Genomic DNA, 287450 nt, shown 5'->3' on the forward strand with positions numbered 1-287450 from the left:
TACCGATTCCACATCATCCAAGCTAATGTCTTTTCTTACTATTGCATTAATTTCCTCTTTAACCAGCAATGCCACCCCGCCTCCTTTTCTTTTCTGTCTATCCTTCCTAAACGTTGAATACCCCTGGATGTTGAGTTCCCAGCCTTGGTCACCCTGGAGCCATGTCTCCGTGATGCCAATTACATCATATCCGTTAACTGCTATCTGCGCAGTTAATTCATCCACCCAGGGACGAAAGGGATATAGTTAGACTTTAGTGAATGAGCAGTAAGGTGGCAGATGGAATATAATGTAGGGAAATGTGAGGTTATTCTCTTTGGTAGGAAGAGGTTAGACTTTCCATTTTGCTGTCTATCGCTGGGATATAGCCCATTTTTTGGATATTGATTTTCCACTCAGCGATAGGCTAGCGATGTGAAATAGGCGATGTGAAAGGTTGGCGATGTGACATTCGCCCATCGAACACCCAGTGATATGGAAGGCCAAAGCTTCGCTAGCAATGGCCTACTGCGCGTGCAATTTTTTTTTTTTACTTGACTGGTTTTCCCGCGTTTCGGTAGGTCAGGGATCATCCACACATGTGCAGAAGGCACAGGGAGGGGCAGAGAGCGAGAGAGAAAGAAGGCAGTGACAGAGTTTAAATAAGTGGTTTAATTGTGAAAGAGTTTAAATAAGTGCTTTAATTGTAAACACTTTGCAATATTTACATATTGTTTTGTAAACACTTTGCAATATTTAAAAACATTTTTAAGAATGTCAGATTTGCATTATGATGCTGAGGGGGAGAGAAAGAAGGCAAAGCCCTTTAGTGACGAGGCCAATCATAGGCGGTCCCTTGAACGAGGATGACTTGCTTTCACAAGAGTTCACAGATTTTTCAATGAAGGACCCGATGTTCCAGTCCTGAACTCCAATTGAGAGGGTGGAAGATGCCTGTGTGGATTTTTTTAAACGTGTGGTGACCATTGCACATCAGCCACCATTTGGGCTTCACAGAGCTAAGCCTTTATCCAGTGGCAAGGGTTGAACCAGGACGATTGGAGACCTGCTCTGCTGCACGGACCTAGTGCGCACACACATCGCAGTGTGGACAGGTCCCTGCTACCTCTGGGACCTCGGCTCTTCTGGGCCCCGTGCCCTCATTCGCCGCACCTTCGCTCACGAGGCCCGAGTGAACTGACTCGGGGTGCGCACGGCAAACCCCCACCCCGAGCTTATAGAAAAATTTGGGCGGAGATCGCGGCGGTGGTGTCCTCCGCATCCCATAAGGCGAGGGGGTCGGACCAGTGCCGTAAACGCTGGAACAGCTTGGTAGCTGCAGCAAGAGTAAGTAGCATTTTATATTGTACTGATGCAAATATTAATTATAATAATGAATCTCCTGTGTTGAATTTAATTTGTTTATTCATAAATGTTTTACATTAACTACATGTTAAGATCCGGACAGGGCTCTGAACGTGGGACTATGTATGGGACAGTGTGGAAGGAGCTTTACTCTGTATGTAACCCCATTCAGGAGCTTCACTCTGGCTGCTGCACTATAGAGAGATGTATATGTGTCAAGATGTAGCATGTAACGTTTTAAACTGCTGTGACTCCATGATACTACCTAGTCAATTAGATTATGCTATACTCTTTTCTCGTTTGCAAAAGAAGATATCACTCAATAAGGCTGAGCAGAGGCCGGGGGAGGGGGAGGGGGGGGGCTCTGCTCAGCTTCAACCGCTGACGGACCTGAGGAGCGTGCAACCGCGCTCGTGCGCCACGAAACCCGTTCGGCCACCACCCGTGGTCTGGCGGAGCCCAGCTATGCGTCTCGTGAGTAATGTAATGTCCTGTAGTTATAATGCAATATACGAATGATGTCATGTCATGCAGCCTTTGTGCATAAGAAGCAGGGGATGCAGCCGCTACAGCTTTCTGGGGTAGTGAAATGTATTGATGTGTAATGTCTCTCGTTAATGTGCACCATTGTGTTCTAATAAGCTCTGTAATAAGGTCATATGTGTTTTTAAGGTCATCCTGAGAGGCTGGTCGAGGTGCAACCAGCACCTGCTGAAGGGCAGAAGGAGGAGGAGGAGGACGAGGATGAGCTGGACAACATTATCACCACCACTGAGCTCGAGGAGGAAAAGGAGGAGGAGGAGCATCAGCAGCAGCTGCAGAGGGGGAGGGGGGATGAACCTGCGTTCATCTCACTGGAGATAGAAGAGGCACCGGGACCAAGCGGTGTGCATTCGGCAACGTCAAGGCGCATCATATTGCGCACGCCGACCCCACGGAGGCCGGGTCAGCAATCGCCTACCTCGGACCGTCAGTTGAAGGGCTTGATCTCCCTGTGCTCGGAGATGGTCGCTATAGGTCGCGAGCTTCTCCAGAGGTTCAATCAGGTCTCGTCTAACTTTTCCCAGGTGTCTGCTATGCAAGTGGGGTTAGCACGGCAGACCCTGGAGGGGATGCGAGAGCAGACCGCCGCAACCAATGCCCTTTGGCATGCGCTGCTGGCTGGATATGGTGCTGCACCCCAAGGTGTCGTGTTGGGTCTGAGTACAACCCCGAGCACTCAAGCGAGTACGGAAGGTACACTTCCTCTTGACTCGGAAGACTAACAGCCAGCTTTGTCTCCCACGCCAACACCTCTACCACGGCAGGAAGTCATGCCGTCGCCCGTTGCACCCAAGCATCGTCTCGGTCTGCGGGGACCAAAACGGGTGGGTGGTGTTAAAACACCGGGTGGTAAAGGACCTGGAGGGAAACGTGGTCGCAGGTAGGGAGAGGGGTTGTTTTTGTAATGTTAATGTTACATTTTTTATAGTTCATGTGCGTTCATAGTTGTTTGTGGTGTGTGTGTGTGGGGGGGGGGGGGGGGGGGGGTGGGGGGGAAATAGAGGGTGTTGATTAAAAAAAATTAAAATTCATTTTAAATAAAAACATTTACTGAATTTAACAATTGTTGTGCATTCTCTTAAAGATAAGTTAAGCATTTAAAAAATATATTTTAACAATTGTTCTGCATTTGTTGTGCATTCTCTTCTAATAACATAAGTTTACTTAAGTTAATCATTAATGCAAATGTTATACAATAAAGGCCAGGCAAGGCAAAAACGTAACTCAACGCAAATGTAACTTTTGTTTTACCGTAACTGTAAATGTAAACGTGACTATCCCCAATGTAAGTTCATGCAAAGCGTTCATAAATGAGCTGCTGACTCAACAGCTTAGCAGTCACGTAATTCCCACGGAGTACTGGTCTTCTGGGGGGGGGGGGGGGCGGGGGGCGGTGGGACCATGGCTAGATCGCCAAGCTGATTGGCCTTCCTGAGGTCCTCACCAGCCTCCTCTTCCGCCTCATTCTCCTCCTCTTGCTCCTCACCGGATGGCTCTTCTCTCTCCCCTCCTTCTGGAGATGGACCTGCAGTCCCATCTGGCATTATAGCTAGGTTATGCAGCATGCAACACACCACAATAAACTCAGCGACCTGGTCAGGATGGTACTGTAGGCTGCCACCCGAGTGGTCCAGGCATCTGAAGTGCTGCTTTAGGACTCCAATTGTCTTTTTGACGATGTTGCATGTCGCTATGTGGCTTTCGTTGTAATGTTTCTCTGCTTCAGTGATAGGATTACGCAGTGGGGTCATCAGCCAGCTGGCAAGGCCATATCCCTTATCCCCCAGCATCCAACCGTGACCTTCTGGCTGATTGACAAACAGGTCAGTGATAGCACTCTCATGTAGGATGTGCGCATCATGGATGCTGCCAGGAAATGTAGCATTTACTATCATGATTATTTGGTTGTGGTTGACAACAAGCTGCACATTCAGGGAGTAGAATCCCTTTCTGTTACGAAACACCTCCATGTTCTGTAAAGGGGCTTTCAGGGCAATGTGCATGCAGTCTATTGCTCCCTGCACCTTGGGGAAGTTTGCTATTCTTGATAAACCCAAAGCCCTCCCAGTCTATGCCTCCCTGGTCACAGTCCATCCTGCGAGCGTAAAGGTCTTCAGTCACCTGCCGAATGGAGCAGTGTGTGGCATGCTGAGAGATAAGGCAGATGTCGCCAGCTGAAGCCTGAAAGGATCCTGACGTGTAGAAGGATAGTGCCGCAGTAACCTTCACCTCAATGGGCAGTGCAGTTCTGATGGTGCTGGAAGGCTGCAGACCCCCCTTGCTGAGATGGCAAATCTCATCGATGACCTCCTTCCGGAAGCGCAGCCTCCTAAGACACGCGTTTTCAGACAAGTTGAGGTAAGATTGCGTTTCTTTGTACCTTCGTCGGCTGTACGCTTGCCTCCTCTGTCTCTGTCTACGCATTACTCTGCCACCTCTTCGATTGATCCTTTCAGAAACCAGCATGTGAGCAGTTACGAGTAATGGCATAGAATGCATAGGCCCCATCATTATCAATAAATATTTGCACTTGCTATAAATGCACTTTTCAGTAAAAAATGCCTAATCTACTATTAGTATAATTAAATATAAGTATAAATCTGAGTGGATCTATCTATAAAAGACTCTGAAATAACTCACAAATATCTTAGCTCAATTTTTTTAGCTGCCTCCTCCCTTCCTCCGAAATTCAAAATGGCTAGTGCCCAGTTTGGTCAGGAAAGCCCAGAAAAGCAACTATTATACAGCGATGTTCTCGGCGAGCGATCAGCCAGGGTATGTGACGACGATGTGCCCGAAGTTCAAATCGCCGATGTGCGGGCGATCAGCTCGGCGAAGTGAGCCGAAAACTGGGAGCTTAATTTTCTAGCGATGTTGAGGCCTGAGTTTCCATTTTTTGCTCAAAATGGGTGATAGATGTCCTTTTTGGGCGATATATGGGCGATGTGAGGTGGAAAGTCTAGCCCAATATTTTTTAAATGGTGAGAAACTTTTAAATGTTGGTGTTCAGAGAGATTTGGGTGTCCTTGTGCAAGAAACATAGAAAGTTAGCATGCAGGTACAACAAGCAATAAGGAAGGCAAATGGCATGTTGTCCTTTATTGCAAGGGGCTTGGAGCATAAGAGTAATGAAGTCTTGCAATTGTACAGGGTCTTGGTGAGACCACACCTGGAGTACTGTGCACAGTTTTGGTCTCCTTATCAAAGGAAGGATATACTTGCCTTGGAGACAGTGCAATGGAGGTTCACTAGATTGATTCCTGAGATGAGAGGGCTGTCTTATGATGAGAGATTGTGTAGAATGAGCCTATACTCTCTGGAGTTTAGAAGAATGAGAGATGATCTCATTGAAACATACAAGATTCTGAAGGGGATTGGCAGGGTAAATGCTGAGAGGTTATTTCCCCTGGCTGGAGTGTTTAGAACTAGGGGCACAGTCTCAGGATAAGGGGTAGACCGTTTAAGACCGAGATGAGGAGGAATTTCTTCACTCAGACGGTTGTGAATCTTTGGAATTCTCTGCCCCAGAGAGCTGTGGATGCTGAGTCATTGAATATATTGAGATAGACAGCGATATGGAGTTCGGACGTGAAAGTGGAGTTGAGGTCGATGATCAGCCATGATCTTATTGAATGGTGGAGCAGGCTCGAGGAGCTGTATGGCTTACTCCTGCTCCTATTTCTTAGCTTCTTATGATCACCCAGCCAGCATCCAGGTAATATGTGGCCACCAAAAGGCTGACCTCCGCTCTAGGATGCTGAGTGACAGGTTGGTATAGGTATTAGGAGTAAGCCATTCATTCCATGGAGCCTGATGTGACATTTTGATAGCCATGGAAGGTCTATCTTTTTAATCTCAGTTCCTTGTCTTTTCTCCATGGAGTAATTCTATCGTGCTCTTTCTTCAATAGGTGCCTATGAGCTTGAAGGCAAGACCTGCAGTCTGAGCACATAGAGTTGTGCATTATTTAAGCTATCGAAAAGGCAGTATTAATTTCACTATCAATTATGTTCTTTTTTAATTCAAAGGTATTTGAAGAAAAGCTACAGGATAAATGTTAAAAGCTTTACCCATGTAAAATTTATTTGACTGTTTTCTTTTTAAAAACTAAGAGGCTGTGTGTGTGTGAGCGAAAAAGAGAGAAAACCTATAAATTACACACAGTTTAAATTAGGGAACACAGCAATTAAAATTGTTGAAGAAGCAAGAAAACTGCTACTGAGAAACTAAGGACTTATGTAAACAACCAAACCTATATGGGCAGTCAGCAGAAACTATTGATAAAAATGTAAAAGAGAACCAGTTGAGTCATTCAAAATAAAAACAGAAAATGCTGGAAATCTCAGCATCTGTAACCATTCGTCAGAATTGGAAAAGTTCAAGATGTAACAGATTCTTAAGGAAGTGCAGGGCATGAATGGGGGAGGAGAGGAAAGAACAAAAGGGAAGGTCTGTGATAGGGTGGAAGGCAGGAGAGATTGAAGAGACAAAAGGGATGGTGGGCAAAAATGAGATTCTAATGGAACAAATTGAGAAACAAAACATAAGAACATAAGAAATAGGAGCAGGAGTAGGCCATCTGGCCCCTCGAGCCTGCTCCGCCATTTAAAATCACAGCTGATCTGATCTTGGACTCAGCTCCACTTCCCTGCCCGCTCCCCATAACCCTTTATTCCCTTATTGCTCAAAAATCGGTCTATCTCCGCCTTAAATGTATTCAATGATCCAGCCTCCACAGCACTCTGGGGCAGAGAATTCCACAGATTTACAACCCTCAGAGAAGAAATTCCTCCTCATCTCAGTTTTAAATTGGCGACCCCTTATTGAGACTATACCCCCAAGTTTTAGTTTCCCCTATGAGTGGAAATATCCTCTCGGCATCCACCTTATCGAGCCCCCTCATTATCTTAAATGTTTCAATAAGATCACCTCTTATTCTTTTGAACTCCAATGAATATAGGTCCAACCTAGAACCTTCTCTGAACAGCCTCCAATGCAAGTATATCCCTCCTTAAATACGGAGACCAAAATTGTACTCAGCACTCTAGGTGTGACCTCATCAATATCCTGTTGTAGCAGGACTTCTCTGCTTTTATAATCCATCCCCCTTGCAATAAAGGCCAACATTCCATTTCCCTTCCTGATTACTTGCTGTACCTGCATACTAACTTTTTGTGTTTCATGCACAAGGGCCCCCAGGTCCCTCTGCACTGCAGCACTTTGCAATTTTTATCCATTTAAATTATAATTTGCTTTTTTATTTTTTCTGCCTATATAGATAACATAACATTTTCCCACTTTATACTCCATCTGCCAAATTTTTGCCCACTCACTTATCCTGTCTATATCCCTTTGCATATTTCTTGTGTCCTCCTCAGAATTTGCTCTCCCACCCATCTTTGTATCATCAGCAAACTGGCTACATTACACTCGGTCCCTTCATTCAAGTCATTAATATAATTGTAAATAGTTGAGGCCCCAGCACTGATCCCTGCGTCACCCCATGCGTTATTATTTGCCAACCGGAAAATGACCCATTTATCCCGACTCTGTTTTCTGTTAGTTGGCCAATCCTCTATCCATGCTAATATATTACCTCCAACCCAGTGAACTTTTATCTTGTGCAGTAACCTTTTATGTGGCACCTTATCGAATGCCTTCTGGAAATCCAAATATACCACATCCACTGGTTCCCCCTTATCCACCCTGCTCGTTACATCCTCAAAGAACTCCAGCAAATTTGGCAAACATGATTTCCCTTTCATAAAACCATGCTGACTCTGCTTGATTGAATCATGCTTTTCCAAATGTTCTACTACTGCTTCCCTTAATAATGGGCTCCAGCATTTTCCGAACGACAGATGTTAGGCTAACTGGTCTAGTTTCCTGCTTTCTTAAATAGGCACGTTATATTTGCAAAAGATGAGTCTAGATGGGATTTGAGTGGCAGAAACATCACCGTGGGAGAGAGAAAAAAAAGGGGGGGGGGCGGTTGTAAAAAAAAAAGGGTAAAGAAATATGGGCAGAGGTTAAGGTCTGAAATTGTTGCACTCGATGTTGAGTCCAGACAGCTGTAAAGTGCCTAAACGAAAGATGAGGTGCTGCTTCTCGAGCTTGCGTTGAGCTTCATTGGAACAGTGTAGGAGGCCGAGGACGGAGAGGTCAAAGTAGGAGCGGAGCAGAGAATTAAAATAACAGGCAACCGGAAGCTCAGGGTCATGCATACGAACTAAACAAGGGTGTTCTGCAAAGCGGTCACCCAATCTGCGTTTCGTCTCCCCAATGTAGAGGAGACCACATCAGGCAGGTGTTACATCTCCTGCGCTTGCACGGAAAGGTGCCGTGGAAAGGGAAGGGGGTGATTGCGGAGTGGACTAGGGTGTCCAACATAGTTTTAAACAAAATTAAATTAAAAAAGACATGTTCTAGACTGCAGGATCTGTCTTCAAGCCAATAGCCATTTGAAGAAAAGGCACTATAGAAGTACTTCTTGGAGAAACGGCATGGAACCGAGATTAAAAAGATCAGTCTTCCATATGTTTCACAATAACATGATTACATTTATCCATCAAATTGTATTTTTTGTTTTTTGCATATTTTACTATCTTCATTAAAGTTTTACTTGACGGTCTCAGCTTCTTCAAAAAGCTTAGGCATTAAGATTTCCAGGGCAAATATTCTTCCCAAGTAAAAGTTCAGCATGATAAGGCGTCCTCCTACTTTAGCCGTCCTCTCGTGATGATTTCCCAGAGTCACGGTCATTTAAATATTTTAGGAATTCCATCTCCATGGGGAGTCTAACTCCACGAGATGAGGCAGGGGGTTGGGAGAGGGCAATCTCTGCAGCATGCCTTGCACACCAGCTGCAGCTGATACCAGCCACTTGCCTCTAGAGCAGCTGAAAAGAACCACAAATTTCATATAAAAATCACAAGGCTGAGGGAGTGCAATTGATTACCATACGATTAAGTGCACTCCCTTGGGAGACTTTAAAATTTAAACCACCACCCATCTGATTACAACGTTGCGCCCCAGTTAACCGCCACGATTTTATTAAATGGCAGAGCAGACTCGAGGGGCCAAATGGCCAATTCCTGCTCCTATTTCTTATGTTCTTATGTTTTGTTTCTTAACATGTTCCATTACCATCTCAGTGTTGGTATGGCACAAATAATAGGAAATGCGTCTTTCCAGTCCCCCAACCCAACGTGTGCTGTTTCACTCTGAACCAATCAACAAAGCGTAGCATCGAAAGTGTGACAACAAGCATTTTACGTGACAGGAAGTAAGTGTGCACAAGAAGAAATGTCCACAATGCATTATCAGGGCAACTAGTTTATGGCAATGTCAAATTCCTTTTATATAATGGTATTCTGTGATTTTTAACGGGTACTTGGGAGATTATATTTCACTGCTCTGTCCATTTATATAGTAAGGCACTCCACAGGAGCATTATAAGTCAGAATTTGACACTGAGCTGCATAAGGAGATACTAGGACAGGTGACCAAAAGCTTGGTCAAAGAGATTGGTTTTAAGGAGCGTGTTAAAAGGGAGAGAGGTGGAGAGGCGCAGTGGTTTACAGGGGGAATTTCAGGGTCTAGACAGCTGAAGACATGGCTGCCAATGGAGGAGCCATGTGTGGTATTTCTTTTTTAAAACTGTTTAATCTAAAAGACAATGAAGAAAAAAGAACCTATATACAAAATACTTCATTTTTTGTCACATTAATTACACCACAGCATATAGGGCCCAAGTTTCTGCCCTCTGGAAAAACGGCGCATCTCGATAAGGTGCGCTGACTTTCTGGAAGAAAAAGGGCGCCGAAAACTTACCTTGTGATTCACCGGTCTCCTCAGGATGTCTTCGCACTCGGCGTGGCGCAGCACAAAGGCTCAGGGGTGGAGCCAGGTCCCGGCGCTGAAAACAGTGCCGGGACCTCTGCACATGCGCGCTAGAGTGTGCGCGCGTGTGCAGTAGCTCCAGGCCCCCCGAGGCTGCGTGGGAGGGGCCCAAAGCACGCCGCACCTAGCCCTGGCCGAATGGGCTCACCGGGGCAGCGAAGATTGGACTCGGGCCTCCTTCCTCTTCAGCTCCCCCCACTGCTCTCCCCCCGCCCCCCCCGTTCAGGTCCCGCTCTGGCTCCCCCCCACCTCCCCTTCCCTCCCTCCTCGCTGTCAGAAACACAAAGACACTGACAGAGACACAGACATTGGGGGGGGGGGGGGGCATCCCAGCATGCTGTTGGAGGGCTCGCGGTGCTGCAGTCGGTGAGTAGAAACGTAATTTTTTATTTATTGATTTTTAAATTTTTTTTGGATTGATTTATTGGTTGATTTATTTCTCATTTATTATTGATTTTATTTGTAAAAGTGAAGTGCTTAATGTTTGTATACTTCCCTCCCCCCCCCCCCCCCCCCCCATCTCTCGTTCCCGACGCCTGATTTCTAAGTGTAGGCAAGGTTTTTTTGAGCGTACAAAAATCTACACTTGCTCCATTCTAAGTTGGTTTGGAGTAAGTTTTCGCTGCCTAAACTTGCAAAATAGGCGTAAGTGGCTGGACACACCCCATTTTGAAAAAATAATCTGTTCTAAAATGGAACTATTCTAACTCACTAGAACTGGAGCAAACTAAATGGTAAGAATTGCAATTTCTAAGATGCTCCATTCTAAACTAGTTGCCCCCAGAAAATAGGAGCAACTCAGGCCGAAACTTGAACCCATAGTTACAGAGCACCATTGCAATAGTGAAGTCTTTGGGCAGACCAGGTGAGTGTGCACTGAGCCTCAGTCTCATTGAGGTGGACTCACCTCCTTGTTGACATTTAGCACTCAGTCATTCTGTCTGTCACCGCCTCCATTCACTGTCAACCTGTAGAAGCTGCTGTCATTGTGTCTTCCCTGGTTTGCTTGCATGCAATCTGTTAGATCTCTTAATTTCCAATGAAATACGAACTCCGATGGTAGTTTTAACTTTTTAATCTTTCCAGAGAGCAACAAACTGCTGGCTGATTGCCAGTTTCTTTGTCTTACTGAGACACATGGTCAAAATGGCTGTACTTTATACCTAGATCAATTTACAGAAAAGAACTCGCCTACTTTGACCTTATTGGCTCAATTGAAAGTCTTTTAACGTTTTATTGGCTCACTATCCAAGGTCCGAAAATGTCAAGTTAATTGATAAGTTAATGCAACATGCTGAGCAGCACGTAGTAGCTTTGACTTGGGGGTCTGTGAATTTTCAAAGTCTGTCTAAATGAGCCTGTTTGAATACTCTATCAATCCCCCCTTTGATTCTTTCACAAACTGAATCATAAAACTTCAGGTATCACTGGTTAAACATTCTACAAAATAATTTCATACATGTTAATAGAGTTTCCTTCCAAAATTTGTTGATGTGTTTGTCCACATGTCCGGACTAGTAGCTTCCACACAAATTTACACCAACCCGAGTTCCATCGTGGCCACAATGTAAGTCTGGTTTTAATAGGTTAATTAACCTTATTCCAATTTAATCCAAATCAATATCTTAATTCAACCAGTAAACAACCTTTCCTTAAGCATAACATATTCCTGTGCCACGTACAGACGGTCTGCTGGGACCTGCAAGGTGTCTCACCTGCGGGACAGCAGCTACAGCCGCCTGGTCGCAACAACATTTAATCAACATAAACAAACAATATAAAAGTAAAACAATTACAACAAATAGAATTAAACCTTCCATCAATGAAGTTCCTATTGAACCTAACCATTCAGTGGCTCCACTCCACAAAGTGAATGATGGGGGTTGCTTAAGTTTTTCTACCTCCTTTTGGATATGCTCCGCTAAGTGGGTAATTTCTTCGGAGCTATCTGGGATATATGTGCAACACTCAGTTCCGAGTAGGGCGCAAGTACCTCCCTTTTCAGCCAGGATGTAATCAAGGGCCAGTCTATTCTGTAGGGCTACTGTGCGGATTACTACCATTTCTGCATTGATTTTAACTAGGGCCTCTGAGGTATCATTGGCTACTCGTTCCACAACGGATACCATGTTAATGGATTCCCTTGCCAGTTTGGCGGTCCCATACCCAGAGATCAGAATGGCAAAGAACCTCTCTGTTTCTGTGATAGCTCTCTTAGGACGGTGTAAATGTTCCGACAGTGACTTTATATGATACATATAAGGCACAATGTAGGCTAAATAGCAGGATCCCATCCAATTCTGGGGCAGCCAAGGGTAGGCCTTGTGGCCACACACCCAATAGGTGCCATTATATGCAATGAATGTTAGCTGTTTCTTTGTCAGCAACACTCCGGGGCCTGTCCAGGCTCTTCCATCTGTTTTATTCAGAATCCCCGTTACGTTAAAAATTCCCACATCGGCCCAGTTTGGACGGTTCCGTGGCTTGATTATATTATAATTCCGTGAGCAGTTACTATACCCCATATTTTGGCCTCCTTTGATGTTTCTAATCAGACAGACCGATTCCCCCGGTCTTCCTATTCCCGTTGTATTAGTGATAACAAAAAATGGGGGCTGTTTGGAATTATTGTACCACGGTTGGTATCCCCCTTCAAAGGTAGTCAGATTGTAACCTGCTGACTTCCATTTACGTGCCCAGTTTTCCGTATCCTGAAACGCATTGCCTGTTTTATTTTGATTAATTATCCACTCAGCCATTTCTGAGATAGTCAAGGGAACTGGCCTCAAGGGAATCCCTCCCTTTGAGTGAATAGGAATATGCGTACACATCCAACAACTAGAAATGTTACCTTGTTTGGCATAAATGTATGACATATATAAAAAGGTATTTACATGTAATTCCCTTGCTACCCTACTATTTCCCTTTGGTGCAGAAGGTCGGCTAGTAAGAAGTAGGCCTATGCCTAGAATACCTACAATCAATAATACAGTACATTTATACATTTTCGCAAAAATTGTCCTAATTAGATTTCAGCTTCAGTTACGGGTGCTCGTTTAACGTGTGAAGTGTGGATCCAGGCTTTCTTTCCTTGGACTTTAACAGCTGCCTGGGTGGTCAATAACTCTTGATAAGGTCCCTCCCACTTGGCACCCAAAGGTTCTTTATGCAACTTTTTCACATACACCCAGACTCCTGGGATGATGTCGTGTCCTCCTTCGAGTGGATTACACCAAGCTGCTGATACCTGTCGGGAAACAGAACTAATAGCATTGGTTAAGTTCTGACAGTATGATAACAAAGTGTCACTCATTAAGTGAACATCAGCTTTCCGTAAATCGATAGTTCCTGGCAGCGACATGGGTCTTCCTGTTATAATTTCAAATGGGCTTAGACCTGTAGTTCTGTTCGGGGTTGCCCTAATGCTACATAGCACTATTGGTAGTGCCTAGGGCCATGGTGTTTGTTCAATTCTTCTTTCTTCAAAGTTCTAATTGACCATGTCACCCGACCATCCTCAAAATGCAATGATGAATCTACTTGGATTAGAACATCCATTCCCAAAAGGGGTTGATCTACTGGGCCTATCCAGACCGGCGTGGTTAGTTCATGTGGACCCAGCCCTATAAGTACCGGTGTTGTCCTTTTAATTTCCATTTTATGGCCAACTCCATAGGCTGTACGTGCCCTACCATCCAACGGCAAAAAGTCTCCATATTGTAGGGGTAAGCATGTTAATTCCGCCCGTGTCTAAAAGACAGTCCCCACATCCTTATCGCCCACCCTCACAGTTATATACAGCCCATCTCCCCTTTGTTGTATTAGTGCAAGGAGGGGGGGCCAGGGTGGGCTCTAATCGTTTTTTGCTATCCCAAGTAACTCCTTCTGTTGTTGTATTGTCAGTCGCTTAAATGCTTCTATGAGGTCGTTATCTTGTGACAAGCCTGGCTTGTTGGTTGAATTGTATCCCTGGCTGCGTCCTCTTCCCCAGCCACGACCTTTCTGTTTTGCCCTGCACGTCTTGGCCCAGTGACCTTCTTTCCCACAATAATGACATTTTCCGGGTAATTTTTCTAATGACTTGTTTATCGGAATCCTGGGATTTCCAACCCATAGCCTGTACAGCTCGGACTTTAGCTCCCATATCCCGATCTAATTGGTTACATCGATCCACCAATGCTGCAAAGGTAGTTCCTCTACCTTCCCAGTCCGGTAACACTACCTTAAGCATTTTGGACAGTTCTGACTTTAGACCTGCCACGAAAGCTGCTTTCAGGGGTCCAAACGCTTGTTCATCCATTTCCTCATCCGTATTATTCATACCCGAATGTTTTAGCCACGTGCATCTAAACCGCTCGTCATACTCCAGGACCTCCTCTGTTCCTTTCTGTTGGCAGGCTGCAATTTTTCCCCAGTCTGTCTTAGCTGGACTGAAGGCTTGCAGCCAGTGTTTAATCGCTTCCCATCCTGCGTCTAATTCTTGCTCATTCTGCCCCAAAGCTTCATCTACCTTGTCGTGTAATTTTCTTTCCCTGTGTTTTTGGCACCATTATGGTCAAAATTTGCACTCCGTCCCAGGGATGAAGTTGATATATATTTCTTAAGCGGTCCAATTGGTCCCACGTTTTTACTCCCCCTTTCTTTGGATTGGGCAATTCCTTGGACCATTTATCAATTTTCTCTGGGTCTGCCGGATCATGAACTAAGTATTCTTTGTACACCCTTCTCTTTGTTTTTTTGGTTCCGCCCTCATCCGCAGTCTCTTCTGATTTGACTACAACTCGTCTTTTTTTAAATGGGGCAAAGCGCACCCCTAATTCTTCATCATCCTCCGACACTGTATTGTTGGAGGATTCAGAAACCGTATCTATTCCTCGGTTGTGTCTTCGGGTTTGCGCTTTTAATTTATCCAAACATGGGTACCCTGGGAATTGATCAATACATTTTCCTTTTCCTATTACGGTCTCTTGACCTAATGATTTTTTTCATTCTTTAATTTCACCTTTAAGATCTTTAACTTCCGCTTCCAGCTTTTCAAGTTCAAGCTTTTTCTGTCGCAGCTGTGCACAAACAGCTTGCAATTGATCCTTTGTACTGGTCAGTTCTCGATCATGTTGGGAACGCATTATAATTTCATTCCAGTTTCGAATCTGGCCCATAACCGCTAGGGACCATCTAGTTCGCTCTTTATTTTTCATACGGGTTGTTTTCCCCCAGACCCTTTTAATCTCGTCCAAGGATCATTGTCCTTTGGAGGTTCCGTACTTTTGTTCGATCTTAATACAGGTTTTAGATAAGTTGAATTATTGCTCTATGTATTCTTTCAACTGTTCGAGAATTAAATCTAGTGAAACTTGAGGTGGTGCCTGCCCACCTTTAACAGTTGTAGGCAATTCTTTGTTCTTGTCTCCTGCTGCCATTTCTTTACTAAGTTCTTTACTGGGGTCTCGAGTCGTAGGCCTGCTAGTCAATCAATAGGTCGGTGATTAATTAACTAACACACCGCCGAAGTTTAGACGTCTATGGGACCTCGAGCCGACTACCAACCGGAGGGTTTCCAAACCGGAGGGTTTCGGAATCGCGTAGAAGGAGAGGCGAATTTAGACTTTTGACCGAGGACTTTTTTTTATATAAAGAGTCCTTACCTCAAAATGTAGGTCTGATGTCCAAAATTCAGTTTCTTTCCTCAGCGACCCTGCTCGCAGCGCCAAAATTGTTAGATCTCTTAATTTCCAATGAAATACGAACTCCGATGGTAATTTTAACTTTTTAATCTTTCCAGAGAGCAACAAACTGCTGGCTGATTGCCAGTTTCTTTGTCTTACTGAGACACATGGTCAAAATGGCTGTACTTTATACCTGGATCAATTTACAGAAAAGAACTCGCCTTCTTTGACCTTATTGGCTCAATTGAAAGTCTTTTAACGTTTTATTGGCTCGCTACCCAAGGTCCGAAAATGTCAAGTTGATTGATGAGTTAATGCAACATGCTGAGCAGCACGTAGTAGCTTTGACTTGGGGGTCTGTGAATTTTCAAAGCCTGTCTAAATGAGCCTGTTTGAATACTCTTATCACAATCAAACCTGAAACTTTCACTCTCTTGACCACGATTATATTCCAGTCCTATGTTTCACACATGACAGCCCAACAAGTCACCAAGAATGATACCATAACAACAAGCACACGCTCCTCCAATTCTGGCCTCTTGCACATCCCCGATTTCCTTCGTTCCACCTGTGGCGGCCATGCCTTCAGGTGTCAAATTTTGTCTGAGTTCGCTCCTGTGAAGTGCCATGGGACATTTTACTATGGTAAAGACTCTCTAAATGCAAGTTGTTGTTTCAAAATAGCCACATTTGCACTAAAAAAAATCCGACCTGGACATTGGGCTGGCGGGGCACACATGGAGCTCTCAAAGATCAGGAGGGCTGTGGAGTGACCATCAAAACATCTAGGTCAAAAATAGGAGAATCAGAGATGTAGCAACAGTGCAAGCTGATGCTCCTAAAACAGGACCATCTCCTGAAAATCTAAGTTAAATAACTCAACATTTAAAGAAAACGGTGGAAAAAACGCACCGGTTAACGGGGCATAACATGTGCCATCCTGCATTTATTTACAGTTTCATTGCAAAAGATTTTTGGAAAATAAAAGCTGGAGCCTTTGCATTTAGGGATGTATCCCATCTGGGCCTCGCGCTTTTCAACTTTTAGTCTCATTGACAAGAACTTGAAAAAATCAATGCATTTCAGAGACAGACAATATTCTGACTGCTTAGTGAACCTACAGGATAGTGAGGGATTTACAAGTCATGTTTAGCCTCCATGTCCCACCATTGGACAACACTGAACTAAAAGTTGGTAATACTGGAAGATTGTTAAAAAATTATGTATATAATTTATGTTAAAATCTTCACACTTGAAAATTATAATTCAAGGAGGCCAGCACAAGGCGATTAAAAAGGAAAGCTTTCCTTGGAAACAGAACAGCTGGAGTTAATGTGTCAATTGCAGTTAACTCTCAGCTGATCACAGAATCCATTTTTAGAATCAAGTCTGCCACACTTTATACAGCAGAAATGTTGGCTGGGTTGGCCAGGGCAGAAAGCCTGCAGGGATAGATCAGGCTGACATGCACGTAGGGTTAGAAAAAAACACACATTTACAGAAAATACTTGTGACTATCACTATCGTTGGCCTTGAGTTTTGAAACAATGGGGCTGGAATGAGGTTGAAGGCTGTCCACTTTATGCAGTGGACATTGAAGAATAAAAGTTATTTAAAATGTTTTTATATAGCTTAAAAATTGCAGCTGATTGCCACAGTCGGTGCAGAAATGCCCAGCTACAAGGATCCAAGCTCTGGCAAAAGTCAGAAAGCCCAAGGCCCCTGAGAGGGGGAAAACCGGTGTTAAAAAAGGTATTTTAAGATGGAACAGGGGCTATTTTCTGTTACATTGAGATTTTTTTCCAGAATTGGAGTTCCTTTGTGTGTATTATGTTATAAACTTATTTGTGATGGGTAGGAAACTAACAACCTTGCCAAAACACTTTTTTTTTAGCAATTTGTATGAATGCTGCTTCAGGTTTCATTTTCTGAATTCTTAATTTTGCTGATTTCCAGAGGCACAGAAATGTTTTAAATGAGTCAACTATGATTTTGTATGACAATTGAAGCCATTAATTAAAAATTCTGAGCGATAGGTTTTTCTTCGGGATGAGGGTTTTTTTTGTGTTGTAATAGAAGGACTCATTAGTGCCGGGACCAAAAGGCAAGTTTACAAAATACTTTTGTGTCAGAGTCAGTCAAATATGGACTTGTTCAAGGCCTAGGTCACTGGAGACGTGAATGGTGGAGAAAAACATTGTGGTGAACTGCTGCATCAAGAAATTTCAGGAAGAACTCAAGTGAAACAAGGAAGATAAAAAATCTTCTGTTATCATGTGAATAACTCAGTCATTTGGGGGAGGGAGGAGGGACAAAGTACTTGAGGGTAGAAAGTGGTATGTGTTGCATCGGCTTTTCGGGTGTAAAACGGGCACAAATTGTGCGATGGTTCAGCCGGCCTCCAATCTGAGTAGGCGTTGGTCCCATTGCTAAATTAATGGGAGTCCTTCTTTTAGTCATCCCAGGCGGACACTTTAAAACAGACATTAGGCCCCTTTAATTTTGTAAATTGGAACCCAATGCTCGTTGAAGGACTCCATCCACAAATTAGTCGGCGATGAGCAGGGCAGGTCGGGCAGCCCAACACTGATCTCTTTGTGCTGTGAGCAGCAGCATGGTTTTCCTCACTTGAGACTCCAATGGCCAAGATCTGAACAGATAATCATTAGCTTTGGAACTGCCAACTGACTCCTGCTGCATTGTTCAGGAGGGAAGAACAAAATGAATTATATCTTAAATTAGTTTAGTAGTCAGCAAGTAGCTTTACAAATATTAGATATGTGAGACCAAGTATCTTGCAATATCAGTACGGTCTCATTTTACCTTGTGCCAATCTTGTGATTGTATTGCTTCAGTGAATTTGCTGTATTATAACACTGTCGCGTATAAATAGCTATCTCGATAATTTCACAACCCGTGACCCAAATGATTCTCAGACCTTCAGCTTGACACAGGCAGTGTGACAGAGTGTAATTTTAATCTAACCTGCCCAGTAGGTAACTGACACGATCAGAACAGCCACCCATTTTACACACTGCCCGATTTTACTGTCCATTGAAGTTGCTCCTGATGGCCACCTTTGTGTGCGGCTGCATCAAGCTGTGCACAGACCCCCGGTACGCAAACACCAAGTGTCACTACGTGCTGAGTTTCTACCTATCCTCATTGTTGCGAAGGATGGGCCTGTCCACGCTGCCGCGAAATGCCCCCACCAGTTGGACCATGCCTGTCCACCTGTCCTTCGTGGAAAAGTTTTTCACTAAAAACCCCTTTGACCACAAGGCCATAAAACAGTGGTCAGCATGTAGTGTCCTGGATGCCCTACGAAAGGAGAGGGTGGACGCTGTTGGGTGGTTCCGAGCGGATTGTCGAACTCGTTTGGCAGAACGTCTCATCGCCAGAGCTTTCACACAAGCACCGAGACGTAGCTTGGTTGGCGGTGAGGAGGGCCTTACCTGTCAGAGCATTCATGCACAGCCGACATCTCAGCAGCACGGCACGGTGCCCCCGAGACTGTCACCCATCTCCTTCAGAATTGCGCTTTCGCAAGGCAGGTTTGGAAAGAGATGCAGTGGTTGCTGTCGAGGTTCATCCCAAGCAGCTCCGTAACACAGGACTCTGTGCTCTACGGGCTGTTCCCAGGGACACACACCGAGACAGACATCACCTGCTGCTGGAGGGCCATCAACTCGGTCAAAGACGCTCTTTGGTCTTGCCGAAACTTACTGGTCTTCCAGAGCAAGATGTCCACGTCTGCGTGTTGCAGACTGGCGCAATCCAAGATCCAGGATTACCTGCTGAGGGACGCACTTAAAATTGGTGCATTCGCCGCAAAGGCACGGTGGGGAAGGGCCACAATTTGAAGCCCTTCTGCCACGGTAAACCCAGGGGCAGGAATCAGTACAAAACTCCCCTCGGGCTGTACTTGTAACTTCTTTTTTGTGTACATGGACCATCATGATCTGTAAACACCTATGAAGTGCCATGTACAATGCAAGGTCTGTTTCGTAATGCATATTGAAAAGAAAAATGTAAATGTACCGTCACCCATTCCATGTACTGTATAGTGAAACATGTAATGTAATCTGTTGAATGTACTACATTGTATCCCGTATTGTACCGAATTGTACTTGAACTGAAAAGCAAGGAAATGTATCAAACGGAACTGCCGTCAGCATCCAAATGTAGTGTATGGGATTGCTGACCGCAGCTGAATGTACTGTACAAATTTTTATATGAATAAAGTATATTTTGAAATTTAAAAAAATACTGTCCATTGAAGTTAGTGGAAAGTAAAACTGAAGTGTGTAAAACGGGCAGCCGATCTGATCGCATCAGTTTCCCACAGGGTCGGATAGGTTAAAACTACCCCATAGGTTTACTCTTTGCTGTGTGTTCTTCAACCTGAAAGGTCACATGTTAAAATGGGTATGGTGATACATTCTTTGATTAGTTTACTAGTTTACATAGAAAAGAACCTGGTATGCATTTCACTCCAACTCTATTTGGATAATTGCCTGTATGTTGCTACTGCATCTGATAAATCATCTACAAAAATTCTTGAATGGAAAGCATCGTCATGTCAACTCTAGCAACCATTTTAATCAAGAATGATCATTTACTTCACAAGTAATGGGTAATTGATATTGAGGTGATCCATTGTTAATCTTATATTAGCAACATTAGGGCAGCATTTTTTACATAAAGCCATTTTGTTTTCTGCAGATTAATATTCGAGTGGATTTTGTCATCATTTGCAACAAATATTCCTGAAACTATCCCCCCCTCAAAAAAATTAATTATAGGAGGCTTAGACCATCACCAAACTTGCTTAAGATCAGTATGTAGTTTGTAAACAATAAAGCAACATGCTAACTTTTACAGAGGAGCCCCATAATCCAAGATAGACTTGGTGATATATCACGTAAGTAGATTTGTAACAATTATATTTGGCAGGGGTTACTGAACTGAATAATGGCATAGCGTCCACTGGTCATCCACTCAGGATCAGAGACCGCCAGCTGTTCACCTTGTCCAGGCTTTAAGCCAACCTGAATATCAGCTTTTAGTGTTCGTAAGCTACAAAGTGGAGCGGGTTGAAATCCGCGTAGAGCAGTGTCAAAAGAAACAGTATAGCTCCATTTCCTGTCTCCTGTTAGTTTCCTGTAATTCAGGTCTCCCTTAAAAAAGATTAAGTTTGATTTCTGTAGTTCAGCATACAGATCACCTGCAACCAGAGACATGTCACAAAACTCGTGGGGGAGGGTCCAGTAAGGGTGATCGTGATAAATCCAAACACCTTTCTTCACATTATTTTCCCACACCACACCAGACCTGGACATCCGCATGTGATTGGCTGTCTGCATCTTCTTCAGTGTCCAATCAAAATCTCTCTTGGTTGTATCAGAAACAAACCAAGGTATGCTCTTGCCATGAAAATGAATCTCATCAGCTAGTCGAGAGGTAATGAGAAAATCTGCTAGTATCAAGTCAGTCACCAGCTCAAATCCAGAATTGTCAAGGACAATATCTACTCGGGTGCGTACAGTTTCTGTAGTTTTGTTTTTCTTGTTATTAACGAGGAGTTCCCAAACAAATTCAGAATCATCTATCAAGATGAAAGGCTTCAAAGATTCCAGGGAAGTTAAAGGATTGAACTTCTGAGCATTTTCCTGGCCAGCAGAAATGGAAAGGTCACATCTGTTTCCCCACAGTGCAACCTAGTTTTAAAAAAATCATAAGCTATCAAGATTATCTTTTCACATCACAGGAAATTAAAATGTTGACAGTGTCTAGAATGAATCCAGAAACCTTATTTTCCACATTAAGAAGTGTCTATTTCCTGCCCAAGACTATGAAAACAAATAGAAATGATAGTGCAAGACATTCCTTTTGAGGATGTCTTGATTTTATAAATGATGCAATTTAACAAAAGCAGTTGACATAAAATCTGCACCCAAGTGTTTTTTTTTTAAATCTGAATTTTGCAGTAAGGTTCAGAAAAAACTCAATTTTAAATAGTGCAGACTTATTGATGTGAATCCTCAGAAATATTAAAATATTGACATGTAAATCATAGACACTGCAAATGGTAATTCCACTGAGCCAAATCCTTTTGAAAAATCAATTGTCATTATAACTGGACTTTGGACACTTTAAAAGAGCATTATTTTAAAACTTTACCCCTCCCCTACAGTTAACATTCCTAAGTGACACACAAACCAAAGCATTCCATAGAAGGGTGTCCAAACTGTAGCCTGGTGGGTCACATATGGTCCTAAAACCCTGGCAATCTGACCCTTGAAACCCAAGTAAATCAAGTCCTTTTTGTGTTTAGATTTCTTATTTGCTGGTTTGTCCTGTTTGAATTTTCTGGGCCTGAGGGGGATTTGCAAAGTGCTGCGTTTAGCACTGTTGGATAAATCCCAACTCTGAACACCAAAAATCTGTTGATATCAGCAACTCGAGATACACATAAATTAATGGGAATATCGAGTTAAACATCGAGGCTCCATCGAATGCACCTATGCAGGCCAAGACAAACTGTCTGAGTATTTAATCAATTTTGATACTTACCTATACAGCTTTCAATTCCACTTGTAATACAGAGGTAGTGTGTTATTCATGCAGCTTCTTTTAAGAAATTAATAATTGATACATCATAGGGTAAAGTGTCTCTTGCTGATTTGTTACCTAGTTCCCCCAAATTACAAAAGTCAGATGCCAGTTGTGTGCATATATTGTTTATCCATTGTTAAACTTAAAAACAACATGGGAGCTGACATTGTATGTGGACATTTCCTGTTATCTGACAATATGAAGTTCAACTCCAAAGACAGCAGCAATACGAATGGGCTGCATGTTATATGAGTGACCGCAATACCTTATGAAATACAAAGTGGATTTTTTACATTTTAAATACAAACTAAAATGCATCAGAATTTTGGTGTGAAACATTTTAATTGCTGTAACCTGGTGTATCTGTCTGATTTCACATAGTTGATATGTTTTCACTTTTTTGATCTGCCTGTACCATCCCTGGCAGATACCTTTAGCACAGAGGGTGAGGAAGTCTGACTGATCCCTGCTAATCAAGTGACCAATAATACATTAATTGCAAGACCAGCAGCAGGCTGGGGCCATTGGAGGGAGCAGCGTACAGCGGCCCGGCCCAGAAATCGACTCGGTCCCGGTCTGCAAGACCATCACCATTGGAGGGAGCAGCGTACAGCGGCATACCATTGCAGGGAGCAACCCGTGTTGCTGCAGGAAGGAGACGGCTACGAAGCCAGGTTGCTGATTGCAGTACGGGTAGGCTCAGCAGGAGAGGCGAAGGAGCGACAAGAGTCCGTAGAGGGAAGTGACGGGGCCCAGGAGAGGCGTGAATCTGGGGCCCAGAAGAGGCGAGGGCCCAGGGGCAGCATGGGCCAGCCCACACTGAGATGTGTGCGCCCTCAGTCTGTGCAGCAGAGCTGGTCTCCAGTTAGTCTTGGTTAATCCTTGCCACTGGACCAAGACCTACTCTGTTGAGCCCGTGTGGTAGCTGGTGTGCAACGGCCAGCACACGTTAAAAAAATCCAAGCACAGACATCTTCCACCCTTCACGATGTAGTTCGGGATCTGGAATATTAGGTCCTTCATTGAGACACCTGTGAACTCATCCCTTTTTGGCGTGGAAGCAAGTCATCCTCGTTTCGAGGGACTGCCTATGATGATTAACACATTAATAATCATATGGTTATTGCGCACTTAGGAGATGTCTGCAAATGGGATGTACACAGATGGACACAATCTTTATGATGGATAATAAAAAGATAAGTCTACAATGTCTCCCTTCATCAGGAAATCAATATGAATGACCCCAAATGTACAAATATTAGAGATCCTGTTGGTTGCTGTAGTGCACCTGCTATAACATCGTAACTTCACAAACACTCAAGATTCCAATATCATGGCTTCCCCTGAATAGCTACTTCTGAAGACACAGCGGCGCTTTACTTTTTTTGTGACATCTCCCAATGCCCCAGTTATACTGCAGGCTTGGTGTCGGTGTAGTCTTGTTTATGTCAACTATGTATTAAAATGAAACTCAGAAGCTGATAAGAGGCTAGGATGTTTTACATTGAAGCCTCTAGTGGATACTGAATGAAAACAAAGAAATACTCAAATATTTTTCTTCTGTATTGCTTAAAAAACTTCATCTTATTTTTGCATGGCAGTGAGTAATGATATCAGGGGCAGTAGTCCTGAGTGAATCATGGATCAATTGTTGTATGGTAAAATCAGCACTTTTTCACAGCTACATACAATCTTAATGGTAACCACAAAAATATAAATGAACACAGCAAGTATTTTTTTTATTTTTAAGGCCTACCTGCAGTAGCAGGAGAAGCTCAGCTTTGAGTTGAGTATCCTTAAAAGCCTCTATTTTCTCCTTTAGTTCCTGAAGGTAGGTGCAGATAGTAATAATAGCCTGCTGTGACTCAAAGAAACTTTGGATCTTTGATTCACTAAATACATCAAAATCGCACATGGGAGGACTGCAACACAGAAGAGAGAAAATTCAATTAACTTACAGACTTTACAGTTCGAAGTCCATATATTTCTTGATATTTAACATCACTGATACTGGCTGATCTCCTGCAGTATTGTTTACTGACGGAAATAAAAACTTACATTTATTTACATAGAAAAACACCCCAAGGCGCTTCAGAAATATAATCAGACCAAAAATTAATATTGAGTTAAATAATGAGATATTAGAATGGGTGACTAAATGCTTGGTCAAGGAGATAGGTTTTAAAGAGGGTCTTAAAGGAGGGGTGATTGGTGAAAAGGCAGAAAGTTTAGGGAGGGCATTCCAGAACTTAGGGTCTATACAGTTGAAGATACGGTCGCCAATAGTGGGACGAATAGTGTGGGGGATGCACAAGAGGCCAGAGGTGGAGGAACGCAGAGTTCTCAGAAGGCTGTTGAGCTGGCGGAGATTACAGAGACAAGAAGGGGAGAGGCCGTGAATTGATTTTAACACAAGGATGAGAATTTTGAATTGGAGGACATTGTTATACTGGTGGATTTACTATGGCACTGCTCACAAAGAAAGGCATTTATATGGTACCTCATCACATCCCAAAGATCTTCACAGCCACGGTATTATAGGGGACACCGTATCAAAATTTGTAAATGCCACAAAACTGGAGCGCATAGTTAAGAGAATGGGATATGACTTCAAGAGGACATAGACAGGTTAGCAGATTGGGTAGATCAATGTCAGATGCAATGTAATGTATAGAAAGACAAGATGATACAATTAGGGAAGAATAAGAGCACATACACACTTAATTATAAAACTTTAAATGGGGTAGAGGAGTAGAGACACTTAGGGGTTCAGATACACAAACCTTTAAAAGTGGGAGAACAAGTTGATAAAACTATTTTTTAAAAAGTATTACAAAGACACCATATCAATGGAAGTTCATTCTTCTAATATTTATATTCTAGACACAATTTCTTTCAATGTAATTTTATGAACTAATCTGTTTTTTTTTAAGTTTATGGTTTCCTTTTAACAATTTGTTTCACTTACTTGAGCTGTAGTGATTCATAAATCCTACGGTACATGTAACACTCCATGTACAACCAGGATGATTTAAACCAGCTAGGGTTTTCCTCTGTATCCAGTCGAGCCTGTTGCCGCTCGAGGTATTTATTCCACTGATCAGCATCAGGTAAACCATCTGTAAGAGGTATTACTGGCTTGTCAGTTTGCAGCTCATTTCGTAACTTAGACATGAGGAAGATGGCTCTTTTTTCTGCCTCAACACCTTCCTAGAAAAATACATAGCATCATTTTAGGTTTTTTCAGACAAAGTCAGCACAAATTAACATGTTATTCTTTGTGAAATATATATTACAAAATAAAAAAATCTATATTTTGATGATACTTTTTAAAATTTTAAAGCAATGAATACATACTTTTTCCCATTTCTAGTGAAACCTGAGCACTCCTTACACAAATGAGTTGCGAACTTAAGATAATAGTACATGGGTTCTACTGCTATAGGTAACCTATTATAAATGAATCACAATGTTACAATAGAGAAATGGCATTTGGCCCATCAAGTCTGTGCTGTTTCTTTTCCTCAATGAGCCACCCAGTCTAATCTAACAATACCAGAAATGCAAGAATATACATAATTAGGAAAGGATGAACATGCTGGGTCTTTTTTCTCTTGACCTCATAGAAGTCTTTAAAATTATGAAAGGTTTTGATAGAGTGGATTCAAAGAAAATGTTTCCACTTGTAGGGAAGAGCATAACCAGAGCCCATCAATATAAGATAGCCACCAAAAAATCCAATAGGGAATTCAGAAGAAACTTCTTTACCAAAGAGTGGTGAGAATGTGGAACTTGCTACCACAGGGAATGGTTGAAGTGAATAGTAAGGATGCATTTCAGGGGAAGCTAGACAAGCATGAGGGAGTAGGGAATAGAGGGCAATGCTAATAGATTTAGAGGAGGAAAGACGGGAGGAGGCTCGAGTGAGCATAAAAACCGGCATGGACTGCTTGGGCCGAATGGCATGTTTCTGTGCCATATATCCTCTGTAATCTCACTGTCCTGTTTGCTCCCCATCCTCTTCAATATTTCTCTTTTTAAATCAATTAATTCATTTTGTTAAATTTAAGCACTCCATTAGTACTTGTGCATTATTCCTCTTGGGATACTTGCTGTGCTTTATTGGTTACAGAGATATCCTGATATTAGGGAAGGACAAGAAAGAGACCTATATACCCAAGTCTCATTATTCTATCGATTTTGAATGTCAGTTTAGAGCAGTGGTATCACTCTTAACAGGAGTCAGAAGATGATGGGTTCAAGCCCTATGCCAACAATTGAGAAAAAACCTAGGTTGACTCTTTAGTGCTGCACTGTTAGAGGTGCCATCTTGTAGATGATATGTTAAACCAAGGGCCTGTCGACTTGACAGGTGGATGTAAAAGATCCCATTGGCACTATTTGAAGAACAGCAGAGTATCTTGGCAAACATTCATAAAAACATAGGGCTCAATTTTCCCCAGTGATTTGCGTCGTTTTTTTGGAATAGGCTGCTTTTTCTGGCCCAACTTAAAAATCCAGTTTCCCCAATAAATTTGCACCAGCATAACTCATTTAGTAACGTTTTTTTTTTTTAGGTACTTTTTTTTCATCCACAGGGGGCGTAACCAGCCATCTACGCCAATTCTGGCCATTTAGTGAACTTTGGCCAGCTGATAGTTACTCCATTTCTGCTTAGGCCAGCGTATGTGGCCTCTCGAGAAAAATCTTTGCGGAGAGTTAAAGAAATCGATGCAGTAAGTAAATTGGAGGCCATTCGGCCTGGGCTAGGGTCGGGAAGCGGAGGAGGCCTGGGGAAAGCACTCACTCGAGGACTGGAGAGGGTCGACGGGGTAGGGAGCACACTGGCCGACACTCACTCGGGTCCACAGCGGACAGGGACCGGCACTCACTCGGGGACTGGAGAGGGTCGGCTGGGGAGGGAACGTACTGACCGGCAAGCCCTTCGACCTGGGCTAGGGACGGGAAGCGGAGCGGACCGGGGGAAAGCACTCACTCGGGGAGGGTCGGCAGGGGAGGGAGCAACTGTTTTATCCAGAAAGACCTGGGCATGGAGATGCCTCTGGAAGTGTCATAGCTGTTTTGGAAGTAAAAGAACATGGAGTATCAGGAGGACCATTACTCAAATAACTCCTAGTGACGGGAGAAGCACGACTCCAAACTCAACTTATCAATAAAGTGTTTGCAACTGTTTAACAATCTCCCATTGTCATCATTTAACCCCACCTTCACAAAAATTACAAGTCCTTTAATCCAGTACCCATCACATCACATCGAAATTCTTTGGCCCTACATGGTCATCCAAACCTACATAAGATGAATGAATAACAGAGCATGACATAAGTCCACAGTTTTCTGTATGACTATAATTTCCATGAATAACTAATTACAAGCAACTTAAAAGTGACCATAAGTCATCCCATTCTTTCCTTACTCTGGATATCTAGCTGCGCCCGCTTGAGATCCCGGTCCCGGTCTGGAGGCCTCTCGATTGCCAACTCGGAGCTGCACTGCGCATGCATGTCCATTGCAGCGACATCAAAAATTTACGTTTTTTTCCCCTGCGCATGTGCAGAAGGCCCGGCTGCGTTTTTCGGCGCAGACAGCAGGCTCCATCCCCCGAGGTGACTGGCCACGCTGCATGGCTCCAGATTACAGTATAAACATCAGGGAAAGTTTGAACATATTTTTCTGGTGTATTTATGGACCTAAATAACCAGCGCAACTCCGACAATATGCCAGAAAACGGGCTTGGGAAAAATTGAGCCCACAGCCACAGGGGAAAAACAGCCCATTCCACCATTCAATTAGAACATTGCTAATCTGTACCTCAACTCTATTTACCTGCCTTTGCTCCTTATCCCTCGATACCCTTACCTAACAAAAATCTCAGTTTCCAAAATTTCAATTGACCTAGCATACACAGCTATTAAAAAAAAAAATTCATGGGCAGTGAGCATTGCTGGCAAGGCAGCATCTATTGCCCATCCCCAATTGCCCTTGAGAAGGTAGTAGTGATGAGTCACCTTCTTGAACTGCTGCAGTCCGTGTGGTGAAGGTACTCCCAACAGTACTGTTACAGAGGGAGTTCCAGGGTTTTGACCCAGCAACGATGAAGGAAAGGCGATGTATTTCCAAGTCAGGATGGTTTGTAACTTGTGGAGGGGAACTTGAAGGCGATGGTGTTCCCATGCGCTTGCTGCCCTTGGTGGGAGTCGTGGTTTTGGGAGGTGCTGTCACGGTGGAGGTAGTGAATGTTTAAGGTTGCAGATAGGGTGCCGATCAAGCGGGCTGCTTTGACCTGGTTGATGTTGAGCTTCTTGAGTATTGTTGGAGCTGCACTCATCCAGGTAAGTGGAGAGTACTGTCAGTCAGCTGTAAGTGTTTGTTTTGAATAGGTGCTAATCACCAGGAGCAGGGAAACTGAGTCATCAATTGCAACTTGGGTGAGGCTGCTATAGTATAAAAGTAAACAGTTCTGCAGAGCACAGAGTAGTCTGCGCAGAACGCATTAAATGGAGCGCACTTAAACGGAGTGTTTTATTTGGGAATTTGGAAAGAGTGGGCATTTGGAGAAGAGGGAGAAGGTGTTGCTTCTTTTTGCTTACACTACTTGTTGTGCTTTGTGTTACAGATAGATATTTAATTTAATTGCCCATAACTTAATCCACATCAATTAAGTAGTCAAGAAACTAAACTGTAAACTACGTTACTTAAATATAAATTTAATTAAATAGAACAAGGTCATATAGGGATGGCAGTGCAGGTGGTGTGCCACAACTGCAACATGTGGAAGTTTGTGGAGAGCATCATCATCACAGGCAGTCCCTCGAACAAGGATTACTTGCTTCCACATGGGTTCACAGATGTTTCAATGAAGGACCCGATGTTCCAGTCCTGAACTCCAATTGAAGGGGTGAAAGATGCCTGTGCGTGGATTTTTTTAAATGTGTGGTGACCATTGCACATCAGCCACATTGTGATCCCGGACAACCATGTTTGCAGTAAATGCCTGCATCTTGAAGAACATCAGGTGAGAGTTGTTAAGCTAGAGTCTGAGGGACAGACATTGCGGGGCATCAGGGAGGGAGAGAGTTATCCGGACACTTTGATCCAGGAGGCAGTCACACCCCTTAGGTTAGAAACATAGACATAGAAAATAGGTGCAGGAGTAGGCCATTTGGCCCTTCTAGCCTGCACTGCCATTCAATGAGTTCATGGCTGAACATGCAACTTCAGTACCCCATTCCTGCTTTCTCGCCATACCCCTTGATCCCCCTAGTAGTAAGGACTTCATCTAACTCCTTTTTGAATATATTTAGTGAATTGGCCTCAACAACTTTCTGTGGTAGAGAATTCCACAGGTTCACCACTCTCTGGGTGAAGAAATTCCTCCTCATCTCGGTCCTAAATGGCTTACCCCTTATCCTTAGAATGTGTCCCCTGGTTCTGGACTTCCCTAACATTGGGAACATTCTTCCTGCATCTAACGTAACCCCATCAGAATTTTAAACGTTTCTATGAGGTCCCCTCTCATTCTTCTGAACTCCAGTGAATACAAGCCCAGTTGATCCAGTCTTTCTTGATAGGTCAGTCCCGCCATCCCGGGAATCAATCTGGTGAACCTTCGCTGCACTCCCTCAATAGCAAGAATGTCCTTCCTCAGGTTAGGAGACCAAAACTGTACACAATACTCCAGGTGTGGCCTCACCAAGGCCCTGTACAACTGTAGCAACACCTCCCTGCCCCTGTACTCAAATCCCCTCGCTATGAAGGCCAACATGCCATTTGCTTTCTTAACCGCCTGCTGTACCTGCATGCCAACCTTCAATGACTGATGTACCATGACACCCAGGTCTCTTTGCACCTCCCCTTTTCCTAATCTGTCACCATTCAGATAATAGTCTGTCTCTCTGTTTTTACCACCAAAGTGGATAACCTCACATTTATCCACATTATACTTCATCTGCCATGCATTTGCCCACTCACCTAACCTATCCAAGTCGCTCTGCAGCCTCATAGCATCCTCCTCGCAGCTCACACTGCCACCCAACTTAGTGTCACCCGCAAATTTCGAGATACTACATTTAATCCCCTCGTCTAAATCATTAATATACAGTGTAAACAGCTGGGGCCCCAGCACAGAACCTTGCGGTACCCCACTAGTCACCGCCTGCCATTCTGAAAAGTCCCCATTTACTCCTACTCTTTGCTTCCTGTCTGACAACCAGTTCTCAATCCATGTCAGCACACTACCCCCAATCCCATGTGCTTTAACTTTGCACATTAATCTCTTGTGTGGGACCTTGTCGAAAGCCTTCTGAAAGTCCAAATATACCACATCAACTGGTTCTCCCTTGTCCACTCTACTGGAAACATCCTCAAAAAATTACAGAAGATTTGTCAAGCATGATTTCCCTTTCACAAATCCATGCTGACTTGGACCTATCATATCACCTCTTTCCAAATGCACTGCTATGACATCCTTAATAATTGATTCCATCATTTTACCCACTACCGATGTCAGGCTGACCGGTCTATAATTCCCTGTTATCTCTCTCCCTCCTTTTTTTAAAAAGTGGGGTTACATTGGCTACCCTCCACTCCATAGGAACTGATCCAGAGTCAATGGAATGTTGGAAAATGACTGTCAATGCATCCACTATTTCCAAGGCCACCTCCTTAAGTACTCTGGGATGCAGTCCATCAGGCCCTGGGGATTTATCGGCCTTCAATCCCATTAATTTCCCCAACACAATTTCCCGACTAATAAGGATTTCCCTCAGTTCCTCCTCCTTACTAGACCCTCCGACCCCCTTTTATATCCGGAAGGTTATTTGTGTCCTCCTTAGCGAATACCGAACCAAAGTACTTGTTCAATTGGTCCGCCATTTCTTTGTTCCCCGTTATGACTTCCCCTGATTCTGACTGCAGGGGACCTAAGTTTGTCTTTACTAACCTTTTTATCTTTACATATCTATAGAAACTTTTGCAATCCGTCTTAATGTTCCCTGCAACCTTCTTCTCGTACTCCATTTTCCCTGCCCTAATCAAACCCTTTGTCCTCCTCTGCTGAGTTCCAAATTTCTCCCAGTCCCCGGGTTCGCTGCTATTTCTGGCCAATTTGTATGCCACTTCCTTGGCTTTAATACTATCCCTGATTTCCCTTGATAGCCACGGTTGAGCCACCTTCCCTTTTTTATTTTTACGCCAGACAGGAATGTACAATTGTTGTAGTTCATCCATGTGGTCTCTAAATGTCTGCCATTGCCCATCCACAGTTAACCCCTTAAGTATCATTCGCCAATCTATCCTAGCCAATTCACGCCTCATACCTTCAAAGTTAGCCTTCTTTAAGTTCTGGACCATGGTCTCTGAATTAACTGTTTCATTCTCCATCCTAATGCAGAATTCCACCATATTATGGTCACTCTTCCCCAAGGGGCCTCGCACAACGAGATTGCTAATTAATCCTCTCTCATTACACAACACCCAGTCTAAGATGGCCTCCCCCCTAGTTGGTTCCTCGACATATTGGTCTAAAAAACCATCCCTTATGCACTCCAGGAAATCCTCCTCCACCATATTGCTTCCAGCTTGGTTAACCCAATCTATGTGCATATTAAAGTCACCCATTATAACTGCTGCACCTTTATTGCATGCACTCCTAATTTCATGTTTGATGCCCTCCCCAACATCACTACTACTGTTTGGAGGTCTGTACACAACTCCCACTAACGTTTTTTGCCCTTTGGTGTTCTGCAGTTCTACCCATATAGATTCCACAGCATCCAAGCTAATGTCCTTCCGAACTATTGCCTTAATTTCCTCCTTAACCAGCAATGCTACCCCACCTCCTTTTCCTTTTATTCTATCTTTCCTGAATGTTGAATACCCCTGGATGTTGAGTTCCCAGCCCTGATCATCCTGGAGCCACGTCTCCGTAATCCCAATCACATCATATTTGTTAACATCTATTTGTACAGTTAATTCATCCACCTTATTGTGGATACTCCTTGCATTAAGACACAAAGCCTTCAGTCTTGTTTTTTTAAACACCCTTTGTCCTTTTAGAATTTTGCTGTACAATGGCCCTTTTTGTTCTTTGCCCTCCACTTTTCCTCATCTCCTTTCTGTCTTTTGCTTTTGCCTCCTTTTTGTTTCCCTCTGTCTCCCTGCATTGGTTCCCATCCCCCTGCCATATTAGTTTAACTCCTCCCCTGTAGGTAGTGGTACAGATCTGATTAGTGGTCAGGGACAGGAGGGTGCGACTGCAACTCAGGCAGGTGCAGTGCTGGAGGAGCCTCGTCATTTGTCCTTATCCAACAGGTGTGAGGTTCTTGCAGTCTGTGTGGATGAGGGAAAAGCCTGCAGGATGGATGAGCAAGCTGACCAGGGTCCAGGACACCATTCATGTGGGGGGGGTGTGAAAGGGAATGGAGTTTTGGTAGGGGACAGTATAGTCAGAGGGATAGATACTGTTCTCTGCAGCCGTGACCGGGAGTTCTGAAGGTTTTGGGAAAAAATAAGCAGAGTGGGTCGGGAAGGGACAGAGAGTGTAGGGCATCAGTGACTAAGGTGACATCAGGGAAAAGTAGAAAAAAGTCAATGCCAAAGGCACTGTATCTGAATATGCAAAGCATTCACTACAAAATAGATGAATTAATTGCACAGATAGAAATTAATAGGTTTGATCTAATAGCCATTATGTGGTTGCAAAGTGATCAAGGTTAGTAACTAAATATTCCAGGATACTTAACTTTTAGAAGAGATAGGCAAAATGGTAAAGGTGGGGTAGGCCTGAAAATAAAGGATGGGATAAAGACAGTAGCGAGAAAGGATATTCACTCTGAAAATCAAGTAGTAGAATCAGTTTGGGTGGAGCTAAGAAATAGCAAGGGGCAGAAAACATTGGTGGGAGTTGTTTATGGGCCCCGAAACAGTAGTTGGAGGTTAGGGTATAAATCAGGAAATTAGAGGCGCATGTAACAAGGGTAATACAGTAATCATGGGAGACTTTAATATACATATAGACTGGACAAACCAAATTTGCAGTAATAGTGAGGAGGACGAATTCATGGAATGTATACAAGATAGCTTCATAGATCAGTATGTTGAGGAACCAACTAGGGGACAGGTTATCTCAGATCTAGTATTGTGCAATGAGAAAGGGTTAATTAATAAGCTTGTAGTAAAGGGGACCTTAGGGAAGAGTTTCCTAATATGATAGAACTTTATATTAAGTTTGAAAGTAATTTAGTTAAATCTGAAACATTAGTCTTAAATCTAAACAAGACAAACTATCTAGGTATGAGTGGAGAGTTGGCTAAGGTAGATTGGGAAACTACATTAAAAGGTATGATGGTAGACAAACAATAGCTAGTATTTAAAGAATACATAACTTACAACAAATTTACATTCCTTTAAGGCCCAAAAACCCCACAGGAAAAGTGGTCCAACTGTGACTAAGAGAAGTTAAAGATGGTAGTAGATCAAAGAGGCTTATAATGTTGACAGAGAGAAGCTTGGGAGGATTTTAGAATTCAGCAAAGGAGGACCAAGAAATTGATAAAGAAAGGGAAAATGGAATATGAGAGTAAACTAGTGAGAGACATAAAAACAGACAGTAAAAGCTTCTATAGGTATGTAAAAAGGAAAAGATTAGCAAAAGTAAATGTGGGTCCCTTACAGGTTGAGACAGGAGAAATTATAATGGAGAATAAGGAAATGGCAGAGAAATTAATCAAATACTTTGGGTTTGATTTTCACCAATTTTGCGACCGGGTTTTCGCCGCGATTTGACCCTCCGCGACGAAAACCCAGTCGGTGGGATCCTCGGGTACCTCTTTGTGGCGGCGCTTTCAAGTGCCGCTGGGGAGAGGTGCGCCGACGTAAAATGTGGATTGTGTTACCGTCGTACTTTCGGCACTCTCTGCCATGCCCAGAATACCGACAGGATCAAACCTGTCGGTGCAGCCCTGCCAGCAGCGGTAAATATAAAGACCTGCAAAAAAAGTAAGTTAAAGTTTTTATTTTTAAATTATTTTTCAACGATTTAGTAGGCAAGGGTTTTGTGAATTTTTTTTTGCAATTTTTGGGGGTTTTCCCCCCTCCCAAGGCCTTTCTCGCAGCGCTACCGGCCTCGGACTAAAGTTGCTGAAACTCATGGTTTGTGCTGCGAACCCTCGTGCGACGCCAACTTCACCAATGCGTAAAGGCCGAAAGTTAGGCCTAAAAATGGTAGCGCAGTGAAAATGGTAATTTTGGTGTAAAACTACTGTTTGCCGAAAACTGAAAATCCAGCCCTTTGTGTCTGTTTTCACGGAAGACATAAAAAACCTCCTGGAAATAGTGAGAATGAGGAACTGAAAGAAATAAGTATTAGTAAAATAAATAATACTGGAGAAATTAATGGGACTGAGCCAATAAATTACCTGGACCTGATGGCCTACATCCTAGGATTTTGAAAGGGGTGGCTAGAGATAGTGGATGCATTGGTTGTCATCTTCAACAATTTCATAAATTCTAGAATGGTTTCCCGCGGATTAGAAGGTAGCTAATGTAACCCCGCTATTTAAAAAAGGAAGGAGTAAACGGGGAATTACAGACCAGTTAACTTGACATTAAGAGTACGGAAAATGCTAGAATTTATCACGTAATAACATGGGAATTTAAAAAAATAGGATTGGGCAGAGTCAACATTGATTTATGAAAGGGAAATCATGTTTGACAAATCTGTTAAGAGTTTTTTTGAGGTTGTAACTAACAAAATAGATAAAGGGGAACCAATGGATGTGGTATATTTGGATTTTCAGAAGGCATTCGATAAGTTGCTACACAAGAGGTTATTAAACAAAATTAAGGCTCATGGGATTGGTTAATGGACAGAAAACAGAGAATAGGAATAACAGGTCATTTTCAGATTAGCAGGCTGCAAATAGTGGGATACCACAAGGATCAGTGCTTGGGTCTCAGCTATTCACAATCTATATCAATGATTTGGATGAGGGGACCAAATGTAATATATCCAAGTTTGCTGATGATACAAACCTAGGTGGGAATGTAAGTTGTGAAGTGAATGCAAAGAGGCTTCAAGGGGATATAGACAGGCTAAGTCTCTGGAGCCGGGATGTGCTCGGGGCTCATTATCTTTGCTATATCCATTGCTCTCAGCTGTGGTGTGAATCAAATTGGCTGAAAACTGACTTCTTTGGTGGCGGAGACCTCAGGAGGAGGCCAAGGTGGATCTGGCTCAAGATGCTTGCAAACACTTCAGCCTCGTCTTTTGCACTCACCTGCTGGGCTCCACCATTTTTGAGGATGGGGATGTTAATGGAGCCTCCTGCTCTCGTTAGTTGTTTAATTTTCCACCACTATTCACGACTGGATGTGGCAGGACTGCAGAGCATTGATCTGATCCGTTGATCGTGGAATCGTTTAGCTCTGTGTATAGTTTGCTGCTTCTGTAATTTAGCATGCATGTAGTCCCGTGTTGTAGGATCACCAGGTTGGCACCTCATTTTTAGGTATGTCTGGTGCTGTTCCTGGCATCCTCTTCTACACTTCTCATTGAACCAGGGCTCGTCCCCTGGCTTGATGGGGTAATGGTATAATGAGGGATATGCTGGGCCATGAGGTTACAGATTGTGTGGAACACAATTCAGCTGCTGATGGCCCACACACATGGCAAATGACCAACTCTTAAAATTCACAAAATTTAGCAAGCTCATCTGAAATCATTGCAACCTGAAAACGTAAGAATTAGAAGGCGGCCATTTGGCCCTGTGAGTCTGCTCCGCTATTCAATAAAATCATGGCTGATCTGATCTTGGCCTCAACTCCACTTCCCTGCCCGCTCCCCATAATCCTTCACCCCTTTATCGTTCAAAAATTTGTCTATCTCCGCCTTAAATAGATTCAATGACCCAGACTCCACAGCTCTATGGGGCCGAGAATTCCACAGATTTACTACGCCCCGAGAGAAGAAATTCTTCCTCATCTTAGTTCTAAATGGGCGACCCCTTATTCTTAAACTACACTCCCTAGTTCTAGATTCGCCCACGAGTGGAAACATCCTCTCTGCATCTACCTTGTCGAGCCCCCTCCGTATCTTATATGTTTCAATAAGATCACCTCTCATTCTTCTAAACTCCAATTAATATAGGCACAACCTGCTCAACCTTTCTTCATAAGTCAAACCCCTTCATCTCAGGAGTCAACCTTGTGAACCTTCTCTGAACTGCCTCCTATGCAAGTATATTCCTCCTTAAATAAGGAGACCAAAACGGTACACAGTACTCTAGGTGTGGCCTCACCAATACCCTGTACAGTTGTAGCAGGACTTCTCTGCCTTTATACTCCATCCCCCTTGCAATAAAGGCCAACATTCCATTTGCCTTCCTGATTACTTGCTGTACCTGCATACTAACTTTTTGTGTTTCATGCACAAGGATTATCAAAGAATAGAAAGGTTATCATAGAATCATGCAGCACAGAAGGAAGCCATTCGGCTCATCTGATTTGCGCCAGCTCTTTGAAAGAGCTATCCAATTAGTCCCACACTCCTGCTCTTTCCCCCTAGCCCTGCAAATTTCTCCTTTAAGCATATATATCCAATTCCCTTTTGAAAGTTTACTATTGCATCTGCTTCAATCACCCTTTCAAGCAGTATGTTCCAGATCATAATAAATTGCTGCATAAAAAAAAATGTCATTTCCTTCCTGGGTTTCTTGCAAATTATCTTAAATCTGGTTACTGACCCGTCTGCCAATGAAAACAGTTTCTCCCTATCTACTCTCTTTTTTAAAAAAAACACAATTTTGAACACCCATTAACCTTCTCTGCCCTACTCCCTCCCTATTCTCCTCCCTCCCTCCCTCCCTCCGCCCTGCTCCCTTCCCTCTGCCTGAAGGAGCACAATCCCAGCTTTTCTAATCGCTCCACATAACTGAAATCTCTCATCCGTGTACCATTCTGGTCAATTTTGTCTGCTTTGTCTCCAAGGTTATCTTTGAACAAGTTAGTAAGGTTACATTTCAAACTTCGTGACTTCCAGTTTCAACTCACTTGTCCATGTTCCTCAAAAAATATATCCTTATGCCGATGTACTGTATCAATAGCCTTAGTCAGTATCCGTGGTAGTCTATCTGTAACAGTTAAGTATGCAAATGACCTGCAAAGAAAAGTACTGTATGTCAGCAGAGATACATAGATACAGAATGCAAGAAGCTAATACAGGTTTTTCATTTAGTACAATGTTAGGATCACAGAAGTATTTCCTGCAATTTTAACTTGACTTGGCTGATCTCTCAAACATTGAAATGTTATTTTACTGGCAAATCTTGGAATGGTTGGATGGCCTGAGATGGGAAAGTGCAGACATGGGATAAAATTAATACAATACTGTATTTCACATCATTCTGAACCATGCTGCTGTTCCAACAGGGAACACATTATGATGTACAAGCTAAGAATGGCAGGAGATTGCAAAAATGAAAGCATTCCATTAAATTGAACACATTTTGATTTGAAATTTTTGTGTACTGTATTCAGAACCACTGGGACCTGGGTTCAAGTCCAGCCCTGAATGAAGGGATGAAACTCTTCTCTGCTGCTGGTATGGGTTATTTGTAAAAATGAATTTGGGCAGTTTCACAAAACTGTCCCCAATTCGCCAATAACAGGCAACCTCACTCAGAGAGGCCACGGGATGAGTGGTGTGGAAAATGGTGCAGGAGGGGGCTGAGGCAGGGCTGAATTCTACATCTGGGAGTGCTGGATGGAGACAGAGAGCCAAAAAGGGAAGAGTTTCATTCCCCAACACTAACATCCCTCGTTTTGATAAGAACAATTAAAAAAAAATTGCTCTCCCAATTTATTCAAATTTCCTTTCTCGACCCACTTAGATCGTAACAAAGTGCACTGTTTGTTTGGGTTTGCACTTGCTGCTGTACCTTATGATACAAGTACCTTTCTCAGCTTACAGATTGTTTCAGATCACCAATACCAACAGCTGCCACGGTCTGACATTGTTCCGGATGAAGTCTGAGCACAGTGTTTGAGCATGTCTGAGCTGTATAGATCTGCTAATCAACATCAGTGAAGAGCGGCAGCCAGAAAATAGAGCCACATTGTGACCTCAACAGGTGTCAGCCTTGGTTCAGTGGTACTACACTTGTCTCCAAACCAGAGGGTTGTGGGTTCAAGTTCCACTCGAGACTTGAGCACAAAATCTCGGCTGACACTCTAGTGCAGTACTGAGGGAGTGCTACAGAGGAGCAGTCTTTCGGATGATATGTTAAACCGAGGCCCTGTCTGCCCTCTCAGGTGGACCCAAAAGATTCTATGGCGCTACTCGTAGAGCAGGGTAGACCTGGTCAATATGTATCCCTCCACCAACATCACGAAAACAGATTATCTGGTCATTATCGCATTGTTGTTTGTGGGACCTTGCTGTGTGCAAATTGGCTGCCGCTGATCCTACATTACAACAGCGACTACACTTCAAAAGGTACTTCATTGGCTGTAAAGCACTTTAGGATGTCTGGGGTTGCGAAACCCACTATATAAATGCAAGTCTTTCTTTCAACAACTATAGATGCACAATTGCTTAGTCATTGTTGCTAGTGTTCTGAAATTCATCTGAATTCCAAAGCACCAGTTTTTGCACATTGCAGAAATGCTTCAGACTATGGGCCTGAAAAGACACAATTACCACACAAATGGTCAACAAAACCCACTCACATTGGTTTCTCTCAGATGGCATCATTCTTGCCTTAGTTAGCTTATCCCACTGCAGGATTTGAGCATATAACCTAGGCTGATACTTCAGTGCAGTACTGAGGGAGTGTTGCATTGTTGGAGGTGCCATCTTTGATAGGAGATGCAAAACAAAGACTCCAATTCAGTTTGACATAAATGACCCACGGCACTATTTGAATAGCAGGAAGTTCTCCTGATGTCCTGGCAAACATTTTTCTCCCAATCAACACCACCAAAAACAGATTGGCTGTGTTTATTTACACCACAAGTGGGTTGGACCAGACTTCTGATTGGTTCCCTTAAAGGAGAAGACACACCCAACAGTTTGTCTGAAATGTGCAATTTGATCCTGCCTGTTGGAGAGTAATTCAAAGTCTCTGCAATGTGCAATTTGATCCAGTCATTGTCACAGGCAGGCTGTTAATGCGGAAGGTCACCAAGAAAAGCAAAATAAATCTCAGCCATGTACAGCCTTCCCTGTCGACCTCTTTTCTCCTCCCTCTGATCCCCATGTCTTCTCTCCACCACCCCCCCCACCGATCTCCATGCCTTCGTCCCCTCTCCAATCCTGTCCTCCTACCCCCTCCGAGCCTCATGTCCTCTCTTCTCCTCTGATCCCCATATCCTCTTCCACCCCCCCCCCCAACTGATCCCCATCTTCGCTCCACTCTCCTTTCCTCTCCTTCTCCCCCCCTGCCTCCGATTCCCTCTCCTCTCCCATCCTCCGATCCCCATGTCTTCACTCCCTTCTCCTCTTCCCCCCCCTCCCCCCCGCCCTCCACTCCACTCCGACCCCCTCTCCTCTCCCATCCTCATCCCTTCTTCTTTCCTCCACCCCCTTTCCTCTCCCCTCTCCGATCACCATGTCCTTCCCCCCCCCCCCCACCCCCCCAATCTCCTTTCCTCTCCTCCCTTTCCTCTATCTCTCCTCTAGTTGCCTCTTCATTTCACTGGTGTTGCAAGATCTTCCTCTATGCCCACATTAGAATGACTGCTCTTTAACCATCATTCATTACATGGGTTCATCACTTCGAGACATTTCTGAAGAGACAATAAGACGATAACTGCAACAATTGTAAAATCTCACTAAATATTTCACTTTAAAAGCAAGATCGGAACCAGTTAACAAGCCTAATCATTCCGTGCTGGAATTCCTCTCCCTTGCTGGCTACATTTTCCAGCAAGTGGTGCTAAATTGATACAGTATACACATAATCTCAAGGAAACTATTGTAACTTGGAAGCAATAATGCAATTTTCATTCCTATTTCTCATATCAATGTTGCATCTTTCAGACCTGATAACCCTTTCTGAAATCATGGGTCTCCAAAGTCTTCAAAATAGATCCTTGGAACAAGTTTGCCAATAAACAGTTGCATTTGTAACTTGGCCAGTCTGGAAAATGACTGGACGCAATTGCTGAAATCATTCAAGGACAGATGGTTGGATCTATACTGTGGGAACATAACCCCACAGCGTATAACAGTTGAAAGGTCATCCATTTGCTCAGTAACTGAATGCAGCAAGCCAGGTCAGCACTACCTCCCATATGATGAACACTTTCCAAGAATTCCACCTACAAATCCCTCTTCCTTCATTCTTTTTCTTTCCTCAGATTATTTTAAAGGTAGGTTTTGGCTTAATGTAATTGGCAGCAAAATCAACTCTATTGCAATTTTAATGACCTGCCAAAGAAAACTATAATTTATTTTTAGTAATTTAAGAACCAGTATCAGCATTCAGTACCCTACAGTAACTACTATTTAGAGGTTATCTTGTCTAAACGGATCACAGTAGTGCATTCCCGTCCACCTGACCTCTTATCCTAGGAATCATGTGGTACGCAACAGAATCACTTTTGAGTTTCCCATAGTACCTGGTCTAGAGATGAAATTGAAAGGAAACAATAGTGATAATATTAGGGGTGTAGTAACAATGGAATGTTGTATATTCAGCAATGCCAATCATCAACCTTAGACTTTTATAAATAAAAGCATGTTAGGTGAAACAATAGAGTATGACCAAACATAACTATGGTGAAGGCAGATTTCTACTGATTTAACCTTGGTATCATTGGGGAAGTTACAGATTTTCAATAGCTTAATTCAAGCTCTAGCATCCCTGAGTGAATACTGGCAGTCAACACTGCATCTGAATTACTGTATAAACAGGGACAAAGCTCAGAAGGCACTGGCTGGGATAATTTCAAAGCTAGGAGAAGCAGATGCAAAGCTTCACCACCAGGGTTCTGTGCAGAAAAATGTTTGTAGACTTTTAGAATCTCATGAGCTCTCTTGCAAATTCAAATTGCAGAAATAATAATCACATCCCAGCTGAGCAGCTTTATAAATAAATAATAAAAGCACATCACTCATTTAACTATTGTTAAAGCTCCAACTTATCCACTAGTCTGTTGTTCCAATATTCCAGTGCCCTGTAATTCGAAAAGTGTTTGAGAAATTGTTTTCAATAATTTCACAAACACACAATGCAATCTGCACTGAACCACCTTCCTGCATTATAAAAAATATAACCACCATCTCCTTCCCCAGCAACATTGCCCCTTAATGAAACTACATAGTCAGAGTACTATAGACTTTAAGTAGTAATGTCATTAGTCTAGCCACATCTGAACAACAATACTATATGTTTGGAGCTCTCACACTGCATTTAGTATTAGAAAAGGATATTGGGTTAGAAATTCCCCAACCTTGCGCCGGGTTTTTTTGCGATATTGGTGATCCGTGAAATTCGCTGAAGCTTTGCGGCGGAGGTTTTTAAGTACCGCTGGGGAGCGGACCTCTGGCGTGCAAGACTGGAAAAAGCGCATTCGCCTAAAATTTGGCTCACAGTGCACCCATAGAGAAGACGAAAAAAAAAACGCTTGGGAAAAACCTGCGTTGCAGCCCTTGGAACAGCGGTAGGTATGAAGACCTGCAAAAAAAAGTTAACGTTTTTATTTTTCCATTCTTTTGCAGCGATTCGATAGAAAAGGGTCTTGTGAATGTTTTATGATTTTTTTGGGGGGGGGAATTTTTTACGGGTGTTTTCCCCCTTCCCTCGGCCCAACTCGCAGCGGTATTGGCCTCGGAGAAAGGTTGCAGAAAATTGGCGGTTTGCGCCAAGAATCCTCGTGCAATGCTGATTTTTACCGCCGGGCACATTTCCCCCCAAATGTTAGGCCTCGGAAAAATAGCGCTATGACCAAAAATGGAATTTTTAGCCCTTTGTGTTTAGTAGATTGTATTTTCTAATTCAATATCCTTGCACCTGTCAACTCTGAAAATCATTTGACCCAAGGATATTACTTTGGAGCTGAAAGGAGTGTGAAATATCCAAGTCAAGATAGGGTGAGACTTGGAGATGATGGTGCTCTGACATGTTCCGTGATGGTAATGGCACTGAATGTCATGGGGAGGTGTTTTGGCTCTGTCTTGTTGGAGATGGCCATTGCCTGGCACTGGTGTGGCATGAATATTACTTACCACTTATCAGCACAAACCTGGATGTTGTCCAGGTGTTGCTGTATGCGGGGTTGGACTGCTTCATTATCTGAGGAATTGCAAATGGAGTTGAGGATTGTGCAAGCATCAGCAAACAGCTTCACTTCTGACCTTATGATGAAGGGAGGAGTCATTGTTGAAGTAACTGATAGTAGTTGACCCTTGGATGATGACTTAAGCAACTCCTGCAGCGATGTCCTGGTGCAGAGATATTAGCTTCCAATGACCACAACCATCTTTCTTTGTGCTAGGTATAACTCCAGCCACTGGAGAGCTTTCCCCCTGATCCCTATTAATTTCAGTTTTACTAGGGGTCCTTGGTACCACACGCAGTCAAATGCTGCCTTGATGTTAGGCAAGGTAACAGGGTGTGACCCAGACACAACCCATGTTTGGACAAAGACTAATGATGTCTGGAGCTGAGTGGTCCTCAGAACCCAAACTGAGCATCAGTAATCAGGTGCCATTTGATAGCACCATTGACGACTCCTTCCATCACATTGCTGACGAGGTAGTAATTAGCCTGATTGGATTTGTCCTGCTTCTTGCGGACATGTATTTATATAGCGCCTTCAACGTAGTGAAATATCCCAAGGTGCTTCACAGGAGTGTTATAAAACAAACAATTTGACACCGAGCCATATAAGGAGATGACCAAAAGCTTGGTCAAAGAGGCAGCTTTTAAGGAGCATCTTAAAGAAGGAAAGAGAGATACAGAGGGGAGAGGTTTAGGGAGAGAATTCCAGAGCTTAGGGCCTAGACAGCTGATGATACAGCCACCAATAGTTGAGCGATTAAAACCAGGGATACTCAAGAGGGCAGCTATCTCGAGAGGTTGTGGGGCTAGAGGTTATACAGATAAGGAGGGGCGATGCTATGGAGGAAATTGAAAACAAGGATGACAATTTTAAACTCGAGGCGTTGCTTAACTGGGAGCAAATGTAGGTCAGTGAGCACAGGGTTGATGGGTGAATGGGATTTGGTGCAAGTTTAAGTTGAGTTTTGGATGACCTCAAGTTTAAGTTGGGTAGAATGTGGGAGACCAGCCAGGAGTGCATTGGAATAGTCAATTCTCGCTTACGGACTGAACGAAGGTGTTCTGCAAAGCGGTCGCCCAATCTGCGTTTGGTCTCCCAAATGTAGAGGAGAACACATTGTGAGCAGCGAATACAGTATACTAAATTGAAAGAAGTATAAGTAAATCACTTTCATCTGGAAGGAGTGTTTGTGGCTCTGGACAGTGGGAAGGGAGGAGGTAAAAGGGCAGGTATTGCATCTCCTGCACTTGCACGGGAAGGTGCTGTTGTTGTGGGAAGGAGGTGGTGCTAGGGGTGACAGAGGGAGCGGTCCCTTCGGAACGCTGGGAGGGGTGGGGAAGGTGTGATTGGTGGTGGGACCATGCTGGAGGTGGCTGAAATGGCAGAGGATGATCTACTGAACATGGAGGCTGGTGGGGTGAAAGGTGAGGACAAAGGGAACCCTGTCATAGTTCTGAGAGGAAGGGGAAGGAGTGAGAGCAGAAGTGCCCGAAATAGAACGGACATGTTAACCACAGCGAAAGGAAATCCTCGGTTGAGGAAAAAGGAAGATATATCAGAGGCACTAGTGTGGAAGGTGGCATCATCAGGACAGATGCGACGGAGACGAAGAAACTGGGAGAATGGAATGGAGTCCTTACAGGATGCGAGGCGGGAGAAAGTGTAGTCCAGGTAGCTGTGGGAGTCAATGGGCTTATAGTGAGTGTTTGTCAATAGTCTATCCCCAGAAATGGAGACAGAGAAGTCGAGGAAGGGAAGGGAAGAAGTGGACCACGTGACGGTGAGGGAAGGGTGGAAATTGGATGCAAAGTGAATTCAATTTTCTAGTTCAGGGCGAGAGCAGGAAACGGCACCGATACAGTCATCAATGTACCGGAAAAAGAGGTGAGGGGATGCAAATCGATCTGGAACAAAGAATGTTCCACATATCCCATGAAAAGACAGGTATAGCTCGGACCCATGCGGGTTCCCATAGCAACGCCTTTCATTTGGAGGAAGTGCGTGGAGTCAAAGGAGAAGTTGTTCAATGTGAGAACAAGCTCAGCCAGGTGGAGGAGGGTGGTGATGGATGGGGACTGGTTGAGCCTCTGTTCAAGGAAGAAGCGGAGCGCCCTCAGGCCATCCTGGTAGGGGATGGAAGTGTAGAGGGATTGGACGTCCATGGTGAAAAGGAGACGATTAGGGCCGGGAAACTGGAAATTGTTAGTGACGGAGGGCGCGGATGTAGGTGGGTAGAGACCGGACAATGGGGAAAAAAAAGTTGAGATAGGAAGAAATAAGTTCTTTGGGGCAAGAACAGGCTGAAACGATGGATCTACTGCTTGTGGATCTTGGGAAGAAGGTAGAAGTGGGCTGTGTGGGGTTGGGCAACTATGAGGTTGGTGGTTGTGGAGGGAAGATCTCCAGAGAAGATGAGGTCAGTGATGGTCTGAGAAATTATGGCTTGATGTTCAGTAGTGGTGTTAGAGAGTTTGCGATCAGCCTCTGCAAGGTAGAGGTCGGTTCGCCAAACAACAGCGCCACCCTTGTCATCAGCTTTAATGACAAAGTGGGGTTGGATCCGAGAGAGCAGAGTGCTGCAAGTTCCGAGGGAGGGAGGTTGGAGTGAGGGGAGCAGATGAATTGAGACAGCCGATGTTCTGTCGGCAGTTCGCAATGAAGAGATCTAGAGAGGGTAAGAGACCAGAGGGAGGGGTCTGTTTTTATTCTTAACATATCCCATTCAGCAGTGGTAGGGCCACATGCCATGATGGAGGGTGTCCTCAATGTGGCACTGCCACCATGCTACATGGAATAGATTGGCATCCATCCACCATCTTCAACATTCACTCCCTCCACCACCGGCACATCATGGCTGCAGTGGTTACCATCTATAAGATGCACTGTAACAACTCGCCAGTTTCTTCCGCAGCACCTCCCAAACCCATGACCTGTACCACCTAGATGAACAAGGGCAGCAGGCGCATGGGAGCACCATCACCTGCAAATTCCCCTCTTTAGTTACACACCATTCTGACTTTGAAATGTATTGCCATTCCTTCATCGTCGTTGGGTCAAAATCCTGGAACTCCCTTCGTAACAGCACGGTGGGAGTACCTTCACCACAAGGACTGCAGCGGTTCAACAAGGCAGTTCACCACCACCTTCTCAAAGGCAATTAGGGATAGGCAATAAATGCTGGCCTTGCCAGCGACGCCCACATCCCGCAACGAATAAAAAACAAAATTGTCTTCAAAGCACTTTGGAGCGTGCTGAGGCCATGAAAGGCACTATATAAATGACAATCCTTTCCATTTCCTTTGTAGAGTGGATCAGTCTGTGCAAGTAAAGCAAACACAAACTCTACCGGGGAATATCTGTTATTTGGTTTGGAGGTTCTTGAACATGGTCAGACATCCAAAAACATACACACGCCCCTTGGTGCTGTGAAAGGAAAATTAACGATAAAATGCAGCTTTTTAAAAAGTTACCTCAGTGTGCCCTACACTGTAGCCAAAAATAGGGGGAGCAGACGGAGGGAGTAGGCCGGAAGATTATACTGTTTTCCCCTCCTCATTCCCCACACACCTTCTCGAGGTACAAAGATACCGAATTTGAATGGAAATCCTACCAGAGCAACTTTCTTTTGCAACGTGAAGGATCGCAAGTGCACCTAGTGCAAAGAAGCCAAATTCTCCTGTTGGTGGGTGGGGGGGTGGAGATTTTCTCCTTTGTAAACTTTTAACATTTGTGATATTTGCACTGACTTGGTGCGTTGTTTGTCTAAAATGAAGTTTACAGCCGGTGACGTTACTGGGCAGAACGACAGCAGCGCGGCTTATTTCTGATCCCCGTCAGCACCGGGTGCTCGCTGAGAACGTGACCTGGAGGGAGGGAGGGAGGGAATAGGAAAGTCAGTGGGGCGCGCCCGCGGAAACCGCACGCGCAGTCCCTTTCCTACAGACCCGGTGTATTTTGCCGAAAGATAGTCCGGTACCTCCGGCCGACCATCTTCCTCCTCCTCCTCCGCCATCTTCTCACACATCATACGGCAGGGAGCCAGGCACCGGAAGTGACGCTATCGGGGGGGGCGTGTCCTTGGCAACGGTTCGAACTTAACGGCCAGTGCGCGCGAGTATTGAGGGAGCCTTCTGGTTGGGCGGACAGACAGACAGACGGACTGTATGAGGATGGCGGCGGGGTTAGAGGCAAAGCCCAGCTATTAAGGTGCGAGAATTATGAAAGGTGTCGCTGAAAAACTCCGGATGAGTCAGCGGGCGAGGTTGTGCGCTTGCCCAGAATCCGCTGCTGAACCTTGCGAAGGAGCCCGCCGGGTCGTTGACCTCTGACCCACTGCGCATGCGCCACACGGCTCGCGCTGGCTCTCGCCCGGGCCAACTCACTGGGCTCGGTGGGCGCGCGCCTCCAGAGTCGGCCAGCCCACAACCCAGGCTGGCGCTTCACTGCCCTGCCGAGGGAGTGCCGCACTGTCGCATCTGCTGCCGTTCACACGCGATATTACTATCTGCTGTTGCCCATGGAACTATTTGAAGAACACGGGAGTGCTCCCGGTGTTCTGGCCAATATTCTCCCCTCATCAGACATCAGATGATCTGTTCCTTTACCGCATTGCTGTTTAGTGGGACCTTCCTGTGCGCAAGCGTGTCTACAATTCAAAAGTACTGCATATTGGCAGTGACGTGCTTTGGGATGTTCTGAAGTTGCTATATAAATGCAAGTTCCTTTTTTTCTTTCTATACCAAGAGCTGACAAAAGTGTAGTCTAGTAATGTTGTGAAAGCTGAGCATGTCACCATCATAGGCAGTCCCTCAAACGAGGATGACTTGCTTCCACACCAAAAGGGATGAGTTCGCATATGTTTCAATGAAGTACCTGATATTCCAGTCCTGAACTCCAGGGATGGAAGGTGCCTGTGCGTGGATTTTTTTTAACGGATGGTGACCGTTGCACATCAGCCACCATATGGGCTTGACGGAGCTAGGCCTTTATCCAATGGCAAGGGTTAACCAGGACAACTGGAGACCTGCTCTGCTCCATGGACCTAGTGTGCACATGTATCGCAGTGTGGGCTGGCCCGTGCTGCCCCCTGGCATCTTCTGGGCCCTGTACCCCCATTTGCCACACCATGGCATGTACTTGCAGTGGCACACAGATACATGTTGGAAATATTTCACAAACCTAAACTAGCTACCCACATGTGGGAACCCAGTGAGACCATATTTTGGTAGTATAAAGTCTTTAGTCTAAAACAACTGTTCATTTTCAACCAATCACAAAATTGGTCCTAAATCATATTGATACACTCTCCAATATTTTTTAACTACTTGCACAAGAACTAGGAGCAGGAGTAGACCATGCGGCTGTTTGAGCCTGCTCCACCATTCAATAAGATCATGGCGAATCTTTGACCTCAACTCCACTTTCCTGCCCTATCCCCATATCCCTTGATTCCCCTAGTGCCCAAAAATCTATCGACCTCAGTCTTGAATCATCCATAGCCCTCTGGGTAGAGAATTCCAAAGATTCACAGCCCTCTGAGTGAAGAAATCTTTCCTCATCTCAGTCCTAAATGGCTGAGCCTATCCTGAGACCATGACCCCTAGTCCTATACCCTATACCCAGGGGAAACAGCCTATCAGCATCTACTGTGTCAAGCCGCCTTAAGAATTTTATACGTTTCAATTAGATCACTTCTCATTCTTCTAACCTTCAGAGAGTATAGGCCAATTCTACTTAATCTCTCCTCATAGGATATCCCTCTCATCCCAGAATTCAATCTCGTGAACCTACGTTGTACCCGCTCTAAGTCAAGTATATCCTTCCTCAGGTAAGGAGACCAAAACTGTACACAGTACTGCAGCTGTGGTCTCACCAAAGCCCTATATAATTGTAGCAAGATTTCCTTACTCTTGTACTCCAACCCCCTTACAATAACCCACCAACATACTATTTTCCTTCCTAATTGTTTGCTGTACCTGCTTATTAATGTTCTGTGATTTGTGTACAAGGATATCCAAATCCCACTGAATACCAACATTTATTAGTCTCATTAAAAAAAAATTCTGCTTTTCCTTTCTTTCTACTGAAGTGCATAATTTCACACTTCCCCACAGTATACTCCATCAGCCACCTTCTTGCCCAATCACTTAACCAATCTATATCCCTTTGCAGCCTCTGCAACTCTTCAAACCTAGCTTTGTATCATTACCAAACTTGGATATATTACACTTGGTCCCTCCTCTAATTCATTGTGACACTCCACTAGTTACATACACTCTGCCATCCCGAAAATGACCCGTTTACTCCGACTCTCGGTTTTCTGTCCATTAACTAATCCTCAATTAATGGTAATATATTACCCAAATCACATGAGCCCTAATCTTGTGCAACAACCTCTTGTGTGGCACCTTATCGAATGCCTTCTGAAAATCCAAATATACTACATCCACTGGTTCTCCCTAATCTACCTGCTAATTACACCCTCAAAAACTCTAATTGATGTGTCAATAATGATTTCATTTTCGTAAAATCATGTTGACTCTGCCTAATCATATTGTGATGTTCCAAGTGTCCTGTTACCATGTCCTTAATAGATTCTAGCATTTTCCCTAAAACTGATGTCAGGCTAACTGGCCTATAGTTCCCTGTTTTCTCTCTTCCTCCTTTCTTGAATAGCGGGGTTACATTTAGCACCTTCAAAACCATGGTGACTGTTCTAGAATCTAGGAAATTCTCAAAGATCAAAACCAATACAGGTTGAACCCCTCCTTATCCGGCACCAACCCTCATCGGGCACCATTCGTGGCCGCCAGGTGGTGCATGCGCAGAACATGGTCAGTCAAAATCCTTCCTTCCCTGCCGACTCTCTTTCTAAATGATTATTTTTCAGATGTTTATCATTTTGTTGCAGATCCCCCCCCACGGCCTTTCTCGCTACCGCATTTCCAGCCCCCAGCCAGCCAGCCAGCCCCGAAACACTGCTGGACTCCCTCAACCGGTCTCAGAACATACATTAAAAAAGAATCCATACAAGGGACTCACCAATATAATCTTTCCCCTTGATGCCAGGTTTCTTGGCTGCCTCCTCCTTGTTGCCCTGCTGGAACTCCTGCAGTCACAGTCCTCGGGCTGGCCGCTCCTTCCCACAGCGCTCCCTCCAGGGGGTCGGGCTGGCGAGCCATGTTGACTCTGCGGGCCTGCTCAGGCTGCGCCAACTCTTCAGGGCCCACTTGGGCCGCCGACCTACCCTCCTGCCCCTCCCCCCTTGACCTCGGGTGACCTCCTCCTCCTCCCCCTCTGACCTCGGGCTGATGACCCTAGTTTCGGACTTAACCACATCACACTCAAACTTAGTATGCAATTTTATGATCACTCTTCCCAGAGGTTCCTTTACTTCAAATACTTCTCATGCATAATCAAAAAACTTTCTAAAACATGACAATATCTAAAATATTAGAATGTTTTTTTTTAAATTTCCTGGGAGCTTCTCATTTCCTTCAGCTAATAGGACAGGATGGTGTGGGCCTTTGACAAGTACATGACAATAGTATACCTCACTCTGATCAGTTGATATGAAGTGGATTTAGAGTGGAGCCCTCGATTTATTTTGCTGTAGCAATGGATGTGTTGTCTAACTGTCTGCTTTTCTTTTCTTCTGACAGTGATTATTTATTTATATGTCCATACTGATGCTCCTTTCAGTGGCCTTACCAAGAACTGAGGAAACTCACTACCAACAGCACCAATTCTGGGAATTGAGACGATGATTATTTGGTGGGTACAAACCATCATGTTCTGTAATGCTACATAAAACTTTGTATTTAGTTAGTTTTAAGGAAAGGAAGTTAGACTGAAAAAGAATTTCAATAGTAAAGGTAGAGCAACTACTACAGTACTTAGGGCCCAAGTTTCCACACGATAAAAAACGGGCGCCCTTCCGAGCTGGGCGCCCGTTTTTCGCGCCTAAAACGGCGCCTAAAAAAAACCTCGCGATTCTGGAGCGTTCTGCAGCTCCTTGTCTGCCTGGCGTGGCGCCCAGGGGGGGGCGGAGCCTACACGCGCGCCGATTTTGTAAGTGGGAAGGGGCGGGTACTATTTAAATGAGTTTTTTTCCTGCCGGCAACGCTGCGCGTGCACGTTGGAGTGTTCGCGCACGCGCAGTGTGAAAAATACATTGGTACTCGGCCATTTTTGTAGTTCTTTGTAGCTGTTTAATTTTTGAACATCTTTTTAATAAAAGCACATTGCCATCAGCACTTGCAGCCTTCTCACTGTCTCCTCCCCGCCCCCCCCCCCCCCGGCGGGAAGAACGGGTGCCTCCCCCCCCCCCCCCCCCCCCCCCCCCCCTCCCGTGGGAAAGAATGCGCGCCTCCCCCCCCCCCCCCCCCCCCCCCCCCCCCCCCCCGCGGGAAGAACGGGCGCCTCCTCTCCTCCCTCCGCCCCCCCCCCCCCCCCCGCGGGAAAAACGGGCGCCTCCTCTCTTTCTCCCCCCTCCCGGGAACAACGGGCGCCTCCCCCCACCCCCCCCCCCCCCCCACCTCGTTCTGGACGCCTAATTTGTAACCTGCGCCTGATTTTTTTTTAATGTATAGAACAGGTTTTTTCAGTTCTACAAAATCTTCACTTGCTCCATTCTAACTTAGTTTGGAGTACGTTTTCACTGTGGAAACTTTGAAGTCAGGCGTCAGTGGCCGGACACGCCCCCTTTTGAAGAAAAAATTCTGTTCCAAAGTAGAACTGTTCTACCTGACTAGAACTGCAGAAAAAAAAATGTGGAGAATTGCGATTTCTAAGATAGTCCGTTCTCCACCAGTTGCTCCTAAAAATCAGGCGCAAATCATGTGGAAACTTGGGCTCTTAGCTTCTGTTACATAAGTTAGATTAGTACCAGTTGACAGTGAAACTACTGTTGTTCCAGTTACTTTCTGTCTCCCTGTTTTCCCTGTCCTTTCCCCCTTTAATGTCTATCCTTTAATTTAATATGACTGCAGTTCTATAATCTTAACTTTATTGATTCAGTTGCATGCTGTCATTGCTCTGTTTAGAAAAGTATATATGTTAATGATACAGACGTACACTCACTAGCTCAATTACTGCCATGGTGCTACATTAAAAATTGACCTGGCTGACATTGCAGAAATATTTTACACAGTATGAGCAAGGAGGTTAGTTTTCAGTTTTCATGGGAAAATGGTGAGAAACCTGGAATCTAATGCAATAAAATTTGAATTTGACTTATTTTGTTGTCATAAACCAGTGGCACTGAGAATAAGGATTATATTTATAATGCCAGAATTTTACTTTGCATTACCTACAAAAAGGTAACTCTCCTAATCAAATATTTTTATTTGACATGGGTTATGTACACAATGACAATGATACAAAGGAAGGCAGACAGTTATAAGAACATAAGAACATAAGAATTAGGAACAGGAGTAGGCCATCTAGCCCCTCGAGCCTGCTCCGCCATTCAATAAGATCATGGCTGATCTGGTCGTGGACTCGGCTCCACTTACCCGCCCTCTCCCCGTAACCCTTAATTCCCCGATTGGTTAAAAATCTATCTATCTTTGACTTGAAAACATTCAATGAGCTAGCCTCAACTGCTTCCTTGGGCAGAGAATTCCACAGATTCACAACCCTCTGGGAGAAGAAATTCTTTCTCAACTCGGTTTTAAATTGGCTCCTCCGTATTTTGAGGCTGTGCCCCCTAGTTCTAGTCTCTCCTACCAATGGAAACAACCTCTCTGCCTCTATCTTGTCTATCCCTTTCATGATTTTAAATGTTTCTATAAGATCACCCCTCATCCTTCTGAACTCTAAGGAGTAAAGACCCAGTCTACTCAATCTATCATCATAAGGTAACCCCCTCATTTCTGGAATCAGCCGAGTGAATCGTCTCTGTACCCCTTCCAAAGCTAGTATATCCTTCCTTAAGTAAGGTGACCAAAACTGCACGCAGTACTCCAGGTGCGGCCTTACCAATACCTTATACAGTTGCAGCAAGACTTCCCTGCTTTTGTACTCCATCCCTCTCGCAATGAAGGCCAACATTCCATTTGCCTTCCTGATTACCTGCTGTACCTGCAAACTAACCTTTTGGGATTCATGCACAAGGACCCCCAGGTCCCTCTGCACCACAGCATGTTGTAATTTCTCTCCATTCAAATAATATTTCCTTTTACTGTTTTTTTTTTCCCAAGGTGGATGACCTCACACTTTCCAACATTGTATTCCATCTGCCAAACCTTAGCCCATTTGCTTAACCTATCCAAATCTCCTTGCAGCCTCTCTGAGTCCTCTACACAACCAGCTTTCCCATCTTAGTGTCATCTGCAAATTTTGTTGCACTACACTCTGTCCCCTCTTCTAGGTCATCTATGTATATTGTAAACAGTTGTGGTCCAAGCACTGATCCCTGTGGCACACCACTAACCACTGATTTCCAACCGGAAAAGGACCCATTTATCCCGACTCTCTGCCTTCTGTTCGCCAGCCAATTCTCTATCCATGCTAATACATTTCCTCTGACTCCGCGTACCTTTATCTTCTGCAGTAACCTTTTGTGTGGCACCTTATCGAATGCCTTTTGGAAATCTAAATACACCATATCCATCGGTACACCTCTATCCACCATGTTCGTTATATCCTCAAAGAATTCCAGTAAGTTAGTTGAACATGATTTCCCTTTCATGAATCCATGCTGCGTCTGCTTGATTGCACTATTCCTATCTAGATGTCCCGCTATTTCTTCCTTAATGATAGTTTCAAGCATTTTCCCCACTACAGATGTTAAACTAACCGGCCTATAGTTACCTGCCTTTTGCCTGCCCCCTTTTTTAAACAGAGGCGTTACATTAGCTGTTTTCCAATCCGCTGGTACCTCCCCAGAGTCCAGAGAATTTTGGTAGATTATAACGAATGCGTCTGCTATAACTTCCGCCATCTCTTTTAATACCCTGGGATGCATTTCATCAGGACCAGGGGACTTGTCTATCTTCAGTCCCATTAGTCTGTCCAGCACTACCCCCCTAGTGATAGTGATTGTCTGAAGGTCCTCCCTTCCCGCATTCCTGTGGCCTGCAAATTTTGGCATGGTTTTTGTGTCTTCCACTGTGAAGACGGAAGCAAAATAATTGTTTACGGTCTCAGCCATTTCCACATTTCCCATTATTAAATCCCCCTTTTCATCTTCTAAGGGACCAACATTTACTTTAGTCACTCTTTTCCGTTTTATATATCTGTAAAAGCTTTTACTATCTGTTTATGTTTTGCGCAAGTTTATCTTCGTAATCTATCTTCCCTTTCTTTATTGCTTTTTTAGTCATTCTTTGCTGTTGCTTAAAATTTTCCCAATCCTCTAGTTTCCCACTAACCTTGGCCACCTTATATGCATTGGTCTTTGATTTGATACTTTCCTTTATTTCCTTGGTTATCCACGGCTGGTTATCCCTTCTCTTGCCGCCCTTCTTTTTCACTGGAATATATTTTTGTTGCGCACTATGAAAGAGTCCTCCACTGTTCCTCAATTGTGCCACCGTTTAGTCCTTGTTTCCAGTCTACTTTAGCCAACTCTGCCCTCATCCCACTGTAGTCCCCTTTGTTTAAGCATAGTACGTTCGTTTCTGACACAACTTCCTCATCCTCAATCTGTATTACAAATTCAACCATATTGTGATCACTCATTCCGAGAGGATCTTTTACGAGGAGATCGTTTATTTTTCCTGTCTCATTACACAGGACCAGATCTAAGATGGCTTGTTCCCTTGTAGGTTCTGTTACATATTGTTCTAAGAAACAATCCCGTATGCATTCTATGAATTCCTCCTCCAGGCTACCCCGTTAATAGTGCTTTTGAAGTCTTATTTAAATTAATGCATCTAGTGATAATTTTGTACTCAGAAATTCAGAGGAATTTATTGATTTGCATCAGAAACAGAAATGTCTGTTCAGTTTGTGACTAGTCTCCTACTTTGAAGAGGATTTTACTTTTTAAACACAGATGAATGATTAGATCTTGTGTGAGAGAAGTGATAAGAAGCAATACCACCTCATTCTTTTGTGATGAAAAAAAAATAATTATTTTTCTCCCTTTAGATTTATCATCCATTCGCCATGGCTCTGAGATTGCTCAGTCTCTTAGAACAATCTCCATACTTAATAGAAAGAATTTTCTGTTTGAGATCCCCTCTTGGATACGTTCAGCTGCCCAGGATCAGGCTACATAGCTATTATCGGAGAAATGTGCTGTGCATCCCATTGAAAAGATGGAGATCATCAGACTATCAGTTGGGACCATGCTATCTAATACGGAAAGAGACAGTTTTTGTGCGAACGGTACATCACCAATCTCTACACGATAAACAGTTTGCAAACATAAGGAGACGGTTTTATTCCACTGCAACAGGCGGCAGTAAAGTTGTTCCAAAACAGAAAGTACTGTCAGCCAAAAGGCCACTTAAAGGGCCTCGGACCAAACAGCCATCAAGGACTAACCAACCGGCACTAGCAGATGCGCAGGTAAGCAAAATGTTTTAGGTTTTCTTGCTTACAGGCTGCTCTTTAGATTTTGTCTATCATATATGGCCAATTAAATTAGAACACTAATCCCAGTAACTTTGTGTTTGATGTCTAACCCAAGAGCAATAAGCCTGACTTCTGGTATCAGCTGAATCATCTTCTATCAGGCAGTTGCCTATTGGAAGCTGAGCAGGTAAGGGGCACATCCAATAAAAACTCGAACTCAACAAAAAATTAAAAGGAAATTTAACAAATTTAATTAAAATACTATTCCATGGGGTGATGATGCACTCAATTCCTCCAGTGCCTCTGGTATCAGCTGACTCTTCTTGGCAATTACCGATTTAGAGTTAAGCATGTGTAAAGGGGCACAACAAATAAAGACTGTAAATAAACAAAAAAAAAATTAAAGGAACCTTGACAAATCAAATTAAAACTTTGTTCCGGGGGAGATGATGCGCTCTGGTGCCCTGGTATCAGATTCGAACTCATCTGCACTGATTGGGTGAGTTTCACCAGTTCTTGGTTGAGCCACAAGATGGAGCATTGCTTTGTAATGCAAACATTTAAATTTGGAGAATGGATGAATAACTACAGGCCGGCACTACTTTAGAAGTAACAGTGGCTGTTAAGATGGTGAGTGCTCATGCAGTGTTTGTTGACTGTTGGAATAGAGAGGGCCATAGTCCAGACTGTTTTGCTCTTGTAATTGAAGGCGGAACTGTGGTGGCAAGTGACAGGATTGGGGGACATGAAGGGGGATAAAAAGACCAGTGAGAGATGGAGGCGGGGTAATTTCAAGCCCCCCCCCAGGTCCCCAAAAACGTGTGGGTTGGGAGCAGGTGGAGGTAAAAAAAAAAGAAGATTTTTATAGTGGGAGCGCAACCCAGCTTATGGGTTTAACAGAGGCGTGTTGGGATGCCAGTGAGAAAGCTACTCGGGGATTTCCTAATTGGATGTGGGCGGGTACCTATTGGCGTAATTAGCATCTTCAGGAGACTTTAAATTAGATATTTTAAAATTGTTTTTAATTTGGCTCCAAATGTTACTTCAGATGCTTGGGAAACTGACCAAGGAAACAGGCGAGTTTGGGCAGTGGCTCATGTGAGCATTTAATCCCATCTGAATAAAACCTCACTTATTGCAGCTGCTGTGTCAGTTCCTCTGGCAAATATTTGGCAGAGAGTGCTTGTGTGGATACAACATTTTTCAACATTTTGAGAAATTTAAACTGACAACACCAAGATGGGAGGCACCCTGGATGTGTTTGACATCAGAAGAGGAAGATCATCACCATCCACGGCAGTGACGATGTGCTGTGGTGGGATCAGCTCGTGCACAGGAGGGGAGTTGTCACAGGTCTGCACCAGATTCCCCGGGAGCTGTCTTGATGCCTTCACACTGAAGCAGTCCAACATCCCAGAACTTTTCATTCCAGGAAGCAGACTTAAGGGCTGGCTCGTAGGAGACGAGGGAAACTCACTTCATACTTGGCTCATGACACCATTGAGGAACCCAACCAATGAGCCGCATCAGCGCTACAACTCTTTTGTTGAAACAAAATAAAGATTAACTCAAGTGCCCCCTTATTAAAGGGGGGAGACACTCCAAACACTTTTCAGTGCCCTTTTTTTGTTTTTTTGGGGGGTTTTTGTGGGGTTTTTTTAGGGCACCGAGAGGCAAATTATACAAGTGTCCCCTGACTGGGGGGACACTAAAACCCGGCATTAAAACAAATTAAACTTTAAAACTTTTAAAATCAAATTAAAATTTGGTTGCCGGGGGTGATGATGCACTCCAGTTCCTCCGGCACCCATCTCTCGCGGAAGGCCGCGAGCGTACCGGTAGACACCGCGTGCTCCATCTCCAGGGACACCCTGGCTCGGATATAAGCGCAGAAGAGAGGCAGGCAGTCGGGCTGAACGACCGCCCGCTGCTTGGACCAGCTGATGGCACCCTTGGCCGTGCCCAGGAGCAGTCCTACGAGGAGACTCTTGGACCTACCTGCTCCCCTCTGCACAGGGTGCCCAAAGATCAGGAGCGTGGGACTGAAGTGTATCAGCGCTACAACTCTTTTGGGGAAAACATAACAAATTAAATCAAGTGCCCCCCCCCTCTGGGGGACACTCCAAACACTTTTCATGTGCCCTTTTTTTGTTTTTTGTTTGGTGATTTTTGTGGGGTTTTTTTGGCATTAAAATCATATAATTTACAAGTGCCCCCTATAAAAGGGGAGGGGGACACTAAAACCTGGCAATTAAAACAAATTAAACTTTAAAACATAAAATCAAATTAAAATTTGGTTGCCGGGGGTGATGATGCACTCCAGTCCCTCTGGCACCCACCTCTCGCGGAAGGCCGCGAGCGTACCGCTGGACACCGTGTGCTCCATCTCCAAGGACACCCTGGCTCGGATGTAACTGCGGAAGAGAGGCAGGCAGTCAGGCTGAACGACCCCCTCGACCGCCCGCTGCCTGGACCGGCTGATGGCACCCTTGGCCGTGCCCAGGAGCAGTCCTACGAGGAGGCCCTCGGACCTACCCGCTCCCCTCCGCACAGGGTGCCCTAAGATCAGGAGTGTGGGACTGAAGTGTATCAGCGCTACAAGCAGAGCCACATGACCACAGGTGTGTTATTGAACAAGTTGAAGATGCACTTCAGGTGCGAGATAGGTCTGAAGGTGCCCTTCAGTACCCGTTCGCAAGGGTGTCCAGATTGATAGTGATGTGCTGCGTCCTGCACAATATTACACAGCATCGAGGATTGCAGGTGGAGGAGGAAGACGGGGCTCAGCACTCGTCTTTGGATGAGGGGAACATGGAGGTGGAACAGCAGGAGGAGCCGCTTTCATTGCTGTAAGGGATGCCCTGCTTTGCGAAGGTTCACCCAGTTTGAAATATAACACATGAAATCCAATGGTCCACTCCCACCACCTGCACCAACCCCCTTCCCTTTGCAGTAAACAGTCTTTCAACAACTCATCCAGCCATTATATATCTGCCCAATAGGTCCCAGCATGTATTGACATTCAACATGAAATAATTGAAAGGGTGAGTTGGCCCTCGGGATGCAAAAATGATGTAGAAGTGAACATGGTCCAAATCGTTACATTTTATGTGCCATTCTTCTTTTTTTTTAAAAAGGAGACTTAACAACATAGCATTTTGTCAAACACCCATGTGCATACCCTTGGTGAATTAACATTTCTTCAACTTATGCTCCTTACCGCTTCTACGTTGTGCATCCCATGTGGTTTCAGTAGAGGTAGAGGCAGGCTGCTCAGATCCCTGCTCTGACTGCTAAGGTGCTTTTGGCCTACGCCCTCTGGGTTTTCGAGCCCCTGCGGACCCTGCAAAAGACTGCTACACCTGCACGTGAGGGGTAGACTCGGCCATCAAGAGACGAGAACATATCGGGTACTGGCTAGGGGTGGGCCACAATGGGAAGAAGTGGGAGTGCTTTGAGTGGAGTTCCTACTTCCATGTCCCCTTTTGTCAGCACCCCTTGCCTAGGTCAGTGCCACATCACTCCTAACAGTACTGGAGAGAGCTTGGTGCAGATCTGTGGCACATTGTAAGGCTATGGATAAGGTAGCTGTCATTCAGTTTAAGGTGGCAGACAAGTTGGCATCCAAAGTCTGCATGGCCGTGGTCAAGGCCTGCATGAACTCAGTTCAAAGTCTTGCTGGAAGCTCCATGGAGGCAGCCACTCTCTCCATGGCAGACATTCTCGCAATTCCCTGTGTCACCAATCCACTAGCAATAGAGTTATTTCCTCCATTCTCTCCACTATCGTGTGGAGTGTGTGTGGCTTGTCTGTCAGTACCTCACTAAGTTGCTGATGTACCTCTAGCATTCTCCTTCTCAACGATAGCCCATGGGGTTCAGCATCTTTGACTAGAGAGCTTGGAGAGGACTGCCCCAAACCCCCCCCGCCTCCCCACTCAACGCGGACACTCCACGCTGTCTCTGCCACCAGTGTCTGGTCGTGCTCATTTGTGAGGTATGAATTCCCAGGCAAAAACCCAACGTAACTCTCTAACTGGACCCACTAAAGTGTGAGTATTTGTGCTGGTGCATGGCTGTACATGCTGTGATGGTGCAGCCTCAGAAGGAATGAGGTCCTTTTGAGGAATTGTTCCCATGGATGACCTGTGAAACTTGCTGTATGCATGAAGACCCTGGAAGATAAAAGAAGAGATTACGATTTAATTGTGGCAAAAGTCACAATCCTGACAATCACCATACTCCGTCTTCTCATAGTTCAGTCATTGGTGAAATGAAGTCAGCATATGTGTGTCCGAGATATTTGTAATTCTGTCACCGGCTATCTTCAAGCTCCGTGTCTCCATCTCCGACTGAAAGGGATCAGATGTGCCACTTATCTCCAGGGCGTCCTCCTCTATATCTGTGAGCTGTACTATTTGTGGCGGGCCACCTCCAGTCCTGTCCCTTCCCCTTGTGTTTTACGCTGTCTTCCACAAAGGGTGAAATAACAGACCTATGAGTGAGTGAGGGTGAGATATTCACCCGATGGATTTGGTGACCGTGACCATGAGACACATGCATTACATTGCATCAGGATTGGGGTGAGTATCAATGGTGGATGGATAAATGGGGAGGTGATGAAGTGCATAGAAAGTGAAGGCTGGATGCTGCTGAAAGTTGAGTGGGTGTGAGGAATGATGTGATGGAGAACATTTCGCAAGTCAGAGTTAAGGGGGGGGGGGTTGTTGTGGGGGTGCTTAAAGGACAGGATGTAGTTGAATCAGCAAATGTACTCCCTTTTCCTGACCTGGTTAGGTCATTGTATCCATGGCCTGGGCACAACGTTCCAGCTGCTCACCACTCCCCTACCTCCAACCATGTCGCCTTGGTGAGAGCAGCGAGTTTCTTCCTCCCATTGCTGGGGAAAAGTAAGTCCTTCCTTTTCCTGACTGCACCCAGCGAGGCATCAATAAATCTGGGTGCTGCCCTTGATCATCCTTCGTTGTCTCCAGGCCAGATCCAAGACTGTCCCAACCTCTATCGTCGAGCTACAGTACACGGACGAAGCATGCGTCTGCGCGCATTCAGAGACTGAACTCCAAGTCGTAGTCAACATTTTCACTAAGGCATACGAAAGCATGGTCTTACACTAAACATCCGTAAGACAAAGGTTCTCCACCAACCTGACCCCGCCACACACCACTGCCACCCCAGTCATCTACGGCGCAGCCCTGGACAACGTGGAACACTTTCCATACCTCGGGAGCCTCTTATCAACAAGGGCAGACATCGATGACAAGATTCAACGCCACCTCCCTGCGCCAGCGCAGCCTTCGGCCGCCTGAGGAAAAGAGTGTTCGACGATCAGGCCCTCAAATCTGCCACCAAGCTCATGGTCTACAGGGCTCTAGTGATATCCGCTCTCCTGTATGGTTCCAAGACGTGGACCATATACAGTAGACACCTCAAAGCGCTGGAGAAATACCAGCAATGATGTCTCTAAGATCCTGCAAATCCCCTGGGAGAACAGACCACAACGTTAGCATCCTCGACCAGGCCAACATCCCCAGCATTGAAGCACTGACCACACTCGACCAGCTCTGCTGGGCAGGCCACATTGTTTGCATTCCTGACAAGATTCCCAAAGCAAGCACTCTACTTGGAACTCCTACACAGCAAGCGAGCCCAAGGTGTGCAGAGGAAACTATTCAAGGACACCCTCAAAGCCTCCTTGATAAAATGCTACATCCCCACCGACATCTGGGAGTCCCGAGCCAAAGACCGCCCTAATTGGAAGAAGTGCATCCGGGAGGGCGCTGAGCAACTCGAATCTCATTGCCGAGAGCATGTAGAAACCAAGCGCAGGCAGCGGAAGGAGCGTGTGGCAAACCAGTCCCACCACCCTTTCCGTCAACGACTGTCTGTCCCACCTGTGACAGAGACTGTAATTCCCGTTTTGGACTGTTTAGTCACCTAAGAACTCGCTTTTAGAGTGGAAGCATGTCTTCCTCGATTTTGAGGGACTGGCTATGATGATGATGTCCATCATCCATCCTGAACACTTCCAATTTTCATTTGTGCATTCTCTCTTTTTAAATACAACAACTTATAACAACTTATATTCATACTTCTGAAATCTCATCATACAGGTGCGTATCGCGTCCACTGTGCAGCTTGGAGGTGTGAAACCCAGAAGTATGGTACAATTGAGTTGAAATTACAGATTCCGACACACTTAGTTGACGACTTGGTTTCCCCCATGTAATTCCACCAGCTCCCCGCATGGAGGCCGTCTTCATATTAATATCGGAGCCATGGTTACCAACAACAAAAGGAAAAAATAGTGTGCTCTGAAATGTTCAATCACAGTTGCTATTTTTTTATTAATATTTTAAAATGTCACTTTCTTGTTTTTCTTTTCTTTACAAGAGATCAAATTGTGGGATAATTTTAAATAAATGCATTTATATTCCTCTTATTGAAAACCTGAAAAGGAAAATGTCTAAATTTTCTCAACTGAATGATTATACCCTGTACTATATTGGGTGGCTTGATCAATGATGGACAAACCTGTGCAGCTGATTCTATGAATTTGGGCACAGGTGCAGAAAATGGCCTGTGCACCCCCACTATTCTTCTTTGCTGTTCCCAATTTCCAGAAGGGTGAATTCATATTGGGCCCCTAATTAACACACTGGAAAAAAGGAGGGGATTAGTTTTCTTCCTCTCCCTTGTGTAATGTTTTCAACTCTCTTCAGTTGCTTGATCTCGCAAGCTCTGTCTCTCATCGCACCTAAATTCATGTAAAATCTCATCTTCTCTGCTCTTTTTGAGGTTTGTGTTCACTCAATGAGATATGTGGGCAGCTCCCTCAATTGCTACACCAGAATACTTTTCCACTTGTGATATTGATTCTGGGTAAACACTGTGGACCTCTAACCTCCAGCAGGAGTTTTAATAAATAATGGCTAGTGCTGTATGTGTAGAATGGTATTCTCCTCTGAATCATAATGAAATTGCCTATGCTCAATGAATAGGCCAATTTAACCAATGTATGCACAATATAATGGAATCCGTGGAAGAGTTTCAATTGAATTGACATCATTTGTACACTGCTCGAGCAGGGGTTCCCAAACAGTTTACAGGTACCCCACGGGATACGCGAGACATCTCTGGGGGGTATGTGGGAGAAATTGTCAAATAGTGGATTCTGTATATTTTATTTTATTTATTGCATTTTTTTTAGTAATAGGCTACTCCCGATAAAGCTTTAAAACTCTGTAGGAGTTTGTTATATAACATAGTTAATTTACTTCAAGGTGTACCACCGGGAACACACAATACTGTACACAGACGAGCTTGAAAAACAGCACCTCATCTTTCGTTTAGGCACTTTACAGCCTTCTGGACTCGCATCGAATTCAACAACTTCTGCCCATAATTATTTATTTCCCCTTTCCTCACTTTTTTTAAACAAGCCCTCCCCCTTTTTTTCCTCTTTCCCACGGCAGCTGGTGATGATTCTGCCATTCAAACCCCATCTAGACTCTTTTAGAAACATAGAAACATAGAAAATAGGTGCAGGAGTAGGCAATTCAGCCCTTCTAGCCTGCACCGCCATTCAATGAGTTCATGGCTGAACATGCAACTTCAGTACCCCCTCCCTGCTTTCTCGCCATACCCCTTGATCCCCCTAGTAGTAAGGACTTCATCTAACTCCCTTTTGAATATATTTAGTGAATTGGCCTCAACTACTTTCTGTGGTAGAGAATTCCACAGGTTCACCACTCTCTGGGTGAAGAAGTTTCTCCTCATCTCGGTCCGAAATGGCTTACCCCTTATCCTTAGACTGTGACCCCTGGTTCTGGACTTCCCCAACATTGGGAACATTCTTCCTGCATCTAACCTGTCTAAACCCGTCAGAATTTTAAACGTTTCTATGAGGTCCCCTCTCATTCTTCTGAACTCCAGTGAATACAAGCCCAGTTGATCCAGTCTTTCTTGATAGGTCAGTCCCACCATCCCGGGAATCAGTCTGGTGAATCTTTGCTGCACTCCCTCAATAGCAAGAATGTCCTTCCTCAAGATAGGAGACCAAAACTGTACACAATACTCCAGGTGTGGCCTCACCAAGGCCCTGTACAACTGTAGTAACACCTCCCTGCCCCTGTACTCAAATCCCCTCGCTATGAAGGCCAACATGCCATTTGCTTTCTTAACCGCCTGCTGTACCTGCATGCCAACCTTCAATGACTGATGTACCATGACACCCAGGTCTCGTTGCACCTCCCCTTTTCCTAATCTGTCACCATTCAGATAATAGTCTGTCTCTCTGTTTTTACCACCAAAGTGGATAACCTCACATTTAACACATTATACTTCATCTGCCATGCATTTGCCCACCTAACCTATCCAAGTCACTCTGCAGCCTCATAGCATCCTCCTCGCAGCTCACACTGCCACCCAACTTAGTGTCATCTGCAAATTTGGAGATACTACATTTAATCCCCTCGTCTAAATCATTGATGTACAATGTAAACAGCTGGGGCCCCAGCACAGAACCTTGCGGTACCCCACTAGTCACTGCCTGCCATTCTAAAAAGTACCCATTTACTCCTACTCTTTGCTTCCTGTCTGACAACCAGTTCTCAATCCACATCAGCACACTACCCCCAATCCCATGTGCTTTAACTTTGCACATTAATCTCTTGTGTGGGACTTTGTCGAAAGCCTTCTGAAAGTCCAAATATACCACACCAACTGGTTCTCTCTTGTCCACTCTACTGGAAACATCCTCAAAAAATTCCAGAAGATTTGTCAAGCATGATTTCCTTTCACAAATCCATGCTGACTTGGACCTATCATGTCACCATTTTCCAAATGCGCTGCTATGACATCCTTAATAATTGATTCCATCATTTTATCCACTACTGAGGTCAGGCTGACCGGTCTATAATTCCCTGTTTTCTCTCCCTCCTTTTTTAAACCTTTGTTTCATAACTTGTTCCATTACCATCTGACTTTTGCCCACCATCCTTTTTGTCTCTTAAATCTCTCCTGCCTTCCACCCCCTCACAGACCTTCCCTTTTGTCCTTTCCTCCCCTCCCCCTTTCAGTTCCCCTGCACTTCCTTAAGAATCTGTTACATCTCAAACTTTTCTAGTTCTGACGAAGGGTCACCGACCCAAAACGTTAACTCTGTTTCTCTCCACAGACGCTGCATGACCCGCTGAGATTTCTAGCGTTTTCTGTTTTTAGAGCCCTTGCCTCCGATCACCATACCCAACAGTGTGGTTTCAGTTGTCCAGCAACTGTCCAGTCTAAAACCTGTATGCTGGTAGGGTTATGCGAGCAGCTGGTAGATCTGGAAGTGGGTACGCAATAAGTAAAATTTGGGAACCTCTGTACTAGAGGATAAGTATGCATTTGACCAAATTTTCTGCCAATTCTGTGAGTTCAGTGCTGATGTCCTTTTCTGGGATTTTTGTGTTTTGTTAATTATGCCAGTAATTGTATTCACTGTGAGCTTCACCATTCCGCTACTTTGTAATGAATGGAGCATTACACCATGTAACACAATATATTATAATATAGTTGATCTCCCATGCATTTCAGACACAAATTCCTGCAACTATCTTTGTTTTTCTTTCTGTATTGCTAGCTGTCTCTCTTTCTCTCTCACTTGCGTTCACATTCTCATTCTTTCCCTCTGAGTTTTTTTTTAAAAGCACTTGAAAGTAGTTATAAAAAAATGTTCTAAGCTTGTTTTGAAACAATTTGGCGAATCAAAGCCACATGTAGCCTGAGGAAAGAGGCACTTCTATTTGGACTGTATATTGTAGCAGTGCATGTTGGGGGATTCTTCACACACTACACATGCTCAAACTAGCATGCTGAGAATTGTAGGCATAGATATAGTTGTTATTCCCTTCAGTTGACAGTGAAAGCTCTGGCAAGAGTATCCTCTGCAAGCTCAGGATTCTGAGGGACTGAAGGTAGGGACACGCAAGACAATTTTTTAGTTCAGTTTAATATTGTGAAGAAATCAGCTTGTATTTGTTGTATTAGAAACCTTATTTTTGAGTCGTTCATATTTGAATTTCTGAGAAAGAAAAACATTTTGAGCAATTCTGATGCTAGTTTTTAGTCAGAGACTTTTAAAAACACGGATGTTATGTCAAGTACCCTGTAGTATTATCAGGAGCACTGATTTATGAAATTAAAGTTTGTTGATTGATCTGTTGGATTTAAAGACTACTTAATGTCCAAAAAGTTAATGCCCTTCTCAATTCATAAAATCATACAGCACAGAAGGAGACCATTCGGCCCATCGTTTCTGTGCCGGATCTTTGAAAGAGCTATCCAATTAGTACCAGTCTGCTGCTCTTTCCCCATTGCCCTTCAGTTTTCTTCCTTTCAAGTATTTATCCAATTCCCTTTTGAAAGTTAATATTGAATCTGCTTCCTTTTAGCAGTGCATTCCAAGTCATAATAACTTGCTGAGTTTTAAAAAAATTCTCCTAATCTTACCTTTGACTCTTAAATCTGTGTCCTCTTGTTACTGACCCTTCTGCCAGTGGAACAGGTTCTCCTTATTTATTCTATTCAAACCCTCCATGATTTTTGAGCGCCTTTATTAAATCTCTTAACCTGCTCTACTCTAAGGAGAACAATCCCAACTTTTCTAGTATCTCTGCGTACCTGAAGTCCCTCATCCCATGTACAATTGCAGAAACATACAAAATTGTTCATTAACAGCTTGAGTTTTTGACCTTTTTAATTGAGATTTATATTCCCCAACACATCAAACAGCTCCTTTTTCCCCTAAGTTTTCTTTGTAAATAACTATTTCAGTGAGGATCAGCATTGTATAATTTTTGCTGAGGGAATTGGAGCTTTAAACAAGCATTGTTTTTTTGAGGTGAGTAGTTACGCAAATAATTTTCCCAAAGTGGCTGCTGTATCCAGCGTGTAACAGACGGCAAGCCCATCAATGCTCCTTCAATGACATTAAACACCATATATTCAATTAGCGCTTCAGAAAAACAAGTTGTTAAATAGTTGTTCCCTTTTTGATCTGGACTTTCTTCCCTCTACCAACCAAGAGAGTCCAGTATGAAATTCAAATTTATATAGTCTCTGTGCCCTTAATATGGCACTAAATTAGTAATGTCCATCACAAGGATTAGAGGATGGATGATGACAGAAGTAGAAAAATTGAGAGTGGCGCAGTTGAAGGTGTTGGGACTAATGCACATTGTTGAGTTAATGTGTGGGAGGTGGTTTGTGCCATCAAGTGCATGATGGTAACCTTGGGCGCAAAAGGTTGAAAATGATTTATTCCCATCAATGTGAATGCAAAAAAAAATTCTCTCTCATTTAAATATAGCTTTGAGCTAAAGAATTATTGGAAGTATCATAGGGACCATAGAATTTCATTAGTAAAGCTTGCGACACCTACTTGTGGAAGTCTGTCTTGGATAGTGTTATTAACTGCAACTCTCTCCCTTTGTATATGGAAGTTCAAAGGCAGGATTTAACTATTATTGGCTGAACCTGTTAAAGCATGTGACAGATCCTGGTAAAGTTCTGCTTTGCCTTTTGGCTCCCAGCTATAACTTCAGTCACAGTATTCTGGGCTTGTTACAGATGTTTTGCACCGTATTGCTTTGTAATTGTCATTTATTTGTTTTGTCTTAAAACACTCCTGTGAAGTGCCTTGGGATGTTTTACTACATTAAAGGCACTATATAAATACAAATTGTTGTTGTAATATAGATTTTTTTTAAATGCCTTAGCTCCACCATGCATAGTGACATTTTAATATCCCACACTAGTCACCATTGTCATTCCTCTGTTGAAGTTACAAATGTGCTTTTGACTTGGGGCCACTTGAAAATGGGTTGAGAAAACCAAAACTCTTACAGCTGATGACAAGGTATGGAACTTGCCCCAATTAGCTTAGGCTAAATTTAAATCCAAGTTCCAAAGGTAAAAGGCTATTGCTGCCTCCCCTCCTCTGCTGCATTTTCACCTATTAACTTACCTCTCTATCCCACCACCCCACCACCGTTTTAACCTACCCTTCTACCCCACCACCGTTTTAACCTACCCTTCTACCCCACCACTGTTTTTAGCCTACCCCTCTACCCCACCACCATTTTAACCTACCCTTCTACCCCACCACCGTTTTAACCTACCCTTCTACCCCACCACCGTTTTAACCTACCCTTCTACCCCACCACCGTTTTAACCTACCCTTCTACCCCACCACCGTTTTAACCTACCCTTCTACCCCACCACCGTTTTAACCTACCCCTCTACCCCACCACTGTTTTAACCTACCCTTCTACCCCACCACCGTTTTAACCTACCCTTCTACCCCACCACCGTTTTAACCTACCCTTCTACCCCACCACCGTTTTAACCTACCCTTCTACCCCACCACCGTTTTAACCTACCCTTCTACCCCACCACCGTTTTAACCTACCCTTCTACCCCACCACCGTTTTAACCTACCCTTCTACCCCATCACCGTTTTAACCTACCCTTCTACCCCACCACCGTTTTAACCTACCCTTCTACCCCACCACCGTTTTAACCTACCCTTCTACCCCACCACCGTTTTAACCTACCCTTCTACCCCACCACCGTTTTAACCTACCCTTCTACCCCACCACCGTTTTAACCTACCCCTCTACCCCACCACCGTTTTAACCTACCCCTCTACCCCACCACCGTTTTAACCTACCCTTCTACCCCACCACCGTTTTAACCTACCCTTCTACCCCACCACCGTTTTAACCTACCCTTCTACCCCACCACCGTTTTAACCTACCCTTCTACCCCACCACCGTTTTAACCTACCCTTCTACCCCACCACCGTTTTAACCTACCCTTCTACCCCACCACCGTTTTAACCTACCCCTCTACCCCACCACCGTTTTAACCTACCCCTCTACCCCACCACCGTTTTAACCTACCCTTCTACCCCACCACCGTTTTAACCTACCCCTCTACCCCACCACCGTTTTAGCCTACCTCTCTACCCCACCACCATTTTAACCTACCTCTCTACCCCGCCACCGTTTTAGTCTGTTCCTCTACCCCGCCACCATTTTAGTCTGTTCCTCTACCCTGCCACCATTTTAGCATATTGCCCTGTACTGCACACTTTTTCTTGAGCGAAGGGACAGACAAGCCCATTATTCCAGATCTCTGACAAGGCATCTGTTGAGTACCAGTTGCTTAAAGGTCCAGTGCACAGCAATGGCATGGATTGAATTGCTCTATCTATGATTTTTGTTTTCCTTCCTCTGGGGAAGTCTGTCCCCTAGTCACCCAGCTGAAATCAGAAACAACTAATCGAGTGGTTGAGGGGAGGAAACCCTTATGAAACTGTGGTACAACACATCCTTGCACAAATACACTGGACTGCCATCATTGCAGATTACCTAGGGAAAAAAGCTACTTTAACTTGCTGCTGTTTTGTTTTAAGTATAGAATTGGGTGAGTAAAGGAAAAACTCTACCTGATTTAGTCAACCGATTTAATGAACAAGGGAAATTGTAAGCTTTGCTGCACTACACCTTGTTAGTGACAGATGTAGATATCAGTTTGCACAGATTGTAATATTGAAAATATTAGCATTATTTGTTTATATGCCACTGATCCCACACATCCATAAACATCTGGGTAACAGTCACTGAACTAAACATCATTTTTATAAGCTTATAACAGGCTGCTTTGGCTTAAAAAAAGGGGGAGACCCCACACTAATGGAAAATAATTAAAATAGATATATGATGCATAAATGTTAACAGATGTAAATCTTGAAATACCATTTGAAGTCCTCAGGTTTGTTATTGTAATTGAAGCTAAACGATAAAAACTTTACAACTGAACAAATTAAACAACACAGAAGGTTACTCACTATAATAAACATATTTAAATGTTTAAAAGCATTTGTAAATACTTTACATTGCGTCTGTTGCTTATAAATACTTCCTTGGTAAAAGTAAACCCTTGGATTTCTCTCAGCTTTTATTTTTGTATATAATTTTTGTCTCACGCCTGCCGTGGGAATTGTGTACACACACTGACAACTGTTACTCAGCATTTCCTCCCATGCATGCACTGAGCTGCTTCCTTTCAGCTCGAAGAGTTTAGCCTTTAACTTTGTAAGTGTGCCAAACTTTATACAATTTCAGTTTGTTTTACTTTTTTCTTAAATTTATTCTCTGGAAGTGTGCGGCATGAGCAAGGTTGCATTTATTGCCTCTTCCTAGAAGGTGGTGCTGCGCCTTCTCCTTGTACTGTGCAATCCTTGTGGAGATGGTGCTCCCACAATGGTGTTAAATAGGAAAATCTAGCATACACAATCTAGTTTACACAACTAACGGTGAAGAAACACCGAGGTTGGAGGAGAGCCATTTGTTGCAGCCTATAAGAACATAAGAAATAGGAACAGGAGTAGGCCATACGGTCCCTCGAGCCTGCTCCACCATTCAATAAAATCATGGCTGATCTGATCATGGACTCAGCTCCACTTCCCCACCCGCCCCCCATAACCCAGCCTCTGCCCTGCTGTTGTAGCATGGTGTTGATATGGTTGGCCCAGTTAAGCTTCTGGTCATTGGTGACTGGGTGTTGATGGTGGGGACTTGGTGATAGTGGTGCTGTTGCAGATTGGTAAAGATGGTTGGGGCTTTTCTGGTTGCAAATAGTCATTGCTTGGTTCTTATGTGATGTGAAGTATTTGCCACTTGGACAAACTCCAGCCTTTGTCTGACATGTCCTGTTATAGGCCTGCAAGGGCTGCTGCATTATTGGAAGAGTTGTGAATGGAAGTGAACACTGCTATCATCAGCAAGCAACCGATTCCTGACCTTATAATGGAGGGAAGGTCATTGATGAAATAGCTGAAGATAGTTGAGCTGAGGATGCATCCCTACTTTATATGATTGGAGGAGTTTATCCGGTGTGCATCCTTGGGCGAGGTCTATGGTGGTTGGCCTCTGACAACCATGGCCATCCTCCTATATGTCAAGTGTTACTCTAGCTACTGGAGGATTTTCCATTTACCTTTGTTTTGTTAGGGCTCCTTGATGCCATACTTGGTCAAATGATGCCTTGGTGTCAAGGGTAGCTACTCTCTCCTCCTCTGGCATTCAGCTCTTGGGTACATATATGGATCAAAGCTATGATGAGATTGGGAGTCGAATGGTTCCCGTAGAATCTGAACTGAGCATCAGCGAGCAGGTGTCAGTTCTGTTGATTTACTTCTTCCATCACTCAGTTACTTTCCACTAGTCGAAAGGATTAGCTCAATATTTTAGCAGGAGAAATAATCGGAACATCATTCCTTTAATAAAGGGGTAACATGAGTAGCATTGATGCAGAGGCTGCGTGTTTTTTGATCTTGTAAATAAAAGATGCAACAGTGATTTCTCCCAATTTATTGAAGTCCACGTCAATCACATTAATTTCATCCCTTTATCAGAAATTATGACGAAGGGCCCACATCTGAAATGTTACCAGAGTCCGAATGCTGCCTGTATCCCCACTAGTCCACAATTGTAACTAAAATCTGGAAGAAGATACAAAGACAAGAACGGTATGAGGAAATAGTGGAGCAGAGCGATAGAGAGAAAAAAATAAGTGAAGGAGCAGGGTGAGAGAGAAACTGAAATGGACAAGGAGAGGGAGAAAAAAATGAAGGAGCCAGAGAGAAAGAAATAGAAGTGAAAGAGAGAAATGGGACTGACAAGAAATACCGACTGATCCTACCAGCCTGTGTCATACAGTTCTCTGATGAAATAATGAAGAGGATTGATGAAGTTAGTGCGGTTGATGTTGTGTATATAGACTTTCAAAAGGCATTTGATAAAGTGCCACATAATATACTTGTTAGCAAAATTGAAACCCAAGGGATTAAAGGGGCAGTGGCAACATGGATACAATATTGGCTATGGGACAGAAAGCAGAGTAGTAATCGGTTATTTTTCAGACTGGAGTGTAATATACAGTGTCCCCCAGGGGTCGGTATTGGGACCACAGCTTTTTTTGATATGTATTAATAACCTGGACTTGAAATACAGGGCATAATTTCAAGGTTTACAAATGACACAAAACTCGGAAATGTAGTAAATAATAAGGAGGATAGTAACAGACCTCAGAAGGAGATACCCAGACTGGTGAAATGGGCAAACTCACGGCAGATGAAATTTTTTAATGCAGATTAATGTGAAGTGATGCATTTTGGTGGGAAGAATCAGGAGAGGCAATATAAACTAAATGTTACAATTTTAGAGGGGGTGCCAGAAGAGAGACACCTGGGGGTGTACATACACAAATCTTTGAAGGTAGCTTGACAAGTTGAGAAGCCTGTTAAAAATTCATACGTGATCCATGGCTTTTATAAACCGAGGCATAGAATACTAAAGCAAGGACTTTATACTAAATATTTATAAATTACTGATTATTGTGTTCAATTCTGGGCACCACACTTAGGAAGCTTGTTTAAGACCTTAGCGATGGTGCAGAGGAGCTTTACTAGAATGGTGCCAGGGATGCGGGATTTCAGTTACGTCGAAAGATTAGAGAAGCTGGGATTGTTCTTCTTTGAGCGGCAATGGTTAACAGGAGATTTAATAGAGTACCCTGTATTTAAAAATCATGAAGGATTTTGATAGAGTAAATAAAGAAAAACTGAATCTAGTAGCAGAAGGGTCAGTAATCAGTGAACACAAATTTAAGTTAATTGGCAAAAGAACCACAAGCAAGCCGAGGAGGCATTTTTTTATGCAGCGAGTTGTTATGGTCTTGAATGCACTGCCTGAAAGGGTCGCAGAAGCTGATTCAATAATAACTTTCGAAAGAGAATGGGATAAATACTTGAAGGGGAAAAATGTATTTCCTCAAGAGGTTTGTACTGCAACTGAGGTTTGTTACTGCAGTCTCCTGTAGCTTGCTTTACTGCATTTGGAGGTCAGAGAGCGATTTCCCAGAGTTGTTTTTTCTAAATTAGCCTAGGGGTTATTTTTCTCTGTTTCTTTGCCTATCCCAGGAGATTGTGTGACTGCAAGGGGAGGTGGGAGGGAGGGCGTTTGCAATGGGTCCGGATGGAACAGTCATTTTTCATATGTTCACACTTATCTGTCTAAATATATTTTTGGGTGGATTTCAAAAATACCAGTGAGTGAATTACAAGTGCGTACAACTTGCCTTGCTTGTCGAAGGATAGACCTTACCCAAAGTTCCTCAAAAAAAATCACAATTTATTTGATGTCAGGAAATTTTTCTTTATTATTTTCAACCAAGTCCTGAGGCATTAGAAGCAAAATGTTCCATTGTGTGGATGCTTTAGGCCCGTTCTTTTGGGAATGGAGCTAAAGATTTTTGTAAATCTAGGCAGCTGTTTATCTTCATCCAGGAACAAAGCACTGTTTGAACTGTCTATTGAGAATTATCCTGCAAAATAGTTATTATAATGCATTTATCTGCATTAATAGTTAGATGGGCAATTCTCTAGGAGAATTAAAGCTCAGTTGATTGGGCATCTGGCTGCATCACAGGATAAATTTTAGACCGACCTTGGTTAGCATCTGTATGGTGGTCCTAATAATGTCACTCAACATTATTATTTGGGCCTTTCTTCTAAAAACAGTATGAATTTTGGGAGCTCAATCATAGATGCAGACCTTGCTCAAAGATTAAACATGCCTCCCAGTGTGCAGAACTGTGTTAATATCCTTTGGTATGTGGCGAATAACTGAATGAGGGAGAACAATGACATGCCTTGCCTTGCATTGTATTGCATGCATACATACTGAAGTAGGGTCGTTCTCATTCTTTGAATACAAATCATCCTTCACATACCAAGCTTCCATTACCCAGAGCCTTTTTTCTCTTTGACCTAGAATACACCAGAAAATGTTATGGTGAACTATATTCATATCACATTACCATTGCTTTCTTGGGTGCCAAGAATTGTAGAGTAACCCATTAATACAGTGCTTGTACAGGAAGGAGAAAGGGGAGGAATCGTGCTCATTTTTACTGCATTAAAAGTCTTAAAGAAGCTACACCTGTCACATTTCCCGTCTCTGACATGTCTGAAAATGACTCGACTAAACCTTTGGAATATCGAGGATAATCTGTATTTAAAAAAAAAAGAGTGGAAATTTACACCAAAACAAAGTTTCACCCTCTTGTAGTAACAATATTTTATTTTTTCATCATTTTGGTACCACAGTACAACTCGTTAATTTCTGAACCATTTCCTCTGCTACGTTGCTCACTCGAGCACTTCGAAACTGTCGCCACATTAGCGGGATATTGTGGTTGTAAAATTCTCACATCCTGAGGTTTTGCTGCTTAACAGTGCATTGTGATCAGAGTTTGGAAGCGTGCCATTCGGCATTTTTGGTAACCATGGTAAATTGGTCATAACTTCTGATTAGTGTGGGGTAATTGGAAAGCAAAGCAACACCTTTATTCCTATTGATGAGTATAGAATTCTAGTTGATATATTTTTTTAACAAATTTGTGCATGTGTATGCAATGATTAACTCTCTTGTCTTGATATCTAAGTCACAGCATGTTTTTGTCTGGCACGTTCTCTTTTTAAAAAAAAATCACTTATCCACATAAGCTTGTCATTGGTAGTGCTCAGTGACTGGACATATAATGTTGGAATCAATTATGTACTTAGATGGGGAGATTATTTTAATTAGAAAATTGTTTGATGTGACCCATATTATTTACAATAAATTGTGTTCAAGTCTTAATATACTTCAGAATAAACAAGTACAGTCAGACTCTGGTGTAATGACATTACTATACTACAGCTGCACCTTATATTCAGGCTCATTCATCCATCTTACTGAAGTCCATCTTTGTTTTATGGGGTCAATAGAAATCTCTCTTTGTTACTCTCTCACCATGCCTCTGTTAAGTCCTGTTTTCTTTCTGTTTTGGTTACTCTTGTATTTTTGTCATTTTCCCCCTTTCTCTGTACTTCCCTTTCTTTTACTTCTTACAACTGCTCTTGGTACTTTTCCTCCAAATATCTCTTCAACTGCTGTTGCAGTGAAGCAAGATTTCATAACTGACTTGGGGTAAGAATATTAGACATTTACTGATACCAAAAAAATACAGTATATTTGTAATACTGTTTACCAGATGGATTTATAAAACCTGCTTTAGATGCAAGTAACTTTGTTCTTTAGTTATTTATGTTATAACATACTTATTATTTTGCTCTGCTTCCAATGGTGGATTTTCAGTATTTGATTAAGATGCAATGACTTTTTGTTTATCCTTCCCTCCCAAAAACTAACTTCCTTTTTCTCAATTATTTACATAAAATGTTTTTTCTTTCTCTTACTTCCCACAATGGATTTGCAACTCATGCTGCAGCTGTCATTTGCCTCGGGATGAACAGGTGATCATTTGCCTAGTTCGGGGCCTGGCTGTCTGATTCTATCTGCAATGCCTGAGGTCAGCATCAAAGTGCTTGATAAGCATTCCCATTGGCCCTGTGCAGGCATTAGTTCCCCTTCGTGATGCAAAAAAAACATCATCCCAAACAATAGTGTAGACTCAGAAATGTTATTTAATAGTATTCAGTATAAAACATTGGGAAAAAAAAATATTCTTTTTCATTTTTTATTATATCTATTTTTAAAATGTTAGTCCCTTCCCAGTCCATATCTTGACTAAAGGGGGTGTGGGAACTCAAGGAAATTCTCAAATCAGGCTATTGTGAGTTGAGAATGTAATCTATTTTACAGTCCAGAAGAGCAAACATTGAAATAAATCACATGTGTGAAATTGTCCAGCCCAGCAGGGAATCAGCCTTCTGTACACTCTCTTTCAGCCACGGAAGGGATAACCATCCGTGGCTAACTAAGGAAATAAGGGATGGTATCAAATTGAAAACAAGGGCATACAATGTGGCCAAGACTAGTGAGAGGCCAGAGGATTGGGAAATTTTTAAAAGCCAGCAAAGAACGACTAAAAAAATGATAGAGAGGGAAGATAGATTATGAAAGTAAACTAGCACGGAATATAAAAACAGATAGTAAGAGTTTCTACAGGTACATAAAAAGGAAAAGAGTGGCTAAAGTAAATGTTGGTCCCCTAGAGGATGAGACTGGGAAATTAATTATGAACAGGGAAATGGCAGAGACGTAGAACAAATATTTTGTATCGATCTTCACGGTAGAAGACACTAAACATCTCAATAGTGGATAATCAAGGGGCTATAGGGAGGGAGGAACTTAATACAATCACTACCACTAAAGAAGTAGCACTCTGTAAAATAATGGGTCTAAAGGCAGATAAGTCCCCTGGACCCGATGGCTTACATCATAGGGTCTTAAAAGAAGTGGCTGCAGAGATAGTGGATGTATTGTTTGTAAATTTCCTGGGGCGGTACCAGCGGATTAGAAAACCGCAAATGTAACACCCCTATTTTAAAAAGGAGGCCGCCAAAAAGCAGGAAACTATAGACCAGTTAGCCTAACATCTGTCATTGGGAAAATGCTGGAGTCCATTATTAAGGAAGCAGTAGCAGGACATTTGGAAAAGCATAATTCAATTAAGCAGAGTCAGCATGATTTTATGAAAGGGAAATCATGTTTGACAAATTTGCTGGAGTTCTTTGAGGAAGTAACGAGCAGGGTGGGTAAGGGGGAACCAGTGGATGTGGTGTATTTGGATTTCCAGAAAGCATTCGATAAGGTGCCACATAAAAGGCTACTGCACAAGATAAATGGTCATGGGATTGGGGTTAATATATTAGCATGGATAGAGGATTGGCTAACTAACAGAAAACAGAGAGTCTGGGTCATTTTTCGGTTGGCAAACAGTAACTAGTGGGGTGCCGCAGGGATCGGTGCTATGGCCTCAACTATTTACAATCTATATTAATGACTTGGATGAAGGGACTGAGTGTAATGTAGCCAAGTTTGCTGATGATACAAAGATGGGCGGGAAAGCAAATTGTGAGGAGGACACACAAAATCTGCAAAGGGATACAGACAGGCTAAGTGAGTGGGCAAAAATTTGGCAGATGGAGTATAATGTAGGAAAATGTGAGGTTATCCACTTTGGCAGAAAAAATAGAAAAGCAAATTATAATTTAAATGGAGAACAATTGCAAAGTGCTGCAGTACAGCAGGATCTGGGGGTCCTTGTGCATGAAACACAAAGTGAATACGCAGGTATAGCGAATCAGGAAGGCAAGTGGAATGTTGGCCTTTATTGCAAGGGGAATAGAGTATAAAAGCAGAGAAGTCCTGCTACAACTGTATAGGGTATTGGTGAGGCCACGCCTGGAGTACTGCGTACAGTTTTGGTCTCTGTATTTAACAAAGGATATACTTGCATTGGAGGCTGTTCACAAGGTTGATTCCGGAGCTGAGGAGGTTGACTTATGAAGATAGGTTGAGTAGGTTGGGCCTATACTCAGTGGAGTTCAGAAGAATGAGAGGTGATCTTATCGAAACATATAAGATAATAGGAGGGCTCGACAAGGTTGATGCAGGGAGGATATTTCCACTCATGGGAAAATTCAAACTAGGGGACATAGTCTCAGATTAAGAGGCCGCCCATTTAAAACTGAGATGAGGAGGAATTTCTTCTCTCCGGGTTGTAAGTCTGTGGAATTCTCTGCCCCAGAGAGCTGTGGAGGCTGGGTCATTGAATATATTTAAGGCAGAGATAGACAGATTTTTGAGCAATAAAGGAATAAAGGGTTATGGGGAACAGGTAGGGAAGTGGAGCTGAGTCCAGGATCAGATCAGTTATGATATTAAATGGTGGAGCAGGTCCGAGGGGCCATGTGGCCTACTCCTGCTCCTATTTCTTATGTCCTTATGTTTTTATTGATTGTCCAAGAGCAGTTGAAACATTGGCCTGGAATTTGCAGTCAGGATGACGGCAAACTGGCAGCATGTGGAAATCCTGAAGTTGCAGTCTGTCATTCACAGCTCCTCTACAGGATGCGCTGTGCCCCCCCCCCCCCCCACCCGCTAATAGAGCCGACAATCAGTGTAATTACCAAATCAGGGAACCTAACGAAAACACTGGCTTTCCGCAGTAGCTACACTGTTAAATTCCCCACTAAAAGTTAAACCCAAAAGGATTAGGTGTAACTGGGGTTTTAACAGCTTAACAAAAGTTAAGGGCCTGAAAAACTCATTTTAATTTTGTACAGTATGAAATTTATCCATTTTAATAAAAATTTAAATATTTAAGAAACTTAAAAAAATTATTTATTTATTAAGTTTGTCCATCTTTATTTCAGGTTTGCCTTTTCCCCATGTGAGAGCCCCAATCTTCGGTTTGCTCTCTTTAGCATCTTTTTAAAAAAAAATAGAATTTTAAGAGCTTTACTCACTTCCTTGTTTGCTGTCTGAGAATTCTGCGTTTTTATTGGCTGCTTCGACAGCTTGTTGATGTCCCAGCAGCGCTCACAAGGGGATGCCCACTAACCTCTGTTGATTTGAATTGAACGTCGTAAAACCCAAACTTTTTGACACAGATCACGAGATCCTTGTGAGAAGCTTGCTTTGGGGCCAGCAATGAATGTCTTCGCTTCGTTGCTGCCCCCAATTCCAGCCTATTGAGTATGGCAAATCCTAATTACTTGTTTGTTCGTATTTTGTGCAAAAAAAAACCCGACAGCTTTGGCAGATGGAATGTGGGCTCGTGGTTGTGATTGTCCTGCTAGCAGTTATTGATTGCCGTTTTGCAATTGTAAGGAGCAGCCTTGCAGGAGATTACTGTAGCAGGGAAGAGAAACATCAGAACTCTGATGAAAGGTCATCGACCCAAAGAGAAACTCTGTTTCTCTGTCCTAAGATGTTGCCTGACCTGCAGAGTATTTCCAGCGTTGTCTGTTTTTATCCCAAGCAGATATTTCCCAGTTTCTTCTCAACGACATCAATTGCTTTTGCTGGAAATCTGTTCTACATATCTACTATATGGAGGAGGGGAGAGAAATTCTTCTGATCGCTAATTCTTATTAATTGTGTGTCCTTTTCAGTCTATGCTCAAAGTTCAAAATACATAACCTGCTTCCATCTAAATCATCTGTGCCTTCAGCATTTTAAACACTTGGATCACATTCCACTCAATGTAATCTAATGAAAACAAATCTATCTCTCAGCTTCTCTTTACAAATTGGAGTCCTGAGCCTCTTAATAACTCAACCCTTTCCCAACTTTTTAAATATCATTTTGTGGAGGTAGAGGTTTGTCAGCATTTGAAAACCGAGCACAAAGGTTAACATGAGTTGGGATCTTTCCAGCCTGTATTCTGTTTCCAGATGCTGGCAAACTTGCTGTGTATTTCCAATGTTTCCTATTTCTATTTCAAATTTCCAGCATTAAGTCTTTCTTTTTTATTCTAAATACAGCTCACTGCATGATTAGAATAGTTTATAGTTATTGTTAAAAGCCCTCAGATAGAGTAGATATAAACTATTTCCTCTTGTGGAGGATTCCAAAACAAGGGGCATAATATTGAAATTAGAGCTAAGCCGTCCAGGGGTGGTGATGCCTGAACACAAAAGACAGTGGAAATCGGGAACACTCTCCCCTAATATGCTGTTGAGGCTAGGTCAATTTTAAAAAAAATCAAAACTGAGATCGATAGATTTTTGTTGGGTAAGGGTATTAAGGGATATGGAGCCAAGGCGGGTAAATTGAATTAAGGTACAGATCAGCCATGATCTAATTGAATGGTGGAACAGGCTGAATGGCCTACTCATGTTCCTATGAAAGGCTCCCAAGCAGTTGCTGCCTGTTGAACTCCACCTCAGCATAGTTGATTCTTTGAAGAGAGAAGTAGTAATGATACAAATCTAAGGACGATCAGGAGCAAAACATTATTTTAGTAATTGCAATTGAGTAGGAAATTATCATGATGGGTGTTTGCAGCAAATGTTCACCCTTATTTTGCCGGCATATACAAGACCAGGCCCTAATTTCCTTATGAGAATGGTATTGGGGAAGGAGACTAGGAGCTTTTGGAGCAAATATAATTTTTCATGTATCTTAAAGTAGAATTACATTTGTCTTTATTATAGCAGGGAAAGTTTTATTTGAATTAAATGCTTTGTTGGACTGTGCGTGCTATCTAACTGTTTTATCTCTGTGTCTATGTACCTGATTGGATAGGATCTGATGAAGTGTACTGCCTTCGCAACAGCAGATGAGTATCACCTGGAGAATCTTTGCCATGATCTGATGTCAAGTGGTTATCATGAAATAACAGACCTGCCCAGAGGTGAGAGCAACCATTACACTGTATATCAATGTGATTTTTAACACTCCCATAACCATACACTATAAATCCCCACATGAGAGATTTCATCACACTAATAATTATAAGGCACAAAGGGAAAATATGTCGAGCAGCATAATGGCCCAGAATTTTCTGGTGTGGGGCAACTCACGGTGGGTTGGATTTTTTTCCTCCCCTTTCAACTCCAAATAATTGTGCGCTGCAAATAGCTGGAAATGTGATCTGATAACGGCGCAGCCAATGGTGCCTCTGGAACCTTGGTCAACGACAGGACCAATAGTCTATCTCCTTAACCAATGAGATTTAAGGATTGAGAAAGAAAGAGAGGAATAATGCAGATGGAAATAGGGTGATTTATAGGTAGGAAGACTGATTTATATAGCGCCTCTCATAACCACCAGATGTCTCGAAGCGCTTTACAGCCAATTAAGTACTTTTGGAGTGCGGTCACTTGTAATAGGAGGGAGTTTTAACCCCCAAGAACGGATGGGTTGGGAGCAGGTGGGGTAACGCAACCCAGATGCAGCCACTTCCAGATTTCGTGGAGGCTTATTTGGGTGCTGCGAGAAACCTGCATGTTGAAGTCGGGGACATAATTATTGCAGGCGGGCATGTACTTACTGACTCAATTAACATCCTCAGGAGACATTAATTGTTAGGTATTTAACCCTTTGTAACCTGTATGACACCTGACCACCAGAGGATCCACCTGTTGGAGTCCCAAGGGATCCCAGCATCGCTTGGGAGCACGGTATATAAGCAGGCCACCCACGAGGTACCTGCACTCTGAAATCTTATTAAAGGAGCTAAGGTCACACTTGCTCATTGTTCACCGTACTCAGTTTCATCCTTTATTATGAGTGTACCATTAATGATGTCTTTTCAAGTTGTTTTTAACTTGGCTCCAAAGTTAGCTTGTGCAGCTCGGGATTCCCAGGGCAGGGGAATGGAGGTGTGTTTGAACAGCAGTTCAAGTAGGTATTTAAACTTGTCATTGTCCCATATGAATAAAAGCTCACTTATTGCAGCTGGTGTCAGAGTTCCCCCTGGCAAATATTTGGCAGAGAGTACTTGCGCGGATACAGCTTTTTCAACTTTGGAGGATTTCAAAGAGAGAAAATCAGAATTAGAGGCGTGTTGGATGTGCTTGACAGTACATCAGCAGAAAAAGACCATCACTGTCCACAGCAGCAATGATGTGTTGTGGTGGGATCAGCACATGCACAGCAAGGAGAGGGACAGAAGCCACAGGAAGCACTACCCATGTCACAGGGTTTACAGACAGAGGTTGTTGCATCAAGTGGTGGCAGACAAGTTCAGCCTCCTACAGGAAGGCCTGCTGCCAGCTGGACCTAGTGGCCACGCATTACCAGTGGCTGTGAAAGTGACCACCGCCCTCAACTTTTTCAGATCCAGATCCTTCCATGGGCGCTACCAGAAACATATCCAGGATATCCCAGTTGGCTGGACAGAAATGCATCAGGCATGTCACTGATGGATTGTTTGCCAGGACTGACAATTATATAAAATTCCCCTATGATAACAATAGCTAGAATGAGCAGGCACTCAGATTCACCTCTCTGACTGTATTCCCCTCGGGACAGGGTACCATCAACTGCACACAGGCGGCAATCCGAGCACCGCCCAGCAACCAGGAGTTTTTATAAACTGCATGTGATTTTCTTCCATCAATGTGCAGCTGTTGTGCTACTAAAAGAAGAGGTTCATGCAGGTGTGCACCAGATTTCCGGGAAGCTGTCATGATGCCTTCATTATGCGTCAGTCCAAAATTCCAGACCTTTTCATTCCAGGAAGCAGACTTCAGGGCTGGCTCGTAGGACACAAGGGAAACCCACTTTAAACTTGGCTCATGACACCGGTGAGGAACCCCACCAATGAGCCGCACGAGTGCTACAACAAGAGCCACATGTCATCGAGCAAGCCATTGGAATTTTTAAGATGCATTTCAGGTGCCGAGATAGATTTGGAGGCGCCCTTCAGTACTCGCTAGCAAGGGTGTCCAGATTGATAGTGGTGTGCTGCGTGCTGCACAACATTGGTCCAAATCATTACATTTTATGTGGCATTATATAAAAAAGGAAACTTAACAACATAACATTTTGTCTAAACACCCATATGCATACCCTTGGTGAATTACAATTTCTGTAACTTGCGCTTCCTACTGCTCAGATCTCTGCCATGTCTGCTGAGATGCTTTTGGCTGAGGCCCTCTGGGTTTTCGAGCCCATGAGAGCCCCACCAAAGACTTTTCCACCTGTATCTGTGAGGGGCAGACTTGGCCATCTGGAGACAAGGCAGCATGTCGGGTACTGGCTGAGATGGGACAACGGGTGAGAAGTTGGAGCACCTTGAGTGGAGTTCCCACTTTTATGTCACCTTACGCCATCATCCCTCTCCTGGGCCAGCACCACATCACTTCTGCCACCCTGCTTCAGATGAGCTTGTTGGAGATCAGTGACTTGTTGGAAGGCCACGGATACAGTATTTGTCAAATCTGTTTAGGGTAGCAGAAATCTCCTGCACGGCTGTGGTCATGGCCTGCATGGACACATTTTGAGAGCCATGCTTGAAGCTCCATGGAGGGGGCCACTCTTTCCATGGCAGACATTCTCACAATTCCCTGTGCCACAAATCCATTAGTAATTGAATTAGACTCCTCCATCCTTCCTGCTATTGTGCAGTGTGCATGGCACGTCTGTCAATATGTGGCTAAGTTGCTGATGCACATCCAACAATTTCCTTTTCAATGATAACCCCGGGATTCAGCATCTGTGTTCAGCTGAGTAGAGCTTGGAAAGCATTATGTCCCCCAATGTGGACTGACCCTGCCACCAGTGTCTGCTCGTGTGCACTTGAGGTATGAATCATCAGGTGAAAACCCAACTAACTCTCTAACAGGCCCCTCCAAAGTGTGAGTATCTGTGCTAGTGCACAGCTGTACATCCTATGTCTGTGTGCCCTCAGAAGGAATGAGCTCTGAGAAATCAGCCTCATCGATGATCTGCAACACTTGCTGTATGTGTGAATGCCCTGGAAGACAAAAGAATGGCATATGATTGAGTCGTGGCAAAGTCACAATCTTGACAATCACAATACTCAGTCTTCTCATCATTCACTCAATGATGAAATAAAGTCAGCATATCTGTGTCAGAAATATTTGGAATTCTGACACCAGCTATCTGCGAGCTCCCTGACTCTCCATCTCCAACAGAGAGGGACGCTCTCCAGGATGTTCTCCTCTGCATCTGCGAGCTAGACTATTTGTGGCAGCCCATCTTTAGTCCTGTCCCCCTCTCCTGCGTTTTGCGCGCTCTTCTACAAAGGGCGAAAAAACAGACCTGTGTGTGAATGAACGTGAGGTATTCCCCCGTGCATTCAATGAGTGTGATTGTTAGACACATGCATTACATTGCACCAGGATTGGGGTGAGTATCAACGGTGGATGGATAAATAGGGATGTGATGAAGTGCGTAGGTGGTGAAGGCTGGATGCTGCTGAAAGTTGTGTGGGTGGGGAGTAATGTGATGGAGCACATTTAGCAAGATAGAGTGAAAGGGGGTGGGCTTAAAGCACAGAATGTAATTGAATCAGCAAATGTATTCACTTTTCCTGACCTGGTTAGGTCATTAAAACATTGCCTCCATGACCTGGGCACAACACTCCTGCTGCTCAGCTCCTCAGATACCTCCAACCATGCCTATTTGATGAGAGCAGAAGTTTCTTCCTCCCCATACATGGGGAAAAGTATGTCTATCCTCCTCTTGCCGCACCCAACAGTAATTCCAGCTCTAAGTCTACCATCCATTCTGAATACTTCCATTTCCCATTGTGCACTATCCCTTTTAAATACAGCTGAGATTATGTCATGCGGGTGCACATTATAGCCAGTCAGCAGCTTGGAGATGCGAAACCCAGAAGTCAAATTAATTGGTACAATTGAATTGATACCGCAGATTCCGAGCTGCTCATTTGACTTAGAAACATAGACTTCTAGGTTTTCCCCACCCATTTCCACCCCTGCTTGGAAGCTGCCTTCATATTAATATTGCGCAAATGCAGCAATTTCTTAAATCTCACGGGGAGCTTGACACGAGCTCCATTTTTCGCGAGGCTAACGGAGGAAAGGCACAGATCATCCAGCAATTCATGGCGATTTGCTACTCACAACATGATCGGCAGAGAGGGGGTAGGGAAAACCAACTCCAATGGTATCCTCCTCCTGACGAAATGCTTAGAACATGACCTTGTCATAACCAACCAACGCCATGTTCCAGCAGAAAGACAAGTACAAGGTCTCATGACAACACCCTCGCTCCAAGCACTGGCATCTGCTAGAGTACGTCATCGTCCAAGTGAGGGGCCGCACGGGCGTCCGCATCACCCGCACCATGACAGGAGCTGACGACTGCTGGATGGACCACCGCCTAATCCGCTCTATCATCGCCATTAATGTAGCCCCAAAACAGTGGCGGCAACAGAAACGATGCCGCAGGAAAATCAACGCTGGAGCACTCAAAGACCCTGCTAAGAAAGCCCTATTCAACCAGTGCCTCACAACCAACCTGACGCAACAGTGAACCAGAGACACAGCGTGTTCACAGTGCCCTGCCCTCAAGACCTCCATAACTAGCACCTGTGAAGAGACGCTTGGTCACTCGACCAGGAAACATCAAGATAGGTTCGACAAGAATGACCGGGAGATCCAGGAGCTAATAACCCGCAAGCGCAAGGCATTCTTGAACTGGCAACACAACTCGAGAGCAAGAAAGCAGCTCTACAGATGTCTGAAGGCCAAGGTTCCACATAAAACTCGCGACCTAGATCACAGATGGTAGGTGAAGAAAGTGCAGGGGATCCAGCAACTAGCCAACAACCACGGCAGCGTGGATTCTTTAGCGCAGTCAAGACCACCTACAGCCCAAGCTCCTACCCCACTGCGGGCCAAGAACGGAGAAGTACTCATCAAGGACAGCGAGGAAGTCTTCCCACTGGGAGGAGCACTTCGAAGAGCTCCTTAATCGACGTGAGTGTCCTCGACTCCATCCCGCAGCATACTACCTGCCACCACCTCAACACAATTCCAGCCTGGCATGAGGTTGAAAAGGCCATCCGACAACTGAAGAATAACAAGGCCTCAGGAGTGGATGAAATCCCCGCCGAAGCACTAAAGCATGGCGGAGAAACACTATTAGCGCGAATCCATGATCATTTCTCTTGGAAGGAGGAGAGCATGCCAACGGATCTTAGACGCCGTAATTGTGACCACCTTCAAGCCAGGTGACCAGTCCGATTGTAATTACAGAGGCGTTTCCCTGCTATCTGCCACACGGAACGTCATCACAAGAATCCTCCTCAATCGCCTTCTCCCTGTGGCTGAAAAGCTCCTCCCAAATTCGCAATGTGGATTCCGCCAACTAAGGGGCACAATGGACATGATCCTTACCGCGCATCAAATTCAAGAGAAATGCAGGGAACAGCACCAATCAAGCCGCCTTTGACCTCACAAAAGCCTTCAGAACTGTCAACCGTGAGGGATTATGGAGCGTCCTCTTCAAATTTGGCTGCCTTCAAAAGTTTGTCACCATCCTCCGCCTGCTTCATGATGACATGCAAGCCGTGATCTTGACCAACGGATCCACCACAGACCCAATTCATGTACGAACCGGGGTCAAGCAAGGCTGTGTCATTGCACCAACGCTCTTCTTGATCTTCCTTGCTGCAATGCTCCATCTCACCCACTGTAAGCTTCCCGCTGGACTGGAGCTAATCTACAGAACAAACGGGAAATTGCTCAACTTCCGTCGCCTCCAGTCCAGATCCAAGGTCGTCCCGTCCTCTGTTATTGAATTACAGTATGCAGACGACGCTTGCCATTATTCCAAGTCTTGCTCAGCTATGGAGGAAAGTGAGCAAGTGGGATTCTACTGTGAAAAGAAAAGTAATTCAAAATATCCTTTCTAATTATATAACATTATAGCTTGTACTGCATAAACATTGGCACATCATGAAAACCAAGTCTTGATACTGGATAAATGATTACGCGTTGCTCCATTTAATTACTCAAGTGAAGATTGATGAAGCTCATGCAATCAGGATGAGCTCAAATGTTTATTGACCCCCTGGAAATCAAACATTTTACAAATCTTCTGTACTGTTCAGTTGCTATTCATTAGAAATTAAAGTGCTTACATTTTGTGTTGTTTTGTTCAGTATAAAGAATGCTACAAATTGAATTGTATTGACTATTTAAACTTTTTTTTGTTTAACATTACCACAATATTAAAAGTCCTTTACAAATCTCTCTATTCCTATCTCAATGTTTTTTCCCCAGATGCCTCAAATGTCTTAGTAATTGGAACTGATATGTTGGCCAAGCCAAAGGATTATGGATTAATTTTCTTGTTCAGGTTGGTTTGCATGACATTTCTGCTCCTACTACCTTTTCTGTGGATACTGTAACAGCTGGGTACGCTCTAGTGTGCAAGTTGCACTTTAATATATTTTGTGCTCTCCAACAAAAGGATATGACTTATATACTAGTGCAACTGATCGGGTTTTTAAAGAATTGACCAGCATTAAACCGGATACAGCTTAATGCAAAGGATTTTTCCAATTATTTTTCATTACTTTAACATTTGCAACCATTTTGTTAAACTGCAACTTTACTGATATAATAAATAAAAAGATAGCTTTAGATAGGTTTTAGCACACGAGACTTTCTTGGCAGGAATAGAAATAGCTAAACCTAGATAAAGCCACTTCATTACCATTCAATTTTGTATTTGGATAATATTTGCAGCACATAAACAGGCTATTCGGCCCAACAGGTCCGTGCCGGTGTTTATGCTCCAGACAAGCCTCCTCCTCCTCCCCTTCAGCTAGCGCCATCAACATATCCTTCGATTCCTTTCTCCCTCAATGTTTATCGAGCTTCCCCTTAAATGCATCTACGTTGTTCGCCTCAACTGCTTCCTGTGGTAGCGAGTTCCACATTCTAACCACTCTTGAGTAAAGAAGTTTCTCCAGAATTCCCTATTGGATCTATTAGTGATTATTTTATATTTATGGTCCCTAGTTCTGGACTCGCCTGCAAGAAGAAATATCTTCTCTCTGTCTACCCTATCAAAACCTTTCATAATCTTAAAAACCTCAATCAGGTCACCCCTCAGCCTTCTTTTATCTGGAGAAAAGAGCCCCAGCATGTTCAATTTTTCCTGACAGGTATAATCTCTCAGTTCTGATATCATTTATTTTCCCCAAACAAAGTTCCAGAGGTTTGGAGCAGTAAAATGTTTGGGGACTTGGTAAAAGCTTGAGTTTCGCCGTAAATTTTCAATTATTTGGTCATTGGAATTTATGTCAGTTTGCCAGTAATCTCATTAGCTCATTGCATATGAGAAAATATTCACATTTTGTTGAATTTAAGACACCAAGGACTGTCTTGGCATAAGTTAGAGTTAAAACAGAACTTCTCTAGATAAATTTTAAGTTCAATGTTTTTATGTGTTGGACAAATTAGCCCTGATTTTAACCTTACTCGCCCTGTGGGAACGGGTGTGTTCAGGTCGAAAGCCTATTTTACATCCCGTCTGATTTTATACTTCATTGACATGAGAGGAGTGTAAAATTTGCTAGGGTGTAAAACGGTTGTTGACCTGAACCATCCCCTTTTCCCCTGGCTAGGTAAGGTTAAAATTGGTGCATTAAGAGCTTGAGAACCTGAATTGGGCCTTTTTTGTAAAAATCCAGAATTTTGTCAAACAGCTTATTTTGATTCAGGTTGGCGTTTCCTTTTAAAAAGTACTCTACACTGTGGGGTCGAAATTGCCCCGTTTTGCGCCTCCCGTTAGCACCCGCCGGAAATGCTAACTGGGCGCGAAATACTTTTTGTTGGGGGGGTGGAGTGCAACTGGCTCCCGGAAAATTGTCCGGAAGTTAGCGGAGATGCTGTCACGGCAGTGCTCCACCTCGTGGGTGGAAACCGGGCCACAGCGCAACACGTGATGACATCATCACCGTGTGTGCCGAACCCTTAATGCCGCGCACCAAACCCTTTCTACTCCGCGACAGATATTGTTCTGCGGCCTGTGAGGCTGGCGCAAGCGGGTGTCAGCACCAGCCTTGCTGGTCACGACATCCACTCGCGGGGCGGAAGTCAAAGGAGGTCGCCAGCGCCCTGTACCGCCATCTTGGCGGTTTTGCCGACTCTCTGGTCGGCTCCAATACTTGCACCCTAACGTGGTCAGGACCGCCATCATGCAGCCCGGCACTCCGTTTTGGATGCCGGGCCGCAGCCCCGGTACCACACTGCCCTAACGGCCTCGTGGAGGCCATCAGAGATCTTGCAGAGTGCGCAGCGACCCTCCCCTTTAAGCGAAGGGGAGGGGCGTTGAAATGCGTCAGCGCTACGCGGAGCATCTGCGTGGTGCTGCCGATTGCGCCCTGTTGGCGCCGCTAGACCTGCTCTTACAGGAAGTAGGATTGCGCTCCAATTCCTCTGAGGGGCGGTAAGGCCAATTCCACGGTTTGGGCGGGACTTCTATGCCGGACGCAGGAAGTATCGCCCCAAGCAGGTTACCACCCCCAATCGGAGCGCAGAGCAATTTCACCTCTCTGTATCTTGCCATTGGTTTCCTACTGTTGCAATGTGTCCTGGGTAAGCAGCTCCTGTCTGCTGTGAGAATCACCAACAAAAATGGGTATTTTATTTATTTCCAATTAATTATTTTGTTAATTACCTGGTATCACACATCTGATTCCTGGCAATATATTGGTGCTTGGGGGAAGGAGTGCATCTGCTTTCCCTGGCGAACTAATGAGGGAGGTCTGTGTCTGATTTCTGCCAATACAGAGTTGCCAGTTTTCATTGCTGTGTGGGGAGGATCGTACAACAGCAAGTGAGAACAGATCTTTGGCTTTGCAAACCTCCAAATTTTAGGACCTCCAAAAAAATAAAGCTAATTTTCAATGAAGCTTTTATGTGTGTTGTATTTTTTTTAATATTTAAAGGACAGAATATATTCATTGCTGTCTGTGATTATATGTAACGGAGGCTTGGATGCAAAACAATTAAAATTTCAATGGCTCACTAAAACCACAGATCGCTCTCCATTGCAGAAATCCTAATCCATGCCATTATCATCTCTAGAATTGATTTCTTGAATGCGCTCCTCATCCGCATCTCCTTCTTTACCCTTTACAAACTCTCGTTAATCCAAGACTTTTGTGACCTAAATATTCTCTTGGTTAGAGGTCAGTGCTCTCATCGCTCCACTGGTTCCCTCTCCTCCAATGCTTCAAGGCCCTCATTTTTTCTCTCTCTCGCTCTCTCTCGCTCTCTCTCGCTCTCTCTCGCTCTCTCTCGCTCTCTCTCGCTCTCTCTCTCGCTCTCTCTCGCTCTCTCTCGCTCTCTCTCGCTCTCTCTCGCTCTCTCTCGCTCTCTCTCGCTCTCTCTCGCTCTCTCTCGCTCTCTCTCGCTCTCTCGCTCTCTCTCTTTCTCAATTTCCTGTGCAGGCTCACCCCATCTTACCTGAGAGACCTTCTCTAGCCCTATGTCCCAACTTGCACACTCTTGCTCTGAGTCTGGATTACAAATTTTCCTCTGCTCCACCATGAAGAGGCTGTTTCTTTTGTTGCTACATCTCAGCCCTTTAGAAATCTTTCATGAAACCACTCCGGCTCATTATAAGAACATAAGAAATAGGAGCAGGAGTAGGCCATACCGCCCCCTGAGCCTGCTCCACCATTTAATATGATCATGGCTGATCCGATCATGGACTCAGGTCCACTTCCCTGCCTAGTCCAAATAATCCCATAACCCCTTATCGTTTAAGAAACTGTCTATTTCTGTCTTAAATTTATTCAATGTCCCAGCTTCCACAGCTCTCTGAGGCAACGAATTTCAGAGATTCACAATCCTCTGAGACAAGAAATTTCTCCTTATCTCAGTTTTAAATGTGTGGCACCTTATTCTAAGATCATGCCCTCTAGTTCTAGTCTCCCCCATCAGTGGAAACATCCTCTCTGCATCCACCTTGTCAAGCCCCCTCATAATCTTATATGTTTCGATAAGATCACCTCTTATTCTTCTGAATCCCAACCTACTCAACCTTGCTTCATAAGTCAACCCCCTCATCTCCGGAATTAACCTAGTGAACCTTCACTGAACTTCCTCCAAAGCAAGTATATCCTTTCGTAAATATGGAAACCAAAACTGCACGCAGTATTCTAGGTGTAGCCTCATCAATACCCTGTATAACTGTAGCAAGACTTAACTGCTTTTATACTCCATCCCCTTTGCAATAAAGGCCAAGATTCCATTGGCCTTCCTGATCACTTGCTTTACCTGCATACTGTTCTTTTGTGTTTCATGCACAAGTACCCCCAGGTCCTGCTGTACTGCAGCATTTTGCAATCTTTCTCCATTTAAATAATAACTTGCTCTTTGATTTTTTTTCTGCCAAAGTACATGACCTCACACTTTTCAACATTATACACCATGTGCCAAATTTTTGCCCACTCACTTAGCCTGTCTATGTCCTTTTGCAGATTTTTTGTGTCCTCCTCACACATTGCTTTTCCTCCCATCTTTGTATCATCAGCAAACTTGGCTACATTACACTCGATCCCTTCTTCCAAGTCGTTTATATAGATTGTAAATAGTTGGGGTCCCAGCACTGATCTTTGTGGCACCCCACTAGTTATCAATTGCCAACCCGAGAATGAACCATTTATCCCAACTCTCTGTTTTCTGTTAGTTAGCCAATCCTCTATCCATGCTAATATATTACCCCCAACCCTGTGAACTTTTATCTTGTGCAGTAACCTTTTATGTGGCACTTTGTCAAATGCCTTCTGGAAGTCTAAATACACCGCATCCACTGGTTCCCCTTTATCCACCCTGTTCGTTACAGCCTCAAAGAACTCCAGAAAATTTGTCAAACATGACTTTCCCTTCATAAATCCTTGCTGACTCTGCCTGACCAAATTTTGCTTTTCCAAATGTCCTGCTACTGCTTCTTTAATAATGGACTCCAACATTTTCCCATCCACAAATGTTAGGCTAACTGGTCTATAGTTTTCTGCTTTTTGTCTGCCTCCTTTTTTTAAATAGGTGCGTTACATTTGCAGTTTTCAAATCTGCTGGGACCTCCCCAGAATCTGGGGAATTTTGGTAAATTACAACCAATGCATCCACAATTCCTGCCACAACTTCTCTTAAGACCCTAGGATGCAAGCCATCAGGTCCAGGGGATTTATCTGCCTTTAGTCCCATTATCTTACTGAGTACCACTCTTAATCATTGTGATTGTGTTAAGTTCCTCCCCCCCCCCCCCCCCACCCTATAGCCCCTTGACTATCCACTGTTGGAATATTGTTAGTGTCCTCTACCGTAAAGACTGATACAAAATATTTGTTCAGAGTTTCTGCCATCTCCATGTTCCCCTTTACTAATTCCGCGGTCTCGTCCTCTAAGGGACCAACATTTACTTTAGCCACTCTTTTCCTTTTTATATACCAAAGAAACTCTTGCTATCTGTTTTTATATTTTGTGCTAGTTTACTTTCATTGTCTATCTTTCCTTTCTTAATCATTTTTCTCGTCATCGCTCCTTTTTTGTGACTGAAGGGATGTTTCCAGTGGGGTTCTGCAGGGCTCAGTACTGGGTCCCTTTCTTTTTGTGGTATACATCAATGATCTAGATTTGAATATAGGGAGTATGATTAAGAAGTTTGCAGATGACACTAAAATTGGCTGTGTGGTTGATAATGAAGAGGAAAGTCATAAAAACATAGAAAATAGGTGCAGGAGTAGGCCATTCGGCCCTTCTAGCCTGCACCGCCATTCAATGAGTTCATGGCTGAACATGCAACATGGACTGCAGGAGGATATCAATCTACTGGTCAGGTGGGCAGAGCAGTGACAAATGGAATTTAATTTGGAGAAGTGTGAGGTAATACACTTTGGGAGAGCTAATAAGGAAAGGGTATACACATTAAACGGTAGGCCACTTAATAGTGTAGATGAACAAAGGGACCTTGGAGTGCTTGTCCACAGATCCCTGAAAGTAGCAGATAAGGTGGTTAAGAAGGCATACGGAATGCTTGCCTTTATTGGCCAAGGCATAGAATACAAGAGCAGGGAGGCTAAGCTTAAATTGTATAAACTCTGGTTAGGCCACAGCTGGAGTACTGCATGCAGTTCTGGTCACTGTATTATAGGAAGGATGTGATTGCACTAGAGAGGGTGCAGAGGAGATTTACTAGGATGCTGCCTGGAATGGAGAATCTTACCTATGAGGACAGATTGGATAGGCTGTGTTTGTTCTCATTGGAACAGAGGAGGTTGAGAGGAGACCTCATTGAGGTGTACAAAATTTTGAGGGGCCTGGATAGAGTGGATAGCAAGGGCCTATTTCCCTTGGTGGAGGGGGTCAATTACGAGGGGGCATAGTTTTAAGGTGGTTTGCAGAAGGTTCAGAAGAGATTTGAGGGGAGGCTTCTTCACACAGAGGGTTGTGAGGATCTGGAACTCACTGCCTGCAAGGGTGGTGGATGCAGAAACCCTCACCACGTTTAAAAGGCGCTTGGATGGGCACTTAAAGTGCCGTAACCTGCAGGGTTACGGACCTAGAGCTGGTAAGTGGGATTAGACTGGATAACCTTTTGTTGGTTGGCGCAGATATGATGGTAAGCTCTGCAGGAAATCGAATATGGTCAGGTGATGATCTGGACTAGTTTTGATCGCCTGGATGGGTCGGAGAGGAATTTTCCCAGATTTCTTTTCCCCAATTGGCCTGGGTTTTTATGATTTTTGCCTCTCCCAGCAGATCACATGGCTCCGGTTGGGATGGAGTGTAGAATATTTTGGTGCAAGGGGTGTTGCAGTTGTGTGGGGCAGACTGGTTGGGCTGAGTGCTCTTTACCTTTCCGCCATTGTTCAAAGGTTTATATGTAACCTTCAGGGCTGCTGACCAAGGGCTGTGTGGCTCTTTGTCAGCTGGCGCAGACACGATGGGCTGAAATGGTCTCCTTCTGTGCTGTAGATTTCTATGTTTCTCACTTCAAAAACTTATCTCTTGACCATGCGTTTCGTTCCCTGTCTCTAATCTTTCTTATCTCTCCACTCAGAATCTCTGCGACTTTTTGTAAAGTGAGTTGAGATATTCTCCTGCATGAACGGTGTTCTAAAATTGTTGACCATTAAATGTTTTCCTATTGTGGAAACTGGCTGTTAATATTGATGTTATACCTCTCTTGCATGTGGAAGCCTCAATGCACTGGGATTATATTTGATGCATAGTTTGCTGGGGAGAATAATTTGAGGAAATGCCTCCAAGAATTATTGAGCAATATTGCTAGTTGAGCAATTGCTTTGTATATGCACCTTCTGGGAGGAAACACAATGGCCCAGTAAAAGGTTATTCTACCTAGAGATTAAGAATCAGTAGGCCATGCGGCACTTCGAGCCTGCTCCGCCATTCAATAAGATCACGACTGATCTTTGACCTCAACTCTACCTTCCCTTGATTCCGCTCAAGTCCAAAAATCAATCTATCTCAGCCTTGAATATGCTCAACTCAGCATCCACAGCCCTCTGGGGCAGAGAATTCCAAAGATTCACAACCTTCTGAGTGAAGAAATTCCTCCTCATCTCAGTCCTAAATGGCCGACCCCTTATCCTGAGACTATGCTCCCTAGTTCTAGACTCTCCAGCCAGAGGAAACAACCTCTCAGCATCAACCCTATCAGTCACCCTCAAAATCTTCTATGTTTTAATGAAATCATCACTCATTCTCCTAAACTCCAGAGAGTATAAGCCCAATCTATTCAATCTCTCCTCATAGGACAACCTTCTCATCCCAGGAATCAATCTAGTGAACCTTCGTTGTACCTTGTCTAAGGCATGTATATCCTTTCTCAGATAAGGAGACCAAAACTGTGCGCAGTACTCGATGTGTGGTTTCACCAAAGCTCTGCACAATTGTAGTAAAACTTCCTTACTCTTCTACTGCAACCCCCTTGCAATAAAGGCCAACATGCCATTTACCTTCCTAATTTCTTACTGTACCTACATACTAACATTCTGTATTTCCTGTAAGAGGACAACTAAATCTCTCAACACCAACATTTAACAGTTTCTCACCATTTAAAAAATATTCTGTGTTGCTATTCTTCCTACCAAAGTGAATAACCTCAAATTTCCTCACATTATGCTCCATCTGCCACCTTATTGCCCACTCACTTAACCTCTCACTTAACCTGTCTATATCCCTTTGCAGTTTCTTTGTGTCCTCCTCACAGCTTACCTTCCCGTTTAGCTTTGTACTGTTAGCAAACTTGGATACTCGGTCTCTTCATCAAGTCATTAATATAGATTGTAAATAGCTGAGGCCCAAGCACTGATCCTTATAGATTGTAAAAAGCTGAGGCCCAAGCAAAATACTTTTAAACTCTTAAACTTTTAAAACAATTTGGAAACCTTTGGGGAAATTTTTAATCTTGGATGAAACTTTCCAAAACATCCCTCGGAGCCCCAGCGGACAGCTGACCTTCCTAATGCCTGCCTCCAACCAAGCCTCGGGCCATCTACCATCAATGGCGCTACTCGGCGCCGAGCTTGCGGCCAACAACTCGCCGTGGGCAATTAGGCTCATACAGCAGTGCCTGGTCTCCAGTCGTCTTGGATCCCCTTGACACAGGACCAAGACTTTGCTCAGCTAAGCCCTTGTGGTTGCTGGTGTGCAGCGTCCACCCCACGTTAAAAGAACTCACGCAAAGGAATCTTCCACTTCGCTAATATGAAGTTCGGGACCTGAAACATCAGGACCCTCATAAACAATCCCAACAGCGACAGGCTGGAACGCTGCACTGCTATAGTTGCCCGGGAACTTAGACGTTTTGACATTGACATCGCTGCTCTAAATGAGACCCGGCGGGCAGGGTAAGGCCAGCTCAAGGAACATGGTGGAGGTTATACCTTTTTCTGAAAAGGAAAATCAGAGGAAGAATGCCGCCTCCATGGAGTCGGCTTCGCAGTCAAAAATGAGCTGGTCGACCGCCTCAAAGACTCCCCCTGCGGGGTTAACGAACGCCTCATGACTCTTCACCTTACCCTATCTGAGAACAAATGCGCCACAGTCATCATTGCGTACGCCCCAACACTCGATGCAACGGATGAGACTAAAGAGGGTTTTTATTCCAACCTCGAGACATCCCTGTCCCGCCTCCCCATAGGCAACAAACTGATCCTCTGAAGTGACTTTAATGCCAGGGTCGGCAAAGATACAGCCCTCTGGGGAGGCGTGATTGACAGAGAGGGGGTAGGGAAAGCCAACTCCAGCGGTACCCTACTCCTGACAAAATGTCTAGAACATGAACTTCTCATCACCAACACCCTGTTCTGCCATAGGGACAAATACAAGGCATCGTGGCAACACCCTCACTCCAGACACTGGCACCTGCTCAACTATTGTCATTGTCTGAGCCAGGGATCGCAAAGATGTGCGCATCACCCTCACCATGACAGGAGCTGATGACTGCTGGACGGACCATCGCCTAATCTGATCCATCATTGATATAAACATAGCCCCAAAACAGAAGGGACAGCAGAAGCAGTGCTGCAAAAAAGTTAATGCCGGGGCACTTCGAGACCCAGCTAAGAGAGCCCTATACAGCCAGCGCCTCACAACTAATCTGGTGTGCCTTGATGACCCTGAGATGCTGAATGCCCATTCGCTTGGTCTGTCCTCCAGATCTCCATAACCAGTGCCTGTGAAGAGTCACTTGGTTACTCAACCAGAAAACACCAGGACTAGTTTGATGAAAATGATCAGGAGATTCAAGAACTAATAGATTGTAAGCGCAGAGCATTTCTGAGCCTCAAGCAACAACCCAACTCTGGAGCTGCAAAGCAATGTTACAGACGGCTCAAGGCTGAGGTCCAACAAAAAACCCCGGGACCTAAAGAACAGGATGGAGAAAGCACAGGAGCTGCAACAACTGGTCGACAGCCACAATATGCAAGGATTTTTCATTGCAATCAAGGCCACCTACGGTCCAAACTCCCAAGGCCCCACCCCACTCCTGGCCAAAAACGAGGAAACACTCATCAAGAACACCGAGGCTGTCAGGGCACGCTGGAAAGAGCACTTTGAAGATCTCCTCAATCGAGACTCTGCCTTTGACTCGAGTGTTCTCAACTCCATCCCACAGCATGCGACCCGCCACCACCTCAGTGAAACCCCAACGCTGCACGAGGTAGGCAAAGCCATAAAACAGCTCAAGAATAACAAGGCTACGGGTGCAGTTGGAATTCCTGCTGAGACGCTAAAGTATGGCGGAAAGGTGCTGTTGGCGCGGATACATGACCTCATCTCTCTCATCTGGAGGGAGGAGAGCATGCCGGGAGATCTGAGATGCAGTGATTGTGACCCTCTTTAAAAAGGGGGACAAGTCCGACTGCGGCAACTACAGGGGAAGCTCCCTGCTATCAGCCACTGTGAAGGTTGTCGCTAGAGTTCTCCTCAACCGTCTTCTCCCTGTGGCCGAGGAGGTCCTCCTGGAATCACAGTGTGGATTTCGTCCCCTACGGGGCACAACGGACATGATCTTTGCAGCTCGACAGCTGCAGGAAAAATGCACGGAGCAGCGCCAGCCCTTTTCCATGGCCTTTTTCGATCTTACAAAGGCCTTTGACACTGTCAACTGAGAGGGCTTATGGAGCGTCCTCCATTTTGGATGCCCCCAAAAGTTTGTCAACATTCTTCGCCTGCTCCACGATGACATGCAGGCCATGATCCTTACCAGCGGTTCCATTACAGACCCAATCCACATCCGGACCGGGGTCAAACAGGGCTGCTTCATCGCACCAACTCTCTCCTCAATCTTCCTCACCGCCATGCTCTACCTCACAGTCAACAAGCTCTCCACTGAAGTGGAACTAAACTACAGAACCAGTGGGAAGCTGTTTAACCTACGCCACCTCCAGGCCAGGTCCAAGATCACTCCAACCTCTGTCGTTGAGCTTCAGTACACAGATGACGACTGTGTCTGCGCACATTCTGAGGCTGAACTCCAGGATATAGTCGATTTATTCACCGAGGCATATGAAAGCATGGGCCTTATGCTTAACATCCGTAAAACAAAGGTCCTCCAGCAGTCTGTCCTTGCCGCACAGCACTGCCCCCCCAGTCATCAAGATTCACGGCGCGGCCCTCAACAACGTGGATCACTTCCCATACCTCGGGAGCCTCTTATCAACAAAGGCAGACATTGATGTGGAGATTCAACATAGTCTCCAGTGCGCCAGTGCAGCCTTTGGCCGCCTGAGGAAAAGAGTGTTCGAAGATCAGGCTCTCAAATCTACCACTAAACTCATGGTCTACAGGGCTATAGTAATACCCACCCTCCTGTATGGATCAGGGGCATGTACAGAAGACATCAAGTCGCTGGAGATATATCACCAACTATGTCTCCGCAAGATCCTGAAAATCCCCTGGGAGGACAGGCGCATCAACATCAGTGTCCTCACCCAGGCTAACATCCCCAGCATTGAAGCATTGACCACACTCGATCAACTTCACTGGGCAGGCCACATAGTTTGCATGCCAGACACGAGACTCCCTAAGCAATTGCTCTATGCGGAGCTCCATCACGGCAAACAAGCCAAAGGTAGGCAGCGGAAACGTTACAAGGACACCCTCAAAGCCTCCCTGGTAAAACCACTGACACCTGGGAGTCCCTGGCCAAAGACCGCTCTAGGTGGAGAGAGTACATCGGGGAGGGCGTTGAGCTCTTCGAATCTCAACGCCGAGAGCATGTAGAGGTCCAGCGCAGGCAGACAGACAAATCAGTCTCACCCTCCCCCCCCCCCCTTTCTTGAATAGCGGGGCTAAATTTGCTACCTTCCAAACCGCTGGGACTGTTCTAGAATCTAGGGAATTTTGGAAGATCACAACCAATCCAGCCACTATATCTGTAGCCACCTCTTTTAGAACACTAGGATGTAGGCTGTCGGGTCCAGGGGATTTGTTGGCTTTTAGTCCCATTAGTTTCTCAAGCACTTTTTCTCTACTGATATTAATTACTTTAAGTTCCTCACTTTTATTAACTCTTTGGTTCCCCACTATTTTTAGTATGCTTTTTGTGTCTTCTACTGTGAAGACAGATACAAAAATATTTATTTAAAGTCTCTGCCATTTCCTTATTCCCCATAATAATTTCACCTGTCTCAGCCTCTGAGAGATTAATGCTTACTTTTGCTACTCTCTTCCTTTTTACATACTTGTAGAAGCTCTTGCAATCTGTTTTTATATTTCTTGATAGTTTACTCTCATTCTATTTTCTCTTTCTCTATCAATTTTTTGGTCTTCCTTTGCTGGTATATAAAAATCTCATAATCCTCAGGCTTACTACTATTCTTCACAACATTAGAAGCCTCTTTTAATCTAATACCATCCTTTAGATTAAAAGAAGAAGCTTCCCTTTAAGCAACCTTCAAAGAGATGTCCAATAATCGTATACGTGGAAACCTGTGATACAGAGCATCCCCCATACACTTACCAATCACTCTTTAAACTTAATCATGGATGGCAAATATGTCCTGGCAACTCTGATCTCTACCCCTTTATAGGGGCCACCTGCTCCTAATCATGTGTACAACTGGGTTAGTCTTGAGTGAAGTGTAGGGTTCATTCTTCAAACTGATGTGTCCCTTCACCTACTGCTTGCCCACTTAGGCTTTGCAAGGGGCATATGTATTAACACTTAGTCTCATTTAAGCTGCAACTACCAATCTGATGCATGCAGTCCTTTTATAAAGATTGGAACGGGATACTGTATGGGTCAGCATAGTGCAACATCGCTCAGTGCATTCCAATCTTATAACATCACTATAGAACACTGCTTTGAGTACTGTTGGGGAGGATGACTCATCAGGGGAGGGCAGCAGCAGCCAAGTTCATGGCACCGTAGGTGGCTCTGCTGCAAAGGAGGGCAGGAAAAAGAGTGGGAGCGCGATAGTGATAGGGGATTCGATGGTGAGGGGAATAGATAGGCGTTTCTGCGGACGCAACCGAGACTCCAGGATGGTATGTTGCCTCCCTGGTGCAAGGGTCAAGGATGTCTCGGAGCGGGTGCAGGACATTCTGAAATGGGAGGGAGAACAGCCAGTTGTCGTGGTACACATTGGTACCAACGACATAGGTAAAAAAAGGGATGAGGTCCTACGAAAAGAATTTAAGGAGCTAGGAGCTAAATTTAAAAAGTAGGACCTCAAAAGTAGTAATCTCGGGATTGCTACCAGTGCCACGTGCTAGTCAGAGTAGGAATCGCAGGATAGCGCAGATGAATACATGGCTTGAGCAGTGGTGCAGCAGGGAGGGATTCAAATTCTTGGGGCATTGGAACCGGTTCTGGGGGAGGTGGGACCAGTACAAACCGGACGGTCTGCACCTGGGCAGGTCCGGAACCAATGTCCTAGGGGGAGTGTTTGCTAGTGCTGTTGGGGAGGAGTTAAACTAATATTGCAGGGGGATGGGAACCTATACAGGGAGACAGAGGGAGACAAAAAGGAGGCAAAAGCAAAAGACAGAAAGGAGATGAGGAAAAGTGGAGGGCAGAGAAACCCAAGGCAAAGAACAAAAAGGGCCACTGTACAGCAAAATTCTAAAAGGACAAAGGGTGTTAAAAAAACAAGCCTGAAGGCTTTGTGTCTTAATGCAAGGAGTATCCGCAATAAGGTGGATGAATTAATTGTGCAAATAGATGTTAACAAATATGATGTGATTGGGATTACGGAGACGTGGCTCCAGGATGATCAGGGCTGGGAACTCAACATCCAGGGGTATTCAACATTCAGGAAGGATAGAATAAAAGGAAAAGGAGGTGGGGTAGCATTGCTGGTTAAAGAGGAGATTAATGCAATAGTTAGGAAAGACATTAGCTTGGATGATGTGGAATCTATATGGGTAGAGCTGCAGAACACTAAAGGGCAAAAATCGTTAGTGGGAGTTGTGTACAGACCTCCAAACAGTAGTAGTGATGTTGGGGAGGGCATCAAACAGGAAATTAGGAGTGCATGCAATAAAGGTGCAGCAGTTATAATGGGTGACTTTAATATGCACATAGATTGGGCTAGCCAAACTGGAAGCAATACGGTGGAGGAGGATTTCCTGGAATGCATAAGGGATGGTTTTCTAGACCAATATGTCGAGGAACCAACTAGGGGAGAGGCCATCTTAGACTGGGTGTTGTGTAATGAGAGAGGATTAATTAGCAATCTCATTGTGCGAGGCCCCTTGGGGAAGAGTGACCATAATATGGTGGAATTCTGCATTAGGATGGAGAATGAAACAGTTAATTCAGAGACCATGGTCCAGAACTTAAAGAAGGGTAACTTTGAAGGTATGAGGCATGAATTGGCTAAGATAGATTGGCTAATGATACTTAAGGGGTTGACTGTGGATGGGCAATGGCAGACATTTAGAGAACGCATGGATGAATTACAACAATTGTACATTCCTGTCTGGCGTAAAAATAAAAAAGGGAAGGTGGCTCAACCGTGGCTATCTAGGGAAATCAGGGATAGTATTAAAGCCAAGGAAGTGGCATACAAATTGGCAAGAAATAGCAGCGAACCTGGGGACTGGGAGAAATTTAGAACTCAGCAGAGGAGGACAAAGGGTTTGATTAGGGTAGGGAAAATGGAGTACGAGAAGAAGCTTGCAGGGAACATTAAGGCGGATTGCAAAAGTTTCTATAGGTATGTAAAGAGAAAGAGGTTAGTAAAGACAAACGTAGGTCCCCTGCAGTCAGAATCAGGGGAAGTCATAACGGGGAACAAAGAAATGGCAGACCAATTGAACAAGTACTTTGGTTCAGTATTCACTAAGGAGGACACAAACAACCTTCCGGATATAAAAGTGGTCAGAGGGTCTATTAAGGAGGAGGAACTGAGGGAAATCTTTATTAGTCGGGAAATTGTGTTGGGGAAATTGATGGGGATTGAAGGCCGATAAATCCCCAGGGCCTGATGGACTGCATCCCAGAGTACTTAAGGAGGTGGCCTTGGAAATAGCGGATGCATTGACAGTCATTTTCCAACATTCCATTGACTCTGGATCAGTTCCTATCGAGTGGAGGGTAGCCAATGTAACCCCACTTTTTAAAAAAGGAGGGAGAGAGAAAGCAGGGAATTATAGACCGGTCAGCCTGACCTCAGTAGTGGGTAAAATGATGGAATCAATTATTAAGGATGTCATAGCAGTGCATTTGGAAAATGGTGACATGATAGGTCCAAGTCAGCATGGATTTGTAAAAGGGAGATCATGCTTGACAAATCTTCTGGAATTTTTTGAGGATGTTTCCAGTAGAGTGGACAAAGGAGTACCAGTTGATGTGGTATATTTGGACTTTCAGAAGGCTTTCGACAAGGTCCCACACAGGAGATTAATGTGCAAAGTTAAAGCACATGGGATTGGGGGTAGTGTGCTGACGTGGATTGAGAACTGGTTGTCAGACAGGAAGCAAAGAGTAGGAGTAAATGGGTACTTTTCGGAATGGCAGGCAGTGACTAGTGGGGTACCGCAGGGTTCTGTGCTGGGGCCCCAGCTGTTTACATTATACATTAATGATTTAGACGAAGGGATTAAATGTAGTATCTCCAAATTTGCGGATGACACTAAGTTGGGTGGCAGTGTGAGCTGCGAGGAGGATGCTATGAGGCTACAGAGTGACTTGGATAGGTTAGGTGAGTGGGCAAATGCGTGGCAGATGAAGTATAATGTGGATAAATGTGAGGTTATCCACTTTGGTGGTAAAAACAGAGAGACAGACTATTATCTGAATGGTGACAGATTAGGAAAAGGGAAGGTGCAACGAGACCTGGGTGTCATGGTACATCAGTCATTGAAGGTTGGCATGCAGGTACAGCAGGCGGTTAAGAAAGCAAATGGCATGTTGGCCTTCATAGCGAGGGGATTTGAGTACAGGGGCAGGGAGGTGTTGCTACAGTTGTACAGGGCCTTGGTGAGGCCACACCTGGAGTATTGTGTACAGTTTTGGTCTCCTAACTTGAGGAAGGACATACTTGCTGTTGAGGGAGTGCAGCGAAGATTCACCAGACTGATTCCCGGGATGGTGGGACTGACCTATCAAGAAAGACTGAATCAACTGGGCTTGTATTCACTGGAGTTCAGAAGAGTGAGAGGGGACCTCATAGAAACGTTTAAAATTCTGACGGGTTTGGACAGGTTGGATGCAGGAAGAATGTTCCCAATGTTGGGGAAGTCCAGAACCAGGGGTCACAGTCTAAGGATAAGGGGTAAGCCATTTAGGACCGAGATAAGGAGAAACTTCTTCACCCAGAGAGTGGTGAACCTGTGGAATTCTCTACCACAGGAAGTAGTTGAGGCCAATTCACTAAATATATTCAAAAGGGAGTTAGATGAAGTCCTTACTACTCGGGGGATCAAGGGGTATGGCGTGAAAGCAGGAAGTGGGTACTGAAGTTTCATGTTCAGCCATGAACTCGTTGAATGGTGGTGCAGGCTAGAAGGGCTGAATGGCCTGCTCCTGCACCTATTTTCTATGTTTCTATGTTTCTATTACACACCACATATTGGGCCCAAGTTTCCACATGATTTGCGCCTGATTTTTAGGAGCAACTGGTGGCGAACGGACTATCTTAGAAATTGCAATTCTCCACATTTTTTTTTCTGCAGTTCTAGTCAGGTAGAACAGTTCTACTTTGGAACAGAATTTTTTCTTCAAGAGGGGGCGTGTCCAGCCACTGACGCCTGATTTCAAAGTTTCCACAGTGAAAACGTACACCAAACTAAGTTAGAATGGCGCAAGTGAAGATTTCTGTAGAACTGAAAAAACCTGTTCTACACATTAAAAACTTAGGCGCAGGTTACAAATTAGGCGTCCAGAACGAGGTGGGGGGGAGGGAGGGAGATGGGGGGGAAGGGAACTCATTAAATTCTACAATAAATCCTTATTTATACTTATACAAATATTATACAAATAAATCCAACCTGTGTGAAAGTGCTTCAGCCAGGGAGAATTCTGCAGCCGTTTTGTTCCCACTGAGGGGGGGGGGGGGGGGAACAGCCGTTGCGTTCCCGCGGGGGGGGGGGGGAGGGAACAGCTGTTTCGTTCCCGCGGGGGGGGGGGGGGAACAGCCGTTGCGTTCCCGCGGGGGGGGGGGGGAGGGAGGGAACAGCCGTTTTGTTCCCACTGAGGGGGGGGGGGAGGGAACAGCTGTTTCGTTCCCGCGGGGGGGGGGGGGGAGGGAACAGCTGTTTCGTTCCCGCGGGGGGGGGGGGGAACAGCCGTTGCGTTCCCGCGGGGGGGGGGGGGGAGGGAGGGAACAGCTGTTTCGTTCCCGCGGGGGGGGGGGGGGGGGGGGAGGGAACAGCTGTTTCGTTCCCGGCGGGGGGGGGGGGGGGGGGGAGGGAACAGCTGTTTCGTTCCCGCGGGGGGGGGGGGGAGGGAACAGCCGTTGCGTTCCCGGGGGGGGGGGGGGGAGGGAACAGCTGTTTCGTTCCCGCGGGGGGGGGGGGGAGGGAACAGCTGTTTCGTTCCCGCGGGGGGGGGGGGGAACAGCCGTTGCGTTCCCGCGGGGGGGGGGGGGAGGGAGGGAACAGCTGTTTCGTTCCCGCGGGGGGGGGGGGGGGGGAGGGAACAGCTGTTTCGTTCCCGCGGGGGGGAACAGCCGTTGGTTCCCGCGGTGGGGGGGGGGGAGGGGGAGGGAACAGCTGTTCGTTCCCGCGGGGGGGGGGGAACAGCTGTTTCGTTCCCGCGGGGGGGGGGGGGGGGGGAGGGAACAGCTGTTTCGTTCCCGCGGGGGGGGGGGGAGGGAACAGCTGTTTCGTTCCCGCGGGGGGGGGGAGAACAGCGTTTCGTTCGCGGGGGGGGAACAGCCGTTGCGTTCCGCCGGGGGGGGGGGGGGGGAGGGGAACTCCCGCGGGGGGGGGGGGGAGGGAACAGCTGTTTCGTTCCCGCAAGGCGGGGAGGAGGTGCCCGTTCTTCCCGCGGGGGGGGGGAGGAGACAGTGAGAAGGCTGCAAGTGCTGATGGCAATGTGCTTTTATTAAAAAAATTTCAAAAATTAAACAGCTACAAAGAGCTACAAAAATGGCCGAGTGCCAATGTTTTTTTCACACTGCGCGTGCGCGAACGCTCCAACGCGCACGCGCAGCGTTGCCGGCAGGAAAAAAACTAATTTAAATAGTACCCGCCTCCTCCCACGTACAAAATCGGCGCGCGTGTAGGCTCCGCCCCCCCTGGGCGCCACGGCAAACAGACAAGGAGCTGCAGAACGCTCCAGAATTGCGAGGTTTTTTTTAGGCGCCGTTTTAGGCGTGAAAAACGGGCGCCCAGCACGGAGGGGCGCCCGTTTTTTATCGTGTGGAAACTTGGGCCCAATATCCCTAGAATATTGTGCAGTATAGCATAGCTCCAGTCGTGTGTGGAGGATGCATTATTTTGAAGAATGAAGAGCCTGTTTGTGAAAGCATGCTTTGCTTCTAGCTATGGTCTTAGAAGGTGCCTTTACAAGGTGAGTGAGAAAATTTAATGGGGGCATTACTAGTTCGCCAGCCTATCATGCTCCATGTTATTGGCAGACAGCTAGAAGAAGGGCTCTTGGCCATGTTGACCCATGGATGAGGAGAGGCCGAAGATGTCTAGTGAGGATGGCTTACCCCACACGGGTTTACAGGCACCAACGCTCATACCACCAGTTCTCTGATGAGCAGTATGTGAGAAGGTTGCACTTCCAAAAAGGAAGTGCTGACAGAGATATGCCATCTCCTACAGGCAGACCGATGCCTGTACCGCTCTGGAGGCAGCCTTCAATACTCCCCTCAACAGGTATCTGAATTCATCGTGGTGTGCTATATGCTGCAGAATTTGGCCATCATGAGGGGCCAGGCATTGTCAGCGGGGATTGCATGCCCACCTCAGGAGGAGGAGGACCACGTAGAGGAGCCTGGCGAGGTCCCCATTGGAAAGCCACACCATCCACGTGGGAGGCAGCATGGAGATGCTGCCGGACCAAGAGTCGCACGTCGCCAGCTCATAATGGACCGGCTCTCCTAAATGGAGAAACCTGAGGGACGGAGCTAATACTGGACATGCTAAGTGCCCCCATAAAGGCACATCTCCATTTGAAAATGTTTAGTTGAACCTCTAGGATTAACTTTATTTAATTGAAACCCTTTTGGAATGTTGGAATGATGCACAAGACACTAATGCTAAATGGTGAATTATAAATTTTACTGTAACAAAGTCACAAAAACTCCCCCCACCACAATGAAACCATGCAATATACATTATGTTGCAGGCCACTAAACAACAACACTTTTTAATGCCGCGATTTTCGGCTTGGGCGCAGATAGTCCGTTGTGTAACGCCTGATTTAATGCCCCCAATCATGGATCCTCATTTTTTGCCGAATTTCACAGTCGAGGGGACAAACTTTCTCCAGGCGGTATCTTTACTCCCCTCCCTGAAATCGGGAAAGTCTCACATTCACCCTTAAATGTATTAATAGCTGTTAACAATTTGAGAAAAATGAATTCGCTTTTTGCATTTTGTAGATGTGATTCAGTCATATGGCTGTGAAATTATATGCTATCCAATCTATTATCTGGCTGTTAAAAGATAACAGATGGTGCTCTCCATGACCTTCTGCAACACTAACAATTTTTATTTCTTGCACACACAGGGAGGGCTCTGTTGTCTTTTGGAATGTGGAAGATAAAACAGTAAGTTAAATCATACTGCATTTATCCCGGCTATAGTCTTCCTACCCACTTTTTAACTGTGTGTTTACCCACCCCCCCCCCCCCCCCCCCGTCCCATTTTTAGCCATGTTGGTTTGAAACCTCCTTCATTTTGTCAACCTATGGGACCTGCTGATTACTGGTGGAGCACGATCCTCATTCTGGCAACTCAAGCGACCTCATTCTATGAGGTTTGCTGTCTACTGGAGTATCTAACAGCTCTGATTCTACCAGTCAGTGGGAATAACTGCCCATTTTTATCACATCATCTTGCAAAGCCTGGACACTTGCTGCCCACTAGTACCACACAGTGAATCCTTTTAATACTCATCAGTAATCTGAAACAGCTTCTTCTTACTTGCTGTCTGCATTATTCAGTATTCACCATTCAAAACATGTGTATGATATTGCATTATTACTGCAATGGAAGTTATTTGCAAGGTTTTGTAATTATGCACATCCTAATTTCACCAAAAAAGGCTTCATCATAAATAAAAGGGTTTCAAGTAAATAAAGTTAATCCTAGAGGTTCAACTAAACATTTTCAAAATAGATTGGAATGTTAAAACTGCCTCTAGCCCGTGCACCCAGTAAGGGTATAGAGATAGAGATAGAGATGGACTCATTTATTAATTGAGTCGCAAGAGTAGATGCAATGTATTTCTGATGTAATAACTCTAAACAGGCCTAGACTTTCTAATTTCATAATTTGAATGGGGACAATAAATCATTGGGTCACAGTTGGCATTACAAATTATGCTGATTGGAACAATCTAGGCTACAGTGTGCTATGCAGATTGTAATCATTAGAGTTTGCATTTCAGTGTGTTTCATTTTTTTTGTAAGTTGATGCATTTTACAAAAGGTGCTTATGAAAGTAAACATGAACTATTTTCCTAGTCCATCATTTATAATGGCCTCCCAATGCTCTGCCCTCAGGTGAAACGCATTATGCAAATTTTGGAGCCACATGAGATCCAGCCGTATGAAGTTGCTTTGGTTCATTGGGAAAATGAAGAAGTAAACTATCGGATTTCAGAGTAAGGACAGGCTAGTACTTTACATTGAAAACATTCTAATCAATTATAGTAGAAATCTGAAAGCTTAGAAAAGAAATGTTTCTTATGTAAAATCACCTGTGAGCTGCTTTGTATCAGTTAGTCAATATGTAAATGAATCTAAATATAACGAGAACATTAGATTTCAGACAACCTGGCCTCGATATTAACCGGGAAGGAGGGGTGGGAGTTAAAAAAAATTTAGAATGGGGCAGTAGCGTCCCGAAAATGATGGTATTGCACATAATGCCCCGTTCCTGTCTGCCGCCATTTTGCTTGGGGCCTTCACTAGGGCCCAGGTGTTTGCCTCAACCAGGCGAGAACTTCATTAAAGTATTGACTTTATTTATATAGCGCCTTTAACGTAGTAAAATGCACTTTCCAGCAGTATTACAAGATAAAACAGATAAATTTGACACCGAGCCACAAAAGAAGAAATTAAGGCAGATGACCAAAAGCTTGGTGAATGAGGTAGGTTTTAAGGAGTGTTTTAAAGGAGGAACGAGAGGTAGAGAGGTAGAGAGGTTTAGGGAGGGAGTTCTAGAGCTTGGGGCCCAAACTGCTGAAGGCATGGCCACCCTTGGTTGAGCAGTTAGAATGAGGGGTGTTCAAGAGGGTAGAATTTGAGGAGAGCAGACATTTTATGGGGTTGTGAGGCTGAAAAAGATTAGAGATAGGAAGGTGCAAGGCCATGGAGTGATTTGTAAACAAGGATGAGAATTTTGAAATCGAGGCGTTGTTTAAGGATGTGCTTATTTGTACTGTGAAAATGGCCGCCTTGGTCCGCTCTTTGTCTATGATTGGTCCCCTTGGAGGATAAGCCACACCCTGAAGTTTCTCTGGAATGTGTAACTGGAACCACCCATCCCAAGTCTCACTGACTTTCCAAATTATAACTCAATCCACTTTGACTTCCAGAAGCCACAGAGGATAGAGCTCCCCAGAAGACACCTAGGGCCAGCCAAAGTGCCTTACCCCAGTCCAAGTGCATCCCTCCCCCAACCAAAGTCCCTCCTTACACCAGCGCAAGTGCATGACCTTATTCCCTCCCCCCACACCCCACCATAGATGGGGTATTATGTGCGGATTGTTAACAGGTATATTGGATATGAAGTGAATAGTGACAGTTTTGTGACTTATGAATTTCATCCTTGTCAACATTGTCCCTTGTAGGGGGTTGTAAGAACGTCATCTGTCTATCCTGAGTTCCCTCTCTTCCCTCCGATTTCCCCACCACCCCGCAAGTCTCTCGCCCTCTCTCTCTCTCTCTCTCTCTCTCTCTCTCTCTCTCTCTCTCTCTCTCTCTCTCTCTCTCTCTCTCTCTCTCTCTTCTCCACTGCCCTCCCTGCCCCCCAGGCGCGCTGTTAACGGGTATGATGTAATTGGGATTACGGAGACATGGCTGCAGGGTGACCAAGGCTGGGAACTCAACATCCAGGGGTATTCAATATTCAGGAAGGATAGACAGAAAGGAAAAGGAGGTGGGGTAGCGTTGCTGGTTAAAGAGGAGATTAATGCAATAGTAAGGAAGGACATTAGCTTGGATGATGCGGAATCTGTATGGGTAGAGCTGCGGAACACCAAAGGGCAGAAAACACTAGTGGGAGTTGTGTACAGACCACCAAACAGTAGTAGGGAGATTGGGGATGGCATCAAATAGGAAATTAGGGATGCGTGCAATAAAGGTACAGTAGTTATCATGGGTGACTTTAATCTACATATAGATTGGGCTAATCAAACTGGTAGCAATACGGTGGAAGAGGATTTCCTGGAGTGTATTAGAGATGGTTTTCTAGACCAATATGTCGAGGAACCAACTAGAGAGCTGGCCATCCTAGACTGGGTGTTGTGTAATGAGAGAGGGTTAATTGGCAATCTTGTTGTGCGAGCCCCCTTGGGGAAGAGTGACCATAATATGGTACAATTCTTCATTAAGATGGAGAGTGACACAGTTAATTCTGAACTTAAAGAAAGGTAACTTCGATGGTATGAGATGCGAATTGGCTAGGATAGACTAGCAAATGATACTTAAAGGGTTGACGGTGGATAGGCAATGGCAGACATTTAAAGATCACATGGATGAACTTCAACAATTGTACATCTCTGTCTGGCGTAAAAATAAAACGGGGAAGGTGGCACAACTGTGGCTAAAAAGGGAAATTAGGGATAGTGTTAAATCCAAGGAAGAGGCATATGAATTGGCAAACCTGAGGACTGGGAGAAATTTAGAATTCAGCAGAGGAGGACAAACGGTTTAATTAGGAGGGGGGAAATAGAGAATAAGAATAAGCTTGCAGGGAACATAAAAACTGACTGCAAACACTTCTATAGATATGTGAAGAGAAAAAGATTAGTGTAGACAAATGTAGGTCCCTTGTAGTCAGAATCAGGTGAATTTATAATGGGGAACAAAGAAATGGCAGACCAATTGAACAAATACTTTGGTTCTGTCTTCACCTAAGGAAGACACAAATAACCTTCCAGAAATACTAGGGGACCGAGGGTCAAGCGAGAAGGAGGAACTGAAGGAAATCCTTATTTGTCAGGAAATTGTGTTAGGGAAACTGATGGAATTGAAGGCCGATAAATTCCGAGGGACTGATAGTCTGCATCCCAGAGTACTTAAGGAAGTGGCCCTAGAAATAGTGGATGCATTGGTGGTCATTTTCCAACATTCTATAGACTCTGGATCAGTTCCTATGGATTGGAGGCTAGCTAATGTAACACCACTTTTTAAAAAAGGAGGGAGAGAGAAAACAGGGAATTATAGGCCGGTTATAGGCGTCGTCGGAGGCGGAGCGGCAGTCAGGAGTTCTTGGTGAGGCCGAAAAAGGCACAGCAGGGAATTCGGGGAGCAGCGTCGTTGGAGGCGGCGCGGCAGTCGGGAGTTCTTGGTGAGGCCGAAAAAAGCACAGCAGGGAATTCGGGGAGCAGCATCGTTGGAGGCGGAGCGGCAGTCGGGAGTTCTTGGTGAGGCAAGCTTGCGCAGCTGCAGCAGGGAGGCAAGAAAGAAGTAGAAAGAAATCGAAAGGTGATGTCACAGCCAAGAGGGTAAGTGATTGGCTGGTGATTGGTAAGTCGTTTTTCTTTTTCTTTATCAGTAAGTAACATTTATCATTGTTGTTGCCAATTTAAGTGTATCTAAGGGTTAAGCCATGGCAGGAGAGCTCGGACACGTGTTATGCTCCTCCTGTACCATGTGGGAAATCAGGGATGCCTCCGGTAGAGGATTCGATTGTAAGGGGAATAGATTGGCGTTTCTGCGGCCGCAACCGAGACTCCAGGATGGTATGTTGCCTCCCTGGTGCAAGGGTCAAGGATGTCTTGGAGTGGGTGCAGGACATTCTGAAAAGGGAGGGTGAACAGCCAGTTGTCGTGGTGCATATAGGTACCAACAATATAGGTAAAAAACGGGATGAGGTCCTACGAGATGAATTTAGGGAGCTAGGAGTTAAATTAAAAAGTAGGACCTCAAAAGTAGTAATCTCAGGATTGCTACCAGTGCCACGTGCTAGTCCAGAGTAGGAATCACAGGATAGCTCAGAGGAATACGTGGCTTGAGCAGTGGTGCAGAAGGGAGGGATTCAAATTCCTGGCACATTGGAACCGCTTCTGGGGGAGGTGGGACCAGTACAAACCGGACGGTCTGCACCTGGGCAAGACCGGAACCAATAGGGTGGGTGTTTGCTAGTGCTGTTTGGGAGGAGTTAAACTAATGGCAGGGGGATGGGAACCTATGCAGGGAGACAGAGGGGAATGAAATGGAGAAAAAATAGAAAGGAGAATAGTAAAAGTGGAGGGCAGAGAAACCCAAGGCAAAAAACAAAAAGGGCCACTTTACAGCAGAATTCTAAAGGGTCAAAGTGTGTTTAAAAAGACAAGCCTGAAGGCTCTGTGCCTCAATGCGAGGAATATTTGGAATAAGGTGGACGAATTAACTGCACAGATAGCAGTTAACGGGTATGATGTGATTGGCATCGAGGGTGACCAAGGCTGGGAACTCAACATCCAGGGATATTCAGCATTTAGGAAGGATAGACAGAAAAGAAAAGGAGGTGGGGTGGTGTTGCTGGTTAAAAAGGAAATTAATGCAATTGTAAGGAAAGCAATTAGCTTGGATGATGTGGAATCGGTATGGGTGGAGCTACGGAATACCAAAGGGCAGAAAACGCTAGTGGGAGTTGTGTACAGGCCACCAACTAGTAGTAGTGAGGTTGGGGACTGCATCAAACAAGAAATAAGGGATGTGTGCAATAAAGGTACAGCAGTAATCATGGGCAACTTTAATCTACATATTGATTGGGCTAACCTAACTGGTAGCAATGCGGTGGAGGAGGATTTCCTGGAGTGTATTAGAGATGGTTTTCTAGACCAATATGTCGAGGAACCAACCAGAGAGCTGGCCATCCTAGACTGGGTGATGTGTAATGAGAAGGGACTAATTAGCAATCTTGTGCGAGGCCCCTTGGGGAAGAGTGACCATAATATGGTAGAATTCTTTATTAAGATGGAGAGTGACCAAGTTAATTCAGAAACTAGTGTCCTGAACTTAGGGAAAGGTAACCTTGATGGTATGAGACGTGAATTGGCTAGATTAGACTGGCAAATGATACTTAAAGGGTTGACGGTGGATAGGCAATGGCAAACCTTTAAAGTTCATATGGACGAACTTCAACAATTGTACATCCCTGTCTGGAGTAAAAATAAAACTGGGAAAGTGGCTCAACCGTGGCTAACAAGGGAAATTAAGGATAGTGTTAAATCCAAGGAAGAGGCATACAAATTAGCCAGAAAAAGTAGCAAGCCAGTAGACTGGGAGAAATTTAGAATTCAGCACGGGAGGACAAAGGGATTAATTAAGAGGGGGCAAATAGAGTATGAGAGGAAGCTTGCCGGAAACATAAAAAATGACTGCAAAAGCTTCTATAGATATGTGAAGAAAAAAAGATTAGTGAAGACAAACGTAGGTCCCTTGCATTCGGATTCGGGTGAATTTATAATGGGGAACAAAGAAATGGCAGACCAATTGAATAAGTACTTTGGTTCTGTCTTCACAAAGGAAGACACAAATAACCTTCCGGATGTACTAGGGGTCCGAAGGTCGAGTGAGAAGGAGGAACTGAAGGATATCCTTATTAGGCGGGAAATTGTGTTGGGGAAATTGACGGGATTGAAGGCCGATAAATCTCCAGGGCCTGATAGTCTACATCCCAGAGTACTTAAGAAAGTGGCCCTAGAAATAGTGGATGCATTGGTGATCATTTTCCAACAGTCTATCGACTCTGGATCAGTTCCTATGGACTGGAGGGTTGCTAATGTAACACCACTTTTTAAAAAAGGAGGGAGAGAGAAAACGGGTAACTATGGACCAGTTAGCCTGACATCAGTAGTGGGGAAAATGTTGGAATCAATCATTAAAGATGAAAAAGCAGCACATTTGGAAAGCAGTGATAGATTGGTCCAAGTCAGCATGGATTTATGAAGGGGAAATCATGCTTGATAAATCTTCTGGAATGTTTTGAGGATGTAACTAGTAGAGTGGACAAGGGAGAAACAATGAATGTGGTGTATTTGGACTTTCAAAAGGCTTTTGACAAGGTCCCACACGAGATTGGTGTGCAAAATCAAAGCACATGGTATTGGGGGTAATGTACTGACGTGGATAGAGAACTGGTTGGCAGACAGGAAGCAGAGAGTCGAGATTAACGGGTCCTTTTCAGAATGGCAGGCAGTGACTAGTGGAGTGACGCAGGGCTCAGAGCTGGGACCCCAGCTATTTACAATATATATTAATGATTTGGATGATGGAATTGAGTGTAATATCTCCAAGTTTGCAGATGACACTAAACTGGGTGGCGGTGTGAGCTGTGAGGCGGACGCTAAGAGGCTGCAGGATGATTTGGACAGGTTAAGTGAGTGGGCAAATACATGGCAGATGCAGTATAATGTGGATAAATGTGAGGTTATCCACTTTGGGAGCAAAAACACGAAGGCAGAATATTATCTGAATGGCGGCAGATTAGGAAAAGGGGAGGTGCAACGAGACCTGGGTGTCATGATTCATCAGTCATTGAAGGTTGGCATGCAGGTACAGCAGGCGGTGAAGAAGGCAAATGGTATGTTGGCCTTGATAACAAGGGGATTTGAGTATAGGAATAGGGAAGACTTACTGCAGTTGTACAGGGCCTTGTTGAGGCCCCACCTGGAATATTGTGTTCAGTTTTGGTCTCCTAATCTGAGGAAGGACATCCTTGCTATTGAGGGAGTGCAGCGAAGGTTCACCAGACTGATTCCTGGGATGGCAGGACTGACATACGAGGAGAGACTGGATCGACTGGGCCTGTATTCACTGGAGTTTAGAAGGATGAGAGGGGATCTCATAGAAACATAAAATTCAGACGGGACTGGACAGGTTAGATGCAGGAAGAATGCTCCCGATGTTGGGGAAGTCCAGAACCAGGGGACATAGTCTTAGGATAAGGGGTAAGCCATTTAGGACTGAGATGAGGAGGAACTTCCTCACTCAGAGAGTTGTTAACCTATGGAATTCCCTACCACAGAGTGTTGTTGATGCCAGTTCATTGGATATATTCAAGAGGGAGTTAGATATGGCCCTTGCGGCTAAAGGGATCAAGGGGTATGGAGAGAAAGCAGGAATGGGGTATTGAAGGAATGATCAGCCATGATCTTGTTGAATGGTGGTGCAGGCTCGAAGGGCTGGATGGCCTACTCCTGCACCTATTTTCTATGTTTCTACATTTCTATGTTAGCCTAACATCAGTAGTGGGGAAAATGTTGGCATCAATTATTAAAGACATAATAGCAGCGCATTTGGAAAGCAGTGACCGGATCAGTCCAAGTCAGCATGGATTTATGAAAAGGAAATTATGCTTGACAAATCTTCCAGAATTTTTTGAGGATGTAACTAGTAGAGTGGACAAGGGAGAATCAGTGGATGTGTTTATTTGGACTTTCAAAAAGATTTTGACAAGGTCCCACACAAGAGATTAGTGTGTATAATTCAAGCACATGGTATTGGGGGTAATGTATTGACGTGGATAGAGAACTAGTTGGCAGACAGGAAGCAAAGAGTAGGAATAAACAGGTCCTTTTCAGAATGGCAAGCAGTGACTAGTGGGGTACTGCAAGGTTCAGTGCTTTGACCGCAGCTATTTACAATATGTATTAATTATTTAGACAAAGCAATTGAATGTAATATCTCCAAGTTTGCAGATGACACTAAGTTGGGTGGCAATGTGAGCTGTGAGGAGGATGCTAAGAGGCTGCAGGGTGACTTGGACAGGTTAGATGAGTGGGCAAATGCATGGCAGATGCAGTATAATGTAGATAAATGTGAGGTTATCCACTTTGGTGGCAAAAACAAGAAGGCAGAATATTATCTGAATGGTGACAGATTAGGAAAAGGGGAGGTGCAATGAGACCTGGGTGTCATGGTACATCAGTCATTGAAAGTTTGCATGCAGGTACAGCAGGTGGTGAAGAAGGCAAATGACGTGTTGGCCTTCATAGCGAGAGGATTTGAGTATAGGAGCAGGGAGGTCTTACTGCAGTTGTACAGGGCCTAGGTGAGGCCACACCTTGAATATTGTGTGCAGTTTTGGTCTCCTAATCTGAGGAAGGACATTCTTGCTATTGAGGGAGTGCAACAAAGGTTCACCAGACTGATTCCCGGGATGGCAGGACTGACATATGAAGAAAGACTGGATCGACTCGACTTATATTCACTGGAATTTAGAAGAATGTGAGGGGATTTCATAGAAACATATAAAATTCTGACGGGATTGGACAGGTTAGATGCAGGAAGAATGTTCCCGATGTTAGGGAAGTCCAGAACCAGGGCTCACAGTCTAAGGATAAGGGGTAAGCCATTTTGGACCGAGATGAGGAGAAACTTCCTCACTCAGAGAATTGTGAACCTGTGGAATTCTCTACCACAGAAAGTTGTTGAGGCCAGTTCATTAGATATATTCAAAAGGGAGTTAGATGTGGCCCATGTGGCTAAAATGATCAAAGGGTATGGAGAGAAAGCAGGAATGGGGTACTGAAGTTGCATGATCAGCCATGATCATATTGAATGGTGGTTCAGGCTCGAAGGGCCGAATGGCCTACTCCTGCACCTATTTTCTATGTTTCTACTTTGGACAGGAAAGGGAGGTTGGAGATGGGGCGATGTGGGGTCAATTTAGCTTTTTGAGGAGAGGGTGATGACCGCAGATTTGAAGGAGAGGAGAACAGTACCTGAGAGTAGAGAACAGTTAACAATGTCGGCTAACATTGGAGCCAAAAAAGGAAGTTGGGTGGTCAAGGGAGCAGGAAGTTGGTCTCATGGACAAGATGAGCTTGGAGAGATCAAGAGCAGAGATCAAAGAGAAACTAAAGAAAGATGTGAGTTTAGGGCTAGGGCCGGTGGGAGCCTCAGATGAAGTTTGACCCTGTGGGCTAGGTGAAGGAAGGGAACTCGCAGAGGCAGATGATCGGGTGGTCTTAATCTTTTGAGACAAAGAAGTCCATGAGCTCCTCACACTTGTCGCAGGTGAGTGTGGTGGAGACAGGGGAGAGGGATTTAAGGAGACGGAGGGCAGTAGAGAATAGAAGCCGGGGGTTTAAATAGAAACCTGAATGATCCTGGAATAGTGAGCAGATTTTCTTGACAAGAGTAGGAACCGATAATGTTTTGTGTTCGAGCCAAATCTGGTGGTCAATGGCTAAACCAATTGTCTGCCACATCCATTCAAGTCTGCGCTCTTTTGATTTGAGGGAGTGAAGATGAGGGCTGTACTGGGGACCGGCCAGCGTCAGAGAGAGTAACCTTTTTAATCGGGACTAGACCATCATAGGTGGTAGAGAGGGTGTGGTTGAGCAGATCGGTGACTGCAGAAATGTCAATGTTAAAAGAGGGCCAACGGTTAGTTAGTTTTGAGTTGATCAGTGCAGTTTTAAGAGAGTTTGGAGAGTTATTTTCCAGGGGCGGATGCAGAAGGAAGTAGGTTTGGATTGGGGAAGGGGGATGTGGGTCGAAAGCAATACAAGGAAATGGTCAGAGATGGCTTATCTTTAATTGACACGGTAGGAATAGCGTGCTCACGAGAGATTGCAAGGTCAAGGGGGTGGCCGTGAGTATGGGTTGAGGAATTTACATGGAGGGAGAAATTAAGGGAGGACAGGAGGGTAATAAACTCCGAGGAGAGAGAGCATGATGAATTATGATGGATGTTGAAGTCACCAAGGATGAGAAATCACTCGGTGCATAGGCTGAGGGAGGAAAGCAGTGAGGATATATCAGTGATAAAGTTTTTATTATTCTTTGGTGGGCGGTAGAGAATGAGAATTTTCAATGAGGGGTGAGAGGGATGGAATAAGGCGAGATGTTCAAAAAATGAGAAAGTACCGGAGGAGTAGAGGGACAGACCAAGGTATGATTGGTGATGAGAGCTATACCGTCACCACGGCAGTCTGGGCGGGGCAAGTGGTGGAAGGTATAGCCGGGAGGGGAGGCTTTGATTAAAGGTAGTGTGTCATTATCCCTCAGCCAAGTTTCCGTGAGTGCCATGATGTCGATGCAGTCATCCACAATAAGGTCATGGATGGCAAGGGCCTTGTTTGCAAGGGAATGGATATTCTGCAAAGAGATTTTGAGAGGATTCGCGATTGCTGATCTACTGCCAGCGTACACATGGTCATTGCTTGGAAGGATAAGTTGGATGGGGGAGGAGATTTGCAAGGTTAATCCTCCCTTGGGAAAGCTGGGCGGTAAGGTCAGTGAGAGAGTAGGATGGGACAGTTGGAGTTGCTGCTTGTGAGGAGACAGCGATGAATGCCTCGATGGGCCCTTCGGAGAATGCCAAGGGAGGTACAGAGGGAAGCTGCAGGCTTGACTAAAGGAAGTCCAGACTGGGACAGTGGCACGAGAGTAACAAGGTTGTAGAGTAATCAAGTGTCCTGTGATGTCAATGGGACCGCAACGCCTTTTTCTAGAGCAAATGTGGAATTGCTGGATCCGCCCAGTACTATTACTCTAACTTGCGATCTATCATGCTCGGGGTGCTGATTTCTGTACTGGTGCTTGGCAGGGATGGAGTGACTGATGGTGCTTGGAGGGATGGAGTGATTGGTGCTTTTCCACGGGATTGTCCCCCTCCCAGTTATGGGCCTGGAAAAAGGGGATGGGGACAAGGGTCAGCAGAGCATGGAAAAGGCTAGGCAGTAGCAGATGATTACCAGTACTGTGCATCACACTGCCTGCATATGTAATTGCTTTATGAAAGAGAAAAGATGCAAGTACTAGGCAGATATCCTGCTGAACGTGCCTCCAACCTCACCATCGCCAGTGCTCCTAGATCTGCCTGCTGCAGTGATTTACATAAGAACATAAGAATTAGGAACAGGAGTAGGCCATCTAGCCCCTCGAGCCTGCTCCGCTATTCAACAAGCTCATGGCTGATCTGTCCGTGGTCTCAGCTCCACTTACCCGCCCGCTCCCCGTAACCCTTAATTCCCTTATTGGTTAAAAATCTATCGATCTGTGATTTGAATACATTCAATGACCTGGCCTCAACTGCTTCCTTGGACAGATAATTCCACAGATTCACAACCCTCTGGGAGAAAAAATTCCTTCTAAACTCGGTTTTAAATTGGCTCCCCCGTATTTTTGAAGCTGTGCCCCCTAGTTCTCGTCTCCCCGACCAGTGGAAACAACCTCTCTGCCTCGATCTTGTCTATCCCTTTCATTATTTTAAATGTTTCTATAAGATCATCCCTCATCCTTCTGAACGCCAACGAGTAAAGACCCATTCTGCTCAATCTATCATCATAAGGTAACCCTCTCATCTCCGGAATCAGCCTAGTGAATCGTCTCTACCCCCTCCAAAGCTAGTATATCCTTCCTTAAGTAAGGTGACCAAAACTGCACGCAGTACTCCAGGTGCGGCATCACTAATATCCTATACAGTTGCAGAAGGACCTCCCTTCTTTTGTACTCTATCCCTCTCGCAATGAAGGCCAACATTCCATTCGCCTTCCTGATTACCTGCTGCACCTGCAAACTAACTTTTTGGGATTCATGCACAAGGACCCTGTTCCACTATTTGAAGGGGCTGCTCCTGAAATTCTGGCTGCACTTCAGTCCCACTCTCCTGATCTTTGGGCACCCTGTGCGGAGGGGAGCGGGTAGGTCCGAAGGCCTCCTCGTAGGACTGCTCCTGGGCACGGCCAAGGGTGCCATCAGCCGGTCCAGGCAGCGGGCGGTCGAGGGGGTCGTTCAACCTGACTGCCTGCCTCTCTTCCGCTCTTACATCCGGTCCAGGGTGTCCTTGGAGATGGAGCACGCGGTGTCCACCGGTACGCTCGCGGCCTTCCGCGAGAGGTGGGCACCGGAGGGACTGGAGTGCATCATCACGCCCGGCAACCAAATTTTAATTTGATTTTACGTTTTAAAGTTTAATTTGTTTTAATTGCCGGTGTTTTTAGTGTCCCCCTCTCCTTTTATAGGGGGCACTGGAAAAATTTGATTTTAGCGCCCCAAAAAAAAACCAAAAACCAAAAAAAAAAGGGGGCCTTGAAAATGTCTGCTGTGTCACCCAGGTCGGGTGGCACAGTTTAATGTTGTTTATGTTTTGCAGGTAGACTCCTAAAAGAGTTTCATGCACAAGGACCCCCAGGTCCCTCTGCACAGCAGCATGTTGTAATTTCTCCCCATTCAAATAATATTCCCTTTTACTGTTTTTTTCCCAAGGTGGATGATCTCACATTTTCCGGCATTGTATTCCATTTGCCAAACCTTAGCCCATTCGCTTAACCTATCTAAATCTCTTTGCAGCCTCTCTGTGTCCTCTACACAACCCGCTTTCCCACTAATCTTTGTGTCATCTGCAAATTTTGTTACACTACACTCTGTCCCCTCTTCCAGGTCATCTATGTATATTGTAAACAGTTGTGGTCCCAGCACCGATCCCTGTGGCACACCACTAACCACCGATTTCCAACCCGAAAAGGACCCATTTATCCAGACTCTCTGCTTTCTGTTAGCCAGCCAATTCTCTATCCATGCTAATACATTTCCTCTGACTCCGCCTACCTTTATCTTCTGCAATAACCTTTTGTGTGGCACCTTATCGAATGCCTTTTGGAAATCTAAATACACCACATCCATCGATACATCTATCCACCATGCTCGTGATATCCTCAAAGAATTCCAGTAAATTAGTTACAACATGATTTCCCCTGCATGAATCCATGTTGCTTCTGCTTGATTGCACTATTCCTATCTAGATGTCCCTCTATTTCTTCCTTAATGATAGTTTCAAGCATTTTCTCCACTACAGATGTTAAACTAACTGGCCTATAATTACCTGCCTTTTGTCTGCCCCCCTTTTTAAACAGAGGCGTTACATTAGCTGCTTTCCAATCCGCTGGTACCTCCCCAGAGTCCAGAGAATTTTGGTAGATTATAACGAATGCATCTGCTATAACTTCCGCCATCTCTTTTAATACCCTGGGATGCATTTCATCCGGACCAGGGGACTTGTCTACCTTGAGTCCCATTAGCCTATCCAGCAGTTCCCCCCTAGTGATAGTGATTATCTCAAGGTCCTCCCTTCCCACATTCCCGTGACCAGCAATTTTTGGCATGGTTTTTGTGTCTTCCACTGTGAAGAACGAAGCAAAATAATTGTTTAAGGTCTCAGCCATTTCCACATTTCCCATTATTAAATCCCTCTTCTCATCTTCTAAGGGACCAACATTTACTTTAGTCACTCTTTTTTCCGTTTTATATATCGGTAAAAGCTTTTACTATCTGTTTTTATATTTTGCGCAAGTTTACTTTCGTAATCTATCTTTCCTTTCTTTATTGCTTTCTTAGTCATTCTTTGCTGTCGTTTAAAATTTTCCCAATCTTCTAGTTTCCCACTAACCTTGGCCACCTTATAGGCATTGGTTTTTAATTTGATACTCTCCCTTATTTCCTTGATTATCCACGGCTGGTTATCCCTTCTCTTACCGCCCTTTTTCACTGGAATATATTTTTGTTGAGCACTATGAAAGAGCTCCTTAAAAGTCCTCCACTGTTCCTCAATTGTGCCACCATTTAGTCTGTGTTTCCAGTCTACTTTAGCCTACTCTGCCCTCATCTCACTGTAGTCCCCTTTGTTTAAGCATAGTACGCTCGTTTGAGACACTACTTCCTCACCCTCAATCTGTATTAAAAATTCAACCATACTGTGATCACTCATTCCGAGAGGATCTTTTACAAGGAGATCGTTTATTATTCCTGTCTCATTACACAGGACCAGATCTAAGATAGCTTGCTCCCTTGTAGGTTCTGTAACATACTGTTCTAAGAAACAATCCCGTATGCATTCTATGAATTCCTCCTCAAGGCTATCCCGTGCGATTTGATTTGACCAATCGATATGTAGTTTAAAATCCCCCATGATTACTGCTGTTCCTTTTTCACATGCCTCCATTATTCCCTTGATTATTGTCCGCCCCACCGTGAAGTTATTATTTGGGGGCCTATAAACTACGCCCACCAGTGACTTTTTTCCCCTTACTATCTCTAATCTCCACCCACAATGATTCAACATTTTGTTCATTAGAGCCAATATCGTCTCACACAATTGCCCTGATATCATCCTTTATTAACAGAGCTACCCCACCTCCTTTCCCTTCTTGTCTATCTTTCCGAATTGTCAGATACCCCTGTATGTTTAATTCCCAGTCTTGGCCCCCCCTGCAACCACGTTTCTGTAATGGCCACCAAATCATACCCATTTGTAATGATTTGTGCCGTCAACTCATTTACTTTATTTCGAATGCTGCGTGCATTTAGGTAGAGTGTTTTAATACTAGTTTTTAAACCATGATTTTTAGTTTTGACCCCTCCTGCAGCCCCTTTATATTCATACATATTGTCCCTTCCTGTCACCTTGTGGTTTACACTTACCCCAGTGCTACTCTGCTCTGTTGCTTCCTGCCTTTTGCATTCTTTCTTGGGGTCCTGTTCATCTGAGTTCTCACCCACTCTAACTAGCTCAGAGCCCTCTCCTGGGTTCCGAATACTCCTTGCATTGAGGCACCGAGCTTTCATGCTTGCCTTTTTAGTTCCATGGCTTATACCTCCAACTGGGTGAGAGCCTGGATGAAAGCTGGCCTTCCCCGGTTCTGGTCTACTCCCAGTTATTGTGAACCATTTTCTCCTGCAAAACAGAGGGAGCAAGTTAGTATGTGGTATTGTAAAGCATTCTCCAAATGTGTGATGCAGCTGGAATCTTACCAGCCTTGCAAGTGTGGGTTTGGAGGCAGACCCCCTGTCAAAATGGCCGAGATTGACAGCAGGGCGGGATCCCGCTCTGAACCTGCCTCCTTTGAATTTCCAAAGTGTTGGGTCTTCACTTTCCACGGTTACAAGCAGTTGCTTACTGTATTTAGAAGACAGACTAACCTTTATGCAGCTAGCAAGTGTTTGGAACAAACTCTCTATCCAGTGTCACCTCATTGGAACAACCTCTCTCACCATTGACATCGCTTCTGTCATCTTACCTCACCTGTTATCTGGTCCATCTGCATCAGTGCCCTTGAAAGAATCTCACCTTGGTCCTCAGATTCCCAACACGATCAGTCGCAACACCAGCTTCACTGGGCCCACCAGCAGCACCAACATCCACACCAATCTTCTCCGCAATCAACTGATGCTGCACTGGAGACAGGGCATTATCACTCATGCACATTGCTGCCCGGGACGCCAGCGAAGGCCACACCATGTTCAGATTAGATTCACTTGATGCTGTACACCCTGGCTGCCACGTGATATGCCAGGTTGGAACCACCCCATACCAGCACCGTAAAGCATCCCTACAATGTCCATGCCATTCCTTTCACACTCAACACTCTGCACCCGCCCCCCCCCCCCCCCCAAAATGATGATGTGTCTTACCATTCACTGGAGTTCACTAAGACACTTTCAAAGGTGCACACAAATCTGTCCAAGAAGGCAAAGTGGTGAAAGTAAAGATTTCAATGCTTGACAGTGCATTAACAGAAACTTTACATGAAAATTCGCTAAAGCACCCAAATGTCTACCCTTGTGTGTCAGTTTGAATGATTGGACAAGGATGAATGTGAGGGTTGGCTCATGAGATGGGAAAGTGATAACATAGATAGAGAGGGATGGGTGAAGATGTAAGATAAGTTAGTGTGAGTAAGGATGTGCAGGAGTAGGGTAGGGAAGGCAGGGTAATGGGGATGTGATGAGTGGCACAGGAGGATGAGGATGAGTGTGGCTTTGCAGTAATATTTTGTGTTCTACTATAACCAGATCCTCTTGACCTTGTGCCTTCCTGTGCAATGTGCAACCAGGCTGCTTTGGTCTCCTGGAAAAGTCTCTTCCGCCCATTGGAAAGGAAGAGCAACCTCCCTGTATGCTGTGACTCCCTTCAGTAGCATATCGAGGGAGTCATGGGAGAGCCTGGGTGCAGCCGTACACCTTTTGTGCAGTGTTCGTCAGTGTTTGCAACAGCTCAGTGCTGTAGAACACTGACAGCACAACTGTGGACATAGCCCCTTTAAGGAAACCGGCATGACGCATCATCAGGTGACATCATCAGACCGACTTCCTTTTAATTGGCCGGGAACCTCGTAGGGTGGGCTTAACAAGTCCCATCAACGGAAGATTGTTCATACAGTGTGGGTTGGAGCAAGGAGCAGCTTTGATACCCGCCACATACCCCGGTCGTCCCGGTCTCGCCACGGTTGGCGAGATCACGGCCATAGTGTGCATGCTGAGAGAAAGAAGAAGCAAGATGTGAGAGGATGGGAAGGTGGACATGTGCAAGAATGTGGCTCCAGTGTGGGATGTAAGAGCAGTTAGCAAAATACTGTTTGTGTCTGTTATGAGGGCCGCAGCAACAGATGTGTGTGATTGGAATGAGATTAATGCAGTGTCCTCTTGTGATTGGTGGAAAAGCAAGTGGAGCAGGGGAAGGAAATGCTATGGCCAGAATTAATGCAGAATAATGGAGATGAGAAGAAATCATCCTCACCCTTGCTGTTCAGCCAGCTCATTGAAGCATTTGCGGCATTGAGCCCATTGTTGGGCATTGATATTGTCTGCCATCTCGCTCCAAGCCTGTTGCATCCAAGGGTCACAATGCCCTCACCTACTCCACAACCCAGCGTCAGTGACTTGAGGTGCTCTTGCCTGTGACGTATTGCTCCCGAAAAGCCTCCCGAGTAGCAGTCTAAATTTCCAACAGAGATAAGTGATGTCTCGCTTTAAGAGATGCATTTATTCTAAATGGTAAATCCTGCCCTCTAATTGAGCAGGGTGCCCATTTCTGCTGGAAACGTGTAGGCAACCTGCCAGTGAAAAGTTGTGTTCTTCAGATTGATGACATTGGGTGGGTAGCCCAATCACCCGCTTGAAAACTGCCCTCAATAAAAATTGACCCCATCGTAGTCATCTTTAGAAAGGGAAATTTTCCTCTGCCTGCGCTTCGGCAAGATGTGGAAACCCCAGCTAGTTTCATGGGCTTCTGAGTCACCATTTCTTGATCCTATACCAACTTGGTAGCAAGTAGTGTATATCTCAGAACATAAGAAATAGGAGCAGGAGTAGGCCATTTGCCCCTCGAGCCTGCTCCGCCATTTAATAAGATCATGGCTGATCTGATCTTGGCCTCAGCTCCACTTCCCTGCCTGCTCCCCATTACTTTTAAGTAGGCACATAGCTTACTTTTACCAGTGTAAGAGTTTTAAAACATATAAAAATTAAATTTAAACTGTAATTTTTATATTAAAAGCCCTGTCCATTAAGGTAAGTTTATTTTTAACTATTAAAACACATTTTTTAAAAATTGCAAAAAATATTTTTTTTTTCTAAAACATTTAATTGCATTTAATTTCAATTAATTTTAAATATGTGAGGTGTTTTATTTATTTATTTATTATTCTGTGTTTTAGGGTTTTTTCTCATTGATAGTGATGAGAACTCATACAAACTGAATTCCCATTTTTATCAATGAGAATACTGCATAGTGATTGGTGGTCAAGGACCACATGACTCCAGCTTGTACGTACCTGAAATACACCTTCCCATGCGCTGTGCAGTGAAACTAGGCCTCCGACCAGAATCTTGTGTTCCTCCGGGGCCACCAGGTACTTTAGTAAAACAATTTCAGGTCGGAGGCGTTCGTACGAAGGATGCCTCTGACTGCAATTTCCCCCCCTATATGTTACAATAAGATCACTGCTCATTCTTCTAAACTCCAATGAGTATAGGCCCAACCTGCTCAGCCTTTCTTCATTAGTCAACCCCTTCGTCTCAGGAATCAACCTAGTGAACCTTCTCTGAACTGCCTCCTTAAATAAGGAGACCAAAACTGTGCGCAGTACTCTAGGTGTGACCTTGCCAATACCCTGTACAGTTGTAGCAGGACCTCTCTGCTTTTATACTCCATCTACCTTTCAATAAAGGCCAACATTCCATTTGCCTTCCTGATTACTTGCTGTACCTACTTACTCACTTTTTGTGTTTCATGCACAAGGACCCCCAGGTCCCTGTGTACTGTAATCTCTCTCCATTTAAATAATAATTTGTTTTTTATTTTTCTGCCAAAGTGGATAACCTCACATTTTCCCACATTATACTCCATCTGCCAAATGTTTGCCTACTCACTTAGCCTGTCTATATCCCTTTGCAGATTCTTTGTGTCCTCCTCACAACTTGCTTTCCCAGCCATCTTTGTATCATCAGCAAACATGGTTACATTACACTCGGTCCCTTCATCCAAGTCATTAATATAGATTGTAAATAGTTGAAGCCCCAGCACCAATCCCTGTGGCACCCCATTGTTACTGTTTGCCAACCAGAAAGTGACCCATTTATCCCAACTCTGTTTTCTGTTAGTTAATCAATCCTCTAGCCATGCTAATTTATTACCCCCAAACCCGTGAGCTCATGGCTTGTGCAGTAACCTCGTGGAGCATATAAGATCTCAACTAAAACATTTAGTACCAGTCAAAACTGATTCTGAAACAATTGAAATTGGAGTCCTCAATCAAAGTATTTTTCCTGGCATTAAGCATCTTCAGCACCACTCAGGAGTCATCACTAACATCAGTTAATGACTCAACACTAATAATGAGAGGCCATTACTAGCCTCATACTAAAAGTCCACTAATTCTCGTTTTCGACTATATTCTTAAGTGTGATACAGGTTGAGTGTCCGAAATCCGGAGTTTCAAAATTCGGAATGTTCCATGGCTGATCCGTGGCAGGGTCGTCCGGAAACTGGAAAATATTCCGAAATCCGGACTCCGAGGCCCGACTTCATTGTGGCCCGACTTCATCCCGGCCCTCGGCGGCCCGACCTCGTCTTCCCCCTACCCCACCCCCCCTTACCTCGGCCGTCCAACCCCACCTACCTCAGCCCAGGCAATGACGTTCTGAATCCCGGAAATACCCGGAAAGGCCTCTGTCCCGAGGTTTCCGGATTTCGGACGTCACACCTGTACTTCAGTGCCAATGTCTGCTACTGGATAAGTCATGAATCTGTTTTCATCATGATAGGGTAAAATTATTGTTTTAATTTTAGGGGAAAAGTTGGTTTGAGTGCCAAACTTGATTTTCTAAATGTATAGGCATGCCAAGAGAGTGATTAGGTGCTGCACATTCCCTAGATTTGAGCATTGTGAGCATTTTTATGATTACATGCACCAGCTACTCTGTGGACTACAGCACAAGATCTATGAATAGGCCACATCTGATTTTTCAAACCTTGCCAAAAGTGAACAACATTTATGAATGCAGCCTGGATATCCTTAATGTTATGGCCATGTCTGATTCTTGGTGATATTCTGTACTCAGCTTAAATTCAGGAATATGCCATTGCAGGATATTACTAATGATCCTTGGGCAAGTAATACAAACAGTTAAACCCTTCAGAAGGAATACAGTACTGTTACTGAATTCACTGGGCAGGGTTTTCACACCACAGGGTGGCACAAATTAAGTCAGTGATACAGATGGCATAGCTATCCATGAGCAATCTTTCATTCCCTTGGGTCAAAGATAAACTACTGACTGCTTTAACAGTGTAGCAGGGTGCAGTTTCCGCCCGAGACCGAAGAGCACAGTTTGCTGCTTTTGTTATTTTCTTTGTCACCATTCTTAGATTTACATTTCTGGTCTGCTGGCAGATTTGCAGACCAAGATGCTTGCAATATCCTTCATTTGCAAGGGCCTTTATAAGGAGCAGCTGGAAGAGCTGCTGGAGTTTAAAATTTGTTGACATGGTCAGACAAGCTAACCTAATCTCAAGTGAGCAGGCAACCTCCTGAACTACAAGTTGGATAGAACCTTTCTTCGTTTCAGTTGCAGTCAATTTGCACCGGAGTTCCTTCCCTTCCCACCCCCCATGCCCCAATAATAAATACAAGGGTTTAAGTGGAAGCTTCAACGTGATGTCGACCCACTTCATCCTCCCAACAGTGACTACTTTCTTCCAACCGTTCTTCTTGTCTCACAAGCGATCTCTGGAGTTTAGAGAGTGCCATAGTTAGATGTATTACTGATGAAGGAACATTATGGATGCTTGGATCAAAAAAGCAATCCTTTACACTTGTGGTGATGATTTTCTAAATTCTGTGTGTTATTCATTTTAATCATTTAGGAAGACTAATATGGAAGATTTTCTTAACAGAACAATATTCTGGCTATTTAATTCACAGTCGGTCCTGCTAATGAGTTCCACCTAAATGCTCGTCGGAACTGGAATTCTAGGAGAACTAAAACATAACATTTCTGGGCAAGCAGGCTTCCTGGGATTGTTGACACATCTGCCGGAGAGCAGAAAAACATAAGTCAGAAAAAGAAAAACAATGAAAAATTGAGGAAAACACAGGCGAATCTTCTCTCTTCAATTGAAGAAACTCCACTGAGGCACTGCCTAGAAATGGTACCATCTATTGTGATGTACCAGGCATACTTAGCTGCTTTGAGAAATGTAGCTTCTGTATTTTATGGTGCTGAAATCATGTTCAGCATTGTTCAACAACCAATTATGAAGAACTGACAACTAAAGCCTTCATTGGATGTCATGTTCATAAGGTTTCATTTACAGACAGTTCTGGGATTAATCTCTCTCTGCTCCAGATAATGCAGAAAGAGAATTGGCCCTTTGTCTTCTATTGACAAGTCTCAACAGAACATTTTCTGCATGTTCTTGGTTCAATAACTCTGGTCACTGCAGCAATACTGATTGCAACTCACGTGACTGCACAAACACAAATATATCTCTTAATTGTCTCCGAAGCAGATACAAATGTTGCACTGTGTGCAAATAAACTACAGCTTTGTTTTGATCTTTTGTTAATGGATTTGAGAACCGATTTTTTTTTTGATGTAATATATTGTCCCAACCCCACTTGCGCTGGAGGAGATTACAGAAATAGGGAGAAGCGAGGCCATGGAGAGATTTGAAAACAAGGATGAGTTTTGAAATCGAGGCGTTGCTTATATAGGGTAGAATTTGGGAGGCTAGCCAGGAGTACGTTGGAGGTTCTAGAGGTAACAAAGGCATGGATGAAGGCTTCAGCAGCAGATGAGCTGAGCCAAGGGCAGAGATGGGCGATGTTACTGAGGTGGAAATAGGCGGTCTTAGTTATGCAATTGGACTGTTTACACTCCAAAGAAGTCACCATATCAAGGGGCATTTATGTGATCGTTCTGCAGTTTCAGAACCTATTCTACGACCAATGCTTAGTTTAATTGAAAAGAAACCACAAGAATGGTTCATTTTATTGTTTAGACCTGTACTTGCGATGGTCAGTGCAAACGCACTCAATTTATGGTCCCTTAATGATATGTGGGATGATCAATTTGGGCAAGTACTAGGATATTGTCAAGAGTTTGCAAAATAAACAAATGTACATTATTATCACTACCACATCATTTATTTATTTTCCACAGGGGGCATTCTAAGCTGCATCGAGGAGAGATTTTGTTGAATTCTGATCTGGAACCAGATGAATCTATTTTGGAGAAGTTTGCATTTTCGAATGCACTGTCCTTGTCAGGTGAGACACACAAAGATATGAATGTACTTCCGATCCTGTTCTTTTTGCTCATTATATCTTGCCGATTATTGAAAATTAAAATAACCATTTTACAATACAATCACTGATATCCCTGAATATACATTATTCAATCCATTTTCAAACTGTTTTACCATTGAACCATTCATAATGATGACCTTCTTCAGAAGTACTATTTTGCATAGTCTCCCCTCGAAAATTATGCTGCTTTATAAAGTGAAAATAATTTTGTTATATGTTTTGGTATCCATTTTGATATGTAGGGAGAAATTGCAGCCCATTTATAGAGCAGCTGGGCCCTTTACACTCGGTCTCAGTGGCAAAGGGTGTTTTAACTGTGTGGGTTGATAACAATGTCGCTTTTAGTAGGGGGGGAATGGGGCTCAAAATAGTGGCAGGGAGGAATTTATTGAAAGGGTTTCTCCAGCATTGGGGAAATCAGCTGAGTCGACCATAATCGTGTGGGACTGGAGTCACATGTGGACCAGAGCAGAGAGAGTGTGACAACTTCTCTTTCCTGAAAGATGTTAGTGAACCAGTCGAGTGTTAACGATATTCTGAAAGCTTCATGGTCATTTTCTGGAGCTAACCCACAACTTAACAGATTTGTTGAATTTGGTTTCACTACTTGCCATTTTGTAGCCTTAAAGGAACACCTTCCTGCATTAACAGTAGAAGAATGCATTGTGCATGATGTGGTATAATGTTGTTCTGTTATAGAACAACATAAAATCCAATTCATCATCGGCAATCCACAGGAAGTCTAGTTACAAGTTAGCTTTGTATGCAAATTGCTGAAATCTTTGACAGTATTAAAAGTTTGTAATTACTTTATCTTAACTTTGGTTGCAGTAAAACTTGCCATCTGGGAGGTGTCACTAGATAACTTTGTTGAGTCCATTCAGTCCATTCCTGAGGTGAGTAATGTAATAGTATCCTGTTTCAGATAGATAAACAGACTATACATCTAACCTGGGGCCTGAATTTAAAATAAACAGATAATAAATGATATTGAGACATTATCTGACCCCCATTTCCATTAAAATAATTGTGTTAACCACAATAATATAAAGGCTGAATATCTGAAGTTGGAAATGTTTTGAGAAAATTTGCTGTAATTAAATTATTAACAACTGAAATGCTTGCGAATGTCAGTCAGTTACCATGGTTTGCATTTTGATTTGCTGACATTAACTGGAATTTATTAAAAATGATTCCAGTTTTACCACTTTCTCCTTTTTAAAATTTTAATTATTTTCTTTATCTTTGATAGAAATTCACAGGTTCCTCGGTAATTCAGTGGGAAAGTGAATCGTGTGATGTAATAGAGAGAGTAGGAAGGTCCCAGATTTAACTCTTAGCCAATGCTGGATCCTAGAATCTTAGAAGTTTTACAGTACTGAAGGAGGCCATTTCGGCCCATCGTGTCCGTTCCGGCCAACAAGAGGCACTCCAGCCTAATCCCACTTTCCAGCTCTAGGTCTGTAACACTGTAGGTTACGGCACTTCAAGTGCGCATCCAAGTACTTTTTAAATGTGGTGAGGATTTCTGCCTCTATCACCTTTTCAGACAGTGAGTTCCAGACCCCCACAACCCTTTGCGTGAAGAAAACTCCCCTCAAATCCCCTCTAAACCTTCGACCAATTACTTCAAATTTATGGCCCCAGGTTGTTGACCCCTCTTTTAAGGGAAATAGGCACTTTCTATCCACTATATCTAGGTTTCTCATAATTTTATACACTTCAATTAGGTCTCCCCTCAGCCTCCTCTGTTCCAAGGAAAGCAAACCCAGCCTATCCAATCTGTCCTTATAGCTAAGATTCTCCACTCCCGGCAACATCCTCGTAAATCTCCTCTGTACCCTCTCCAGTGCAATTACGTCTTTCCTGTAATGCGGTGACCAGAACTGCAACCAGTACTCCAACTGTGACCTAACCAGTGTTTTATACAGTTCAAGCATAACCCTCCCTGCTCTTGTATTCTATGCCTCAGCTAGTAAAGGCAAGCATTCCGTATCCCTTCTTAATCGCCTTATCTACCTGGCCTGCTACTTTCAGGAATCTGTGGACATGCACTCCAAGATCCCTTTGTTCCTCTACACTTCTCAGTGTCCTACCATTTAATGTGTATTCCCTTTCCTTGTTAGCCCTCCCCAAATGCATTACCTCACACTTCTCTGGATTAAATTCCATTTGCCACTGTTCTGCCCACCTGACCAGTTGATTGATATCTTCCTGCAGTCCGCAGCTTTCTTCTTTATCAACCACTCAGCCGATTTTAGTATCATCTGCAAACTTCTTAATCATACCCCCTATATTCAAGTCTAAATCATTGATGTATTCCACAAAAAGCAAGGGACCTCATAATGAGCCCTGCGGAACCCCACTGGAAACATCCTTCCAGTCACAAACACCCATCAATCATTACCCTTTACTTCCTGCCTCTGAGCCAATTTTGGATCCAACTTGCCACTTTGCTTTGCTAAAATCCATATACACTATATCATATGCACTGCCCTCATCGACCCTCCTAGTTACCTCCTTGAAAAATTCAATCAAGTTAGTCAGACACGACCTTCCCTTAACAAATCCGTGCTGACTGTCCTTGATTAATCCGTGTCTTTCTAAATGAAGATTTATCCTGTCCTTCAGGATTTTTTCCAATAATTTTCCCACCACTGAGGTTAGGCTGACTGGCCTGTAATTACTTGGTCTATCCCTTTCTCCCTTCTTAAACAAAGGTACCACATTAGCAGTCCTCCAGTCCTTTGGTACAACACCTGAAGCCAGAGAGGATTGGAAAATGATGGTCAAAGCCTCTGCTATTTCCTCTTTTGCTTTACTTAATAGCCTGGTATACATTTCATCCAGGTCTGGGGACTTATCCACTTTCAAAGCTGCTAAACCCCTTAATACCTCCTGTCTCACTGTTTATTTCATCTAATATTTCACATTCCTCCTCCTCGATAGCAGTGTCTGCATCGCCCTTCTCTTTTGTGAAAACAGACGCAAAGTATTCATTAAAAACCATACCCACATCTTCCGTCTCCACACACACATTACCCTCATGGTCTCTAATAGGCTCTACCCTTTTTTTAGTTATCCTCTTGCTCTTAATATATTTATAAAACATCTTTGGGTTTTCTTTGATTTTACTTGCCAATAATTTTTCATGCTCTCTCTTTGCTTTCCTAATATTTTTAATTTCACCGCTGGACTTTCTATACTCCTAGAGATTCTGCAGTATTTAGACCTCGGTATCTGTCTTTGGAGCAACTAGATTTTTTTTGGAGTAACTTAAAAATGGTAATTCTCCCCATTTTAAGTTGCTCCAGTGTAAGTGAGTTAGTTAGGTTTTTTTTTTAGTTTTTTTTTTCAAAAAGGGGTGTTACCAGCCACTTACGCCTGTTTTGGCCATTTAAGCAAGTTTAACCAGCTAAAACTTACTCTAAACTAAGTTAGGCCAAAGTAAATGGCCATTTTTTGTATGTTCTGAAAAACCCTGCGGTGAATTAAGAGATCAGCACAGGTAGCCTCCAAATGACAGTGTTATGATAGAATGCGAGTTTTTTTTAAAATTCCAGGTAGCAACACTGGACAGGGTGTAGGTACTAACAGCCTGATTAAACTGAGTATATTTTTAGTAAAGATAGCTAGATATTAAAGTACTGGAAAATCTTTGAAGATTCTTTTCTCTCCCTCCTTCCCCCCCCCCCCCCCCAAGCCCCGGCCGGATTAAAACGCTTCCCCTCTTTCCCCGCCCCCCCCCCCCCCCCAAAAAAAACTCTTCTCCTCGCCCCACCCCCCACCAACCTGTCTCTTGTAGCCCTCAGCGCGAGAAGGCAGCGGCTGGCCTGTGCGGCAGGCCACTTGGCTCAGGATAGGGAGGCGCGCGTCGGCCCCTCCCACACAGCCTGCATCACACACACTCAGATTCTGGGGGCTAAGAGCTACTGCGCATGGGTGCACACTCTAGCACGCATGTGCAGAGGTTCCGGCACTGTTTTTAGCACCGGGACCTGGCTCCGCCCCCGAATCCAATTGCCACGCTACGCCACCATGGAGAAGAGGCTGGGGAGCAGTCAAACTCGGCCCAAAGATTTTTGGTGCATTTGGAGTTCTACAAAAGCGGCGCACCTCTGATGAATGCGCCAGAAATCTGTACTGGCCAAATTTGGGCCCGTACGTCCCTGGACATCCAGGGGGCTCTAGATTTGTTAGTCTCACCTTTTTCTTTAAGGGCACATATTTGGCTTGAGCCCTCCGGATCTCCTCCTTGAATACCTCCCACTGCTCTGACACTGATTTACCTTCAAGTAGCTGTTTCCAGTCCACTGGCTAAATCACCTCTCAGCTTAGCATAGTTGGCTTTTCCCCAATTTAGAACTTTTATTCCTGGTCTATCCTTGTCCTTTTCCATAACTACCTTAAATCTAACTGAATTATGGTCGCTCGCACCTAAATGCTCGCCCACTGATAACCCCTTCCACCTGCCCAGCTTCATTCCCTAAAATTAAATTCAGAACCGCCCACTTTTGGGCTTGCTACATACTGGCTAAAAATGTTCTCTTGAATGCATTTTAGGAATTCCGCACCCTCTATATCCTTCACATGAATGTTGTTCCAGTTAATATTAGGATAGTTGAAATTGCCTACTGTTACTGCCCTATAGTTTTTGCACTTCTCAGAAATTTTCCTACATATTTGCTCTTCTATCTCCCTCTCACCATCTGGGTGTCTATAGTACACGCCCAGCAGTGTGATCGCCCCTTTTTTGTTTTTCAGTTCGACCCATGTGACCTTGTTTGATGATCTCTCTAACATATCATCCCTCCTCACAGCTGCAATCGTTTCTTTAATCAATACCCTCCCTCCCTTTTTACCCCCCTTCCTATCCTGTCTGAAGAGGAAGTGTGAGCTGCCATACCTGCCTCTCTTTTAGCCATGTCTCTGTTATAGCTATAATATCATACTCCCAAGTGTCTCTCAGCTCATCTGCCTTATTCGCTATACTCATTGCATTGAAGTATATACCATTTAGTACAGCCAGACCTCCTTGTTGACTACTTTCTAGCCCTTGTTTTCTCTGTCTTTCAAATTCATTTTCTACATTTTTGCTTTCCAATTCCAGCTTTACTTCCCTCCCCACTGAATCTATTTTCAGGCTCCCATCCCCTTGCCAAGCTAGTTTAAAACCTCCCCAACAGCACAATCAACCCCCCCCCCCTGCCATGAGGATATTGTTCCTGGCTCTGTTGAGGTGTAACCCGTCCGGCTTGTACAGATCCCATTTCCCCCAGAAGCGGTCTCAATGCCTCAGGAATCTAAAGCCCTCCCTCCTGCACCATTTCTCCAGCCACGCTATATCCTCCTATTTCTGTACTCACTAGCTCGTGGCACTGGGAGTAATCCAGAGATTACTACCTTTTGAGGTCCTGCTTTTTAATCTCTCTCCTAGCTCCCTAAACTCTGCCTGCACAACCTCATCCCTCTTTCTACCAAGTCATTGGCACTGATATGGACCACGACCTCTGGCTGTTCACCTTCTCCACCCCCCCCACCCCCCCTAGTGCCCTGCAGCCGTTTGGTGACAACCTTGACCCTGACACCAGGGAGGCAATATACCATCCTGGAGTCACGTCTGCAGCTGCAGAAACGCCTGTCTGCACCCCTGACTATTGAATCCTCTACCACTATAGCTCTTCCATTCTTCTTCCTCTCCGCCCCCTCCGGGTGCAGCTGAGCCGCCTGTGATGCCGTGGACTTGGCTCTGGCTGCACACCCCAGAGCCCACCATCGCCCCCACCAGTACTCCGAAGACAATACTGGTGGACTCAGGGGGACTCCTGCACTACCTGCCCATTCCTCCTCTTCTGTCTGGTGGTCACCCACTTCCTCTTTGCCTGCACACTCTTAAGCTGCGGGGTGACAACCTCTAGAAACGTGCTATCCACAGATGCACCGCACTGACTCCAACCGCTGCTCAAGCTCCGAAACGCAGAGCTCGAGTTGGTGCAGTTGGAGAAAGCTCCTGCACACATGGTCGACGAGGCTGCATGAAGCGTCCAGGACTTTCCACATGCCGCAGGATATGCAGTCCATGGAAAGGAGCTGCCCTGCCATCCCCCTCGTTAGACTCTGAACTATCAAGCAAAAATAAACTCTAAACCTTAGCAAAACACAGCCAGCTGCTACTCAACAAACAGCTGATTTAATGAATTAGGTTTTTTAGATAATAAATATCACTTATCTATTTAATTGCAGCTCCTAACTTACACCAATGCCCAAGGTTATTTTTTTTTAAAGCAAGAGAAATACTCACCAACCAACCTGCCAACCACTTACCTGCTTGGCTGTGATGTCACATTTCGATTTCGATTCTTTTTACTTTTTGTCTTTTACCCACACAGGTCCGCTTGACGCTACTGCAGATCGCTCCTCCCGATCTCCGGCTCTCCCTCTGTGCCACCTTTAGTAGCTCCGCACCCAGTCAGCTCTTATGATACTTACTCGCTCCTCAGAACTCAGTTAGCTGGTCCCAACTGGGGAGGTGGTGGGAGTGTTCCAATTAGTGTGTGCATGGCTGATGAGGACAGGATTAAACATAGGCTTGTTTTGTACATTGAGTGGAGATTGAGATGGCCCCGTTGGAGCAGAAAGAGACCATGAGTCAGTCCAGGAGAGAGAGGAACCTGTTGTTGTAGCTGCATAGAAGTTTGGACTGGGAGCGATCAGGAATCGGCAGAGAGAGGAAGTATGGAAGACAAGAGGGAATGGGTCAGAGAAGGAGGAAATAGATGGAGAGAGAGCCACAATCCAAATGATTGGAAAAACAACAGGCTACAGCATTACAGGTGACTTTAGCACACATTTATGTGTGTAGGGAGGATGGGGATATTTTGACATACTCAAAGGCCAAGGCACCTTTGCATCGTATGGCATGAGGACAGAGCAGAATTCTACTCACCTAATAAATTCAACCAAATGCATTCTTTAGAAATAATTTATGAAATCATTACATGTAGTAAATCTTCAATTGTGCCAGAATTCATGTTGTTCAATAAAATCATACTCCTATTTATCTTCCTCTGCATAAATCTAAATAAGAATTTAGGTCCACCACCTAGACCTGAGAAAGGTTGTCTGCCCGATAATGAGAAACAGCCCATTTTCCTTGTTTAATTCTGTTTAGTTCATCTCTAGCGTATCTCCGCTACTGTATGGAAGACAGATCAAATCATTGAGGTTATTATAGGAAAGGCATTAGTTTAAGAGACACCTTGCCTCAGCTCCAGATTTCTTGAATGGTTGTGTGATGTAACTTTAGATCTAAATCTAACTCTGTCAATTTAAAAGAAATCTGAACACCATCAAATAAATTCAGTTACAGTTAGCTGCAACCCAGTTCCATCCAACATGTTAAGTCAGCATGGGTTCAATTTGAACTGAAATTTCTTATTGAAAACTAAAATATATACAGTACAGGTGCAACGTCCTGAATCCGGTACTCTGAAAACTGGACATTTTGCGCATAGCTGATGGAGTCATCCCGAATCTAGAATTATTGTCCGAAAACCGGACATTTTTGAGGCAAACCCCAAGATCCGGCATGGAAAGAAAATTAAGTCTGAAATCTGGAATCCTTGACCTAATCCGTGCCGGATTTAGGGGTTTGCCAGATTTCGGACCTCGACGCTCAAAACCCGGCACGGATTCGGTCAAGGATTCCGGATTTCAGACTATTGATTTTATTGTCTAAAATCTGGAAAAACAGGCACGGATTCAGTTCTGAGGATTTCGGACATTGTACCTGTACTGGCTTGACTGTTTCTGACAGTCAGATTTATACTATCCAATTTTTACATAGTTTCCAGCAAGTCCCAGTATGTAGGCTCTGCCTCAATATGCTTGCATTTTACCTTTTACTCCACTCTAGATGCTGAAAGCAGGAAAACAAGTGAAACTTTCACGATCTGAAGTCATGCAGAAAATTGGCGAACTGTTTGCCTTAAGGTAAAAACGTAAAGCAAAAACTTCTAGTTTATTTCAGGAGTGCTGCCAGTAAATAGATATGAGTTCCATGTCTCATTATTTCTAAGTAGTTCTGTAGGGACCCAAAGATAATTAAGATTACACAAAATGTTCTATAGCTAATTACATAACCTGACATATCCACAGAACATAAGCAATACTTTCCCTCTGTGTACTTAAAATTTTCCACAGGGCATAATAGGTTTGGGCAGCAGTAATTGTCACTTGCTCCCAGCTTTTTCATGTAAATTTGGAATGATATAAAGGGGAACTTAAAATAGTATTTTTTTTAAAGAATCTTTCCAAAGAAATGCTTGGAATCTTAACCTCAAGTGTAACAAGACTCTAGCTGTATGTTTATTTGTAATCACAAACTTGAGTTTTTTTCTTTAAACAGAAACTGCCTGGTTTGGACCACCTTGGATCAAATGCTTACAGAGTTTGCCTTCACCACAAGCACTCGTGGTAAATTTAAGCAAATGATTCCAAACATCTAGTAGGAAATAACCTAGGTAGAGCTAGACTCATTCCTGGTGGTGGCGAGGTATTGCATCTACCTGTGGAAAATGACCCAGTACATCTGTAGCAATTTTCATAATGGCCACATTACTGACCTTTACTAGTAAGATCTCTAAATGCAGGCATCCTATAGTTACATGATGGATAAGAAGCATGCTGACTGAAAGATGCAACGTGACTTCATTGGGTGGTAAGGTTATCTGTGTGTATCTAAGTAGTTAAGAAAAAACTACCATATCAAAAGGTTTAACTTTTGAAAAATTAAGAACTTTTTTATGATGGAAAAACATTCCTTATTTCTCATTTTCTCTACACATCTTCTTTGCATATTATAGATAACTTAACTAAATTGTTTTTGTAAATATTAATGTAAGAAATCATTGGCTCACACAGCTCTGATCTGCCTGGTGTTACCATAAGTTTTTCCTTTTTCAGACACCGTATAAACTTGAGTTCAGATCTCCTGATGACCCCTGACTTTTACTGGGACAGAGAGAGCCTAGAGCAGCTCTATGACAAAACCTGCCAGTTTCTGAACATTAACCGACGTGTAAAGGTGTGTGTGTTGTTCTGAGAAATGGGAAGAAGCTAAAATCTACCACTCTTTGTAATCATGTAGAAAGAATAGTGTTAACTGTGTGCTGCCAGTGGGGAAGCTGCACTGATGGGGAAAGTGGGTCGGAGTTGGGTTACACTGTCATGGTCTCAATTCTTTGCTCCGCACTTCCTGCAATCACGGCTTCTTGCTGGGATTGTGTAAGTTTGGAATTTGCCCTGTTTTTGATAAAAACGAGATGCTGGAATTGCTCCACAAGTCACTTCTAAGTGTCATGATTATGCTACTGATTTTCCAAAATTATATATGCACTTGTCAGAAGTAGTCACTCAAAGGTACCTTTTCCCACAAAAATAACTTATTTGCAAATGATCCATTTTATATATGTAATAATAATACTTATCAACATATGATATTTGTGCTCAGTAGACCCTTGTACCTGCATAAAGATCCTTGAGGGAAATCACAGCCAAAAGTATAACACAGAAAGTGTAGTCTGATCATGATCTAGGAAGGTTGAATTCTATTGAGGACTTTGTGAAAAGAGAAGGCCATCTCACCTTAAGCGTTGTACATAATGTTTGCATCTCATGCACACATTTGTAGAAGAGATCAACCCAGATTCGTATATTATAATGCCATACCTTGGGCTTTGGCTCAAAGTTTTACCAAATAAAATGTGGAATTCTTACTGCAACCTTGTTTATGGATTGCAATAAATATCACCACCATTAAGCAAATTTTCACATTGCACATAGGAAAAAAATATAGATATAGCACAAAGCAGAGAATATCTATTTGCTGTCAACTTTGCTTTCCATTTATTTCCATAGGATGAACTGCAACTGAAAGCAGGTACAAAACAATAGCTTAGAAAATTGCCTTGAATTTCAGCTCATTTTATAATTTTCATTTTCATAAATATTCAAAAAGTAAATATTCTAACTTTAAATACTGTAGTACTTTTAAAACTCAATCTGTTGCATTGAGTTGTTAATCTCCTTTTGATTTTGGACCAATTTTTTTAACAGAATTTACAGTACAGAAAAAATCCATTTAGCCAGTGTTTATGCTGGTTTTTGTTGGGTTTTTTAATCTCTTGAGAAACCTGCCTTGGATGAATCGTAAAGATGGTAAAGTGCCCTAGGATAACACTAACTCCGAGTCCTTTGCTACTTGAATAACCTTAAATATCTTGTCATTCACCCTATGAATACCCCCACCACCTTCAAGGGCAACTAGGGATGGGTAATAAATGACGGTCTTGCCAGAGACGTTCTCATCCTGAAAATACATTTTAAAAAGCCCTATGAGTATCTTTGGTAACTTGGATACTATCTCCAAGACCCTTTCTATACTTCTAATTCTAACTCTTACAGTACCTGACTCCTCATAACTGGGCTCTCCTGCTCAGTGGCTCACATCTCCTCTTGCAGTGTACTCTGCAATAAAGCATACCGTGTAAACAGTCTTGTTTGGCATAGCCAAACGAGATAGTTTTTAAGAATTTTTTGCTACTTTTCCCTTGTCCAAATGCCTTTTCACTCTCCCAATCCTTCTATTTATACCGATGAAACAACTGATATACCTGGCATTGAAGATTTTATACCTCGCCCTTCAGTAAGATCTGGTAATGCAGCTTGGTTCATCATGCCTGCCATTTTTCGGTCTTTCATAAGCAGCCTTCTTGGGTGGAATTTTTACTTTGAAGAGTATGCAGGTTTGTGAGTGGGCGTGCAGTTAAAAGCGCTGAAATTGACAGCACACCGCGAAGCCGGCTTCAGCTCACTGGTTTCGCCTTTAACTCGGGCGTCTGTCAGCGTGCCAGTGACTCACTCGGGAGAGGCGGGTGACCTAATTAAAGCAGTTTAGAGATCGGTAAGAGACTATTAACAGTCTTTTTTATTTGATGCAGCTTTTACTGGCTGTCCACAGCATTCCTGGGCTTGCTGAACCTCGCCAGTGAAAGCAAGGTGAGAGCAAAGCGACCATTGTGGGAGTTGAACAATTGACAATTTAAAAACGCACACCGCACACCTGCTTCCTTGCCTAAGGCAAAGGCTCTTACTGACACCATTTGTGCTGAGAGTTTGCTTTCAGGCATTTGCAGGTGATATCTACAATTTCAGAAGTCACTCACACTACACTGGAAGTCACTGTCACTACATTGGAGGATTGTGCCTCTGATCTCCATTTTACCTGGCATCTATCAGATCAGCATGGGTGCCACTTATGCTGTTTCATCTTGGACCTCAGATTCGGACCAAGATGAGCCCCAGCAGTAGCAATGCCAGTAGGATCAACAACAGCCTTCTCCTCATTGCTTCTCCACAGGTGTGCACTTTGCAGTAGACGATACCCCCAACAAAGGGTATATAGGCAGAGGATCAGCTTCCTGGATGTGACAGAATACCAGCGCCTCTGGAGGCTCAGGCTATCGCGCCAGGTCGTGACAGACATTTGTAGCCTACTGGAAGACCACCTGCTGTCAAGTGGCCCCGGTGAACACGCGTTACCAGTGGTTAAAGTCACCACCACCATTAACTTCTTTGCCTAAGGCTCCTTCCAGGGATCTGCAGGAAGCATTTGCAGGATTTTGCAGTCGGCCGCCCACAGATGCATTACCCAGGTGACCGTTGCAATGTTTGATAAGGCAGGCGCGCATGCACACTTTGCCACTGATGAAACCAGTCAGACTGAGTGGGTGCTCAGCTTTACGTCTCTGGCTATCTTTCCACAGGTGCAGGGTGTCATCAACTGCGCACCTGTGGCCTTCAAGGCACCCCCAGATCACCCAGGAGTGAGTGCTTGTGAACCAGAAGGCCTTCCACTCCCTCAATGTGCAGCTCGTCCGCAACCATAAAAAGATCATCATGCATGTGTGTGCCAGATTCCCAGGGAGCTGCCACAATTCATTCATCCTGCCCCAGTCCACCCTCCCTCAGCACTTAGCACCTCCGACCAGACTTAGCGGTTGGTTGCCTGGAGACAAGGGATATATGCTGAAGACATGACTGATGACAGTCTTGAGGAGGCCAAGCAATGAGGCTGAAGAGCATTACAATCAAAGCCAGATGACAACGAGATGTATAATAGAACAAGCAATCAGTATGCTGAAGATGCACTTCGGATGCCTGGACAGATTTGGAGGAGCCCTTCAATACACACCAGGCAGGGTCTCCAGAATGACCATCGTATGCTGCGCTGTGCACAACATAGCGCAGCAGCGAAGATTGAGCTGCAGGAAGAGCAAAGCCGTGCCTCTTCGGAGGAGGAGGAGCAGGAGGAACACGAGGATGAGAAGGAAGAGGAACCTGAAGTGGACATGGCACCAACAGCGGCGCACATTGCTGCCCAGGATGGTCTCTTAATGACACAATTTAGTTAAGTTGCACAGTGCACCCACATGGCATGCAGATACTGAACCAACTCCCCACTGTGAGACAGTGAGGGATAGGTGCATCTGCAAGGTAGGTTGTTACAAGGAATGATGTGTAGGAGTAGGATTGGAAAGGCAGACTGATGGGGTTGAGGTGACATGCACATCAGGATGTAGGGTAATGTGGCATTGCACTTGCCTTTCCTGACGTCGTGAGGTTGTTAAAATGTTTCCTACACTGGATCCATATCTTTTGAACAACACTCCTGGTGCTCACTGCTGCTATCTCCAGCCTTGCGGTTTTGGTCCGTACTGCTGGCCTCTTCCTGCCATCAGCAGGGTACAGGACGTTCCTACTGGTCCTCACTCCTTGTAGTAATATATCAAAGGAGCATCACTAAACCCGGGGACAGCTTTCTGCCATTGACTCTGCATAATTCATGATTTAAGTGTTATAGTGCAAACAATTCACCTCTGTCACAATTTGGCTTCCACCTCCATCAGCCTTCAAGTGACATCTGCCCATTGCTCCTTTTAAATAGCTCAGCTGAAGTCGAGTCATCTGTGACATCATTGGACTCGCTCTAGTTAATTGGTCTGGAAACCCGAAAGACTGATTCAATTGCAGTGGCTTCATCTTTCCAACGTCTGGCTTCCTGATGAAATCCACCGTTTCCCCACCCCCACACCCATCATGACTCCAAGGTAAAAATTCAGCCCATTATCACACTTCGATTAATCGGAAGTATCCTGAGCCAACTGTATTGCTGCATAACGTCTGCTACCTCCATCTGCTAACTACAACTTTAGTGAGGAAAACAATGTCCACTGTTGTCTTCATGCTCTTCTGCAGCTGTTGTTTCCCGTCCCTTGACAGAGCATACGGTCATAACATCTGTGAATCCTACTTTCCACCTTGTCTGTCCTGATGGCACAGTCGCTTATTCTCATACTCACAGTTCATATCTCTTGCAAATCTCTACAACATGCTACCTCTAGCTCTACCCTTCAATCTTCAATCAATATTTCTGGTCTTACTGCCTCCTCTGACTTACAATGGACATAAAAGGGGCAGGTGAAGCTGGAAGCCTCTCCCAAGCTTAGGGCTAGTACCATCTGCTCTTATGTCTTGCCCCTCACTCACTCACTCACTCACTCACTCACTCATACAGAAATAACCACAAATATTACACAATGGATGGTGTGTCCTAGAGCCAACATTCTAACATTTGTTCCTGTTTCTGGCGTCGTAGGCCTGGGAAAGCAGCCTGCCAACTGTTGGAAGTGACCCAGAACAAGAAAGTGCCTCACCCTGCATCCATTTCACCAATATTTGCAAGCACCAGAAGATGCAGTTAGTTGAGATGTTAGTCCCGGTGATTCAAGATGCATAATTGAGGAGGAGCGAATGATAGTACTGGAGAAGGAGTAAATTTTGCCTTTTGCCTTGCACCATCATCCCTTTTGTCTCTCCTGTCTTCCATTCTATCACAGACCTTCCCTTTAGTTCTTTCCTCTCATCCCCCCCGCCCCCCCCCCACCTTTCCCTGCTCCTACACTTGCTTAAAAATCTGTTACATCTTTAACTGTTTCCAGTTCTGACGAAGGGTTATCGACCCTGAAACGTTAAATCCGTTTCTCTCTCTGCAAATGCTGCCTGATCACCTGAGTATTTCCAGCATTTTGTTTTTATTTTATTACTTGCATCGATTAGAAGCAAATTAAAACTTCCCTCACTCTACCTCAACACGTTGCCTTAACCCTGACCTCATAAGAATTGCAGCAGTGCATCATTTTTATTTCTCACACCAGTCCTCCTTGTCACCTCTGTGAGTGAGATTGTCAATTAGTGTCAAGTTAAGCAGAGTTTTGTGCCGCAGAATCACATCATCTTGAGAAGGTGATTCCTGGTCAGATCCGTGCAGCCAGCAGACAGAGGAGGCTTTCATTCCATATATTTGTACTGGATTTTAAACCCTGGAGCCAGAGGTGAAAGGACAAACTTGAACTATTGTGCCACTCAGCCCACAGAACTGACATTTCTATTTATTTTCAAACTTCCAGTATCAGCACTCTTTAGAGACACACTACTGATATCCTAGGAGTAATTACAATGGAATAATCTGGCTGAAGTGCTCAGATCATGTCATAAACTACAAGGGTGACAAAGATTACAATCATTTGAATCCCAAATCATATCGTGATTACTGTTATATGCAGTTTTAATTGTAACGGGTCGTTTTATTTCCTTTGAAGCCCATGTTTACACAAGCAATGCCAGTCATATTGGATGGGAATTACAGTATTCATTTGTTCCTTGCGATTGATACATGGTAGTGCCTATACTGGATAATTGTTGTTGAGTGAAAAATAATCTCTCACTCTAGAGTAAAAATAGTAAAGTCAGGATGCACTATAGAAGCTGAAAAGGTCTATCTATACATGCAATAAACACAACGTTAACTAAAACAAAAGCAAAATACTGCGGGTGCTGGAAATCTGAAATAAAAACATAATGCTGCTACACTCAGCAGGTCAAGCAGCATCTGTGGAGAGAGAAACAGAGTTAATGTTTCAGGGTGATAGTCTTTCATCAGAATTTAAAGAAATTAGAAATGTAACAGATTTTTAAGCAAGTGTAGAGTCAGGGAAAGGGGGGAGCGGAGGAAAGAACAAAAGGGAAGGTCTGTGATAGACAGAAGGCAGGAGAGATAAAAGGGATAACAGTTTTTAAAGCAAGTGCAGAGCCAGGCAAAAGGAGGTGGTGGGGTTGTGTGGGGGTGGAGAAAAAAGAATAAAGGGAAATGTCTGATGGGGCGGAGGGTGGGAGTGATTAAATGACAAAAGGAATGATGGTGCAAGGTAATGGGACAAGTAAAGAGACAAAAGATGGGTCCAGAGTTTGTATAAATGGTTACAGCGGAATCATTACCAACACCTGCTGTCTGAGAAAATGAAAGCGGTGATTATGATCTAAAGTTGTTTAACTCAACATTGAGGCTGGATAACTGTAATGTGTCTAATTGAAAGATGAGGTGCTGTTCCTTAAGTTTGCGTTGAGCTTCATTGGAACAGTGTAGGAGGCTGAGGTCAGAGTAGGCTGGAAATTTAAAGTCGCATGCGACCCAAAGTTCAGGATCACGCTTGTGGACTGAACGGAGGTGTTCAGAAAAGCAATCGCCTAATCTGCACTTGGTCTCCTCAATCTAGAAGGGACCGCATCCTAAGCAGCGAATACAGTATACTAAGTTGGAAGAAGTACAAGTAAATCGCTGTTTCACCTGGAAGGAGTGTTTGGAGCCCTCGACGGACGGTGGGAAGGGAGGAGGTGAAAGGGAAGGGAGGAGGTGAAAGGGCAAGCGTTGCATCTCCTGCACGTGCATGGGAAGATACCGGAGGAAGGGGGGGGGGGGCAGCTGTTGGTGATTGAAGAGTGCACCAGGGTATCACGGAGGGACACCCTAACACAGACCTTTTCCTTTGTTCTTTCACGCCCTTCCCCCACCCCCCCCCAACATACTTTTTCCCTGGCTCGCACTTGCTTAAAAACTGTTAAATCTCTTAACTACTTCCAGTTCTAATGAAAGGTCATCACCCTGAAATGTTAACTGTTTCACTCCCCAAAGATGCTGCCTGACCCTGCTGAATACTCCAGTTTTTATTTTATGACACTAACTAATATTATTTGAACTGCAGGAGGTGCTGAAAGGTTTATCCACAGCATTAACCAGCAGGCATTTTTTTTAATCAATTTTGCAAATCATAACTTTTTTTTTTAAACCAAAAATAATTTTAAAAAATAAATATAGATTTAGTACCAGATGCCTGATAGAATTGTCCAAGATTCTGATTACAAACCGATGATGCTGGTAAAGTCGGAAAGTGATCAATGCCAGTTTGTAAAATTAATTACTGCAGGTATAAAAATTAGTAATTCAGATTGTTCAGGTAAAGCTGATTGCATCACTAAAGTACTAAACCTTGCTGGATTTGATTTTGGTTTCTTAACAGCTTTCTTTGTATTTGTACGTAATAAAAAAGGAATAGGATAGATTTTTTCCCAAGTCAGATGGAAACCAAATCCTCCATGGTGGAATGCTGGGCCTGCGCCTTCCAGTGTTTTGTATAGTGCATCGTCAATAATGGTAAATATTACGAGGATCTACTCCGGTACAGGACGCGGATTGGAAAATCAGTCTATGAGGTCAGAGTGGGCAATTCAAGGTGCTCCAGATTTTCTGGTGATTAATATTAATGACAGCAGAATATCAGCAACATTAAGAATTAGACACGCTGGCCTCTGCCAAATTATGCAATCTATGCTCTTGAGCCAAGAACCTCCCTTTGCAAAATGTTGTCCTATATATTTGTCTTCATGAGAACCTGAATATATGCAGCTGTATACAAACTAGCAACGCATTTGAAATACTGCCAGACAAAAAAGTAATTTCATATTATTCAAAAGCAAAATACTGCGGATACAGGTAATCTGAAATAAAACAGAAAATGCTGGAAATACTCAGCAGGTCAGGCAGCATCTGTGGAGAGAGAAACCGAATTAATGTTTCAGGTTGATATACTGTGCTGAATTCAAACTATAGTGTACTTTGGGCAAATGAATACAGCATTCATAATGCCACCTTTTTGCACCCTGCAGGTGATTAATGAAAAGCTACAGCATTGCACAGAGCTAACAGACTTGATGAGAAACCATCTAAGCGAGAAGCATGGACTGCGCCTCGAGTGGATGATTGTGATCCTCATTTCTATTGAAGTAGGTCATGCAACTGCTGGGACCAATCTTGTTATCCCATGGTTCAGAGTATAGAATATTGTCTCTGTTTTGGATTTCTACATGGCAGCAAAAGGTATAAACAACCCAAAGTAAACTATTCATTAGAGATCTGCACAACTACTTATAACTCTTAAATTTATACTTTCTACTTTGTTTTGCACTTACTAAGGTAGTACTGAGGAATGGAAAACCTTCGACCTTAGGCCCCTGTGTCAGCATTGAGCATTCCCACGTCAAGTAATACACGAGCCAAACAGAGTTCTTTTCACTGGTGCTACAATGAGCCTTTGCACCAAACTCTAAGGAGTACTCTCTAATGCACCAGTGTGAATTTTTCTGTTTCCCACACCAGCTGTCCTCCAAGCCTCTCCAAGTAAGAGTTTGAATTGGTGCCAAATTCTGAGCAGACCCACGAATAGTTTGAGATGGGCCAAACCCATTTCACATAATCCCTTACAGTCAAATTTGACTTCACTACAATATTCAGCGTTAGTACAGCCAGCAGAGAGAGGAGATTTTCATTCCATCAGTCTGGGCTAAACTTTAAACCTGGTTGCTGAGTGTTAAAAGAACTCATTCACATCTTGCCATAGTTCTTACTGGAAAACTAGCCTACTGACTGCGTTCAAATTATGAATTTAGCCATGATATCTTGTACTAAAATGCATAATCTGCCCATTGCACAATAGTCTAACATTCAGATTTGATGTGCTTTTGTTTTAAATGTTTATATGCGCATAATACTATCTGTTTTCATTTTTACCGACAGTCCTTTATAATGTACAGGGCTTCAAAACCATTATTGGCACAAAAAATTAGTAAATACTAAAGCATGATGAATATGTTGAAATTAAATCTCAGAAATACATACACTCATATCATGTTTCCTAACTGACATTCTTTGGGGAAAAAACAAAATAGTACTTTCAGCAGTCATGGTAAATCTGTAAACATCATTTATTAAAAAAAAATGTTTTAATTCCTGAAAAATGGTGTGACTGCTGATGGTGCAGACTCTCGCTCATCTGGATTGCAGATTATGGAATCGGGCAAGTCAAGTCCGTGCTCTCTCGATTTTCAGCCATTAAAATTGATGGTCTAATCTAGGGTTTCTCAACCATTTTGCTTCTGAAGCCCCCCCCCCCTCTCCCGTGTTATATAAATTCCACAGGCCCCACAAGTAACACAAGTATTTTTTCTGTATAAAAATTATTTATACGATTAAACATGTTTTTGTTTTACTTCATGTGAAACATTACACCTTGAGTAAAGAGAGAACGTATTACGGTTACCTGAAAACGTGTTCATTTCTGCGCTTTGAGCATGTAATAAACACTCACCAACTAGGGATGGGCATAAATGCTAGCCTTGCCCACATCCCAAGAATCAAAATATTTATAAAAAATATCCAAGCCCTCACCCGAATAGTGAGTAAAGCATGATACTCCAACCTCAAATGTGCAAACATATCAGATACCCGATATGGATGAGCAAAGCATCAGATACCCGATATGGATGAGCAAAGCATCAGATACCCCAGGTGGGTGAACAAAGTATCAGATACCCCTATACCTTCTGAAGAAATGTTGCCTGCTCTTCCTGTAGATGTTGACTGACCTGTTTTCCAGTTTTTGTTCTGTTGCAGTAATTTGCTTTTTAACTTCCCTATAAAGGGGATACTTTGAAAAGTCATATTGTGAACCTGCACCACATTAATTTAGAGTTAAAGAGAGGTGCTGTGCAGCCCGACCTCCTGCCTCACAGCTTATTGTAGCAACTACCTGCAGATGGCTAAATCGCGTCCATAGAAACATAGAAACATAGAAAATAGGTGCAGGAGCAGGCCATTCAGCCCTTCTAGCCTGCACCGCCATTCAATGAGTTCATGACTGAACATGAAACTTCAGTACCCCCTTCCTGCTTTCTCGCCATAACCCTTGATCCCCCGAGTAGTAAGGACTTCATCTAACTCCCTTTTGAATATATTTAGTGAATTGGCCTCAACTACTTTCTGTGGTAGAGAATTCCACAGGTTCACCACTCTCTGGGTGAAGAAGTTTCTCCTCATCTCGGTCCTAAATGGCTTACCCCTTATCCTCAGACTGTGACCCCTGGTTCTGGACTTCCCCAACATTGGGAACATTCTTTCTGCATCTAACCTGTCTAAACCCGTCAGAATTTTAAACGTTTCTATGAGGTCCCCTCTCATTCTTCTGAACTCCAGTGAATACAAGCCCAGTTGATCCAATCTTTCTTGATAGGTCAGTCCCGCCATCCCGGGAATCAGTCTGGTGAACCTTCGCTGCACTCCCTCAATAGCAAGAATGTCCTTCCTCAAGTTAGGAGACCAAAACTGTACACAATACTCCAGGTGTGGCCTCACCAAGGCCCTGTACAACTGTAGCAATACCTCTCTGCCCCTGTATTCAAATCCCCTCGCTATGAAGGCCAACATGCCATTTGCTTTCTAAACCGCCTGCTGTACCTGCATGCTAACCTTCAATGTCCACTTTCCAGTCACCTCACTAAGCCGCATGTGCATTGTGGAGCTGTGCGATTTGAGAATGAGTGCTGCCATATTTCGTTGCGCCAATGAAAAAGTGTTACTTCTGCCTATACGTTGGCGGCGGACCCTTTGAAATCTTTTTGCGGACCCCTGGTTGAGAACCCCTGGTCTAGTCTGTTTCTTTAAAAGAGATGTAAAATTTAACGCATGAACGTACTTTTAAGTTTATCAGTTACATTGCATTCCACAACTCTCGAGGAGCTGATTATGTCATGGGTTAAATCTCAGCATCGTGCAATGGAACAGCTTATATTTCAAAAGTGAAGAAACATAAGGGGTGATTTACAATCACAGCAGGAAGCTGTTCTCAAAGGGGGAAGAAAATTGGAGGCTACAATGTTATCTCCAACCCTTGCTCCCTTTGAGCATGGCTTCCCCATTGGGAGCTGACGATTAGAGGATCACTTCTGTGATCTAATAGGTATATTTTCATTTCTGTATTAGATCAAATGAGCACCAGTCAACAAAAATCATGGACAAGGGGGAAGTGAAGTGCTTTTCCACTCTGCTGCGCAGAATTTTATGGGGACACGCCTTTTTGGATTGCAATGGTCTCTTCTGGTTCCATACATTCCTGTGTTTCTACTTTATGAATTTGATAACGTCTTGATTGAGTTGAGGGTCGAAATGCTAATTATAATAAAAATTTATTATTAGAAACATAGAAAGTAGATGCAGGAGTAGGCCATTCGGCCCTTCGAGTCTGCACCACCATTCAATATGATCGTGGCTGATCATTCCCTCAGTACCCCTTTCCTGCTTTCTCTCCATACCCCTTGATCCCTTAAGCCATATCTAACTCCCTCTTGAATATATCCAATGAACTGGCATCAACAACTCTCTGCGGCGGGGAATTCCACAGGTTAACAACTCTGAGTGAAGAAGTTTCTCCACATCTCAGTCCTAAATGACCAACGTCTTATCCTAAGACTGTGTCCCCTGGTTCTGGACATTCCCAACATCGGGAACATTCTTCTCGCATCTAATATGTCCAGTCCCTTCAGAATCTTATACGTTTCTATGAGATCCCCTCTCATCCTTCTAAACTCCAGTGTATAAGGGCCCAGTTGATCCAGTCTCTCCTCATATGTAAGTCCAGCCATCCCGGGAATCAGTCTGGTGAATTTTCGCTGCACTCCCTCAATAGCAAGAATATCCTTCCTCCGATTAGGAGACCAAAACTGCACACAATACTCAAGGTGTGGTCTCACCAAGGCCCTGTACAACTGCAGTAAGATCTCCCTGCTCCTATACTCAAATTCCCTCGCTATGAAGACCAGCATGCCATTTACTGCCTGCTGTACCTGCATGCCTACCTTCAATGACTGATGTATTATGACACCCAGGTCTCGTTGCACTTCCCCTTTTACTAATCTGTCACCATTCAGATAATAATCTGCCTTCCTGTTTTTGCAACTAAAGTGGATAACCTCACATTTATCCACATTATACTGCATCTGCCATGCATTTGCCCATTCACCTAACCTGCCCAAGTCCCCCTGCAGCCTCTTAGCATCCTCCTCACAGCTCACACTGCCACCCAGCTTAGTGTCATCTGCAAACTTGGAGATATTACATTCAATTCCTTCGTCTAAATCATTAATGTAGCTTATAAATAGCTGGGGTCCCAACCCTGCGGCACCCCAATAGTCACTGCCTGCCATTCTGAAAAGGACCCGTTTATTCCCACTCTTTGCTTCCTGTCTGCCAACCAGTTCTCTATCCACATCAATACATTACCCCAATACCATGTGCCTTATTTTTGCACAATAATCTCTTGTGTAGGACCTTGTCAAAAGCCTTTTGAAAGTCCAAATACATCACTGGTTCTCCCCTATCCACTCTACTAGTTACATCCTCAAAAAATACTAGAAGGTTTGTCAAGCATGATTTCCCTTTCATAAATCCATGCTGACTTGGACCGATCCTGTCACTGCTTTCCAAATGCGCTGCTATTACATCTTTAACAATTGATTCCAACCTTTTTCCCACCACCGATGTCAGGCTAACCGGCCTATAATTCCCTGTTTTCTCTCTCCCTCCTTTTTTAAAAAGTGGGATTACATTAGCTACCCTCCAATCCATAGGAACTGAACCAGAGTCTATAGAATGTTGGAAAATGATCACCAATGCATTCACTATTTCTAGGGCCACTTCTTTAAGTACTCTGGGATGCAGACCATCAGACCCTGGAGATTTATCGGCCTTCAGTCCCTTCAATTTCCCTAACACCATTTTCAGACTAATAAGGATTTCCCTCAGTTCCCCTTTCTCGCTAGACCCTCGCTCTCCTAGTATTTTCGGGGGGTTATTCGTGTCTTCCTTAGTGAAGCCCGAACCAAAGTATTTGTTCAATTGGTCTGCTATTTCCTTGTTCCCCATTATGAATCCCTTGATTCTGATTGCAAGGGACTACATTTGTCTTCACTAATCTTTTTCTCTTCACATGTCTATAGAAGCTTTTGCAGTCAGTTTTTATGTTCCCTGCAAGCTTACTCTCATACTCCATTTTCCCCCTCCTAATTAAACCCTTAGTCCTCCTCTGCTGAATTCTAAATTTCTCCCAGTCCTCAGGTTTGCTGCTTTTCTGGCCAATTTATATGCTTCTTCCTTGGATTTAACACTTTCCCTAATTTCCCTTGTTAGCCACGGTTGAGCCACCTTCGCTTTTATTCTTACACCACACAGGGATGTATAATTGTTGTAGTTCATCCATGTGATATTTAAATGTTTGCCATTGCCTATCTACCGCCAACCTTTTAAGTATCATTCTCCAGTCTATCCTAGCCAAATCACGTCTCATACCATCGAAGTTTCCTTTCTTTAAGTCCCGGACCCTAGTCTCTGAATTAATTGTGTCACTCTCCATCTTAATGAAGAATTCTACCATATTATGGTCACTCTTCCCTAAGGGGCCCCGCATGACCAGATTGCTAATTAATCCTCTCTCGTTACACAAGACCTAGTCTAGGATAGCCTATTCTCTAATTGGTTCCTCGACATATTGGTCTGGAAAACTATCCCTTATACACTCCAGGAAATCTTCCTCCATAGTATTGCTACCAGTTTGGTTAGCCCAATCAACATGCAGATTAAAGTCACCCATGATAACTGCTGTACTCTTTCCTGCACACGTCCCTAATTTCCTGTTTGATGCCATCCCCAGCCTCCCTACTACTATTTGGTGGTCTGTGCACAACTCCCAATAATGTTTTCTACTCTTTGGTGTTTCGAAGCTCTACCCATATAGATTCCACATCATCCACGTTAATGTCCTTCCTTATTATTGCGTTAATCTCCTTTTTAACCAGTAACGCTACCCCACCTCCTTTTCCTTCCTGTCTGTCCTTCCTGAATATTGAATACCCCTGGATGTTGAGTTCCCAGCCTTGGTTACCTTGGAGCCATGTCTCCATAATCACAATTACATCATATCCGTTAACAGCTATCTGCACAGTCAGTTCATCCACCTTATTACAAATGCTCCTCGCATTGAGACTCGGAGCCTTCTGGCTTGTTTTTTTAACACGCTTTGTCCTTTTAGAATGATGTTGTAATGTGACCCTTTTTGATTTTTGCCCTTGATTTCTCTGCCCTCCACTCTTGCTTTTCTCATTCCTACCTTTTGCTTCTGCCCCCTTTTTACTTCCCTCTGCCTCCCTGCATAGATTCCCATCCCCCTGCCATTTTAGTTTAAACCCTCCCCAACAGCACTAGCAAACACTCCCCCGAGGACATTGGTTCCGGTCCTGCCCAGGTGCAGACTGTCCGGTTTGTACTGGTCCCACCTCCCCCAAAACCGGTTCCACTGTCCCAGGAATTTGAATCCCTCTCCCTTGCACCATTCCTCAAGCCACGTATTTAGCTGAGCTATCCGCAATTCCTACTCTGACTAGCACGTGGCACTGGTAGTAATCCTGAGATTACTACTTTTTGAGGTCCTACTTTTTAATTTAACTCCTAACTCCCTAAATTCAGCTTGGAGGACCTCATCCCGTTTTTTTAACCTATATCGTTGGTATCTATATGTACCACGACAACTGGCTGTTCACCCTCTCCCTCCAGAATGCACTGCAGCCGCTCCGAGACATTTTTGATCCTTGCACCAGGGAGGCAACATACCATCCTGGAGTCTCGTTTGCGGCCGCAGAAATGCCTACCTATTCCCCTTACAATAGAATCTCCTATCACTATAGCTCTCCCACTCTTTTTCCTGCCCTCCTGTGCAGCAGAGCCACCCCTGGTGCCATGGACTTGGCTGCTGCTGCCTTCCCCTGATGAGTCATCTCCCCCAACAGTATCCAAGGTGGTGTATCTGTTTTGGAGGGAAATGCAACCAGGGGACCCCTGCACTACCTTCCTTCCACTGCTCTTCCTGATGGTCACCCATTCCCTATCTGCCTGTGTAACCTTTACCTGCGGTGTGACCAACTAAACGTGCTATTCACGATATCCTCAGCATCGCTCCAGAGTGAATCCATGTGCAGCTCCAGTGCCGCAATGCGGTCTGTCAGGAGCTGCAGCTGGATACACTTGCTGCACATGTCGTCGTCAGGGACACCGGAAGTGTCCCTGACTTCTCACATAGCACAGGAGGAGCATGACACGGGTCTGGGCTCTCCTGCCATGACTTAACCCTTAAATTACTTAATTTGGCAACAATGCCAAAGGTTTCTTACTGCTACGAACAAGAAAAAAGATAAATAAAAAGAAAACTGCTCACCACTCAACCAGCCAATCACTTACCCTCTTGGCTGTGACATCACCGTTCGATTACTTTTTACTTCTTTCTTACTTTTGACCCTGTTGCAACTAGCTGCTACTCCTCCAGCCGCTGTTCCCTCTCTGCCGCCGACCCCAGTTTAAATGTTCAGCAGAGTATGTCGACCTCCTTTAAATGGTATTCAATTAATTTACATAATCTGAGTAATGCTTAAAAGTAGTCAGTACAATTTAATTGAGAACCGTAGGGACAGAAGTATATGCTAGCTGCTACACTTATGAGCAGATTAATCAGTAACAATATAATTTTCAAAGCATGTTATTCCAACATTCAAACATGTGATTAACAACAATGGGTAAGTGGAAGGCTTGAGTTCTTTTTTAGTAAATCAATGGAAAATCTTATTTACTCCCAAGAGCAATTAACTTACTAAGTTATTTTCCTTCAGAATTAATGATGCTGTTTCTATTGCCCCTCAGTGGATCATATATCGATGTGTCTAGTAAAGTAGTATAGTCATTGAAATTAAATACAAGGACTGAAGTAATGATTTTCAAAAGAATTGCAGCTGTAAGGATGCTTGTGACTTCCAATTTTCAACTGGCACTTGGTTTTTATCTAGGAACAGGAGTAGGGTATTTGGCCCATCAAAACTGCACCACCATTTTGTCAGGCATGGCAGCTCTTTATCTTTTTAATCCCAACTTCCCACATTTTCTCCATTGGGAACTTCAGTATTCCCTCACGAATATGGCTTGGAGATAAAGCTGCACACTTTAGCTCTGATTCTCTGACCCGCAGTCCCTTTAAGGGTGGCTGCCCATTGGGAGTGCAGGATTGCTGAATTTATTCGCATATCCATCCATATACTCCTTTCTAAGTAAAAACCTGTCCTGTTTTTTTAAACAACCAAATTGATTTTTTTCCTTCCATGACCTGCTTCAGAGCCACAGTCATTTCTGGTCACAAGACACAAGGAAGACATTCAGACTGTAGAGGCTGTGCAGAGAAGTGGCACAAGGAAACATAGAAACATAGAAAGTAGGTGCAGGAGTAGGCCATTCAGCCCTTCGAGCCTGCACCACCATTCAATATGATCATGGCTGATCATGCAACTTCAGTCCCCCATGCCTGCTTTCTCGCCAACCCCTTGATCCCTTTAGTCGTATGGGCCACATCTAACTCCCTTTTGAATATATGTAACGAACTGGCCTCAACAACTTTCTGTGGTAGAGAATTCCACAGGTTCGCAATTCTCCTCATCTCGGTCCTAAATGGCTTAGCCATTATCCTTACACTTTGACCCTTGGTTCTGGACTTCCGCAACATCGGGAACATTCTGCATCTAACCTGTCCAATCCCGTCAGAATTTTATATGTTTCTATGAGATCCCCTATCATTCTTCTAAATTCCAGTGAATTTACGCCTAGTCGATCCAGTCTTTCTTCATATGACAGTCCTGCCATCCCAGGAATCAGTCTGGTGAACCTTCGCTGCACTCCCTCAATAGCAAGAATGTCCTTCCTCATTAGGAGACCAAAACTGCGCACAATACTTGAGGTGTGGCTTCACCAAGGCCCTGTACAACTGCAGTAAGACCTCCCTGCTCCTATACTCAAATCCCCTCGCTATGAAGACCAGCATGCCATTTGCTTTCTTTGCTGCCTGCTGTACCTGCATGCCTACCTTCAATGACTGATGTACCAGGACACCCAGGTCTCGTTGCACCTCCCCTTTTACTAATCTGTCACCATTCAGATAATCTGCCTTCCTGTTTTTGCAACCAAAGTGGATAACCTCACACTTATCCACATTATACTGCATCTGCCATGCATTTGCCCATTCACCTAACCTGTCCAAGTCCCTCTGCAGACTCCTAGCATCCTCTTCGCAGCACACACTGCCACCCAGCTTAATGTCATCTGCAAACTTGGAGATATTACATTCAATTCTTTCGTCCAAATCATGAATGTATATTGTAAATAGCTGGGGTCCCAAGAGGGAGTTAGATATGGCCCTTACGGCTAAGGGGATCAAAGGGTATGGAGTGAAAGCAGGAAAGGGGTACTGAGGGAATGATCAGCCATAATCGTATTGAATGGCGGTGCAGGCTCGAAGGGCCGAATGGCCTACTCCTGCACCTATTTTCTATGTTTCTATGTCCCAGCACTGAACCCTGCGGCACCCCACTAGTCACTGCCTGCTAATCTGAAAAGGACCCATTTATTCCCACTCTTTGCTTCCTGTCTGCCAACCAGTTCTCTATCCACGTCAATACATTACCCCCAGTACCATGTGCCTTAATTTTGCACACTAATCTCTTGTGTGGGACCTTGTCAAAAGCCTTTTGAAAGTCCAAATACACCACATCCACCAGTTCTCCCCTATCCACTCTACTAGTCACATCCTCAAAAAACTCCAGAAGATTTGTCAAGCATGATTTCCCTTTCATAAATCCATGCTGACTTGGACCGATCCTGTCACTGCTTTCCAAATGCGCTGCTATTACATCTTTAATAATTGATTCCAACATTTTTCCCACCACCGATGTCAGGCTAACCGGCCTAAAATTCCCTGTTTTCTCTCTCCCTCCTTTTTTAAAAAGTGGGGTTACATTAGCTAGCCTCCAATCCATAGGAACTGAACCAGAGTCCATGGAATTTTGGAAAATGACCATCAATGCATCTACTATTTCTAGGGTCACTTCCTTAAGTACTCTGGGATGCGGACTATCAGGCCCTGGGGATTTATCGGCCTTCAGTCCCTTCAATTTCCCTAACACCATTTCCTGACTAATAAGGATTTCCCTCAGTTCCCCCTTCTCTCTAGACCCTCGGTCCCCTAATATTTTCGGGAGGTTATTCGTGTCTTCCTTAGTAAAGACAGAACCAAAATATTTGTTCAGTTGGTCTGCCATTTCTTTGTTCCCCATTATGAATTCACCTGATTCTGACTGCAAGGGACCTACTTTAGTCTTCACTAATCTTTTTCTCTTCACATATCTATAGAAGCTTTTGCAGTCAGTTTTTATGTTCCCTGCAAGCTTACTCATACTCTATTTTCCCCCTCCTAATTAAACCCTTAGTCCTCCTCTGCTGAATTCTAAATTTCTCCCAGTCCTCAGGTTTGCTGCTTTTTCTGGCCAATTTATATGCCTCTTTCTTGGATTTAACACTTTCCCTAATTTCCCTTGTTAGCCACGGTTGAGCTACCTTCCCTTTTTTATTCTTGTGCCACACAGGGATGTACAATTGTTTCAGTTCATCCATGTGATATTTAAATGTCTGCCATTGCCTATCCACTGTCAACTCTTTAAGTATCATTCTCCAGTCTATCCTAGTCTCATACCATCGAATTTTCCTTTCTTTAAGTTCCGGACCCTAGTCACTGAATTAATTGTGTCACTCTCCATCTTAATGAAGAATTCTACCATATTATGGTCACTCTTCCCCAAGGGGCCTCCGCACGACCAGATTGCTAATTAGTCCTTTCTCATTACACAAGACCCAGTCTAGGATGGCCTGCTCTCGAGTTGGTTCCTCGACATATTGGTCTAGAAAACCATCCCTTATACACCCCAGGAAATGCTCCTCCACAGTATTGAAATGAATCGGCCAACGTGGGGCTCGAAACCGCAACCATGAGATTAAGAGTTTCATGCTCTACCGACTGAGCTAGCCAGGCTTAAGGAAGTCCCTAGTGCCAGAACACTGAGTTGTAAGGAAAGGTTGAAAACACTTTACAACAGTGATTTCACTTCTAAAGTACTTCATTGGCTATAAAGTGTTTTGGACTGTCCTGAGGGTGTAAACGGTGCTATATAAATGTAAGTTCTTAGTCTTGCAGGTCGGCAATAGAGAGGAAACCAATGGAGCTATTTAAGATATGACCATAGGAAAGAGGGCAGAAGTCAAAAGCTCGTAAAAGACAAATTTAATAGTGATAAGAAATTCTTCTTCACGCAAAGGTTGAGAGGCACATGGAATAGGCTTCTAGATAGGGTACTGGGGCAGAAATCCTGGAATTATTTAAGAAACAACTAGATCCTGTGATGGGGAGGGCAGTGGGGTCTTTCTGAATGGATGAGCTAAGATGGGTCAAATAGCCTTTCTCATCTGTTATTTATCTTGTGATATGAATTGCACAAGCTGTGTGATTTACAGGAGATGTAATATTTTGCAATAGTTCAGACTGGTAATCTTTTTTTCTTTCTTATCCAGGTATTGTTTGAACTTGCACGTGTTATTTTCTGAATCAAATTGGAACTAGTTTAGAAGACAATGGCCAACGATTGTATCTTCAGGTGGGGGCATGAAGATTATCGTCCAGAAGGCTTCTGTACTGATCTCCTGATCCTTGTGAAATGTCTCAGTTTTGTGTCATTCAATTCTCAGCCAAACTATTCTGTTTATTCACACAAGCACAATGCATCCATAATTGGTTTTAACTCTCATTTGACTTTGCTTCTTTGTACAATATCTATGTATAATAAGGAAATGAGGAAAAGTCCTTTAATTATTGGTTTCTTTTAATCATGCTGGAGACAAGTCTGAATAAATTTGAATTTGTAGCAGCTTCTTGCAGTAAAAATTTGAAACTAGTATGTAATGGAACAAAGACACTTTTAAGGACTGTTGTGCCTGTGGAAGCGGGGTAACTAATGTATTCTAGTGCGTTCCTTGAGGTAGTGGGTACAACACATTGGACTATTGTTTTAAAGCTTGGAGATTGTATACTAGTCACTCATCATCATAGGCAGTCCCTCGAGGATGACTTGCCTCCACGAGTTCACAGGTGTTTTGATGAAGGACCCGATGTTCCAGTCCTGAACTCCAATTGAAGAGGTGGAAAATGCCTGTGCGTGAATTTTTTTAACGTTGCACACCAGCCACCACATGGGCTTGACAGAGCTAGGTCTTGGTCCAGGGGCAAGGATTAACCAAGACGACTGGAGACCTGCTCTGCTGCACAGACCCAGCGCGCGCACATATCGCAGTGTGGGCAGGCCCGTGCTGCCCCTGGGCCCCGTTCCCTCATCTATCGAGCCTCTGCCACGATCTCTCGCCGCTCATCCGCCCCGACTTTCCCACTCCACTGTACCTGGGCCCCACCGATGTTCCTGCCCACGCTCCAAAACGGCGACCAGTGTTTTGATGACGTCACCCAGTCGCCCATCTCAAAATCGGCGCACACTTGGAGCAGCTAGCGCTGGAAGTTGAAATGGTACGTCGCTCCAGCTCTTTTATCTTCCGACTGCGGAGCTGTTCTCTCGCAGGCCGGGGGGCCACGATGTCCCAGGCCCGCCACTCCAGCTCTTTTATCTTCGATCTGTGGAGCTGTTCTCTCGCCACTCGTCACTACTACATCTACAGGTGACATATGTGACATTCATATAATGTAACAAGTACTTGAGTGCTGTTCAACTTATTGGTTAGTAAAATCATTAGGATGCAAATCCTGAATCAACTTGAACTATTTATTGCAACAGAAAATATGATCAGATTTAAATAAAAACACAAAGGAGGCAAAATTGCCCAGCGACCCGATTGGGGGCGGTAACCTGCTGGGACTGGGACTTCCTGCGGCCTGTGCAGAAGTCACGCCCTGGCCGCTGAATTGGGCTTACCATCCCACAAAGGAAGTGAAGTGCAATCTCGCGTGCTTCATTTTAAGGGTGGGACCAGCGGCGCTAACTGGGTGAGTAGTGCAGCGATATGCTATGGCGCTTCAATGCTCCTCCCCTTCGCTAAAAGGGGAGGGCCACTGTGCACTCTGCAAAACCTCTGATGGCCTCCTCTAGTCCACCAGGGCACCATGATACCGGGCCTGCAGCTCGGCACCCAAAATGGAGTGCCAAGCTGCACGATAGTGGCCCAGACCACGCAAGGTAGCCATTGTGGAAGCCGACCAGAGAGTCGGCGAAAGTTTAAAGATGGAGGCACGGGACGCTGATGACCTCCCCCTTTAACTTCCGCCCCTGAACGGAAGTCGGCCAGGTTCGCGACCCGTGATGCTGGCGTTGACACCTACGAGCGCCAGCCTTGTGGGGCAATATTCCACGGGGTGGAAAGGAGTCGACGCGTGGCGCTGAGGACATAATTGCCAGTTGCTCATCGGCCAGGGGCAGCACCTCCGCAAACTCCCGGGCAGTGTCCCGGGAGCCAGTAGCACAACCCCCCCCCCGGGTGAAAAATGTCTTGGACCTCTGAAAAATGGGCAATTAGGCCCCCCAAAGGATCATATTTTTCACATCTACTCTGTCTTCCTCTTCAGACAAACAGAAACATGAGTTAAACTATACATACTACAGGAAATGTGATCACTTTTTACTTGTTTATTTATAATACTTCTGCATCAGTCTTGCTATCTAAACTAATATCCCGTTTCACTGCCACCAAAGCTATTTGCTTGAATTGATTCGAAACGGTTTTCCTCCCATGAAGAAGAATCTACAGACATCTTGTTAACTTTGTTACTTCATGACCAATGACTATAGTTTGAGACTCAATATGTGCAAGTCACAAGCTGTAATACTTCCTGAGGAGCAGGAACATCCCTCATAGAGGCTCAAGACTCTCTTATCATCGACAGCAAGATTATATATGAACTGGAATCTACTGTCTACTCTTAAGTCGAACTACTGTACAATTCCATTTTTTGTCAAGCAAAAAAATAATTGAGATATGTTACTTTATCCATCACACCTATCCTGAAACACAGTTCATGAGCAGATCACCACAGAAATAAATAAATACATAACATGGCCATGTCTGTATCTGGAGAGTTGCTTTTTAACCTTGGATGAGCATCAGATGCTTAGTGGACATGATCATGGCTGCAAGACAAACTGTCAGTAGCTACTTCAGTAATGCTAAAGATAACTTTAGTCAAAAGCTATCCAGAAAGCTACCACAAGTCACTGGCTACTGAGACAACAGAATCATTGATTTTGCTCTATTTCAGAACTTCACAAGAAAAGCTTTTCAGTGTTGGGATTTTTAATATACTTTGCCCATTTGCTTGGGTAAAGAATCAAAGATGCAGCATCTTGTCTTCGAGAAAACTTTCCATGGCACCTTTCCCAACACTAGATTCCAAAAGGGAATCTGCTATTTCTGATCAAGGGATAACATCAGAGCCAAGGTTAGTGAGGGTTTCTGCATCATCTTCATCTAGCAAACTAACTGTGTTTAAGGTACCGAGATAGTAATTAACACATGGACATCCTCTTCCTCTGCTTTCTTCTAAGTACTTCCTAAAGTACTCTATCATAGTCCCTCATACTACCACTTTATAGGTGCGGACAGCTCTATTGTGTTGTGATATGTAAGAAATCACCAATCAATTGCACTTTGTTGTATTGAGAATCCCATAATTTATTTGGTTTGACTGGCAGTTCACAGTCCATTCCAATGTCATATTTGTCCACATTGACTGGAAGAATTGTTGCATGTAAGACAGTTCCCACATGTCAGCAGATCAATTGTAAACCAATGAGCATAGTTGATGCTGTCAAAGGTGAAGGAAAAGGAATCATGACTGCTGCTGGATCAAGATGAAGATACCACAGATCACTTCTCTCTGCACTAATGATCATTAGCATGTAGTGCAATAGTTATCCTGGAAGTGCAATAATTTGACTTGCTGATGAATTTTCTTGCAAAATTAATTCGGAAGTTTGGTAAACTCTGGTAAGACTTAAGTTCTGCAGGCATTTTGGCATCTGCTATATTGTCATTTTCAAAGATTTTTCTGCAACATTGGATTGAACATAATTTGCTTTATATCAATCAGTGTTGAAATAGATTGACCTTGAATGTTTAGCCATTGGTTAAAAAAAACCTGCCATCTTAGGTTTTACAGTCATCCATTTATGAGCCCTTCAGTAGGAAGATTGCAAAGTTGCTGCGATAAACATCTGACTCAAATAGATTGTACAACTCACATTGTCTGCATATCCCCCTCTCTATCCCTGCCCTGCCCATTTACAGCCTAAAAAATTCAAATTTATGTGAAAGTCACCAAGATGAAATGCCATGCCCTTAAATTCTTCTGATCATTGCCATTATATCTCCTCAGTTGTTCAATGAATGGCTGCATCAACTGTGTTTGGCCAAGTGTCTCCATCATACGCTGCTTGGCTGGATACCTTCTCTTGCTTAGGTACCAACATAGAGAAAAGCAAGGAGGTTTTTGTGCTCCAACAAGCAGTAATTTGTCAGCTTTGATCTGGGGAACTCATTTATGTGAGTATAAATATATCCTACATCCCCAATTTATTGATTCATTTGAAGTTGGCATCTGACCTAAACATTAAGATGTAACTTCTTATAGGTTCCAGAAGCTAAATGCTGTCTTTCACACTTTCTTGACCCATATCACCCGTCAGACCTGTTTTTTTTTCTCCCAAAATCTAATGAACACTTGGGGAGGTGAATTTCCATGGAGGTTTTCTGGCTTGTGTGCTTTAATTTTGGTGTAAATCTATAACAGCAATACAAAATAAGTTTTGAAGGGTCGCAACTTCAGGTGTCACACCCTTCTCCAACTCCAGATAATCTATATTTACCAGCGAGACTAACATGCTCTGCATTATATGGAATGGGGAGGGGCAAAGGTCATTTAATTGACATAGCCTCTTCTCAAAAGTTGGCTGCTGGACTATCACTTGTTTATTGTTATATAATGCTGAAGACAGTATCATGGTCAAAATTCATCAAAATACTACTCTTTGTCAGCTGTTGCTGATGGACTTCTGTATTGAATAAAAAGCTAAATGTGATGACTTGTGGAAACATAGAGAGTATTATTAGAGTTGAGGACCAACTAAATGGTTGGAATTGATTACTGTGAATATTTATAAAATTGATTGTTGTCTTAGAAAATCAGTCATGAAATTTAGGAATATGCTGTCATTTATTGAATCTTGTACATTTACCCTTTAGAATGCCATATTTTCAATCTCAAGTTTCAACTAGTAATAAAATACTGTACATTGTATGCTTCTACCATTTCATGTCATTTTTACACATTGCAACTTGTATGTTTTCTTTCCTTTAGATGATCCTTTTGAAATTATTTAGCTTTTGGGTCATCTTGAACGGCTTTGATTGTGAGCTAAATAGTGACTACACTTCTAAAGTACTTCAATGGCTGTAAAACGCTTTGGAACGTCCTGAGGTCGTGAAAGACACTATCTAAATGCAAGTTCTTTAAATATGTGAATCTTCTGTGAAGTTAGTTTATGGACAGCAGAACTTCAGCTTCTGAGTCCTTTAGTGACTAATAACAACTTATATTTACATAGCCATGTACCGAAGTACTCCACAATTAGGGGTTCAGAGAGCAGGAGAGGGAGGGAGGTGACTGAAGGTGTTGAAGAGGTAGGTTTTAAGAAGACTTTTGAATTTGGGAGGGCAGTCACAATAGAGAGGAGTTTAGCGAGGAAATTCCAAAATGTGTGGCACAGATAATTGAAAGTTGTGCCACTGATAGAATGGAGGTAGGGAAACAGTAGAACAGAGTTGAAAAAGTGGATGAAATCAGCAGTGCTGGAGGATGTTGCAGAGGTAATAATAATAACTTATTTATATAGCGCCTTTAACGTAGTAAAACGTCCCAAGGTGCTTCACAACAATTTTACAACACGTTAGATATTAACCGGAAAGACAGAACAAGCGTGAGAAGGAAGTGTAAAATGAGGTTAAAGGCTTGGGTCTGAAGCGGCAGCCAAAATGCACACGCAGATAGACGCAGGCAATAAAATTATTTTAAAAAAAGAAATTCTAATTATATTGTAAATAATACAATAAGGAGTAAAAAAAATAGTAAAATCAGTTAATTATAATTAATCAATTATATAATATATACCATAATTATAAATTAAGTTTAAAATGAGAAAATCAGCAATTGAATCAAATTAAATCAGTTATTAGCTTTCTTTAAGATTCATTCCCTGTCCAGTGATTCAACGAATACGGAAGAACCAATCACTGTCCGCCACCCTTGTGATGTCATAATTTTATTACTTTTTGTTTCTCATTTTGTTCCCTTGATAGGACCTGTAATAGCTCCAGGCTTGAGCTGCCTCCGTTGTCCGGGAGAAGCTGATGTTTAAATCTCCCTCCAGCTGCTCCAGGCTTGAGCTGCCTCTGTTATCAGGAAGAGAGGCCACGTGGCCTAATGGATAAGGCGTCTGACTTAAACCGCTAAGTTGTCAGAAGATTGCAGGTTCTATTCCTGCTGTGTTCGACTTCCCTCACTGCGTGAAGTTAATTGCCGGTGTTTTTAGTGTCCCCCTCCTCTTTTATAGGGGGCACTTGGAGAAAAAAATATGATTTTAGTGCCCCAAAAAAAACTTTAAAAAAAACAAACAAACAAAAGAAAATACAAAAAACAAAAAGAAAGGGCCTTGTAAATTTTTGGTGCGTCCCCCAGGTCGGGGGGCCATGATTTAATGTTTTTGTTTCCCCCAAAAGAGTTCTGTTATCAGGAAGACACTGATGTCTTAAACTCCCTCCAAGTAGGTAGGAGTAAGACTAGAGGGAGTGGAATGTGAAGACAAGGATTTTGAAATTAATACACAAAGAGCAGAGAGCCAATGGAGATCAACAAGGATAGCAGAAGCATTCTGGATGAGTTGCTGTAGGGTAGAGCTCCTGAGGCCAAAAAGGAAGGCATTAGAAAAGTGAAGCCTGGAGGTGACAAAGGCATGAATAGGGGTTTTGGTGGCAGTGGATTACGGTAAAGGTAGAAATGGGTAATGTTTTGTTGGTGGAAATAGGTAAGTCTAGTTGATGGACTCGAAGTGGCGTTTGAAGCTTGGTCAAGCTGGACACTGAAGTTGTAAACAATCATTTGAGCTTGAGCGCCATACAGGAAGGAAAATGGGATTAGGCAAGGCCGTGGAGTTGAGCATACAATTATAAATTGAACAGTATCTTGCCAATGTTAAGCTGCAGGTAGCTTTGACATACATGATTTGATATTAGATAACATGCAACAACATGGAATCAAGGTTGGCAGTGAGAGGTAAAGCTGGGCATCATTGTTTACAGATATCATCACTGAGGGCAACATATAAATGAAGAATAGGAGAGGAGCAAGATTGCATCAGTGCTTGAGGAGTGGAGTGCAACAACCATTGCTCTTCCCCGTTAACTCTCCTTCCTGACTCCAGGAGTCCATTGCTGCTTTTAAAATCTGAATGGCCTAGCAGGATAGGTGCAGAGAGAAGACAATAAGCAGCTAAGAGCAGCTGCCTGTTCTGATGCGGTGCAGTCCAACGACCTGGGCACTAATATGAATAGTCTTGAAATAATCACCACAGTTCCTGCAGAACATCAGGTTTAAAGAATCATCAAGTGTATAGCTGACGGGATCCAAAGGCCAGGTAGTAGAGGCAAGTACTCCCAATCCTGATCGGCCCAGCATCAGAAAGGCAGCCATACACTGCAGTGTGAAGAGACCCTAACTACCAACTTCAGCAGCTCCAGCTGCCCGCTCTCTGAACCTCTTCAGTTCTCTGCTTTCTCTCATTCCTTTAGCCTCTCGACACGGACAAAAGACCAAAAGTAAAAGAGATCAACGCCTGGAATTTTCTCTGGGATTCTGCCAGTCGGCCACTGGAACTTTGGTGGAAGATTGGCGGAAATCCCATTTAAGTGGTCTATCTGGGAGTTCTGCCAAAAGTTACAGCAGATAATCGGGAAAAATCCCCTCATATCTGCAGTCCATCATGGAATGCATAACAACTCCAGTGCCATCTGCACCTGTGTGCCCACTGACAGAAGTCCTTTACACAGTGGGAGTATCACTAATGAATGTTCACACTGAAAATCATGGGCTCCAGAATACTGGAGGTTCTTTTCTCTGACTTTAACAACCTAGGGATCAAATGGACAGAGACATTACGCAAGGCTTAACTGTTCTCATTGTTGCCAGAGGTCTGGTATGTAAGGGAGTGCCCAGAAGCAGGGCTTTGGCGAGAGTACGCACAGATAAAGCTGCTTAAGGGCGTTTCCACATGCAACTCAACTTTCCTCCCCCATTCAGCTCAAATGCCAGTAGATGTGCCAGAAGGCAGACCGGACCAGAGGTGTAGACAGACATATACAACTTATGCAGCTGTGTAGATTCATTTTCGTACGGGTGCCTTGATCTCAACTGGGATATCACAAAGCACTATCGCACACGTGCGCTACTTTGACCAGGCTTTTTCTGTCAGTTCTAAATTCAGCAATCCATGACTGATCATTGCAAACATGAGAAGCAGAGCTTACTGCTGACGCATGCACCCAGTCTCACGGCATGGAGATTTACATGTCATATGCCAATATAATGCTTAGGGATTTTTAATCACTTTTTCCACAGAAAGGATTTGGAAAAAATAATTATATTTAAATATGTTTTAGAGCAAAGTGTATTCATGCAAGTTTATTGTAAAGGGCTCTGAGCTGAAAGGTGATTAAAAGGTTTTGACGTTGTTTCCTCAAGGAGTATAAGTAATGTACAATTTGTTAGCTTGTCTCAGTAATTGATACACACCTCACACCCATTGTGAACAAAGAGAGATTAAAAAAATAAACAGGCACTCTTATGGTTCTGACAAACGGTCATCAACCTGAAACTTTAACTCTGTTTCTCTTTCCACAGATACTGCCTGACCTGCTGAGTATTTCCAGCATTTTCCATTTTTATTTCACGCTTTTGGTTAATCAGGTTTTTAAACAAAAAACTGCAAGAGCAAGCTTTCATCAGACTCTGAAGGTTATGATGCAGGATGGTAGTTAGAAGTTAAACCAAGCACGTCGACTCACTGATGTAAGTGCAGCATATTCATTGTTTTGTATTATTATGCAAATACAAGTTGTACTAATTGAATTGAATATTGCTTTATACGTTTACTTGCTGCCCATTAAATAAAGCAGCCTAACGATTCGTATCTGGCTTCATCTTACCAAGTGTTTTCTCGATCTGTCTTCAAAAAGAATCAAACATGAGGGAACGTGCAAAAGATATGATATCCAGTTTTTAAGTCAAGGAGGACACATTGTTACATCACCTAGGTTACGCTATCATGTAAGTAAATATTCAACAGTGTGGAGTCAACTCTGACATGGAGGGGGCTTGCGATCTGCCAACAGGAGTGACTGATGCCACTGAGCCTACGAAGGCACCTATGGCAAGACCCAAACTTTTATCACTGGTCCATATGCTTGTCCGCATGAAGATGTCAAAACTATGTAGTTGGGAGCTGCCCATGGATCTGGAAGAGGTATGAACTTTATTTGCTAACTATGTCTGTGTTTTCAATTTATATGGAGTGAGCTTTTACACATGCAGATGTCATGTTTAAGGATTTTTTTGATCATTTTTTCCAAAGAAAGGATTTGGAAAAATCAGTTATATTTAAATATTTTTTTAATCAAAGTACATAAGAATATAGGCCATACGGCCCCTTCAATAAGATCATGACTGATCTTTGACCTCAACTCCACTTTCCTGCCAGATCTACATATCCCTTGATTCCCCAAGAGTACAAAAATCCCAGCTTTGAATATACTCAACGATTCAGCATTCACAGCTCTTTGGGTAGAGAATGGTAGTGTATTCGAGCAAGTTTTTTTTTTTAAAAGGACACTGAGATGAAAAGTGCCCTTTACATGTAAAGGGGGTTGCAACTGGTCATGCATGCACAAGTTGAGCAATAGCATTGAGGATTTCTCAGTAAAATATTGTTTGGAAAAAATGATCAAAATAATCCCGAAATATCACATCTGCATGTTCCTTAAAAATGATTGTAAAAGTTGGTTGAATTCAAAAGTAATGAATTAAAAAAAAAATTTAAATGGAAGACTTTGGGTTAACATGTAATTTTGAAATATTTTGAGACTTACAGAATTTGTGAGGAAGTCTTGCAAAAGTAAAGCCATTCTTGACAACCTAAAGAATGCCCCATTTGTAATACAAAATTGAAATGTTTTTGGGAGGATGTTTCTCCCAGATTCCACCCCATCCCCTAAGACTGCACCATTTGGAAGGAATGTGTACAATTTTAAATCTGCTGCATCCACCCTGGGTCAGTACCAAACTATTGTGTTCCTAACACAGATGAGACTGCACACAGGGAGGTTAAAGTAACAGTGACCTCAGTCTTTATTAAGACACTCCAGAGCGAGGAACAGGCCTTAGGGGCTGGCTTATATACAGTGCTCCCAAGGGATGCTGGGATCCCTTGGGACTTCAGGGTTTGCGCTCCCTGGTGGTGGAATATGGGAGTGCATGCTTTACAGATACACAACATCACTCCCCCCCCCCCCCTTCCCACAAAAGTCAAAGTGAAAACTATTTACAAGGTGAGGCGGTCGGGAGCCTTTCTTTCCCTGGTGGACCGCCTTGGTACAAATGTCTGTTCTGGTGTGTTGGCTGTGCCCTCGCTGGGCTGGCGTGTTGTTGGCCCTGCAGGGCTGCTGGGTGAGCCTGGCCTTGCTGGACTGTTGGGCGTGATGGGTTCAATTTCCTGGCCCGGGGTGGTGTCGTTGATCCTTTGGATGTGTGTTGTGGGCTCGAAAAAGGTGGTGTCTGCTGTGGGTTGTTCAGGGCAGTCTGTGAACCGCAGCCTCGTTTGGTCCAGGTGCTTTCTGCAAATTTGTCCATTGTCAAGTTTGACTACAAACACCCTACTCCCTTCTTTAGCTATCACCATGCCCGTGATCCACTTGGGACCATGTCCATAGTTTAGCACATACACAGGGTCATTCAGATCAATTTCCCGTGACACAGTGGCGTGACCATCGTTTACATTTGTTGCTGCCGCCTGCTCTCTATCTGATCATGCAGGTTGGGGTGAACCAGCGAGAGTCTGGTTTTAAGTGTCCTTTTTCATGAGTAGCTCAGCTGGAGGCACCCCTGTGAGCGAGTGGGGTCTCATGCGGTAGCTGAGCAGTACTCGGGACAGGCGGATTTGGAGTGAGCCTTCTGTGACTTGTTTAAGGCTCTGTTTGATTGTTTATACTGCCTGCTCTGCCTGCCCATTGGAGGCAGCAGGTTGCAACTTCCCCGCAACGTTAGCTTGTTGTAATACACACCCGACTCCATACGATAACGCATCACATGCTAGCACAAGTCTTTTACACGGGTTATACAATACAAGCAGCTTGTTGGAGCGTAAAATGTTTCTGGCTTTCTCAAAAGCAATTACTTGTTTTTTTCCCCATACCCAGTTCTCACCTTTGCACAATAACACATGTAGGGGCTCGAAGAGGGTGCTTAACCCCGGTAGGTAGTTACCAAAATAGTTGAGCAGTCCCAGGAACGACTGCAGCTCCATGACGTTCTGTGGCCTGGGCGCGTTCCTGATAGCCTCTGTCTTGGCGTCTGTGGGCCGAATGCCGTCCGCCGCGATCTTTCTTCCCAAAAACTCCCCTTCTGTTGCCTTGAAGACGCATTCCGACCTCTTCAGCCACAGCCCTACACGATCCAGTCGCTGGAGGACCTCCTCCAGGTTTTGTAGGTGCTCGACAGTTTCCTGACCCATGACCAATATGTCGTCCTGAAAAACCACAGTGCTTGGTACCGACTTGAGTAGGCTCTCCATGTTTCTCTGGAAGATTGCTGCAGCTGACCGAATTCCAAATGGGCATCTGTTGTAGAGGAGCAGTCCCTTGTGCGTGTTGATGCAGGTGAGGCCCTTTGAAGACTCCTCCAGCTCCTGCGTCATGTAGGCCTAAGTCAGGTCGAGCTTGGTGAACATCTTGCCTCCTGCCAGCGTCGCAAATATGTCGTCTGCCTTAGGTAGCGAGTATTGGTCCCGTAGCGAGAAACAATTAATAGTTACTTTTATAATCGCCGCAAATCCTGACTGTGCCATCACTTTTGAGTACTGGAACAATCGGGCTGGCCTACTCGCTAAATTCCACTGGGGAGATGATGCCCTCGCGTTGCAGCCTGTCCAGCTCGATTTCCATTCTCTCCCTCATCATGTGAGGTACCACTCGCGCCTTGTGGTGAATGGGTCGTGCCTCTGGGACCAAGTGGATCCGCACCTTCGCCCCGGAAAAGTTTCCAATGTCTGGTTCAAAAAGGGAAGGACATCTGTTAAGAACCTGGGTACATGAGGCCTCATTGACATGTGATAGCGCTCGAATGTCATCCCAGTTCCAGCGGATTTTGCCCAGCCAGCTCCTTCCAAGCAGTGTGGGGCCATCGCCCGGGACAATCCAGAGTGGTAGTTTGTGCACCGTGCCCTCATAGGTGACCTTGACCATGGCACTGCCCAGGACAGTGATGAGCTCTTTGGTGTACGTTCTCAGTTTCGTGTGGATGGGGCTCAGGGCTGGTCTGAGTGCCTTGTTGCACCACAGTCTCTCAAACATCTTTTTACTCATGATGGATTGGCTAGCGCCAGTGTCCAGTTCCATGGCTATGGGTAAGCCATTCAGTTTTACATTTAGCATTATAGGTGGACGTTTCATCGAAAATGTGTGCACCCCGTGTACTTCAGCATCTGCCTTCTCTCTCTCAGGCTCTAAATTGCTTTGATCCACCATGGACCGATCTTCCTCTGCCACGTGGTGGTTAGCAGGTTTTGCAGAGCTTGCAGCTCATCTGCAAGCTCATTGAAGGTGCCCCATTGTTGTACAGCTCTTACAAACATACCCTTTGAAGCGGCATGAATAGGCTGAATGGAAGCCTCCACAACGCCAACAAGGTGTGACTTGCCTTGCATTCATCCTTTGTTGCGGACTCTGAGTCATCTGGGTCACCTGATGCCTGCTGGCAGTTGCAGACTCGTGGTTTCTGCCCTGTACATTTCTGCTCACAAACACAGTTCCAGTTAATTTATGAACATTGCTAGCACTTGTGTGCTGGGAGATTTGTTTGGTGTTATCACTGGTGGACATAAACGCCTGTGCTATCGCAATGGCGTTGCTGAGGGTCGGTGTCTCTACAGTCAAAAGTTTTCGTAGGATGGTCTCGTGGCCAATGCCCAGCACACAAAAGTCTCTGAGCATCTGCTCCAGATAGCCATCAAACTCACATTGTCCTGCAAGTCGCCTTAGCTCGGCGACGTAGCTCGTCACTTCCTGACCTTCAGATCGCTGGCACATGTAGAACCGATACCTCGCCATCAGCACGCTCTCCCTCGGGTTAAGATGCTCCCGAACCAGTGTACACAGCTCCTCTTACGACTTATCTGTGGGTTTCACCGGAGCCAGAAGATTCTTCATGAGGCTGTAGGTCAGTGCCCCGCAGACCGTGAGGAGGACCGCTCTCCTTTTTGCAGCGCTTCCTTCTCCATCCAGCTCGTTGGCAACAAAGTACTGGTCTAGCCATTTGATATAGGCTTCCCAGTCCTCACCCTCCGAGAACTTCTCCAGGATGCCCACAGTTTGATGCATCCTTGCGTTGGATTCGTATCCTCGTCGCCAGTTATTGTGTTCCTAACACAGATGAGGCTGCACACAGGGAAGTCAAAGTAACAGTGACTTCAGTCTTTATTAAGACACTCCAGAATGAGGAACAGGCCTTAGGGGACAGCTTATATACAGTGCTCCCAAGGGATGCTGGGATCCCTTGGGACTTCAGGGGATGCGCTCCCTGGTGGCGGAACATGGGAGTGCATGCTTTACAGATACACAACACGAACAATTCCACCTTCCTACTCTTGCCGCTGGTCCAGGCTTGACTCCCTCTTAGATAAGCCGACAGCTTCCCACTATGCCTCTCTTGGCATCCTCCGAAGGGCCCATCTAAGCACTCGCCACTGCCTCCTTATGAACAGCAACCCCAACTGCCTCATCCTACTTTCTCACCGACCTTCCTCCACCCCCCGCCCCCCACCCCTTCATTTCTTTCCTCCCTCTGCCTCTGCACCCAGCAACTTCTCATCCTCGGTGATTTTAATCTCCATCTCAATTCATCATGCTCTCTCTCCTCTGAATTCACTGTCCTTTTATCCTCCCTTAATCTCTCCCTCCAGAGAAACTCCCCTACCCATATTCACAGCCACTCCCTCGACCTTGCCATCTTAACATGGCCTCTCTACTCCCATCGTGTCAATCACAGATAAAGCCATCTCTAATCACTATAACTCTCCACTCAAATCCTCCTTCCTCCTCCCAATCCCATTTTCTCTGTGTTTGCCCCTTGAAAATACTCCCCCAAGTTACTTACTTTCAAATTCCCAACTGTCTAGCCTTTGGCCCTGCATTCACCATGACATTTGCGCAACTGCCAATCTGCTTAATCACACCTTCACCTCCACCTTTTGGGGCCCTTGTCCCCACTAAAACCATTATTCTGTCTCACCCTGGTCGTTTCCCCAGTATAGTCCTCATCTCGGTTCCACTTAATTTCAAGCGACTCAGACTTGAACATTTTGTCTGCAAGGACGCGGGCGGGCGGGGGCAAAGAAACAAGAAATTTCCAGATAAAATGTAAGGGACACAAACACAAACGAGTCAGCTGCGCCATGCAGGTGGAGCTGGGTAATTACATCATGGATTTTCTGGGTGGGGGAAGGGGGACTGAGATATATTGTAAGTTAATTATACACATTAAAATTTTACAGCATTTGGCAAAAGAACCAAGGGGAGATTAACCAGGGGGAAATGTGTTTCATTAACACAGCGAGTTGTTTTGATCTGAAACGTAAGCAGATTCAATAATAACTTTCAAAAGGGAATTGTATAAATACTTGAAAAGGAAAATTTGCAGGGCTATGGTGGAAGAGCAGGGGTGTGAGATTATTGTGGACAACTGGTTTAGCCATTCATCGCCAGATGTGGCTGGATCACGTATTGGGTCCTCCTATCCTCTGCCAAAACAGCTCATTATTCCAGGATCATTCTGGAATGTAAAGATAACCCAGGGCTTCTCTTCTCCATTACAAACCATCTTCTTAAACCCCTCTGTCCTGTCTCCTCCACTCTCACGTCCAACAAATGTAAGGAGCTCATGGATTTCTTCACTAAGATTGAGATCTTCAGTTCAACTGCCTCTGTTGCTTCAATCCCTTCCCTTAGCCCACTGGCCAGACTTCCCTCTAAAGTTCCCCCCTGTCCTAGCCGTGAACTCACATCTTTCTCAAGTTTCTCCTATCTCCCCGCATGCCCTCTCCGAGATCATCTGGTCCATGAAATCCAACTCCTGCTCCTCGACCCTATTCCCAGCGCACTGCTCACCTGACCATCCACCATTCCTTCCTGGCCCCCATGTTAGCTGATATTGTTAATGGTTCCCTCTCCTCAGATACTGTCCCCCTCCCCTTCAAAACTGCCATCATCGTGTCCCTTATAATAAAAAACACCCTTGACCCCTCTGTCCTTGCAAACTACTGCCCCATCTGCAATCTCCCTTTCCTTTCCAAAATGCTTGAACGTGTTGCCGCCTCCCAAATCCCGCAACTCCATGTTTGAACCCCACCAATCAGGTTTCCACTCCTGCTACAGCACTGAAACGGCCCTTATCAAACTCACAAATGACATCCTATGTGACTATGACTGTGGTAAAATATCTCTCCTCATCCTTCTCGACTCAACTGCAGTCTTTGACACAGTCGACCACACCATCTTTCTCAATAACAACAACTTCTATTCATATAGCATAGACACATAGAAAATAGGTGCAGGAGTAGGCCATTCAGCCCTTCGCGCCTGCACCACCATTCAATAAGATCATGACTGATCATTCAACCTCTGTATCCCTTTCCTACTTTCTCTCCATACACCTTAATGCCTTTGGCCGTAAGGACTATATCTAACTCACGTTTGAATATATCTAGCCAACTGGCCTCAACAACTTTCTGCGGTAGAGAATTCCACAGGTTAACCACTTTCTGAGTGAAGAAGTTTCTCCTCATCTCGGTCCTAAATGACTTACCCCTTATTCTTAGACTGTGGCACATCAGTCATAGTCGGGGAGCGGGAGTTGGAGGAGGCTCGGGAGTTCGTGGTTGGAGAGGCCTATAAAAGGCCCATCAGTCACAGTTGGGGAGTGGGAGTTCGAGGCGGCTCGAGAGTTCGTGGTCGGAGAGGCCTATAAAGGCCCATCATTCACAGTCGGAGAGCGGGAGTTCGAGGAGGCACGGAAGATCGTGGTCGGAGAGGCCTATAAAGGCCCATCATTCACAGTCGGGGAGCGGGAATTCGAGGAGGCTCGGGAGTTTGGTCGGAGAGGCCTATAAAGGCCCATCATTCACAGTCGGGGAGCGGAAGTTCGAGAAAGCTCGGGAGTTCGTGGTCGGAGAGGCCTATAAAGGCCCATCAGTCACAGTCGGGGAGCGGGAGTTCGAGAAGGCTCGGGAGTTCATGGTCGGAGAGGCCTACAAAGGCCCATCAGTCACAGTCAGGGAGCGGGAGTTCGAGGAGGATCGGGAGTTCGTGGTCAGAGAGGCCTATAAAGGCCCATCAGTCACAGTCGGGGAATGGGAGTTCGAGGCGGCTTGGGAGTTCGTGGTCGGAGAGGCCTATAAAGGCCCATCAGTCACAGTCAGGGAGAGGGAGTTCGAGGCGGCTGGGGAGTTCGTGGTCGGAGAGGCCTAACAGTGCAGCTGCAGCAGGGAGAGAAGGCAAAAAAGAAGTAGAAAGAAATTGAAAGGTGATGTCACAGCCAAAGGGGTAAGTGATTGGCTGGTAATTGGCAAGTAGTTTTTCTTTTTATTTTCTTTATCAGTAAGTAACCTTTTAGCATTGTTGTTGCCAACTTAAGTTAATCTAAGAGTTAAATCATGGCAGGAGAGCTCGGACACGTGTTATGCTCCTCCTGTAATATGTGGGAAGTCAGGGACGCTTCCAGTGCTCCCAGATAGGGAATGGGTGACCAACAGGAAGAGCAGTGGAAGGAAGATAGTGCAGGGGTCCCCTGCGGTCATCCCCTTGCAAAACAGATACACCGCTTTGGGTACTGTTGAGGGGGATGACTCAATCAGAGGGGAGCAGCAGCAGCCAAGTTCATGGCACCATGGGTGGCTCTGCTGCACAGGAGGGCAGGAAAAAGAGTGGGAGAGCTATAGTGATAGGTTCTGGAACTCCCCAGCAACAGGAACATTCTTCCTGCCTCTAACCTGTCCAATCCCGTCTGAATTTTATATGTTTCTACGAAATCTCCTCTCATCCTTCTAAACTCCAGTGAATATAGGCCCAGTCGATCCAGTCTCTCCTCATATGTCAGTACAGCCATCCCAGGAATCAGTCTGGTGAACCTTCGCTGCACTCCCTCAATAGCAAGAACGTCCTTCCTCAGATTAGGAGACCAAAACTGAACACAATATTCCAGGTGAGACCTCAGTAAGGCCCTGTACAACTGCTCCTATACTCAAATCCCCTAGCTATGAAGGCCAACATACCATTTGCCTTCTTCACCGCTTGCTGTACCTGCATGCCAACTTTCAATGACTGATGTACCATAACACCCAGGTCTCGTTGCACCTCCTCTTTTCCTAATCTGCAGCCATTCAGATAATATTCTGCCTTCGTGTTTTTGCCCCCAAAGTGGATAACCTCACATTTATCCACATTATACTGCATCTGGCATGCATTTGCCCACTCACCTAACCTGTCCAAGTCACCCTGCAGCCTCTTAGCATCCTCCTCACAGCTCACACTGCCACCCAACTTCATGTCATCTGCAAACTTGGAAATATTACACTCAATTCCCTCATCCAAATCATTAATGTATATTGTAAATAGCTGGGGTCCCAGCACTGAGCCCTGCGACACCCCACTAGTCACTGCCTGCCATTCTGAAAAGGACCCGTTTATCCCGACTCTCTGCTTCCTGTCTGCCAACCAGTTCTCTATCCACGTCAGTACATTACCCCCAATACCACATGCTTTAATTTTGCACACCAATCTCTTGTGTGGGACCTTGTCAAAAGCCTTTTGAAAGTCCAAATACACCACATCCACTGGTTCTCCCTTGTCCACTCTACCAGTTACATCCTCAAAAAATTCTAGATTTGTCAAGCAGGATTTCCCTTTCATAAATCCATGCTGACTTGGACCGATCCTGTCACTGCTTTCCAAATGTGCTGCTATTTCATTTTTAATAATTGATTCCAACATTTTCCCCACTACTAATGTCAGGCTAATCGGTCTATAATTACCCATTTTCTCTCTTCCTCCTTTCTTAAAAAGTGGTGTTACATTAGCTACACTCCAGTCCATAGGAACCGATCCAGAGTCAATAGACTGCTAGAAAATGACCACCAATGCATCCACTATTTCTAGGGCTACTTCCTTAAGTACTCTGGGATGCAGACTATCAGGCCCAGGGGATTTATCGGCCTTCAATCCCATCAATTTCCCTAACACAATTTCATGCCTAATAAGAATTTCCTTCAGTTCCTCCTTCTCACTAGACCCTCGGTCCCCTAGTATTTCCGGAAGGTTATTTGTGTATTCCTTTGTGAAGACAGAACCAAAGTATTTGTTCTACTCGTCTGCCATTTCTTTATTCCCCATTATAAATTCACCTGAATCTGACTGCAAGGGACCTACGTTTGTCTTCACTAATCTTTTTCTCTTCACATATCTATAGAAGCTTTTGCAGTCAGTTTTTATGTTGCCAGTAAGCTTCCTCTCATACTCTATTTTCCCCCTCCTAATTAAACCCTTTGTCCTCCTCTGCTGTATTATAAAATTCTCCCAGTCCTCAGGTTTGCTGCTTTTTTTGGCCAATTTATATGCCTCTTTCTTGGCTTTAACACTATCCTTAATTTCACGGTTGAGCCACCTTCCCCATTTTATTTTTACTCCAGACAGGGATGTACAATTGTTGAAATTCATCCATGTGATCTTTAAATGTTTGCCATTGCCTATATACCGTCAACCCTTTAAGTATCACTCGCCAGTCTATTCTAGCCAATCACGTCTCATACCATCGAAGTTACCTTTCCTTAAGTTCAGGACCCTAGTCTCTGAATTAACAATGTCACTCTCCATTTTAATAAAGAATTCTACCATATTATGGTCACTCTTCCCCAAGGGGCCTCGCACAACAAGATTGCTAATTAGTCCTCTCTCATTACACAACACCCAGTCTAGGATGGCCAGTCCTCTAGTTGATTCCTCGACATATTGGTCTAAAAATGCATCGCTAATATACTCCAGGAAATCCTCCGCATTGCTACCAGCTTGGTTAGCCCAATCTATATGTAGACTAAAGTCGCCCATGATAACTGCTGTACCTTTATTGCACGCATCCCTAATTTCCTGTTTGATGCCATCCCCAACCTCACTACTACTGTTTGATGGTCTGTACACAACTCTCACTAGCGTTTTCTGCCTTTGGTATTCCACAGCTTTATCCATACAGATTCCACATCATCCAAAGTAATGTCCTTTCTTACTATTGCGTTAATTTCCTCTTTAACCAGCATCGCTACCCCACCTCGTTTTCATTTTTGTCTATCCTTCCTGAATGTTGAATACCCCTGGATGTTGAGTTCCCAGCCTTGGTCACCCTGGAGCCATGTCTCCGTAATCCCGATTATATCATAATTGTTAATAGCTGCCTGCGCAGTTAATTTATCCCCCTTATTACGAATACTCCTTGCATTGAGGCACAGAGCCTTCAGGCTTGTTTTTTTAGCATTCTTTGTCCCTTTAGAATTTTGCTGTAATGTGGCCCTTTTTGATTTTTGCCTTGAGTTTCTCTGCCCTCCACTTTTACTATTCTCCTTTCTATCTTTTGCTTCTGCCCCCATTTTATTTCCCTCTGTCTCCCTGCATAGGTTCCCACCCCCCTGCCATATTAATTTAACCCCTCCCCAACAGCACTAGCAAACACTCCCCCTCGGACATTGGTCCGGTCCTGCCCAGGTGCAGACCATCCGGTTTGTACTGGTTCCACCTCCCCCAGAACCGGCTCCAATGTACCAGGAATTTGAATCCCTCCCTCTTGCACCACTCCTCAAAACACGTAATCATCTTGGCTATCCTGCAATTCCTACTCTGACTAGCATGTGGCACTGGTAGCAATCCTGAGATTACTACCTTTGAGGTCCTACTTTTTAATTTAACTCCTAGCTCCCTAAATTCGTCTTGTAGGACCTCATCCCGCTTTTACCTAGCGCCTTTAACATAGTAAAATGTCTCAATGAGCTTCACAGGAGTGTTATAAGACAAAAAAAAATTGACACCGAGCCACACAAGAAGATATTATGGCAAAAGCTTGGTCAAAGAGATAAGTTTTAAGGAGCCTCTTAAAGGAGGAAAGAGAGGCAGAGTGTTTAAGGGAGGGAGTTCCAGAGCTTAGGGCCGAGGCAGCTGCAGACACAGCCACCGATGGTTGAGAAGTTATAATCAGGGATGCTCAAGAGGACTGAATTTAAGCAGCTATCTCGAGGCGGTGGGGGGGTTGTGAGGCTGAAGGAGATTACAGAGTTAGGGAGGGGTGAATCCATGGAAGATTTTGTAAACAGGATGAGAATTTTGAAATCGAGGCGTTTCTTAACCAGGAGCCAATGTAGTTTGGCCAACACAGGCGTAATTGGTAAATGGGATTGGTGCGAGTTAGGACATGGGCTGCCGAGTTTTGGATGACCTCAAGTTTTCGTAGTGTAGAATATTGGAGGTCAGCCAGGAACGCGTTGGAGTAGTCAAGTTTAGAGGTAACACAGGCATGGATAAGGGTTTCAGTAGCAGATGAGCTAAGGCAGGGGCAGATATGGGCAATGTTATGGAGGTGGAAATAAGCAGTTTTAGTTATGCCGCGGATATGTGGCCGGAAGCTCATTTCAGGGTCAAATATGACACCAAGGTTGCAAACAGTCTGGTTCAGCTTCAGACAGATGCTAGGAAGAGGGATGGAGTTGTTGGCAAGGGAACACAGTTTGTGGCGGGTACCAAAGACAATGGCTTCGGTCTTCCCAATATTTAATTGGAGAAAATTTCTGCTCATCCAGTACTGGATGTTGGACAAGCAGTCTGACAATTTAGAGACCATGGAGGGGGTCAAGAGAAGTGGTGGAAAGGTAGAGCTGGGTATCGTCAGCGTATATGTGGAAACCGATGCCGTGTTTTCAGATGCTGTTGCCAAGGGGCAGCATATAGATCAGAAATGGGAGGGGGCCAAGGATAGATCCTTGGGGGACACCAGAGGTAACAATACGGGAATGGGAAGAGAAGCCATTGCAGGAGATTTTCTGGCTACGATTAGATAGATAAGAATGGAACCAGACGAGTGCAGTCCCACCCAGCTGGATGATGGTGGAGAGGAGGATGGAGTGGTCAACTGTGTCAAAGGCTGCAGACAGGTCGAGAAGGACAAGGAGGGATAGTTTACCTTTGTCACAGTCACAAAGGATGTCATTTGTGACTTTGATCAGAGCCGTTTCAGTACTGTGGCAGGGGCGGAAACCAGATTGAAGGGATTCAAACATAGAGTTCCAGGAAAGATGGGCACGGATTTGGGAGGCGACAACACATTCATGGACGTTGGAGATGGGGCGGTAGCTTGTTAGCACCGTGGAGTCAAGGGTTGGATTTTTGAGGAGAGGGGTGATGATGGCAGATTCGAAGGAGAGGGGGTCAGTACCTGAGGAGAGAGAACCATTAACAATATCAGCTAACATGTGAGCCAGAAAAGGAAGTTGGGTGGTCAGCAGTTTCATGGGAATAGGGTCAAGGGAGCAGGAAGTGGGTCTCATGGACAAGATGAGCGTGGAGAGGTCAAGAGGGGAGATCAGAGAGGACAGGGGGGAACCTCCGAGGAAGTTCCGCCCAGTGGGCTAGGGGAAGGAAGAGAAGCTGATTGGATGGGCTCAATCTTTGGAACGAAGAAGCTTCTCCTGCATCATCCAGCTGGGTGGGACTGCACTCACCTGGTTCTATTATTATCTATCCAGTCATAGTCAGAGAATCATCTGCAATGGCTCCTCTTCCCACTCCCACAGTCTTACCTCTGGAGTCCCCCAAGGATCTATCCTTGGCCGCCTTCTAGTTCTCATCTACATTCTATCCCTCAACATCATCATCTGAAAACACATCAGGTTCCACATGTACACTGATGACACCCAGCTCTACCTCACCACTACCTTCATCAACCCCTCCACTGTCTCTAATTTGTCACGCTGCTTGTCCCAAATGAGCAAATATTTCCTCCAAATTAATATTGGGAAAACAGAAACTACTGTCTTCAGTCCCCACCACAAACTCAATTCCCCAGCAACCGACTCCATCCCTCTCCCTTGTCATTGTCTGGGGCTGAACCATACCACACACAACCTTGCTGTCCTATTTGAACCTGAGATGAGTTTCTGAGCACGTATCCACTCCATCACTAAGACCACCTACCTCCAGCTCCGTAACAGTGCCCATCTCCATCTCTGTCTCAGCTCATCTGCTGCTGATGCACTCATCCATGCCTTTGTTACCTTCAGACTTGACTATTCCAATGATCCCCTGGCTGGCCTTCCACCCTCTATACACATGAGCATATCCAAAACGCTGCTAGCCAAGTGTATTAAGGGATATTGATCAAGATGGGTAAATGGAATTAGGATACAGATCAGCCATGATTTAATTGATTGGCAGAGCAGGCTCGAGGGGCAAAATAGCCTACACCTGTTCCTATATTTCTATGTTCCATGACATCAGAGATGCTGTATTAGTGCAAGTTGTTATTTGCCATTGCATTAATGCCTTTTCTCTCAACACCTACTAGTGCTGCATTAAATATTCTTGAAGGAATTATTTACCTGGTGTGTCAGTCAGGCTGTTTGGAGAGGGCATGCTGAGGAGAAGGTCTAACTTGGCCTAGCATTGACATATTGTTGAAAGCAGGGACGCCTTATTTGGGACATAGTTAAAATATGTGCACTGGTGTGTATTGCAGAGAACAGTTGCAGTACAGTTAAACGAGGTATTTCTGGCTGTTCTATGTAGGTCATCAGCAAACAAGAACTGGATAGCAATTCCCCAGCAGTCAGAGTGGAGAGAGTTTTGGTGGATGAACTCTTAGTAATGTTGACTTTAGTGTTATAAGAGGATATGGGAGGGGGTGGGTAGAATTTTGGGAGTCATCTTTTATGTGGATGAGGAATCATGGGGAGAACACCCACAATTTTCCGACGTGCTCCCAGAGGTGTGGCTCCATGGCAGTAGCACATATTCATAAAGTCAGCCGTATAAGTTAAAATGCAATTGGGTGAATTTTGAAAAGGAAGGATAGAAAAGTACACGAGGAAAGAGTGGGGAATTGGAATTAGAGTAAGAGAGTGCATTATAAAACAACTTTCACAACCTCAGAACATCCCAAAGTGCTTCACAACCAATGAAGTACTTTTGAAGCGCAATCACTTTTGTATGGTAGGAAACGTGGCAGCCAATTTGCGCAAAACGAGGTCCCACAAACAGCAATAACATCTGGTTTTAGTGGTATTAGTTGAGGGATAAAAATTGGCCAGGACACCGGGAGAGCTCTCTTGCACCTCAAATAGTGCCATGGGAGCTTTTACATTCATCTGAGAGGGCAGACGAGGCCTCAGTTTATCGTCTCATCCAAAAGACGGCATCTCCCACAGTACTGCATTAGTACTGTAGGTATTTGAATGCATGATCTTCTGAGTCAGAGGTGAGAGTGCTACACACTGAGCCAAGGCTGACACTGTGACTAGTTCCACTCTGGCAGCACTGACACAGGAAGATTGGGACAACTGTGCTGTAAATTCTATAAGAGTAATTTTCATCTTCATTGCCTGGCCAGTAATCTGAAGGAGTGGACTGCACGCCCGATTTTCATCCTATTAATTTCAATAGGATATAAACTGGGCAGGTTGTATAACGAGTGGAGAAGGTGAAAATGTACCACCGTGACTCTATGAAAGAACCACCAAAACTTCTCTCACCAGTGCGGACACATGGTTCTCACCACGTAGCCACATTCTCATGTTCAATAATGTTGCGTGTGTGTCTTTACTGTATTACACTATATGGAAATATTGTCTCAATTTTAACTTTTCAACTAGGAGTTGCATTTATTTTTCAAACCATATACTTCAGTCTCCGCAAACCCCATTGTTTTTTTTTTAATTAACTTTTATTCTCCAGCACCATACACCATTCTCAAACAGAGCGAATTAGCAGGTGCCACGGTAGTATTTCTTGAATCAGCTGTTGGCAAGTGCACAAGAGCAGTATGAATGAGACCCCCTGAGTTATTTCTCTCTCAGCACATTCCCCATAAAAACACAACTAATACCAGGGATGGGCTGTGAGTATTGATGTATGTCCCACGGCTATGTGTGGTACAGCATGGTAGCTTAGTAATATGCTGCATTGCGCTAAATATTCATTTTCTTAAGCAATCAAAGATGCTGAGAGAGCAGTATTGAGAGGAGAGAGTTGCTGAGATTGCAGAGAAAGTAGTATGGGCAGAGCGACCTGCTGGGAGCATTGGAAAATACAGGCTACCGAAGCGTCAGTAAATGAACACGCCTTGGATTGGTTCATCGGTTCTGAGGAAAAAAGTTCTAATCTGTTCAATCTTTCCTGATAGCTGTAATCTCTCAGTTCTGGTGCCATCCTTGTAAATCTTTTTTGCACTTTCTCCAGTGCTTCGATATCCTTTTCATATTATGGAGACCAGAACTATGCAGAGTACTCTAATTGTGATCTGACCAGGGTTCTATACAAGTTTAACATAACTTCACGAGTTTTGAATTCTATATCTCTAGAAATAAATCCCAGTGTTTTGTTAGCATTTTTAATTGCTTTACTGATTTGTTCACCTGTATCCCTAGATACCATTGCTCTTCTATCCCATTCATTCATAACTTGAAATGAAGCTAATGCTTACGGTGCTGGTCCCAGTATTTATTACATTGTACTTACTGAACCTGATTTGTGTGACTATGTAGACATGTACACCTCTCTGCATGTACACCCATAAAGGCACACAAATCAGGGTTTTTGTACGTCTTTTTTTTTACATCTATACAGTTTTATATATTCCTCTTGACTTCTTCATCCATGTCTCCCAGCTCCAGACTGGACATTTATCTGACTTTGTTCTTCTCATGTTCTGTCAAAATCTAAACACAGCTACAAACATTTACATCAATATTGTAATTATGCTGTGGCTTCACTAAAACAAAATTCCAATAGTATTATAAGCATTTATCATTCAGTTAATGTAACACTAGAGTATCATGTCCAATTCTGGGCACCGCACTTTAGGAAGAATGTCAAGACCTTGGAGAGGTGTAGAGGAGATTTACCAGAATAATACCAAGGGTGAGGGACTTCAGTTATATAGAGAGACTATAGAAGCTGTGATTGTTCTCCTTTTGGCAGAGAAGGTTAAGGGAAGATTTAATAGAGGTGTTCAAAATTATGACAGGTAAATAAGAAGAAACTGCTCATGCTGGTGATCTGCTGCAGAAACCTAAATATTAGTTGGGAGATTTTGCTTTTTCTTTTAAATGGTGTTGCTAAATTACCAACCCTCACCAAGATGTTGAGTCCTTGCTGGAGTATTTTTCCACATGCGCCCTCCTGTACTTTACTAAAGTGAATATTTATCCGTTTGAGACTTGGCAGTGAATGTTCAATCTCGGGCATTATAGCCAATCCCGATCCTGCTCTCAAGGGGGTTGGAGTACAAGAGTAAGGAAGTTTTACGACAATTATACAGGGCTTTGGTGAGACCACACCTGGAGAACTGTGCACAGTTTTGATCTCCTTATCTGAGAAAGGACATACATGCCTTAGAGGTGGTGTAACAAAAGTTCACGAGATTGATTTCTGGGATGGGAGAGTTGTTCTATGAGGAGAGATTGAGTAGATTGGGCCTATATGCTCTGTAGTTTACAAGACTGAGAGGTGATTTCGTTGAAGCATATAAGATTCTGAGGGTGATTGACAGGGTAGGTGCTGAGAGGTTGTTTCCCCTGGCTGGAGTCTAGGGGACATAGTCTCAGGATAAGGGGTCGACCATTTAAGACTGAGATGAGGAAGTATTCACTTAGAGTTGTGAATCTTTGGAATTCTCCACCCCAGAGTGCTGTGGATGCTCATTGAATATATTCAGGGCTGAGATAGATAGATTTTTGGACTTTCGGGATTCAAGGGATATGGAGATCGGGCAGGAAAGAGGAGTTGAGATTGAAGATCAGCCATAATCTTATGTTCTTATTTCTGTTTTCTAAAAGAACAATATTACACATGAGAAGGATTATGACCATTCAACCGCCATCATATGAATAGTAATAATCTGGTTTACATATTAATATAGTTGTATTTTTTTATAACAGCATTTATAGGAAGAGTCTTTAAAAACTACAAATGGTGAAACCTAAATTATAAACCAAAATTGGTGGAAATGTACAGCAAGATGGTGAACATCCAAAAAGAGAAAAAACAAGTTAGAATTCGGAGTAGGGATGTTGTTTGTCAAAACTAGTTCACGTCGGACCACAGTATTTCCAGTTTAGCAAGAATGTGGGTCTGTTTTACTAAACTGTTTCCACTCATTACATTCCACGTAACAAAGGTGAGATCATTGCCTGGGGAGAGTATCAGAAACATTCCTCATTGATAGAGCTTGTCTACTTATACTACAAGGGCACTTTTCACCTTTTTCAGTCAGATCCTGGGGTCTATTTTTACACATTACAAAGAATGTACAGCACAGAAACAGGTCATTCGGCCCAACAGGTCCATGCCGGTGTTTATGCTTCACACGAACCTCCTCCCACCCTACTTTATCTTACCCTATCAATAAATCCTTCTATTCCTTTCTCCCTCATGAACTTATCCAGCTTCCCCTTAAATGCAACTATGCTATCTGCCTCAACTACTCCATGTGGTATGAGTTCCACATTCTAACCACTCTCTGGGTAAAAACCTTTCTCCTGAATTCCCTTTTGAATTTATTAGTGACAATTTTATATTTATGACCTCTAGTTTTGGACTCCTCGCAAATATCTTCTCTATATCTACCTGTAATGACTCAAGAATCTGTTTCCTGTAAACTCACTCAGGTGCAACCTAATCCATCTTTATTCCAGCCCAAGAGTGCCAGCATGACTAAGACACCCAGCTTATACACAGGTGACCAAGCACACATGCCACATGCGTACAGCCCGATGACCTCCGACCATGGCGCCCTCTGGTGACCTCCAAGCATTAATAGGTGGGTGGGGTGGCTTGACCCATCCACCTCCACGGAGGTGTGTGGGGGACCTGACCCATCCACCTCCATGGCACGAACCTGGTATTGCAGTACTTCCAGGAACGGTGCAGTGGCTCTAGGCCTTTTGGCTAAGAGCATTGGCGCAGAGTGATCCTTGAATGGCGTTTGTGATTTGACAAAGAATTGGAACGATTGGCTACGAATTAAAAAAAAAAAAATTAATACATAACAATATCCCCCTTTTAAAATCTTAACAACGTTTTTTTTACAAATTAAGATGGTCTAGGGCTTTCCTCTCACGAGTTGATCATCTCAGTTCAACTTTGACTCTGGGCAAGCGTTCTGAGTCCGTTGAGACTGAGGGCTGAGTAGCCGATCTGATGGGAGTGGTCATGACCACATCAGAGACTGAAGGTTCAGAGTCAGTAGTGTCAGCAGAGTCCTCTGATGAGTGAACAACGGTTGGTTGGTCACTGACTGCATCTTCCTCACTCGGTTCCAGTTCATCCGTGTGCTGCAGTTTAACCTGGTCAAGGTGTTTCCTGCATGTTTGCCCATTCTTGAGCACAACAATAAACACTCTGTTGCCCTCCTTGGCTGTAACAGTGCCGGCAATCTACTTTGGACCTTGACCATAGTTCAGTACATAAATCGGATCATTGACCGAGATGTCACGTGGCACGGCAACACGATCATGATACCATTGCTGACTTTGACGTCTGTTTTCAACACAATCATTCAAATTAGGATAAACAAGAGAAAGCATGGTCTTGAGATTTCTCTGCATCAGTAGTTCAGCAGGAGGAACCCCAGTAAGTGTATGAGGTCTTGACCTGTAACTGAGCAATATACATGACAACCGTCTCTGCAGTGAGCCCTGAGTTACATGTTTCATACTTTGCTTGATCATTTTAATGGCACGCTCTGCTTGCCAATTAAAAGCAGGCTTGAATGGAGCTGATCTCACATATCTGATGCCATTGAGTTTCATGAACTCCTGGAACTCAAGACTTGTGAAGCAAGATCCGTTGTCGCTCACAACAATGTCAGGCAAACCATGAGTAGCAAACATGATACGAAGGCTCTCAATGGTAGCTGTAGATGTGCTGGATGACATAATAACACACTCTATCCACTTAGAATATGCATGTACTACGACAAAAAACATCTTTCCCAGGAACGGGCCTGCAAAATCAATGTGGATCCTCAACCATGGTTTAGATGGCCATGACCAGAGACTTAGCGGAGATTCCACTGGTACTTTACTTAGCTGCATGCAAGTATTGCACTGATGCACGCATGATCCCAGATCAGAGTCAATTCCAGGCCATCATACATGAGACCTAGCAATGGACTTCATCATGACAATACCAGGATGAAGTTCACATGCAAATTTTTCTCTACCAGTCTGACTGAATGGACAGCTCATCCTTGCGACGGTTGTAAGGTTTGGTCTCCTCACGCATCTCCATAGGTATGGCAGTCCAATCACCACTGAGTACAGACCGTTTCACAACTGATAAAATAGGGTCATGGCTGGTCCAGATCCTAACTTGTTGAACAGTGACAGGGGTTCCTTCACTCTCAAAAGCATCCATTACTAACAGTAGATCTGCAGGTTGAGGCGTCTCCATCTCAGTTGTGGGTAAGGGCAGATGACTCAGTGCATTGGCACAATTTTCAGTACCAGATCTATGACGGATGGCATAATCATAGGCAGACAATGTCAGCGCCTACCTTTGAATGCGGGACAATGCTTTGGTATTAATACCTTTGTTTTCCGCAAACAATGAAATGAGTGGCTTGTGATCCATTTCTAGTTCAAAACGAAGATCAAACAGGTACTGGTGCATTTTTTTTTACCCCATACACACAGGCCAAACTTTTTTCTCTACCATACTGTAAGCTTTTTCCGCTTTAGACAGACTTCTCGAAGCATACGCATCCTGACAGTGCCATCACTCTTCAACACAGAAACAACGGGACTAGCCCACTCGTTAAACTCGACCGGTGATATGATTCCTTCACGCTGGAGTCTGTCAAGCTCAATTTCAACCTTCTCCCTCATCATGTACGTCCCTCATCATGTACGGAACAGAACGAGCTTTGTGATAGACAGGCCTTGCATTGGAGTCCAGGTGAATCTAACCTTGGCTCCCGTAAAATTACCAATGCCCAGTTCAAACAAAGAAGGAAACTTTTTCAATACTTGAGCACATGAAGTATCATCCACCGAGGATAACATCTTGACATCATTCCAGTTCAGCTTGATTTTCTCGAGCTAATTCCTGCCGAACACCAGTATGAGTTCCTTAGTGTAAGTATGCAACCTGGCATTGACTGGACTCAGCTTCAGTTTCGCAGCCTTCGTGTCCCACAGCTTGTCGAATGTCCTTTGGCTCATTATCGACTGGCTCGCACCCGTGTCCAGCTCCATTGATACAGGCACGCCATTCAGCTTCACATTAATGACTATCGGCTGGCTCTTGCTCAGGAATGAATACAGTCTATTCACTTCCTCCTCGGGTTGGCAATCCGGGCCATCACTGAACTGGTCCTCATCAACTACGTGGTGAGCCGCACCACGCTTGCTCTGTTGTGGACACATCCTGTGAAGATGTCCCACTTTCGAACATCCATTGCATGAGTATTGTCTAAACCGACACTGATGAGACTGATGATTGCCCCCACAACGTTAACAGGGTGAAACCTGGTTCAAACCAGTTGAGCTCTGAGCAGTGGCAGGTTTCGCGTAAGCAGCTCTGCCTGAAGACGACACCATCTTGTTTACAGTACTTGCCGTGGAACTCCAAATCGTCGATGATATCTGCCTCAAGTTATCATCCATCGTCATGCATGCCTGGGCAGTCGCGATGGCCTTTTTCAAATCTAGCGTCTCTGCAGCCAACAGCTTCCTGAGGATCGCATCATGGCTGATGCCTATCAAGAAGACATCACACAGCATGTCTTCCAGCATGTTCCCGAACTTACACGGCTCAGCAAGACGTCACAGGTCAACGACAAATCCCGACATGTCCTGGCCCTCAGCACGAACATGCGTGTAGAAACTGTAGCGTGATATGATGATCCCCTCTTTTGGCTTCAGATGGTTACCCACCAACGTAGACAATTCCTCGTACCCTTTTTCTGCTGGACATACAGGCGAGAGAAGATTCTTCATGAAGCCGTAAATTTTCGGACCACAAACGATAAGGAGAACTGCCCTGCGCTTAACTGCGTAGGCCTCTGCCTCCATGCCGTTGGCCACAAAATACTGATCCAGGCGGTCACCAAAATCCGCCCAATCCTCGCCCTCCAGGAATCTCTCCAGGATTCCAACCGTGCCCTTTGTGTATGCAAAGGTTCTTAAATTACCTCGTTGCCAATTGTAATGACTCAAGAGTCTGGTTACTGTAAACTCACTCAGGTGAAACCTGATCCATCTTTATTCCAGCCCAAGAGTGCCAGCGTGACAAAGACACACAGCTTATATACAGGTGACCAAGCACATATGCCACATGCATACAGCCCGATGACCTCCGACCGCGGTGTCCTCTGGTGTCTGGTGACCCCCAAGCATTAATACATAACACTACCCTGTCGAACGTCTTCATAATTTTAAAGATCTCTAATAGGTCACACCCAGCCTTCTCTTTTTAAGTCTTTCCTGATAGATATAATCTCTAAATTCTGGTATCATACTTGTAAATATTTTTTGTAAATATTTTACGGCTTAATGAGTGGATAGAAAATCCTGATGACCTCTGTCTGAATTCCCAAAATGAGCTCCTGGTGGGAGAAGCTCTGCAGCTGTATGTTTGCTAGGAGTAATAAATCCAAGGGTAAATTTTATGATTAAATTTAAAATGAATGGACCTAAATTGTACAGTCCCTTAATCAAGTGTGCTAACCTCCACACCAGAATTTCCCAATATGCACTCCCATTGCACTTCTGAGATCTAATGCAGATTACAGGGATATTAATCTCCTGTCTACTGTATAATTAATAAATCCATGATGCATGCTTCATGTTAGCTGTGGCTCAGTGGTAGCACTCTTCCCCTCTCAGTCATGAAGGTTATGGGTTCAAACCCCACTCCAGATACTTTGAGCACACAATCTAGGCTGACACTGCTGAGGGAGCGCTGCACTGTTGGAGTTGCCATCTTTCAGATGAGATATTAAACCGAGGATCTGTCTGCCCTCTCAGGTGGATGTAAAAGATCCCATGGCACTATTTTGAAGAAGACCAGGAACCCCAGTATTTATCCCTCAATCAACATCAGTAAAAAAAACATTTTATTTGGTCATTATCTCATTGCTGTTTGTGGGACCTTGCTGTGTACAAATTGGCTGCCATGTTTCCGACATTACAACGGTGACTACACTTCAAAACTAGTTAATTGGCTGTAAAGCGTTTGGGATGTCCTCAGGTTGTGAAAGGCGCTAGAGAATGCAAATTTCTATCTTTCTTTATTTTTGATTTAAGCAAATTATAAATAAGAACCCCTCCTCTAACAAGCTGCATTGTTCTATTTTCCAATATACCTCACAAGTAACCTGCAGTCTCCCTCACTGCCCTATAGATCACAGGCAAAGCTGCTGCCTATTTCAAACATGCCCTGCAGTGTGTGATTGGTCTGGCCTGTGGCGGTAAGCTTCTTAAAGGTCAGCATCACTTTTTAATCTTGGTTGCCTAGTCAACTTTCTTTTTGCTTAATATATTGTTTTATCTGGACTTTCTATTGGTGCATTAATTTTGGTCACTGATCAAGCTTGATTTTTTTTGCACTGAGACACTTTTAAGGGCCGATTGCCTAATTGGGGCACAGTGGTACAAGAGTGCAGTTATATCTCATGACTGGTGTGGACTTCAGCTGTTTTTGAGAACCCCTGAACAAGGGACTGACCTGATACAAACCTTGAAACATTGCCGGGGTCTATGCCACATGCCCGGGAGGGGGGGGGGGGGGGGTTGCGGGGAGGAGCAATGATCAAGAGGGGATCAATTGGGAGGGGACAGCGATCAAGAGGATGAGACAATCGAGAGAGGGAGTGATCGGGAGGTCGGGCGACTAGGGAGGGGAATGATTGAGAGGTGGCAGCTAAGGATGGGGTTGATCAGGAAAAGGGGTACAATCGAGATGGGTACGATTGGGAGAGGGGTTGATTGGGAGGGGAACGATTAGGGAGGGGAACAATCTGGAGGGGGGTGATCTGGAGGGGGGAATGATCGAGAGGGGGAACGATCGGGAGGTGGGGCGACTAGTTGGGAAGCGGCTAGGGGGTGATCAGGTGGGGAGCAATGCTCCCCCTATGGTGCATGGCTGGAAGAGATCTGCACGGTAATTTAAAGGGCAGGGAAAAACAATTGAAGGGAACATTGGTGCGGAGGCAACTAGACAGGGGGCCGATCAGGAACGGGGCAACTAGGGAGGGGGATGATCTGGAGGGAACAACTCGGGAAGTGGGCGATTTGGGTGGGGGAGGCGATTGGGAGGGGGAAGCTAAGGAGCGGGTTGATTGGGAGGGGGGCGACTAGGCCGGGTGGTGATCAGAAAGGTGAGCGGTTTGGCGAGGGGGACGATCAGGAGAGGGGGTGATCTGTAGGGGACACAGCTGGGGGTGGGGGAGGGGGCAACTAGGGAGGGGGTGATCAGTATAGTGAGCAATCGGGAGAGGGGAGCGATGATGGGGGCGCTATCGGGATGGGGTTAACTGGGATGGGGATGATCAGGATAGTGAATGATCAGGAGGAAGGGGGGTTTGCGATTGGGAGGGATTGATTGGGAGGGGGGATCAGGAAGGGAGGGGACAACAGGGAGGGGTCAATTGGGGGAGAGGGGCAATCAGGAGGGGAGGTGATCAAAGTGTCATAAATGGAGTGCACTTAAACAGAGTGTTGAACTTGGGAATTTGGAGAGAGTGGGAATTTGGAACCATGGGGGAAGGCAGTGCTGCTTTTTGCCTCCAATACTTGGAGTGCTTTGTGTTACAGGTAAATACTTGATTTAATCTACCTCGAACTTCAACTAGATCCAGTAATTCGTTTAAAAACTGTGGCAGTACAAGATGCAATGTGGTGCAAGGACCAAGAATTTCTTGCAGGAAGAAGTGGAGGCACTAGTTACTGTGATTGAGAACAGGTGGCAGGAGCTGAACACCAGCAGAGGTCACACAAAAGTTCCACCCAAAGAAATGAAGAAATGCTGGAACCAAGTTGCAGAAGATTACGGCGCAATAGTGACCACCACAAGATCCGGAGGCCAGTATAAAAAGAAGTGGCAGGACCTTGGTCAAGTAGTTAGTGTAAGTAGTATTTTCATTTATTCACTGAAATTTCAATTGTAAATGAGACCAGCTATATATGTCCCACCCAGCAGAAAGACACCTTTTTTAAAAAGTTAGGTCTTCATCTTTGCAGAGGAAAGTGGCACACAACAAACAAGAAAGAAGTCGAAAAGGTGGAGACCCGTCAAATCTGCACCCACTGACACACTTGGAAGAGAGGGTTGCTGCTTTGATGGGTCCTGCTGGAGAAAAGCAACCACCACTGCACAAGCTGGGCCCACACTTGAGGGAGAGGATAAGTCCTGCAAATTCACCGTGGTCCTTCAAATTAGCCTGCTGCCTGGCCTGCGCTGTGTGAGCCTACTCATGCCACCCACCCTGCTCCCTCTTCTGCTGCTAACCATTTGTCTGTTCTGTTATTTTGCAGAACTTGAGGCCAACCCTGACGATGCAGAAGAAGATTCAACCCTCCAGACCAAGAACAGGGGAGTGAGGGGGAGGGGGAGGGGATGGAGCTGGATGAAGCCCCCACTGTTTTACTGACTTTGGAGGAGGTGCCGCTCATTGCGGTGACAGCCCCTTCCTTGACTAGTGGTTTGAGTGCTGGTGGGACATTCCATGGTTTCACACCTTCCGAGGTTGCGGGTCCCAGTGGCGGAGTGCAGCGAGGCACACCTAAGGCCCCACCATCCCAAGCTGCGGGTCCCAGTGGTGGGGTGCTAACCAGACCTGTGGGGAGGAGGGGAAGGAGAGCTCGACCACATTCTCCTGAGGTGCAGGATCTAATAGATGTAGTTCAGATGATGTCATTGAGTGCGGAGAGCATTGACCTTACCCAATCACTCCTGGACGCCATCAGTGGGGTGAGTTAGTGGGACTGTCGGGAGAAGTAACAGCAATGACACGAGAAATGGGAACAATGTCCGGGACCATCAGTGAGGGAATAGTGGCCATGAGGGAAGGAATGTCAGAGGTAGCTGATGCGCTGTCAGTGACCATCAGGGAGGCAATGTCAGAGATAGTGCAAACACTGTCACTAACCATGAGGGAAGGAATGTTACAGGTAGTTCAGACAGTTTTGCTCAACATGAGGGAGGGAATGTTGCAGGTCGTTGAGACACTGTCAGGGCGCATGAGGGACGGCATGATGGGGTTAGCTGCTGCAATAAGGGAACATGCCCAAACCTCGCCCATTAACAGAATCAACTGCCACTCCCACTCCAATCCCCACACCAGCCTCTGAAGAGCCCAAGCCGGGCTCTCCAACTTGCCGCCTGCCGCCGATGCCCCCCACCTTCAAGAGGTGCGCAATACCCAAAATATTAGAAAGAATAAGCTTGGTACCAAGCCCAGAAACACTGTGCCACCGCCTGCGGGCAGGGGTGGGGGAGTGTACAAGACCAAGCGCAGCGGGCGGTCTTAGAATAAGGGGGAGGAGACATGGGTGGGTGCAGCCTTTCTTAGCTGTTGTCATTATTGTTGTTACTGTTATAACTGTTCTCAAATTAAAAGTTTTTTGTAAGTTATGTAAATTTACAAATTTAGAAGTTGGTAAGTGATCTTAAAGTTTTTAAGTGATCTGAAAGAATGATCTTGAAGCAAAGTTTGATACAAGAATAATTTTATTTAAGTTAAGTACAAAAGAACTGTTTGCTAAACTTTTGAATAGAATATATTTTACATTAAAACTGAATCATTTCCTTTATCTGTTCCTCTCTTCCCCCGCCCCACTCATTGCAGTCTTCAGAAGGCTTCCGAGCGGCACCTCGCTCCCCGGGCTCAGTCTGCATAAGCCTTACAATCGGCACCTCGCTCCCCGGGCTCAGTCTGCATAAGCCTTACAATCGGCTCCTCGCTCCCCGGGCTCAGTCTGCATAAGCCTTACAATCGGCTCCTCGCTCCCCGGGCTCAGTCTGCATAAGCCTTACAATCGGCTCCTCGCTCCCCAGGCTCGAAGCCTTCCGATCGGCACCTCTCTTTCTCTCTCTCCTCCCCCCACTCCCCCGCCACGGCTTGTTTTCTAGCCGAGTCCCGAGACTCTGTGTCCAGGCGCGGGGCCGATTCTGCAGGCCAAAACTACGACCCTCCAGCCCTGCTTCAAGACTTTCGGTAGTGGTGTGTGAGTGAGTAAAAAGAAAAAGAGAAAACTTCTGAAATCCAACAAACTTCCATTTACTACGTTGACAGGTTAAAAAATGTTGAACTTTATTATTGATTTTGACAGTGTTCTTGACTCCCTCCAAAATCTTTGATTAAAAACAATGGCATCTTTCAGCGACGATTTCTCATTGTGCACTGATTTTCTTAACTGCCCAGAAGGTTTTTCGGGAGTGGCCAGATACGCCGACCAAGGAGGAAAAAATGTTGGCAAAACTGCGAAAAATTATAAAAACCGGCGCAGACATGAGGGAATGCTCCCTATGACGTTAAAAAAAAAACTGGCGTAGAAAAATCGTAAAGAAGTCACAGGGAGAAACTTTGAACAAAAAATACGCCAAAGAAAACGGAGCCAGCCAAATAAACAGTGCAAATGACCCGAAAAATTGAGCCCTAAATGTTGGTGTTCAGAGAGATGTAGGTGTCCTAGTACAAGAAACACAAAGAGTTAGCATGCACGTACAGCAAGCAACTAGGAAGACAAATGGCATGTTGGCCTTTATTGCTAGAAGGTTGGAGTACAAGAGTATGAAGTCTTGCTCCAATTGCACAGGGCTCTGGTGAGACCACACCTGGAGTACTGTGCACAGTTCTGCTCTCCTTATTTAAGGAAGGATATACTTGCCTTAGAAGCGGTGCAACAAAGATTCACTGGATTGATTCCTGGGATAAGAGGTTGTCCTATGAGGAGAGATTGAGTAGATTTGGACTATACTGTCTGGAGCTTAGAAGGTGATCCCATTGAAACATACAAGATTCTGAGGGGGATTGACAGGGTAGATGCTGAGAGGTTGTTTCGCCTGGCTGGAGAGTCTAGAACTAGGGGCATAGTCTCAGGCTAAGGGGTCGGCCTTTTAGGAATGAGATGAGGAGGAATTTCTTCACTCAGAGGGTGTAAATACTCGGAATTCTCTGCCCTAAAGTGCTTAGTCGTTGAGTATATTCAAGGCTGAGATAGATAGATTTTTGGACTCCAGAGGAATCAAAGGATATGGGGTTAGGGCAGGAAAGTGGAGTTGAGGTCGAAGATCAGCCATGATCTAATTGAATGGCAGAGCAGGCTCGAGGGGCCATATGGCCAGCTCCTGCTCCTAATTCTTATGTTCTTGTGTTCTTATGTTCTGGGGGGGTGATTGGGAAATGGGCGATCAGGTGGGGGTGATCGGGATTGGGGGATCAGAAAGGATGGGGGCGATTGAGGGAGTTGATCCAGGAATTAAAGTCCAATCGACAGGACACTGCTGTGAGCAACAGCCAGGAGAAAAATCATAGAGGCCATTAAAACAATTGTGACTACTTTTGTTTACTAGTTATAAAAATATTGGACATGGGAAAAGTGCTGTTTGACTCACAGCTAAGAATCATCAATCACGTAATGAAGTGTCGGTACACTGCCTTTGGAAAGAGAACAATGAGGATGGACGTGACAGGCGACCAATGGGGAAGTGTGGGGGTAGGGCGTTTGGACGCAGGAGGTCATGTGATGAAGCCTCCAGGAAAACTTCAAACCAGAGTTGGCAACCCTAGGAAGGGGGCAATTGGGAGGAGTATGAGATTGTTGATGGTGATCGGGAGAGGTGGCGATTATTGATAATGATCCGAAGATTGGAAATCAGGAGAGGAGGGCGAATGGGAGAGAGGGGCGATTGGGATAGTGGGCGATCGGGATAGTGGGTGACTAAAGAGGTTGGCAGCAACGCTTGTGAGGGTCAATGCCGTGATCGGAGGAGGGGCGAGAGGTGGATGGCAGCAGCTCAAGGTTGTAATGTGGCGTCTAGACAAGCACTCCTGTTCCTCCCAGCCACCTGTTAGGCTGCATGTATAGAGCTGGTTTTCCTGAATGCAGCCAGAATGAGGGAAATACACCACACAACGTATTTCCTGCCACTCGCTCTCGAGCAACAGTGGGCACAAGGGATGTCTGTGCTTCTCTGACATCCAGCATTGCTAAGAGTCTGGGACAGTCCAAGTTATACTTCAAAAGGTTCAATTGTGAGCACGCAGACAGGGCTATGGGCTCACATTAATTATTCAAGTACTGGTCACTTCAGTGCATCGGCTATTTCTGGCACAGATTTCACAGGCATTGCAAGATCAGTTCAGTAATCTTTAGCTGCTTGCATATTTTTCTTTTGATTGATGAGCATCCCTGATTATAATCGCTCAACCATGAGTAGCCGTGCCTTCTGTTGCCTACACCCTAAGCTCTGGAATAAACCTGCATAAACCTCTCTGCCTCTCTACCACTTTTTCCTCCCGAAGACGCTCAACTCTGAGTCAGAAGGTTGTGGGTTCAAGCCCCACTCCAGAAATTTGAGCACTAAGATCTAGGCTGACACTCCAGTCCAGCAAGTGCTGCACTGTCAGAGGCGCCGCTTTGTGGATGAGACGTTAAACCGAGACCCCGTCTTCTCTCTCAGCTGGAGGGAAAAGATCCCATGGCACTATTTCAAAGAAAAGCAGGGGTGTTATCCCCGGTGACCTGGCCAATATTTATCCCTTAATCAACATCACAAAAACACATCTGTGAAGCGCTTTGGGATGTCCGGTGGTTGTGAAAGGCACTATATAAATGCAAGACATTCAGCAGAAAAGATTTACAAGAATGGTTCCAGGGATGAGGGACTTCAGTTACGTGGATAGACTGGAGAAGCTGGGGTTCTTCTCCTTAGAGCAGAGAAGGTTGAGAGGAGATTTGATAGAGGTGTTCAAATCATGAGGGGTCTAGACAGAATAGATAGAGAGAAACTGTTCCCATTGGTGGAAGGGTCGAGAACCGGAGGAGACAGATTTAGGGTGATTGGCAGAAGAACCAAAAGCGACATGAGGAAAAACTTTTTTACATAGTGAATGGTTAGGATCTGGAATGCACTGTCTGAAAGGGTGGTGGAGGCAGATTTAATCATGGCTTTCAAACGGGAATTGGATAAGTACCTGAAGGAAAAAATTTGTAGGGCTACGGGGAAAGGGCATGGGAGTGGGACTCGCTGAAATGCTCTTGCAGACAGCCGGCATGGGTTCGACGGGCCAAATAGCTTCCTTCTGTGTTGTAATCATTCTATGATGAAACCTACTTCTTTGACCAAGCTTTTGGCCATCTGCCCTAATTTCTCCTTATTTGGCTCAGTGTCAAATTTTTTGTCTTATAACACTCCAGTGAAGTGCCTTGGGACACTTTACTAGGTTAAAGGCGCTATATAAATACAAGTTGTGTTGTTCAGCTTCTGGGAGCTGGCACTCACGACGTTGAATCAATTTTCCATAGCCCGTTTTGTAGACTTGTAGGTCCAGGTAAAGTTGGTTCTATGAAACTGGACTGGCTATGCATTTAGTAGCGTAAACACCAGCAGCCAGTTCCCAAACACGGAGGGGTAACTGAGTCCAAATTAAAAGACCAATATCAAAGCAAGTTTTGGCATTTAAGCATTCTTTGGGTAAAGATCAGCCTCCATATACACAGCTCCTTCACTACCTATGGCTTGTTTCCTGCTCTGACCGGGCACAATAGGAGTTTCCTAAATGTTTGTATTGGATTGGTGACATGCAACACATGCATTAGTATGCAGTTGCTGGGATCTCCCCGATATTTATGGGGAGGCGGTAAGGATGCGGGGGAGACTTGAAATGGCCGAAGAACCTGGCAAGGCCGGGGACGTCGGCAGTACCTCTATTATTTTTTTAGTTCATTTTCCGCCTGGCAGCCAGTCAAATTGACAGCCTGGCTGGCACTGGTAGGGAAATCCAACAGCTGGAGGCTGCAGCCTTGTGGGTGGTCTCCGGCAATCGGTGGTGGTGGGGGGGGGGGCGGGGAGGGCGGTGGCTGGTGCTGGTGCAGGTCGGTAATCGTGGCGGGCAGGAGAGAGAGGCCTTTGGGGCTGGTAGGCCATTGGGACTGGAGGGAGAGAGGCCATTGGGGCTGGGGAGGAGAGAGAGAGAGAAGCCATTGGGGCTGGGAGGAGAGAGAGGCCATTGGGGCTGGCAGGCCATTGGGACTGGAGGGAGAGAGGCCAACGGGGCTGGGGAGAGAGAGAGAGAGAGCCCATCGGGGCTGGGGAGAGAGAGAGACAGAGAGGCCATTAGGGCTGGGAGGCAAGAGAGCGAGGCCATTGGGGCTGCGGGGGGGGGGGGGGAGAGACAGAGAGAGCGAGAAGCCATTGGGGCTGGGGAGAGAGAGAGAGAGCCCATCAGGGCTGGGGAGAGAGAGAGAGCCCATTGGGGCTGGGAGAGAGAGAGAGCCCATTGGGGCTGGGAGAGAGAGGCCATTGGAGCAGGGAGGAGAGAGAGAGAGGCCATTGACGCTGTGGAGGGGGGGGGGGGAGGGAGAGAGAGAGAGAGAAGCTATTGGTGCAGGGAGGAGAGAGATAGTGAGAGAGAGAGGCCATTGGGGCTGGGGAGAGAGAGAGAAAGAGAGGCCATTGGGCTGGGAGGAGAGTGAGAGAGAGAGCCCATTGGGGCTGGGGGGAGAGAGAAAGAGAGAGGCCATTGGGGCTGGGGGGAGAGAGATAGTGAGAGAGAGAGGCCATTGGGACTGGAGAGAGAGAGAGAGAGAGGCCATTGGGCTGGGAGGAGAGTGAGAGAGAGAGGCCATTGGGGCTGGGGAGAGAGGGCATTGGGGCTGGGAGGAGAGTGAGAGAGAGGCCATTGGGGCTGGGAGGAGAGAGAGAGTCCATTGGGACTGGGGGGAGAGAGAGAGAGAGGCCTTTGGGGCTGGGAGGGGAGGGAGAGAGAGAGAGGCCATTGGGGATGGGGGGGAGAGAGAGGCCATTGGGGTTGGGGGGGGCATTGGGGCTGGGGAGAGAGAGAGAGGCCATTGGGGCTGGGAGGAGAGAGAGCGAGGCCATTGGGGCTGGGGTGAGAGAGGCCATTGGCGCTGTGGGGGTGGGCGGGGGCGGGGAGAGAGAGAGGCCATTGGGGCTGGGAGGAGAGAGAGGCCATCGGGGCTGGGGGAGAGAGAAAGAGAGGCCATTGGGGCTGGGAGGAGAGAGAATGGCCATTGGGGCTGGGGAGAGAGAGAGAGAGAGAGAGGGGCCATTGTGGGTGTGGGGGAGTGAGAGAGAGCGAGAGGCCATTGGGGCTGGGAGGTGAGAGAGAGAGGCCATTGGGGCTGGGGGGGACAGAGAGAGAGGCCAACGGGGCTGGGGAGAAAGAGAGGCCATTGGGGCGAGAGAGAGGCCATTGGGGCTGGAGAGAGAAAGAGAGCGAGCCCATTGGGGCTGGGAGGAGAGAGATCATCGGGGCTGGGGGGAGAGAGAGAGGCCATTGGGGCTAGGAGGAGAGAGAAAGAGAGAGGCCATTGGGGCTGGGGAGAGAGAAAGAGAGAGGCCATTGGGGCGGGGGGTGGGAGAGATAGATAGAGAGAGAGACCATTGGGGCTGGGAGGAGAGAGATAGATAGAGAGAGAGGCCATTGGGGCTGGGGGGAGAGAGAGAGAGAGGCCATTGGGGCTGGCAGGAGAGAGAGAGAGTGAGATGCCATTGGGGCTGGGGAGAGAGAGAGAGGCCATTGGGGCTGGGGGAGAGAAGCCATTGGGGCTGGGAGGAGAGAGAAAGAGAGAGGCCATTGGGACTGGGGGGGGGGTGGGAGAGGCCATTGGGACTGGGGGGGTGGGAGAGAGAGAGGCCATTGGGGCTGGGAGGAGAGAGAGAGACAGAGCCCATTGGGATTGGGAGGAGAGAGAGAGAGGCCATTGTAGCTGGGGGGAGAGAGGCCATTGGGGCTGGGCGGGGGCGGGGGGGAGACAGAGAGAACGATAAGCCATTGGGGCTGGGTAGAGAGAGAGAGAGAGAGGCCATTGGGGCTGGGGAGAGAGAAAGAGAGAGAGGGCGGCCATTGGGGCTGGAAGAAGAGAGAGAGGCCATTGGGGCTGGGAGGAGAGTGAGGCCATTGGGGCTGGGGGGAGAGAGAGAGAGAGGCTATTGCGGCTGGGGAGAGAGAGAGAGGCTGTTGGCGCTGTGGGGGTGGGGGGGGGGAGAGAGAGTGAGAGGCCATTGGAGCATGGAGGAGAGAGAGAGAGAGGCCACTGGGGGCTGGGAGGAGAGAGAGGCCATTGGGACTGGAGGGAGAGAGGCTATTGGTGCTGTGGGGGTGGGGGAGAGAGAGAGAGAGAGGCCATTGGAGCAAGGAGGAGAGAGAGAGTGCCAATTGGGTCTGGGAGGAGAGAGAGGCCATTGGGGCTGGGAGGTAATTGGGACTGGAGGGAGAGAGGCCATGGGGGCTGGGGAGAGAGACAGGCCATTGGGGCTGGAGAAAGAGAGAGAGGCCATTGGGGCTGGAGAAAGAGAGAGATAGCCCATCGGGGCTGGGAGGAGAGAGAGAGAGAGAGGCCATTGGGGCTGGGGAGAGAGAGAAAGCCCATCGGGGCTGGGGGGAGAGAGAGAGAGAGGCCATTGGGGCTGGTAGGAGAGAGAGCGAGGTTATTGGGGCTGGGGGGAGAGAGAGAGAGGCAATTGGGGCTGGGTGGCGGGGGGGGGGGGAGACAGAGAGAGCGAGAGACCATTGGGGCTGGGGAGAGAGAGAGAGAGAGAGAGGCCATTGGGCTGGGAGGAGAGTGAGAGAGAGAGGCCATTGGGGCTGGGGAGAGAGGCCATTGGGGCTGGGAGGAAAGTGAGAGAGAGGCCATTGGGGCTGGGAGGAGAGAGAGACCATTGGGACTAGGGGGAGAGAGAGAGAGAGAGGCCTTTGGGGCTGGGAGGGGAGGGAGAGAGAGAGAGGCCATTGGGGATGGGGGGGAGAGAGAGGCCATTGGGGCTGGGGGGGGTCATTGGGACTGGGGAGAGAGAGAGAGGCCATTGGGGCTGGGAGGAGAGAGAGCGAGGCCATTGGGGCTGGGAGGAGAGAGAGAGAGAGGCCATTGGCGCTGTGGGGGTGGGCGGGGGCGGGGAGAGAGAGAGGCCATTGGGGCTGGGAGGAGAGAGAGGCCATCGGGGCTTGGGGAGAGAGAGAGAGAGGCCATTGGCGCTGTGGGGGTGGGCGGGGGCGGGGAGAGAGAGAGGCCATTGGGGCTGGGAGGAGAGAGAATGGCCATTGGGGCTGGGGAGAGAGAGAGAGAGAGAGAGAGGGGCCATTGTGGGTGTGGGGGAGTGAGAGAGAGCGAGAGGCCATTGGGGCTGGGAGGTGAGAGAGAGAGGCCATTGGGGCTAGGGGGAGAGAGAGAGAGAGGCCATTGGCGCTGTGGGGGTGGGCGGGGGCGGGGAGAGAGAGAGGCCATTGGGGCTGGGAGGAGAGAGAATGGCCATTGGGGCTGGGGAGAGAGAGAGAGGGGCCATTGTGGGTGTGGGGGAGTGAGAGAGCGAGAGGCCATTGGGGCTGGGAGGTGAGAGAGAGAGGCCATTGGGGCTGGGGGGGACAGAGAGAGAGGCCAACGGGGCTGGGGAGAAAGAGAGGCCATTGGGGCGAGAGAGAGGCCATTGGGGCTGGAGAGAGAAAGAGGGCGAGCCCATTGGGGCTGGGAGGAGAGAGATCATCGGGGCTGGGGGGAGAGAGAGAGGCCATTGGGGCTAGGAGGAGAGAGAAAGAGAGAGGCCATTGGGACTGGGGAGAGAGAGAGAGGCCATTGGGGCTGGGGAGAGAGAAAGAGAGAGGCCATTGGGGCGGGGGGGGGGGAGAGATAGATAGAGAGAGAGACCATTGGGGCTGGGAGGAGAGAGATAGTGAGAGAGAGAGGCCATTGGGGCTGGGAGGAGAGAGAGAGACAGAGCCCATTGGGATTGGGAGGAGAGAGAGAGGCCATTGTAGCTGGGGGGAGAGAGAGAGGCCATTGGGGCTGGGCGGGGGCGGGGGGGAGACAGAGAGAACGATAAGCCATTGGGGCTGGGTAGAGAGAGAGAGAGAGGCCATTGGGGCTGGGGAGAGAGAAAGAGAGAGAGGGCGGCCATTGGGGCTGGAAGGAGTGAGGCCATTGGGGCTGGGGAGAGAGAGAGAGGCTGTTGGCGCTGTGGGGGTAGGGGGGGGGAGAGAGAGAGAGAGAAGCCATTGGAGCAAGGAGGAGAGAGAGAGAGAGGCCATTGGGGCTGGGAGGAGAGAGAGAGAGGCCATTGGGGCTGGGATGGGAGGCCATTGGGACTGGAGGGAGAGAGGCTATTGGTGCTGTGGGGGTGGGGGAGAGAGAGAGAGAGAGAGGCCATTGGAGCAAGGAGGAGAGAGAGAGAGCCAATTGGGTCTGGGAGGAGAGAGAGGCCATTGGGGCTGGGAGGTAATTGGGACTGGAGGGAGAGAGGCCATGGGGGCTGGGGAGAGAGACGGGCCATTGGGGCTGGAGGGAGAGAGAGAGAGAGAGAGGCCATTGGGGCTGGGGAGAGAGAGAAAGCCCATCGGGGCTGGGGGGAGAGAGAGAGAGAGAGAGGCCATTGAGGCTGGGGAGAGAGAGAAAGCCCATCGGGGCTGGGGGGAGAGAGAGAGAGAGAGAGAGGCCATTGGGGCTGGGGAGAGAGAGAAAGCCCATCGGGGCTGGGGGGAGAGAGAGAGAGAGAGAGAGGCCATTGGGGCTGGGAGGAGAGAGAGCGAGGTTATTGGGGCTGGCGGGAGAGAGAGAGAGGCCATTGGGGCTGGGTGGCGGGGGGGGGGGGAGAGACAGAGAGAGCGAGAGACCATTGGGGCTGGGGAGAGAGAGAGAGAGAGAGAGAGGCCATTGGGGCTGGGAGGAGGGCGAGAGAGAGAGAGAGAGGCCATTGGGGGTGTGGGGGAGAGAGAGAGAGTCCATTGGGGCTGGGAAGAGAGAGAGGCCATTGGGGCTGGGAGGAGAGAGAGGCCATTGGGGCTGGGAGGCCATTGGGACTGGAGCGAGAGAGGCCATTGGGGCTGGAGAAAAAGAGAGAGCTCATCGGGGCTGGGAGGAGAGAGAGAGAGGCCATTGGGGCTGGGAGGAGAGAGAGAGAGGCCATTGGGGCTGGGAGGTGAGAGAGCGAGGCCATTGGGGCTAGAGGGCGAGAGAGAGGCCATTGGGGCTGTGGGGGGGAGACAGAGAGCGAGAAGCCATTGGGGCTGGGGAGAGAGAGAGAGAGAGAGCGGCCATTGGCGCTGTGGAGGGGGTAGGGGGAGGGAGAGAGAGAGAGGCCATTGGGGCTGGGGAGAGAGAGAGAGAGAGAGGCCATTGGCGCTGTGCGGGGGAGGGAGAGAGAGGCCATTGGAGCTGGGAGGAGAGAGAGAGGCCATTGGGGCTGGGGAGAGAGAGAGAGAGGCTATTGGGGCTGGGGAGAGAGAGAGAGAAAGGCCATTGGCGCTGTGCGGGGGAGGGAGAGAGAGGCCATTGGAGCAACGAGGAGAGAGAGAGAGGCCATTGGGGCTGGGACGCCATTGGGACAGGAGGGAGAGAGGCCATGGGGTCTGGGGAGAGAGACAGGCCATTGGGGCTGGAGGGAGAGAGGCCATTGGGGCTGGAGAAAGAGAGAGAGAGCCCATCGGGGCTGGGAGGAGAGAGAGATAGAGAGGCCATTGGGGCTGGGGAGAGAGAGAAAGCCCATCGGGGCTGGGGAGAGAGAGAAAGCCCATCGGGGCTGGGGAGAGAGAGGGAGGCCATTGGGGCTGGGAGGAGAGAGAGGCCATTGGGGCTGGGAGGCCATTGGGACTGGAGGGAGAGAGGCCAATGGGGCTGGAGAAAGAGAGAGAGAGCCCATCGGGGCTGGGGAGAGAGAGAGAGAGGCCATTGGGGGTGGGAGGAGAGAGAGTGGGGCTGGGAGGAGAGAGTGAGAGAGGTCATTGGGGCTGGGAGGAGAGAGAACGAGGCCATTGGGGCTGTGGGAGAGAGAGAGAAGAGGCCATTGGGGCTGGGGAGAGAGAGCGAGAGAGGCCATTGGCGCTGGGGGCGGGGAGAGAGAGAGAGAGGCCATTGGGGGTGTGGGGGAGAGAGAGAGAGTCCATTGGGGCTGGGAGGAGAGAGAGGCCATTGGGGCTGGGAGGAGAGAGAGGCCATTGGGGCTGGAAGGTCATTGGGACTGGAGCGAGAGAGGCCATTGGGGCTGGAGAAAGAGAGAGAGAGCTCATCGGGGCTGGGAGGAGAGAGAGAGAGGCCATTGGGGCTGGGAGGAGAGAGAGAGAGGCCATTGGGGCTGGGAGGCCATTGGGACTGGAGGGAGAGAGGCCATTGGGGCTGGAGAAAGAGAGAGAGAGCTCATCGGGGCTGGGAGGAGAGAGAGAGAGGCCATTGGGGCTGGGAGGAGAGAGAGAGAGGCCATTGGGGCTGGAGGGAGAGAGAGAGAGGCCATTGGGGCTGTTGGGGGGAGACAGAGAGAGCGAGAAGCCATTGGGGCTGGGGAGAGAGGGAGAGAGAGCGGCCATTGGCGCTGTGGAGGGGGTAGGGGGGAGGGAGAGAGAGAGAGGCTATTGGGACTGGAGGGAGAGAGGCCAATGGGACTGGAGAAAGAGAGAGAGAGCCCATCGGGGCTGGGGGAGAGAGAGAGAGGCCATTAGAGCAGGGAGGAGAGAGAGAAAGGCCATTGGGGCTTGGGGGGTGGAGACAGAGAGAGAGAGAGGCATTGGGGCTGGGGAGAGAGAGAGGGAGGCCATTGGGGCTGGGAGGAGAGTGAGCGAGGCCATTGGGGCTGGGGAGATGGGGAGAGAGAGGCTATTGGGGTTGGGGAGAGAGAGAGAGAGGCCATTGGCGCTGTGGGGGTGGGGGGGAGGTAGAGAGAGGCCATTGGAGCAAGGAGGAGAGAGGGAGAGGCCATTGGGGCTGGGAGGAGAGAGAGAGAGAGGCCATTGGGGGTGGGAGGAGAGAGAGTGGGGCTGGGAGGAGAGAGTGAGAGAGGCCATTGGGGCTGGGAGGAGAGAGTGAGAGAGGCCATTGGGGCTGGGAGGAGAGAGAGCGAGGCCATTGGGGCTGAGGGAGAGAGAGAGAGAGGCCATTGGGGCTGGGGAGAGAGAGCGAGAGAAGCCATTGGCGCGGGGGGCGGGGAGAGAGAGAGGCCATTGGGGCTGGGAGGAGAGAGAGGCCATCGGGGCTGGGGGGAGAGAGAGAGGCCATTGGGGCTGGGAGGAGAGAGAAAGAGAGAGGCCATTGGGACTGGGGGAGAGAGATAGAGGCCATTGGGGCTGGGGGGAGAGAGATAGTGAGAGAGAGAGGCCATTGGGGCTGGGAGGAGAGAGATAGTGAGAGAGAGAGGCCATTGGGGCCATGAGGAGGGCGAGAGAGAGAGGCCATTGTGGGTGTGGGGGAGAGGGAGAGAGGCAATTGGGGCTGGGAGGAGAGAGAGGCCATTGGGGCTGGGAGGCCATTGGGACTGGAGGGAAAGAGGCCATTGGGGCTGGAGAAAGAGAGAGAGAGCTCATCGGGGCTGAGAGGAGAGAGAGAGAGAGGCCATTGGGGCTGGGAAGAGAGAGAGAGCCCATCAGGGCTGAGGAGAGAGAGAGCCCATTGGGGCTGGGAGGAGAGAGAGAGAGGCCTTTGGGGCTGGGGAGAGAGAGCGAGAGAGGCCATTGGCGCTGTGGGCGGTGGGCGGGGAGAGAGAGAGAGAGAGAGGCCATTGGGGCTGGGAGGAGAGAGAGGCCATCGGGGCTGGGGGGAGAGAGAGAGGCCATTGGGGCTGGGAGGAGAGAGAAAGAGAGAGGCCATTGGGACTGGGGGAGAGAGATAGAGGCCATTGGGGCTGGGGGGAGAGGTAGAGAGAGAGTGACACCATTGGGGCTGGGAGGAGAGAGATAGTGAGAGAGAGAGGCCATTGGGGCTGGGGAGAGAGAGAGAGAGAGAGGGAGGCCATTGGGGCCATTAGGAGGGCGAGAGAGAGAGGCCATTGGGGGTGTGGGAGAGAGAGAGAGGCCATTGGGGCTGGGAGGACAGAGGCCATTGGGGCTGGGAGGAGAGAGAGGCCATTGGGGCTGGGAGGCCATTGGGACTGGAGGGAGAGAGGCCATTGGGGCTGGAGAAAGAGAGAGAGAGCTCATCGGGGCTGGGAGGAGAGAGAGAGAGAGAGAGAGAGGCCATTGGGGCTGGGAAGAGAGAGAGAGAGGCCATTGGGGCTGGGAGGAGAGAGTGAGAGAGGCCATTGGGGCTGGGGGGGGAGAGAGAGAGAGAGAGACACCATTGCGTCTGGGAGGAGAGAGATAGTGAGAGAGAGTGGCCATTGTGGCTGGGGAGAGAGAGAGAGAGAGAGGCCATTGGGGCTGGGAGGAGAGAGAGAGAATGGCCATTGGGGCTGGGGAGAGAGAGAGAGTGAGAAGCCATTGGGGCTGGGAGGAGAGAGAGAGAGGCCATTGGGACTGGGGGGAGAGAGAGGCCATTAGGGCTGGAGGGCGAGAGAGTGAGACCATCGGGGCTGGGAGGCCTTTGGGGCTGGGAGGTGAGAGAGAGAGGCCATTGGGGCTGGGAGGAGAGAGAGAGAGGCAATTGGGGCTGGGGAGAGAGAAAGAGGCCGTTGGCACTGTGGGGGTGGGGGGAGAGAGAGAGGGAGGCCATTGGAGCAAGGAGGAGAGAGAGGCCATTGGGGCTGGGAGGTCATTGGGACTGGAGGGAGAGAGGCTATTGGTGCTGTGGGAGTTGGGGGAAGAGAGAGAGAGAGGCCATTGGAGCAAGGAGGAGAGAGAGAGAGAGAGGCCATTGGGGCTGGGAGGCCATTGGGGCTGGGAGGTAATTGGGACTGGAGGGAGAGAGGCCATGGGGGCTGGGGAGAGAGACAGGCCATTGGGGCTGGAGGGAGAGAGGCCATTGGGGCTGGGAGGAGAGAGAGAGAGAGAGGCCATTTCGGCTGGAGAGAGAGAGAAAGCTCATCGGGGCTGGGGAGAAAGAGAGAGAGAGCCCATCGGGGCTGTGGAGAGAGAGAGGGAGGCCATTGGGGGTGGGAGGAGAGAGAGTGGGGCTGGGAGGAGAGAGTGAGAGAGGCCATTGGGGCTGGGAGGCCATTGGGACTGGAGGGAGAGAGGCCATTAGGGCTGGAGAAAGAGAGAGAGCTCATCGGGGCTGGGAGGAGAGAGAGAGAGAGAGAGAGGCCATTGGGGCTGGGAGCAGAGAGAGAGAATGGCCATTGGGGCTGGGGAGAGAGTGAGAGGCCGTTGGCGCTATGGGGGTGGAGGGGGAGAGAGAGAGAGGCCATTGGAGCAAGGAGGAGAGAGAGAGAGGCCATTGGGGCTGGGAGGAGAGAGAGGCCATTGGGGCTGGGAGGTCATTGGGACTGGAGGGAGAGAGGCTATTGGTGCTGTGGGGGTGGGGGGAGAGAGAGAGAGAGGCCATTGGAGCAATGAGGAGAGAGAGAGAGAGGTCATTGGGGCTGGGAGGCCATTGGGGCTGGGAGGTAATTGGGACTGGAGGGAGAGAGGCCATGGGGGCTGGGGAGAGAGACAGGCCATTGGGGCTGGAGGGAGAGAGGCCATTGGGGCTGGAGAAAGACAGAAATAGCCCATTGGGACTGGGAGGAGAGAGAGAGTGAGAGAGAGAGGCCATTGGGGCCAAGAGGAGGGCGAGAGAGAGAAACCATTGGGGGTGTGGGGGAGAGAGAGAGAGGCCATTGGGGCTGGGAGGACAGAGGCAATTGGGGCTGGGAGGAGAGAGAGGCCATTGGGGCTGGGAGGCCATTGGGACTGGAGGGAGAGAGGCCATTGGGGCTGGAGAAAGAGAGAGAGAGCTCATCGGGGCTGGGAGGAGAGAGAGAGAGAGAGGCCATTGGGGCTGGGAAGAGAGAGAGAGCCCATCAGGGCTGAGGAGAGAGAGAGAGCCCATTGGGGCTGGGAGGAGAGAGAGAGAGGCCTTTGCGGCTGGGAGGAGAGAGAAAGAGAGAGGCCATTGGGACTGGGGGAGAGAGATAGAGGCCATTGGGGCTGGGGAGAGAGAGAGACACCATTGGGGCTGGGAGGAGAGAGATAGTGAGAGAGAGAGGCCATTGGGGCTGGGAGGAGAGAGGCCATTGGGGCTGGGGAGAGAGAGAGAGAGAGAGAGAGGCCATTGGGGCCATGAGGAGGGCGAGAGAGAGAGGCCATTGGGGGTGTGGGGGAGAGAGAGAGAGGCCATTGGGGCTGGGAGGAGAGAGAGGCCATTGGGACTGGGAGGAGAGAGAGGCCATTGGGGCTGGGAGGCCATTGGGACTGGAAGGAGAGAGGCCATTGGGGCTGGAGAAAGAGAGAGAGAGCTCATCGGGGCTGGGAGGAGAGAGAGAGAGAGAGAGAGCCCATCAGGGCTGAGGAGAGAGAGAGCCCATTGGGGCTGGGAGGAGAGAGAGAGAGGCCTTTGGGGCTGGGAGGAGAGAGTGAGAGAGGCCATTGGGGCTGGGGGGAGAGATAGAGAGAGAGAGAGCTACCATTGCGTCTGGGAGGAGAGAGATAGTGAGAGAGAGAGGCCATTGTGGTTGGGAGGAGAGAGGCCATTGGGGCTGGGAGCAGAGAGAGAGAATGGCCATTGGGGCTGGGGAGAGAGAGAGAGAGTGAGAGGCCATTGGGGCTGGGAGGAGAGAGAGAGAGAGAGAGGCCATTGGGACTGGGGGGAGAGAGAGGCCATTGGGGCTGGAGGGCGAGAGAGTGAGACCATCGGGGCTGGGAGAAGAGAGAGGCCTTTGGGGCTGGGAGGTGAGAGAGAGAGGCCATTGGGGCTGGGGAGAGAAAGGCCGTTGGCGCTGTGGGGGTGGGGGGAGAGAGAGAGAGAGGCCATTGGAGCAAGGAGGAGAGAGAGAGAGAGAGAGAGAGGCCATTGGGGATGGGAGGAGAGAGAGGCCATTGGGGCTGGGAGGTCATTGGGACTGGAGGGAGAGAGGCTATTGGTGCTGTGGGGGTGGGGGGGGAGAGAGAGAGAGAGGCCATTGGAGCAAGGAGGAGAGAGAGAGAGAGGTCATTGGGGCTGGGAGGCCATTGGGGCTGGGAGGTAATTGGGACTGGAGGGAGAGAGGCCATGGGGGCTGGGGAGAGAGACAGGCCATTGGGGCTGGAGGGAGAGAGGCCATTGGGGCTGGAGAAAGAGAGAGATAACCCATTGGGGCTGGGAGGAGAGAGAGAGAGAGGCCATTGGGGCTGGAGAGAGAGGGAAAGCCCATCGGGGCTGGGGAGAGAGAGAGAGAGAGAGAGGCCATTGGGGCTTCGAGGAGAGAGAGCTAGGCCATTGGGGCTGGTTGCGGGGGCGGGGGCGGGGGAGACAGAGAGAGCGAGAAGCCATTGGGGCTGGGGGGAGAGAGAGAGAGGCCATTGGGGCTGCGGAGAGAGAGTGAGAGGCAATTGGGGCTGGGGAGAGAAAGAGAGAGGCCATTGGGGCTGGAGAAAGAGAGAGAGAGCTCATCGGGGCTGGGAGGAGAGAGAGAGAGAGAGGCCATTGGGGCTGGGAAGAGAGAGCGAGCCCATCAGGGCTGAGGAGAGAGAGAGCCCATTGGGGCTGGGAGGAGAGAGAGAGAGGCCTTTGGGGCTGGGAGGAGAGAGTGAGAGAGGCCATTGGGGCTAGGGGGAGAGATAGAGAGAGAGAGACACTATTGCGTCTGGGAGGAGAGAGATAGTGAGAGAGAGAGGCCATTGTGGCTGGGAGGAGAGAGGCCATTGGGGCTGGGAGCAGAGAGAGAGAATGGCCATTGGGGCTGGGGAGAGAGAGAGAGTGAGAGGCCATTGGGGCTGGGAGGAGAGAGAGAGAGAGGCCATTGGGGCTGGAGGGCGAGAGAGTGAGACCATCGGGGCTGGGAGAAGAGAGAGGCCTTTGGGGCTGGGAGGTGAGAGAGAGAGGCCATTGGGGCTGGGGAGAGAGAGGCCGTTGGCGCTATGGGGGTGGGGGGAGAGACAGAGAGAGGCCATTGGAGCAAGGAGGAGAGAGAGAGAGACAGGCCATTGGGGCTGGGAGGAGAGAGAGGCCATTGGGGCTGGGAGGTCATTTGGACTGGAGGGAGAGAGGCCATTGGGGCTGGAGAGAGAGAGAAAGCCCATCGGGGCTGGGGAGAGAGAGAGAGAGAGTCCTTTGGGGCTGGGAGGAGAGAGAGAGGCCATTGGGGCTGGGAGGAGAGAGAGCTAGGCCATTGGGGCTGGGTGCGGGGTGGCGGGGGAGACAGAGAGAGAGAGAGGCCATTGGTGCAGAGAGGAGAGAGAGAGAAACCATTGAGGCTGGGGAGAAAGAGAGAGGCCATTGGGGCTGGTGGGTGTGGGGGAGACAGAGAGAGTGAGAAGCCATTGGGGCTGGGGAGAGAGAGAGAGGCCATTGGGGCTGGGAGGAGATAGAGGCCATTGTGGCTGGGAGGCCATTGGGACTGTAGGGAGAGAGGCTATTGGTGCTGTGGGGGTGGGTGGGAGAGAGAGAGAGAGGCCATTGGAGCAAGGAGGAGAGAGAGAGAGAGGCCATTGGGGCAGGGAGGAGAGAGAGGCCATTGGGGCTGGGAGGTAATTGGGACTGGAGGGAGAGAGGCCATGGGGGCTGGGGAGAGAGACAGGCCATTGGGGCTGGAGGGAGAGAGGCCATTGGGGCTGGAGAAAGAGAGAGAGAGCTCATCGAGGCTGGGAGGAGAGAGAGAGAGAGAGAGAGAGAGAGAGGCCATTGGGGCTGGAAGGAGAGAGAGAAAGGCCATTGGGGATGGGAGTTGAGAGAGCGAGGCTATTGGGGCTAGAGGGAGAGAGAGAGAGACCATTGGGGCTGCGTGAGGAGACAGAGAGAGCGAGAAGCCATTGGGGCTGGGGAGAGAGAGAGAGAGAGGCCATTGGGGCTGGGGAGAGGGAGGGGAGAGAGAGAGAGGCCATTGGGGCTGGGGAGAGAGAGAAAGCCCATCGGGGCTGGGGAGAGAGAGAGAGAGAGAGAGAGAGAGAGGCCATTGGGGCTGGGAGGAGAGAGAGAGGCCATTGGGGCTGGGAGGAGAGAGAGCGAGGCCATTGGGGCTGGGTGTGGGGGACAGAGAGAGCGAGAAGCCATTGGGGCTGGGAAGAGAGAGAGAAAGAGGCCATTGGGGCTGGGGAGAGAGAGAGAGAGAGAGGCCATTGGGGCTGGGGAGAGAGAGAGAGGCCATTGGGGCTGGGAGGAGGGCGAGAGTGAGAGAGAGAGAGAGAGAGCGGCCATTGGGGGTGTGGGGGAGAGAGAGAGAGAGAGAGAGAGAGAGGCCATTGGGGCTGGAAGGAGAGAGAGCCCATTGGGGCTGGAGAAAGAGAGAGAGAGCTCATCGGGGCTGGGAGGAGAGAGAGAGAGAGAGAGAGAGAGGGCATTGGGACTGGAGAAAGAGAGAGAGAGCTCATCGAGGCTGGGAGGAGAGAGAGAGAGAGAGAGAGAGAGGCCATTGGGGCTGGAAGGAGAGAGAGAGAGGCCATTGGGGATGGGAGTTGAGAGAGCGAGGCTATTGGGGCTAGAGGGAGAGAGAGAGAGACCATTGGGGCTGAGGGAGAGAGAGAGAGAGAGGCCATTGGGGCTGGGGAGAGGGAGGGAGAGAGAGAGAGAGAGAGGCCATTGGAGCTGGGAGGAGAGAGAGGCCATTGGGGCTGGGAGGCCATTTGGACTGGAGCGAGAGAGGCCATTGGGGCTGGAGAAAGAGAGAGAGAGCTCATCGGGGCTGGGAGGAGAGAGACAGAGGCCATTGGGGCTGGGAGGAGAGAGAGAGAGGCCATTGGGGCTGGGAGGTGAGAGAGAGAGGCCATTTGGGCTAGAGGGAAAGAGAGAGAGGCCATTGGGGCTGTGGGGGGGAGACAGAGAGAGCGAGAAGCCATTGGGGCTGGGGAGAGAGAGAGAGAGAGCGGCCATTGGCGCTGTGGAGGGGGTAGCGGGGAGGGAGAGAGAGAGAGAGGCCATTAGAGCAGGGAGGAGAGAGAGAAAGGCCATTGGGGCTTGGGGGGTGGAGACAGAGAGAGAGAGAGGCCATTGGGGCTGGGGAGAGAGAGAGGGAGGCCATTGGGGCTGGGAGGAGAGTGAGCGAGGCCATTGGGGCTGGGGAGATGGGGAGAGAGAGGCTGTTGGGGCTGGGGAGAGAGAGAGAGAGGCCATTGGCGCTGTGGGGGTGGGGGGGAGGTAGAGAGAGGCCATTGGAGCAAGGAGGAGAGAGAGAGAGGCCATTGGGGCTGGGAGGAGAGAGAGAGAGGCCATTGGGGGTGGGAGGAGAGAGAGTGGGGCTGGGAGGAGAGAGTGAGAGAGGCCATTGGGGCTGGGAGGAGAGAGAGCGAGGCCATTGGGGCTGAGGGAGAGAGAGAGAGAGAGGCCATTGGGGCTGGGGAGAGAGAGCGAGAGAGGCCATTGGCGCGGGGGGCGGGGAGAGAGAGAGGCCATTGGGGCTGGGAGGAGAGAGAGGCCATCGGGGCTGGGGGGAGAGAGAGAGGCCATTGGGGCTGGGAGGAGAGAGAAAGAGAGAGGCCATTGGGACTGGGGGAGAGAGATAGAGGCCATTGGGGCTGGGGGGAGAGAGATAGTGAGAGAGAGAGGCCATTGGGGCTGGGAGGAGAGAGATAGTGAGAGAGAGAGGCCATTGGGGCCATGAGGAGGGCGAGAGAGAGAGGCCATTGTGGGTGTGGGGGAGAGAGAGAGAGGCCATTGGGGCTGGGAGGACAGAGGCAATTGGGGCTGGGAGGAGAGAGAGGCCATTGGGGCTGGGAGGCCATTGGGACTGGAGGGAGAGAGGCCATTGGGGCTGGAGAAAGAGAGGGAGAGCTCATCGGGGCTGGGAGGAGAGAGAGAGAGAGAGGTCATTGGGGCTGGGAAGAGAGAGAGAGCCCATCAGGGCTGAGGAGAGAGAGAGAGCCCATTGGGGCTGGGAGGAGAGAGAGAGAGGCCTTTGGGGCTGGGTGGAGAGAGAAAGAGAGAGCCCATTGGGGCTGGGAGGAGAGAGATAGAGGCTATTGGGGCTGGGGGGAGAGATAGAGAGAGAGAGACACCATTAGGGCTGGGAGGAGAGAGATAGTGAGAGAGAGAGGCCATTGGGGCTGGGAAGAGAGAGATAGTGAGAGAGAGAGGCCATTGGGGCTGGGGAGAGAGAGAAAGAGAGAGGCCATTGGGGCCATGAGGAGGGCGAGAGAGAGAGGCCATTGGGGGTGTGGGGGAGAGAGAGAGAGGCCATTGGGGCTGGGAGGAGAGAGAGGCCATTGGGGCTGGGAGGAGAGAGAGGCCATTGGGGCTGGGAGGCCATTGAGACTGGAGGGAGAGAGACCATTGGGGCTGGAGAAAGAGAGAGAGAGCTCATCGGGGCTGGGAGGAGAGAGAGAGAGAGAGAGACCATTGGGGCTGGGAAGAGAGAAAGAGCCCATCAGGGCTGAGGAGAGAGAGAGAGCCCATTGGGGCTGGGAGGAGAGAGAGAGAGGCCTTTGGGGCTGGGAGGAGAGAGTGAGAGAGGCCATTGGGGCTGGGAGGAGAGAGTGAGAGAGGCCATTGGGGCTGGGGGGAGAGATAGAGGGAGAGAGACACCATTGCGTCTGGGAGGAGAGAGATAGTGAGAGAGAGAGGCCATTGGGGCTGGGAGCAGAGAGAGAGAAAGGCCATTGGGGCTGGGGAGAGAGAGAGAGGCCATTGGGGCTGGGAGGAGGGCGAGAGTGAGAGAGAGAGAGAGAGAGCGGCCATTGGGGGTGTGGGGGAGAGAGAGAGAGAGAGAGAGAGAGAGGCCATTGGGGCTGGAAGGAGAGAGAGCCCATTGGGGCTGGAGAAAGAGAGAGAGAGCTCATCGGGGCTGGGAGGAGAGAGAGAGAGAGAGAGAGAGAGGGCATTGGGACTGGAGAAAGAGAGAGAGAGCTCATCGAGGCTGGGAGGAGAGAGAGAGAGAGAGAGAGAGAGGCCATTGGGGCTGGAAGGAGAGAGAGAGAGGCCATTGGGGATGGGAGTTGAGAGAGCGAGGCTATTGGGGCTAGAGGGAGAGAGAGAGAGACCATTGGGGCTGAGGGAGAGAGAGAGAGAGAGGCCATTGGGGCTGGGGAGAGGGAGGGAGAGAGAGAGAGAGAGAGGCCATTGGAGCTGGGAGGAGAGAGAGGCCATTGGGGCTGGGAGGCCATTTGGACTGGAGCGAGAGAGGCCATTGGGGCTGGAGAAAGAGAGAGAGAGCTCATCGGGGCTGGGAGGAGAGAGACAGAGGCCATTGGGGCTGGGAGGAGAGAGAGAGAGGCCATTGGGGCTGGGAGGTGAGAGAGAGAGGCCATTTGGGCTAGAGGGAAAGAGAGAGAGGCCATTGGGGCTGTGGGGGGGAGACAGAGAGAGCGAGAAGCCATTGGGGCTGGGGAGAGAGAGAGAGAGAGCGGCCATTGGCGCTGTGGAGGGGGTAGCGGGGAGGGAGAGAGAGAGAGAGGCCATTAGAGCAGGGAGGAGAGAGAGAAAGGCCATTGGGGCTTGGGGGGTGGAGACAGAGAGAGAGAGAGGCCATTGGGGCTGGGGAGAGAGAGAGGGAGGCCATTGGGGCTGGGAGGAGAGTGAGCGAGGCCATTGGGGCTGGGGAGATGGGGAGAGAGAGGCTGTTGGGGCTGGGGAGAGAGAGAGAGAGGCCATTGGCGCTGTGGGGGTGGGGGGGAGGTAGAGAGAGGCCATTGGAGCAAGGAGGAGAGAGAGAGAGGCCATTGGGGCTGGGAGGAGAGAGAGAGAGGCCATTGGGGGTGGGAGGAGAGAGAGTGGGGCTGGGAGGAGAGAGTGAGAGAGGCCATTGGGGCTGGGAGGAGAGAGAGCGAGGCCATTGGGGCTGAGGGAGAGAGAGAGAGAGAGGCCATTGGGGCTGGGGAGAGAGAGCGAGAGAGGCCATTGGCGCGGGGGGCGGGGAGAGAGAGAGGCCATTGGGGCTGGGAGGAGAGAGAGGCCATCGGGGCTGGGGGGAGAGAGAGAGGCCATTGGGGCTGGGAGGAGAGAGAAAGAGAGAGGCCATTGGGACTGGGGGAGAGAGATAGAGGCCATTGGGGCTGGGGGGAGAGAGATAGTGAGAGAGAGAGGCCATTGGGGCTGGGAGGAGAGAGAAAGTGAGAGAGAGAGGCCATTGGGGCCATGAGGAGGGCGAGAGAGAGAGGCCATTGTGGGTGTGGGGGAGAGAGAGAGAGGCCATTGGGGCTGGGAGGACAGAGGCAATTGGGGCTGGGAGGAGAGAGAGGCCATTGGGGCTGGGAGGCCATTGGGACTGGAGGGAGAGAGGCCATTGGGGCTGGAGAAAGAGAGGGAGAGCTCATCGGGGCTGGGAGGAGAGAGAGAGAGAGAGGTCATTGGGGCTGGGAAGAGAGAGAGAGCCCATCAGGGCTGAGGAGAGAGAGAGAGCCCATTGGGGCTGGGAGGAGAGAGAGAGAGGCCTTTGGGGCTGGGTGGAGAGAGAAAGAGAGAGCCCATTGGGGCTGGGAGGAGAGAGATAGAGGCTATTGGGGCTGGGGGGAGAGATAGAGAGAGAGAGACACCATTAGGGCTGGGAGGAGAGAGATAGTGAGAGAGAGAGGCCATTGGGGCTGGGAAGAGAGAGATAGTGAGAGAGAGAGGCCATTGGGGCTGGGGAGAGAGAGAAAGAGAGAGGCCATTGGGGCCATGAGGAGGGCGAGAGAGAGAGGCCATTGGGGGTGTGGGGGAGAGAGAGAGAGGCCATTGGGGCTGGGAGGAGAGAGAGGCCATTGGGGCTGGGAGGAGAGAGAGGCCATTGGGGCTGGGAGGCCATTGAGACTGGAGGGAGAGAGACCATTGGGGCTGGAGAAAGAGAGAGAGAGCTCATCGGGGCTGGGAGGAGAGAGAGAGAGAGAGAGACCATTGGGGCTGGGAAGAGAGAAAGAGCCCATCAGGGCTGAGGAGAGAGAGAGAGCCCATTGGGGCTGGGAGGAGAGAGAGAGAGGCCTTTGGGGCTGGGAGGAGAGAGTGAGAGAGGCCATTGGGGCTGGGAGGAGAGAGTGAGAGAGGCCATTGGGGCTGGGGGGAGAGATAGAGGGAGAGAGACACCATTGCGTCTGGGAGGAGAGAGATAGTGAGAGAGAGAGGCCATTGGGGCTGGGAGCAGAGAGAGAGAAAGGCCATTGGGGCTGGGGAGAGAGTGAGAGGCCATTGGGGCTGGGAGGAGAGAGAGAGGCCATTGGGGCTGGTGGGCGAGAGAGTGAGACCATCGGGGCTGGGAGAAGAGAGAGGCCTTTGGGGCTGGGAGGTGAGAGAGAGAGGCCATTGGGGCTGGGGAGAGAGAGAGAGGCCGTTGGCGCTGTGGGGGTGGGGGGAGAGAGAGAGAGAGAGGCCATTGGAGCAAGGAGGAGAGAGAGAGAGAGAGGCCATTGGGGCTGGGAGGAGAGAGAGGCCATTGGGGCTGGGAGGTTATTGGGACTGGAGGGAGAGAGGCTATTGGTGCTGTGGGGGTGGGGGGGGAGAGAGAGAGGCCATTGGAGCAAGGAGGAGAGAGAGAGAGAGGCCATTGGGGCTGGGAGGTAATTGGGACTGGAGGGAGAGAGGCCATGGGGGCTGGAGAAAGAGAGAGATAGCCCATTGGGGCTGGGAGGAGAGAGAGAGAGAGGCCATTGGGGCTGGAGAGAGAGGGAAAGCCCATCGGGGCTGGGAGGAGAGAGAGAGGCCATTGGGGCTGGGAGGAGAGAGAGCTAGGCCATTGGGGCTGGTTGCGGGGGCGGGGCCGGGGGAGACAGAGAGAGCGAGAAGCCATTGAGGCTGGGGGGAGAGAGAGAGAGGCCATTGGGGCTGGGGAGAGAGAGTGAGAGGCCATTGGGGCTGGGGAGAGAGAGAGAGAGGCCATTGGGGCTGGGAGGAGGGTGAGAGAGAGAGAGAGGCCATTGGGGATGTGGGGGAGACAGAGAGAGCGAGAGGCCATTGGTGCAGGGAGGAGAGAGAGAGAGGCCATTGGGGCTGGGGAGAAAGAGAGAGGCCATTGGGGCTTGTGGGTGTAGGGGAGACAGAGAGAGTGAGAAGCCATTGGGGCTGGGGAGAGAGAGAGAGGCCATTGGGGCTGGGAGGAGATAGAGGCCATTGGGGCTGGGAGGCCATTGGGACTGGAGGGAGAGAGGCTATTGGTGCTGTGGGGGGGGAGAGAGAGAGAGGCCATTGGAGCAAGGAGGAGAGAGAGAGAGAGGCCATTGGGGCTGGGAGGAGAGGGAGGCCATTGGGGCTGGGAGGTAATTGGGACTGGAGGGAGAGAGGCCATGGGGGCTGGGGAGAGAGACAGGCCATTGGGGCTGGAGGGAGAGAGGCCATTGGGGCTATAGAAAGAGAGAGATAGCCCATTGGGGCTGGGAGGGAAGAGAGAGAGAGGCCATTGGGGCTGGGGAGAGAGAGAAAGCCCATTGGGGCTGGGAGGAGGGTGAGAGAGAGAGAGAGGCCATTGGGGATGTGGGGGAGACAGAGAGAGCGAGAGGCCATTGGTGCAGGGAGGAGAGAGAGAGAGGCCATTGGGGCTGGGGAGAAAGAGAGAGGCCATTGGGGCTGGTGGGTGTAGGGGAGACAGAGAGAACGAGAAGCCATTGGGGCTGGGGAGAGAGAAAGAGAAAGAGGCCATTGGGGTTGGGGAGAGAGAGAGAGGCCATTGGAGCTGGGGAGAGAGAGAGAGAGGCCATTGGGGCTGGGAGGAGGGTGAGAGCGAGAGAGAGAGAGAGAGAGAGGCCATTGGGGGTGTGGGGGCGAGAGAGGCCATTGGGGCTGGGAGGTGAGAGAGGCCATTGGGGCTGGAGAAAGAGAGAGAGAGCTCATCGGGGCTGGGAGGAGAGAGAGAGAGAGAGAGGGCATTGTTGCTGGAGAAAGAGAGAGAGAGCTCATCGGGGCTGGGAGGAGAGAGAGAAAGAGAGAGGCCATTGGGGCTGGAAGGAGAGAGAGAGAGGCCATTGGGGATGGGAGGAGAGAGAGAGAGAGGCCATTGGGGCTGGAGAGAGAGGGAAAGCCCATCGGGGCTGGGAGGAGAGAGAGAGAGAGAGAGAGGCCATTGGGGCTGGGGAGAGAGACGAGAGAGGCCATTGGCGCTGTGGGCGGGGGGCGGGGAGAGAGAGAGAGAGAGAGAGAGAGGCCATTGGGGCTGGGAAGAGAGAGGCCATTGGGGCTGGGAAGAGAGAGGCCATTGGGGCTGGGAGGAGAGAGAGGCCATCGGGGCTGGGGGGAGAGAGAGAGGCCATTGTGGCTGGGAGGAGAGAGAAAGAGAGAGGCCACTGGGACTGGGGGAGAGAGAGAGAGGCCATTGGGGCTGGGAGGAGAGAAATAGTGAGAGAGAGAGGCCATTGGGGCTGTGGAGAGAGAGAGAGAGAGGCCATTGGGGCTGGGAGGAGAGAGAGAGAGAGAGAGAGAGAATGGCCATTGGGGCTGGGGAGAGAGAGAGAGTGAGGCCATTGGGACTGGGGAGAGAGAGAGAGGCCATTGGGGATGTGGGGGAGAGAAAGAGAGAGAGGACATTGGGGCTGGGGGGAGAGATAGAGAGAGAGAGACACCATTGCGTCTGGGGTGTGGAGAGAGATAGTGAGAGAGAGAGGCCATTGGGGCTGGGAGGAGAGAGATAGTGAGAGAGAGAGGCCATTGGGGCTGGGGAGAGAGAGAGAGAGGCCATTGGGGCTGGGAGGAGAGAGAGAATGGCCATTGGGGCTGGGGAGAGAGAGGGAGAGAGAGGCCATTGGGGGTGTGAGAGAGAGAGAGAGAGAGCCCAACGGGGCTGGGGAGCAAGAGAGGCCATTGGGGCGAGGGAGAGGCCATTGGAGCTGGGGAGAGAGAGAGAGAGAGCGCATTGGGGCTGCGAAGCGAGAGAGACCATCGGGGCTGGGGGGAGAGAGAGAGGCCATTGGGGCTAGGAGGAGAGAGAAAGAGAGAGGCCATTGGGACAGGGGGGAGAGAGAGAGAGGCCATTGGGGCTGGGAGGAGAGAGAGGCCATTGGGGCTGGGAGGCCATTGGGACTGGAGGGAGAGAGGCCATTGGGGCTGGAAAAAGAGAGAGAGACCTCCTCGGGGCTGGGAGGAGAGAGAGAGAGACCTTTGGGACTGGGGGGAGAGAGAGACCGGCCATTGTGGCTAGGGGAAGAGAGAGAGGCCATTGGGGCTGGGGAGAGAGAGAGAGGCCTTTGGGGCTGGCAGGAGAGAGAGAGAGAGAGAGAGAGTGAGAGGCTATTGGGGCTGGGGAGAGAGAGAGGGAGGCCATTGGGGGTGTGGGGGAGAGAGGGGGAGAGAGAGAGAGAGCGAGAGGCCATTGGGGATGGGAGTGGAGAGAGAGAGTGGCCATTGGGGCTGGGAGGAGAGAGAGAGAGACCTTTGGGGCTGGGAGGAGAGAGAGAGAGGCCATTGTGACTGGGGGGAGAGAGAGAACAGCCATTGTGGCTAGGGGAAGAGAGAGAGGCCATTGGGGCTGGGGAGAGAGAGCGAGGCCTTTGGGGCTGGGAGAGGAGGGAACGAGAGAGAGGCCTTTGGGACTGGGAGGAGAGAGAGAACGGCCATTGTGGCTAGGGGAAGAGAGAGAGGCCATAGGGGCTGGGAGGAGACAGAGAGGCCATCGGGGCTGGGAGGGGAGGGAGAGAGAGAGAGGCCATTGGGGCGAGAGAGAGAGAGTGAGAGGCCATTGGGGCTGGGGAGAGAGAGAGAGAGAAGCCATTGGCGCTGTCGGTGGGGGGGGGGGGGCAGCGGGGAGAGATTGAGAGAGAGGCCATTGGAGCAGGGAGGAGAGAGAGGCCATCGGGGTTGGGGAGAGAGAGAGAGGCCATTGGGGCTGGGGGAGAGAGAAAGAGAGGCGCCATTGGGGCTAGGGGGAGAGATAGAGAGAGAGAGACACCATTGGGGCTGGGTGGAGAGAGATAGTGAGAGAGAGAGGCCATTGGGGCTGGGAGGAGCGAGATAGTGAGCGAGAGAGGCCATTGGGACTGGGGAGAGAGAGGCCATTGGGTCTGGGAGGAGAGAGAGAGGGAATGGCCATTGGGGCTGGGAGAGAGCGTGAGAGAGAGAAGCCATTGAGACTGGGGGAGAGAGAGGGAGATAGAGGCCATTGGGGCTGGGGTGAGAGAGAGAGAGAGACAGGCCATTGGGACTGGGGGGAGAGAGAGAGAGGCCATTGGGGCTGTGGGGAGAGAGAGAGAGAGAGAGAGAGAGAGGCCATTGGGACTGGGGGGAGAGATAGAGAGAGAGACACCATTGGGGCTGGGAGGAGAGAGATAGTGAGAGAGAGAGGCCATTGGGGCTGGGAGGAGAGAGATAGTGAGAGAGAGAGGCCATTGGGGCAGGGAGGAGAGAGATAGTGAGAGAGAGAGGCCATTGGGGCTAGGGAGAGAGATAGAGAGAGGCCATTGGGGATGGGAGGAGAGAGAGAGAGAGATTGGCCATTGGGGCTGGGGAGAGAGAGAGAGTGAGAGGCCATTGGGGCTGGGGAGAGAGAGAGAGAGAGAGAGAGAGAGAGAGGCCATTGGGGGTGTGGGGGAGAGAGAGAGAGCTACAGGCCATTGAGGCTGAGGAGAGAGAGAGAGAGGCCATTGGCGATGTGGGGGAGAGAAAGAGAGAGAGGACATTGGGGCTGGGGGGAGAGATAGAGAGAGAGACACCATTGGGGCTGGGAGGAGAGAGATAGTGAGAGAGAGAGGCCATTGGGGCTGGGAGGAGAGAGATAGTGAGAGAGAGAGGCCATTGGGGCTGGGGAGAGAGAGAGCGAGGCCATTGGGGCTGGGAGGAGAGAGAGAGAATGGCCATTGGGGGTGTGGGGGAGAGAGAGAGAGCGAGAGGCCATTGGGTTGGGAGGTGAGAGAGAGAGGTCTTTGGGGCTGGGGGGGAGAGAGAGGCCATTGGGCTGGGGAGAGAGAGGCCATTGGGGCTGGAAGGTAGTTGGGTCTGGAGGGAGAGAGGCCATGGGGGCTGGGGAAAGAGACAGACCATTGGGGCTGGAGGGAGAGAGGCCATTGGGGCTGGAGAAAGAGAGAGATAGCCCATCGGGGCTGGGAGGAGAGAGAGGCCATTGGGGCTGGGAGGAGAGAGATAGGCCATTGGGGCTGGGAGGAGAGAGAGCGAAGTTGTTGGGGCTGGGGAGAGAGAGAGAGAGAGAGGCCATTGGGGCTGGGTGGGGGGTGGGGAGACAGAGAGAGCGAGAAGCCATTGGGGCTGGGGAGAGAGAGAGAGAGAGAGAGGCCATTGGGGCTGGGGAGAGAGAGAGAGAGAGAGAGAGAGGCCATTGGGGCTGGGGAGAGAGAGAGAGAGAGAGAGGCCATTGGGGCTGGGAGGAGGGCGAGAGAGAGAGGCCATTGGGGGTGTGGGGGAGAGAGAGAGAGAGAGGCCATTGGGGCTGGAATGAGAGAGAGAGGCCATTGGGGCTGGGAGGAGAGAGAGCGAGGCCATTGGGGCTGGGTGTGGGGGACAGAGAGAGCGAGAAGCCATTGGGGCTGGGAAGAGAGAGAGAAAGAGGCCATTGGGGCTGGGGAGAGAGAGAGAGAGAGAGAGAGAGAGAGAGAGGCCATTGAGGCTGGGGAGAGAGAGAGAGGCCATTGGGGCTGGGAGGAGGGCGAGAGTGAGAGAGAAAGGCCATTGGGGGTGTGGGGGAGAGAGAGAGAGAGAGAGAGAAGCCATTGGGGCTGGAAGGAGAGAGAGGCCATTGGGGCTGGAGAAAGAGAGAGAGAGCTCATCGGGGCTGGGAGGAGAGAGAGAGAGAGAGAGAGGCCATTGGGGCTGGAAGGAGAGAGAGAGAGGCCATTGGGGATGGGAGTTGAGAGAGCGAGGCCATTGAGGCTAGAGGGAGAGAGAGAGAGACCATTGGGGCTGCGTGGGGAGACAGAGAGAGCGAGAAGCCATTGGGGCTGGGGGGAGAGAGAGAGAGAGAGGCCATTGGGGCTGGGGAGAGGGAGGGAGAGAGAGAGAGAGACCATTGGGGCTGGGAGGAGAGAGAGGCCATTGGGGCTGGGAGGCCATTGGGGCTGGGAGGCCATTTGGACTGGAGCGAGAGAGGCCATTGGGGCTGGAGAAAGAGAGAGAGAGCTCATCGGGGCTGGGAGGAGAGAGACAGAGGCCATTGGGGCTGGGAGGAGAGAGAGAGAGAGGCCATTGGGGCTGGGAGGTGAGAGAGAGAGGCCATTTGGGCTAGAGGGAGAGAGAGAGAGGCCATTGGGGCTGTGGGGGGGAGACAGAGAGAGCGAGAAGCCATTGGGGCTGGGGAGAGAGAGAGAGAGAGCGGCCATTGGCGCTGTGGAGGGGGTAGCGGGGAGGGAGAGAGAGAGAGAGGCCATTAGAGCAGGGAGGAGAGAGAGAAAGGCCATTGGGGCTTGGGGTGTGGAGACAGAGAGAGAGAGAGGCATTGGGGCTGGGGAGAGAGAGAGGGAGGCCATTGGGGCTGGGAGGAGAGTGAGCGAGGCCATTGGGGCTGGGGAGATGGGGAGAGAGAGGCTATTGGGGCTGGGGAGAGAGAGAGAGAGGCCATTGGCGCTGTGGGGGTGGGGGGGAGGTAGAGAGAGGCCATTGGAGCAAGGAGGAGAGAGAGAGAGGCCATTGGGGCTGGGAGGAGAGAGAGAGAGAGGCCATTGGGGGTGGGAGGAGAGAGAGTGGGGCTGGGAGGAGAGAGTGAGAGAGGCCATTGGGGCTGGGAGGAGAGAGTGAGAGAGGCCATTGGGGCTGGGAGGAGAGAGAGCGAGGCCATTGGGGCTGAGGGAGAGAGAGAGAGAGGCCATTGGGGCTGGGGAGAGAGAGCGAGAGAAGCCATTGGCGCGGGGGGCGGGGAGAGAGAGAGGCCATTGGGGCTGGGAGGAGAGAGAGGCCATCGGGGCTGGGGGGAGAGAGAGAGGCCATTGGGGCTGGGAGGAGAGAGAAAGAGAGAGGCCATTGGGACTGGGGGAGAGAGATAGAGGCCATTGGGGCTGGGGGGAGAGAGATAGTGAGAGAGAGAGGCCATTGGGGCTGGGAGGAGAGAGATAGTGAGAGAGAGAGGCCATTGGGGCCATGAGGAGGGCGAGAGAGAGAGGCCATTGTGGGTGTGGGGGAGAGGGAGAGAGGCCATTGGGGCTGGGAGGACAGAGGCAATTGGGGCTGGGAGGAGAGAGAGGCCATTGGGGCTGGGAGGCCATTGGGACTGGAGGGAAAGAGGCCATTGGGGCTGGAGAAAGAGAGAGAGAGCTCATCGGGGCTGAGAGGAGAGAGAGAGAGAGAGGCCATTGGGGCTGGGAAGAGAGAGAGAGCCCATCAGGGCTGAGGAGAGAGAGAGCCCATTGGGGCTGGGAGGAGAGAGAGAGAGGCCTTTGGGGCTGGGTGGAGAGAGAAAGAGAGAGGCCATTGGGACTGGGGGAGAGAGATGGAGGCTATTGGGGCTGGGGGGAGAGATAGAGAGAGAGAGACACCATTAGGGCTGGGAGGAGAGAGATAGTGAGAGAGAGAGGCCATTGGGGCTGGGAAGAGAGAGATAGTGAGAGAGAGAGGCCATTGGGGCTGGGGAGAGAGAGAAAGAGAGAGGCCATTGGGGCCATGAGGAGGGCGAGAGAGAGAGGCCATTGGGGGTGTGGGGGAGAGAGAGAGAGGCCATTGGGGCTGGAAGGAGAGAGAGGCCATTGGGGCTGGGAGGAGAGAGAGGCCATTGGGGCTGGGAGTCCATTGGGACTGGAGGGAGAGAGGCCATTGGGGCTGGAGAAAGAGAGAGAGAGCTCATCGGGGCTGGGAGGAGGGAGAGAGAGAGAGAGAGAGACCATTGGGGCTGGGAAGAGAGAAAGAGCCCATCAGGGCTGAGGAGAGAGAGAGAGCCCATTGGGGCTGGGAGGAGAGAGAGAGAGGCCTTTGGGGCTGGGAGGAGAGAGTGAGAGAGGCCATTGGGGCTGGGGGAGAGATAGAGAGAGAGAGACACCATTGCGTCTGGGAGGAGAGAGATAGTGAGAGAGAGAGGCCATTGGGGCTGGGAGCAGAGAGAGCGAATGGCCATTGGGGCTGGGGAGAGAGAGAGAGTGAGAGGCCATTGGGGCTGGGAGGAGAGAGAGAGAGGCCATTGGGGCTGGAGGGCGAGAGAGTGAGACCATCGGGGCTGGGAGAAGAGAGAGGCTTTTGGGGCTGGGAGGTGAGAGAGAGAGGCCATTGGGGCTGGGGAGAGAGAGAGAGGCCGTTGGCGCTGTGGGGGTGGGGGGAGAGAGAGAGAGAGGCCATTGGAGCAAGGAGGAGAGAGAGAGAGAGAGGCCATTGGGGCTGGGAGGAGAGAGAGGCCATTGGGGCTGGGAGGTTATTGGGACTGGAGGGAGAGAGGCTATTGGTGCTGTGGGGGTGGGGGAGAGAGAGAGAGGCCATTGGAGCAAGGAGGAGAGAGAGAGAGAGGCCATTGGGGCTGGGAGGCCATTGGGGCTGGGAGGAGAGAGAGGCCATTGGGGCTGGGAGGCCATTGGGACTGGAGGGAGAGAGGCCATTGGGGCTGGAGAAAGAGAGAGAGAGCTCATCGGGGCTGGGAGGAGAGAGAGAGAGAGAGAGAGGCCATTGGGGCTGGAAGGAGAGAGAGAGAGGCCATTGGGGATGGGAGTTGAGAGAGCGAGGCCATTGGGGCTAGAGGGAGAGAGAGAGAGACCATTGGGGCTGCGTGGGGAGACAGAGAGAGCGAGAAGCCATTGGGGCTGGGGAGAGAGAGAGAGAGAGGCCATTGGGGCTGGGGAGAGGGAGGGAGAGAGAGAGAGAGGCCATTGGGGCTGGGAGGAGAGAGAGGCCATTGGGGCTGGGAGGCCATTGGGGCTGGGAGGCCATTTGGACTGGAGCGAGAGAGGCCATTGGGGCTGGAGAAAGAGAGAGAGAGCTCATCGGGGCTGGGAGGAGAGAGACAGAGGCCATTGGGGCTGGGAGGAGAGAGAGAGAGAGGCCATTGGGGCTGGGAGGTGAGAGAGAGAGGCCATTTGGGCTAGAGGGAGAGAGAGAGAGGCCATTGGGGCTGTGGGGGGGAGACAGAGAGAGCGAGAAGCCATTGGGGCTGGGGAGAGAGAGAGAGAGAGCGGCCATTGGCGCTGTGGAGGGGGTAGCGGGGAGGGAGAGAGAGAGAGAGGCCATTAGAGCAGGGAGGAGAGAGAGAAAGGCCATTGGGGCTTGGGGTGTGGAGACAGAGAGAGAGAGAGGCATTGGGGCTGGGGAGAGAGAGAGGGAGGCCATTGGGGCTGGGAGGAGAGTGAGCGAGGCCATTGGGGCTGGGGAGATGGGGAGAGAGAGGCTATTGGGGCTGGGGAGAGAGAGAGAGAGGCCATTGGCGCTGTGGGGGTGGGGGGGAGGTAGAGAGAGGCCATTGGAGCAAGGAGGAGAGAGAGAGAGGCCATTGGGGCTGGGAGGAGAGAGAGAGAGAGGCCATTGGGGGTGGGAGGAGAGAGAGTGGGGCTGGGAGGAGAGAGTGAGAGAGGCCATTGGGGCTGGGAGGAGAGAGTGAGAGAGGCCATTGGGGCTGGGAGGAGAGAGAGCGAGGCCATTGGGGCTGAGGGAGAGAGAGAGAGAGGCCATTGGGGCTGGGGAGAGAGAGCGAGAGAAGCCATTGGCGCGGGGGGCGGGGAGAGAGAGAGGCCATCGGGGCTGGGGGGAGAGAGAGAGGCCATTGGGGCTGGGAGGAGAGAGAAAGAGAGAGGCCATTGGGACTGGGGGAGAGAGATAGAGGCCATTGGGGCTGGGGGGAGAGAGATAGTGAGAGAGAGAGGCCATTGGGGCTGGGAGGAGAGAGATAGTGAGAGAGAGAGGCCATTGGGGCCATGAGGAGGGCGAGAGAGAGAGGCCATTGTGGGTGTGGGGGAGAGGGAGAGAGGCCATTGGGGCTGGGAGGACAGAGGCAATTGGGGCTGGGAGGAGAGAGAGGCCATTGGGGCTGGGAGGCCATTGGGACTGGAGGGAAAGAGGCCATTGGGGCTGGAGAAAGAGAGAGAGAGCTCATCGGGGCTGAGAGGAGAGAGAGAGAGAGAGGCCATTGGGGCTGGGAAGAGAGAGAGAGCCCATCAGGGCTGAGGAGAGAGAGAGCCCATTGGGGCTGGGAGGAGAGAGAGAGAGGCCTTTGGGGCTGGGTGGAGAGAGAAAGAGAGAGGCCATTGGGACTGGGGGAGAGAGATGGAGGCTATTGGGGCTGGGGGGAGAGATAGAGAGAGAGAGACACCATTAGGGCTGGGAGGAGAGAGATAGTGAGAGAGAGAGGCCATTGGGGCTGGGAAGAGAGAGATAGTGAGAGAGAGAGGCCATTGGGGCTGGGGAGAGAGAGAAAGAGAGAGGCCATTGGGGCCATGAGGAGGGCGAGAGAGAGAGGCCATTGGGGGTGTGGGGGAGAGAGAGAGAGGCCATTGGGGCTGGAAGGAGAGAGAGGCCATTGGGGCTGGGAGGAGAGAGAGGCCATTGGGGCTGGGAGTCCATTGGGACTGGAGGGAGAGAGGCCATTGGGGCTGGAGAAAGAGAGAGAGAGCTCATCGGGGCTGGGAGGAGGGAGAGAGAGAGAGAGAGAGACCATTGGGGCTGGGAAGAGAGAAAGAGCCCATCAGGGCTGAGGAGAGAGAGAGAGCCCATTGGGGCTGGGAGGAGAGAGAGAGAGGCCTTTGGGGCTGGGAGGAGAGAGTGAGAGAGGCCATTGGGGCTGGGGGAGAGATAGAGAGAGAGAGACACCATTGCGTCTGGGAGGAGAGAGATAGTGAGAGAGAGAGGCCATTGGGGCTGGGAGCAGAGAGAGCGAATGGCCATTGGGGCTGGGGAGAGAGAGAGAGTGAGAGGCCATTGGGGCTGGGAGGAGAGAGAGAGAGGCCATTGGGGCTGGAGGGCGAGAGAGTGAGACCATCGGGGCTGGGAGAAGAGAGAGGCTTTTGGGGCTGGGAGGTGAGAGAGAGAGGCCATTGGGGCTGGGGAGAGAGAGAGAGGCCGTTGGCGCTGTGGGGGTGGGGGGAGAGAGAGAGAGAGGCCATTGGAGCAAGGAGGAGAGAGAGAGAGAGAGGCCATTGGGGCTGGGAGGAGAGAGAGGCCATTGGGGCTGGGAGGTTATTGGGACTGGAGGGAGAGAGGCTATTGGTGCTGTGGGGGTGGGGGAGAGAGAGAGAGGCCATTGGAGCAAGGAGGAGAGAGAGAGAGAGGCCATTGGGGCTGGGAGGCCATTGGGGCTGGGAGGAGAGAGAGGCCATTGGGGCTGGGAGGCCATTGGGACTGGAGGGAGAGAGGCCATTGGGGCTGGAGAAAGAGAGAGAGAGCTCATCGGGGCTGGGAGGAGAGAGAGAGAGAGAGAGAGGCCATTGGGGCTGGAAGGAGAGAGAGAGAGGCCATTGGGGATGGGAGTTGAGAGAGCGAGGCCATTGGGGCTAGAGGGAGAGAGAGAGAGACCATTGGGGCTGCGTGGGGAGACAGAGAGAGCGAGAAGCCATTGGGGCTGGGGAGAGAGAGAGAGAGAGGCCATTGGGGCTGGGGAGAGGGAGGGAGAGAGAGAGAGAGGCCATTGGGGCTGGGAGGAGAGAGAGGCCATTGGGGCTGGGAGGCCATTGGGGCTGGGAGGCCATTTGGACTGGAGCGAGAGAGGCCATTGGGGCTGGAGAAAGAGAGAGAGAGCTCATCGGGGCTGGGAGGAGAGAGACAGAGGCCATTGGGGCTGGGAGGAGAGAGAGAGAGAGGCCATTGGGGCTGGGAGGTGAGAGAGAGAGGCCATTTGGGCTAGAGGGAGAGAGAGAGAGGCCATTGGGGCTGTGGGGGGGAGACAGAGAGAGCGAGAAGCCATTGGGGCTGGGGAGAGAGAGAGAGAGAGCGGCCATTGGCGCTGTGGAGGGGGTAGCGGGGAGGGAGAGAGAGAGAGAGGCCATTAGAGCAGGGAGGAGAGAGAGAAAGGCCATTGGGGCTTGGGGTGTGGAGACAGAGAGAGAGAGAGGCATTGGGGCTGGGGAGAGAGAGAGGGAGGCCATTGGGGCTGGGAGGAGAGTGAGCGAGGCCATTGGGGCTGGGGAGATGGGGAGAGAGAGGCTATTGGGGCTGGGGAGAGAGAGAGAGAGGCCATTGGCGCTGTGGGGGTGGGGGGGAGGTAGAGAGAGGCCATTGGAGCAAGGAGGAGAGAGAGAGAGGCCATTGGGGCTGGGAGGAGAGAGAGAGAGAGGCCATTGGGGGTGGGAGGAGAGAGAGTGGGGCTGGGAGGAGAGAGTGAGAGAGGCCATTGGGGCTGGGAGGAGAGAGTGAGAGAGGCCATTGGGGCTGGGAGGAGAGAGAGCGAGGCCATTGGGGCTGAGGGAGAGAGAGAGAGAGGCCATTGGGGCTGGGGAGAGAGAGCGAGAGAAGCCATTGGCGCGGGGGGCGGGGAGAGAGAGAGGCCATTGGGGCTGGGAGGAGAGAGAGGCCATCGGGGCTCGGGGGAGAGAGAGAGGCCATTGGGGCTGGGAGGAGAGAGAAAGAGAGAGGCCATTGGGACTGGGGGAGAGAGATAGAGGCCATTGGGGCTGGGGGGAGAGAGATAGTGAGAGAGAGAGGCCATTGGGGCTGGGAGGAGAGAGATAGTGAGAGAGAGAGGCCATTGGGGCCATGAGGAGGGCGAGAGAGAGAGGCCATTGTGGGTGTGGGGGAGAGGGAGAGAGGCCATTGGGGCTGGGAGGACAGAGGCAATTGGGGCTGGGAGGAGAGAGAGGCCATTGGGGCTGGGAGGCCATTGGGACTGGAGGGAGAGAGGCCATTGGGGCTGGAGAAAGAGAGAGAGAGCTCATCGGAGCTGAGAGGAGAGAGAGAGAGAGGCCATTGGGGCTGGGAAGAGAGAGAGAGCCCATCAGGGCTGAGGAGAGAGAGAGCCCATTGGGGCTGGGAGGAGAGAGAGAGAGGCCTTTGGGGCTGGGTGGAGAGAGAAAGAGAGAGGCCATTGGGACTGGGGGAGAGAGATGGAGGCTATTGGGGCTGGGGGGAGAGATAGAGAGAGAGAGACACCATTAGGGCTGGGAGGAGAGAGATAGTGAGAGAGAGAGGCCATTGGGGCTGGAAAGAGAGAGATAGTGAGAGAGAGAGGCCATTGGGGCTGGGGAGAGAGAGAAAGAGAGAGGCCATTGGGGCCATGAGGAGGGCGAGAGAGAGAGGCCATTGGGGGTGTGGGGGAGAGAGAGAGAGGCCATTGGGGCTGGGAGGAGAGAGAGGCCATTGGGGCTGGGAGGAGAGAGAGGCCATTGGGGCTGGGAGTCCATTGGGACTGGAGGGAGAGAGGCCATTGGGGCTGGAGAAAGAGAGAGAGAGCTCATCGGGGCTGGGAGGAGGGAGAGAGAGAGAGAGAGAGACCATTGGGGCTGGGAAGAGAGAAAGAGCCCATCAGGGCTGAGGAGAGAGAGAGAGCCCATTGGGGCTGGGAGGAGAGAGAGAGAGGCCTTTGGGGCTGGGAGGAGAGAGTGAGAGAGGCCATTGGGGCTGGGGGAGAGATAGAGAGAGAGAGACACCATTGCGTCTGGGAGGAGAGAGATAGTGAGAGAGAGAGGCCATTGGGGCTGGGAGCAGAGAGAGCGAATGGCCATTGGGGCTGGGGAGAGAGAGAGAGTGAGAGGCCATTGGGGCTGGGAGGAGAGAGAGAGAGGCCATTGGGGCTGGAGGGCGAGAGAGTGAGACCATCGGGGCTGGGAGAAGAGAGAGGCCTTTGGGGCTGGGAGGTGAGAGAGAGAGGCCATTGGGGCTGGGGAGAGAGAGAGAGGCCGTTGGCGCTGTGGGGGTGGGGGGAGAGAGAGAGAGAGGCCATTGGAGCAAGGAGGAGAGAGAGAGAGAGAGAGAGGCCATTGGGGCTGGGAGGAGAGAGAGGCCATTGGGGCTGGGAGGTTATTGGGACTGGAGGGAGAGAGGCTATTGGTGCTGTGGGGGTGGGGGAGAGAGAGAGAGGCCATTGGAGCAAGGAGGAGAGAGAGAGAGAGGCCATTGGGGCTGGGAGGCCATTGGGGCTGGGAGGTAATTGGGACTGGAGGGAGAGAGGCCATGGGGGCTGGGGAGAGAGACAGGCCATTGGGGCTGGAGGGAATGAGGCCATTGGGGCTGGAGAAAGAGAGAGATAGCCCATTGGGGCTGGGAGGAGAGAGAGAGAGAGGCCATTGGGGCTGGAGAGAGAGGGAAAGCCCATCGGGGCTGGGGAGAGAGAGAGAGAGAGAGAGGCCATTGGGGCTGGGAGGAGAGAGAGAGGCCATTGGGGCTGGGAGGAGAGAGAGCTAGGCCATTGGGGCTGGTTGCGGGGGCGGGGGAGACAGAGAGAGCAAGAAGCCATTGGGGCTGGGGGGAGAGAGAGAGAGGCCATTGGGGCTGGGGAGAGAGAGTGAGAGGCCATTGGGGCTGGGGAGAGAGAGAGAGAGAGGCCATTGGGGTTGGGAGGAGGGTGAGAGAGAGAGAGAGAGGCCATTGGGGCTGGGGAGAGAGAGAGAGAGAGGCCATTGGGGCTGGGAGGAGGGTGAGAGAGAGAGAGAGAGGCCATTGGTGCAGGGAGGAGAGAGAGAGAGAGAGGCCATTGGGGCTGGGGAGAGAGAGAGAGGCCATTGGGGCTGGGAGGAGATAGAGGCCATTGGGGCTGGGAGGCCATTGGGACTGGAGGGAGAGAGGCTATTGGTGCTGTGGGGGTGGGGGGGGAGAGATAGAGAGGCCATTGGAGCAAGGAGGAGAGAGAGAGAGAGGCCATTGGGGCTGGGAGGAGAGAGAGGCCATTGGGGCTGGGAGGTAATTGGGACTGGAGGGAGAGAGGCCATGGGGGCTGGGGAGAGAGACAGGCCATTGGGGCTGGGGAGAGAGAGCGAGAGAAGCCATTGGCGCGGGGGGCGGGGAGAGAGAGAGGCCATTGGGGCTGGGAGGAGAGAGAGGCCATCGGGGCTCGGGGGAGAGAGAGAGGCCATTGGGGCTGGGAGGAGAGAGAAAGAGAGAGGCCATTGGGACTGGGGGAGAGAGATAGAGGCCATTGGGGCTGGGGGGAGAGAGATAGTGAGAGAGAGAGGCCATTGGGGCTGGGAGGAGAGAGATAGTGAGAGAGAGAGGCCATTGGGGCCATGAGGAGGGCGAGAGAGAGAGGCCATTGTGGGTGTGGGGGAGAGGGAGAGAGGCCATTGGGGCTGGGAGGACAGAGGCAATTGGGGCTGGGAGGAGAGAGAGGCCATTGGGGCTGGGAGGCCATTGGGACTGGAGGGAGAGAGGCCATTGGGGCTGGAGAAAGAGAGAGAGAGCTCATCGGAGCTGAGAGGAGAGAGAGAGAGAGGCCATTGGGGCTGGGAAGAGAGAGAGAGCCCATCAGGGCTGAGGAGAGAGAGAGCCCATTGGGGCTGGGAGGAGAGAGAGAGAGGCCTTTGGGGCTGGGTGGAGAGAGAAAGAGAGAGGCCATTGGGACTGGGGGAGAGAGATGGAGGCTATTGGGGCTGGGGGGAGAGATAGAGAGAGAGAGACACCATTAGGGCTGGGAGGAGAGAGATAGTGAGAGAGAGAGGCCATTGGGGCTGGAAAGAGAGAGATAGTGAGAGAGAGAGGCCATTGGGGCTGGGGAGAGAGAGAAAGAGAGAGGCCATTGGGGCCATGAGGAGGGCGAGAGAGAGAGGCCATTGGGGGTGTGGGGGAGAGAGAGAGAGGCCATTGGGGCTGGGAGGAGAGAGAGGCCATTGGGGCTGGGAGGAGAGAGAGGCCATTGGGGCTGGGAGTCCATTGGGACTGGAGGGAGAGAGGCCATTGGGGCTGGAGAAAGAGAGAGAGAGCTCATCGGGGCTGGGAGGAGGGAGAGAGAGAGAGAGAGAGACCATTGGGGCTGGGAAGAGAGAAAGAGCCCATCAGGGCTGAGGAGAGAGAGAGAGCCCATTGGGGCTGGGAGGAGAGAGAGAGAGGCCTTTGGGGCTGGGAGGAGAGAGTGAGAGAGGCCATTGGGGCTGGGGGAGAGATAGAGAGAGAGAGACACCATTGCGTCTGGGAGGAGAGAGATAGTGAGAGAGAGAGGCCATTGGGGCTGGGAGCAGAGAGAGCGAATGGCCATTGGGGCTGGGGAGAGAGAGAGAGTGAGAGGCCATTGGGGCTGGGAGGAGAGAGAGAGAGGCCATTGGGGCTGGAGGGCGAGAGAGTGAGACCATCGGGGCTGGGAGAAGAGAGAGGCCTTTGGGGCTGGGAGGTGAGAGAGAGAGGCCATTGGGGCTGGGGAGAGAGAGAGAGGCCGTTGGCGCTGTGGGGGTGGGGGGAGAGAGAGAGAGAGGCCATTGGAGCAAGGAGGAGAGAGAGAGAGAGAGAGAGGCCATTGGGGCTGGGAGGAGAGAGAGGCCATTGGGGCTGGGAGGTTATTGGGACTGGAGGGAGAGAGGCTATTGGTGCTGTGGGGGTGGGGGAGAGAGAGAGAGGCCATTGGAGCAAGGAGGAGAGAGAGAGAGAGGCCATTGGGGCTGGGAGGCCATTGGGGCTGGGAGGTAATTGGGACTGGAGGGAGAGAGGCCATGGGGGCTGGGGAGAGAGACAGGCCATTGGGGCTGGAGGGAATGAGGCCATTGGGGCTGGAGAAAGAGAGAGATAGCCCATTGGGGCTGGGAGGAGAGAGAGAGAGAGGCCATTGGGGCTGGAGAGAGAGGGAAAGCCCATCGGGGCTGGGGAGAGAGAGAGAGAGAGAGAGGCCATTGGGGCTGGGAGGAGAGAGAGAGGCCATTGGGGCTGGGAGGAGAGAGAGCTAGGCCATTGGGGCTGGTTGCGGGGGCGGGGGAGACAGAGAGAGCAAGAAGCCATTGGGGCTGGGGGGAGAGAGAGAGAGGCCATTGGGGCTGGGGAGAGAGAGTGAGAGGCCATTGGGGCTGGGGAGAGAGAGAGAGAGAGGCCATTGGGGTTGGGAGGAGGGTGAGAGAGAGAGAGAGAGGCCATTGGGGCTGGGGAGAGAGAGAGAGAGAGGCCATTGGGGCTGGGAGGAGGGTGAGAGAGAGAGAGAGAGGCCATTGGTGCAGGGAGGAGAGAGAGAGAGAGAGGCCATTGGGGCTGGGGAGAGAGAGAGAGGCCATTGGGGCTGGGAGGAGATAGAGGCCATTGGGGCTGGGAGGCCATTGGGACTGGAGGGAGAGAGGCTATTGGTGCTGTGGGGGTGGGGGGGGAGAGATAGAGAGGCCATTGGAGCAAGGAGGAGAGAGAGAGAGAGGCCATTGGGGCTGGGAGGAGAGAGAGGCCATTGGGGCTGGGAGGTAATTGGGACTGGAGGGAGAGAGGCCATGGGGGCTGGGGAGAGAGACAGGCCATTGGGGCTGGAGGGAGAGAGGCCACTGGGGCTGGAGAAAGAGAGGGATAGCCCATTGGGGCTGGGAGGGGAGAGAGAGAGAGGCCATTGGGGCTGGGAGGAGAGAGAGAGGCCATTGGGGCTGGGAGGAGAGAGAGCGAGGCCATTGGGGCTGGGTGTGGGGGACAGAGAGAACGAGAAGCCATTGGGGCTGGGGAGAGAGAGAGAAAGAGGCCATTGGGGTTGGGGAGAGAGAGAGAGAGAGAGAGGCCATTGGAGCTGGGGAGAGAGAGAGAGAGGCCATTGGGGCTGGGAGGAGGGCGAGAGCGAGAGAGAGAGAGGCCATTGGGGATGTGGGGGCGAGAGAGGCCATTGGGGCTGGGAGGTGAGAGAGGCCATTGGGGCTGGAGAAAGAGAGAGAGAGCTCATCGGGGCTGGGAGGAGAGAGAGAGAGAGAGAGGGCATTGGGGCTGGAGAAAGAGAGAGAGAGCTCATCGGGGCTGGGAGAGAGAGAGAGAGAGAGAGGCCATTGGGGCTGGAAGGAGAGAGAGAGAGGCCATTGGGGATGGGAGGCGAGAGAGCGAGGCCATTGGGGCTAGAGGGAGAGAGAGAGAGAGGCCATTGGGGCTGCGGGGGGAGACAGAGAGAGCGAGAAGCCATTGGGGCTGGGGAGAGAGAGAGAGCGGCCATTGGCGCTGTGGAGGGGGTAGCGGGGAGGGAGACAGAGAGAGAGAGGCCATTGGAACAGGGAGGAGAGAGAGAGAGGCCATTGGGGCTGGGAGGGGGGTGACAGAGAGAGAGAGAGGCCATTGGTGCAGGGGGGAGAGAGAGAGAGGCCATTGGGGCTGGGGAGAAAGAGAGAGGCCATTGGGGCTGCGGGGGGTGGGGGAGACGGAGAGAGCGAGAAGCCATTGGGGCTGGGGAGAGAGAGAGAGAGAGAGAGAGAGGCCATTGCGGCTGGGGAGAGGAAGAGGGAGAGAGAGAGAGAGAGAGAGAGAGGCCATTGGGGCTGGGAGGAGAGAGGGGCCATTGGGGCTGGGAGGCCATTGGGACTGGAGGGAGAGAGGCCATTGGGGCTGGAGAAAGAGAGAGGGCTCATCAGGGCTGGGAGGAGAGAGAGAGAGAGAGGCCATTGGGGCTGGGAGGAGAGGGAGAGAGGCCTTTGGGGCTGGGAGGAGAGAGAGAGAGCACATCGGGGCTGGGGAGAGAGAGGGAGCAAGGCCATTGGGGCTGGGGGAGAGAGAGAGAGAGAGAGAGGCCATTGGGGCTGGGGAGAGAGACGAGAGAGGCCATTGGCGCTGTGGGCGGGGGGCGGGGAGAGAGAGAGAGAGAGAGAGAGAGAGAGGCCATTGGGGCTGGGAGGAGAGAGAGGCCATCGGGGCTGGGGGGAGAGAGAGAGGCCATTGTGGCTGGGAGGAGAGAGAAGAGAGAGGCCACTGGGACTGGGGGAGAGAGAGAGAGGCAATTGGGGCTGGGAGGAGAGAAATAGTGAGAGAGAGAGGCCATTGGGGCTGTGGAGAGAGAGAGAGAGAGGCCATTGGGGCTGGGAGGAGAGAGAGAGAGAGAGAATGGCCATTGGGGCTGGGGAGAGAGAGAGAGTGAGGCCATTGGGGCTGGGGAGAGAGAGAGAGGCCATTGGGGATGTGGGGGAGAGAAAGAGAGAGAGGACATTGGGGCTGGGGGGAGAGATAGAGAGACAGAGACACCATTGCGTCTGGGGGGTGGAGAGAGATAGTGAGAGAGAGAGGCCATTGGGGCTGGGAGGAGAGAGATAGTGAGAGAGAGAGGCCATTGGGGCTGGGAGGAGGGAGAGAGAGAGAGAATGGCCATTGGGGCTGGGGAGAGAGAGAGAGGCCATTGGGGGTGTGGGGAGAGAGAGAGAGAGAGCCCAACGGGGCTGGGGAGCAAGAGAGGCCATTGGGGCGAGGGAGAGGCCATTGGGGCTGGGGAGAGAGAGAGAGAGAGCGCATTGGGGCTGCGAAGCGAGAGAGACCATCGGGGGCTGGGGGGAGAGAGAGAGGCCATTGGGGCTAGGAGGAGAGAGAAAGAGAGAGGCCATTGGGACAGGGGGGAGAGAGAGAGAGGCCATTGGGGCTGGAGGAGAGAGAGGCCATTGGGGCTGGGAGGCCATTGGGACTGGAGGGAGAGAGGCCATTGGGGCTGGAAAAAGAGAGAGAGAGCTCCTCGGGGCTGGGAGGAGAGAGAGAGAGAGAGAGAGAGACCTTTGGGACTGGGGGGAGAGAGAGAACGGCCATTGTGGCTAGGGGAAGAGAGAGAACCCATTGGGGCTGGGGAGAGAGAGAGAGGCCTTTGGGGCTGGCAGGAGAGAGAGAGAGAGAGTGAGAGGCTATTGGGGCTGGGGGGAGAGAGAGAGAGAGAGAGAGAGAGAGGGAGGCCATTGGGGGTGTGGGGGAGAGAGAGAGAGAGCGAGAGGCCATTGGGGATGGGAGTGGAGAGAGAGAGTGACCATTGGGGCTGGGAGGAGAGAGAGAGAGACCTTTGGGTTGGGAGAGGAGGGAGCGAGAGAGAGGCCATTGGGACTGGGAGGAGAGAGAGAACGGCCATTGTGGCTAGGGGAAGAGAGAGAGGCCATAGGGGCTGGGAGGAGACAGAGAGGCCATCGGGGCTGGGAGGGGAGGGAGAGAGAGAGAGGCCATTGGGGCGAGAGAGAGAGACCATCGGGGCTTGGGGGGGAGAGAGAGAGAGTGGTCACTGGGGCTGGGAGGAGAGAGAGAGGCCATTGGGGCTGGAGGGAGAGAGAGTGAGAGGCCATTGGGGCTGGGGAGAGAGAGAGAGAGAAGCCATTGGCGCTGTCGGGGGGGGGGGCAGCGGGGAGAGATTGAGAGAGAGGCCATTGGAGCAGGGAGGAGAGAGAGGCCATCGGGGTTGGGGGGAGAGAGAGAGGCCATTGGGGGTGTGGGGGAGAGAGAGAGAGAGAAAGGCCATTGGGGCTGGGAGGAGAGAGAGGCCATTGGGACTGGAGGGAGAGAGGCCATTGGGGCTGGAGAAAGAGAGAGAGAGAGCTCATCGGGGCTAGGAGATGAAAGAGCAAGGCCATTGGGGCTAGAGGGAGAGAGAGAGAGGCCATTGTGGCTGGGGGGGGGGGGGGCGAGACAGAGAGAGCGAGAAGGCATTGGGGCTGGGGGAGAGAGAGAGAGAGCGGCCATTGGTGCTTTGGAGGGGGTAGGGGGGAGTGAGAGAGAGAGAGAGAGAGAGAGAGAGGCCATTAGGGCTGGGGGGCGGGGAGACAGAGGGAGAGGCCATTGGTGCAGGGAGGAGAGAGAGCGGCCATTGGGGCTGGGGAGAAAGAGAGAGGCCATTGGGGCTGGGGGTGGGGAGAGAGAGAGAGCGAGAAGCCATTGGGGCTGGGGAGAGAGAGAGAGCGAGAAGCCATTGGGGCTGGGGAGAGAGAGGCCATTGGGGCTGGGAGGAGAGAGAGGCCATTGGGGCTGGGAGGAGAGAGAGGCCATTGGGGCTGGAGAAAGAGAGAGACAGCTCACTGGGGCTGGGAGGAGAGAGAGAGAGAGAGAGGCCATTGGGGCTGGGAGGAGAGAGAGAGGCTATTGGGGCTGGGAGGTGAGAGAGCGCCATTGGGGATAGAGGGAGAGAGAGAGAGGTCATTGGGGCTGGTGGGGGGGGGGTGGAGACAGAGAGAGCGAGAAGCCATTGGGGTTGGGGAGAGAGAGAGAGAGAGAGCGGCCATTGGCGCTGTGGAGGAGGTAGGGGGGAGGGAGAGAGAGAGGCCATTGGAGCAGGGAGGAGAGAGAGAGAGGCCATTGGGGCTTGGGGGGGGGGAGGAGACAGAGAGAGAGAGAGAGGCCATTGGTGCAGGGAGGAGAGAGAGAGTGGCCATTGGGGCTGGTAGGAGAGAGAGAGCAAGGCCATTGGGGCTGGAGAGAGAGAGAGAGAGAGAGCAAGGCCATTGGGGCTGGGGAGAGAGAGAGAGAAGCTATTGGGGCTGGGGAGAGAGTGAGAGAGGCCATTGGCGCTGTGGGGGTGGGGGGGAGAGAGAGAGAGGCCATTGGAGCAAGGAGGGAGAGAGAGAGAGAGGCCATTGGGGCTGGGAGGAGAGAGAGGCCATTGGGGCTGGGAGGCCATTGGGACTAGAGGGAGAGAGGCCATTGGCGCTGTGGGGGTGGGGAGGAGAGAGAGAGAGAGAGAGGCCATTGGAGCAAGGAGGAGAGAGAGAGGCCATTGGGGCTGGGAGGAGAGAGAGGCCATTGGAGCTGGGAGGCCATTGGGACTGGAGGGAGAGAGGCAATGGGGGCTGGGGAGAGAGACAGGCCATTGGGGCTGGAGGGAGAGAGGACATTGGGGCTGGAGAAAGAGAGAGAGAGCCCATCGGGGCTGCAAAGGAGAGAGAGAGAGAGAGGCCATTGGGGCTGGGGAGAGAGAGAAAGCCCATCGGGGCTGGGGAGAGAGAGAAAGCCCATCGGGGATGGGGAGCGGGAGAGAGAGAGGCCATTGGGGCTCGGAGGAGAGAGAGAGAGGCCATTGGGGCTGGGGCGGGGGGGGGGGGTGGAGACAGAGAGAGCGAGAAGCCATTGGGGCTGGGGAGAGAGAGAGAGAGAGGCCATTGGGGCTGGGGAGACAGGAGAGAGAGGCCATTGGGGCTGGGGAGAGAGAGAGAGAGGCCATTGGGGCTGGGAGGAGGGCGAGAGAGAGAGGCCATTGGGGATGTGGGGCAGAGAGAGAGAGGCCTTTGGGGCTGGGGAGACAGAAAGAGAGGCCATTGGGGCTGAGGAGAGAGAGAGGGAGAGGCCATTGGTGCTGGGAGGAGAGAGAGGCCATTGGTGCTGGGAGGAGAGCGAGGCCATTGGGGCTGGGAGGCCATTGGGTCTGGAGGGAGAGAGGCCATTGGGGCTGGGAAGAGAGAGAGAGCCCATCAGGGCTGAGGAGAGAGAGAGAGCCCATCGGGGCTGGGGAGAGAGAGAGAGAGCCCATCAGTGCTGAGGAGAGAGAGCGAGAGCCCATCGGGGCTGGGAGAGAGAGAGAGAGAGAGAGAGAGAGAGAGGCCATTTGGGCAGGGAGGAGAGGGAGAGAGGCCTTTGGGGCTGGGAGGAGAGAGTGAGAGAGGCCATTGGGGCTGAGAGGTGAGAGAGCGAGGCCATTGGGGCTGGTGGAGAGAGAGAGAGGTCATTGGGGATGGGGAGAGAGAGCGAGAGAGGCCATTGGGACTGGGGGGAGAGAGAGAGAGAGAGAGAGAGAGAGAGAGAGAGAGAGGCCATTGGGACTGGGGGAGAGAGAGAGAGGCCATTGGGGCTGGGAGGAGAGAGAGGCCATTGGGGCTGGGAGGAGAGAGAGGCCATCGGGACTGGGGGGAGAGAGAGAGGCCATTGGGGCTAGGAGGAGAGTAAAAGAGAGAGGCCATTGGGACTGGGGGGAGAGTGAGAGATGCCATTGGGGCTGTGGGGAGAGAGAGAGAGAGGCCATTCGGACTGGGGGGAGAGAGAGAGAGAGGCCATTGGGACTTGGGGGAAAGAGAGAGAGAGAAGCCATTGGGACTGAGGGGAGAGAGAGAGAGAGGCCATTGGGGCTGGGTGAGGGGGGAGGAGACAGAGAGAGTGAGAAGCCATTGGGGCTGGGGAGAGAGAGAGAGAGAGGCCATTGGGGCTGGGGAGAGAGAGAGAGAGGCAATTGGGGCTGGGGAGAGAGAGAGAGAGAGGTCATTGGGGATGGGGAGAGAGAGCGAGAGAGGCCATTGGGACTGGGGGGAGAGAGAGAGAGAGAGAGAGGCCATTGGGACTGGGGGGAGAGAGAGAGAGGCCATTGGGGCTGGGAGGAGAGAGAGGCCATTGGGGCTGGGAGGAGAGAGAGGCCATCGGGACTGGGGGGAGAGAGAGAGGCCATTGGGGCTAGGAGGAGAGTAAAAGAGAGAGGCCATTGGGACTGGGGGGAGAGAGAGAGATGCCATTGGGGCTGTGGGGAGAGAGAGAGAGAGGCCATTCGGACTGGGGGGAGAGAGAGAGAGAGGCCATTGGGACTTGGGGGAAAGAGAGAGAGAGAAGCCATTGGGACTGAGGGGAGAGAGAGAGAGAGGCCATTGGGGCTGGGTGAGGGGGGAGGAGACAGAGAGAGTGAGAAGCCATTGGGGCTGGGGAGAGAGAGAGAGAGAGGCCATTGGGGCTGGGTGGAGGGCGAGAGAGAGAGAGGCCATTGGGGCTGGGAGGAGAGAGAGGCCATTGGGGCTGGGAGGTGAGAGAGCGAGGCCATTGGGGCTGGTGGGGGGGGGGGTGGAGACAGAGAGAGCGAGAAGCCATTGGGGTTGGGGAGAGAGAGAGAAAGCGGCCATTGGTGCTGTGGAGGAGGAAGGGGGGAGGGAGAGAGAGAGAGGCCATTGGAGCAGGGAGGAGAGAGAGAGAGGCCATTGGGGCTTGGGGTGGGGAGGAGACAGAGAGAGAGAGAGGCCATTGGTGCAGGGAGGAGAGAGAGAGGGGCCATTGGGGCTGGGGGAAGAAAGAGAGAGGCCATTGGGGCTGGGGGTGTGTGGGGGAGAGAGAGAGAGTGAGAAGCCATTGGGGCTGGGGAGAGAGAGAGAGATGCCATTGGGGCTGGGGAGAGAGAGAGAGAGAGAGAGAGAGATGCCATTGGGGCTGGGGAGAGAGAGAGTGGCCATTGGGGCTGGTAGGAGAGAGAGAGCAAGGCCATTGGGGCTGGAGAGAGAGAGAGAGAGAGCAAGGCCATTGGGGCTGGCGAGAGAGAGAGAGAGGCCATTGGCACTGTGGGGGTGGGGGGGAGAGAGAGAGAGGCCATTGGAGCAAGGAGGAGAGAGAGAGAGAGGCCATTGGGGCTGGGAGGAGAGAGAGGCCATTGGGGCTGGGAGGAGAGAGAGAGAGTGAGAGGCCATTGGGGCTAGGAGATGAGAGAGCGAGGCCATTGGGGCTAGAGGGAGAGAGAGAGAGGCCATTGTGGCTGGGGGGAGGAGCACGAGACAGAGAGAGCGAGAAGGCATTGGGGCTGGGGAGAGAGAGAGAGAGCGGCCATTGGCACTTTGGAGGGGGTAGGGGGGAGTGAGAGAGAGAGAGAGAAAGGCCATTGAAGCAGGGAGGAGAGAGAGAGAGGCCATTGGGGCTGGGGGGCGGGGAGACAGAGAGAGAGGCCATTGGTGCAGGGAGGAGAGAGAGAGCGGCCATTGGGGCTGGGGAGAAAGAGAGAGGCCATTGGGGCTGGGGGTGGGGGAGAGAGAGAGAGTGAGAAGCCATTGGGGCTGGGGAGAGAGAGAGAGCGAGAAGCCATTGGGCCTGGGGAGAGAGAGGCCATTGGGGCTGGGAGGAGGGCGAGAGAGAGAGAGGCCATTGGGGCTGGGAGGAGAGAGAGGCCATTGGGGCTGGAGAAAGAGAGAGACAGCTCATCGGGGCTGGGAGGAGAGAGAGAGAGAGAGAGAGCGAGGCCATTGGGGCTGGGAGGAGAGAGAGAGGCCATTGGGGCTGGGAGGTGAGAGAGCGCCATTGGGGATAGAGGGAGAGAGAGAGAGGCCATTGGAGCAAGGAGGAGAGAGAGAGAGAGGCCATTGGGGCTGGGAGGAGAGAGAGGCCATTGGGGCTGGGAGGCCATTGGGACTAGAGGGAGAGAGGCCATTGGCGCTGTGGGGGTGGGGAGGAGAGAGAGAGAGGGAGAGGCCATTGGAGCAAGGAGGAGAGAGAGAGGCCATTGGGGCTGGGAGGAGAGAGAGGCCATTGGGGCTGGGAGGCCATGGGGTCTGGGGAGAGAGACAGGCCATTGGGGCTGGAGGGAGAGAGGACATTGGGGCTGGAGAAAGAGAGAGAGAGCCCATCGGGGCTGCAAGGAGAGAGAGAGAGAGAGGCCATTGGGGCTGGGGAGAGAGAGAAAGCCCATCGGGGCTGGGGAGAGCGAGAAGCCATTGGGGCTGGGGAGAGAGAGAGAGAGAGAGAGAGGCCATTGGGGCTGGGGAGAGAGAGAGAGAGAGGCCATTGGGGCTGGGGAGACAGAGAGAGAGAGGCCATTGGGGCTGGGGAGAGAGAGAGAGAGGCCATTGGGGCTGGGAGGAGGGCGAGAGAGAGAGGCCATTGGGGATGTGGGGCAGAGAGAGAGAGGCCTTTGGGGCTGGGGAGACAGAGAGAGAGGCCATTGGGGCTGGGGAGAGAGAGAGAGAGAGAGAGAGAGGCTATTGGGGCTGGGAGGAGGGCGAGAGAGAGAGGCCATTGGAGGTGTGGGGGAGAGAGAGAGAGGCCTTTGGGGCTGGGGAGACAGAGAGAGAGGCCATTGGGGCTGGGGAGAGAGAGAGGGAGAGGCCATTGGTGCTGGGAGGAGAGAGAGGCCATTGGGGCTGGGAGGTGAGTGAGGCCATTGGGGCTGGGAGGCCATTGGGTCTGGAGGGAGAGAGGCCATTGGGGCTGGGAAGAGAGAGAGAGCCCATCAGGACTGAGGAGAGAGAGAGAGCCCATCGGGGCTGGGGAGAGAGAGAGAGAGAGAGAGAGCCCATCAGTGCTGAGGAGAGAGAGAGAGAGAGAGAGAGAGAGAGAGAGGTCATTTGTGCTGGGAGGAGAGGGAGAGAGGCCTTTGGGGCTGGGAGGAGAGAGTGAGAGAGGCCATTGGGGCTGAGAGGAGAGAGAGCGAGGCCATTGGGGCTGGGGGAGAGAGAGAGAGGCCATTGGGGATGGGGAGAGAGAGCGAGAGAGGCCATTGGGGCTGGGGGAGAGAGAGAGAGGCCATTGGGGCTGGGAGGAGAGAGAGGCCATCGGGGCTGGGGGGAGAGAGAGGCCATTGGGTCTAGGAGGAGAGAGAAAGAGAGAGGCCATTGGGACTGGGGGGAGACAGAGAGATGCCATTGGGGCTGTGGGGAGAGAGAGAGAGAGGCCATTCGGACTGGGGGGAGAGAGAGAGAGAGGCCATTGGAACTTGGGGGGGAGAGAGAGAGAGGCTATTGGGGCTGGGGGGAGAGAGAGAGAGAGAGAGAGAGAGAGAGAGAAGCCATTGGGACTGGGGGGAGAGAGAGAGAAGCCATTGGGGCTGGGGGGAGAGAGAGAGAGAGGCCATTGGAACTTGGGGGGGAGAGAGAGAGAGGCTATTGGGGCTGGGGGGAGAGAGAGAAAGAGAGAGGCCATTGGGGCTGGTGGGGAGAGGATAGTGAGACAGAGAGGCCATTGGGGCTGGGAGTGGAGAGAGAGAGTGGCCATTGGGGCTGGGAGGAGAGAGAGAGAGACCTTTGGGGCTAGGGGAAGAGAGAGAGGCCATTGGGGCTGGGGAGAGAGAGAGAGAGGCCTTTGGGGCTGCGGGAGGAGGGAGAGAGAGAGAGAGGCCATCGGGACTGGGAGGAGAGAAAGAACGGCATTGTGGCTAGGGGAAGAGAGAGAGGCCATAGGGGCTTGGAGGAGAGTGAGAGGCCATCGGGGCTGGGAGGGGAGAGAGAGAGAGAGCCATTGGGGCGAGAGGAGACCATCGGGGCTTGGGGGGGAGAGAGAGAGAGAGGCCATTGGGGCTGGGGGGAGAGAGAGAGAGAGGCCATTGGCGCTGTGCGGTGGGGGGTGAGATTGAGAGAGAGGCCATTGGAGCAGGGAGGAGAGAGAGGCCATCGGGGCTGGGGGGAGAGAGAGACACCATTGGGACTGGGAGAGATAGAGAGAGAGACACCATTGGGGATGGGTGGAGAGAGATAGTGAGAGAGAGGGACCATTGGTGCTTGGAGGAGAGAGATAGTGAGAGAGAGAGGCCATTGGGGCTGTGAGGTGAGAGAGAGAGAGAGAGAATGGCCATTGGGGCTGGGGAGAGAGAGAGGCCATTGGGACTGGGGGGAGAGAGAGAGAGAGAGGCCATTGGGACTGGGGGGAGAGAGAGAGAGAGGCCATTGGGACTGGGGGGAGAGAGAGAGAGAGGCCATTGGGGCTGGGGGGAGAGAGAAAGAGAGAGGCCATTGGGGCTGGGAGTGGAGAGAGAGAGACCTTTGGGGCTGGGAGGAGAGAGAGAGAGAGGCCATTGGGACTGTGGGGGAGAGAGAGAATGGCCATTGTGGCTAGGGGAAGAGAGAGAGGCCATTGGGGCTGGGGAGAGAGAGAGAGAGGCCTTTGGGGCTGGCAGGAGAGAGAGAGAGTGAGAGGTCATTGGGGCTGGGGAGAGAGAGAGAGAGAGAGAGAGAGAGAGGCCATTGGGGGTGTGGGGAAGAGAGAGAGAGAGCGAGAGGCCATTGGGGCTGGGAGTGGAGTGGCCATTGGGGCTGGGAGTAGAGAGAGAGATAGACCTTTGGGGCTGGGAGGAGAGAGAGAGAGGCCATTGGGACTGGGGGGAGAGAGAGAACAGCCATTGTGGCTAGGGGAAGAGAGAGAGGCCTTTGGGGCTGGGAGAGGAGGGAGAGAGAGAGAGGCCATTGGGACTGGGAGGAGAGAGAGAATGGCCATTGAGGCTAGGGGAAGAGAGAGAGGCCATAGGGGCTGGGAGGAGAGAGAGAGGCCATCGGGGCTGGGAGAGAGGGAGAGAGAGAGAGAGAGGCCAATGGGGCGAGAGAGAGACCAGCGGGGCTTGGGGGGGAGAGAGAGAGAGAGAGGTCACTGGGCTGGGAGGAGAGAGAGAGGCCATAGGGGCTGGGGGGAGAGAGAGAGAGAGGCCATTGGGGCTGGGGAGAGAGAGAGAGACAAGTCATTGGCGCTGTGGGCGGTGGGGGGGGGTGCGGGGAGAGATTGAGAGAGAGGCCATTGGAGCAGGGAGGAGAGAGAGGCCATCGGGGCTGGGGGGAGAGAGAGAGGCCATTGGGGCTGGGAGGAGAGAGAAAGAGAGAGGCCATTGGGACTGGGGGGAGAGATAGAGAGAGAGACACCATTGGGACTGGGAGAGAGAGAGAGAGAGGCCATTGGGGCTGGGAGGAGAGTGAGAGAGGCCTTTGGGGCTGGGAGGAGAGAGTGAAAGAGGCCATTGGGGCTGGGAGGAGAGAGAGCGAGGCCATTGGGGCTGTGGGAAAGAGAGAGAGGCCATTGGGGCTGGGAGGAGAGAGAAAGAGAGAGGCCATTGGGACTGGGGGGAGTGAGAGAGAGGCCATTGGGGCTGTGGGCAGAGAGAGAGAGAGGCCATTGGGACTGGGGGGAGAGAGAGAGAGAGGCCATTGGGACTGGGGGTGGAGAGAGGCCATTGGGGCTGGGGGGGAGAGATAGTGAGAGAGAGAGGCCATTGGGGCTAGGAGTGGAGAGAGAGAGTGGCCATTGGGGCTGGGTGGAGAGAGAGAGAGACCTTTGGGGCTGGGAGGAGAGAGAGAGAGGCCATTGGGACTGGGGGGAGAGAGAGAACAGCCATTGTGGCTAGGGGAAGAGAGAGAGGCCATTGGGGCTGGGGAGAGAGAGGCCATTGGGGCTGGGGAGAGAGAGAGAGAGGCCTTTGGGGCTGGCAGGAGAGAGAGAGAGAGAGAGAGGCCTTTGGGGCTGGGAGAGGAGGGAGAGAGAGAGAGGCCATTGGGACTGGGAGGAGAGCGAGAACGGCCATTGTGGCTCGGGGAAGAGAGAGAGGCCATAGGGGCTGGGAGGGGAGGGAGAGAGAGAGAGGCCATTGGGGGTGTGTGGGAGAGAGAGAGAGAGAGAGAGAGAGAGAGAGCGAGAGGCCATTGGGGCTGGGAGTGTAGAGAGAGAGTGGCCATTGGGGCTGGGAGGAGAGAGAGAGAGAGAGACCTTTGGGGCTGGGAGGAGAGAGAGAGAGAGAGAGGCCATTGGGACTGGGGGGAGAGAGAGAACAGCCATTGTGGCTAGGGGAAGAGAGAGAGGACATTGGGGCTGGGAGGGGGGTGACAGAGAGAGAGAGAGGCCATTGGTGCAGGGGGGAGAGAGAGGGAGGCCATTGGGGCTGGGGAGAAAGAGAGAGGCCATTGGGGCTGCGGGGGGTGGGGGAGACGGAGAGAGCGAGAAGCCATTGGGGCTGGGGAGAGAGAGAGAGAGAGAGAGAGGCCATTGGGGCTGGGAGGAGAGAGGGGCCATTGGGGCTGGGAGGCCATTGGGACTGGAGGGAGAGAGGCCATTGGGGCTGGAGAAAGAGAGAGGGCTCATCAGGGCTGGGAGGAGAGAGAGAGAGAGAGGCCATTGGGGCTGGGAGGAGAGGGAGAGAGGCCTTTGGGGCTGGGAGGAGAGAGAGAGAGCACATCGGGGCTGGGGAGAGAGAGGGAGCAAGGCCATTGGGGCTGGGGGAGAGAGAGAGAGAGAGAGAGAGAGAGAGAGAGAGGCCATTGGGGCTGGGGAGAGAGACGAGAGAGGCCATTGGCGCTGTGGACGGGGGGCGGGGAGAGAGAGAGAGAGAGAGAGAGAGAGAGAGAGGCCATTGGGGCTGGGAGGAGAGAGAGGCCATCGGGGCTGGGGGGAGAGAGAGAGGCCATTGTGGCTGGGAGGAGAGAGAAAGAGAGAGGCCACTGGGACTGGGGGAGAGAGAGAGAGGCAATTGGGGCTGGGAGGAGAGAAATAGTGAGAGAGAGAGGCCATTGGGGCTGTGGAGAGAGAGAGAGAGAGGCCATTGGGGCTGGGAGGAGAGAGAGAGAGAGAGAATGGCCATTGGGGCTGGGGAGAGAGAGAGAGTGAGGCCATTGGGGCTGGGGAGAGAGAGAGAGGCCATTGGGGATGTGGGGGAGAGAAAGAGAGAGAGGACATTGGGGCTGGGGGGAGAGATAGAGAGACAGAGACACCATTGCGTCTGGGGGGTGGAGAGAGATAGTGAGAGAGAGAGGCCATTGGGGCTGGGAGGAGAGAGATAGTGAGAGAGAGAGGCCATTGGGGCTGGGAGGAGGGAGAGAGAGAGAGAATGGCCATTGGGGCTGGGGAGAGAGAGGGAGAGAGAGGCCATTGGGGGTGTGGGAGAGAGAGAGAGAGAGCCCAACGGGGCTGGGGAGCAAGAGAGGCCATTGGGGCGAGGGAGAGGCCATTGGGGCTGGGGAGAGAGAGAGAGAGAGCGCATTGGGGCTGCGAAGCGAGAGAGACCATCGGGGCTGGGGGGAGAGAGAGAGGCCATTGGGGCTAGGAGGAGAGAGAAAGAGAGAGGCCATTGGGACAGGGGGGAGAGAGAGAGAGGCCATTGGGGCTGGGAGGAGAGAGAGGCCATTGGGGCTGGGAGGCCATTGGGACTGGAGGGAGAGAGGCCATTGGGGCTGGAAAAAGAGAGAGAGAGCTCCTCGGGGCTGGGAGGAGAGAGAGAGAGAGAGAGAGAGACCTTTGGGACTGGGGGGAGAGAGAGAACGGCCATTGTGGCTAGGGGAAGAGAGAGAACCCATTGGGGCTGGGGAGAGAGAGAGAGGCCTTTGGGGCTGGCAGGAGAGAGAGAGAGAGAGTGAGAGGCTATTGGGGCTGGGGAGAGAGAGAGAGAGAGAGAGAGAGAGAGAGGGAGGCCATTGGGGGTGTGGGGGAGAGAGAGAGAGAGCGAGAGGCCATTGGGGATGGGAGTGGAGAGAGAGAGTGACCATTGGGGCTGGGAGGAGAGAGAGAGAGACCTTTGGGGTTGGGAGAGGAGGGAGCGAGAGAGAGGCCATTGGGACTGGGAGGAGAGAGAGAACGGCCATTGTGGCTAGGGGAAGAGAGAGAGGCCATAGGGGCTGGGAGGAGACAGAGAGGCCATCGGGGCTGGGAGGGGAGGGAGAGAGAGAGAGGCCATTGGGGCGAGAGAGAGAGACCATCGGGGCTTGGGGGGGAGAGAGAGAGAGTGGTCACTGGGGCTGGGAGGAGAGAGAGAGGCCATTGGGGCTGGAGGGAGAGAGAGTGAGAGGCCATTGGGGCTGGGGAGAGAGAGAGAGAGAAGCCATTGGCGCTGTCGGGGGGGGGCAGCGGGGAGAGATTGAGAGAGAGGCCATTGGAGCAGGGAGGAGAGAGAGGCCATCGGGGTTGGGGGGAGAGAGAGAGGCCATTGGGGGTGTGGGGGAGAGAGAGAGAGAGAAAGGCCATTGGGGCTGGGAGGAGAGAGAGGCCATTGGGACTGGAGGGAGAGAGGCCATTGGGGCTGGAGAAAGAGAGAGAGAGAGCTCATCGGGGCTAGGAGATGAGAGAGCAAGGCCATTGGGGCTAGAGGGAGAGAGAGAGAGGCCATTGTGGCTGGGGGGGGGGGCGAGACAGAGAGAGCGAGAAGGCATTGGGGCTGGGGAGAGAGAGAGAGAGAGCGGCCATTGGTGCTTTGGAGGGGGTAGGGGGGAGTGAGAGAGAGAGAGCGAGAGAGAGAGAGAGAAAGGCCATTGAAGCAGGGAGGAGAGAGAGAGAGGCCATTGGGGCTGGGGGGCGGGGAGACAGAGGGAGAGGCCATTGGTGCAGGGAGGAGAGAGAGCGGCCATTGGGGCTGGGGAGAAAGAGAGAGGCCATTGGGGCTGGGGGTGGGGGAGAGAGAGAGAGCGAGAAGCCATTGGGGCTGGGGAGAGAGAGAGAGCGAGAAGCCATTGGGGCTGGGGAGAGAGAGGCCATTGGGGCTGGGAGGAGAGAGAGGCCATTGGGGCTGGGAGGAGAGAGAGGCCATTGGGGCTGGAGAAAGAGAGAGACAGCTCATTGGGGCTGGGAGGAGAGAGAGAGAGAGAGAGGCCATTGGGGCTGGGAGGAGAGAGAGAGGCTATTGGGGCTGGGAGGTGAGAGAGCGCCATTGGGGATAGAGGGAGAGAGAGAGAGGTCATTGGGGCTGGTGGGGGGGGGGGGGGTGGAGACAGAGAGAGCGAGAAGCCATTGGGGTTGGGGAGAGAGAGAGAGAGAGAGCGGCCATTGGCGCTGTGGAGGAGGTAGGGGGGAGGGAGAGAGAGAGGCCATTGGAGCAGGGAGGAGAGAGAGAGAGGCCATTGGGGCTTGGGGGGGGGGAGGAGACAGAGAGAGAGAGAGGCCATTGGTGCAGGGAGGAGAGAGAGAGGGGCCATTGGGGCTGGGGGGAGAAAGAGAGAGGCCATTGGGGCTGGGGGTGTGTGGGGGAGACAGAGAGAGCGAGAAGTCATTGGGGCTGGGAAGAGAGAGAGAGAGGCCATTGGGGCTAGAGAGAGAGAGAGAGAGAGAGTGGCCATTGGGGCTGGTAGGAGAGAGAGAGCAAGGCCATTGGGGCTGGAGAGAGAGAGAGAGAGAGAGCAAGGCCATTGGGGCTGGGGAGAGAGAGAGAGAAGCTATTGGGGCTGGGGAGAGAGTGAGAGAGGCCATTGGCGCTGTGGGGGTGGGGGGGGAGAGAGAGAGAGGCCATTGGAGCAAGGAGGGAGAGAGAGAGAGAGGCCATTGGGGCTGGGAGGAGAGAGAGGCCATTGGGGCTGGGAGGCCATTGGGACTAGAGGGAGAGAGGCCATTGGCGCTGTGGGGGTGGGGAGGAGAGAGAGAGAGAGAGAGGCCATTGGAGCAAGGAGGAGAGAGAGAGGCCATTGGGGCTGGGAGGAGAGAGAGGCCATTGGAGCTGGGAGGCCATTGGGACTGGAGGGAGAGAGGCAATGGGGGCTGGGGAGAGAGACAGGCCATTGGGGCTGGAGGGAGAGAGGACATTGGGGCTGGAGAAAGAGAGAGAGAGCCCATCGGGGCTGCAAGGAGAGAGAGAGAGAGGCCATTGGGGCTGGGGAGAGAGAGAAAGCCCATCGGGGCTGGGGAGAGAGAGAAAGCCCATCGGGGATGGGGAGCGGGAGAGAGAGAGGCCATTGGGGCTCGGAGGAGAGAGAGAGAGGCCATTGGGGCTGGGGCGGGGGGGGGGGTGGAGACAGAGAGAGCGAGAAGCCATTGGGGCTGGGGAGAGAGAGAGAGAGAGGCCATTGGGGCTGGGGAGACAGAGAGAGAGGCCATTGGGGCTGGGGAGAGAGAGAGAGAGGCCATTGGGGCTGGGAGGAGGGCGAGAGAGAGAGGCCATTGGGGATGTGGGGCAGAGAGAGAGAGGCCTTTGGGGCTGGGGAGACAGAAAGAGAGGCCATTGGGGCTGAGGAGAGAGAGAGGGAGAGGCCATTGGTGCTGGGAGGAGAGAGAGGCCATTGGTGCTGGGAGGAGAGCGAGGCCATTGGGGCTGGGAGGCCATTGGGTCTGGAGGGAGAGAGCCCATCGGGGCTGGGGAGAGAGAGAGAGCCCATCAGTGCTGAGGAGAGAGAGCGAGAGCCCATCGGGGCTGGGGAGAGAGAGAGAGAGAGAGAGAGGCCATTTGGGCAGGGAGGAGAGGGAGAGAGGCCTTTGGGGCTGGGAGGAGAGAGTGAGAGAGGCCATTGGGGCTGAGAGGTGAGAGAGCGAGGCCATTGGGGCTGGTGGAGAGAGAGAGAGGTCATTGGGGATGGGGAGAGAGAGCGAGAGAGGCCATTGGGACTGGGGGGAGAGAGAGAGAGAGAGAGAGAGAGAGAGAGGCCATTGGGACTGGGGGGAGAGAGAGAGAGGCCATTGGGGCTGGGAGGAGAGAGAGGCCATTGGGGCTGGGAGGAGAGAGAGGCCATCGGGACTGGGGGGAGAGAGAGAGGCCATTGGGGCTAGGAGGAGAGTAAAAGAGAGAGGCCATTGGGACTGGGGGGAGAGAGAGAGATGCCATTGGGGCTGTGGGGAGAGAGAGAGAGAGGCCATTCGGACTGGGGGGAGAGAGAGAGAGAGGCCATTGGGACTTGGGGGAAAGAGAGAGAGAGAAGCCATTGGGACTGAGGGGAGAGAGAGAGAGAGGCCATTGGGGCTGGGTGAGGGGGGAGGAGACAGAGAGAGTGAGAAGCCATTGGGGCTGGGGAGAGAGAGAGAGAGAGGCCATTGGGGCTGGGGAGAGAGAGAGAGAGGCAATTGGGGCTGGGGAGAGAGAGAGAGAGAGGCCATTGGGGCTGGGTGGAGGGCGAGAGAGAGAGAGGCCATTGGGGCTGGGAGGAGAGAGAGGCCATTGGGGCTGGGAGGAGAGAGAGGCCATAGGGGCTGGGAGGTGAGAGAGCGAGGCCATTGGGGCTGGTGGGGGGGGGGGTGGAGACAGAGAGAGCGAGAAGCCATTGGGGTTGGGGAGAGAGAGAGAAAGCGGCCATTGGCGCTGTGGAGGAGGAAGGGGGGAGGGAGAGAGAGAGAGGCCATTGGAGCAGGGAGGAGAGAGAGAGAGGCCATTGGGGCTTGGGGTGGGGAGGAGACAGAGAGAGAGAGAGGCCATTGGTGCAGGGAGGAGAGAGAGAGGGGCCATTGGGGCTGGGGGAAGAAAGAGAGAGGCCATTGGGGCTGGGGGTGTGTGGGGGAGAGAGAGAGAGCGAGAAGCCATTGGGGCTGGGGAGAGAGAGAGAGATGCCATTGGGGCTGGGGAGAGAGAGAGAGAGAGAGAGAGAGATGCCATTGGGGCTGGGGAGAGAGAGAGTGGCCATTGGGGCTGGTAGGAGAGAGAGAGCAAGGCCATTGGGGCTGGAGAGAGAGAGAGAGAGAGCAAGGCCATTGGGGCTGGCGAGAGAGAGAGAGAGGCCATTGGCACTGTGGGGGTGGGGGGGAGAGAGAGAGAGGCCATTGGAGCAAGGAGGAGAGAGAGAGAGAGGCCATTGGGGCTGGGAGGAGAGAGAGGCCATTGGGGCTGGGAGGAGAGAGAGAGAGTGAGAGGCCATTGGGGCTAGGAGATGAGAGAGCGAGGCCATTGGGGCTAGAGGGAGAGAGAGAGAGGCCATTGTGGCTGGGGGGAGGAGCACGAGACAGAGAGAGCGAGAAGGCATTGGGGCTGGGGAGAGAGAGAGAGAGCGGCCATTGGCACTTTGGAGGGGGTAGGGGGGAGTGAGAGAGAGAGAGAGAGAGAGAAAGGCCATTGAAGCAGGGAGGAGAGAGAGAGAGGCCATTGGGGCTGGGGGGCGGGGAGACAGAGAGAGAGGCCATTGGTGCAGGGAGGAGAGAGAGAGCGGCCATTGGGGCTGGGGAGAAAGAGAGAGGCCATTGGGGCTGGGGGTGGGGGAGAGAGAGAGAGTGAGAAGCCATTGGGGCTGGGGAGAGAGAGAGAGCGAGAAGCCATTGGGCCTGGGGAGAGAGAGGCCATTGGGGCTGGGAGGAGGGCGAGAGAGAGAGAGAGGCCATTGGGGCTGGGAGGAGAGAGAGGCCATTGGGGCTGGAGAAAGAGAGAGACAGCTCATCGGGGCTGGGAGGAGAGAGAGCGAGGCCATTGGGGCTGGGAGGAGAGAGAGAGGCCATTGGGGCTGGGAGGTGAGAGAGCGCCATTGGGGATAGAGGGAGAGAGAGAGAGGCCATTGGGGCTGGTCGGGGGGGGGGGGTGGAGACAGAGAGAGCGAGAAGCCATTGGGGTTGGGAAGAGAGAGAGAGAGAGAGCGGCCATTGGCGCTGTGGAGGAGGTAGGGGGGAGAGAGAGAGAGAGAGAGAGGCCATTGGAGCAGGGAGGAGAGAGAGAGAGGCCATTGGGGCTTGGGGGGGGGAGGAGACAGAGAGAGAGAGAGGCCATTGGTGCAGGGAGGAGAGAGAGAGGGGCCATTGGGGCTGGGGGGAGAAAGAGAGAGGCCATTGGGGCTGAGGGAAGAAAGCGAGAGGCCAGTGGGGCTGGGGGGAGAAAGAGAGAGGCCATTGGGGCTGGGGGGGTGTGGGGGAGACAGAGAGAGCGAGAAGCCATTGGGGCTGGGGAGAGAGAGAGAGTGAGAAGTCATTGGTGCTGGGGAGAGAGAGAGAGAGGCCATTGGGGCTGGGGAGAGAGAGAGAGAGAGAGAGTGGCCATTGGGGCTGGAGAGAGAGAGAGAGAGAGAGAGAGCAAGGCCATTGGGGCTGGGGAGAGAGAGAGAGAAGCTATTGGGGCTGGAGAGAGAGAGAGAGGCCATTGGCGCTGTGGGGGTGGGGGGGGAGAGAGAGAGAGGCCATTGGAGCAAGGAGGATAGAGAGAGAGAGAGGCCATTGGGGCTGGGAGGAGAGAGAGGCCATTGGGGCTGGGAGGCCATTGGGACTAGAGGGAGAGAGGCCATTGGCGCTGTGGGGGTGGGGAGGAGAGAGAGAGAGGGAGAGGCCATTGGAGCAAGGAGGAGAGAGAGAGGCCATTGGGGCTGGGAGGAGAGAGAGGCCATTGGGGCTGGGAGGCCATGGGGTCTGGGGAGAGAGACAGGCCATTGGGGCTGGAGGGAGAGAGGACATTGGGGCTGGAGAAAGAGAGAGAGAGCCCATCGGGGCTGCAAGGAGAGAGAGAGAGAGAGGCCATTGGGGCTGGGGAGAGAGAGAAAGCCCATCGGGGCTGGGGAGAGCGAGAAGCCATTGGGGCTGGGGAGAGAGAGAGAGAGAGGCCATTGGGGCTGGGGAGAGAGAGAGAGAGAGGCCATTGGGGCTGGGGAGACAGAGAGAGAGAGGCCATTGGGGCTGGGGAGAGAGAGAGAGAGGCCATTGGGGCTGGGAGGAGGGCGAGAGAGAGAGGCCATTGGGGATGTGGGGCAGAGAGAGAGAGGCCTTTGGGGCTGGGGAGACAGAGAGAGAGGCCATTGGGGCTGGGGAGAGAGAGAGAGAGAGAGAGAGGCCATTGGGGCTGGGAGGAGGGCGAGAGAGAGAGGCCATTGGGGGTGTGGGGGAGAGAGAGAGAGGCCTTTGGGGCTGGGGAGACAGAGAGAGAGGCCATTGGGGCTGGGGAGAGAGAAAGGGAGAGGCCATTGGTGCTGGGAGGAGAGAGAGGCCATTGGGGCTGGGAGGTGAGTGAGGCCATTGGGGCTGGGAGGCCATTGGGTCTGGAGGGAGAGAGGCCATTGGGGCTGGGAAGAGAGAGAGAGCCCATCAGGACTGAGGAGAGAGAGAGAGCCCATCGGGGCTGGGGAGAGAGAGAGAGAGAGAGAGAGCCCATCAGTGCTGAGGAGAGAGAGAGAGAGAGAGAGAGAGAGGCCATTTGTGCTGGGAGGAGAGGGAGAGAGGCCTTTGGGGCTGGGAGGAGAGAGTGAGAGATGCCATTGGGGCTGAGAGGAGAGAGAGCGAGGCCATTGGGGCTGGGGGAGAGAGAGAGAGGCCATTGGGGATGGGGAGAGAGAGCGAGAGAGGCCATTGGGACTGGGGAGAGAGAGAGAGAGAGAGAGGCCATTGGGGCTGTGGGGAGAGAGAGAGAGAGAGAGGCCATTGGGGCTGGGAGGAGAGAGAGGCCATCGGGGCTGGGGGGAGAGAGAGGCCATTGGGTCTAGGAGGAGAGAGAAAGAGAGAGGCCATTGGGACTGGGGGGAGAGAGAGAGATGCCATTGGGGCTGTGGGGAGAGAGAGAGAGAGGCCATTCGGACTGGGGGGAGAGAGAGAGAGAGGCCATTGGAACTTGGGGGGGAGAGAGAGAGAGGCTATTGGGGCTGGGGGGAGAGAGAGAGAGAGAGAGAGAGAGAAGCCATTGGGACTGGGGGGAGAGAGAGAGAAGCCATTGGGGCTGGGGGGAGAGAGAGAGAGAGGCCATTGGAACTTGGGGGGGAGAGAGAGAGAGGCTATTGGGGCTGGGGGGAGAGAGAGAAAGAGAGAGGCCATTGGGGCTGGTGGGGAGAGGATAGTGAGACAGAGAGGCCATTGGGGCTGGGAGTGGAGAGAGAGAGTGGCCATTGGGGCTGGGAGGAGAGAGAGAGAGACCTTTGGGGCTAGGGGAAGAGAGAGAGGCCATTGGGGCTGGAGAGAGAGAGAGAGAGGCCTTTGGGGCTGCGGGAGGAGGGAGAGAGAGAGAGAGGCCATCGGGACTGGGAGGAGAGAAAGAACGGCATTGTGGCTAGGGGAAGAGAGAGAGGCCATAGGGGCTTGGAGGAGAGTGAGAGGCCATCGGGGCTGGGAGGGGAGGGAGAGAGAGAGCCATTGGGGCGAGAGGAGACCATCGGGGCTTGGGGGGGAGAGAGAGAGAGAGGCCATTGGGGCTGGGGGGAGAGAGAGAGAGAGGCCATTGGCGCTGTGCGGTGGGGGGTGAGATTGAGAGAGAGGCCATTGGAGCAGGGAGGAGAGAGAGGCCATCGGGGCTGGGGGGAGAGAGAGACACCATTGGGACTGGGAGAGATAGAGAGAGAGACACCATTGGGGATGGGTGGAGAGAGATAGTGAGAGAGAGGGACCATTGGTGCTTGGAGGAGAGAGATAGTGAGAGAGAGAGGCCATTGGGGCTGTGAGGTGAGAGAGAGAGAGAGAGAGAATGGCCATTGGGGCTGGGGAGAGAGAGAGGCCATTGGGACTGGGGGGAGAGAGAGAGAGAGGCCATTGGGACTGGGGGGAGAGAGAGAGAGAGGCCATTGGGACTGGGGGGAGAGAGAGAGAGAGGCCATTGGGGCTGGGGGGAGAGAGAAAGAGAGAGGCCATTGGGGCTGGGAGTGGAGAGAGAGAGACCTTTGGGGCTGGGAGGAGAGAGAGAGAGAGGCCATTGGGACTGTGGGGGAGAGAGAGAATGGCCATTGTGGCTAGGGGAAGAGAGAGAGGCCATTGGGGCTGGAGAGAGAGGCCTTTGGGGCTGGCAGGAGAGAGAGAGAGTGAGAGGTCATTGGGGCTGGAGAGAGAGAGAGAGAGGCCATTGGGGGTGTGGGGAAGAGAGAGAGAGAGCGAGAGGCCATTGGGGCTGGGAGTGGAGTGGCCATTGGGGCTGGGAGTAGAGAGAGAGATAGACCTTTGGGGCTGGGAGGAGAGAGAGAGAGGCCATTGGGACTGGGGGGAGAGAGAGAACAGCCATTGTGGCTAGGGGAAGAGAGAGAGGCCTTTGGGGCTGGGAGAGGAGGGAGAGAGAGAGAGGCCATTGGGACTGGGAGGAGAGAGAGAATGGCCATTGAGGCTAGGGGAAGAGAGAGAGGCGATAGGGGCTGGGAGGAGAGAGAGAGGCCATCGGGGCTGGGAGAGAGGGAGAGAGAGAGAGAGAGGCCAATGGGGCGAGAGAGAGATCAGCGGGGCTTGGGGGGGAGAGAGAGAGAGAGAGGTCACTGGGCTGGGAGGAGAGAGAGAGGCCATAGGGGCTGGGGGGAGAGAGAGAGAGAGGCCATTGGGGCTGGGGAGAGAGAGAGAGGCCATTGGGGCTGGGAGGAGAGAGAAAGAGAGAGGCCATTGGGACTGGGGGGAGAGATAGAGAGAGAGACACCATTAGGACTGGGAGAGAGAGAGAGAGGCCATTGGGGCTGGGAGGAGAGTGAGAGAGGCCTTTGGGGCTGGGAGGAGAGAGTGAAAGAGGCCATTGGGGCTGGGAGGAGAGAGAGCGAGGCCATTGGGGCTGTGGGAAAGAGAGAGAGGCCATTGGGGCTGGGAGGAGAGAGAAAGAGAGAGGCCATTGGGACTGGGGGGAGTGAGAGAGAGGCCATTGGGGCTGTGGGCAGAGAGAGAGAGAGGCCATTGGGACTGGGGGGAGAGAGAGAGAGAGGCCATTGGGACAGGGGGTGGAGAGAGAGAGAGGCCATTGGGGCTGGGGGGGAGAGATAGTGAGAGAGAGAGGCGATTGGGGCTAGGAGTGGAGAGAGAGAGTGGCCATTGGGGCTGGGAGGAGAGAGAGAGAGACCTTTGGGGCTGGGAGGAGAGAGAGAGAGGCCATTGGGACTGGGGGGAGAGAGAGAACAGCCATTGTGGCTAGGGGAAGAGAGAGAGGCCATTGGGGCTGGGGAGAGAGAGGCCATTGGGGCTGGGGAGAGAGAGAGAGAGGCCTTTGGGGCTGGCAGGAGAGAGAGAGAGAGAGAGAGAGGCCTTTGGGGCTGGGAGAGGAGGGAGAGAGAGAGAGGCCATTGGGACTGGGAGGAGAGCGAGAACGGCCATTGTGGCTCGGGGAAGAGAGAGAGGCCATAGGGGCTGGGAGGGGAGGGAGAGAGAGAGAGGCCATTGGGGGTGTGTGGGAGAGAGAGAGAGAGAGAGAGAGAGAGAGAGAGAGCGAGAGGCCATTGGGGCTGGGAGTGTAGAGAGAGAGTGGCCATTGGGGCTGGGAGGAGAGAGAGAGAGACCTTTGGGGCTGGGAGGAGAGAGAGAGAGAGAGAGAGAGGCCATTGGGACTGGGGGGAGAGAGAGAACAGCCATTGTGGCTAGGGGAAGAGAGAGAGGACATTGGGGCTGGGGGGAGAGAGAGAGGCCTTTGGGGCTGGGAGAGGAGCAAGAGGGCCATTGGGACTGGGAGGAGAGAGAGAACGGCCATTGTGGGTAGGGGAAGAGAGAGAGGCCATAGGGGCTGGGAGGAGAGAGAGAGGCCATCGGGGCTGGGAGGGGAGAGAGGCCATCGGGGCTGGGGGGAGAGAGAGGCCATTGGGTCTAGGAGGAGAGAGAAAGAGAGAGGCCATTGGGACTGGGGGGAGAGAGAGAGATGCCATTGGGGCTGTGGGGAGAGAGAGAGAGAGGCCATTCGGACTGGGGGGAGAGAGAGAGAGAGGCCATTGGAACTTGGGGGGGAGAGAGAGAGAAGCCATTGGGGCTGGTGGGGAGAGGATAGTGAGACAGAGAGGCCATTGGGGCTGGGAGTGGAGAGAGAGAGTGGCCATTGGGGCTGGGAGGAGAGAGAGAGAGACCTTTGGGGCTAGGGGAAGAGAGAGAGGCCATTGGGGCTGGGGAGAGAGAGAGAGAGGCCTTTGGGGCTGCGAGAGGAGGGAGAGAGAGAGAGAGGCCATCGGGACTGGGAGGAGAGAAAGAACGGCATTGTGGCTAGGGGAAGAGAGAGAGGCCATAGGGGCTTGGAGGAGAGTGAGAGGCCATCGGGGCTGGGAGGTGAGGGAGAGAGAGAGCCATTGGGGCGAGAGGAGACCATCGGGGCTTGGGGGGGAGAGAGAGAGAGAGGCCATTGGGGCTGGGGGGAGAGAGAGAGAGAGGCCATTGGCGCTGTGCGGTGGGGGGTGAGATTGAGAGAGAGGCCATTGGAGCAGGGAGGAGAGAGAGGCCATCGGGGCTGGGGGGAGAGAGAGACACCATTGGGACTGGGAGAGATAGAGAGAGAGACACCATTGGGGATGGGTGGAGAGAGATAGTGAGAGAGAGGGACCATTGGGGCTTGGAGGAGAGAGATAGTGAGAGAGAGAGGCCATTGGGGCTGTGAGGTGAGAGAGAGAGAGAGAGAATGGCCATTGGGGCTGGGGAGAGAGAGAGGCCATTGGGACTGGGGGGAGAGAGAGAGAGAGGCCATTGGGACTGGGGGGAGAGAGAGAGAGAGAGGCCATTGGGACTGGGGGGAGAGAGAGAGAGAGAGGCCATTGGGGCTGGGGGGAGAGAGAAAGAGAGAGGCCATTGGGGCTGGGAATGGAGAGATAGTGAGAGAGAGAGGCCATTGGGGCTGGGAGTGGAGAGAGAGAGACCTTTGCGGCTGGGAGGAGAGAGAGAGAGAGGCCATTGGGACTGTGGGGGAGAGAGAGAATGGCCATTGTGGCTAGGGGAAGAGAGAGAGGCCATTGGGGCTGGGGAGAGAGAGAGAGAGGCCTTTGGGGCTGGCAGGAGAGAGAGAGAGTGAGAGGTCATTGGGGCTGGGGAGAGAGAGAGAGAGAGAGAGAGAGGCCATTGGGGGTGTGGGGAAGAGAGAGAGAGAGCGAGAGGCCATTGGGGCTGGGAGTGGAGTGGCCATTGGGGCTGGGAGGAGAGAGAGAGATAGACCTTTGGGGCTGGGAGGAGAGAGAGAGAGGCCATTGGGACTGGGGGGAGAGAGAGAACAGCCATTGTGGCTAGGGGAAGAGAGAGAGGCCTTTGGGGCTGGGAGAGGAGGGAGAGAGAGAGAGGCCATTGGGACTGGAAGGAGAGAGAGAATGGCCATTGAGGCTAGGGGAAGAGAGAGAGGCCATAGGGGCTGGGAGGAGAGAGAGAGGCCATCGGGGCTAGGAGAGAGGGAGAGAGAGAGAGAGAGGCCAATGGGGCGAGAGAGAGACCAGCGGGGCTTGGGGGGGAGAGAGAGAGAGAGAGGTCACTGGGCTGGGAGGAGAGAGAGAGGCCATAGGGGCTGGGGGGAGAGAGAGAGAGAGGCCATTGGGGCTGGGGAGAGAGAGAGAGACAAGTCATTGGCGCTGTGGGCGGGGGGGGGGGGTGCGGGGAGAGATTGAGAGAGAGGCCATTGGAGCAGGGAGGAGAGAGAGGCCATCGGGGCTGGGGGGAGAGAGAGAGGCCATTGGGGCTGGGAGGAGAGAGAAAGAGAGAGGCCATTGGGACTGGGGGGAGAGATAGAGAGAGAGACACCATTGGGACTGGGAGAGAGAGAGAGAGGCCATTGGGGCTGGGAGGAGAGTGAGAGAGGCCTTTGGGGCTGGGAGGAGAGAGTGAAAGAGGCCATTGGGGCTGGGAGGAGAGAGAGCGAGGCCATTGGGGCTGTGGGAAAGAGAGAGAGGCCATTGGGGCTGGGAGGAGAGAGAAAGAGAGAGGCCATTGGGACTGGGGGGAGTGAGAGAGAGGCCATTGGGGCTGTGGGCAGAGAGAGAGAGAGGCCATTGGGACTGGGGGGAGAGAGAGAGAGAGGCCATTGGGACTGGGGGTGGAGAGAGCGAGAGGCCATTGGGGCTGGGGGGGAGAGATAGTGAGAGAGAGAGACCTTTGGGGCTGGGAGGAGAGAGAGAGAGGCCATTGGGACTGGGGGGAGAGAGAGAACAGCCATTGTGGCTAGGGGAAGAGAGAGAGTCCATTGGGGCTGGGGAAAGAGAGGCCATTGGGGCTGGGGAGAGAGAGAGAGAGGCCTTTGGGGCTGGCAGGTGAGAGAGAGAGAGAGAGAGGCCTTTGGGGCTGGGAGAGGAGGGAGAGAGAGAGAGGCCATTGGGACTGGGAGGAGAGCGAGAACGGCCATTGTGGCTCGGGGAAGAGAGAGAGGCCATAGGGGCTGGGAGGGGAGGGAGAGAGAGAGAGGCCATTGGGGGTGTGTGGGAGAGAGAGAGAGAGAGAGAGAGCGAGAGGCCATTGGGGCTGGGAGTGTAGAGAGAGAGTGGCCATTGGGGCTGGGAGAAGAGAGAGAGAGAGAGACCTTTGGGGCTGGGAGGAGAGAGAGAGAGAGAGAGAGAGGCCATTGGGACTGGGGGGAGAGAGAGAACAGCCATTGTGGCTAGGGGAAGAGAGAGAGGACATTGGGGCTGGGGGGAGAGAGAGAGGCCTTTGGGGCTGGGAGAGGAGCAAGAGGGCCATTGGGACTGGGAGGAGAGAGAGAACGGTAATTGTGGGTAGGGGAAGAGAGAGAGGCCATAGGGGCTGGGAGGAGAGAGAGAGGCCATCGGGGCTGGGAGGGGAGGGAGAGAGAGAGAGGCCATTGGGGCGAGAGAGAGACCATCGGGGCTTGGGGGGGAGAGAGAGAGAGAGGTCACTGGGGCTGGGAGGAGAGAGAGAGGCCATTGGAGCTGGGGGGAGAGAGAGAGAGGCCATTGGGGCTGGGGAGAGAGAGAGAGAGAGAGAAGCCATTGGTGCTGTGGGTGGGGGGCGGCGGGGAGAGATTGAGAGAGAGGCCATTGTAGCAGGGAGGAGAGAGAGAGGCCATTGGAGCAGGGAGGAGAGAGAGGCCATTGGGGCTGGGAGGAGAGAGAAAGAGAGAGGCCATTGGGACTGGGGGGAGAGATAGAGAGAGAGATACCATTGGGACTGGGAGAGAGAGAGAGAGAGAGACCATTGGGGCTGGGGGAGCGAGAAAAGAGAGGCCATTGGGGCTAGGGGAGAGAGAGACACCATTGGGGCTGGGTGGAGAGAGATTGTGAGAGAGAGAGGCCATTGGGGCTGGGAGGAGAGAGATAGTGAGAGAGAGAGGCCATTGGGACTGGGAGGTGAGAGAGAGAGAGAGAATGGCCATTGGGGCTGGGGAGAGAGGCCATTGGGGCTGGGGGGAGAGAGAAAGAGAGAGGCCATTGGGGCTGGGGGCGAGAGATAGTGAGAGAGAGTGGCCATTGGGGCTGGCAGGAGAGAGAGAGAGACCTTTGGGGCTGGGAGGAGAGAGAGAGAGGCCATTGGGACTGGGGGGGGTAGAGAGAGAGAGGTCTTTGGGGCTGGGGGGAGAGAGAGAGAGAGGCCATTGGGACTGGGGGGAGAGAGAGAGAGGCCATTGGGGCTGGGGGGAGAGAGAAAGAGAGAGGCCATTGGGGCTGGGTTGGAGAGATCGTGAGAGAGAGTGGCCATTGGGGCTGGCAGGAGAGAGAGAGAGACCTTTGGGGCTGGGAGGAGAGAGAGAGAGGTCTTTGGGGCTGGGGTAAGAGAGAGAGAGAGGCCATTGGGACTGGGGGGAGAGAGAGAACGGCCATTGTGGCTAGGGGAAGAGAGAGAGGCCATTGGGGCTGGGGAGAGGGAGAGAGGCCTTTGGGGCTGGCAGGAGAGAGAGAGAGAGTGAGAGGCCATTGGGGCTGGGGAGAGAGAGAGAGAGAGAGAGAGAGAGAGGCCATTGGGGATGTGGGGTAGAGAGAGAGAACGAGAGGCCATTGGGGCTGGGCATGGAGAGAGAGAGTGGCCATTGGGGCTGGGAGGAGAGAGAGAGAGAGAGAGAGTCCTTTGGGGCTGGGAGGAGAGAGATAGAGGCCATTGGGACTGGGGGGAGAGAGAGAACAGCCCTTGTGGCTAGGGGAAGAGAGAGAGGCCATTGGGGCTGGGGAGAGAGAGAGAGGCCTTTGGGGCTGGGAGAGGATGGAGAGAGAGAGGCAATTGGGGCGAGAGAGAGACCATCGCGGCTTGTGGGGGGGAGAGAGAGGTCACTGGGGCTGGGAGGAGAGAGAGAGGCCATTGGGGCTGGGGGGAGAGAGAGAGAGGCCATTGGGGCTGGGGAGAGAGAGAGAGAGAAGTCATTGGCGCTGTGGGGGGTAGCGGGGAGAGATTGAGAGAGAGGCCATTGGAGCAGGGAGGAGAGAGAGGCCATGGGGCTGGGGGGAGAGAGAGAGGCCATTGGGGCTGAGAGGAGAGAGAAAGAGAGAGGCCATTGGGACTGGGGGGAGAGAGAGAGAGAGACACCATTGGGACTGGGAGAGAGAGAGAGAGAGAGAGACCATTGGGGCTGGGGGAGAGAGAAAGAGAGAGGCCATTGGGGCTAGGGGGAGAGATAGAGAGAGAGAGGCCATTGGGGATCGGAGGAGAGAGATAGTGAGAGAGAGAGGCCATTGGGGCTGGGGAGAGAGAGAGAGAGAGAGAGAGAGAATGGCCATTGGGGCTGGGGAGAGAGTGAGGGGCCATTGGGGCTGGGGAGAGAGCGAGAGAGAGAGGCCATTGGGGGTGTGGGGGAGAGAGAGAGAGAGCGAGAGGCCATTGGGGCTGGGAGGTGAGAGAGAGAGGCCTTTGGGGCTGTGGGGGTAAGAGAGAGAGAGGCTATTGGGGGTGTGGGGGAGAGAGAGAGAGAGCGAGAGGTCATTGGGGCTGGGGGGGGTGGGGTGGAGAGAGAGTGAGACCATCGGGGCTGGGAGAAGAGAGAGGCCTTTGGGGCTGGGAGGTGAGAGAGAGAGGCCATTGGGACTGGGGGGCGAGAGAGTGAGACCATCGGGGCTGGGAGAAGAGAGAGGCCTTTGGGGCTGGGAGGTGAGAGAGAGAGGCCATTGGGACTGGGGGGAGAGAGAGGCCATTGGGGCTGGAGGGAGAAGGATGCCACGAACAAGATGGGGTAAGCCCGAGGCTTACTGGAGGGGCCTGCCTCCTTTTCACTGCCAGGTTTTCCGACCCTTGGGAAACCCGGGCAGCAGCAGTGAAATTGGGAGCCACGATATCTGCTGCCATAAAAAAGGCAGCAGGAATGTGTGTGCCATGTTGGGAGTGGAAGGGGGTCGGCGGTTAATATTGACGCTAATATATCACTTTGCCCAATAAGACTTCAGTCTTAAAACTAAGATAGGTCTTATACCAAACTGGAAATAACTGTTGTGTGTGTTGTGAATTTTTGCTTTCATAGATTCATTCAGCACAGAAGGCGACCATTTGGCCCATCATGTCTGTGCCAGTTCTTTGAAAGAGCTGTCCAATTAATCCCACACCTCTGCTCTTTCCCCATAGTCCCCACTTCAAGTATTTATTCAATTCACTTTTGTAAGTTACTACTGAATCTGCTGCCACCATCCTTTCAGGCTGTGCATTCCAGATCATAATAACTAGCTACGTAAAATAATGTCTCCTCATCTCCCCACTATTTTTTGCCAATTATCTTAAATTTGCGTCCTCTGGTTACTGATCCTCTTGCCAGTGGAAACAGTTTTTTTCTATCTACTCTATCAAAACCCTTCTCTCCTCAACCTACTCTGCTCTGAGGAGGGCAATCCCAGCCTCTCTTGTCTCTCCACCTTCATTTCTCTTGTCGTTAGCAACATGACTACAGTGTAGTCCTCAGACAAGTGGACAGTCAATCTGGTTATAATTTAATGAGCTGAAGTTCTATTGAAAGTGTAGGATTTGAAACTATCTGGCCAGGGATCATCCCCGCGGTTAGTAATGAAGTGGCAGAATTTGAAGACGAGATTTTATGTTGATAAATTAGGGAATCTTTCAGAAAACAGACCAGGAAATCTGACGGATTGTTACTGAAGGTTGTGCTCGACACAGTAATTCAACTGCTGGGAACAGGTCAGTCGGGATTCAGATGAGCAGCTTGCCATGTAGAATGCCAGCTATCACTGATCTCATTCAGAATCACTTCTCTTCATTGGTTTTCCTTTTGGGAACTGAGTTTTCTTTGCAGATGCACTGTGAGATGTTGATTGTCTTTCAGAATTATTATTGTGGAACAGTAAGTGTGTCACAAGTCCAATTTAGAATCTAATTTTCTAATTTAGTTATTCAAAGCTCAGATTTTGGTCTGTCCTTAAGGTGGCATGATATGTAAGGTTAGTATGAAGCCTTATTGAAGCTTATGAAAACCGTACGCACCAGACATGCTTATTAAGCTTTGTTTACTCTTTCAGGCAAATATTGTCCAATACATTACCTACTAACCACATGTGGCTAATTGAGAATCCAGATGTGGCTAATTTCATTTCTGATTAAATAAAAAATGAGTAATAGACACCATTGGGTATGTGATCGCAAAACTCATATTTGCACGGTTTATGCATGTGAACTTTAACCTTTTTGTGCGTTTGTTACTAAAATGGTAAGACGAAAAACAGAGTGTCCAAGTGTTTTTTGATCACTGAGTGTTTTACTTGCTTGGTTACTGAATGGTGATAGATATTTGTTAAGTGAATATACACATGTGACGTACATTTATCATATTTGTGTGTATAAGGGGTTTTCTAAAAATTAATGCCAAAATGGTGTTCGTTATGTCTCAAATAAAGCAATGTGACTGAGTACTGTAGAATTGAGTAGGTGTGACTTAGTCTCTTTATTCTGACTCCAGAGTGCCGGCACAGCATGGGAGGCCTGCTTATATGCACTGCTCCCTTGGGACTCCAACAGATGTGCCCTCTTGTGGTGATAGAATGCTGGTTACAAGGTGTTACATACATTACATCACTCCCCCTCTCCCTCCAAAGTCAATAGTACACTCATTTACAGGGTGAGAAAATCTGGGGCTTTCCGCTTCCTAGCCGATCGTCTCGGTACAAACACAAGTGCAGGTGAGTTGGTTGGGCCTTCGCTGGGCAGCTGCGCAGCTGGCCTTGCTGGGCTGCTGGGGATGGTGAGTTCAGCTTTGTGATCAACCGTGATGTCGATTGCCACTTGTATGTGTATCGGAGGGTCGAAGTTGGTGGTTGCTCGTGGCTATCTGTGAATCGCGGTTTGGTTTGGTCCAAATGCTTTCTGCAAGCTAGTCCATTTGCAAGTTTGACCTCAAACACCCTACTCCCTTCTTTGGCTACGACAGTGCCAGCAAGCCATTTGGGACCATGTCTATAGTTGAGTACAAATACAGGGTCATTGACTTCAATATCGCGTGACAAATTTGCGCGATCATGGTACATGCTTTGTTGATGCCGCCTGCCCTCGACATGATCATGGAGATCAGGGTGGACTAGAGAGAGCCTTGTCTTGAGTGTCCTTTCCATGAGCAGTTCGGCAGGGGGACCCCAGTGAGCGAGTGGGGTCTTGTGCGATGGCTGAGCAGGACTCGGGACAGACGGATCTGCAGGGAGCCTTCTGACATGCGTTTCAAGCTTTGCTTGATGGTTTGGACTGCCCGTTCTGCCTGGCAGTTAGATGCGGGCTTGAACGGGGCAGATGCGATGTGGGATCCCATTGCGGGTCATGAATTCCTTGAATTCAGCGCTGGTGAAGCACGGCCCATTGTCGTAGGCTTTCGATTGTGGCAGTGGACATGCTTACAGACATTATGACACACTCAATCCATTCTGAATAAGCATCCACAACAACCAAAAATATTTTGCCTAGAAACGGACCAGCGAAGTCAACGTGGATCCTAGATCACAGTTTGGAGGGCCATGACCACAAACTTAGCGGTGCCTCCCTGGGTGCTTAGCTCAGTTGAGAGCAAGTGTTGCATTGACGCATGCAAGACTCCAAATCTGAGTCGATGCCGGGCCACCACATATGGGATCTGGCTATAACTTTCATCATTACTATGCCTGGGTGGGTACTGTGTAGGTCACGTATGAACATTTCCCTGCCTTTCTTAGGCAAAACCACGCGATTACCCCACAAAAGACAGTCCATCTGTATGGACATTTCGTCTTTGCACCGCTGGAACGGCTTGATTTATTCATGCATCTCCGCTGGGACGCTGGACCAGCTCCCATGGAGGACACAGTTTTTTACAAGGGACAGTAAAGGATCCTGGCAGGTCCAAGTCCTGATCTGGCGGGCCGTAATGGGTGACTTTTCGTTTTCAAATGCATCCATCAACAAGAGCAAGTCTGCAGGCTGTGCCATTTCCACCCGGTGGTGGGCAATGGTAGCCGACTGAGAGCATCAGCGCAGTTCTCTGTGCCTGGCCTGTGGCGAATTACATAGTTATATGCAGACAGCGTGAGCGCCCATTTTTGGATGTGAGCAGAGGCATTGGTATTAATACCTTTGCTCTCTGAGAATAGCGATATGAACGGCTTTTGGTCAGTTTCTAACTCGAACTTAAGCCCAATCAGATACTAGTGCATTTTTTTCACCCCGTAAACGCATGCCAGAGCTTCTTTTTCAATCATGCTGTAGGCCCTTTCAGCCTTGGACAAACTCCTGGACACATAAGTGATCGGTTGCAATGTTCCCGATTCGTTTGCTTGTTGTAACACACACCCAACCCCGTACAAAGACGCATCGCAAGCTAGCACTAAATGTTTACATGGGTCATACAGAACAAGCAGTTTGTTGGAACATAACAGATTTCTGGCTTTCTCAAAAGCAGTCTCTTGTGATTTCCCTCATACCCAGTCATCTCCCTTGCGTAGCAACACATGTAGAGGTTTTCATCTCATAGGCAGTCCCTCGGAATCGAGGAGGACTTGCTTCCACTCCCAAAGTGAATTTTTTGATGCCTGAACAGTCCGATACGAGAGCCACAGACCCTGCCACAGGTGGGACAGACATTCGTCGAGGGAAGGAGTCAGTGGGGCTGGCCCGCCGCGCGCTCCTTCCGCTGCCTGTGCTTGGCCTCTTCATGCTCTTTGCGTTGAGACTCAAAGAGCTCAACGCCCTCCCGGATGCACTTTCTCCACCTTGGGCGGTCTGCGGCAGGGTTCTCCCAGGTGTCAGTGGTGATATCGCACTTTACCAGAGAGGCTTTGAGGGTGTCCTATAATGTTTCCGCTGTCTTCCTTTGGCTCGTTTAGCATGAAGGAGCTCCGCACAAAGCATTTGCTTAGGGAGTCTCGTATCTGGCATGCGTACTATGTGACCTGCCCAGCGAAGCTGATCGAGTGTGGTCAGTGCTTCAATACTGGGGATGTTAGCCTGGTCGAGGACACTGATGTTGGTGCGCAAGTCCTCCCAGGGGATATGCAGGACCTTGCGGAGACATCGTTGGTGATATATCTCCAGTGACTTGAGGTGCCTTCCATACATCGTCCATGCCTCAGATCGATACAGGAGGGCGGGTATTACTATAGCCCTGTACACCATGAGTTTGGTGATAGATTTGAAGGCCTGGTCTTCAAACACTCTTTTCCTCAGACGGCCGAAGGTTGCGCTGGCGCACTGGAGGCGATGCTGAGTCTCCGCATCAATGTCTGCCTTTGTTGATAAGAGGCTCCCGAGATATGGGAAATGGTCCATGTTGTCCAGGGCTGTGCCGTGGATCTTGATGATTGGAGGGCAGTGCTGTGTGTCAGTGACAGGCTGGTGGAGGATCTTTGTCTTACGGATGTTAAGCGTAAGGCCCATGCTTTCATATGCCTCAGTGAACGCATTGACTATATCCTGGAGTTCAGCCTCTGAATGTGCACAGACACAGGCGTTGTCCGCATACTGCAGTTCAATGACAGAGGTTGGGGTGATCTTGGACCTGGCCTGGAGGCAGCGTACGTTAAACAGCTTCCCACTGGTTCTGTAGTTTAGTTCCACTCCAGCGGGGAGCTTGTTAATTGTGAGATGGAGCATGGCAGCGAGGAAGATTGAGAAGAGGGTTGGAGCGATGACGCAGCCCTGTTTGACCCCGGTCCGGATGTGGATTGGGTCTGTAATGGATCCATTGATAAGGATCACGGCCTGCATGTCATAGTGAAGCAGGTGAAGGCTGTTGACAAACTTTTGGGGGCATCCGAAACGGAGGAGGACGCTCCATAGACCCTCACGGTTGACAGTGTCAAAGGCCTATGTAAGATCGAAAAAGGCCATGTATAAGGGCTGGCGCTGCTCCCTGCATTTTTCCTAAAACTGTCGTGCTGCAAAGATCATGTCTGTTGTGCCCCGTAGGGGACGAAATCCGCATTGTGATTCCGGGAGGAGCTCCTCGGCCACAGGGAGAAGACGATTGAGGAGAACTCGAGCGACAACTTTCCCAGTGGCTGATAGCAGGGAGATTCCCCTGTAGTTGCCGCAGTCGGAGGGACAAATACAAGGCATCATGGCAACACCCTCGCTCCAAACACTGGCACCTGCTTGACTATGTCATCGTCTGAGCCAGGGATCGCAAGGATGTGCGCATCACCTGCTCCACGACAGGAGGTGACGACTGCTGGATGGACCACTGCCTAATCTGATCCATCATCAACATTAACATTGCCCCAAAGCAGAGGGGACAGCAGAAGCAGTTCCACCAAAAAGTTAATGCCGGGGCACTTAGAGACCCAACTAAGAAAGCCCTATACAGCCAGCGCTTCACAGCCAATCTGGCGTGCCTTGATGACCCTGAGATGCTGAATCCCCATAGCGCTTAGTCTGCCCTCCAGGCCTTTATAACCAATGCCTGTGAAGAGACACTTGGTCACTCAACCAGAAAACATCAGGACTGGTTTGAAGAAAATGATCAGGAGATCGAAGAACTAATAGATCATAAGCGCAAAGCATTTCTGAGCCTCAAGCAACAACCACGAGCTACAAAACAACATTACAGACGGCTCAAGGTTCAGGTCCAACAAAAAACCCGGGACCTAAAGAACAAGTGGTGGATGGAGAAAGCATAAGAGATACAACAACTGGCCGACAGCCACGATATGCGAGGATTCTTTGTTGCAGTCAAGGCCACCTACGATCCAAACTCCCAAGGCCCCACCCCATTCCTGGCCAAGAATGGGGAAACACTCATCAAGGACACCGAGGCTGTCAAGGCCAGATGGAAGAAGCACTTTGAAGATCTCCTCAATCAAGACTCTGCATTTGACTCGAGTGTTCTTGACTCCATCCTGTAGCATGCGACCCGCCACCAACTCAATGAAACTCCAACGTTGCACAAGATAGGCAAAACCATAAAACAGCTTAAGAATAACAAGGCTATAGGTGCGGATGGAATCCCTGCTGAGGCACTAAATTATGGGGGGGAGGCGCTGTTGGCACGGATACATGACCTCATCCCTCTCATCTGGAGGAAGGAGAGCATGCCGGGAGATCTGAGTAGAGATTCTAGCAAGGTGCTTAACCCGGGTAGGAAATGACCAAAATAATTGAGGAGTCCTAGGAACGATCACAGCTCCATCACATTCTGTGGTCTCGGCACATTCTTGAAGGCCTCCGTTTTGACGTCGGTGGGTCTGATGCCATCTGCCTCGATTCTTCTCCCTAAGAACTCGACGTCTAGCGCCAGGAAAACACATTTCGAGCATTTCAACCTGAGTCACACACGATCTAGCCGACTTAGAACCCCTTCCAGGTGCTGCAAGTGTTCGATGGTGTCCCGACCTGTGATCAGTATGTCGTCCTGGAAAACCACAGTGCGCGGAACCGACTTTAGCAGACTCTCCATGTTCCTTTGAAAAATAGCCGCGGCTGATCGAATTCCAAACGAGCATCTATTGTAGATGAACAAACCTTTGTTTGTGTTGATGCAGGTGAGGCCTTTCAAAGATTCCGCCAGCTCCTGCTTCATGTAGGCCGAGGTCAGGTCCAACTTAGTGAACGTCTTCCCTCCTGCCAGCGTCGCAAATAGGTCGTTTGCTTTGGGTAGCGGGTACTGGTCCTGTAGCGAAAAACGGTTAATCGTTACTTTATAGTCCCCACAAATTCTGACTGTTCCATCGCCCTTTGAAAACCGGAACAATCGGATTGGCCCACTTGTTGAACTCAACCGGCATGATGATGCCTTCTCATTGCAGCCTGTCCAGCTCGATCTCCACTTTCTCTTGCATCATGTATGGCACCGCACGTGCCTTGTGGTGGATGGGTCGTGTACCGGGAACCAAGTGGATCTGCACCTTCGCCCCAGAGAAATTTCTGATGCCTGGCTCAAACAACGACAGGAACTTGCTCAAAACCTGGGCATATGAGGTGTCGTCGACAGATGAAAGTGCTCGGATGTCGTCCCAGTTCCAGCGGATTTTTCCCAGCCAGCTTCTGCCGAACAGTGTGGGGCCATCTCCTGGTACTATCCATAGTGGTAGTTCGTGCACCGCTCCATCATAGGAGACTTTTACTGCTGCATTGCCAATTACAGGGATCAGCTCTTTAGTGTGAGTTCTCAGCTTGGTATGAATAGGGCTCAACTTGGGCCTTTGTGCCTTGTTGCACCACAGCCTCTCGAAGGCTTTTTTGCTCATGATAGACTGACTTGCACCCGTGTCCAATTCCATGGATACTGGAATTCCATTCAGTTGAACTTTTAACATGATCGGTGGACATTTCGTGGTGAAGGTGTGTACCCCGTACACTTCTGCCATCTCGGTTCGAGTTTCTAGTTCAGTTTGATCTGCCATGGATCGGTCTTCCTCTGCAACGTGGTGGTTTGCAGGGTTTGCAGCCCGTCTGCACATTCGCTGGAGGTGTCCCTTTGTTCCACAGCCTTTGCACACATAGTGTTTGAAGCGGCGTTGTTGGGCTCGATGATCATCTCCGCAGCGCCAATAAGGTGTTAATTGCCTCACATTCACACTTGCTGGCGGACTCTGAGTCATCTGAGGTCGTGCAGCTGCAAGCGTGTACGTTCTGCCATATGCATTCCTGCCTGAAAATGACGTTACTTTGTGTACAGTACTTGCCGATGCATCTTTATGCTGCAAAATTTGTTTGGTATTATCGCTGGTGGACATAATGCCTGGGCTATCGTTATGGCTTTGCTCAGGTTCGGTGTTTCAACAGTCAATAGTTTGCGAAGGATAACCTCATGGCCAATGCCAAGCTCAAAAAGTCTCTTAGCATTTGCTCCAGGAATCCACTGAATTCACAATGTCCTACAAGGCGCCTTAGTTCGGCAACGTAGCTCGCCACTTCCTGGCCTTCAGACCGTTGACATGTATAAAGTCGATACCTTGCCATCAGAACGCTCTCCTTCGAATTTAGGTGCTCCCGGACCAGCGTACACAGTTCTTCATACGATTTGGTTGTTGGTTTCACCAGAGCAAGAAGATTCTTCATGAGGCCGCAGATGATGAGGTGGATCGCCCTTCGTTTGGCAGCGTTCTCATTCCCTTCCAGCTCGTTGGCCATGAAGTATTGGTTGAGTCGCTCCATGAAGGCTTCCCAATCGTCATCTTCTGAAAATTTCTCCAGGATACCAACAGTTCTCTGCATTTTCGCATGATGGTTCATTATCGATTACTCGTCGGCAGTTGTTATGTCTCAAATAAAGCAATGTGACTGAGTACTGTAGACTTGAGTAGGTGTGATGTTAGTCTCTTTATTCTGATTCCAGAGTGCCGGCACAGCATGGGAGTCCTGCTTATATGCAGTGCTCCCAAGGGATGCTGGGATTCTTTGGGACTCTAACAGATGCACCCTCTGGTGGCGGTAGAATGCTGGTTACAAGGTGTTGTAAACATAACAGTGTTGGCGTAGCCACACTTTTGGCCAACTCTGTTCTAACCATTTGTTTCTTTTGAGCAGCCCTTGTGTTGTTCACGCAGTAGTTTCTGAAGGGTATACCCAATGCTTTCACTCTTTATTCTTCTTTCTGAGATGCTTTGTATTAGAGAAGCTCTGAAATGACACTAGCTGACAAGCCCTTAATACATCTGTCTGAAAATCCATTGTCTGCTAATTTAGCGGAGAGGTTGACATGGGTTAATGACGCCAACGGAGAGAGGAATTTCAAACAAAAATGTGAACGTTGTTAGCTGATAACGCATGGCATCATTTCAGGGTTTTTGCTCCAGGCACTACTCCAAACAGATTTATCCAGGAGTTAAGGATTCAACATTTTAGGATGAATTGGAAGCAGTCATGTGTGCAGGGCAAGTTATTACATCGAATTTACAGCACATAAACAAGCATTCGGCCCAACATATCTCTGCCGGTGTTTATACTTCACAAGCCTTCTCCCATCCTATCAGCATATCCTTATATTCCATTCTCCCTCGTGTACTTATCTAGCTTCCCCTTAAATGCATTTATGCCTCAACTACTCCTTGTGGTAGCAAGTTCCACATTCTAACCACTCTCTGGTTAAAGAGGTTTCTCCTGAATTATTAGTGACTATCTTATATTTATGTGTACATTCTATACCCAGAGGTGGAGTAGCGTGGACAAGACCAAGGGAAGGTGCAGCACGGGCCAATAGCGAGGCTGTGAGGTCATGAGGCTCACATTGCATACTATGAATTCCATGTAGAGAGAGGTCCTGTGGGAAGGAGGAAGGAAGGAGGACAGTAAGAGTATGTTTGAGTTTGTGTGTATGTATTGGCACATGCGGCAGAGCCTGGTCTCCAATCATCTTGGATCCCCTTGCCACTGGAGAAGTGTGAGATGATGCACTTTGGGAGGGCTAAGAAGGAAAGGGTATACACATTAAGCGGTAGGCCACTTAATAGTGTAGATGAACAAAAGGACCTGGAGTGCTTGTCCACAGATCCCTGAAAGTAGCAGGCCAGTTGGATAAGGTGGTTAAGAAGGCATACGGAATGCTTGCCTTTATTGGCCGAGGCATAGAATATCAGAGCAGGGAGGTTATGCTTAAATTGTATAATACTTTGGTTAGACCAAAGCTGGAGTACTGTGTACAGTTCTGGTCGTCGTATTATAGGAAGGACGTGATTGTACTAGAGAGGGTGCAGAGGAGATTTACTAGGATGCTGCCTGGAATGGAGAATCTTAGTTATGAGGATAGTTTGGATAGGCTGGGTTTGTTCTCGTTGGAACAGAGGAGGTTGAGAGGAGACCTCATTGAAGTGTACAAAGTATTGAGGGGCCTGGACATAGTGGATATTAAGGGTCTTTTTCCATTGGTGGAGGTGTCTATTACGAGGGGGCATAGTTTTAAGGTGGTTGGTGGAAGGTTTAGAGAGGATTTGATGGGGGGCTTCTTTACGCAGTGAGTTGTGGGGATCTGGAACTCGCTGCCTGGAAGAGTGATGGATGCAGAAACCTTCACCACTTTTAAGAGATGTTTGGATGGGGCACTTTAAGTGCAGTAACCTGCAGGGTTACGGACCTAGAGCTGGTAATTGGGATTAGACTGGATGACCTTTTGTTGGATGGCGTAGATATAATGGTAAGTATTGCACGGAATAGAATACGGCCAGGGTGATCTCCTGGACTAGTTTTGATCACCTGGATGGGTCGGAGAGGAACTTTCCCAAATTTTTTCTCCCTAAATTGGCCTGGGTTTTTATCTGGTTTTTGCCTCTCCCAGGAGATCACATGGCTCCGGTTGGGGTGTAGAATGTTTTAGTATAAGGGGTGTTGCAGTAGTGGTGAGGCGGATTGGTTGGGCTGGGTGCTCTTTGCCTTTCCGTCATTGTTCATAGGTTTATATGTAACCTTTAGGGCTGCTGACCAAGGGCGTGTGACTCTTTGTCGGCCGGCGCGGACACAATGAGCCGGAATGGCCCCCTTCTGCACTGTAAATGTCTATGTTTCTATGGACCAAGACCTTGCTCCGTCAAGCCCGTGTGATGGCTGGTGTGCAACGGCCACACCACGTTAAAAGAATTCACGCACAGGCATCTTCCACCATTTAAAATGAGTTCATCAGTCACCTGAGAACTCATTTTTAGTGCGGAAGCACGTCATCCTTGACCCCGAGGGACTGTCGATGATGATGATGACATTCTATACATGTCTTCACTTATACAGCATGGTTTGTTTTTCATGGTTCCCCTTCCCACCCAACAAAAAAATTTAAAATAAATGTCTGGAACAAAAGTGGAATGTTTTAATTCATATTTTATAGATTATTTTTGCGTATTACGCTATGTTGATTATAACATAGGCTCTTTTAACAAAGCCTCCGACATCAAAATGGCTTGTGCCACTGCCTGACGGGATCTCGGCGTTCTCTCTCCTGACCTTGCCTGAAGCTTATCTAGAAGGAAGCCTGTCATGCTGTAACAGACATAAGGGTACATTTTGCAAATGAGTGCTCCTGGATAGAATATCCTGGCAGCGGGGAGTGGGGGGACGGAGCATGCAATTTCCTGATATGCACTCCCAATGGGTGAGCTTTTCTACCAGGAGAAAGCATCTGTAAAATTGACCCCAGAGTGTCTGAGGAGAAACACTGAGCCAAGTGCTAGAAACCCTTAAGTTAGCCTGCGTCACAATCTATTCAGGTAAAGCTTATACCTAAGTCAGCCCTCGTTGACACTCCACTCCCCACCACCAAAAGGTGGGGATCAAAATTCAGGTGCGTCAGCTGGAGCACCTATGATCTTTATAGTGGTACTTACCACTGGAATCCTTGGTACGGAAGGTAGAGCCATTTTCAGGACTTTTAAATTTTTTCAAAGTCCCACAGGAAATGACTCATAATGAGGGCGGACCTCAGGCTGATTGGCTGAAAATGGGTCGGATGGTGCCTCCGCTGCTGTCAATCAGCGGTGGAGTCGTGGTGACTGTCATGTATGTAGACCATGTATCCTAACTGTATAGTCACATAAGGTATACCACCAGAGGGCACTGCGATGGAAGACCTGAGGGTCACCTGCATAGGTGTGCAGGGCTCAGTATAAAAGGTTGCCTACCATGCTTGTGCCTCACTCTGGAGTTACAATAAATGGGACTAAGGTCACAACAGCTCAAGTACAATACTAGACCTCGTGGAGTCATTCATAAGAGTATTAAAGACATAACAGTGATGTCACCACACTCTCTCCTCTCCCCTCTGTTAAAGGGGGAGAGATTCTATCATTTACCGTCTTTGGCCACTGGGCCACCAGGGATGTGTTTCGGCCAGACCAGCGGCCTGGCACCCAAGAGAGGGCCAGCCGAACCGTTGGGCAGTATTCTGCCGGCCGATCGGCAAGTTGACCGGCAAAAAATTTTCCACTGCGGCCGCGGCAGTGGGCCCTCCCCTTTAAGGGCCGCTATGCTGCCGGGCCGCATTCATTGCGGAGATGGTGCATCGGCAGAAAAATCTGCTGGGGGCACCGCCCGGTGAGGGATCAACGAGTTCAGCTGAATATCGGGAGGTAAGTATTTTTATTGATTTTAAAATTGGCGGTGCAATCACTTGGGCGGGATGGGGTCCAGGCCAAAAAATCCTTGACCTGAATTTAGGTTGGGTTGGCCAGTTGACCCCAAAGCGGCGGCCATTCGATTTTTAAGAATGGCTGCCGCAAACGGGCATTAACAAGTCTTTGAGACCCTGAATTTCAGCCCTGTAATCTTTGGCAGGTTGTAAATACCTGAAGTCCACTTGCCTTAGAATAACAAATTAGCTTCACAACAGACAATTCTGCACGTGAAAGGGGGCAAGGAAGATACGTTTCAGATATTTCTGATATTCCAGCTGGATATGACTTTGAACCGAGTCACAACACACGTGGAGGCAAGATGCTAAACTCTGTCGGTAGAAAGGCCCATGTAATTCTGAATAACACTATAACTGGTGGGACTAAGCCTGCCCAGAGGCTATATATTACTTTAGCAGCCTATAAAGAAAGGCCATTCATAGGGACTCAGTCGGCAGATGTGACTTTTAATTCATGATCTAATTTGAAATGACCGTGTGATTTGAGCTGGCTGTGACAATCGACTGTATTTTACTGTGAAAAGCTCCATCTGTGAATAAATCTGCTTGCTAATTCGGACAGATATAAAGTCCACTGGCCTCAGACATCCACAGCATTGGTGTGGCTATGTAGTGGAAATCTGATATATAATATCAAAGTCAGCAAACGGGCCTGTTGTTCAGCTCCAGCATGATATCAAAGGTTGTCAACCCTTCAGGATGGCCCTGGAGTCTCCAGCAATTGAAGATTAGTCTCCAGGAGACTCTGGGAGCAAAATCATAGAGAAATTTTAAAAATCCACTCTTTTGTTTATTTATTATAAAAGTGTTGGAGTTGGCAAAGAAAAGGCTGTTTGACTGCATCAAGCATCATCCAATTGGGTAATGAAGAGTCTGTTCTCTTTCCAATGGGCATGGGAAAGCGATGTGCCGTGAGAATGGAGATGTTGAGTGACCAATGAGGGGCGCGTGGATGCGGGACAGTTGGAGAGAGGAGGTCATGTGATGAAACCTCCAGGATTACATCCGGTCATGCTATCCCAGATCATATTGTGCACCAGGTCACAATTTGGATCATAGGGAGCCAGGGGTGTCTGCCTATGGGAGAGTATTTTTTGTGTTCTACAAAAAGATTTAGATATGATTGTAGAACAAATATTGATAATGTTTTCACAAAGGTAAATTTTATAAATAGACAGAAAGAAGTGTGTGTTCATATTGTCATGATGATGTCATCTGGACCAGATCTGCATATTTAAAGCAGGACCCCGCTGTCTTCCTGCAGCTATCCTGCCCGCCTGCTCAAAAGAGCAGGTTAAGATCAGGCATGACGGGAATGCAGCGGGATCACGATGGGTGGGGTAAATCTTATTTTAACTGCCACCTCCCCTCCCCCAGCCTGGTTTCTGCCAAGCAGGGTGTGTTAAATTTGGGGCCTTTGAAACTGTAGAACCTTCTTCTGTGTCTGTGTGCCATACATTAGTGCCTCGTTTGGCTGTGTGTGCCAGCTGCCTCTATGCTGGACATTGTTGAAAAGTGGCAGAAAAGGATTGATTTCCAGTGAGGCTCGCTGGCAGTCAACTGACTGGGCCAAGCATTTTCCTTACTTCCCTGCTGCTCACTCAGTCAGCTGCTAGAACTGGCTTTTTAAAGGCTGCATTTTAACTTCTATGAAACCCAACATATTACAGGCAGACACTCACAATACAGTAAAGAGGGAGCACTGTCAGGGGTGCTGTCTTTCAGATGAGATGTGAAACTGAGGCCCCGTCTCCCCTCTCAGGTGGATATAAAAGATCCCATGGCATTATTTTGAAGAAGAGCAGGGGAGTTCTCCCTGGTGTCCTGGCCAACATTTATTCCTCAATCAACATTAGTAAAACAGATTATCGGGCCATTTATTTCATTCCTTTTTGTGATAGCTTGCTGTGCGAAAATTAGCTCCCACGTTTTCCACATTACAACAGTGACTACACTTCAAAAAATACTTCATTGTCTGTAAAGTGCTTTGCGATGTCCGAAGGTTGTGAAACGCGCTATATAATTTGCAAATTTTTCATTCTACATACTTTATGGTTCTGAAATATCCCTACAATTTTTGCATTTATAAGCCAAATTTATACTGCACAGTGTGCCATTGATATAAATAAATACAATTAATATCACCCCATAGTGCAGACACAAACAACATACATAAAGTAAAGCTCACACTGAATATTAATTGCCATTGAAAAGCAATAAAGAACAAAAATCCAAAAATGATAAGTTTTGAGGGGAACAAAGAAATTATACACCAGTCAGTCCTGAGAGTCTTCTCATACCTTTTATAGGGTATGGATCAGGGCAGAATTTAAAAAAATGGTTGGAGCAAACATGGAAGTCTTCGCATCATTGGTAAATTTATGTCATCAAACATTCATGTGACCTTTGCCACAAAAGGTAGTTGATGCAGATACATTTGGGGAAAATGTAATAAATATTTGAAGCAAAGAAAGATACAGGGCTATGGGGAGGGGAGTGGCACAGTGGAACTAGTTTTGGATTGTTCTATCAAAGAGCCGGCACAGGCACAATGGGCTGAATGGCCTCCTTCTGTGCAGTAAGCTTTTATGTTTCTGTCTCTTCAAACATTCTCTAGTGGCTCCTGACCTTTAGAAACCAGCAATCTCCAAAATGCATTTCTGTTGCTACTTGAGTCTAACCAAACAGATATAACAACCTGTTCTGTAAACTTGCAACTATAACAACTTAAATGATAATATCTGACGACCATTAGAAATGGTAGATTTACTGATACCTGTGATTACACCTGCAGGGTGAAATGAGCCCGTTGTATTGAAAATATAAAGAAGTCCTAGCTAAAATGTGATGATCTCAGCTTTCCATTGTAAATCCCGGAAGATATTTCAATTTTCAGTTAGATTGAGGCTCAGGATAAGACAGCTTCTTACCCCAGACCTGTACCCTCTACACGACCTCTAGTAGGTTCCCAGGAGAGCCCATTCTGGTGTGGTTGCCCGCCCCATTTATTTATATTTGGTGACCTCCGCTGAGTCACCAGCAAATCCAGGAATTTCAACCCCTGGACTTCTATGAAGAGATGAGCTTGCTGGGTCAGATGTTGGTTGAGAGATAAATATTGGCCAGGACACCGGGAGAACTCTGCTGCACTTCTTCAAATAATGCCTTGGGGTCTTTTATGTCCACTTGACAGGGCAGCTAGGACCTGGGTTTAACGTCTCATCCAAAACACCTCTGACAGTGTAGCACTCCCTCAGTACTGCACTGAAGCGTGAGCCTAGATTATGTGTTCAAGTCTCTGGAGTGGGGCTTAAACCTATGACATTCTGTCAGAAGCAAGAGTGCTACCACTGAGCTACGGCTAACACCCAAATAAAGTGCTCTTATGGTTACGGATTATTTGGTCGGTACATTTACCAGCTAATAAACAAAAAGTCTTCTCTTTATTCTTTATGGTCTGCTCCTTTCAGGCGAGGGCACAATTTTTTGATGTCCCTCTTTCGGAGGCTCTGGTGCTTGGCTGTTCTCCACCTCGGTCGGTGGTCCGATGCACATCCCATTTGTTAGAACAGCATTCTGCAGACCCAGACAATTGTTATATATTGTTTCTCAGAGTTTACATTTGTGATCGATTTATTGAAGTTTCAACAATGGAGCTCTGACCAGCCCAGACAACCAGGTTTTAATCATCTTCTCATTAGTCTTTCTGAAGGCCTCTTTAATTGTGACATTTCAGGATTAACAATTTTCCTAACGTTACCCCTGAGAGCCTGTCTTGTCTTATGAGGGTTTATCACATCATGGTTACCAGTTTCCGTGGGCACAGAGATAGAACTAATATAACTTACCACAGAAAATAAAGCATCCCATTACAAAGGATCAAGGACAGAGTTCAAGTATTTGTTCGTGCATTCCAGAAATAGCTTTAAGTGGTACAGTTGACTAAATTACTGCAGACGATGTAGAGTACACTTGGCCTTGAGTGAGACAATACCATTTTTTATTAGTCATTCTCGGGATTTGGGCCTCACTGGCAGGACTGGCATTTATTGGCCATCCCAAGTTGCCCTTGAGTAGCTTGCTAGAGGGACTAGAGTCACATATAGACCAGACTGGGTAAGGACAGCAGGTTTTCTTCCCTAAGTGAACCAGTTGGGTTTTTGCAACAATCCGGCAGCTTCATGGTTACTTTTACTGATACCTGCTTTTTATTTCCAATTTCTTTTTACACTGAATTCAGATTCTCAAACTGTAGAAGTGGAATTTGAACTTGCTTCCAGTAACTCAACCACTACATGAATGTACCTATTGGGTAATAGAGAAGACATTTATACATCACAATAGTTAGAAAAGAAAGAAGAGAAGTCTACTGATCAAACCAGTGTTATCGTGAGACTTCCAGCTTATTATCTTGTAAATATATCGACTGAATAATCTGTGAATATAAGAACAATTCCTTGCTAGATATGGTCAGTGGGTGAAGCTCCCTGCCAACAGCATGGCCTTAGAAAATTGCCCCCCTTCGTTTCCAGTGATGTAGCACCATAAAAAAGGCAGGAGACACCAGCAAAAGAGAGAGTTAGCACATGTAGCAGTACTTAAATTTCTATAGTGCTCGTTACATATGAAAAGATGGCTCAGAGCACTTTACAGGGCAGAGTGGGCAGGCTGTGGCTGGGGGAGGAAGGAAAACGGTCAAGGACAGGCCAAAAGTCTGGCCAAAAAAAGGGTTTTTGAAGGCAAGGAGGCAGGTAACAGGCAGAGATGCTGAAGGAGGGATTTCCGGGGGATATAGGATAATGTAGCTGAAAGAGTGGAGGAGTTGGGGAATGAGAAGTAGACTGGTGCTGGATCAAAGGATGTGCGCAAGGACTGGAGGGCATCAGGGACAAGGCTATGGAAGGTGATGATGAGGATCTTCAAGTTGATTTTCTGGGATGCGAGAAACGCTTGTGATAAGTGCACTTTGAGATGGACTTGCACAGAAGGATAACTTGTACAGTTTATCTCTCCAATAACTCAGGGCACCATAACAAATCGGACAAAGGAAGGCAGAACCGGTTTACATGAAAGAAAAAGTTGAGGTAACAGATTGTGTGAGAAACGTGGGCAGGACAATAGCATTATCATACTGCTCACCTTTCTCAAACAATCCGTCTCAGCCCTAAGATCTGGAATTTGCTCCCTAAACCTCGTCGCCTCTCCACATCCCTCTCCTCCTTAAAGCCTACCTCCTTGATCAAGCTTTTAATCAACTCTCTTACTGGCTCCTTCTTTGGCTCAGTGTCAATTTTTGCCTGATTACGCTCCTGTTAAGCGCATTTTTCAACATTAAAGGTGTTATATATAATACGTCCTTACTATACAGTATAAATGCACACGAGGCCCATACTTGAGAGAAGGTCACTCTGTGACCAGTAACCTTTATTAGCCAGCACTGAAGTGATGAAGGTGGGTGGAGCTTCCCCTTTTATACCTGAAAGTCCAGGTTAGGAGTGTCTCCCACAAGTTCACCACCTAGTGGTCAATGTTCTCACGGTGTACAACTTAGCTCAGTTTATACATGGGTTACAATGACAGTTGAATACATGACATCACCTCCCCCCCAAAGTCTTATTGGGATCACAGGTTAAGTCTCTCTGGTGGTTTATGCTCCCTTGTAGAGCGCCTGAGTTGGGGCTCCGGTTGTTGGGCGCTGGCCTGAGTATCTGCTGTTTGCGGTGCCTCAGGCCTGTCCGGACTGCACACAGTGACTGAGCTCTCCTCCACTTTTTATGATCTGTCTCCAGCTCAAATTTTCTGCCAAACAGGTACTGGTGCATTTTTTTTTACTGCATATACACATGCAAGCGCTTCCTTTTCTACCATCTCATAGCCCCTTTCTGCCTGGGACAGACTTCTGGAGGCATAAGCTACCAGCTTTAACTGACCCTTGGCATTAACATGCTGCAACACACACCCGACCCCGATAGGATGACACATCGCATGTTAAAACAAGTTTCTTACCTGGGTCATATAGCGTTAACAGATTATTGGAGCATAACAAATTTCATGATCTATCAAAAGCCCTTTCCTGGCTGTCCCCCCAGACCCAATCGCAACCTTTGCGTAGGAGCACGTGTACCATTTCCTGCCATGAAGTCCTGGAATTAAATGCTTGTAAAACACGGGCCATTGTCGCTGATGAATTCCCCCTTTGGGTTCGACTACATGCTCGGGCATGTCCGATTGCCCCTGCCTGCCTGGAGAACTGTGTGCCGCGTTAATAATGTTGACTCCATGTCCATTTGCTGCATTTAAGCCAAGATTTTTGTCAAACATCATTCTGGTCTCTTCCTCCCCAGAGATAAATGTCTGGGCCATCAAAGCCGCTGTTTCCAGGGTCAAGTCTTTGGTCGCAATCAGTTTCTTGAAATTCCCAGCATGCCCAATGCCCTTAGTAAAAAAGTCTCGCAGCATCTCCGCTCTGCATGCATCTGGGAACTTACATAGGCTCGCCAGTTGCCGGAAGTCTGCCACGAAGTCTGGAACGCTTTGCCCTTCTCGCTGTCGGTGCGTATAAAACCGGTGTCTCGCCATGTGCATGCTGCTCGCCGGTTTAAAGTGTTCCCCGATCAACTTATTGAGCTCTTCAAAAGTCTTGTCCGCCGGCTTCTCTGGCGCTAGAAGGTCCTTCATCAGGGAGTACGTCCTGGATCCACAAACCGTCAGGAGATGAGCCCTGCGTTTGTCGGCCGAATCCTGTCCCAGCCATTCCTTGGTGACGAAACTTTGCTGTAGTCTCTCAATAAAATCATCCCAATCATCACCAACATAGCACCTCTCGTCTGTGCTGCTAGTGGCCATGCTCACGTGGTTTAAATCCCAGTTTCTCGTCGCCAATAATACGTCCTTACTATACAGTATAAATGCACACGAGGCCCATACTTGAGATAAGGTCACTCTGTTACCAGTAATCTTTATTAGCCAGCACTGAAGTGTTGAAGGTGGGTGGAGCTTCCCCTTTTATACCTGAAAGTCCAGGTTAGGAGTGTGTCCCATAAGTTCACCACCTAGTGGTCAATGTTCTCACGGTGTACAACTTATCTCAGTTTATACATGGGTTACAATGACAGTTGAATACATGACAATATAATTGCGAGTTGTTGTTGATCACTTAAGAAATTAGAGCACAAGCTACCAGGATGTCAGAATGGAAAGGAAATAATTTTGTAATGTAGTGTGATAGGTGCTAGCTTGATTGAGTTGGAGCACTCTCCTTCAGTAATGCACTTAAGTGTCAACCGAGTTGATGCACTCAAATCTTTGGAGTGGGGCTTAAATCCACAACCTTCTGACTCAGAGATGAGAGTAGCACCACCGAGGCAAGGGTGACACTAGAAAGAAACCAAAAACAGAGTTATAAAATAGGGAATGTACCAGCTTAAACACACAATTTTACGAACACACAAATAATGATGGTCAGGAAAAGACCCTCTGGTTCAGTCAGCCTGTGGTACACAATTAATATGCATTGTGCATCACAATATATACACTCCCTAACCAACCCGAAACTGGATGATCTCCTGGGTGAGGCAAAAAAAACTAGATCAAAACCCAGGCCAATTTAGAAAAATGAAAATCTGGAAATTCCTCTCCGACCCCCTTAGGTGATCGAAACTAGGCCAGGAAACAACTCTAGCCCTGATAATTCTATATGAGAGAGAAAAATGGGCCAAAGCCCATCCTGTGTACAGAAGATTCCAGATGGAAACGATTACTTCAGTGAATAGTGTTTGGATATTGGCAGTAGTAAGATCGGCTTCCATCTGCTCTTACCTCGACTGGCAGTAAAACGAAACAAAAAAAAGCGGAAGGATAAATAAGCAGAGGTCGTGTGGATAAGCAGCAGTACGGCTGACCTGTGTCCTTATTAGTTGGTCCTGTGCTAGCAACCCTGCTAACGGTTGGGGAAAAGCACATCTTAGTCTGTTATACCTGAATTGCTGTACAAAAAAATAAGCAGCAACTTGATGTTGCTAATACCACACAGAGATTACAAGCCTGGGGGAAATTGCCCGTAGTGTCAGCCTACACCAGTCATTGAAAGAAGGCATGCAGGTACAGCAGGCGGTGAAGAAGGCAAATGGTATGTTGGCCTTCATAGCTAGGGGATTTAAGTATAGGAGCAGGGAGGTCTTACTGCAGTTGTACAGGGCCTTGGTGAGGCCTCACCTGGAATATTGTGTTCAGTTTTGGTCTCCTAATCTGAGGAAGGATGTTCTTGCTATTGAGGGAGTGCAGCGAAGGTTCCACCAGACTGATTCCCAGGATGGCAGGACTGACATATGAGGAGAGATTGGATCGACTGGGCCTGTATTCACTGGAGTTTAGAAGGATGAGAGGGGATCTCATAGAAACATATAAAATTCTGACGGGACTGAACAGGTTAGATGCGGGCAGAATGTTCCCAATGTTGGGGAAGTCCAGAACCAGGGGTCACAGTCTAAGGATAAGGGGTAAGCAATTTAGGACTGAGATGAGGAGAAACTTCTTCACTCAGAGAGTTGTTAATCTGTGATATTCTCTATCGCAGAGAGTTGTTGATGCCAGTTCGTTAGATATATTCAAGAGGGAGTTAGATATGGCCCTTACGGATAACGGGATCAAGGAGTATGGAGAGAAAGCAGGAAAGGGGTACTGAGGTGAATGATCAGCCATGATTTTATTGAATAGTGGTGCAGGCTCAAGGGACCAAATGGCTTACTCCTGCACCTATTTTCTATGTTTCCCTCAGTTGTAGCACTCTTGCCTCTGATTATGCCTCAGTGAAGTGCCTTGGAATGTTTTTCTATGTTAAAGGCACTTTATAAATGTACATTGTTCTGGTTGTTGTCACTTGCTCCACAGTGGACTGCAAGGGGAATCAATGAACAGAAATGACTTTGACTGAATAGTAATGTCCCCCTTTAATGTAAGCACAGAACTGTAAACCCTGTTCCATTGCATATTCTTTCTCGTTAGCTCCCATACTGGGTGTGTGTCAGTGGCAAAGTTGATATGAATCCAGCACAATGATTTCTTTTTAAAAAAATCGTTCCTGGGATTTGGGCGTCGCTGGCAAGGCCAGCATTTATTTGCCACCTCTAATTGCTCTTGAGAAGATGGTGGTGTGCCGCCGTCTTGCAGTCCATACGGTGAAGGTATACCCTGTGCTGTTAGGGAGGGAGTTCCAGGATTTTGACCCAGTGATGATGAAGGAATGGTGATGTATTTCCAAGACAGCATGGTGTTCCCATGCACCTGCTGCTCCTGTCCTTCTAGGTGGTAGAGGTCGTGGGTTTGGGAGGTGCTGTCGAAGAGGCCTTGGCGAGTTGCTGCAGTGTTTCTTGTAGATGGTACACACTGCAGCCACAGTGCGCCGGTGGTGAAGGTTGTGAATGTTTAAGGTGATGGATGGGGTGCCAATCAAGCAGGCTGCTTTGTCCTGAATGGTGTTGAGCTTCTTGAGTGTTGTTGGAGCTCACTTATTCAACAAGTGGAGAGTATTCCATCACACTCCTGACTTGTGCCTTGTAGATGATGGAAAGGCTTTGTGGAGTCAGAAGGTGAGATGCTCACTGCAAAATACCCAGCCTCTGACCTCATGTAGCTACAATATTTATATGGCTGGTCCAGTTTAAGTTTCTGGTCAATGGTGACCACAAGATGTTGATGGTGGCGGATTCGGTGATGGTAATGTCAAGGGGCTGTGGTTAGAGTCATGCTTGTTGGAGATAGTCATTGCCTGGCACTTGTGGGGTATGAATGTTACGTGCCACTTATCAGCCCAAGTCTTGCTGTATGGGGAATGGGCTGCTTCATTATCTGAGGAGTTGCGAATGGAAATTAGCATTGCAATCATCACTTCTGACCTTATGATGGAAGGAAGGTCATTGATAAAGCACCTGAAGATGGTTGTGCCTAGGCCACTGCGGTGAGGAACACTTGCAGTGATTGATACAACCAAAAACCACAACCATCTTCCTTTGTGCTAGGTATGACTCCAGCAATTAGAGAGTTTTCCCCCATTGACTTCAGTTTTAGTAGGGCTCCTTGTTGCCACACTCGGTCAAATGCTGCCTTGATGTCAAGGGCAGTCACTCTCCCCTCATCTCTGGAATTCAGCTCTTTTGTCCACGTTTGGACCAAGGCTGTAATGAGGTCTGGAGCCAAGTGGTCCTGGCAAAACCCAAACTGATCATCAGTGAGCAGGTTATTGATGAGTAAGTGTGGTATGATAGCAGTGTTGCCAACACCTTCCATTACTTTGCTGATGATTGAGAGTAGACTGATAAGGTGGTAATTGGCTGGATTGGATTTGTCCTGCTTTTTGTGGACAGGACATACCTGGGCAATTTTACACGTTGTCGGGTAGATGCCAGTGTTGTAGATGTACTGGAACAACTTGGCTAGAGACACGACTAGTTCTGGAGCAAAAGTGTTCAGCACGACAGATGGGATGTTGTCGGGGCCCATAGCCTTTGCTGTAGCCACTGTGCTCAACAGTTTCTTGATATCACATGCAGTGAATCGAATTGGCTGAAGACTGGCTTCTGTGATGGTGGGGACCTCAGGAGGAGGTCCATATGGATCATCCACTCGGCACTTCTGGCTGAAGATGGTTGTGAAAGCTTTAGCCTCGTCTTTTGCACTCACGTGCTGGGCTCTGCCAGCATTGAGAATGGGGATATTCATGGAGCCTCCTTTTCCCATTCGTTGTTTAATTGTCCTCCACCATTCATGACTGGATATGGCAGGACTGCAGAGCTTTGATCAGATCTGTTGGTTGTGGGATTGCTTAGCTCTGTCTATAGCATGCTGTTTCTGCTGTTTAGCATGCATGTAGTCTTGTAGCTTCTTCATTTTTAGATACGCATGGTTCTGCTCCTGGCATGCCATTCTACACTCTTCATTGAACTAGGGTTGGTCCCCTGGCTTGATAGTAATGGTAGAGTGAAGGATATGCCAAGCCATGAGGTTACAGATTGTGGTAGAATACAATTCTGCTGCTGCTGATGGCCCACAGTGCCTCATGGGTGCCCAGTCTTGAGCTGCTAGATCTGTTCAGAATCTGTCCTGTTTAGCACATTAATAGTGCCACACAACACAATGGATGATGTCCTCAGTGTGAAGATGGGACTTTGTCTCCACAAGGATCGTGCGGTGGTGACTGCTACTAATACTGTCATGGACTGATGCATCTGCGACAGGTAGATTGGTTAGAACAAGGCCAAGTAGGTTTTTCCCTCGTGTTGGTTCTTTCACTACCTGCCGCAGGCCCAGTCAGGCATCTATGTCCTTTAGGGCTTAGATAGTAGTAGTCCTACCGAGCTATTCTTGGTGATGGACATTGAAGTCTACCACCCAGAATACATTCTGTATCCTTATACCCTCAGTGCATCTTCCAAGTGGTATTCAACAAGAAGAAATATTGATTCATAAGCTAAGGGAGGACAGTAGGTGGTAATTAGTGGGAGGTTTCCTTGCCCATGCTTAACCTGAAGCCATGAGACATCATGGGGCCCGGAGTCAATGTTGAGGACTCCCAAGGCCACATCCTCCCGAATTATTCTATTGTGCCGCCACCTTGCTGGTCAGACAGGACATACCCAGGGATGGTGATGGAGGAGTCTGGGACATTGACTGAAAGGTATCATTCTGTGAGCATAACTATGTCAGGCTGTTGCTTGACTAGTTTGTGGGACAGCTCTCCCAGTTTTAGCACAAGTACCCAGATGTTAATGAGGAGTACTTTGCAGGATCGACTGGGCTAGGTGTGCCGTTGTCGTGTCCGAAGTCAGTGCCTAGGTGGTTCGACCGGTTTTATTCTTATTATTGTTTTTTGAAGCAGTTTATTACAATTGTGTAGCTTGCTAGGCCTTTCAGAGGGAAGTTAAGAGTCAAACACATTGCTGTGGGTCTGGAGTCACATATAGGCCAGACCAGGTAAGGACAGCAGATTTCCTTCCCTAAAGGACATTAGTGAACTAATTGGGTTTTTACGACAATCTGATAGTTTCATGGTCACCGTTATTGATACCAGCATTTTATTCCAGATTTATTTAATTAACTGAATTTAAATTCCCCAGCTGCCGTGGTTTGATTTGAACATTAGTCCAGGCCTCTGGATTACTAGTCCAGTAACATAACCACTATCTACCGTAAACATATTTCTTATTCCTAGTAAGCTCCTGATTTCACTTGGATTTTCGGGGAGTACTCATTTTCTTCATGACATTGGACTCAATTTTCCCCAAGGCCGTTTTTTGGCGTATTGCCAGAGTTATGCACCTTTTTCTAGGCCACAACTGCTCCAAAAATAAATGTGCCAAGCTTCCCCGTTCTATTTTTTGAAATTGGCGACGCTCATCCTGTCCTGTAGCCTCGGGGGGTGGAGCCTAATGTGTCTGCGCTGAAATAACGATGCTGCCCCTTCTGCGCATGCGCGAAAAGAAAGAAAATTTTTTACCTGAATCCTATGGGCGCGCATGCGCAGTACAGCTCCCGGCCATTTTTAAAGAGCCAGTTGTGTGTGTGACAACTTTGAGTGCTGTGTGAGAACTTTAATTATCATTGGAAAAATTGGAGCTGCAATACAAGATGCAACGCAGTGCAAGGACCAAGAATTTCTTACAGGATGAAGTGGAGGCACTAGTTACTGTAATTGAGGCCAGATGGCACGAGCTGGACACCAGCAGAGGTCACATAAATTTTCCACCGAAAAAAATTAAGAAACGCTGGAACCAACTTGCAGAAGATTACTGTGCAATGGTAACCACCCCGAGGTCTGGAGGCCAGTGCAAAAAGAAGTGGCAGGACCTTAGTCAAGTAGTTAGTGTAAGTAATAGTTTCATTCATTCAATGGAATTGCAATTGTAAATATGACCAGCTGTATATGTCCCACCGAGCAGAAAGACACCCTCTCTAAAAAGTTATGTTTTCATCTTTGCAGATGGGAAAGAACTCGAATAAATGGGAAAGAACTTGAACAGGAGGAGGCCCGGCAAATCTGCACCCACTGAGATGATAGGGTCGCTGCTTTGATGGGTCCTGCCTGGAGAAAAGCAGCCACCTCTGCACAAGCTGGGCTCACACTCGAGGGAGAGGGTAAGTCCTGCAAATTCCACAGTCTGGCTTTCCTAAATGTATTCCTAAATAGCGGGCTAGCTATGCTTCTGTTCATGGTGATGTCTCCCTCAGCTACGCTTCGGTTGATGCAATGTGCTATCATTCATCTTGGTCCTTCAAATGAGTCTGCTGCCTGCGCTGTGTGAGCCTACTCATGCCACCCTGCCCCCGCCTCTGCTGCTAACCATTTGTCTGTTCTGTTATATTTTGCAGAACTTGAGGCCAATCCTGATGATGCAGAAGATTCAGACAAGGACGAGTCTGAAGAGAACATCTTCCAACCACCTTCCAGACATAGGGGTGAGGGGGAGGGGATGGCTGAAGCCCCCCCACTGTTGTACTCACTTTGGAGGAGGTGCAGGTGCCACCCATTGAGGTGCTAGCCCCTTCCCTGAGGAGTGGTTTGAGTGTTGATGGGACATTCCATGGTTTCCCACCGTCCGAGGCTGGGGGTCCCAGTGGGATGCAGCGATGCGCACCCAGGGCTCCACCGTCCCAGGCTGCGGGTCCCAGTGGGATGCAGCAAGGCACACCCAGGGCCCCATTGTCCGAGGCTGCGGGTCCCACTGGGATGCTGCGAGACACCCAGGGTGAGGAGGGGAAGGAGAGCTCGACTGCGCTCTCCTGAGGCGCAGGATCTAACAGATGTGGTTCACATGATGGCAATGAGTGCGGAGAGCATTGACCTTACCCAATCACTCCTGGACACCATCAGTGGGGTGGGTGATGAGGGATTGGGAGAAGTAACAACACCAGAGAAATGGGAATGCTGTCCACAAACATGAGGGAGGGAATATCTCAGTCAGCTGAAACAATGTCGGTGCACATGAGGGAGGGAATGTCGCAGGTAGCTGATGTGCTGTGAGTGAACATGAGGGAGGGAATGTTGCAGGTAATTGACACACTTTTGTTCAACATGAGAGAGGACATGTCACAGGTAGGTAAGACACTGTCAGGGAACATGAGGGAGGAAATGTTGGAGTTAGCTGCTGCAATAAGGGAACACGCCCAGACCCCACCCCATTGACAGAATCAACTGCCACTCCAATCCCCAGACCAGCCTCTGAAGAGGCCTGAGCTGGACCTTCTACATTACCAGCTGCCCCCCACCCCCCCCAACAAGAAGTGCACATTACCCAAGATGTTCAAAAGAATAAGCTTGGTATCAACCCGAGAAAAGCTGTGCCACCGCCTGCGGGTAGGGGTGGTGGAGTCACCCAGACCAAGCGCAGCGGGGGGTCTTAGAATGTGGAGGAGAGATGGGTGCAGCCTTTCTTTGCTGCTGCTGTTGTTATTACTGTTGTAACTGTTGTCAAGTTAGAAGTTTTTTGTAATTTATGTAAATTTACAAGTTTAAAAGTTAGTAAGTGATCTTAAAGTTTTTAAGTGATCTTAGTGTTTGTAAGTGATCTTAAGTGAAAACTTTAAAGTTTGATACAAGAATATTTTTATTAAAGTTAAGTTAGTACAAACAAATGTTTGTTAAACTTTTGAATAAAATATATTTTAAATTATAACAATAATTTCCATTATTTGTTCAATTATTAACACAACTTTTTGAAGTAAACAAGAATCATTTCCATCATTTGTTCCATTAACACAACACAAAATTACAGAACAGGTCCAAACAGTAAACATAGTCCATGTGGAATAGTTTCCGCTGAGCCTTCAGGCAGCAAAGCGTTCACGGATGAGCTGTTGGCGTAAGGCTCAAGCAATCTTTTTAAAGGGGCATGACGGCCTGCCCTCCTCCGCCGTCGTGCTTCGGGTTCAGGTAGTTGCATGGCCTTCTTGGCCTCGTCCTCCACCTCCTCGTCATCTGCATCTTCCTCATCATTATTATCAACCACTCTCACCTCAGGTGGGTCTTCTGCTACCATCTGCTGCTGCCTCATGATGCGTAAGTTATGCAGCATGCAGCACACAATAGTGAACTGACCGACAATCTCAGGGGAGTATTGCAAGTAGCCTCTTGAATGGTCGAGGCATCAGAAACGTTGTTTCAAGATGCCAATGGTCCTTTCTTTACGCTGCGCGTCACAATGTGCGACATGTATTCCCGGTCAGCTCCTGTTCGGGTTACATGTAGGGGAGTCACGAGCCAGGTGGTGAGGCCTGATATGTCTGTAATGCACTTATGAATGACTCCACGAGGCAATGTGTTGTACTCAAACTGTAGTAACCTTGGTCCTTTATTCGTAACTCCAGAGTGAGGCACAAGCCATTTATACTGGCCCTGCACACTAAGCAGGTGACCCTCAGGTCTCCCACCGCAGCGCCCTCTGGTGGACAGCCTCTGCCACAGGGGTAGGAAACCCCGGTCTCCACCAGTTGCACCCTCTAGTGGTGCCAGCATAGTATATACACAGTGTAAACCTTATTGATAGTACATCAGGTAACAAGTCTCCATCTTATGCAACTATACAGTGACTACACAGAGTATATCTATAGTCTGCATATATAACGTCACTCTCCCCCAAGTCTTTTGTGCCGATTACCTTTGCACTATGCTCTGGCTTAGCTCTCCCCAGACTTAAGTGCCAATAGCCCTTGCACCTTGGCCAAGCTTTGGCTTGGCTCTCTCCCTTTAAGCCCCCAAGTCCTTTTGCCACAATGTTGGGTAGTGGTTACCAGTTTGGATGGTTCGATGATGCAGTGGAGGTTCCAGTGGGTTCTGGGTGTGATCCATGTGTGTGTCCGTGGCTACATACATCCATTTCCGCCCCCCCCCGCCACAGCGGGATCGTGCAGCAGGCCTGTTGCACTGTGGCTGATCCTGTATGTTAATGTAAGTACAAAGAAAGGAAGTTACAGTTTGTACCTTGGTTCAGTGACTTACATTCATTACGTTTTGCGGTCGTGTGCCAGGATTGGGTAGATTGCATTCATGGTTCAGTCATGGTAAGTACTGAGATAGCAGTACAGGTATGCGAGGACGCAGGTTCCAGAACAACCGGACGGGGTCCTAGTCGTCTGATAGCGGCGCTGTACCCCCTGCTAGCGGGGGTGGGCTTGGTTCGCTCACCTAGCCAGGACTCAGGGCCTTTGCCGTTGCCTAGTGGTGGGCAGAGCCACGGATGTGTGTGGCCTCCCTGTCCTCCTTTGAGGGATGCAGAATCTTCTGCCTGCTCTCTAACAGTGTTGGGAACCTGGCAGTTCCAGGTCCCATTTGGGGAACTCGTTGGTTCTGACCTTTCGCTCCCGGACATGGCCAAGGTAACGACTGGGTCAGGGTAGTGGGCAATGGCGGCTGACTGCGCGTATTGGCGCCATTTCCGTTTCCAGGTCCATGGCGAATAGTGCCATTGGGTGCCTGCAGCGTGGGATAGACCTGGGGCAGGGTATCAGGATCAGTGCCTTCACCCTGCTGAGGTCGCTGGCCTATAACTTGTGGGGACACCTGGGGCAGGGCATCAGGATCGGCGCCTTTACCCTCCCAAATTCGGTGGCTTGCTACTTTTGGGGACACTCTATTCCCGACATCTCGCAATTGTCATGTATCTTACATTATTATATATAACTGTATCCTAACATGCTATACATGACTGTAATAAGATGACCTGTAACCACCAGCATACCTTACCACCAGGGGTGCACTTGC

At 48.5% G+C, this 287450-nt stretch overlaps 2 protein-coding genes and 1 long non-coding RNA gene across 6 annotated transcripts; 2 read left to right on the forward strand and 1 right to left on the reverse strand.

Moving 5' to 3' along the window:
• Positions 1 to 20037: 20037 nt before the first annotated feature.
• On the reverse strand, positions 20038 to 46667 carry armt1 (acidic residue methyltransferase 1). Of its 2 annotated transcripts, none has more exons than XM_070889928.1 (5): positions 46351 to 46667; positions 37140 to 37245; positions 25042 to 25283; positions 23830 to 23995; positions 20038 to 21175 (listed from the first exon to the last, which is right to left on the reverse strand). In XM_070889928.1, exons 1-5 carry the CDS (start codon positions 46362 to 46364, stop codon positions 20399 to 20401), a joined length of 1305 nt encoding a protein of 434 aa, XP_070746029.1. In that variant the 5' UTR covers positions 46365 to 46667; the 3' UTR covers positions 20038 to 20398. The 2 variants fall into 2 exon arrangements, with proteins under 2 accessions (XP_070746029.1, XP_070746028.1); XM_070889927.1 differs by having other exon boundaries at positions 46319 to 46666.
• rmnd1 (required for meiotic nuclear division 1 homolog) lies at positions 46451 to 160731 on the forward strand. Of its 3 annotated transcripts, none has more exons than XM_070889929.1 (13): positions 46451 to 46580; positions 50036 to 50147; positions 54471 to 54893; positions 79072 to 79180; positions 85551 to 85626; positions 104953 to 104992; positions 105950 to 106050; positions 127055 to 127161; positions 128032 to 128096; positions 135116 to 135192; positions 136165 to 136285; positions 144322 to 144438; positions 155969 to 160731. In XM_070889929.1, exons 3-13 carry the CDS (start codon positions 54489 to 54491, stop codon positions 155999 to 156001), a joined length of 1251 nt encoding a protein of 416 aa, XP_070746030.1. In that variant the 5' UTR covers positions 46451 to 46580; positions 50036 to 50147; positions 54471 to 54488; the 3' UTR covers positions 156002 to 160731. The 3 variants fall into 3 exon arrangements, with proteins under 3 accessions (XP_070746030.1, XP_070746032.1, XP_070746031.1); XM_070889931.1 differs by lacking the exon at positions 155969 to 160731 and adding an exon at positions 137119 to 137140 and having other exon boundaries at positions 144322 to 144389; XM_070889930.1 differs by lacking the exon at positions 46451 to 46580 and adding an exon at positions 46747 to 47087.
• A 26604-nt stretch (positions 160732 to 187335) lies between these two features.
• On the forward strand, positions 187336 to 190548 carry LOC139272716 (uncharacterized). The gene is made up of 3 exons (XR_011594948.1): positions 187336 to 187556; positions 188887 to 189197; positions 189607 to 190548. It is a non-coding gene; the product is annotated as an uncharacterized lncRNA (long non-coding RNA).
• The last annotated feature ends 96902 nt before the right edge of the window (positions 190549 to 287450 follow it).

The sequence above is a fragment of the Pristiophorus japonicus genome, chromosome 9 (assembly GCF_044704955.1).
Source record: "Pristiophorus japonicus isolate sPriJap1 chromosome 9, sPriJap1.hap1, whole genome shotgun sequence".
Lineage (NCBI taxonomy): Eukaryota > Metazoa > Chordata > Chondrichthyes > Pristiophoridae > Pristiophorus > Pristiophorus japonicus.

Coding starts and splice junctions, on each gene's coding strand:
- armt1 (XM_070889927.1), bottom strand. CDS start 46,401: ATGATGTGTGAGAAGATGGCGGAGGAGGAGGAGGAAGATGGTCGGCCG. Junction 23,996..25,041: donor TATGAATCACTACAGCTCAA/GTAAGTGAAACA, acceptor TCTGTGTTGCAG/TCCTCCCATGTGCGATTTTG. Junction 21,176..23,829: donor AGCTTCTCCTGCTACTGCAG/GTAGGCCTTAAA, acceptor TTTTAAAACTAG/GTTGCACTGTGGGGAAACAG.
- rmnd1 (XM_070889929.1), top strand. CDS start 54,489: ATGGCTCTGAGATTGCTCAGTCTCTTAGAACAATCTCCATACTTAATA. Junction 85,627..104,952: donor GGATTAATTTTCTTGTTCAG/GTTGGTTTGCAT, acceptor TTGCACACACAG/GGAGGGCTCTGTTGTCTTTT. Junction 104,993..105,949: donor GGAATGTGGAAGATAAAACA/GTAAGTTAAATC, acceptor CTCTGCCCTCAG/GTGAAACGCATTATGCAAAT.